The sequence below is a fragment of the Bos taurus genome, chromosome 11 (genome assembly GCF_002263795.3).
Source record: "Bos taurus isolate L1 Dominette 01449 registration number 42190680 breed Hereford chromosome 11, ARS-UCD2.0, whole genome shotgun sequence".
Taxonomy (NCBI): Eukaryota; Metazoa; Chordata; class Mammalia; order Artiodactyla; family Bovidae; genus Bos; species Bos taurus.
In genome coordinates, this window is record NC_037338.1 from 92,454,458 (window position 1) to 92,698,250 (window position 243,793).

A 243,793-nucleotide genomic window follows, 5' to 3' on the forward strand; every position below is an offset into this window, starting at 1 on the left:
GCAAAAACAACTCAAGTCTACCAACAACATGAATGGATGGACAAAACGTGGTATAGCCATACAATGGAATATTATTTGGGCTTAATCAAAAAGGAGTGGAATTCTGACATATGACATGAATAAACCGGGGAAACACTATGCTAAGTGTTCTGGTTTACTATGAAGTAAACCAGAATATAGAAGGACAAATATGGTGTGGTTTCACTTGTGTGAGGTTCCTAGGATAAGCAAATAGAGACAGAAATTAGAATAGAGGTTGTCAGGGGTGGAGGTCAGAAGAAACGCGGAGTTGTTGAACGGGCATAGACTTTCTGCTTGGTTTGCTGAATACAATTTTAGCAGTGGATGGCGGTTATAGTTCCTCATCCTGTGACTGTGCTGGTTTGTGTGTTTGTGTGTGTGTGTGTTAGTCGCTCAGTCATGTACGACTCTTTGTGACCCCATAGACTGTAACCCGCCAGGCTCCCTCTGTCCATGGGATTCTCCAGGCAAGAATACTGGAGTGGGTTGCCCTTCTCTTCTCCAGAGGACCTTCCCGACTCAGGGATTGAACCTGGGTCTCCTGTACTGCAGAAAGATTCTTTACCATCTAAGCCACCAGGGAAGCCCAGTGAATGCATTTAATGCCCCTGGAAAATACACTTTAAAAATGGTTAAGGTGACAAGTTAAAAATAATTTTTTTTAAGTTTTAAAAAAACTCTTAGCACAGAACCTGGTATATTGTATACACTCAAGAATCAGTAGCATATATACGTCGATGCCAGTTTCTCAATTCATCCTACCCTTTCCTTCCTCCAATTAAAAAAAAAAAGAAGCAGTAGCTATGATCAATATTCATAGCATTGTTCACATTTCTTTACCATTTGCTCTCACCGCAGTGTCTGTTTCCTGGCATGCAGGACTTTGGGTACCAAAATCAGCCAAGCCAGAAGGGTTGGTCACCTTACCTGCTAACTCCCACTTCCCTTCGTGTGCCAGTTCCAGAACTCAGAGGGACAGTGGTTTGGTCCAACTCGTCTTTTCAAGCCAAGCTGCAAAGTTATCTACAGACCTGCAGAGGGTGTCCTTGGAGCCAGGGCTCACCCTTGGTCATCTAGGGGGCTGGGGTGGGAGGGTTCCCTCTGATGGGCCTATAGGTGAGGCAGACGTCAGAATGGTTTCCAGCTAAAATTCATCCGGGGAGGTTGGCAATTCCTCACCTGGGCCAACCTGACTATCAGACAAACAGCCATGGTTGAAAGCAGACCCCAGCCCAGGGCCTTCTTTCTTAGCCCAAGACCATGTTCCAACCTGGTTTCTGGTCTTTGCCACCCCCTCCCTCACCCTGATACCACCACCTTGCTCAGGAAGGAATCAGAGACCCGCACCACCCTGCGATCGGGGCTGGCAGCTGCTGGGGTGTGACTGGGTAACTTCCCATGGTCTCCCAGCTTCTCCACGTCAGTTACAACAGTGACCCTGGGACCTTCTGGGTGCTGAGTGCTTAACATCATCTCCTGTAAACTTCACAACAGTCCTGGAAGGACGTTTCCAGGTGAGGAAGCTGAAGCCCAGAGCTGAAAAGTCACTTCTCAAGTTCATCCAACTGGACTGTAGCTGAGCCAGATTTGAACCTGATCTGTCTGACTTCAGAGCATGTGTTTTTCCTGGCTTCCTGTCCCCCAAAGTCACCCCTCCTCCAGAATTCAGCCTTTCAGATCCCAGGCACCAGGGCCAGGGCCTGAAAACCCCCGCCCCGTCCCCCAAGTCCCACCACCAGTGAGAGTGGATATTTCTATAGCCTCTTCTGTGGGCCTCCCACTCCCTTTCGGAAAAGAGAGGGAGACTGGGTGGTCTCTAAGGGCCTCCTTGGAGGGGTGGGAAGGTGACGGGGCTGAGGCTCAGGGCTTAACTGGGTCCTGGGCAGGGAGCATGGAGGGATGGAGAGGTTCCCAGGAGTTCTACCTCAGGGGGACTCTCCCGTCACCGTGGTCCCTGACTCTGTTCTAAGGGCTTTCCCAGAATCGTCTCTTGGCAGCCTCACAATGGCCCATGAGGCAGGCAGCATATTACTCTCTTCATTTTGCAAATAAGGAAAGGGATGCTCAGAGATGATCAGAAGCTAGGGTGCACCTCCAGCATGTGGCGAAGCCAGTGGGAACTGAGCCCTTCTCACAGCGGGTGTCTTATCGCATCTCTGTCCCCCAGACTCTTTGCCTTTGCTGCACACGGCCCCTTCTCTGTGTTCCCTCCATCCATCTCCCCCTCAACCCTTAAGGTTAAACCCAGAGACAAGTGGCCAGGCCACTCAGGCCAGCCTGTCCTGTCCTCCGTCCACCAGGTGGAGTACAAAGACCTCTAGGAGAAAAGGGAAGAATCTGGCATCTCAGGCCAAGTCGACCAGAAAGGTGGTGTGTGCCAGAGGGTAGAGGTGGGTGGGTGGGTGGAGGGGCGGTGGGCTGAAGGTGGGGTGGGGGAAGGAGCTTGTACCTGGGAGGAGGCCATCTGACCTGAAGTCCCAACCCTGCCTCTGCCTTGCAAGGCCCTCCCCTCTGCCGGCTGTCTCTCCCTGTCTGTAAAGGGGGAGGCGGGGTCCATGGAGCGTGCTTCTCACCCTGTGATGTGCCTGGGAACCACCTGAGTATCTTTTTAAAAAGTAGATTCTGACCCAGTGGGTCTGGGAAGCTGCATTTCTGACAAGCTCCCCTAGTTGGTGGTGCCCACCCTGCTGGTTCTTGGCTGTACCTTTGAGAGGCTTGCCAGCTCTGACAAGTTTGCTTTTTTGAGTTAAACAAGGAAGACTTGCTGGGGTTCCAGACCCTTCCACAGAAGTGGTTGTTAATGTGTCGGTCAGTCATTCATTCACTTAACAAGCATTTTCTGGGCCTCTGTGTGGCCGATGGGAACCTCTGATGGGGTCCCTGCCTGTGCTGGAGACCCAGAGGTGGACAAGAACCAGTCCGCACTTGAGGACCCCATGGACACAAGAACCAGAGGTTACAGCCCACAGGACCAGAGCAGGGGGAAAGGGAAGCCAGGATAGGGGTGGGGGGGCAGAGGGTCCCCTGAGCAGCCATGGGGGGGGTGTTCAGGGCAGGCTTCCTGGGGAAGAAGACTCCTTCACCTGCTCTTGATGAATGAGCAAGAGAGCACCTGGCAAAGATGAGAGTGGGGGAAGGGAAAGGGTGTTCAGGGAGAGGAAAGGGCACATGCAAAGTCCCGGGGAAGAGAGTGCCATATTTATGGATGGGAAGTGGTTGTGCAGTGATGGGGGCCACACCCAGACACACAGCAGACACTCCAAGACATGAACGCACACACACCCCCACCCCTCGGAGGTGGCGGTGTGGGTAAGAAACAGCGTTCTAAAGAGATGAGAATCCTTGTTCAGGGAACCTCCATGAGCTCCCACTGGAGTGGGTTGTTGTGAGATGGTTTCCATGGTAGCTCTTTGCTTTCTTCACCTCCCGCCCACCCCCCACCCCACCTCCGCCAAGAGACACAGCAAGGATGGCTTCCAAGGCTCCTTCGACTCCATGACCAAGGCTCTCCCAGCTGCCAATCTCCAGGGTCCACTCCCCTTCTCTTCCCTGACTCCTGGTCTGGGAAAACCTAACCCCCAGGGCCCCCACCTACCCCCACCCCGGTCTGCTCCTGCCCCTGTCTGCTCTTCCCCACCTCGATCCCTTGCTGGCCCCCCACCCCACCCCCAACAAATTTGGGAGGCAGTTCTGGTTGGCTTCTTCCAAGGTGACTGAAGCTCAGAGAAAAGCATACTTGTATCCAGGTTTGAATCTTTCCACCTGGGGCAGCAACGGGGAGTGAGGTCCTGTCTACAAAAGGTCATGGTCTCAAACTCCCTTTGCCTGGCCACCATCCCAAGGCCACAGTGTTCGGTCATCAATTATGTGATGTTCCTGTAGATAGCTGAAGTTCCAACTAACTTTTCATCTGCTTGTGCCATCAATTACTGAAAGAGGGTTGTAAATCTGTTTCTTTTTCCTTTTCATTTTTTTTTTCAGTTTTGCTTTGTATCTTTTGAGGTGATTTGACTAGTGGCAAGCAACTTTAGCATTGGTGTATCTGTCTGCTATATGGAACACTTCTTTCCACTGTGAATAACTCTTTATCTTTAGCATTTTCCCCCCCTTGAACTCTACTTTTGCTGATATTAATGTAGCTACACCGGTTTATTTGTGGTTACTGTTTGCATAGCATAACTTTTCCCATGCTTTTAATGTCCTTGTTTCTATATCTTTATACTAGACATCTTTCTCCTGTCAGCAGCATATGATTGAATTTTATTTATTTTTATACAGTGTGGTAATGTTTGATTTTCAATCCGAGTATTGAATGTGCTTGCCTTTAATATAATTGCCAATCTATTGAGCTGTAGGTCTTCTACGTTACTCTTTGTTTTCTATTTGTCCCACTTTTTCTGTTAATTTTCTCTTCTTTCTTGCCCTCTCTTTCCAACCTGAAATTACATACTCAGCAAAAAAAAATACCCTTCGATAATGAAAGCGAAATGGAGATAGTCGGGGCAAGTACAGAAGAACCGTACAAAAAAGATCTTCACGACCCAGATAATCCTGATGGTGTGATCACTCACCTAGAGCCAGATATCCTGGAATGTGAAGTCAAGTGGGCCTTAGGAAGCATCACTACGAACAAAGGTTGTGTGGGTAATGGAATTCCAGTTGAGCTATTTCAAATCCTAAAAGATGATGCTATGAAAGTGCTGCACTCAATATGCCAGCAAATTTGGAAAACTCAGCAGTGACCACAGCCTGGAAAAGGTCAGTTTTCATTTCAATCCCTAAGAAAGGCAATGCCAAAGAATGCTCAAACTACCACACAATTGCACTCATCTCACATGCTAGAAAAGTAATGCTCAAAATTCTCCAAGCCAGGCTTCAACAAGATGTGAATTGTGAACTTCCAGATGTTCAAGCTGGTTTTAGAAAAGGCAAAGGAGCCAGAGATCAAATTGCCAACATCCGCTAGATCATTGAAAAAGCAAGAGAGCTCCAGAGAAACATCTATTTCTGCTTTATTGACTGTGCCAAAGCCTTTGACTGTGTGGATCACAATAAACTGTGGAAAATTCTGAAAGAGATGGGAATACCAGACCACCTGACCTGCCTCTTGAGAAATCTGTATGGAAGTCAGGAAGCAACAGTTAGAACTGGACACGGAAAAACAGACTGGTTCCAAATAGGAAAAGGAGTACATCAAGGCTGTATATTGTCACCCTGCTTATTTAACTTATATGCAGAGTACATCATGAGAAATGCTGGGCTGGCTGAAGCACAAGCTGGAATCAAGATCGCCAGGAAAAATATCAACAACCTCAGATATGCAGATGACACCACCCTTATGGCAGAAAGTGAAGAAGAACTAAAGAGCTTCTTGATGAAAGTGAAAGAGGAGAGTGAAAAAGTTGGCTTAAAGCTCAACATTCAGAAAATGAAGATCATGGCATCTGGTCCTATCACTTCATGGGAAATAGATGGGGAAACAGTGGAAACAGTTGCGGACTTTATTTTTGGGGGCTCCATAATCACTGCAGATGGTGACTAAAGCCATGAAATTAAAAGACACACCTTGGAAGAAAAGCTATGACCAACCTAGACAGCATATTAAAAAGCAGAGACATTACTTTGCTAACAAAGGTCAGTCTAGTTAAGGCTATGGTTTTTCCAGTAGTCATGTATGGATGTGAGAGTTGGACTGTGAAGAAAGCTGAGTGCTGAAGCTTTTGAACTGTGGTGTTGGAGAAGGGACTCTTGAGAGTCCCTTGGACTGCAAGGAGATCTAACCAGTCCATCCTAAAGGAGATCAGTCCTGGGTGTTCATTGCAAGGACTGATGCTGAAGCTGAAACTCCAGTACTTTGGCCACTTGATGAGAAGAGCTAACTCATTTGAAAAGACCCCAATGCTGAAAAAGATTGAAGGCGGGAGGAGAAGGGGACGACAGAGGATGAGATGGTTGGATGGCATCACCGACTCAGTGGACGTGAGTTTGAGTAAACTCTGGGAGTTGGTGATGGACAGGGAGGCCTAGTGTGCTGCAGTCCATGCGGTTGCAGAGTCGGCCACGACTGAGCGACTGAACTGGGGCAAATAAAGACTGTACTAATTCATCACTAGCTCACCCCATCAAAGGAATTAGTAAAGGATGGTTTTCTGGCAGGAGAAAAATGGATCCCAGATGGAAACTTGAAAACACAAGAAGAAATGAAGGAAAATAGAGAGAGACAATATGTGGTTAATCTCCCCAAATATCGTCTGTATGAAACAATAACAATATCCTCTTGCAGAGTTTGAAATATAGAAAGAATTAAAATTCCAGATGGTACCAGATGACAATAGTGTGTAAGTCAGGAGGGGGAAATGGTGATTTTTAGTGGCCTGAAGTTCCTGGATTTTCCCACACATGGCAATGGTACTGTTCTAATTTGCTGTGTATTAGACTTTACTAAGTAAGACTTGTGTCGTAATCTCTAGTGGAAGCACTAAAAGAACGGAAAACTAATAAGCAAATGAAGAGATGATATGGGTCAATAAAAAATACCAAATCAATCTAGAGTAAGGTGAGAAAGGAGAAAAAATATTTTTTTAACTGAAAAAAAGTAATGCATAAGCTTCAAAGGTAATAAAAATATTCTTCAATTGGGTGATGGGCACACAGGGTTCATTTCAGTTTGATTCACACACTATACATCAGTTAGATAAATATTCTTTTGTCTCTTCTCCATAGTTAACAAAAACATATTTATAAAACAAAGCGAGTGGCAGAACTTTAGGCACATGTAATGTGATCTCATTTGCTGCTGCTGCTGCTAAGTCACTTCAGTTGTGTCCAACTCTGTGCGACCCCATAGACGGCAGCCCACCAGGCTTCCCTGTCCCTGGGATTCTCCAGGCAAGAACACTGGAGTGGGTTGCCATTTCCTCCTCCAAGGCATCAAAGTGAAAAGTGAAAGTGAAGTCGTTCTGTCGTGTCCGACTCTTAGCGACCCCATGGACTGCAGCCTACCAGGGTCCTCCGCCCATGGGATTTTCCAGGCAAGAGTACTGGAGTGGGGTGCCATTGCCTTCTCCGTCTCATTTGCACAAATGTATATTAAAAATAAAGAGAATCAAATGGAAAATAGGTGAGATAAATAGAAACATATAGTTTTTTTTTTTTCCTGTGGCGGGGGGGAGGGGAAATATAGAAGCTTATTTGCCAAAAATACAATCTGTGGGTGTCTCTGGGTGTCAACATCTAGAAGCTTATTTGCAAAAAATGCAATCTGTGGGTGTCTCTGGGTGTCTGTGAGCTAGGGAGGGCTCAAACACTGGGTGGAAACTGTCAAGTTTTGCCTTGCAGGAAGTCTATGGAGTTTGCATATTTTTTCAGTAAGCATGTATTACTTAAAGAATTACAAATCACCAACAGGCCACAAATGTATTACCGTTCTGAAGATATAAACGTATTAAATGTAGGGAGAATAGGACCTGGTAAGCCTTGCAGCCTGGCAAGCTTAGGCTGGGGTTTCCTTTCCTTGGTCCCGCGTTTAGCACCTGGAGCCAGGACCGACCTCCTGCTGTCCTGAGCCGCGTCGCCCACACGGTGGCGCTGCGGGGCAGGTTCAGCCTCTCCCGGAAGGAGCGGGAGTGGGAGAGAGTGGGATGCTGTCGCGGTGGGGGAGGTCGGGGGGACGGCGTGTCTTCATGAACAGATTGATTTCTTCTGCATTCTGCCGACAGCCTCACCAGGTGGCATCCGGAGCGCTCGCACACGCCCCCGTAGGTGGCTCCGGAGCTTTTCAGTGCCAGCTGTCGGGTCATCATCCACGTGGGGCCGCCCAAGCCACCTGGCCGCGCTGAGTTCAATGCCCTCGGGTATCCCAGTGGCCAGACTGGATTCCCAGAGCCTGTGGAGCTCTCACGGGGCTTGTTAAATCACGTTGGGACCTGTCCCCAGAGGGAGTGAGCACAAGGTCCCCGGAGGGGTGCAAGCATGTGGACCCACCTCACTTATCAAAGAGCTACAAGAGGGAGGAGGGGAATCTGGCCTTGGATGATAGTTCCTGGGTCTCTCTGGGCTGAGACTGGGTGTTTCTGGTCTCTGTCTCCAAATCCCCCCACATGTAAAGCTGAACAAGTCACTGCCTGCTTAAGTCACACCTTGGCTCCCCATTGCCCTCAGGAAAACGTCCATGCTCTTCACCACTGCTATACCCCACAACCCACCACGGCCTCCTGGTACCCCAGGCTCCATCACACTGAATCCTTTCCTTCCTCCTACCTGTCCTGCTCTCTCTCCCCTCTGAGCCTTCCGCATGCTGTTCCCATTTGCTCAAACACTTTTCCACCCCCTTTTTTTCCTTGGCTAACTGTCCTATAACCACCCTCTCCTATAACCATGTGCATGAGTGTGTGCTGAGTTGTCTCAGTCGTGTCTGACTATTGTGACCCCATGGACTGTAGCCCACCAGGCTCCTCTGTCCTGGGATTCCAGGCAAGAATACTGGAGTGGGTTGCCATGCCCTCCTCCAGAGGGATCTCCCTGATCCAGGGATCAAAACTGTGTCTCTTATGTCTCCTGCACTGGCAGGCAGGTTCTTTACCACTAGCGCCACCTGGGAAGCCCCATCCATAACCACACTTGACTTTAATTATGTATTGAGTGCTCAATTCTCCCCACTGAACGCGGGGGCCCTTAAGGCGGGTCTGCCTGGGTCATCATTGCTTTCCCAGGGCCAGGATGGCCCCTGATCCATAAATTATGGTTCTGTGAAACAATGCGAGTGTGCATCGAATGGCGGGGGTTCCTTCTGTTTGGAGTACCCAAGGGGATGCAGTAAAGGTGCTTTGTGGGCTGTGGATGGGGACGGAGGAGGTGCGGAGGGACAAGACAGATTCAACCGCCCATCCAGAGGAACCACTCGGGTCCCCTTGGGTTTCTGCTGCCTGGAAAAATAAGCCATGCTGGCTGGAGGCTACCGGGGCCCCTCCCCAGCACACAGAGAGCAGCTGGACACAGGCTGACCTCAAGCAGCACCAGGAAGGAGGTGGTTGTGTGGCTCCACCCAGCTCTGCCCAGTATCCTCCCTTCACTGCGGTCACCTCCCAGACCCCAGTGTCTAGCCCACATGCCTCGCTGATGGTAGACATCTCCCCACTGACTGTCCTCAGCACCCTCCACTTCTCTGAATTCATTATCCTTCCCCAAATTGCTTCTCCTCCTGCTTCCCCATTCCCCAGGCCACCACCCCCTTCTTCCCTCTCCCACCCCATCTCCTAATCACCAAAGCCTGGTCTTTTATCAAGGACCCCTTCATCTGCCTTGCTGACCTCTCTAGGGTCCTGTGAGGATAACACTCCCACCTGGTCTGCCCCTCACCCCTCCCCGCACCCCATATTACAGCCAGACTTTTCAGCTCCCCAAACATGCTACAGTGGTTCTCTCCTCCTCGGTCTGGTGCTAATCCCTTGACCTGGGCATCCCCTGGCTACCTGGTGAACATGTGTGTGTCCCCCAGGCTCCCGCTTAGACACCCCTTCTTCCAGGAAGCCCTCCTGGGTCTAGCGCCCTTACTTGGGGCACCCACAGTCACCGAGGCTTCCCCGCATGTCTGCCTGGGCTGCAGTGCGTTGTCAAACCCTGTGCTCAGTGTTTGTCCTCAGCTCACTCAACTGTTCAGCATCACCTCACGCTCTCCTTGCCAAAAGTCCTCCCCCTTGGTTCCCAGGTCCCCACCTCCTCCTCCTCGCTGGCTGCTCCTTCTGAGTTCTCTTGCCAGGTTCTTGCTCATCTCCCTGCCCCCTAAGGTTGGGGTGCCCCAGATTTGGGCCCCCAGACCTCTTCTCTACTCCATCTCCTCTCTCCCTTGGGGCTGGCATCCAGGCTTTCAATCCCACCCGCGTGCTAACAGCCCCATGTTTCCGTCTTCAGCCTGAACCTGTCCCCCAAGTCCAGGCTCTGTCCTGTAGGCTGCTCCTCACCTCTCCACTCCATGGCTAATATGCATCTCCAGTTCGCATTGTTCAGATGAAGCTTGGGCTTCAAACTCCCTTCTTCCACCTGCTCTTCCTCCATTGTCTCCATTGCTCTGGTTCACGAGGCCCAAAATCTCAGTGTCATCCTTCATTCCGTTTCACCCGCCCACATCTAGTCCACGAGGAAAGCCTGTGGCTGCCTTCAAAGTGGGCTTCCCTGGTGGCTCAGTGGTAAAGAATCTGCCTACTAACGCAGGAGACATGGGAAATATTGGTTTGATCCCTGAATTGGGAAGATCCCCTGCAGAAGGAAATGGCAACCCACTCTAATATTCTTGCCTAGAGAATTCCATGAACAAAGCAGGCTGGTGTGCTATAGAGTTGGACTCAACGAATGAATACCAGCACCACCGCCTTCAAAGGACACCCTTTCCCACCCCACTCACCACCTCCACCCAACCATCTGGCCTAGAATCTCTTATCAGGTCAAGTTTGGTGACCTCTTAACCCTTCTCCCTGCTTCAGCCCTGGCCCCCTTCTGTCTATTCCCAACCCAGCAGCCAGCCCCCCTACCCCACACCTTCCACAGGCCCCCTCCTGACTCGGAGTAACAGCCAAGCCTTCCCCTGCCTGCAGGGCCTCGGGGAGCTGACTGCTCTCTCACCCTCACCCCAATGCTGGCCTCCTTGGCTGTCCCCGAAAACCCCCACCTTTGAACTTTTGCACCGGCTGTTCCCTCTGCTTTTGACCATTCCCACCCCGCACATGTGGGCAGCCCCCTCCCTCATTGCTCTGGAGCTCTGCTCTAGAGGTCTCCCCTGACCAGCGTGCACACAACCATAACTCCCAGGACTTCCTGGCCCCTCACTCTGCCTTATTTTCCTCACTAGTCCTTATCATCACCCCATCACATCTGCTTGTGTCTCCTCCACTAGAGTATGAATCCTGGAAAGCAGGGATTTTTCTTTCCCTCTTGTATTCAGAACCTGGTGTGTGTAGACCATCTTTCACCAGACAATGAAGACCAAGAAGGCAGGAATATGATTGCATTCACCACCAGCGCCAGAGGACTCAAGCCATCTTCACTACTCAACAGATAATGAACACATGGACGGATGGGTGGGGGGATGGAGGGGTGGATAGATGGAGGATGGGTACTTCAGTGGATGAATGGTTGAGTGATGGGTGGTTGGAAGGGTAAATGGATGGAGGGTGGGTACATGAATGGATAGATGTGTGGGTGGATGAAATATAGTTGGTTTACAATGTTGTGTTACTTTCAAGCATACAGCAAAGTGATTCAGTTATACATGTACATATATTTTTTTTTTTCGGTTTCAAATTTTTTTCCCTTATAGGTTATTAAAAATATTGAGTATAATTCCCTGTACTATATAGTAGGCCCTTTTTGTTTATTTATTTTATACATAGCAGTGTGTATATGTTAATCCCAAACTCCTAATTTATTTTTCTCCCCCCATTTCCCTTTGACAGCCATAAGTTTGTTTTCTATGCCTGTGGCTCTGTTTTGCGTATAAGTTCATTTGTATCATTTTTTTTTTGAGTCCACATGTAAGTGATATATATTTGTCTTTGTTCTCATGCCTTTTGACATAGCAATTGTGCTTCTGAAAATATCTCCAATTAAAGTCCCAGCACTGGTGCACAGAAATAGATCGGTGTGCTTGTCATCATGTAAAGCAGGGGCCAGCCTGGATGTCCCTCAGTGAAGGACCGCTGGGTGGATGGTGGCTCAGCACCACGCAGCACTTGAGGCCAAAACAAAACTCAAAGAGGAGATGGGAAGATTCAGGATTGAATTGCTAAGTGACAAGAGCACATCACAGGACAATCATAGGATGAGCCATGTGTGGTGTGAACGAGCACATACTCCGCATGCGTGTGTGTGTGTGCCCACGTCCGTGTGCATAGGAAGGAGGTAGGACTCCTACTCACCCACCTCCTCATCACATCATCCCTAGGGTACAGAGTGGGATTGGAGGGGAACTTTCCCTATTAATCTATATATTTCTTTATTGACTTTAATCAATCAGCTTGTGAGGTGAAGTGGCTCAGTCGTGTCCGACTCTGCGACCCCATGGACTGTAGCATCTGTCCATGGCTTCTCTGTCCATGGGATTTTCAAGGCAAGAGTACTGGAGTGGATTACCATCTCCTTCTCCAGGGGATCTTCCTAACCCAGGGATCAAACCCAAGTCTCCCGCATTGTAGGCAGACACTCTTACCGTCTGAGGCACCAGGGTAATCAGCTTGTATTCCTGTGTAATTGGGCGATTGTCCCTAGGTATGTTTCAGCACTTGATCTAAACACACATTTTTCTAGCTTCTTTCTAGCTTCTTGATGGTAGGCAGTGGTTGAAGGCAGTTGGGTTGGGTAGAAAGTCAAGGCCCTCTTCCACCCAACTTTCCAGCCTCATCTCCCAATCTTCCCAAACCTGTACAGCAGGGGTTGGCAAATTCTAGCCTGTGGGCTGTATCAGCCCACCATCTTGCTTTTGGACAGCCTGTGGGCTAAGGATGCCTTTTACATTTTTAAATGGCTGGAAAATAATCAAAAGCAGGATACTGTTTCATGACATGAGAAAATCATATGAAATTCAAATTTCAGAGTTGACAAGTAAAGTTGTGGTTGGAACAAGCCCACACTCATCCATTGATGTATTGTCCAGGGCTGCTTCAGAGCTTTGACTGTAGGGCTGGGTCGTTTTACAACAGAGGCTGTGTGGCCTGCAAAACCAAAAATATTGACTATCCGGTCCTTTACAGAAAAAGTTTGCTGACCCCTGATACATAGTACTTTTTGAAAAAATGTCTATGTTTATTTATTCTTAAGTGGAGGATAATTGCTTTCACTGTTATGTTGGGTTTTGTTATACAATAACGCAAATCAGCTATATGTATACACATGTCCCCCTCTTGAGCCTCCCTCCCACCCCAGCCCCTCCCATCCCTCTAGGTCATCGCAGAGCAGGGGCTGAGCTCCCCGCGCTCTGCAGCAGCCTCCCGCTAGCTGTTTGCACACAGCAGTGGATAAATGTCAGCACTACTCTCTCCATTCGCCCCCCCTCCCTTTCCCCCGTGTACCCAAGTCTGTTCCCTATGTCTGCGTCTCTAGTACCTTTTATCCCAGGCTAATCAGTGGTCCTAGGACTTGGCCTCTGCTTTCTCAGGTCCTTCCACCCTACCCACTCTCTGTCCCTCCCCTTGTCTGTTGTTCGGTCGCTCAGTCACGTCTGACTCTTTTCAACCCATGGACCTCAGCACACCAGGCTTCCCTGTCCTTCACTATCTCCCAGAGTTTCCTCAGACTCATGTCCATTGAGTTGATGATGCCATTCAACCATCTCTCCCCTTGTCTCCTTCTGGAAAACTTATTTAGTCGCTAAGTTGTGTCCAACTCTTTTGTGACCCCCCATGGACTATAGTCCACCAAGACTCCTCTGTCCATGGACTTCTTTAGGCAAGAATACTGGAGTGGGTAGACATTCCCTTCTCCAGAGGATCTTCCTGACCCCGGGATCGAACCTGCATCTTCTGCTTGGCAGGCGGATTCTTTACCATTGAGCCACCTGGGAAGCCCTCTAGAAAACTAGCCATCCTAAAAGATTGCTTCCAAACCTCCTGGCTGATGCCTTGGGCGTCCCTCCTGGCCCTCCCTCCCCCATCCTAGTGGAGATCCAGGGACTCTGATTCATTTCTGTGTCTCCAGCACTTGGCACAGTCTCCAGCAAAAGTTTGCTGAATTGCATGGCTGCCGTCATTGCCGAATGGGTAAAACGCTTCCAGGCTTCTTGGTTTTTTTCCTGACTCACCACAAAACCTGAAAACTAGCCAGGAAGCATGGGGAGGGGTGTGGGTCAGGTGGAGTGCAGAGGGCTGAGTTAATGTGGGGGGGTTCTGAGGGTCACAGGGGTTTCCCCCAAGGCCAGGACCGGTGTGGAGCAGCATGGGGACAACACAGCGTGACTCCATTGAGAAAGGACCTTACCTGGCATTAGAGGCAACTGACTTCCTGAGAGGGAGGGAGCTCCCTGTCCTGAGAGGTAAGCAAGCAGAGTTGGAGCAAGGATGTCATGGAAGAGATTTCTGCCCCCTCGGGGGTATGCACTTGATGAGCCTCCAACCTGGGGCTCTGGGAAGCCTGGGTTCCTCCTGGGGCAGTGACCGGGCACTTGGGGAACTTCTGAGGGCTGGGGGAGGAGGCGGATGGAGAGCAGTATCCTTGCCAGCCACCGAAGATCGCCTCACATCGTGCTAGCCTGTCTGATCCCTGCTGCCGGAAGGCAGGGTGTGCCCATGTCTCCAGGGTTTCCTGGAACCCGAGGCAGGACCCTGGCACCCAGCAACCAGGATGTCCCATATGGAGCCCCACTCCTCATCACAAAATTGAGGACGTCAGGAACTTTGAGCACCCCAGGCCACCATCCCTGACATCCCCTCAGCCCTGGAAAACCCCCTAACTCCTGGCATTTATCTAGGGCTTGCTTCTTCCTGGAAAGATCTGAGATTCTTTCATGATAATTCAGCTTCACATTTGCAGGACGAAAAGCCCACAGCGCAATGTGGTTGCAAGTCGGGGCCTTGGAATCCGCTGTGTGACCACTGAGGGCAAGCGACTTAACCTTCCCACAGCACCACGAGCAAAGGTCTCGAATTTCTAATCCAGCCCAGCAGCGCGGGGTGGCGTGAGGGCCCAGAGTTTGGGCCTTGCTCCTGCCACTTCCTGGATGTGAGGTTGTGTCTCCTTTCTCTGAGTCCTGGTTTCTCAGGACAACGCTGAGAGGGACCCGGAATGCAGGGGAGGGGGTGCTGTCATCAGAAGGAGACCCTCCTTGCCCCCGTGGAGCCAGTGACAGGGCCAGCCTGTAACCTGCCCTTGTCCCCCTGCTGGCTGGCTCAGAACTTATTTAAAGGTGCCAGCTCTCAGTTTCGTGGCCATTGAACCAAAAAAGCAAAGCGACCCTCTCCTTAAACGCAGGAGATGGCAGCTGCTTGAAGGGGCCCAGGATGGAAGGTGGGGCTACCAGAGAGCAGACCCAAGGCTGGTCTGTCTTCTTGCCCACCCTGTCCCATGTCCCACCTCTGGGCTTGCCTGTCACATCCTCCAGACAAGCTTCTTTTTCCTTCAGCTGGGAGGGCCTGTTAGGTGCTACAGTGGGGCCAGTAGGGCCTTCTCATCTCGAAGACAAGGTCTCAAACCCCAGCTGTGCCACTTCTCAGGAATTCACTGTCGCCTCTCAGTGTTCCCATCTGTGAAATGGGACTCAGAAAACTTTTTTGGAAAAGTTGGTGTGAGGTACAGAGAGGGTAGCAGGCTCACAGTACAGCCCCCCATCCCCAAGTCGAAGACCCTCTGGTCTCCCTCCTCCTGGCTGACCCTGGGGGCCCAGCCCTTACTGAAAAGGGAGAACCCAGTCCAAGCAGATAAGCAGGAAGATGCAGGAGCGTATCTGGGTGTGAGGAACCCTGGAACTCAGCGAGAGCTCCTGGGTGGTGGGCTGATTATCAAGACAGGGGGCAGTGGGGGGAAATAACCATTGCACACATGTTTAGTGGGGATCCACTTCAGGTGGGCCAGTTGGGGACTGTTCTAAGTGCTGTTCTACACCATGGAGCTTATGTGAAAGCAGGAGCTGGCAGATAAGATGCAAATAAGCATTCAGCTGTGGTACTGGAGAAGACTCTTGAGAGTCCCTTGGACAGAACAGAGATCAAACCAGTCAATCCTAAAGGAAATCAACCCTAAATATTCATTGGAAGGTCTGATGCTGAAGCTGAAGCTCCAATACTTTGGTCACCTGATGTGCAGAACCAACTCACCAGAAAAGACTCTGATGCTGGGAAAGATTGAGGGCAGGAGGAGAAGGGGGCAACAGAGGATGAGATGGTTGGATGGCATCATAGACTCAGTGAATATGAATTTGAGCAAATTCCAGGAGATAGTGAAGGACAGGGAAGTCTGGCATGCTGCCGTCCATGGGGTTGTAAAGTCAAACACGACTTAGCTATTGAACAACAATAATGTCAGGTGATGTCTATCGAAAGGGCCAAGAAGAAAACTAAAGCCAGGAGTGGGGTGAGGGGAGGGGCAGGGGACCTGATATCTCAGAGAGGTGGTGAGGGACCTGAACACAGAGTGGGGATAGCGAGGATTTGGGGGGATTTCACTCTAAGCAGGGGAAATGGCCAGACCCTGGGGCAGTTCAAAGAAAAGGCCTGTAAGTCTAGGCTAGGGGGAGGGGAGAGGGAGAGAGATGAGATAAGGAGGGCCTGGAAGGCTGTGTTGAGGACTCTCAACTTTAGCTTTACCGAATGCTTCTTCTGGCCCTGTTCTAAGATCTACCTGTATTAAGTCATTAATTCTCCCACCAGCCCTCCAGGGACTCTCCTTACTTCTATTACAGGTGAGGAAACAGAGGCTCTGAGAAGTAAAATCACTTGCTGAGGGTCACCCAACTGGTAAACGGGGAGCTGGGGTTCGGACCCAGGCAGGGTTACCTGTCCTCACTCAAGATACCAGCCAGGATGCTCCAAAGTGGACTCCAGCCCACACTGGTCTGTGTTCTGGAGAGGAGCCATGAAGGGTGGGACAGGGTCTGAGCCTGGGGTCAGGCTCCACCTCAGTTCAGAGGCCCAGACTGGGCAAGACTATGGACTCCATTTGGCCCTGGACACAGGGTTTAACTAGAAAATCAGAACCTGGAACAGAAGAGAACCTGAACGCTCATACCACCAGGGGTGCTGGACGTCTCCTGCCTTACACCTAGTCCGTGCAGTGGTGTTGCCTGCCCTTACTAGCGTCTGCCCGGAGAACACCTCTTCATCCCTGTCTGTCCAGCTCAGTTGGCCCCTCCTCTGCAAAGCTTTTCTTTATTTTTAAAAATGTATGGACTTATTTGGCTGCACTGGGTCTTCACTGCTGCACGAGGACTTTCTCTTGTTGCGGTGAGTGGGGGCTACTCTTCACTCTGGTGCTCAGGCTGCTCATTGCAGTGGCTTCTCTTGTTGTAGAGCACGGGCTCTAGAGTCTGGGCTCAGTAGTGGTGGTGCACGGGCTTAGTTGCTCGACAGCATGTGGGATCTTCCCAGACCAGGGATCAAACCTGTGTCCCCTACATTGGCAGGAAGATTCTTAACCACTGGACTGCCAGGGCAGCCCTGTGCAGCTTTTCTGATTCTGCTAAGCGGATTGGCCCCTCCTCCAGCCTCACTTTATTCCCCTCTAGCTTTCAGATCCTTCGATTTTGATTCTTCCTTTCTGTGTCTGGCTCCCAGGCTTGGCCCAGCCTGGGCGTGGCAGGCACAGGAAGAGTGAGTGGGTGGATGCAGCATCTCTATGGCAACCTGCTGGCCTGTTGCAGCGTGGTCCATCTAATCCATTACCACCCTATGAGGAAAGGCCAGGAGAAGCCCCATTCCACCACCGAGACTCCTAAGTGCGGAGTCAGTAGCTCAGTGTCACCCACCTCGTAAGCAGCAGAGTCTGGTTAGAAACCCAGGTGGTTGATTTTAGCCCTATCACACTCTAGCAAGAAAAAGACCTCAAGTGCCTCTGTGCAAATGGGCCCCTATAGCTCCCCGAATCCCTGGGACTCCCAGAAGCCCTGGGGTCCCTGGAGGTTAGGGGAAGTAGAGGGAACTGGATCTGAGCTCACCTGTTGACTGGGGGTCCAGGCTTCCCATCCACCACTCCTAGAGCCCCTCCCCCACATCCGCTGAGTCAGAGATCCAGGGAGCCTGATGCCTGCAGCTGCCTGGGTAGGGCCTGACCTCCCTGTAATTAAGGCAGCGGGAGGCTGGGCGCTGGGATCTCTGTCATCACAGACGGGTGGTCACGGGTGACAGAGGAGCTTCCCCCAGGCTAGGCCAACCACGTCAGCAGCCACTGGCTGCTCTGGGAGCACTGGGCAACAGCAGGGGGCTGGGAGGGGTCAGGGGGGTGTTTCCCTCCCTGCCACCCCGGCCTGGTCCCTCCTGCCAGCCTCCCAGCTTGTCTCTATCTCCTATTTCACCCCTCTTTTTTTCTAAATTTTTTATTGACAATTTTGGGGGGCGACACCACATGACGTGCAGGATCTTAGTTCCCCAAACAGGGGTTGAACCCTTGCCCCTTGCAGTGGACATGCAGAGTCCTAACCACTGGACCACCAGGGAAGTCCCCCATCTCCCTCCTCTTTTTAAAAAAATATTTTCTTTCTTTATTTAGCTGTGCCGGGTTTTAGTTGTGGCATGCAGGAGCGTTTAGTTGCAATTTGTGGGATCTAGTTCCCTGACCAGAGATTGAACCCCAGGCCCCCAGCATTGGAAGTACCAAGTCTTAGCCACTGGACCACCAGGGAAGTCCCCATCTCCCTCCTCTTAATGTCCCCTCTGCCTCAGCCTCAGGGTCTGTCTCCAAAAATCTGGTCACTGAGGCTCAGTTTCTACTATCCCAGTGTTCTGTGGGATACAGACAGTTTCTCTGCTGTAAGTACAGAGCGTTAAAGAGAATTCTGGGAAAGGGCTGTCTCCAGGGATACCCAGGTATCCACTGGGATGCAGGCCGTCCTCTGGACAGAGGGCTTTCGAGGCTGCTCGTGCCCCCTGGACCAAGCCTGCACTCCTGGGCTGTGATTCCATGTCCACTGGTTCCAGCCCCAGCCACTCACCTGCTCCGACACCCTCCCGGCCCCTCGTCATTCCCTCTGCGTGCTGCTTCCATTTGCTTCGGTCACACCCTTCCTGCCTCTGTGCCTTTGCCTTGTGCCATTCCTTCTGCCTGGGAGGCCCGCACCTTCTCGCACTCGCCCATCCCATTCCTGCTCTTCTCTCTGTCCTGTTCAGATGCCTCTTCCCCCAGGCATCCTTCTCTGATTGGGCCCAAATGACACTCTCCCTGTCCCGCAAGCCCCGGGGCCCTGTTGTATTCTGGGTCTGAGATGTGGATTGAATTACTGCATCTTTGTCCTCCCCCCAGCACCACCTCCCTCACCAGCATCTAGGCTATGACCTCTCTGGAGGTTCAGGCCTGTTCTGAAGGCCACTCAGAAGCCTCGAACAAGTCACTTCTCCCCTCTCATTGGCCTTGTCCTCATCTGTGAAACAGGACGGGCAGGGTTTTGGATGGCGGGGTCACTGAGGAGTGACCGTATCCACGTGGGGAACACTGGGACCGGTGCCCGGCTCTGGTGGCCGCTTAGTGAGTAGCACCCAGTGTTATTATAGCTGTGCCCGTAGAGGCTAGTGTCCCTCTCCCCTGGGGACTTGACAGCCCCCGTCCAGTCCTGCCCCAGCCTCTGCCCCCTTATACAGTAACCAGAGAGGCCTTTCTAAAGAACAGCCTGGAACATCTCCCTCCCATGCGTCATCCCCTGGGTCAAACCTGAGAACCATCCCCGCCCATGAGGCCCTGCCTGATCCCCTCTGCTACTTCTCTCCCACCACCTCTGCCATGGCCGCTGCTCCAACTGCCTGGGACTTATCGAGGAGGTCACTGAACACCCCAAATGCCATCTCAGTTCAGGGCTTCTGCACAGCACGCTCCCTCTACCCAGCACACCCTCCCCCTCACTCCCTCCTTCTTCAGCTGGCTAATTGCTACTCACCCATAAGGCCCCAGCTTAAGTGCCCAGTCCTCCAGGAAGCCTTCCCTGACCACCTCCCCCTGTCTGGGTGAGGCAGCCCTTTTTTTTTCAAGTTCCCACAGCTCTTAGTGCACACGCTGCATTGCACAGGCCTGTTTACCTGTGAGCTCCAAGAGACCAGATGCTGAGACTTGCTCCCTCCTGCAAAACCCAGCACCTGGCACGGTGTCTGGCGCCGAGTAGATGCTCAAAAAAAATCTAGTGTCTGACTGAATGGATGGATGAGTCAATTTCTGCATCCCCCACACTGCAGGAAATGTCTGTGGAACAGATTTGAGTGGGAGGTTCCAGCAGGGCCTGGGAGAAACCCCTGGGGTTTGGGCACTGGGCGGTGAACAGAGCGGACCCCCCATCCCTTCCTGTGGGTGGGCCAGCCTCCCCCCTTCCCACAGACCCCAGGGTCCCCCGGAGCCACCCTCCAGATGCTCAGCCCAGGCTCACTCTTACCTCTTAGCTTTTCCATTTGCGCAGGCCGGCCAGATCCCTGCAGCCAGCGTCGCGGGCAGCCAGGCCAATCGTCCCGGCGTCTTCCTATTTTAGACATCTCTGCTGCCTTGGTCCCTTCTAATGTTTCCAGCCAGGCTGCGGGGGGAGGAAAAAGAGGTTACTGCTACTTTAAATGTACTGTATGAAGGCGAGGGCTGGAAAGGGGCCTGCGTGCAGGAATACCCAGTCATCTAGTTGGAAAAGCCGCCAGATGGAATACAAAAGGAGAAACCCAGACGCTCATGGAGACAGCCTCGGTTCATAAATCAGGTGGGGCCAGGGGCTGGGGGCCCATACGCCATGGAGCCCGACTCCCTCTTGGACCAAGACGACTCCTTCGGTAAGACCAGAGCGCCAGCAAAGTGGCAGAGTGCTGCTCAGGGAGACTTTCTCTGTTTGCTGCGGGAATCCAGGAATGAGAGTTGAAGCGGGGAGGAAGATGGGCACTGCCTGGTGTGGGGACCTGTGGGTCACGGGTGCCGGTGGTTGCGGGGCACAGAGCTGACGGGTCCCCGGAGCCGGCGTTCCTTGGGACCAAGCATCGGCAGGGTTGGGGGAGGGAGCGGGAGTTTCGGCCGCTTCTGTTTTGCTCCTGGAGCAGAAGGAAAGGAAGGAAGTTTGCAGCCCCCTGCCTGTCTGCCTCACTCGAGGTCGTCCCCAGGCCTGCTGGTTGCAGTGGGGGATTTAATTAGTGAGATCCTGCAGATAAATATAGATGGACCAGGCAAGAGGAACGCAGTCTGTAATTAAAGCCAGGCTGCAAGCATTCCCCGGTCTGCAGAGCCCCAGGGGCTGCCCCCGGGAGCGCCCCTGCCGCAGCCTCCCTGCAAACCCTGGGCAGATTGTTGCTCGAAAGTTGCTTGGGACAGAGCCCTTGTTGGGAGCTGGTGGCAAGGAACTTGTACATTTCCCAATGGATCAGCCATGGCAGTTTCTGCAGGCTGGGGGCTCCAGGGTTGCAGGGGTCTAAGACCCAGATTGCTCAGCCTGGTCAGGCTGTGCACTTTTGGTTAGGATGCCGGTGGTGGGGCGGGGGTGTGTGGGGGGGTGGGGGGGCACTCTGGCCATCTCTGCGATGCGGGAAGATGGGAAGCAGGAGGGTGGGAGGGTGGCTGAGGGACTGAGGAGGGCTGGGCTGGGGGGACGTAGGTTTTAAGGCTGTGTAAGGAGGGGGCCCTGTTGGCCTCGGAGAGGAGAGCTAGTCAAGAGAGGCATCACTCCAGCTAGGATCAGCCTTTTGGGGACCTAGATCGTCCTGGGCCTATGGTTCCTGTTAAGAAAACTGTGTGCTTCTCCCCCTGGACCCCCACCCCCACCTCAGCCAGGCCTGGCTGCAAGGCACAGATTCAAGGCCAAATTTCCTCCCTCCTGCCGGCTCCAGTTCTTTCCAGGGAGAGGGGCTCTTGCCATGTTTGGAGCTGCACCCCTCAGGGGAGCTTGGCGCCACCTAGCCTGGCCTAGCCCGCGGGCCTGGCATCTTCGAGAGGTCGGGTGGCCAGTGGATGCCTGTCAAGTGACCTCCACGTGCCAGGCTCTATGTCAGGGTCAGGGGTGCAGGAAGAGAGAACTCAAACCTAAGAAACAGTTTGTGATTAGTGAATGGAAAGAGGAAAGAGAGAGCGAGGGAGCAAGGGAGGGAGAAGAGGGAGATGGTGCCTTGGCCCTGGAAGAGCTCCTGGCCTCCAATGGGAGACAAATGATATGAGGCTGGATTCTGAGTGATGAGTTCCTGGGAGGGAGGTGGAGCAGACAGTCTGGAGTGTGGGACAGGCCTGCCTGTCCGCAGAGGTGCCCACCTGAACTTGGCAGGGGGACATCTAGATGCTACCCCATGGAGGGCACAGACCCCTGTCTGGGGGACCAACCCAGAGCCAGGCAAGGCTCCAGATCCCTCTGTCTCCCTACCTGGAACTCACCGGTGTCTCAGAAACCCACAGCCTCCACCTGCTGTCCCACGGGTTTGCTAGCAGCAGTCCTGGGGCAGGGTAAGTCCGGGGCCCCTGGAAACGGAGACTGCTCGCACCATAACCGAAGGGCCCATGCGTCAGCTCCTTGTCCTCCCTTGTCGTGGGAGCCTGTGGTTGGCCTTCTGGAAGCTGGGCAGGCAGTGAGGTGCCTGGGATCTGAGGGGAAAAGACAAGGGGACAGGGGACAGTTCCTCAGGAAAGTGATGAGCAGGAATGGAGGGGAGCCCAAGAAGTCCTTGGGAGTGGCCCCAAGCTGAAGGGGCCATCCTGGCCGGGTCTTACAGTTATTCATCTAACAAACACTACTTTCAGATCCTGAACTAGGTTTTGGGGTTGGAGAGACAAGTCAAACCTTGTCTCTGCCTTTGTGACACTCCCAGGCTACTCTGGGAGAGAGGTAAGCACTGATGGGGAAGGCCAAGGCCCCGAGGAATCCTTAACCCCACACTTGGAGTCCAGGAAGGCTTCCTGGAGGAGGTGACTCCCCCACCAAAGAAGTGGATGACTCCTTCTTTTGTGAAACAATTTCTTCACCTGGCTTCTGGGATAGGCCACCCTCCTGATTTTCTCCCATCTATCTCCCAGTCTTTTTTTCTGGTTCCTTCTCTTGGACCCTTCAGTCTCCCTGTTAACCACAAGGTCCCTTCAGCAAGGTTGATCTTTTCTGCCTCCCTCTGTGATCTGACTCTTCTGTCCTCATCCCCTGGCTCTATAGGCTCCAGGGACACTGCTCTGTCCTTCCTCACACTCACCAAACTAGTTAACGCCCTCAGGGCCTTTGCATATGCTATTTCCTTTGCCGGGAATCCTTTTCCTCTCTTTCTTCATTGAGCTAAATTCCTCCTCCTCCTTCCAGTCTCCAGTGAGAGTCACTTCCTCAGAGAGGCCCTCCTTAGATCACGTTAAAGTGAAGTGAAGTGAATTCTCTCAGTCGTGTCCAACTCTTTGGGACCCCGTGGACTGTAGCCTACCAGGCTTCTCCATCCATGGGATTCTCCAGGCAAGAATACTGGAGTGGGTTACCATTTCCTTCTCCAGGGGATCTTCCCGACCCAGAGGATCTTCCCGACCCAGGGATCGAACCCGGGTCTCCCGCATTGGAGGCAGATGCTTTAACCTCTGAGCCACCAAGCAAATCACACACATTACTCTGTCAAATTAGAGCCCACTCTCCTACCCTCTCTTCCTTTATAGGACTGGTTCCTAGTCACACATGGGCTTTCCTTATGGCTCAGCTGGTAAAGAATCCGCCTGCAATGCAGGAGACCCTGGTTCTATTCCTGGGAAGATTAAACTGGAGCAGGGAAAGGCTACTCACTCCAGTATTCTGGCCTGGAGAATTCCATGGACTGTATAGTCCATGGGGTCGCAAAGAGTCGAACACAAAGTGAGCGATTTTTACTTTCATTTTCAGTCTCCTAGTTGCTCGACACCTTATGGTATGTGTATGTGTTTAACCTCTGTCCCCAACTCATCTCTAAGTGTACTGACAGCTGTTATCCCCAGAGCATGGCTCTCTGCCTGGCCTGTAGTGAGAATCCAACAAATGCTTGTGAACGAGTGAGTGAGCAGATGATTCGGTTGGCTCAGCCAGGGAGGTGAGAAAAGACATTCCAGGCAGAGAGAACCTCAGGGGGTTCTCTGACACTTCTGGTGAGAGTGATGCTTCTGGTCAAGGGATGGTGAGTTGAGCTCCTTGGGGACCCAGGATGGGGACAGGGTGGGGAGAGGCACAGCTGAAGGAAGGGCTCTGGGCTGCCCTTCTCTTCTTCAAGCAGAGCAAGACTTTCTTCCATTTGGTGGATATCCTGAGCTCTGATTCCATTCACCAGGTGTTCAGGGGCTGAGAGGAGTTTGGCTGCATCCCTAGCCGCTGACTCTGATGTTCTGGAGGCCTCGGCACATTCAGGGTATCTTAGCAGACTGGGCTGAGTAGAGCCCCATAGGGTGTCCTGAGACGTGGGACCTTAGAACAAGATCCTTAGGACAATGTCCTTAGAACAAGGTCATTGAGGGCTCAGACCACAGCTGGGGCGAGCAGCACACACAGGAGCAGAGATTTCTTTAATACAACAATCAGGGGCAGGAGGGCAAGGGCTTGGAGCCTGCACACTAACCCTAGCAGAGCCCTTCATGGAGGGGGCTCAGTTTCCCCAAGGGTAAATCGGGGTGAGGACCAGACAAGATCTGACTGACTCCCTCTGGCAAGGGCCTTTCAGAGCTGCATGGAAAGGCCAACCTAGAGAAGCAAAGCACAATACTTCCTTCTCGTGTCCTCTGATAGCCGAGGAAGGGGACGAGGGTATCACCCAGTCACTGACTTGACTCCCACTCAAGACCCTGAGATCCTTGCGGGCAGGCACTGTGTCTCATTTGCTGCTGTATCTCTAGGGTCCTGCACAGTGCCTGGCCCTGTGAAGGTGCTCCATATGCATTCATGGGATGAATGAATGAATGAATGAATGAGTGAATGAGCTGGATCCTGCCCTTAATTTGATCGTGCCCTCAGGCATCTTCCTCCTCTCTGGGCTTCTGGTTCCTTAACTGCCTGATGAGGGTACTGTCCTCCACACCCCCAACTGTTTCCAGCTCTGACCATCTAAGAGTCTAATTCTGACTCAGCACTTGGCACCCTCTTGCCTCCCTGCGGCCTGAGCCACATCCATCCCGGGTGGCCTGGACTGAGTCCCTGCTCCTTGTTCAAACTCAGATTCTTCGTCCGACAAATGGACAGACTCAACGCTGCCCTGCCTGTGTCCTGGGTTGACTGGGGTCTCCACAGGGGTGATTGAGATGAAACCACAAGAGGCTGGACACCTGTTGGGGGGAGTTTATGATTCATGGGTGAGGGAGCTGGGCTCAGACAGACGGTCAGGATAAAAGCTCAGGAAAGGGCTGGTTGCTCTGGCAACCCTGGGGGTGGAACAGACAGCTCAGAACCTTCAGTTTCTTCTGATGATAACCGCCAAAGGACTTCGGCTCCAGCTGGGGGCCCTGCAAAGAGGCAGATGGAGGTGGTTTTGTAAACTTCCAGGTACAGCAGGTACCATAACCAGTCCCATTTATTGAGCACCTGCTGCACGCCGTCCCCCCTCCCCAGGCAAGGTCTTTTAGGTACACTGCCTACTTGAATCCTTGCAACAGTAGGCTGATATTATAGCTCCATTTTCCAGATGAGGAAACTGAGGCTCAGGGAAGGGACGTGATACCAAGACCTAAGAACAAGGTCAGTGATTTAATCCAGGTTGCCACAGAGCCCGGGGGCTCCAAGAGCCATCTCTATGCCAAAGCTGCCACCCAAAATCCTGTCTACCCAGGAGTGTTTGTTAGAGCCATTCAGGGGACGAGTGTGAGAGGGCACGAGCCACCACCGAAGGCGCTGTCAGCTCAGCTGGGGACAGTGAGTGCAGGAGCCACTGTAATGGGATGGGGTCAGTCTAAAGAGAGGGCTATTTTGGGCTGGAAGCTGTCAGGGAGCTTGATGTCACCACTCCCTGGCCCTTCCCCCGTGAGAGGGGCAAACTGAAGATGTCATAAGAGACATGCCTCAGCTGGTAGCAAATAGAAAATAACCATAAAACAGCAGCCATGTAGCTGGCCACATGCCTCACATTCACCATCTCGCTTCCCCTTCCCCTGACCCTGCGAGGCTGGTGTTGTCCTTCTCATGTTGAAGATAAGGCAGCAAGTCCAGAGAGGCTGAGTGACTCACCCAGAATCACACAGCGAGGGAGTGGCAGAGCTGAGAGTCCTGTGGGTCTGTCCCACACAGAGCCCGTGCTCTGGAGCAGTACCCACTAGACCCTTCTCTGAGGCTCCTGTGTGGGTGGATCCTTGGGAAGATGGGTGCTGTTCAGACCTGCGTTCCACCTCTCACGGGCAAGGGAGGGCCTGGGGCCTCCTCCCGGTTCTGCCACTCAGCTTACTCAACGGCAAGCCTCAGTTTCCCCAGCTGTCAGGCCACCCAGACTCCCTGGGGTAGGGAAGGGAGGACAACCCGGGATTCCTTCCATCTTGCTCTACGGCTCTGCTGTGGACTGGCTGACTGGGCCTCTGGGGACCAGGAAGGAACAGGAGAGGCTACATCCCCACTTGAGGTCCTTTCACAGGTGGAGGAGTCAGGCCAGAGAGGCAGAGTGGGGATCCCATTTCCTGAGCTCTGGCTACGTGTCCAGCTCTGTGCTAAGAGTCCACATGCAATCATCGGTTCCTCACACAGGAAGGAATAGCCCCACTGCTCAGATGTGGCAATTGAGGTTTGGAAGAGCCCAAGGCCACAAGTTAGTGGAAGTACTCATAATTCAAACCCAGGGCTCCTAGATGCCTGTGCTTCTGCCCATTACTCTGGGCTGCCTCTCGGGTATCCTGGCCCTGGTCCGCAGCCCTTCTGTGTGTCCAGAAGAGCCTCAGTCCTGCTGGCCAGCCTTGCCTGGGCCTCTGACCTTCTCCAGCTGGGCAGGTGGAAGAGGGGAGGAGCCCCCCTTCTTGCCCCAGAGGATGCTGGGAAGAGGCAAAATCAGGAAGAAGAGTCAATAAAAGAAGAACAATGAGGCCGGACAGGGAGGGGCTTAAATCTTGGATGCCCCCACACCCCAGCAGCTGGCTTCACAAGGCCAGGGGGAATGGCCTAAGGAAGGTGGGAGGAATCAGGCCGGCAGAGCAGGAGGAAGTGCAGGGAAGAGGAGCTGCTGTCTGCATGGTGAGGTGCTCCTGGTGGGAGAAGGGGGGAGAGGCAGACTCCGGGTGTTTAGGAAGCAAAGACATTTCACCCTGGGCCCCCCACAGGGGCCTGGGCTTCCATGCTGCTGCACCCCCCCCAGGTCTGGGCCACGTGGCTCATGCGGGAGGACCAGGGTGGTGCCCAGGCGGTGCCTTGTGGTACCCAGGTACAGATCCTTGTTGAATCACTCAGCAGCAGGGACCGTTCCCCTAAGCTTCCCTCCCACCTGGTATATTATTTCTTGGCACATGTTAATTTCCATTTTATGGATGAAGAAACAGGCACAAAGAGGTGAGATCACTAACCCAAGTGTCGGTCTTGTGAGTAATGGGCCCTAACTTATCCCCAGGCTGCTGGACCGTGGCTCTGGGCCCCCCTTATACCGAGAAGGCTGGTGGGCCTTTTCCATGAGGCCCAGTGTGTCCCAGCACCCTCACACTGGCTGTCCTCCCAAATGGACCACTGGGTGCTCTGAGACCCTCCTTGGTTCCCACTGCCCAGCCCGTTCTTCCTACTGTGGGTATGCCCTGGGCTCCTGACCGCACCTCAGGCCTTCAGAAGCTAGAGCTATGCTCCTCCCAGCTGGATTTCCTCCCAAGAGGTCATCTCAGAAGCCCTGGGAGACTAGAGCAAACAGAAAATGGCCCCAAGTGAACAGAGACTCAGGAGAGGGTCTTTGGGGGTCCTCCTGCCCACCCCCCACCACATGGCACAGAGATGAGGGCCTCAGAGAGGAGGAACCAGAACCCCTCAAGGGCCATTCTACTTCCTAAGTGGTCCTGAGCTCTGCCCTGACTATCCACCTTCTGCCGCCATCTCAGGCCACGCCCCATTTGGGACTCTTAGATAGCTGCCTTGTCCCCTCCTGGGGATCCCCATCTCCACCTGTCCCCCAAACTCATCCTCTGTGTGCAGCTAAAGGGGCCACTCTCAGGCATCTGAAAGTCACACAGGGCACTCCACTGCAGCAGGAGAGAGTCTAAACTCATTACCATGGCATCAAGGCCGTCCACCATCTGACCCTTGGATGACACCTCTGCCCTAGTCTCCAGCACACCCCTCTTTCTCTCCACTCCCTCATGATCAATTCATCTCACTTTGTATGTGCCATCCTCACCTTTGTGTGCTCCTCCCTCACCTTTGCACTTGTTCATGCCCCTTGCCTGGAACCCTACTCTATCTCAACTCTTCCCACTACTTCTCCCCCAATCTGGCCACTCTTACTCAGCCTGAGGTCTCAGTCTGGGTAACCTGGGTGTCACCTCCTCCAGGAAGGCTTCCCTGACCATCTTGCTTGACCTTCCAGGCACCCATGTGCTGACAGGATAGTACAGTGCCTTTACTTCCCTGCCTGTCTTCATCTCTCAGCTGTGAGCTGCTCTACGCACCAGACTGAAAAGTTGGAGGCTGAGAGGGTGGTGTGAGAAAAGAGGGCAGGATGGCCTGGTGTCTGGCCTGTGTGGCAGGAATGTTGCTGTCTACGTGGAGAGGGGGACCTGGGTGGAAGAGCAGATTCTGGGCGGGAGGGCGAGTGATGTTCTGGGCTTGCTGTATCTGAAGGGCCTGCAGGGCCATCCAGGGGTTTTCTGTAGAAGAGTCTGTGACCTTCTACAGAAGGAGATGTGACCTCCACAGAGGCGCCAGCTCCAGGGCGGAGGATGGCAGTGTCAGGGGCTTTCCCAGCTGCGACAGTACCCCTCCCTTTCTTTAGGCTTTCTAAAATCTTCACTCACCTTCCCAGCCAAGGTGCTGCCACCTCCTCCAGGAAGCCAGCCCTGACCAACCAGGCTTAGGCTGCTCTGTTCTTTCCTTGACTGTCCCCTCCTGGTCCTCTAGTCTCAGGACATCTCACGGGCTATGTATGTCTTGGAAGTCTTCAAGGATTGGCCACACCCCCTTGTCTCTTGTAGACTCCACGTACCCCCCCATAAGGATCGATACACAGAGACAACGCCAGTGTGGCCAGGAGCCCCGCCCCCTCCCCTGGACGGAGTCAGATTCCCCGCAGTCTCAGCCAGGCAGATTCTGGGAAAACCAAACAGAAGCCTAGAGAGCTTCGGGTCAGATTGACACAGGCGAGCAGTGGGGAGGCAGGCAAGGGGAGGGTACATTTCTGTCCAATCTGGAAGTGTCTGCCTGGATGGCTGGGTCTTCGCAACCCCAGGCCTGAGGCATTCCAGCCGGTGACCTACATCCCAGCGTGCCTCTGTGCATGCGTGCGTGTGTGTCCGTGTGCATGTGTGTGCACATGCACAGGAATGCGTGTAGAGGACACGAGCACCTCGCCAATAGGATGGAGCGCCTGCCTCTCGGCTGGCTGTAAGTGATCTTATGAGGCTGCGAGCCCAACACTCCCACCCTGGGGTCCACAGACTCGGCACCAGAATGAGGGGTTGCTGGGTTCCAGAAAAACCAGCTCAGGGCACACAGTTCCTGAAATGGCTGGGGTGCCTGTCTCCCCCAGCCCCCCAGCCCCCACCCCACCTCTGCCCTGGGCTCGCTCTCTCCCTTGACCCAAATCTCAGATAAATGTCCTCCCCCCGCCTTAGCTAACGTGGAATGTGAGGCATGGAGAACAGGGCAGTGGAGGGAGGGGACCCAGAGCACGGCTGAACCAGGAGGTGGCGGGACAGCCTGGAGGAGGCACTGTGCGCTCTGGCCTCCTGAAGCCCAGGCTGCCAAATTCAGGGTCGTACTCAGGAGCCCTCCGGAGCTGTCCCAGGTCCGTCCCTGGTTTTCTTCCTGGTACCTGGTACCCCCGTCCCCAACACCTGCCTGGGAAGGGAGAGTAGAGACCCTCTGTCCTGGTGAGACTGTTCTTGATCAAGCGGCTGTATTAACTCCATGGCCTAGAAGTCAAGGCACCTAGGAGGGTGCCTGCTCTGAGATCCTTCAGTCTCCTTTGGCCGACTCTATGGTGGACTGAGTTGGGGTATCTATACCCTAGCTTCTGGGGCTCTTTTCCCAGACTGGGCCTCTGACTTGGAGACAATGGACAGCACCTGTCTCCTGCTGGGCCCACCTGCTCCAGCCCTGCCCCCTCCCCCACCTGGCCTCATTCAGTTGCACAGACTCTGGGCTGAGGCTCCAGCTCCAGAAGCTTCCCCAGGCCCCTCCCAGGCCCACTGATGTTGGTGCTTCAGCTCTGACTCCTTCCCTCAGCTCCCTGTTGAGGACAGGTGGCTCTGGGGTCTGCATCCCCCTCTCTCTGCCTGCCTGGGGACCCCCTGATCAGCCCCTCCACCAGCCCCCTTCTCCAACTTCACATCTCACCCCCTCAGTGCCCCCAGCCTGCTCAGCTCCCTCAGGGCAGCTCCCTCACCTCCCACACTGTCTTCTGCACCATTCCCTGCTCCAGACTGCTCGACCAAGGCTGCCAGTGGAGCCCCGAATGCAGGATGTCCTCCACAGGCGCTGGCTTGCTGCTCCTCTGGGCTGAAAGGCCCTGGTGGGGGGCGGGGGGGCGGGTTGCTCAGAGTGGGTGGCTCAGGGCAGGGTCACTCGACTGGTAGCCTGTCTGAGTCAGATCCCTGACCCTTACCAGGCGGTATGTAGCTTCAGGAAAATTGCATAACTTCCCCCAGCTTCAGTTTTCCCTGTCTGTGCGATGGGCTGATTACGCCAGCCCTGTCTACAGGTTACAGGGAAGAGTAAATACTTAGAAAACAGTCCTTCGACACGTTCAGACAGAGTTATTATTACTGGGTTTGTGACTGTTTGAATCTTTCACTACCCGCAAGCACGTGACCGTCATGCCCCTCCCCACCCACCTCTCTGGTCCCTTCTCAGTCTTCTGCGCAGGCTCCTCTTCTTCCTCCTGTGGCCAAGCCACCCAGATGCCCAACCACGACTCCTCCCTCTCACCACAGTCTCCACCCCTTCCTCACATCTGTGGTCTCCATCTCCCCCCACCCCTGCCCTCCTGTGGCCTGGTTCATGCCCCTACCCCCACCCCCATAGCCAGCCCCACCCCAGGCCTCCTGCCTTACCCTCTGCCTCCAGGCCCCAGCCCCCCAGACCAGGGGACTCTCTGCAAAGTGCTCCCAGTACCCCTCATCTTCCTCTGCTCCCTGTCACACGGGTATCAACCTATCCCTGAGCCCCAGCACATTTTGTTTATATTTGTTAAATGAATGACCCCATATAAGCCATAAAGGGCTCCTCTGATCAATGCAACACATGGCAGGTATTAAAGAGCATCGGAGCTCACTCTCCCGGGGTGTCCTCTTGCCCCCAGGAAGAGGGAGGAGACATGGGCTGATCGTGGTCATCCGGAGGGTTCTAATCCCTCCGGGTTGTCATCGCACCAGCCTCACCCCTAGGGATTTGGACTCAATTAGTCTAGAGGGGTTTGATTCCTGGGTTGGGAAGATGCCCTGGAGGACGGAACAGCTACCCACTCTAGTATTCTTGCCTGGAGAGTTCTATGGACAGAGGAACCTGACAGGCTACAGTTCATGGGGTCGGAAAGAGTCGGACACGACTAAGTGACTTTCACTTACACTTTTTTCACTTTTTCTGTCTACAGCAAGGCTTGGGCATTGGAGTATTTAAACTTTTCCCCTCCCTTCCTCCTCTCCTCCACCCCCACCAGGGGGTGGAGGGGCAACCACTGAGACTGGGGGAGGAAGGCGCTGGAGCCTGGGGGTCTTCTTTCTCTGCACATGCTTGCGTATGTGCATGCTAAGTCACTTCAGTCGTGCCCAACTCTTTAGCAACCCCATGGACTGTAGCCTGCCAGGTTCTCTGTCCATTGATTCCTCAGGCAAGGCTACTGGAGTGGATTGCCATTTCCTCCTTCAGGGGACCTTCCCGACCCAGGGATGGAAACTGCATCTCGTAAGTCTCCTGCATTGAAAGGCAGGCTCTTCACCACTAGGGCCACCTGGGAAGCCCCTGCCCATGTTTACGTCTCTTAGTTCAAGCTGAGCACTTCTCTAGGCTAGCTCACCGTCAGCCCTGGAGGTCCAGGAAGGCAGAAGGCTGAGTCCCTGTCTTCAGGGAAGAGCTCAGGGCAGGGGCCCAAAGCTACAGTGACGTCCCAGGGCAGGCAGGCTGGAGAGGCCAGCAGGGGAGAGGCTAAGCTTAAAGGTAACCAGGGATTGGCCTATGGAAGGAGGTAGTGAGCAGGCTGGGGATGAGTCCACTGGAGACTTTTGAGCAATTTGGTGAGGCTGGGCCCCCAAATCCAGATGAGAGGGGTAGGGGAGTAGCCTGGAGAGGTTAGGGGTCCAGGCTCAGGGGCTTGGTTTCATCCTGAGTCCCAGGGAGCCATGAAGGGGTTCCAGCACGGGAGGGATGCAGTTGTGCTGTTTCCCTTGAATTTCTAAGAACCAAAACCACACCTCTGCTCAACTCAGTGCCCGCCTCTGAGCCAGCTCAGCTGAGTTTGGCTGACTGTCTAGTCAGGAGGTCATAGCCCCAGTAGGAGAAGCCTAGTTCAGGGGTAAAGAAGCTGCCTGCGATGCAGGAGACATGGGTTCGATCCCTGGGTCGGGAATATCCCCTGGAGAAGGAAATGGCACCCCACTTCAGTATTCTTGCCTGGGAAATCCCATGGACAGAGAGGAGCCTGGCGGGCTACAGTCCATGGGGTCGCAAGAGTCAGACATGACTTAGTGACTGAACAACAACAACAACAATCCTTTTCCAGTAGGAGAAGTGGGGGGTTGAGAAGCTGGGAAGAGCCCCCAGCAGGAGAGAGAGGCCAAGAAGGCCAGGAACCAAGAGGGCAGCAGCTCTGCTGGGACCGCCTAAACAGGTCTCCCAGGTTTCCTAAACAGACCTACTTAGCCTCTGGTTTCCTAAACCTCGGGCTTCAGGAGTCTCCCTTCCCAAGGTCCTCAGCAGCCCAGTGTGAGCTCAACTTCTGGGAAGAAGTCAGAGGACAATCTAATCCTGTTCTTCTTGGCCCCAAGAGTAGATGGTTCTCCACCTGAGATTGGCCAGATTGGTGGGAACCTCAACTAGGTAAACCAGCCAGAAAGGGAACAAGGGATGGGAGGGAGAGTACACAGCTCGTCGAGCTCTTGCTGGAAAACCTACCCCCATCTTACAGAGGGGAAAACTGAGGCCCTGAGATGTTTCACAATTTAACCCACACTGCTAGGAAATGGCAGAGCAAGATTGGATCCCTGGTTCTGCTGGCTTTGTGAGTCTGCACTGAGTCCCAAGTTACCTAGTCCTGTGCCAGGAAGAGGCAGAAGGGAAGGGGCCTGGGGTCCCTATTCACCTGGTCCGCTCATTGCATGTAAGTGTGTGTGTGTGTGTGTGTGTGTGCACGCATTGTCACTTCAGTCATCTCCGACTCTTTGCAACCCCATGGACTATAGCCAGCCAGGCTCCTCTGTCCATGGAATTCTCCAGGCCAGAATACTGGAATGGGTTGCCATGCCCTCTTCCAGGGGATCTTCCCAACTCAGGGGTTGAACCCAGGTCTCATACACGTCCTGCATTGGCAGGCAGGTTCTTTACCACTAGCGCCACCTGGGAAGCCCCTACTCATTGCATAGATGTGCAAACTGAAGACCAAAGCTGGCAGTGGCTGCCAATCAGGGACGCGAGGAATTGGGATGAGGGAGTCAGAGCTGGCTACTGGGAGTGGGCAGCATGGGGTGTAGGAGAAGCGGGGGGCTGGTGTAGGCAGCAGAGGAGGGTCCCAACAGGTGGGAGGGGCTGGAAAGAAATGAGATTTAGGTAAGTAGAGGTCAGCAGGGAGGACGCTCCAGCAACAGGAACAGACGGAGCAAGGGTTCAGAGATGGAAATGAGTGTCTGGAGTCGTCCAGCCTCAGCCTGGGGGTGTGACTGGCTGGAAGGCTGAGTCACAGCTGAGGACACGGGGTGAGGAGGCTGTATCCTCAGGCGGGGTTTCTCAACCTGGGGACTATTGATCTGTGGGGCCAGAGAACTCTCTGTCGTGGGAACCAACCTGTGCGTTGGCAGGTGTTGAGCAGCATCCCTGGCCTCTACACGCCAGGTGCCAATAGCATACCCGCCCCCAACCCCCAGCCCATGTCATGACCACCAGAAATGTCTCCAGACATTGCAAAATGTTCCTTGCAGGATAAAATTGCCTCCAGTTAAGAATCACTGTCCTGGAAGCTCCGGTAGCTCAGCTGGTGAAGAATCCACCTGCAATGCAGGAGACCCTGGTTCAATTCTTGAGTCAGGAAGATCCCCTGGAGAAGGGATAGACTACCCACTCCAGTATTCTTGGGCTTCTCTGGTGGCTCAGCTGGTAAAGAATCCGCCTGCAATGCAGGAGACCTGGGTTGGGAAGATCCCCTGGAGGAGGACATGGCAACCCACTCCAGTATTCTCACCTGGAGAATCCGAATGGACAGAGGAACCCGGTGGGCTGCAGTCCATGGGCTCGCAAAGAGTTGGACACAACTGAGCAACTAAAAACAGCCACACAGCACAGTCCCAGAGTCAGCAGGAGCCAAGGAAGGGGAGGGACAGGGTCCAAAGCTGCTGTCAGAAATGGTCTGTCCTCCAGCCCAGTCACCAGCCTCTCACTGCCCTCTCCACGCCTCTCCCTTCCCCTGACCTGGGCTCCCGGAGTGCCAGGAAAACCTCCAGCAAGGCGGTGCAGGGCTGAGGGTCTAGCTGAGTGGTGGAACAAAAGAGCTTGTGTTTGGGGAAGAAAACTCCTCCCACTCTCCCACCTCGGTGTGATCAGGCCACGAGGGGCTGCTAGGCTGGGCCAGGCACTTGCCTGAGCTGGGATCTGGGTAGAAGGTGCTGGGTTGGGGAGGGGAAGCTGACCTGCGTGAGATCTTGTTCACAAACAGGCCCTGAAATCAAAGCATCCCAGCCAGTGGAGATGGGATCGAAACTCGTCCTGACCCTTGGTCCAGCGGGGGTGAAGGGGTCAAGGGCTGCCCTCTCGGGCGGGGGCCAGGCCAGGGCGGAACAGCCCAAAGCCTCTCCTCCCTTCTGTCCACGTGCTCTATCTCTGAGGGAGCCCAGGATGCAGGGAGTGTGCTGAGGGAGGGTGGGGGTGGGAAGGTGACAAAGGAGAGGGAAGTGTGCACACACACCCTCAACCGTGCGCAGCCAGACGGAGGAGCTTCTGTAACGATGTCTGGCCTCCCTATCTGGCCTGCTTCATTGCTCCACTGGCTCCCCGTGACCCTTGGGATCAAGGCTACAGCCCCTGGTCAGCCCTTCCAGGACACCAATCTCACCCCACCTCCCATGACTCCCAAATCCACCTCTCTTCTGGGCCTGGAATGCCCATCTCCTGCCCACTGGCAGTGGCTTCCATGCTGCTGTAACTCCTATTCACGCATTGGTGCCCCTTTGGTCACCACAGCCTCCAGGAAGCCTTCCTGGCTCCAGCGACTGAGTGCCTGAGGGCACTGGTGGCAACTGTCACTCCAGCGTGCAGCGGACTCTGTGTGTGAAGTCGGGCCATTCCCCCGGAAGCCTCAGGCCCAGAACAGAAAGCTGGTAACTGGTGAGCATTTGTTGAAGGAAGGAGGGAGTGGGGGAGGGATTAAAAATCACATGTTTTTAGAAAAGCGAGAGAGGAAACAATGGGCAGAGCTGGGCTGAGAGAGGAGTAGCCTGTCCTTCTGGCCAATGTGTCAGGACAGACTGACCCCATGGGTCTCTGGGGAGAAGCCGGGAACATTTCTCTGTGCTGAGACTCCTGGAAAGCTTCCCTGAGGGGCAGGGGCTTGGGCACAGCCTGGCTTTGCTGACGGGCGCCTTTCCGATTTGCCCCATGATGCTACCAACAAGGCAGAACAGGGGTTCAGGGGGTCGGGAGCTTGCAGGAGGGCATTTTGCGGCCCACCCAGCATTTTGGGTATCACCAGCCATCAGCGGATCCCAGATTCCTTGGTTATAACCTCAGAGCTGAGACACTCTGCCCAGGCCAGTGGTTTTCCAACTGTGTCTGAGAAGATGCCCAGAGGGTGCCAAACAGGAGAGACCCCGGTTGCCCTAACACAGCTCTGCCCAGAGCAGCTTCGCTTTCACCTGGTGTAAAACGTGGGCTTCACCTGACTTTTTTTTTTTTCGTTTGAAATGAAGGTTCTGTAGCTCAGGCAGTTTAGAAAGAACCCTCCTCCTTCTGGAGCAGATAAGGCCAGGGAGGGCTTAGAGAGGAGTGCAATGACAGGGCCATGTGGATTTCCCGGCCTTTCCCACTGCAGAACCACAGGGCCCTCTGCTGAAAGCATAAACATGAGTGAATGAACAGGAATCTGGAAGCAGGCTTTGTTTGGTAATGTGGGATGACAGCGAAGGACGCTTGGTTTCTGGGGCGAGGGGTGGGGGAGGGGGAAGAGGAACTTCCCCAAAGCGGGAAGCAGAGCTGGGTGGCCCGTTACTGCGAACTTATTCTACATGATACCAGCCTGCGTCTGGAGCTGTTCAAAGACACTGCACAGAGTTCCGGTTTTAGCCAGAGCAGCACTGGGTAAAGAATTGGAATCTCAAGGTTCAAGCCCCAACGCCTCCACTTACTCACTGTGTTGACCTTGGCCAAATCAACCCTCTCTTGGGACTCAGTTTCTTCCTCAACAAAATGGGACTCACAACACTCCTCTGCCCCCCTGTTGCGTGAGGGGTAAATGAGAGCATAGAGTCAAGGTTGAACTATTCCTGGGGGGGCTCAGATTCTTCTTTATCTGTGAACTTAAAGTTCACCATCTAACGTCTGCATCCCACTTATGCCCTTTACTAGCTGGGCGACTTGGGGCAAATTTTGTAGCCTCTGTGTCTTAGCTTTCCCATCCCTAAATGGGAATAAGAGTAGCACCTGCCTGCCTCACGGGATGTAATGAGTTAATACATGTAAAGCATCAAGAATGGGGCTGCCTAAGGGTTCGTTATCAATATTTGTGTTCAAGTAACAGCAGAGGTCTTGCAGAGGAGAGATCCCAGAAATGCAGTACCAGAATGAAGAAGATAATGAATGGACGCAAGGAAAATCCAGGTTCTCCCGGGGAATGCCTTGTGGTCCTAATTCAGCCCAGCCCTCACCTGCCGGTGGTATCTTCCAGGGGTTCCTCTTATCTGGGAGCCCCCCTGCACCTCCCTCTCTCTGGGCCTCTCCCCACGTTTTTCTGCAAGCAGGCAGAGGTAGATTCCATTTCACCCCTAGATGACTTTGGGTGATAAAGAAGTAACTTCAGCCTCCTTGAATCGAATCTTCTCTCCAGAACATGTAACAAACCTGGAAATTGGAATTGCCCTGGAGCTGATTATTCTAGGAGGGCACCTCCTGGCATTAAAACTAAATTAGATCAAGGTACCTCTGTTATTAGCAAAATAATTCCCTGCGATTAGAGAGTGCAGCTATGAATCCTGATGGCAGATGAACTTCAGGTGACTTACTTGAGACAAATAACTGTGCAAAAATCACAGGCTCATCTAATCACTTCTCCATAGCGTTGCAGTCGGGTAATTATGCTAATGGCTATAAGAAATCACCTTCTTCGGTCTGGGATTGGGAGGGCTGGAGACAGAAGCGTGTGTGGCGGATATTACATGCTCCAAGCTGGAGAGGTTGGGAGTCACGCTTGGTTCCAAAACTGGTCCTTTCTGGGGAGCTGGTTTGGTTCCTTGTCGATTGGAACACAGTCAGGAAGGCAGTGGCTTCATTGTCCACCTCTTTTCAGGTCATCTTCATATGAGAAATTGAATTTATCTAAGTTCCACTGGTGGGCATGATAATTCCAAGAAGCAATTTAAACGATGAAAGCTCAGGACTTCTGTGATTCGACTCACACATGTGCATTTGTGCCCTGGCAGGATCTAGGCACGGGCAGGGGGAATGCCAACACTGGAGAGAGTGTCTGGCATTTTCTGAACACAATCTCTTGTCCCATTAGCCACTTAAGAGAGGCAGTATTGTCCCCATTTTAGAGACAGAGGAACAGAAGCTCAGAGACAAGCAATGACGCACCAGAGGTGCTACTGCTATTAACTAGAGGAGATGACCACTCCCTTCTACCCAGAGGGGTCTGAGGGCTTTCTGGAAGTGTGGACACAGTACACAGTGGAGGGAATTGTAGGCAGAGAAACAGTTGATCAAAACCCCCAGAGGTGGGAGATTAAAAGGGGGCGGGTGTGTTCAAGGCTGGGAGTTGGGGTTGGGAGAGCCACTGAAGATCAGACAAGAGAGGGTCCCAAATGACCAACTGATGGTTGGACAATGGGGAGCCGCAGCAGGTGTTTGAGCAAGAGTGGGATAATGTGGACTCTGAGAAGTACCTGGGCCACAGCGTGGGGGACCCCTCCATGAACCGCTGGTAGAGAGGGGGTCAGAAGGGGATGAGGTAAATAACAGGTAATTTTTTAGTATATCACAAATACAGCGTAGGACACATACTAAAAAATTATTCATTGTTTATTTGAAAGTCACATTTAATTGACTGTTTTGTATTTCATCTGGCAATCCTATCCCCAGCTGGGTTCTGGGCACCAGATGTTTCCTCTTCCTGGTATAACTTTCCCCACTGGACATGCAGCCTGGCGAACTCCTACGCACCCTTTGAGGGCCCGCATTCCCAATTACTGCTGTGGCAACATTTATCAGACACTATTATTGTTACTTTTTTATGTTATCGTTCTAATATCTGTCTTTCCTCTCAGCAGCCAGCCTTACTGACTGCATAAGAAAAAAAAAAAAAGGCCAGGCAGGACTGTGTTTAGATCCTGACACTCTCCCCACCCCAAATTGCCTCCAATCTCCACTTCTGTCTCAGGAGGAGTTGGCCTCCGCTCCCAAAACCCTCCTTGTTCCCTAGAGTATGGCTCACCTTTCTCACTGGCGGCTTCAAAGTCACAGTCTCTTCTGGGTCATTCCACCAGCCGGGACACACAGCAAGTTCTCCTAGGCACAAGGTGGGTTCCCCAGGCAGCAGGCTCTGAGACATATTAGGATGTAGGAGGTCCAGCAGGGCCTGCTGGTGGAAGGGCCTAGGCAGGGCAGGAGAGGGAGAAGTTGAGTGGCTATACAGTCTGAGAGCAGATCTCAGCATCCCCTGTGGAGGTCTGGGAAGGCCCAGGAGCAGGGCTGGCCTTCCAGAACTGTCCTGAGTAGTGTCAAGGGGCTGGGAGTTAATGTACCTGGGGTGACTGGCCACTAGACAGGAAGGAAGGGCACCCTGGGAAGGGGCATCACCTCCAGGGTGGTGGCTCATTTCAGCAGAGGCCACCCCCAAAGAGGGCCCTCTTGCAGCAGCCTCGTTACACCTGGAGGAGTGAAGCCTCTCTTCTCAAAGAGGGGTGTGTTACAAATCATGGTGTCCACCCCCTCCCAACCCAAACTGTTCCTCTTTGCAGTCACCCAATCTCTTGTCTTCCCTCTGAAGAGCTATCTACCCCATTCCTCACTCCCAGTCAACCCTCCTCTGACTATGCTCTTCGAAGCCTCCAGGCTGCGCCCTTTAAATCTACCTTCCTCCCCCAGATGGAGGGATTTTTGTAAAATTCAAGCATTGGCTGTCCCTCCCTTACTTAATGGACATGAATTTGAGCAAACTCCAGGAGATGGTGAAGGACAGGGAAGCCAGGCGTGCTGCAGTCCATGGGGTCACAAAGAGTTGGACACGACTGAGCGACTGAACAGCTCCTACTTAAGACCTCCCAGGAGCTGCCTGAAGTCACTGCTTCTGGGTGTGGTGCTCAGGGCTCCCCCTGACCCAGCTCTGCCCTGTTTCCTGACCCCCTCCAACCTGCTTGATCAGAACCCCTGGCTCGCTGGGCCAGGCCGGCTCAGACGGCCGTGCTTTGGCAGAAGCTGTTTCCTCTCCACCTGGTTAACTTCTCTCTCTGCTCCGTCAAGACACTCTCAGAAGTCACCTCCTTGGAAGACTTTCCCCTGGCCTCCCCTCTGGCGCATGAGGATGGCATCAGGGCCCTGACAACCACTCACCTGCCTCAATCATGAGCACATGGGCTCAGCACCCAGGGGTGCTCCAGAGGCCCAGGCAGTGTTGTTACCTGTCTCTTACTCTGCACACGAGAGCAGCCCACTATTCTGTTGATCTGTGCCCTCAGCACCAAGCCCAGAGCCGGGCACAGAGGGAGACCAAGTGACATGGACTCTGGCGCCCAGGGAATCTGAGAACTGCAGGGGTGGGTGTGAGGAAACTGACAGAATCAAAGGCAGAATCAAAGCACTGGGGGCTGATTAAACTCAGGCAGGGCTGCACCCACCCCACTCCCCAGACAGGCTTGTCCTGGGAACCAGAGCTCCTCCCGTTCAGTGTAATTCAGTGTCTGACTGCAGCTGCATTCTCTGTGCATATTTGATTTGCAAACACCTCTGAGCTTGAAGCGAGGTTTGCATGTTTTACTGTTAGTCTTTCGTGACCCTCAGGGCCCTGCACACACTGGATCAGAGCTTTGCTCTGCTCCCTTCTCTCCCTCTCCATTCATGTCATCCTTGCCCTGGGGGTGCCTGTGGACCTGGGTGTTCAATCTAGTGATACTTCAGTCTCTGTGGTTTTGAATCTCACTTCCGTCATTGAGTGAGGTCCCCTCACCCCAGGAGGCAATTGTCATTGGTTAGTTTCCTCGACTATAAAGTGGTTGTGTCGCCTCAGAGGCTCTGTGTGCTCAGTTTGCTTTGCGACCCTTCGGAGGTGTAGCCCGCCAGGCTCCTCTGTCCATGGGATTTGTCAGGCAAGAATAATAGAGCAGATTGCCATTTCCTCTTCCAGGAGGTCTCCCCGACCCAGGGATGGAACCCGCATCTCTTATGTCTCCTGCATTGCAAGTGGATTCTTTACCACTGAGCCATCAGGGAAGCCTATGGAGATTTGGACACACATGAGTTCAAGGACAGGCGTTGTATTTCCATGCTGTGTGATGTTCTGACAGTTGCTTAAACTCTCCGAGCATCCTCAGAGGTGGCTGTACTCCCACTTGTGTGCGTATCAGTGGGCAGAGGTGTAGAAACTTCTGACAATGAACAGTGCCCAACAATGATAAACAGAGTCCAGTGCTGGAGGTGCGCAAGCAGACTTGGGTTCACTCATTCATTCAACAAACACTCACGGAGCACCTACTATGTGCCAGGGCCTTTGCTAGAGGTGGGGAGTGAGTGAAAGTTGCTCAGTTGTCTTTGTGACCCCATGGACTACACAGTCCGTGGAATTCTCCAGGCCAGAGTACTGGAGTGGGTGGCCTTTCCCTTCTCCAGGGGATCTTCCCAACCCAGGGATCGAACCCAGGTCTCCCGCATTGCAGGCAGATTCTTTATCAGCTGAGCCACTGGGGAAGTCCAAGAATAATGGAGTGGGTAGCCTATTCTTTCTCCAATGGATCTTCCCGGCCCAGGAATTTAAGTGGGGTCTCCTGCACTGCAGGCGGTTCTTTACCAGCTGAGCTATGGAGAGGTACAATAAGGAATAAAACCAGGTGTGATCCCTGTGCTCAGGGACATCCGGCCCTGGGAGGCCGATACATTCATCCAGTGGTCACATAATGGAGGTACAGTCACCAAATGCAATAAACACCATGAAAGACAGTGACTTGTGCCATGGAAGTATAGTGTGCAGAACCGGAAAAGGCTTGCCTGAGGCTGGGGAACCAAGGCTGCCGTGGAAGAAATAACTGAGGCAGGATGGGAGGGGACAGAGGAAAGTGGTCCACAGCAGGGAGCCTTGAGTGTGTAAAGGCTGCATAATGGGAAGGAACATCACATATTTGGGGGCTCGGAAGCTGACTGGGGGGCTAAAGGCAGAGAGGGAGAGGGGAGACAGCAAGAAGGGAGATGGAGGAATGAGCAGGGCCGGACCACCCAGGGCCTGGTAGACCACATGAAGGCATCACGAAATCACTGAAAGCTTCCAAGCAGGGGTGGGATGATGGTGGATAGGATTGGATCTGAGCTTTAAAAACCTCAGAGGGCAGACCTGTAGGGAGGGGGCAATGGGGAGAGGGCCCAGGTGGAGGAAGGGAACCAGTTCAGTTCTTCCAAAGCTCAGGCAAGAGATGACAGCCAGTACCTGGACTAGCCTGGAAATAACCATTTGGGAATCACCAGCACAAGGACAGCAGTTGAAGCCAGGGGCCTGGATGCAGCTGAAATTGCCCGTGAAAGAGAGTCTGGAAGGATGAGAGGGAAGCAGACAATCTCCAACTGCAGCTTTTGTAGCCTAGTAATGTGAGGCAGCCAAGGAGAGGAAGACATGACCAAAGAGCTAGGACAAAAGCTGGGAGAGGATGTTGAGATGGAAGGGACCAGAGGGTGAAGTCTGGCCAAGAGATCAGGTGAGATCAAGATAGACGAGTGTCCTTTGGAGTCACCATCAAGGAGGTCATCAGTGACCTCCCTGAGAAGCATCAGGATGGCAGACCTTGAGCCAGATGGGATTTCTGCCTCATGTGGCCATTTTCATGGGACTAAGCGCCAACAACGGCTAATGTCCATGTTATCAGGATAACGTGATATTGTCTAGTGTGATCTGGATCAAAAAGGATCAGCTCATTAGTTCAGAAAATCTCATCTGAACCCATGAAATGCACAGCATTGCTCTTTTCCGGTGACCACAAAGTCCTGTTGACTTCATATATTTGTTTTCTTGTACAACTTGTAACACTGGCCAACTCATCTTCCGGAGTCTGGACTATAAGCAATCTGCCAGCCTGTACTTTGACTTGATGGAAGCGCCCGACAAGTGGACATATGTGGATTTTGCATACAGAGTAAAGACACATTTGGTAAATCGCCTTAGACGCGTCCCTGGGGAAGGTGCTACAGGCTCCGTCGCCCCTACAGATGGAAGCTGGCAAGGAAAAGACAAGTCCAGATTGGGATCCCTGGGCTACATGTGAAAACAGATTGGAGGGGGTCGGAGTGGATGTGGGGGGCCAGGGAGGGGGTGTGTGGTTCTGAAATGCTGTACAGACCCATACCCAGAGGTAGGACAAAGGATAGGAGGAAGGACCACACGAAGCACTGACTCAGAGCATACGTCTGACTCCTCTATCTTCTGGGTCAGCCTCCAGGTGCATGTTTTTGTTCAGAACTGGAGAACATTACCCAGGTATTTCTTTTACCAGCTCCCCACTTTCCTAGGAAACAAACGGTCCCTTCCACACTCCCCTCCAAACATCTCCTTCTTGGTCAATATTCCCATAATCACTACCTGTTCCAAAATTGGGGCCATGCATTTGGCCTCTATTACTTCGGTCAGTTTTAAGTGAAATCAATCCCAAATATTCACTGGAAGGACTGATGCTGAAGCTCCAATACTTCGGCCACCTGATGCGAAGAGCCAACTTATTGGAAAAGACTCTGATGCTGGGAAAGATTGAGGGCAGGAGGAGAAGGGGGAGCAGCAGAGGATGAGATGGTCAAATAGCATCACCGACTCAACGGACAGGAATTTGAGCAAACTCGGTGAGATAGTAGAGGAAAGCGGAGCCTTGTGTGCTGCAGTCCTTGGGGTTACAAAGAGTTGGACACGACTGAGCAAGTGAACAACATCTCACTGAATCTTTGCAAGAACCCTTGCAATAAGCCCTAGTCCTTTCCTGGTTGTGCAGAAACTGAGCTCAGAGGGATGTAATAACCTACCCTTGTTCACACAGCTGGCAAATGGCTCGGCCTGGATGTGAACCCTCTCTCTCTGACCCCAAATGTCAAAAAACCTCCAAGGATGCTCCATGAAGACCAAGCAGTCAATCTATATATTGGGATTGCTTTCCTTCTGATAGTTTAGCACGACCTCTTTTATTTCTGAGTATCTGGATCCACTTACCCCTGGTAACATTCAACAGATGTTTCTGAGCCTGGGTGGGACGGCTGCAGTGGTCGCTTAGACGGGGATAATAACCCTGAGGAGTTCACAGTCAGCTGAAGGAGATGGATCCATACACAGGAGCAACAATCCACAATGTGATTAACAAGGATAGTGGGGTGCGTGGGTGCGTGGGTGCGTGCGTGGCCTGGGAACCCTCTGCCTGGGAGCCCTGAAATGCCCAGAATTGGACTGTAATAGGAGAAACAGACCTTGTCCCAGCAGAGATGGGGGAGGACTGGGCATTCCAGGAACAGTGAACAGTTTATGAAGGCATGTCAGAGGTTGGGGGTTTGGGAGACCTGATTGCATGGTGATACTTGAGTGAAGGAGTCTCAGCTGGCCGGAACTAGGGTGTGAAGGGCCCCAGTGGAGACTGGGGGGCAAGCTGTTCGTGTTCTTAAGCTCTACTGAGCACGTCATCATGAGTTAGCCTTGTGTTGAGCACTTCACAGACACGATGACCACATCACTTAAATAAGGAAACTGAAGTTCAGAGCCAGAGTGGATTTTATATTTTATATCATCATGCTTGCTCTGTATCTTTGAAAATGTTCTGAAAAGTCAAGGAAACACATGTTCTTCTTCATTCAGATCAAGAAATAAAATCTTACCAATCGGGGTGATGGCTTTTCCTGTCATCCTTCACATCTCCCTCGTCCCCAAGAGGTAAACACTTCCTGAATGGTAAGATCATGGCATCCGGTCCCGTCACTTTATGGCAAATAGATGGGGAAACAGAGGAAACAGCGGCTGACTCTATTTTTCTGGGCTCCAAAATCACTGCAGATAGTGATTGCAGCCATGAAATTAAAAGACGCTTACTCCTTGGAAGGAAAGTTATGACCAACCTAGACAGCATATTAAAAAGCAGAGACATTACTTTGTCAACAAAGGTCCGTCTGGTCAAGGCTATGGTTTTTCCAGTAGTCATGTGTGGATGTAAGAGTTGGACTATAAAGAAAGCTGAGAGCCGAAGAATTGATGCTTTTGAACTGCGGTATTGGAGAAGACTCTTGAGAGTCCCTTGGACTGCAAGGAGATCCAATCAGTCCATCCTAAAGGAGATCAGTCCTGGGTGTTCATTGGAAGGACTGATGTTGAAGCTGAAACTCCAATATTTTGGCCACCTGATGCGAAGAACGGACTCATTTGAAAAGACGCTGATGCTGGGAAAGATTGAGGGCAGGAGGAGAAGGGGATGACAGAGGATGAGATGGTTGGATGGGATCACCGATTTAATGGACATGGGTTTGGGTGGACTCCGGGAGTTGGTGATGGACAGGGAGGCCTGGCGTGCTGTGGTTCATGGGGTCTTAAAGAGTCGGACATGACTGAGCAACTGAACTGAACTGAACTGAATGGTTTCTGTGTCATTCATCTGAATTTCCTTATACTTTTAGCACATGTATGCATTCCTAGCAACAGAGAGTATCATTTTGTTTTTAATGTTTTAGAACTCTACATGAGCGAATTACACAACTTGATCTTCTGCAACTTGCTTCCTATTCCCCCACTTATGATGATTCATAAAGGAATTTCTAGTCATTTTCACTGCAGTGTAGACTTTCACTGCCCTGTCTACAATTTGTTTAAGCATTTTGTCCACTGATGAGGCTGTTTTAGCTTTCTTACTAGGATAATGTGGTTGCAGTGAGCAAAAAGTCCTCCAGATTTATCCCAGAAGCCAAGTCTCTGGGTCACTGGGTATCGAGCATCATTTCTAGATATGGTCACCTTGTCCTCCAGAGAGGTGGTACCCATTCCCCCTCTACCGGCAGTGTATCAGAGTTGTCTGTGCTGTACAACATCTTCATCAACACTTTCTGCCATCCTCCCCTTTGCTTGTTGCCAGTCTCACCAGTGTGAAATGGCACTTCCTGTGGTTCTATTTTGCATTTCCTTGACTGAGTGAGGCTGAATCTCTTTTGATATTAGACATTCATGTTTCCCCTTCTTAGAATTGCCTGTTTATGTTTTTGATTCAGTTTTCTCTTGTCTCTTTTGAAAACGGACTTGTAGATCTCTAGTTATCACGTTTCACATGTCTTCTTTTGATAAACAGAAGTTATGCTCTAATTAAATGTATGTTTTTCTTGATAGTTTGTGCTTTTTGAATCTTTAAGAAATCTTTTCCTACTAAAAAGTTTTTGCATTTAAGTTTTTAATCTACCTGGAATTGATCTTGCTTTATGCGTGGTGTGAGGTAGGGATTCCATCTAATTTTATTCCAACATGGATGTCCAATTGTTCCATAAAAACCGTTTGTACAAAAGTCTACCCTTTCACCAGTGGCTTGCAGTACCACTCTGCCACAGATGAAGTTCCATACATGTATCTATGTTTGCAGCCTCTATTCTAGCCCATTGGCCTATTTATCTATCCCTGGGCTAATATCATACAGTCTAGTTGTACCTTTTTAGACCCTTAGCACCTCCTTGAATTCAAAGAGCTAGTGGCTTCCCCTGATCAGATCCATGTCTATTCATCTTTATGTCTCTTTCATCATTCATTATATAAACATCCACATCATGCTTTTGTTTGCAAAAGCCTTCTGACACTCAATCTCTTGGGCTCCTCTTATGCAGAAGAGGAAACCGAGGTACAGAGGAGATGATCTGCCAAGGTCACACAGCCAGAAGGTGTTCTTGTAGGATTGCAGAGCCGCCCTGTCCATCCATCCATCCCATTTTGCCCAGGCTCTGAAGACCTCTATCTGATCCTCCAGCTCAGCTCATCTGGGGCAGGATTTTCACTTTTCTTTCCTTTCTCAGCAAGTCGATCCTGAGTGGTGTGTGTGTGTGTGTGTGTGTGTGTGTGTGTGTGTGTGTGTGTGTGTGTGTGTGTGTGTGTGCGCGCGCCCCCGCGAAATCCCACTTCCGGGAGGCTCTTCCCAGTACTGGAGACCAGTAGGGAGAGTGAGACCTAGGGTGGGCACATTTTCTGGGAAGTCTGAGGCCTGGAGTCTGCAGGAAAGTAGACCGGCGGGGTTTCGGAGTCGATCTAGTAGAGAGCCCTTTCCCTGGGCGTGCCCTTGGGACCCGGGAGCCGCCTTCAAAGAGGACGCTGGCTTCTCCCAGGAATTAGAGGCTTCCTCCCGCCCTCCCGCCTCCCGAGGCAGGAATGCGAAGGATCAGCTTTCAGCCGAGCAGCGGCTGCCGTTCCGGGGAGCTCCCGGTGCAGGCCTTTCCTGAGCTGTCGAATTAACTGGTTCTGTCTGTCCAACTGGGAGAGCAGCTCTTGATAAAAATAGCGCCCTGCCCAGCGCGACCCGCGCTCGCCGGCAGCCCGGCCGCGACAGTCCCAGGAGCCCTGGGAGCCCCGCACCAGGAGTTCCCACCCCGGGGCCTGGCCCAGGTCCCACCCCCGACGCCAAGGCCGAGGCCCCAGGGCACAGCGCTGTCCCTACAGGTGCCGCGGAGGGTGGAAGGCCCGCGGGCCGAGGAGCTGCTGAAGCCGTCCGGGATGGGAGCCGGCGGCGCGGCCTCCCACTCGCTCGCCTGGGCCTCCCTGCCGCTGCTGGGGCCTCCCGCCGGCGCCCTCTGCGAGGACACGCTTTGCTGCCGAGGTAAGACCGGGCCGGCTGCCGGAGCGCCCTTCGCTCTTCCCAGGCACTTGTTGGCGCCTCTTTCTCTTTCCCTACCCGGATCCGCGGAGAAGGACGAGGGGCCGGCCCAGCGGCGGCGGACGAGGGTGGGGGTGGGGGGCGGCGAAAACAGGCGTCGGAACCCGAGCAGGGCTTAGGGAGAAGAATCAGGCGCTCTCTGCAAACTCACCTTTGATTTGAAAAAAGTCGCAGTCTCGCCACCACGTTCGAAAAGTTCTTCCCTCCCTTTGGCCTCAGTCTTCCTATCTGGAAAATGGGACAATAAAACCGTCCCGCTTTAAATTTGACTGTGATCCCGAAGGAAGTTGGGGAACCTGCTGAAACGAATCGCAAGCACATTCTGGAGATGTTTGCCCCAACTCTGCTGAGGTTGAGAATTTGTTGGTGGGAGGCCTGGACGTCCCTTCCCATTGACACAACCCCCGCCCTACCCCGACCCCACCCCGCCTCTCCCGGACCTCTGAACCTAGCATCAGTCCACAGCCACTGCGGGTGGAGATCGAAGGGAGGCGCACAGCAGAGTTTAAGGGGTCAACCGAGGGGCGAAAATCCTTGCGGGAGAGGAGGGTGAAGAGTGAAAGAGGGGTGGGTAGCCCACAAGGTTCTCGGGCTAAAGCTGGGATTAATTCCCAGGAACACCGGCCACACCGAGGGCCTCCGCAGGCTAGCCTGAGCCGGGGGAGGGGAGTAGGGGGTGTGGCCAGACCCAGATCGCGGGTGCTAGGTGGTGTGGGATGGGAGGGGGCGTGTGGCCCGGCCTCGATCCCGGGCCAAAGTGGGGACTGGGGGCTTGTGCGGAGAGCGGAGGGGATCGGCCCTGCCCAGTCCGGCCGGGGTGGGTGGTAGTAGCGGGGTCGATTGGCCAAACAGGTGCGCCCCCGCCTCTCCCCTCCCCGCCTCCGCTGGGTCCTGGCCGGGCGGGCGGAGCTGCGGGTGGCCGGGACTGCGATTGGCGGGGCTGGGCCGGCCGAGTGGCCGGGGGAGCCCGGGAGTCAGAGCACCGCGGTGCAGGCGGAGGCGCGGGGCCGGCCGGAGCGCGCTACCGGGGGCCCGCTGCCTGCCTGGCCGGCTCCGCTCCTCTCGGCCTGGCCGACGCTACGGAAACTTTCCTGGGCTCCGAGACCCCCCGACCTCGCCACCTCGCGACTCCACTCTGCGCTGCTCGGGCTCTGGTGCCTTTGGGATGGCAGAGCCCAGCGCCCAGGCCGGCTAGTAGAGGTAAGAGCTAGGCACCCCCGAGTCAGTATGAGGGGGGTTTCCGGGGTCCTAGAGGGATCGGGGCTTGGAAAGGATCCGGGGACCCTGATGGGAGGTGTAGTGGTGCCTGACTGAGGAGCGGGCTGCGGCTTTGCTTTTCCTACCCTTCTTCTACGCTACAGCCCCCTATGCCGCAAGGACCTTTGCGTGGTGCAGAGATCTTTATAAACTTTTAGTGCGCCTGCCTAGACCGCTGGGTCCTTGGGAGAGTACCGCGCGGTGTTATCAAGGGGTGTTGCAAGGAAAGCACCCCAGCTGGCGGGGGTTGACTGGGGGGTTTATGCAGCCTCTCAACCCCAACGCTTCCAAGTGGTCGCCCCAAACCTCGGTCCTTCTTCAGTTCCCCTCTGGAGGCTGATGACTGGACAGCCACTCCTCTCTGCCTGGAGCCAGGCACCCCAGGGCACCCAAGTGTGGGGTGTTGTTTTGTTCAACCAGTAGCCACTCCTCAGTTTTCAGGGAAGGGGGGCGGAGTCATTGAATTGAGATTTCTTTTCTGTTTCCTGGGCTGCCTTGGAACACTACCCTCCAGAAAATATCTTGAGCAAGCAGAGTGGGAACAGGGACCAAAGCCATCTAGGATCCAGTCCCCAGCCTGGTGGGAATCACTGTGGGCTTTTCTGGTTTCTGAACGGTCCGTTCTCTCCAGGTGTCAAGCTGTCTGGCTTGAGTCATATGGATACTGCACTTCTCCTCTCCTGCCCTCTTCTCTTATGTAAGGCAGAAATTAATTTTGATTTGAATTTAATTTTGACTGAGGATGACTAGGTAGGTCGCTTTTCACCTATGAGGGTCATCCTTTTTGATGATCATCATTATTGCTTTTCAATGTCAAAGCCAAATGCCTTTCTATTTTCTTGACCTGAGATGGTCCACTTGAGCGTTAAAAAAAGATACCAGACACAAGCTTTGGAGCCCAGAGAACCTGGGTTCAGACCCCAGCCTGGCCATTCATCCACTGTGCGTCTTCGGGCCGGCTTCCTAACCTCTCTGAGCTCAAAGTTTCCACTCCTGGAGGCTGTGGTGAGGCTTTTGTGAGGTTAGGCATGGAAGGTATCTGACTTAAAGGACAACAGCTTTGGATTGCCAGTCTGCATCCTGGAACTTGGGCCTTCTTGCTGCCAGAGTGACCCAGATCCTTTGTGACTCAGTTTCCTCTTCTCTCAAAAGTCAGTGTGGACCGGTTTCTCAGCCGCTTTTAACTAGTCCTTTTGAGAAAAGTACACAGATGTATGTACCCACCTCCCCAAAGCATATGATTTCAGTGGGTTTGCAGGCCTCAGATTTAAGACAGTCCCATCCATCCCCATCCTTGTCATGAATTATTTGGAAGATATAAGGCCTTCTGTCTACCACGATCTGCTCCCACCCCTCTTGAATGCTAGGTGGTAGCAGCTGTAAATATCAGGGGAAATTAACCAGCACATGGGGAGAGGGGTTGACGTGGAGAATCTGGCCAAAGTCACCTTCAAGATCATCCACCCACTCCATTCCCATTCTGCTTTGTCCAAGCTGCATCTCCACCTGGTGAGCATCTAGTCTTTTTTGCTGGGCTCCTCGAGTGGCAGCCCACCAGGCAGCCAGTTTCATGATTGGGCAACTCCAGTCTGTTCAAAAATTCTTCCTGTTTGGAGTAGAAGTTCTGTGTCTCTGTTACTTCTACCCACTGGTTCTGGTACAGCCCTTCAGGCATCTCTTATTGGCTCAATTATTCACTGTGGTCCCCTGGTGCCTGCATTCTGTTCCTTCCCGGAGGCGTTCAACACACCGAACTGAATCTGGCAATGATCATAACACCATTTATTGAGTGTTTGTTATATGCTGGACCCAGTACTGAGCACTTCACACGTACTATTTCCATATAAGACAGCCCCATGAGGTGGGTTCTTTTCTTACCCTCATTTTGGAAATGAAGAAACACGTTTAGAGAGGTTAAGAGATCCACCCAAGGTCACACAACCCATAAGGAGCGGGGCTACATCCCAAAGGCAGCATCTGCCTTTAGGACCCATGGCTCCACTCCTACTTCTGTCCTGTGCATATAACAAACACGTCACTCCCTTGAGCTGGTTACTTTCCCTTCCTGGAACATGATGTTATACCCACTGGGGCGGGGAGTGGGGAGGATGACTGCTCTCTGTGAAGGGCTGTGGAAGTCTCCTGGGTGGATGTCACGCATTATGGGGCAGGCTCTCGGAGGACAGAAGTACCCTGATAAGGCCTCTCCTGCCACAGTGGATGTGCATGGCCATGTGCCCTTGGCTCCCAGGAGGCCCTGAGTGCCATTCCCAACCCCACTTCCACCCCCATCCCTCCAGATATCGAGCCTCTGCTTTCTAGAAGGATTGGAAGATGTTGGATGAAGCCCAGGTGCACAGATTTCTCAGCCTGGGTGATGGGGACCCTGGACAGGTGGGTAGGACCTGCTCCACACACACCCTCTTCCTCCTCCATGGCCCCACAATGGCCTCTGATCTCTCATAGAGGAGGTTCAGTTCAGTTCAGTTCAGTCGCTCAGTCGTGTCCAACTCTTTGCAACCCCATGAATCGCAGCACGCCAGGCCTCCCTGTCCATCACCAACTCCCGGAGTTCACTCAGACTCACGTCCATTGAGTCAGTGATGCCATCCAACCATCACATCCTCTGTCATCCCCTTTTCCTCCTGCCCCTAATCCCTCCCAGCATCAGAGTCTTTTCCAATGAGTCAACTCTTCGCATGAGGTGGCCAAAGTACTGGAGTTTCAGCTTTAGCATCACTCCTTCCAAAGAACACCCAGGACTGATCTCCTTTAGAGTGGACTGGTTGAATCTCCTTGCCATCCAAAGGACTCTCAAGAGTCTTCTCCAACACCACAGTTCAAAAGCATCAATTCTTTGGCACTCAGCTTTCTTCACAGTCCAACTCTCACATCCATACATGACCACCAGAAAAACCATAGCCTTGTCTAGACAGACCTTTGTTGACAAAAAAATGTCTCTGCTTTTGAATATACTGTCTAGGTTGGTCATAACTTTCCTTCCAAGGAGTAAGCGTCTTTTAATTTCATGGCTGCAGTCACCATCTGCAGTGATTTTGGAGCCCCCCAAAATAAAGTCTGACATTGTTTCCACTGTTTCCCCATCTATTTCCCATGAAGTGATGGGACCAGATGCCATGATCTTCGTTTTCTGAATGTTGAGCTTTAAGCCAACTTTTTCACTCTCCACTTTCACTTTCATCAAGAGGCTTTTTAGTTCCTCTTCACTTTCTGCCATAAGGGTGGTGTCATCTGCATATCTGAGGTGATTGATGTTTCTCCCAGCAATCTTGATTCCAGCTTGTGCTTCTTCCAGCCCAGCGTTTCTCATGATGTACTCTGCATATAAGTTAAATAAGCAGGTTGACAGTATACAGCCTTGACGTACTCCTTTTCCTATTTGGAACCAGTCTGTTGTTCCATGTCCAGTTCTAACTGTTGCTTCCTGACCTGCATATATATTTCTCAAGAAGCAGGTCAGGTGGTCTGGTATTCCCAACTCTTTCAGAATTTTCCACAGTTTATTGTGATCGACATAGTCAAAGGCTTTGGCATAGTCAATAAAGCAGAAATAGATGTTTTTTGGAACTCTCTTGCTTTTTCCATGATCCAGTGGATCATAGAGGAGGTGCTGTTCTCTAACCTCTGGAGGAGGGGAGTGGGGAGGGGGGCCACGTGTTTATTGGTGTTTTTTAAATTATTATTTTAATAAAAAATTCTTTGGCCACACCCTGCGGTATATGAAACCTTAGTTCTCAGACCAGGGATTGAACTTCCACCTCCTGCTTTGGAAGACAGAGTCTTAACCACTGGGCCACTGGGAAAGCCCTGTATTGGGGTTTTAAATTCACTGGAGATTCATTTAAATTCACTGGAGATCCATCCTTTCTGCTGGTCAGTGGGAAGGTCTGCTGACCTGCAGGGAAACAGCTGACCTGCTGCTGGCTGGACAGGGCTGGGGCCAGGAGGGGTGAGGGGTAAAGGAACCGCCTGCCTGGGCCTTGGCCGAGTCCCTGTCCCAGCCTCCTAGCTCTGCTGTACACAGAGCCCTTGTTCCACTTGATCCTTTTTGATCTCCTGAAAACACTGAATTAGTAAACACGCATTTTATGGACGAGGTCATTGGAGTCCAGGAAGCTGCAGTGACAGGTCCAAAGCTCTCCTGTCTGTGTGTGTGGGGGCGGAGGTGGTAAGGTCTGAACTTGAACCCGGGTTCCTTAACGATAGCACATGTGTTTTCTGCACTGTATCCCATGCCTCATTATTTTCTGCCCCACCTGTTTGGGACCTTGGTGCCAGAGTCTTTGACTGGGCCACCATGGGGCTGTGTGATCCTGAGTAGGGCTGGTCATCCCTTAAAGCTTTGGTTTCCTTGTCTGTAATGGGTGGGTGGGGGTATGTTTAGCTAGATCTCTAAGATTCTTCCCAACCTTGACATTCACAGGTTACCCTTTTTTTCTGCATTTCTGGGGGCAGACTTGGGGGTTACTCATGATGGGCTCAGGGCATGGGTGGGTTGTTGGGTGGGGTTGGAGGGCAGAGTGCTGCATGGGTGCTTGTTATGAAACCAGTCAAAAGGGCTTTTGTGGGCTCAGTGTCCAGGACCTTCAGGGAGCTGGGCTGGGGGTTGGGCAGCAGGAAGATTCTCAGGGCTGGGTGAGGTGGCTGACTCTGAACAGTGCAGGAGGGTGATGGTGGGAATGACTGGGGGTTGTGGATGGGGGCTGAGGGGGAGCACAGGGCTCTGAGATTGATCCAGCAGCATCCCGCTCTCAGCCCAGGACAACCTTGGCCGAGAGACCAAGAGAAGATCATAGTCTCTCTGTTTCTTTTTTTGGCTGTGACACAAGGTATTATGGGATCTTAGTTCCCCTACCAGGGATCGAACCCATGCCCCCTGCATTGGAAATGCAGAGTCTTAACCACTGGGCCACTAGGGCAGTCCCTGAGAACATCGTAGCCTCTTTTACTCCTTCTGAGCCACTACCGTCTCTCCATGGGGCATCCCCAGCCTTCCCTTGAGTCCAGCCCCTCTCAGCTGGCGTCTGTGTTGGGACTGAGGGGTTTCCAATTGCCTGCTCTCCATGCCCAGAGCCGTCCCCCGCCCCCCACATTCTGGCCTCCTAAAGCAGGCCCTTGTCAACTGTAGCCTCTGCCAGCCTCCTGCTCTCAGCTTCTACTCCATCGTGCGTCTTCTTCCCTTCCTGGGGGTGGATCCTTGTCCCCCACCCACGAGATCAAACCCGTAACTCCCTGGCCTGGCCATCAAGTCTCCACGCCCACTCCAGCTTCCCTCCCTGCCTCTTCTCCCTCTGTTCTTCAAGCTGTCTGCTTCCCGGTCTCCGTCTGTGACTCCTGTATGGTCTTCTCTTTCGGCCACTGCTTCATTGCCCAAATTCTAACTGCCCCTCGGGATCTGGCACAAATGTCACTTCCACTGGGTCTCATCACCAAGGGGTAGCCATCCCCCTGTGCGGTCCTGGCTTGCAGCTCTTATCAGCTGCCTTGCTTTACACATTGTCATCGGCTTGTCTGTCTCCTAAGATGGGTTCTGAACTTCTTGAGGGCAAGGCCCAGCTCTCTCTCTCATCTAGGTGCCCACGGAGTGGGTGGGGCTCGACGAGGGCCTTTCTTGGTCTGGTAAGTGCTCATAAAGCCTTGTAGAGTCAGACACTGGCTTGTAATTGGGCTTGGTTTTTATGCTCTTGGCTCAGAGCTTTTGCCTGCGTCCTACTCCCTGGTGCGAACAGGTGGGGGTCCTGTCTATCTGTGTTCTGGGCTAAGCCGGCTCCAGCCGAGAGATGCACAGAGGCTTTTTGGAGAGGCTTTTCTGCCTCCTTTGGCTCGTTCTTGATCTGCTATTTAAGAAAGTCTATTCTGGCTTTGTGGCATCAAAGACAGAGAGGCCCGGAACCAGGCCTGAAAAGGGTACCTTGTCAGCACCCCCACCTGCAGGCGGAACCACAGGTCTCAGAGGAGCATAGGCAAGATGCACCTGATTCTCTAGAACTCAGAAGGGTTTGTCAGGTATTTCCAAAGGGTCTGTGAGGTCCTGGGGATTGTCTTGGGGGTCCTGAGACATGGTTCCAGAGGCACCCGGGGATCCCGTGACTTTTTTAGGGCTGCAGAGACTGACTATCTTTGTGTTTAGCAAAGGTCATTGAGCCAGGAGGGGGGCTTTCCTTGATGACGAGTCCCCATTCAGAATGAGGCTTTTTTCCTTCTAAACTTGCTTCCCTGCTAGCATCATTTGCTGAACATGGTCATAGGTGGTGGGAGGTGGGCAAGGTGGGCCGGAGGGGAAGAAACTTTGGTCAACACCCGCACAGCTGGCCCACATGTCCAGGGAAGAGGTCTGTGTCCCCAAGTGCAAAGTCTTCATCTCCTTGTAGGTTACAGTGGCTATTAAAGACCCATCTTGGAGTAAGGTCCAAGGGATGCTGATGGTGCTGGAGGGAGAGAAGCGAGATTGGTGATGGTCTGGCTTTAGGTTCAGATGCTGCCCAAGTCCCTTGTCCGGTTAGAAGCCAGCAAGGGCCCTTGAAGTCCTGTCTCTCCCAGCGTGCCCTTGTTACTGAGTGTCCTGTCACTTTGGTTTTCTCCATTCACTGGTCTCCACCCCTTCCTCTAGCCCCGGACTGAGCATCCTAGCATGGGTCCCTTAGAGCTGACTCTTATCTAGGCTGTCCCAGGCCCCACCTCCTCAGAGAGCGTGGGGTGGGAGGGAGTGGTAAATGAATGGATAAATGACTGAATGCCTTTCTCAGCAGCTTTGGTGACCCTGTCTGTCACCGGCTGGAGAAGATGTGACAACTGAGTCCACCAGGAAACGGCTGTCTGACGGGGGGCAGGGGGACCCAACCAGACATAATGGAAGCTGGCGCTGGCTGGAGTCGGGATCTGGGAGCCTTTCCCGTCCATCAAAGCTGGCGCTGCTTCCGGGAGGAGAGAATTCCCAAAGGCTCCGCCAGGCCCCCTGATATGGATCTGCCGGGTGTATGTGAGGGATTTGTTTTTCGGTCAGGATGTGGGGAGTTAAAAATAGGCCTCCTAATCCCTTGGGTTCGTGTCAGACTTGAGGCTGTGCAGGGCCCTTTGGCTCCATTATCTCACTCGAGTGGCTCGGCAGCGGCTGACGTGGGTAGAGGTCGCACTGCCCGCTTTATAAAGGAGCACGTGAAGGCCTGCGCCCGAGTTCTGCTTAAGGCTGAACCCAGCGTTTGGTGGCAGAACCTAGGTTTGTTCCCTGGCCCCCTAATGCCTGTGTTCTTTTTTCTTGCCAGGGGCCCAGTTGAAGTCTAAAGCCAACATGCGGCAGGAGGGCAGGGGTTGGTTGAAACAATAGGGATAAGTTATTAAGAGACGCTTCCCTGATGGCCCAACAGTAAAGAATCCGGCTGCCAAGCAGCAGATACAAGTTTGATCCCTGGGTCAGGAAGATCCCCTGGAGAAGGAAATGGCAACCCACTGCAGTAGTCTTACCTGGGAAATCCCATGGACAGAGGAGCTTGGCGGACTGTCGTCCCTGGGATCGCAAAAGAGTCAGACACAGCTTGGCAACTAAACAACAACAGCTGAGTGAAGCAGGAGGAAGACTCAAGATGGATCAAGGCCCCAGGTGTTGGGGAGCAGCGGGGGCGGGGGGGGGGATGGATCAAGGCCCCAGGCGTTGGGGAGCAGCAGGGGATGGATCAAGGCCCCAGGCATTGGGGAGCAGTGAGAGGCTGTAAGTGCTGAAGCAGGGATGTGGGGGGAGGTGGGGTAGCAATGAGAGTGAGGCAGAAAAGCACCATCAGGACCTGAGATGGAACCCCTTGCAAGTCATAATAAAGGGTGTGAACCTGATGCTGTAGGCAGTGGGGAGCCATTGAGGATTCCAGAGCACAGCAGTTGCTGCTTTATCAAAAGCGCAGTGCGATGTGCCCCTCTGGCTTTGCTATCTGTGTCCTTTTATAGTGTTTGGTAGAGCAGATTTGGGGAAGGGGGATTTTTTTTTGGCCACACCAGGTGGCAAGCAGGGTCTTAGTTCACCTAGCCAGGGATGGAACCCGCGCTCCCTGCAGTGGAAGCGTAGAGTCTTAATCACTGGATGACCAGGGAAGTCCCAGTAGAGCAAATTTTTATTTTGATCCTTCTTTATCCAGAAGACACCCTGCCCCTCCCCAGCTCTCTGTCTGGAACCTCGTGCTATAGAGGAGGGGGAGCCCCATGTTCTGCTGCCTCTGGGTTCCAGGGTAAAGTCTGTCTGGGCTTCTTGGCTTCCTCCTGTTTTTAATCTCATTCTCCTGCTTGTCTGTCTGTCCTCGCTGTGGTGGGAGGAATTAAGGGAGAGGGAGGAGGCGGTGACTGAAGTTGGCGGAAGGTGCATCTGTCCCGGCCTGATTCACTGAAACTTTTACAGGCTGGGTGAGTGCCTCCTGGCCCCTGGCAAGCTCCCAGACCACCAGGCTCTCCTTCCACACATTTTAGTGACTTTTGTCCTCTAACCCATACCTTTATTGGCTCTTTGCTTCTTCCTCAGGTAGAGGGAGACCCTGGTGGGCAGGATGGGAGGTAAACCAGATCTCTCAGAGCCTTGGAAACCCGTCATCCATCCATTTTAGAGTTGGGCAGACAGAGGCGTAGGTTTGTTGGGACTTGAACGCAGATCTCCAGCCCTGTCCTGGCTGCAACACTGCCCTGCTTTTATCAGAGCCATCTGCTTCTGGGTGCCAAGAGCAGGGGTTCCCAGCTCTCCATGAATCTTGGTTCTGCAGCCTGGGCTCCTCCCGGGGCTGGGAGCCAGCTGTGCTGAGCCTACGGGTTCCCGGAGAGGGCTCTTGGCGTCTGCGTCGGCTGAGTCACACAGATGAGCTCACTGCTCACCTCGGGATGGGGGAGGATGCCAAGGTTTGGGAACTTTCACTCTGAGCCACTTGTCGATTTTTTGTGTGTATATCTGTAAGAAAAACAAACCTGTGGGTTTGGACTTTGTACTTGGCCCTTGAACTGCAGTTCTGGGCTATGCCATCTCTCAGATTCCAGGAGACTGGATCTGTGTCCAGAGCTTGAACCCAGCGTTAGTGTCTGTTCTGCCCCATCCTGGCTGGATGTGAGGGGCAGCACCTTCGTGGGCTGTAGTAACCATTCCTAGCAGCTCACACTTTCTATGAGTACTTCCTGTGAGCCAGGATCTGGGCTCAAGGCTTTCCAAGTATCAGCCCCTCTGATTCTCAACAAGAGACCTGGGAGGTCCTGTTATCATCTCCATTTTGCAGATGAGAAAACCAAGGCCCAGAGAGGAGAAGTGACTTGCCTAAGCTCACCCCTCTGGAACGGGCCGAACTGGAGTTCAAATGAAAGTCTTCTCTGCTTCATAGCTTGAGGTGTCAGTCACTGTGCTTTTGTGCCTTCCAGCTGCTAGGCGAACTCCTGTGAAAGCATAAATACAGAGAAATTAGGTGTGATTAGCAGGCAAGGAGCAGGAAGGAGGTGAATGAATGAGGAGTCCTAGATTGACATCATCCCCCATATTCCTCTTCCAGCACTGGCCTCAAGCTGTCAGAGATGAGGAACAGAGGAGAGCAGGTATGGCTGTATCCAGGCTCCGGGAGGGAAGGGCATGTTAGAAACCATGGTCCCACAGACAACCGGTCCTGGGCCTGTCTCTTTTCACCCCCTGTAGCTGTTGGCTTTTTCGGTGTTGATGTTAATTCCTTTGTCATCCTCCTCCAGAAGATGCCTTTAAGGCAAGATGGTTGCTGGGGGGCATTTCCCTTTGAGTGGAATTGACTGAGGCTATGTTGATTCAGATTTGGAATAGAGAGGTTTATTGTTGGATGCTAAATCCTTGGGGCTTGGGATAGGAAGTAGAGAAAGAGCCAAGCAGCTTGTTCCCACCCCAGAGGGGCCTGGTGTTGTGGAGAGGCTAAGGGTAGGGGTTAGTCTAGGGTCCATTAAACAGTCCTGGGTTGGAGTCCTGGCCGCTCCACCTACCAGCTGTGTGGCCTTGGACAAAGTTGCCTCACTTCTCTGATCCTGGGTACTCTTGTCTATACATTGGGAACAACAATAATCTCTGTCTCCTAGGGTTGTTGTTGGGGTAAAACTAGACTTGAAGCTAGAGAACACAGTACAATGTCTGTACCTTGTAAACACTTAATAAATGCTAGTGTTATTTACGTATTTATTGTTTTTGGCTGTTCTGGGTCTTTGTTGCTGCACGTGGGCTTTCTCTAGTTGTGGCGAGCGGGGGCCACTCTCTAACTATGGTGCTCCGGCTTCTCACTGCGGTGGCTTGCTTGTTGTGAAGCACGGGCTCTGGGGTGCGTGGATTTCAGTAGTTGGGGTGTGTGGGCTCAGTAGTTGTGGGCAGGGGTTTAGTTGTCTTGTGGCATGACGGATCTTCTTGGATCAGGAATTGAATCTGTATAATTGCAAGCAGGATTTTTCATCACCAGACCACCAGGGAAGGCCAGTGCCAGTGTTTTTGCTCTTATCACCATTCATATTAGCACTGTTACTTGGGACCTTCTCAGTCAACTTTGCCTTGGTCTTGGGAAACTCTGGCTAATCCCCTTTCCAGAATTTACTGACTCCGGTCAAGGCAATTCTGAGTATGGAGAAGTCTGATTTAAAATGACTATATGAACTACTTATTTGTTTTTTCTTTTAAAGGTACAGAGTGACAAATTGGCCAAACAAAAACGTTTTTGAATGTGTTTTTTTAAGTGCGATACAGGGATGATTAGAGAAAGGGGATGATGGGGAAAATAGCTCTTTAAAGTGTTGTAAGTCTATCTTGCATGGCATTCACATTACACTCGAGCTTGTTTTTGCTGGTTAAGTCACTGTGGTGAGTGTTTGTCGAAGGAGCTCTGCTGGGTGAGGAGGGTGTGTGTGGGTGTGTGAGGGTGTGTGTGTGTATGTGAGTGTGCTCAGTCATGTCCGACTCTTTGTGAGTCCATGGACTGTAGCCTGACAGGCTCCTCTGTCCATGGGATTTCCCAGACAAGAATACTGGAGTGGGGTTGCCATTTCCTTCTCCAGGGGATCTTCCCAACCCAGGGATCAAACCTGTGTCTCTCGTGTCTCTTGTGTCGCCTGCATTTGCAGGTGGATTCCTTTCCACTAGCGCCATCTAGGAAACCCTGGGGGTGGGTGGGGAGATTTCAAGTCAGTGTGAGGTTCAGCTCCTCCCTCCCTTCTGAGAGCCTCTTGGTCTGTTCCTAGGGAGAAAGCATGCCTAGTCTTTGGAGAGGCCACAGGTTGGTGTGGGGAGGGTGAGATATCAGGAGGGCTTCCTGGAGGAAATGGTGCTGGAGGTGGCCGCACTGGTTTCTGTAAACAGAATTGCAAAATCACTTCTCCCAGTGATTTCTCAGTGCCTGGTTCTCTGAGACAACCCTGCAGCCAGGTCAGCTGGGAGGTCCCAGGCCTGGCAGTCAGGACAGTTGGGGAGCAAGAAGATGTCCAATCCCTTCTGTTTCCCTGTTTAGACCTGTCCATCCCTAGAGCCCCTTTGTCTTGGGCATGCCTGTAGAGAGGGAACGGAGGCTTATACATGAAGATTCAGGTCTGAAATCAGAGCTATATTTGTCATTTCCATTCTGTGCCCTCAGGCAAATCATTTCGCTGCCTGTGCCTCAGTTTCCCCATCTGTCTTACGAGGATAATAGTGACCCTCAGGTAACCAAGTTGTTTTGAGGATCGATGAGGTCATGCAGGTAAAGTGCTTATCACGGAGCTGGCGCAGGGTAAGTGCCTGTCATTAAAAGCTGCTCTCTGCCTGCTGTTGTTTTTAGCACAGGACACACCTCTCCACCCTCGCCTCTCCCCTCCACTGAGTTCCTGTTGTTGACATCCTCCTCACCATCTAGCTCAGGGATTTTAAGTATTTATATCCTTGCTGGAATTTCTCTTTGCATTGTCTAGTTAATTACCTAATTGAATGAAGGCAAACAATTTCGCTTCGCTTCCTTTCCTGTAGAAGTGCAGGAAGCGGCCGGTGCCTTCTTTTCTGTGATTGAGACGATTATTGAAGTATTTGATGATGATGGTGACGCCTTTCCCCCTTGAGAGGTCCTCTCCCTCTTAGAATAGCTTCTCGACCCTGTAAATCAAGCTGTAGCCACGTGCTTGGGAGGCATATATCTTGTTGAGGATGTTGATGGGTTTGGCCGCTGTTTCTTTGGGTGCCAACATGCTGTTTTGGCACCTTCTTGCCCATTCCAAGAGGGATAGTTGATAAGACAGCTTTTTAAAAATATTCAGAACTAATGACCTCTGTACGTATTTGGGGAGGACTGGCTGATGGAGCATGCATCAAAACCAAGGCTGGGGAAGAAGGCGTCCCATGGCAAGGAATCACTGACTCCTCACTTCTGCTGGTGTTGGTGGCGTTGGATTCTGTCCTGCCCCTAGTGGCTCTGGGGCGGGGAAGTACAGTGATTAAGGTCATTTTCTGTTTGTTTGTTTTGGCTGTGCCATGCAGCTTGCAGGATCTTAGTCCTGCAAGAGAGTTTGAACCTGGTCCCCAGCAGGAAACCTTCCGAGTCCTAACCACTGGACCACCGGGGAATTTCCAGGGGCATGGGATCTGAACTTGATGTGCTGGGGGCTTCCAGTCCCTGCCCTGCCACCTGGTAGCTGCGTGAAATGGCACAGCTGCTTAACTCGTCCTTGGCTCTCAGGTGAGGGTCCCATAAACCCCATTTCATAGGAGGTGTAAGAATTGTTCTACCCACAATGCTGGCACATGTAAGTACTCATACGAGTAAGCTGGTATATTCAAGGATCTTAAAAAAAAAACATACCGTGTTCTTTACGCCAAGACCCTCCCCATTTGTCTTACCTTGTTCTTCTCCAGGTAATAACCCCAACCAGCAGGTCTGGGGCTCTCCCTACCTCTAGGCTGCTGCCGGGTGGTCCCTTCTATTTAGAATGTCCTTGTCCTTGCCCTTCCTTGTTCTTTCAAGACTTATCTCAAGGACTGTGCCTACATGGCATTTTCCTAGAGTTCCCCAACCAGTCCCCTTAAATGCCCTACTACATCCTTGTTATGCCTTTTATCTGCAACTGTCATTGGCCCAGGTATGTTTCATGGAAAGGCAGTCTGGAAGATACTTTGTAGAAAAGGAGTTTTGGAAAAGGCTGCATACTTGATGCCCATTCGTACAGTACCAATCCACACTAGCAATTTTAAAGGCTCTGAGAAGTTCTGCAATGCAGAAACCTGCTGAACTTTGCTTGCCCCAGAATTCTCCAAACCTCTGACCTTAGGAGACTTTCTTCTTCTTTTTTTAAAAAATTCTTTCTTTCTTTCTTCATTTTTGTCTGTGCTGTGTCTTCATTGCTGGATGGACTTTTCTCTAGTTGTGGAGAGAAGGGGCTACTCTCTCATTGTGGTGCACGGGCTTCCCATTGCGATGGCTTTTCTTGCTGTTGAGCACAGGCTCTGGGGTGCACGGGCTCCAATAGTTGTGGCTCCCAGGCTCTAGAGCACAGGCTCAGTAGTTGCGGTGCACGGGATTAGTTGTCCCACGGCATGTGGGATCTTCCCGGGTCGGGGATCGAACCTGTGTCTTCTGCATTGGCAGGCGAATTCTTCACCACTGAGCCACCAGGGAAACCCTAGGATACTTTCTTCTCGGAATACCTGTTGACAAAGGCTTTGTGACCTCCTCGGCGGATGTGGCCTGTTGTAGACATCTAAAAGTTGCTCAGTCATGTCCGACTCTGAGACCTCATAGACTGTAGCCTACCAGGCTCCTCTGTCCATGGGATTTTTCAGGCAATAGTACTGGAGTGGATTGCCATTTCCTTCTCCAGGGGATCTTCCCAACCCAGGGCTTGAACCCAGGTCTCCCGCATTGTAGACAGACGCTTTACCATCTGAGCCACCAGGGAAGTCCAGTTTGATGCAATCTCCCCATTTTACAGTCAAGGAAACCAAGTAACTGGTCCCAGCTAAACCTGTGTGCCCCTCCCTCACCCCCTGGATCAAGTGGTGAGGTTCTTTATGTGGGTGTTCAGGGCCAGGTGACAAGGGAGGGCTGACTGTGACCTGCTCTCAAGGGCCTTTTAGCCTTGTTGAAAGGGTGTGATGGACACATGAAATAGAGAGAGGTTAACTGCCAAACCACGCATCCCTGAGCTGCTGTGTAACAGGAACCCTGGTGCTGACCTGTCTGTATCTTGACCAAGGAAGGACGTGAGAGTCAAATGTCCTCTGAGAACCTAGCAGTGTCCCCAGCGCTGGGACCCCAGAACTCAGCCACACTGTCTCCCACCCCAACCACCAGGAATTCCTGGGACTCCATTGTGCTCTAGTACTGACGGGGCACAGTCAAGGAAGGGGAGAGGAGCCAGCAAGGAGGCAACAAAAGAAGGAGCAAAACCTTCTGTTTACCAATGCACACTGCCCCCTTCCTTTCTGGGGAAAAAAATACTTTCTTTTCTAGTCTTCTTTTATTATCAGACATTCTCAGGGGAGCAATGACCTGGCAGTGGGAATTATCTGCTGTCTTTATTCTAGTGCCTGTCTGCTGAAATTCCTTCTTGGAGTAATTGATTTTGGTAATTCAGAGGTGCTGAATATTATTTTAGGAGAGGGTGCCGGCGTAGAGGCAGGGGGATGCCCACGAAGGCGTGGGCAGCCAGCGGAGAGCTGCTGGTGATGGCTATGATGGGGGTGGGGCAGAGACGACAGATAATGCAGTTCTTGCCTTTGAATTTGTTCTGTCTTGTGTCGAAGGTGCGTGGGTTGCACGGGAAGTCACTTGACTGTGGAAACTGGGGCAGGTTTACCGTAGGAAATGAGCTGAGAGGCAAATGTCAGGTTTGGTCACCCCTCACCGTAGGGGCATTGGCCCCAGCCTGACCATGACGCTGGTTGTCATCCTGTTGTCTCCCGGAGGGCCAGGGAGGTAGCGGTGACTCCTAGGAGAAACTTGAAGGAGAGCAGCTGCTGTGAATTGGCCTGACCTTTCCTCTGGGCGGCCCAAGGTGCTGATTCTGGACCCTGGTGCCTAGGGCACCACTGTCCCCTGGGCGGGGAGGGCAGGTCAGGGCGCCCGCTTTGTGGGGATGCTAAGAAGGGCATGAAGGGAGGACCTCAGTGTTATCTGCTCAGTGGATGAAAAAAGCAAGTGTGGGGACTTCCTCCCGGAAATGGCCCCAGCAAATGCCCAGAAAAGGCCCAATTTCAAATGAGTTGAAATTTGAAATTCTAGCCTGGGTTAGAAGGTTACTCAGGTTTTTCTCACCCAGGGGCTTTGATGAGGGGGCGGTGCTCTGCTTCTCCACTGCAATGGGAGTTGGGGAAGAGGGTCTCCAGGAAAAATTGGGGCACTGGCCCCAAAAGAAGAGGGAAGACGCACAGGCAAAAACAACAACAAGCCCAGAAACACGATGCCCATGTCATGAATGGTTAGTAAGTTCAATGGAGTACTGTAGACACTTTTCCCTCCAGAGAAGGAATTTACATCGAGGTCCATCATCTCCTATAACAAAACCAAGCAGACCCTGGGCATTGCCAGGGATCTGAAGCCACAGCTTGGCTCAGCTGAAAAGAGCAGCACGGTCAGTTAGTGAGAGATGCCTGCGCCTTGCTGGAGGAGGCAGGACTGTGTGTGCCCTGACAGCCAGTGTGCCATCCCTTATTGGGTCTGAGCTTCGGTGTTACAGATGTTTTTAAGGCTTGAGAACAACTGGGCTGAAACTATATCATGTTGAAAGACTCCTGCAAACTTTAAAGGTCCAAATGAAAGTCCTTGGAGCCCTTTGTGGCCGGATATAATGCTCTCTTACAGAGCCAACAGATAAATTACCATGTGATGGGAGGAGATGAAGGGTGATTGTGGGAAGGTGTGGCTCCTGACACTCCGTGGCTCCAGGGGGGCCTTCTTGTCCTTTGACCATGACAGTAGTGAGCTGCAAACCTCTGCCTGGAGGGACACATATTTATTGACTGCCAGGCACTGATTTAGTTTGAGTGCCTACTGTTTACCAGCTCGAGAACTGGTGTGATTTCAGGAGCTTTTCTAAACCAGCTCTTGTGCCTGAAATTCCACCATTAGAGATTGATTTCTTTGGGTTAAACATTGCCCTTTCTAGCTTAGGTGTTAGCTACTAAGGGGATGCTGAGTGGGGATCTCATTTTCTCTAAGCCCTCTCTGAGCTGGAAGTTATTATTTAGAAATGTGGAGATAGAGAAGGTAAACAGGGGACCAGGACACGACGTCGGGCTGGTGGTGGAAGTCAAGATTTGCACGTCATTTGTCACTACGCCTACCCCACCCTGAGCGCTAAACTTAGCAACAGTCAAAAATTTAAGTCATCAAATCATTTTTAGTGGCCATTGTTTTCCAAGTTTGGATCCTAAGGGCAGAATGAGAACTGAAGGTCCTTCCCGCCTCTGGTCCCTTCTGCTCTTCCAGATCCTTCCGCTCAGATGGGCGGCTCCTACTGTGGCTGCCCCGGCCAGCTGCTAAAGGAAGTTGCTGGAACTGCCCTCCCACTCTTCCCAGCTGGAAGAACAGTTGTCTGCCCCTACCTGGTCACCTTCTGGCCCCTAGGGACCCCTTCCGCAATGACAGTATCCACCACTGACCAGTCAGCAAACGCTGACCCTCCTCCGACCCCACTGTTGTTGTTCTAGTTGCTAAGTTGTGTCCAGTTGTTTGTGACCTTGTGGACTGGAGTCTGCCAAGTTCCTCTGTCCATGGAATTTACCAGGCAAGAATATTGGAGTGGGCTGCCATTTCTTTCTCCAAGGGATCTTCCCTACCCAAGGATAGAACGTGAGTCTCCTGCATCTCCTGCATTGGCAGGCAGATTCTTTACTACTGAGTCACCTGGGAACACCCTCCGCTCCCGACCCCAACCCCATACAGTGGTTTAAGTATCTGTGAGCTCTGGAGTCTGGCTGGGTTTAAGACCAGCTGGGTGAATATACAGACTTTGCTGTAAAATGGGATAACAGGGATAACAGTACTAACCCCAAAAGATTTATGGAAGTGTCATTGAGATAGATGATCACATCCCTAGTTCAAGGCCTGGCATGCATGTAAAAGAAACCTGGTATGTGGGGTCTTTGATGATCATAATATTATTAGTGCTTGGGGCCTCAGCCAGCCTTCCCGGGGTGGGCACCAGCCTCTAGCTGCCATCCCAGACACGCACTTCCTGGCCCTTCTGACCCTTAGAAGGTCCTACCCTGGATACCCCCTCTTCTCACCTACCAGCTCTCACCTGGGAGCCCTGTTTGTGCCCACGGTGTCCACTACCCTTGAACCTGGACTACTTCCATCCCTGATGGTAAGTCTCTTACTCTAATCCTCCCCGAGTTTTAGGGGGAGCTCCTCCCTGAGTTCCAGACAGAGAAGTGATTTTTACCAGATGCTCTAGAGGTGCATCAATTAGTCCAGTGAGGAAGTCCTTTCCTTTCCACTAAAACCACCTCCTCCCACTCTCACCACCCATCCCCCACCCCGACTTCCCCCTTTCAGGTGAAGGCGGTGCTGACCAGCAGCCCCGAGCCAGGGAAGCCTTGCCTGTGCTCCACCTCCTTTCCCTCCTTCCTCTTCGTGAAAGACCAGGAGTTCCCTTGGCTCCAGGTTCTTATCTCCATCCCTGCCTGTACTGTCCACTAGGGGACACGCCGGTCACAGCCTCCTGATGCCCAGCCTCCCCTGCATCCTGCCTCCAGGGGACCTTTCTAAACCTTGATCTGATGGAGTCGCTCCCTCTGTGCCAGGGGCCTCTGCTTCCCATCTCTCTGCTTGGAGGTGATATTTCCATTTCTCAGGGCCAGGGCTGCTGGTGGATTGAGCAATGGTGTGGGTTGAAGGCAAAACAGGGGTGGACAAACTAATAATTAACAGATGTCAATTGTGAATAGCTTAAAAATACCACCAGCGCCGCACCCCCCTCCTCTGGCGAGGGAGGAAAAGCACACTGTCGCTTGGCCCCTTGGGAGCGATTGATTCCCAGCCAGCTTGAGACAGGTTTGGTGGAGAACGTGACAGGTACTGTGGGGTGTGTGGGGGAAAGGGGGGCGGGGTAAGTGCCTTGCCAAGGCCCCTGGGCTTTGACTTACTGTGCTTCCCAGGGCTTTTCTTGGGATGAAGAGAGTGGTTGCTGAATTAAAGAGGAAGATCAGGAGAAGGGGATGACAGAGGATTAGAGGGTTGGATGGCATCACTGACTCGATGGACATGAGTTTGAGCAATCCCTGGGAGTTGGTGATAGACAGGGAAGCCTGGCGTGCTGCAGTTCATGGGATTGCAAAGAGTAGGACACGACCGAGCAACTGAACTGAGGGACTGGTGGTCCAGTGATGAGGATTGCACACTTCCAATTCGGGGAGCGCAGCTTCACCCCTGGTTAGGGAACTAAGATCCTGCATGCTGAAAGGTGTGCCAAAGGGAAAAAAAGAGAAAGATCAGAGAGGTAATTAGGGAGAACCATGAGTCTGTCCAGAGTCGCGGCTCCCGGTTTGATCCAGATCCAGGCTGCTGTTCTCTCTCCTGGCTGATGCTTCTCACTGGACTCCCTCCTCTGTTTGCTCTCCTTGCAGTCTCATCTTTATGGTAACCAGTGTGCGTGCACTTTTCTAATTTAAGGTAGACTGGTTTGGGTTGCTTTCAGCTCCCACTGCTCTTGGAGCCACGTGTAACCTGCCCTTGGCTCCCAGGTCTTGCTGACCCATCCCGGCTCACCTCCCCTTCCCCACCTTCCTCACTGCTCTTCAGCCCTGCTGGCCTTCCCTTCAGTTTTGTCCACCTCTGGTCCCTTCTCCTCCTTGGAAGTTGCCACTTCAGCACTCACTGGAAATGACCCTCCTCCAGAACCATGTGTCTCATCGAGGGTGACCCTTCCTCACCCCGTTAGTCTCTGCCTCAATACCTGTTATTTCCTCTCTTGCAGACATCACAGTCTTAACTGACATATGTGTATACCCATGCCCGCATGTGTATATTTATAGTTTCTTAATACTTATTTTTGTGTGTTTCCCAGGACAGAAAGCCCAAGAGGACAGGCTCTCTGGCAGTTTCTGGTACATAGTAAGTAAAAGTTGCTCAGTCATATCTGACTCTTTGCAACCCCATGGACTGTACAATCCATGGAATTCTCCAGGCCAGAATACTACAGTGAGTGGCCATTCCCTTCTCCAAGGGATCTTCCCAACCTGAGGATTGAACCCAGGTCTCCTGCATTGCATGAAGATTCTTTACCATCTGAGCCACCAGGGAAGCCACCGGTACATAGTAGGTCCTCAGTAAATATTTGTCAGATGAATGCATGATGGGTAAGCAGAGACCTCAAGAGAGGCAGGCTGTTGCCTATGGTGACCAGTCATCTTGATTTGTCCAGGAATGGCAGGGAAAGGGTTCCTGGGACTTGGGATTTTCAGTTTTAAAACCAAGACAGTTACAGGGAAACCGAGATGAGCTGATACCCTGGCCCTGCCCAAGTGCCCATCCCTGGAGGACCGTGATTTTCGAGGTCCACATGTTTTTTAATATTCATAGTCTTTAGAAGGAGACCAGGGCAGATGCATTCCTAAGGATGGTGCGTGGAAGCCTGGGGGGTGTGCACAGGGGGTGCTGGGCAGGTGGGCTGCCACTCCCCGCCTGGCTGCTACGGGCCTCACCTGAGCCTCATGCCATTCCTGTTTAGCTTGTGGCCAGCTCCTCTCACCCCATCTTGGCAGATGAGGTTGACTTGACATGCCCAAGGTCAGCTGCAGGTGGCCAGGCCAGGGGCCCTCTCTAACAGCAGGGCTGGATTCCACATGTATTCGTTTGCTAGGGCTGCCAGAAAAAATGCCACCAACAGCGTGGCCTAAACAATAGAAATTTGTTTTCTCATAGTTTCGGAAGCTAGCAGTCCATGATCAAGGTGTGGGCAGGGTTCGTTTCTCCTGAGGCCTCCTTGGCTTGCAGGTGGCTGCCCTCTTGCTGTCTCAAGGTGTGGGCAGGGTTCGTTTCTCCTGAGGCCTCCTTGGCTTGCAGGTGGCTGCCCTCTTGCTGTCTCAAGGTGTGGGCAGGGTCCGTTTCTCCTGAGGCCTCCCTCCTTGGCTTGCAGGTGGCTGCCCTCTTGCTGTCTCTTCACCTGCTTATTCTCTCTGCACTTGGGCTCCTGATGCCCCGTTTCCTCTTAGAAGGACACCAGTCAGATTGGACTAGGCCCCACCTAGATGGCCTCATTTCAACCTAGTCACCTTTGAAAAAATCCTCATTTCCAAATACAGTTACATTCTGAGATACTGGGGGTTGGGACTTCACGTGTGAATTTTAGGGGAACACACATTGGCCCATAAGACCACCCTTGGCCTGAGTGACCCCTCCCAAATATGACCTCGAGGGCAGTGGTGTCAGGCCGGAGGAGCTTCACCCTGGACAAGAGCCTTCCTCTTCCTGGGGGCTGGAGGAGCCCAAGGGTAGATTTTCCGTTTGAAGATTCTGCATTTGCCTCACCTCTGCACAGCTTCTTTCCATTTCTTCCATGTTTACATATTCTCTCAAGAGAGAAACCACCACGGTTCTTTCACCTGCTTGGGGCCAAAGCAGGTTGGTTTTTCTCCGGACTGCAGTCCAAGATCCTGGTCTCAAAGCTTGGGGGCGGGTCCCTTCTGGTACCGCCAGCCTCATGCTCACCTCAGCATCTCCTCCTCCTTGAAGCAGCTCTTCTAGGCTGAGTGGGCTCCCTGCCCCTGTGCCCCAGCCCCAGCTAGCCTGTCCCGAGAAAGAGTCTTGTCCCTGGCAGCCCCAGGACTCGGTCACAATCTGACACAGTGTAGGAATCACAGGGTTTGAGGAGACGCGGAAGAAAGGTGCGTGAGGAGTGGGCTAGTGTGGCTGCCAAGAGCACTGGGATAGACTGTCTACAGCCAAAGCTATACCGCATTCTGGGTGACCTTGGACAAGTCAGGGCACTTCTCTGAGCCCTGGTTTACTCGTCTGTAAAATGGAGAGGTAATAACGTTGTTGAGAAAGTGAAGTGACAGGAACGCATTTGAAGGGTTTCATATGGATGTGAGAGGTGGACTATAAAAAACAGCTGAGCACTGAAGAATTGATGCTTTTGAACTGTGGTGTTGGAGAAGACTCTTGAGAGTCCCTTGGACTGCAAGGAGATCCAACCAGTCCATCCTAAAGGAGATCAGTCCTGGGTGTTCTTCGGAAGGAATGATGTTGAGGCTGAAACTCCAATACTTTGGCCACCTGATGCTAAGAGCTGACTCATTGGAAAAGACCCTGATGCTGGGAAAGGTTGAAGGTGGGAGGAGAAGGGGATGACAGGGAATGAGATGGTTGGATGGCATCACCGACTCAATGGAGATGAGTTTGGGTAGACTCTGGGAGTTGGTGATGGACAGGGAGGCTGGTGTGCTGCAGCCCCTGGGGTTGCAGAGTCGGATACGACTGAGTGACTGAACTGAACTGATGTGGTGCCAGTCATGTCCTAAGTGCTCTGTGCATGTTAATTTCTGTTATGTGGGGACCTAGCAGTTGGGTGAAGAGTGTGCCTCTGTAACAGGCCTTCCTGGGCAGCTCTGCAGCTATCATTTCCTGCTCCATCAAGGGCATGGTTTGGGGCTGGGAGAAGAGGTTGGGGGTCCTGACTTTGCCATCCATCCCCTCTGTGATGGATCTGTGTCCCTCACCTCCTCTAGGCTTAACTGTCACTGATGGTCACAATTCAGAATGAGCCCTTACAGGCTATGGGACCTTTCTTAGGTCCCCAGATCTCTCCCTTATGCCAGCCCAGCATCCACACAACGCCCTGGGAGGCAGGTACTTTTATTATTTTGCAGAGGAGAAAGCAGAAGCTCAGAGAGGTAAAGTCATTTGCTCCAGATCACACAGCTGGTGGCTACAGAGCCAACTGGGCAGCCTTCAGAATGGCTGGTCTTTGAATCTACTTGGTGGTGAGGTTTGGGTATGGGCTCTGGGGCTGTTTGGGCTGCTGGAATGGCAGGATCTAGGAGGGTGGTTTTGTTTTGTTTCCTTTTTTCTTCTTTTTTAATTGTGAATGCTCTAAATTCTGAGCTGTTGCTCTCTGAGGCCACTCGAGGCAGGTGGACTGGACTGAGTTTGGCCTGCAGCCCTATTTGATGTGACCTGTTTGGTGATTGTTTTAAAATGTGAGTTAGTCGCTTATGTGTCAGGAGGTTTTTACACTAAAATATGGTAGCTGTTCTTGATCAGCTCTTCTGGCCATTGTATGCCTGCTTTCCGGCAGCCCTGCTGTGGGCTGGGGCACGAATGCTTCTGGCCGGCCTGCCTACCTCATTCTCCTCCTTCCCTGGCTTCCACTCGCATCAGCCCTCGAGATTCCTGAACTGGGTGAGCTAGAGGGCTGAGTAGGCACCGGGAATGTGGGCCTCGGAGCCCTCCAGAGAGCTCCCTGCTGCTCAGGGAAGGTAGAGTCATAATTCAAGGCAAAATGAGTGGCCCTGGAGAAATGTCCAGACAGTGCTCGGGGCTTTTAGAAATGTGTCCAGTAGGGCATGTGCTTAATGAACTCTGTGCCAGGCACTGGCCAACGCTGGAGGCTGCAACGAGGTGTTGGGGACACAGACTGTTCTGGGAGAGCCTGCATCTCAGGGCATGAAGGTGCCCCGAGTGGGCTTTCACAGAGGATGGTGTTTGAACTGACAGAATGAAGGTGCAGCGGCACTCTAGGCAGAAAAAGTAGCACGAATCAGAGTTCAGAGCTGGGACCTCAACAGGGCTCCGCAGTCTGAGCTTTAATTGTCCAGGCCCACCTCCAGCCCCTCCCCACGTGGGAGCCAGGCTGGTGCTTAGGATTTGCCCAAGAATGATGAAGGCGCAGGCAGATTCAACCAGGAGCAGTACTGACTTGGGAGGACATAGTTCTGTGTGTTTTCAAATGTCTGAAGGCTTTTAATCTCGAATTCCCTTTTTAAAAGTGACTGTATTTTTTAGAGCAGTCTTAAGTTCACAGCAAAATTGAGCGGGAAGTACAGAGAGTTCTGTGTTCTCTGCTCCCTACATGCACAGGCTCCTCCACGATCAACATCGTGCACCAGGGTCTGTTTTTTTTTTTTTTTCCCCCAATATATAAGAACAGCTTATTCCATGATTTAAAATGAAATCATTCCAGAAGGGCATAAAGTGAAGACTAAACCTCTCCCCTTGCTTGCCCCAGACTCAAACACACACACACACACACACACACACACTCATCAAAGTAACCACTGTTTATTTTTGGAAGAACGTGCAGAAATCAGTTTCCATGCTTCCACGGACCTATCCATCCAGGGGGTCATCCCACGTATCCTGCCCCTCACCCCGCAGTCCCTCCTGTCAGCACTTACGTCTCTACCTCCTGCTGCAAGAGGGTACCACAGGCTTCCATCTTCAGAGGGGACCGTCATTTATTCAGTCAGTCCCCCAGTGATGGACATAGATGTGGTTTTCAGGGTTTTTTTTTTTTCTGCTGCAAACAAGGGTACAGAAACATCCTTGTTCATCTGCTCTTGCACGCTTGTGAGAGTTTATCTGAGGGATGGGATGGAGAAAGAGATTACATGAATTTAAAGTGGACATTTTATGGTTTTAGTTTTTGATACACTTTGCCAAGGTGCCCTCCACACAGATTGGGATCATTTACACTCCTGCTTATAACGGGTGAGAGATGATGTGGTCGTGAGCTTCTGTGTCAGGAGTGGAGCTGGGGTAGAGTCTGGATGGGCTTTGGGGGGCAGGACCCAGCCAGAAGTGGGGGGGGGGACCCTCAGGTGGTCTTTGGAGTGTGTTTTTCTCAGTGCTGTTTGGCGCTCTCGTTTATACATATGTATCCATGGAAAATCTATGATTCTGTTCAACAGTTTTTAAAAAATCATCTATCATTTTGCAAATTGCTTTTTTTGTTTTACTAAGGTGTTTTGGAAAGGTTTTCCTAGTTAGGACATGAACCTCTACCTCAGTCTTTCTATGTGCTACATAGAGCATTCTGCAGTTCAGGGTGAGATGGTTGACTTAGGCCCCTCCTCAGGTGTCTGAGGCCCCCTGGGGTGTTGCAGGGAGCATCCTTTGTGGACCTCAGCAGGCCCAGGTGCCAGCATCCCTTCTGTCTAGAGAAAATGCTTGTTGCTGGAAACGGCACTACTGTTTTTCCCCACTGTGAGCTCAGAGCGAAAGTCTTGGTTCTGCCTTGGCCTTGAACTTGGGTCCGGCCCTTCTCTGTGTTCTTCTCGAGCAATGCGTGAGTCCAGGGCATCTGCTGACTTAGTTCCTTCGGTGCAGGGCTCCCCTCTGCTCAGGGATTTGCTGCAATGCCAATTCCTATCTCCCTTAGCCATCCTGGTTGAATGGTCCATTACCCATTCTGGTGATCTTGGGGCAGCCACCCCCTGCCTGTGGGTAAACAGACCTGCCTCTGATGGGAGATTGGCAGGAGCATCGAGCCAGGAGCTCACTTATTCATCTGCCAGTATGACTTTCCTCATCTTTCCTCTGGGAAGAGCCCTGTGGTGTGTCTGGGTCTGGCTGAGAGCTTGGTGGTGGAGGTGATGGGGGGAAAAGACTTGTTCAGCCCTTACTTATGGGCTGTGCTAGTCGCCATCCCCGGCAGTTTCTCCTAAGGGCTCAGTGGCACTGGAAGGCTTCTGGCCCTGCAATCAGGGAAGGCTTCCTGGAGGAGGTGGTTTTGGAGCCAGTAGGACTTGGAGATGAATCTCTGGTCTCTGAGGGAGCCCCTGGGCAGGACAGGAAGGGCAGGGAGGGGCATGTGGAGGGGCCTGACAAACTTCCTTTAGAGACATTCTTTAGAGAGAATGAGGGGACCCCTCAGAGGCTGGAGGGCTGATAAAGGGGGATTTGGAGGCAGACAGACTAGAGCTCAAACTCTGGCTCTGTCATTTGCCTCCTGTGCACTCACTTAGACTCTCTGAGCCGTAGATACCTTGTCTGTGAAATGGGCTAATAGTGCCTCATTCACAGGCTGGCCTTAGTGTTGTCTGAGCTCTTGCCTTGGCAGTGCTTGGCAGAGACCCACACAAGGTAACTGGTGTAGAGTCTCATGCAAGTGAATCAATCACCTGGGTACGGGGTGATGACCAGGGTCGGCAGTGGGGTCTGGGTGAGGCCAGAGACTTCCCGAGTGGCGTCCACAGGACTCAGCGATGGACTCGTGCTGGCACAGGTGACAAAAGCGACAGAGTTGACCCCCTTCCCTTCTCGGGTCTCTCCCCACTGGGGGACACTGTTCGGGGGCCCTGTCTGCAAAAAGCAACCCACTCATGAGTCTTTGCAGGCAGGACCCAGGCTAAAAGGTGACCCTGGGGAATCCCAGGAGGAGGGGAGGTTGACGGAGGGAGGGGAGGTTGACAGCGGCCCCCAGGCTTGACGCTGCACTCAGAAAACACGACCAGAGATGATCTCTGAGCAGCCTTTGGGCGCGTCGTCACGGCGCCCTTTCTTCCCGGGTAATTAATGGTGCTTTCATCCTTACCAAGAGGGCAGTGGTGGGTACAGCAGGGTGGCTGGGCGGGCGCCGGGCAGACAGTCTAAGCCCACTCCAGCCGCCTTTGGCGATTGATCGCCTGTCAGCCCTGCTCTTTGGGGACATAAAACAAGTTCCCTGGGAGGCGGCCAGGGGCCCCGAGGCTCTGGCTGTGCTGTCTGAGGGCACAGTGTCTCCAAGGGGTTATTCTTCAGGGGACGCTGCCAAGCCTACCACACTGAGGGGCTTCAGGATAAGCCGAAACTAGCAGACTTGAGGGCATGGGGCTTGGTTCCTTCGTGATCTGACCGCACAGGTGGGTGGAGACAGAGCTTTGAGAAGGTCAGGGACACTCAGGACGGCGCAGAGTTAGCATCTGGACTCCGGGACAAAGCTTGCTCTTTTCCCTTCAGCCCCTGCCTCTTAAGCCATGGGTTCTTAACCAGCTACCCCGGGAGTCTCTAGATGGAATCTGGAGTGTCCATGAACTTGGATGGGAGAAACTGTAATTCTTTAGTTTATGGATGTAGGTGGTAAACCTCACCTACAGTGGTATTATTAACTGTTCTAGAAGTCATAGAAATCACAGAAGCTATCATGTCATAATATAGTTTTGTGGGTATCTTGAATTAATGCTTTTTTCTTCCTACCTCAAAATTATAGTAGTTCTTAGAACTGGATCTTGTTACTTAAGGTATTAATAAAGAAGCACACATATTGCTGTAATTTTTAATAATATTTTGATAGCCATGCATGCGCTTTAAGTCACTTCAGTCGTGTCCAACTCTTTGCAACCCTGTAGATCATAACCTGCTAGGCTCCACTGTCCATGGGATTCTCCAGGCAAGAAAACTGGAATGGGTTACCATTTCCTCCTCCAGGGGATCTTCCCGACCTAGGAATCAAACCCACGTCTCTTAAATATCTCCTGTGTCGGCATGTGGGCTCTTTACCACTAGCACCATCTGGGAGGTCCTTGTCCTTTGATCATCATGTGTGTGAGTGTTCGTCGCTCAGTCGTGTCCAACTCTTTGTGACCCATGGACTATAGCCTGCCAACCTCCTCTGTCCATGGGGGTTCTCCAGGCAAGAATATTGGAGTGGGTTGCCATGCCCTCCTCCAGGGGATCTTCCCAGCCCAGTCATTGAACTCAGGTCTCCTGTATTGTGGGTGGATTCTTTACTGAGTCACCATGGAAGCCCAAGAATACTGGAGTGGGTAGCCTATCCCTTCTCCAGGGGATTTTCCTGACCCAGGTATCGAACCAGGGTCTCCTGCATTGCAGGTGGATTCTTTACCAGCTGAGCTACCAGGGAACCCCTTGATCATATTTCAATGTAATCAGTTTCCTTTGTATTCTTCAGTGTTTTATTGTGTGTATTTAAAAACATTTTTCTTAGAAGAGGGCCTTAGGCTTTACTAGAGGCTGTGAAAGTCCATGGCACCAAAAAAGATGAGATGAGGCACTCCCAGGTTGGGCACCCAGGCCACTCTTGCCCCCTCCTGACCACTGGTCAAGGTGTCCTGTTGCCAAGGGGACTAGTCTGCACTGAACCAGCCTTCCGGTGTACCCAGCCATGTGCCGGGCCCTGGGCGGGGCTGGGGAAAGGAAGGAGCACCAGTGAGGGAAGGCCTTGTCCTCCAGGAGTTCCTGGGCTCCTTGGTCAGGGAGGAGGGGAGCAAGATCTGCACCTAAACTGGCTAGGGGCCCTGGAGACCTGGTGCTGCTGGGATTCAGAGGAGGGAGAAGTCATTCTACCGGAAGGACCTGATCTTGGGATGACTTTGTAGAGAAGGTGGTGTTGGACTTGAGCCTTGAGAATTTTGAAGTAAGAGTCATGGGGAGAGGAACTAGCAGGAGCCAAGGCATGGAGACCGGACGGCTGGTGAAGGAAGAGGGAGGTGGTGGGAAAGAGAAAAGAGAGAGTGTATGCAAGGCAATGAGCTCTGTGCCCTTGCTGTTGGCCCAGGGAGCCCCAGTAAGGCTTTCAGAGGAGAGGCTTGATCAGGTGTGCGGTCCAGGGCAGTCCCTCTGGCTGCCAGTGGAGGGATGGTGGGGAGGGGCTGGGGGCTGGGTGACCAGCAAGGAGACTGGGCAGTCACCTGGTAGGGGACGTGAAGACCTGAACTGAACCCAAACTGACTTGTCTCTTGGGGACAGAGTGGAAGTTGTCCCCGCTGTGGGATGAGGTGAGTGGAAGGTCCCTGAGACCTCAGGCGTTGGAGTCTGAAGTCAGCGTTTGAATCCTGGTTCTGTCTGTTACTGGGCTTCCCTGGTGACTCAGATGGTAAAGTATCTGCCTGCAATGTAGAGACCAGTGTTTGATCTCTGGGTTGGGAAGATCCCCTGGAGAAGAAATGGCTACTCGCTCCAGTATTCTTGCCTGGAGAAATCCTTGGACAGAGAGCCTGGGGCTATGGTCCATGGGGTTGCAAAGAGTCAGACACAACTGAGTGACTAACACATTCTGTCTGTTATTGGCTGTGTGGTCTTGGACACATCGATTACACCCTCTAAGATTCCTTTCCTCATCTGAGACCTTTGGTAATAATCCAGACCGCCTGGCGGGGTTGTCCTGAGTGGGACATGAGATGACACATTTAAAGCCCAGCAAGTGCTGTGCACAGAGGAAGCAGTGGACATGCTGTTACTATAAAAAGTGCGGTTATCTTTCTCCTGGGGACCTGTTGGGTGGTAGGGGCCACAGGGAGAAGAGAGGCCATGTCTGAGATTTCAGATCAGCACTGAGGCCTGGGCCGAGGAGCTGGCATCTGAGACCAGGTCCACTGCCTCAGCCTGGGCTCAGGTGCCATCTTCCCTGAAGCCCCCGAGAGCTGTGGAGGTGCCCCTTCCCCTGGCTTCCCCTCCTCTGCCTAGCTGTCCCTCAGCCAAGTGACAGCTCTGGCCCCCCAAGTGTAGTCCCCCCAGGAAGGATCATGCCCCAATCTTGTATATTTCTGACACCTCTGGTGGTATCTGACCGAGTTCTTTCCGTCTGGGAGGTCCCAGGGGCGGGAAGATGTAGTGAACGAGAGGGGTGCTCAGAGAGTGACATTAGGAGCCCCTCTTTGATTCCAAGCCCCAGAACAGGAAGCATCTAGACCAGCATTCAGCTGGGAGCCCAGGACTCTATCTCCCCGCCACCCCCGACCCCCGGAAGCAGGGATATCCTAGGTAAGGTGAGTGTTGGGGGAGACTGAGCTTCAGGGTCTTGGAATTCCATTCGCAGCTTCCCACGCTCACCCCAAACCTTCACTGGGAATCCTGCACCCCACGTGACTTCCCTCCCTCCTGGGTCCAGGGGTTCCAGTTTTCACCCCCTGAGTGATTGTGCCACTCTGGGCAGTGGGAGCTCGCTGACACCCGAGAATAAATTCACCGTGTTTTGTAGAGCATGCGGAAGCACAGTTGCCCGGGGCGGGGTGGGGGGAGTGTTAATCTTCTTAATAAATCGTTCTCAGGTTGTACACTCCTAAACCCCCAGAAAATTCATGAGCACGCTGGGAATAGAGACCTCATCGGGGAGGTTTGACATGAACAACACAGTTAAACGCAGCATCTAAATTGGGTCAGGGAAGCCTCCGAGGCCCAGAGAGAGGGCATTCCGCTCGCCCGGCCCTCCCCGGATCTGTAAATTAATTATGCACACAAACAGGGCCCTGTGCTCTCTTGTCAGAGCTGGGGCTTGTGTCTGGCTGCGTCTGTGCCCACTGACCCACCCCCACTCCCACCTTGGCTGCCAACTGCGTGCCTGGTGCAGCTTTTCAGCCTCTGTGCTTTGTTATTCCTGTGTCTCCAAAGCAGACTGGGTGTCCATTTCAGCAAGAGAGATGTAGGTTAGATAGGAGGACGAACTTCCTGGCTGACTGTGGGGTGGTGTGAAATCCCGGAATGGGCTGCTCAGGGAGCTCTTTTCTTTAGGGATTTTAAGACCAGAGGAGGGCACAGCAACTCACTCCAGTCTTCTTGTCTGGAGAATTCCATGGACGGAGGAGCCTGGCGGGCTACAATCCATGGGGGTCACAAAGAGTCGGACTGAAACGACTGAAGGACTGAGGACATGACTGAAGAGACTTAGCACAGCACGAAGACTTGGCAGGTTCCACCTCTCCACCCGCTTCTGCCGTCTTGGGTGACTTACCACCTGCCTGGCCTAAGATGCCCAGTTAATTCCACATGGGGCCAGCATCCTTTGAGCCCCAGTCTTTACCATGGTCTAACCACGGTGGCATTTGGAAAAGGAAAGTTAAGTCTCTGTGGTTCCCAGGCCGCCGCTAAACCTTAGTGGGTTTGTCCCTTTCCCAACACCATCTGCCTGTTGGAATCCTTCTCAAAGGATTCCTGGCTCAGATGCTGCCTCCTCCATGCAGCCTTCCTTGATTTCTCCCTGTCCTGTCAGTCAGAACTAGTTACTTGCTTCCTCTGCCTTGGGCCCTTGTCAGTGGGTCCCTATAGGAGGTCACACATCCCACCAGACTGCCAGCCCCCTGAGGACAGGGACTGTGTTGGAGCCCCCTGGGCCCCACACAGTGCTCCTCCCAGGATCCTGCCAGAACTTGCGTGGGTGCCAGCTCCTGGGAAGTGTGCCCCCCCAGACCGCAACCCAGTGTGGGAGCTGAATGACCTGGCTTCCCAGTGTTGGCTGTGGGAATCCTGGAGTCTTGAACCCGGAGCAGATCGGGAAAAAGAGGGGAGGCACAGGAGAGAGTCCCTGGCTCTGTCTTCACCCCCTTGATTCTGACATTTCACATTCTTCGGTCCTTTTCCTTCAAGCCTGCTCTGAGCCCCCTGACTCTGCAGGTCTTTGGAGGGAGGTGAAGCCACCCTCAGGCGTAGCCAGGAGCCCCTCCCGGAGCCGCCGTGGCTCTGGGCGTCCCCTGCGCAGGGAAACAAGCCCCATCCCAGCACAAGCCTGGGCAGGCGTGGCGGAGAGGTGAGCCATTTGCAAGGGGTGACGTGTGTAGGTCTGAGGCTGGGCGGGCAGTGGGGGTGAAGTTTGCTGTCAGCACCAGAGAAAGGAGGGGGGCTGGACCCTAGGGAAGGGGAGGAGACCTTTCTTCTGAGGAGAGCACCTCTGGAGGCGTTCCTAGAGCCTCTCACCGACCGTGAGGGAAAGGGGAGGGTCTTGGTGGTCCAGCCCCAGAGGCAGGCATGGAAAGGAAGCAGGTGGTGGAACGAGGGGAGAGGCAGTGGACAGGCTGGTGGGCTGCGCAGCCCTTTCTGCCCCCAGCACGTGGGCTTGGCTGCTCCCTGCTGACTCGGGGCTCAGAGGACCCCTCAGCCCCCTTGGCTGGAGTAGTTAGCCTGCTGCTACTGCTGCGTGTGTGTGTGTGTGTGTGTGTGTGTGTGAGGGAAGCTGGTGGCCATTCACTGTGGTGTGGATCACCGCCTAGAAAGGTCGGACCTTGGCATGGAGCTGGCCAGACACAGGCAGTACCTGCCTCGGGAGGTCAGCAGGTGGAGAGAGAGAGAGCCTTGATACCCACGGGGTCATGGGGGCCTCTGGGCTATTTATTGGACGGCACTAATCCAGTGTCTAAAAATAATCCTGGACTCAGCGCAACCCTTTAGAGTTTTCCAAGCTCTTTCAGACCCACAGACTCATTTTGGCCTCCAGCGGCCTGGGAGGAAGTGAATTCCATCCCTGTTCCCAACCACAGAGAACATCAAGTTCTAGAGCAAACTTGGGAAGGGTTGGTGGGTGGCTAGCTAGGGGTGGACCCTGACCTGGAGCCCCGGTCTCTTTGGCAGTGGTTCAGCGTGCGTTCCTGTAGGCGGGCTCGGAGATGGAGTGAGGGAGGCAACAGCTTTGCTGTCCAGAACACCCTGCCTGCGGGGCAGAAGGCCACCTCGGACAAGGGTTAGGATGAGGGGGCTGACACAGTGGAGGAGAGAGAGGCTCTGATGGGGTGGGAGGGCTATGGGCCTTGCTGGTGGGGGACTTTGGAGCTAGGCCCTAGGAAAGGAAGGGTATGCTGAAGCAGAGAGTGTGGGGCCTGGGCGTGGAGGCCATCCAAACACAGGGCGCTTGCAAGTGAAGACAAGCAGACTGAAGCCCGGTCAGCTTGCAAAGGCTCAGCGTCCCATGCCGGGCCAGGCTGGGACTCTGTGCAGGAGAGTCACCTTTCAAGAAGCCCACTGTGGAGGAGCCTGTGGGCAGTCTCGCGTCCAGGGGTCATTTGGGGGCAAACTGTGGCTGCACCGGCCCCTTGACTGCACCCCGAAAGAGGTCACCTCTTCCCCAGCAGCCCTGTCCCTCTCTGCCCTCTTTCTCCTGGCCAGACCTCCTGCCCCCACCCCCTGTGATTCTCCCTTTAGCATGAAGAAGAGACTTGCTTGTAAGGAGGGTAAAGGGACTGAGGGAGGGAAACAATCAGAGGAAGAGAGGTGGTTGCTAGGGAAACTATAAAGTGGAAGCAGAAACTTTGACGAGCGGGAGGGCAGAGGGAAGCAGACCTAGTACTTGAGGGCCAGGGGAGTGGGCTGGGGCCGGCTGGACTGCAATGCCCTTCTCTGGCCAACACCCCCACATCCGCCAGCCGGGTAGCACTGGGCCCGCACGTCCAGGGAGCAGGAGGGCTGTCCGGTCGCTCCCAAGCCTGGAGGTTAGGTGCCTGGTTCCGGGGTGAGGTAAGCAGCTTGTGACCACAGGAGGAGCCCGTGTCTGGTAGCCATATCCCTTCACGGTTCAGAGCCGCCGGTCACACTTGGCCAGGAGCAGCCTAAGGGTTTCCTGCAGGTCTTTGCATGACGTCTCGTGCCAATGTCCTAACATGCCAGAGGGACGCAGCCCAGGACCGGACAGTTTACGAGGCAGCTTCCCACGTGTTGCCTCATGCAAATCCCGTGACAGTGCTGGGAGGACGGTATTCATATCAGACAGACAGGGGGCGGGGGGTGCGGATGATGAGGCCCAGAGAGGTTAAGGAACTTCGCCCCAGTCACACAGCTAAGGACCCCCAGGGGTGGGATCACAGCCTCTGACCTTACGGTCTCGAGCGCTCTCTGCCGCTCTGCCGCTTTGTGGTTTTGGGTGGGTCTCTCTGGCTGGAGCTGTGTGCTCCCTGGGGCCTCCAAACCCTTCTCATCCCTCACCCCAGGAGCAATTCCTCCGGACCACTGCCCATTTCTTCCTGTACAAGCCCAGGGAAGTTGCTTCTCTCTGAGGCTTGATCTCCCATCTGTAAAATAGCATAACAGCACTTTCTGCTCCTAAAGATTGTTGTGGTAAGAGAGTTCAAGCCAAGCGCTGGGTACAGAGCCAGCACAGAGGCTGTCCTCAGAAACCTCTGCTGGCTGCGTTGGAGCCTGGCAAGCACCCAGTAGGGGGAATCAAGGCTGGGAGGCAACCTCCCTGTATTTCAGAGACGCTTCTTCATCTGTAAAACGGGTCTGATGGGTTCCTGTCTTGCCTGGGGACTCGGAGAGGGAGATTAAGATCACAGCTGCAGAGCCTCTGGAAACCACTGAGGCTGGTTCGGGGAAGCACCAGAGTGTGCAGTCTGGTCCTAAAACTGGCTGTTAGGGCCCCAGTGGGCAACCGGGCATCTGAGTCTTCATTCTTGCTGCCAGGCTTTCCTGCCAGAGGGAGGGGGCAGGGAGGAGTTGGGCTCCTGCCCAGTTAGCCCTGAGTGTGAGGCTCAGACCTGCTGCAGGTTTGGGTCTGAAAAAAGAGCCCTGAGAATCCCACGTGGCCTCGTGGGTCCACTCCTGCATCACGGGGCCAAGCCTTAGATTTCTCCCGGGAGAGGCCCCGGCGAGCCAAATGCATCATTAAATGGCAGAAAGGCAGCACGCTGCATGTGAAAGATAATGGGGGAAATTTATTGAATGGGCTATAAATCACAGCATGAAAAGCACCGAAACCTATGGGAGGAGAATTAAAAAGTCCTGAGCTGTGGGACTTGTTTGGGGCGGAGGCCATGTGGCCCCATTCCACTGTGAGCCCGGGAGCTTCATGATGAACAGAGGCCCGGAAGTCTGGGGGCTCCAAAGTATCTTCCGCATCCTCTGATTTCGGGGAAACACTATGGTGATGCCCCCCACCCTGTCCTCCCTTTGATGGGCAGCAGCCATGTGACAGCGCCCTCCTGGGCACCAGGGTTATGACAGTGAGTCAGGCAGATGGGCCTCGACCCTTGGGGGAGCACTGTGCCAAGAGAGACAAATGTGAGATGAATCATCAAAAAAGAGATGTCACGGCACAATGTGGTGGGCTCCCTGCAGGAAAGGGGCAGGAGCCTGGAGAAAATGACTTGGGAAGCAGTCTGGGGAGGGAAGGGGGATGGACCTTCTGGAAAGGAAGAGTGGGTGGGAGTATACCAGGAGGCTGGGGTGGCGAGGGGGAGCGACGGGAAGGGTGGATGAGCCGGAAAGGGTGTCCAAAGACCAGTAAGGCCAAGGTGGCTGCTGTTTTCAAAATGCTCGCTCCGGTTGCTTTGTGGAAAATAGATTCAGGAGGGTAAGGCTGGATTTGTGTGCGCGCGGTTGGGGGGCGGGGTGCAGTCAGGGGCTGTGAGAGTCCCCAGAGCTCGAGATGGCGGTGACCTGGATGCGGTAGTGACGGTGGAGACGAGCGGGGTGGACAGACTCAGGCTGGAAGGTGGAGCTGGCAAGAATCCGCTTCACAGAGTCCTGTGTCCTGTGTCGTAGGAGTGGGAATGGTGGGAGCAAAGCCAGGAAGAAGAGAAGTTGGGGAAGGGGGCTGGGGTCACTGTGGCGGAGGAGCGGGAGGTGTTGGGAGTGCTGAGAGGTGACATCGGGGAGGGGTCTGGGGCTGCATCCACTGACCCCCACCTCCACTGGGACTGGAAGCCAACGTCCCAGCTTTTTTGCAACAGGACACCTTTTTACAAATGGCTCTGTCTTCTTGGTGTCTAGATAGGGGCTGACAGGTAAAGTACCTGGGGACAGGTAAGGGGAGACCATCTGGCAGCACAGGGTCACTATTAGGAGCCAGGCTGCTTGAGATCGAGTCTTGGCTGCTTTCTGTGCCTGTAAAATGTGAGAGGAAGAGTGTCCGCCTCTTAGGATTGGGATAAGGACTCACTGAATTAATATGGCCCAGCAGAGACTAAGTGACTGCTGTGGGGTTAATAACTGTGTCCTGTGTGACCTTAGGCAAGGCTCTTCCCTCTCTGGGCCTTGATTTCCCTGGGTTGGTCTTTGCAAACACTCTGGGCAAGCCTCTCTAATCTCATTGTGCCAGCAGTGTCCCGGTCCACCTCCAGCTCCAAGCTGGCAGTGGTGCCTCCGATGGGACCACGTTCCTTCCAGCCTGTAAGAAGACACCAGGCCTATCGGGGCTGTAAGGGGATATTTTAATCAGCCCACAACCTGGTGAGGTCAAAGGGCACAGAGACCAGGACAAAGGGAGCCAGTCAGGGCTGCCGCCTGGCCTGAACTGACCTGCTGGGCTCCAGAATCTAGACTGGATTTGGGGAGCCCAGGGAGGGAGGTGGAAGCTGGTAGCTTCACTGTGGGATGGGGACAAACTGTCCTCTGTTCTTAGCCTCCGTTTGCCCCTCTGCACTGTGAGCCTGGGCTTCCCAGGTGGCTCAGCGGTAAAGAATCTGTCTGCTGATGCAGGAGAAGCAGGTTTGATCCCTGGGTCAGAAAATCCCCTGGAGAAGAACATGGCAACCCACTCCAGAATTCTTGCCTGAGAAATCCTGTGGACAGAGGAGCCTGGCAGGCTACAGTCCATGGTGGGTCACAAAGAGTCAGACACAACTTAGCAACTAAACAACAACAGCAGCAATCCCCGCCTGCCTGCCACACACAGGTGCTGAGAAAGGAACAGGCTGCAGTTTGTAAAAGGATACTAACCCAGTTGAAGGGCTAGAGTTCCAGAAGCCTCCACATAGAGTCGAGGACACCGAGGGAGAGCCATAGGTAGGTCAGTGTGGGACCTACCCTTACACTGCACCACCCCCTGCTGGTTAAAATGCAGATTTCTGGGCTCTTCCCAGGCCAGCTAAACCAGCCCCTCCCCAGTGGGCTGGACACCTGCATTTTGACATGCGCCCCAGGGGACTGAAATCGCCTTGAAGTCTGAGAGCGGAGGTTCTGCTCGCCCTGCTTCCCACCCAGTGGGGATGGGGCACGGAGGGGATGGGCTTGTCAAAGTCACTCAGCAGACTAGGACCCTGTGCCAGGCTCCCCTGGGGCCCTTGGGGAGCACACCCTGGGAACCCTGGGTTGGGCCTCCCCACGGTCCATCCTGCCAGGGCCAAGAAGTGTTTTTTTCCCAGGGTCCTGCAGCCCGGTAGGGGGCAGCACCGGCCAGCACCTCCCAAGGGCTCCAGGCTGCTCTGTGGATCTGGCCTGGCAGGGCTTGGAAGGAGCTCCCGCCGTAGGGCATGCCTGGGAAGGCAGGTCTGGACATGCACAGGAGGCTGTGTAAGGGGGGGTGGGTACGAGAGAGGGAGTGCCAGCAGGACACAAGAAACACGACGTCAGGCAGACCAGGTCTGGAAATCCCTGAAACTGCCCTGCAGTTTGCTGGGGCAGAGGCCACAGGGCAAGGGAAGGCCGTGGTGGGGTCAGAGGGGCTGTGTTGAGACCCCTGTAACCAGACTGCCTCCCTAGGGCTGACAGTGGGACCAGGATCAAGTCAGGACCCCTCCCTCTGTCCTCTGGGCTTGTCTAATAAAGGTCAGTAAGAGGTCAGCCCACCCCCTCCCCCAAGCCCTGGCATTTTAGCCAGGAGGGTGCGGGAGTGGGACTGATGCCCAAACATGCATCCCAGCCCTCCAGGTGTGCCTGTAACAGCTTCATCTGCTATTGGAAACAGGGAGTAGCTGGGGGCGTCTGGGTGACCTTGGGCAAGTCCCAGGCCCTCTGAGCCATGCTTGGAGAGGGGGTGCACGCTAGATCCCTGAAGGTCTTCTGCAAGGCCTAGCTGTGAGAAGGCATCTGCACGTTCAGCATTTCTGAGGACAGGGATCCAGTTCAGTAGTGAGCTCCCTGTCATCCAAGGTATGCTAGATGAGGCTACTTGAGATTTGCTTCTTCCTAGGCCTTTGCTGGGCTTCCTGGGTGGTATTAGTGGTAAAAAGAATCTGGCTGCCAATGCAGGAGACGCAGGAAACGTGGGCTCGATGCCTGAGTTGGGAAGATTCCCTGGAGGAGGGCATGGCAATCCACTCCAGTGTTCTTGCCAGGAAAATCCCATGGACAGCAGAGGTGGACACGATTGAAGCAACTGAGCATAGCACAGGCCTTTGCCTGAGGTCCTGGACAGCCCGCCCCATCCCAACATACACACACTGTGCTATCATTAATTACCAGGAGAGACCCACCTGGGGAAAGGGGCAGGTCCCTAACCATGGCGGGGAACAGGGCACCGATTTCCAGGATGACCTTGACCCCAAACTTTCAGCTACTTCCTGTCTGAGCAGGCACAGAAATTCTAGGATTCCAGCCCTGCCTCCTCTCCCGTGGTGGAATTTCCAGTCAAAATGCCATTCCTTGGGTAGGGGCAGAGCCACATTGTTCCCACTCTCAAGCAGAGTCGAGGGGTGACAGGTTGCAGAAGCTGTATTTAATTCTCACTCTGGATTCCAGCAATGGGCTAGGTGGGATCTCCAGGAAAAGCCATTAAGTGCGAGAACCATGGCTCTGGCACAGCCTGCCCCTCCTCTAGCACCTGCTGGGGCTCCCGTTTCTGTTCCAGATTGAGAACAGAAGCCCTGAGTGTCAGTGTGCACGGGATCTGAAAGACCACCCAGGCAACTCCATTTTCTAGGAGAGGAAACTGGGCCTATGAATGGAAAGGGCCTTGCTCAAAGGCACACAGCAAAGCAAAGGCATGTATTCATTCCTTCATTTCTTCTGCCAGCTCCTGCCTAGAGTCAGGAGTTCCATCCTGACCTCCCAACCGGTCCCAGGCTGCTGTGAGTGAAAGTCGCTCAGTCGTGTCCTGATTCTTTGCAACCCCATAGACTATACAGTCCATGGAATTCTCCAGGCCAGAATAGTGGAGTGGGTAGCCTATCCCTTCTCCAGCAGATCTTCCCGACCCAGGAATCGAACTGGGGTCTCCTGAATCTCAGGCAGATTCTTTACCAACTGAGCTTTTAGGGAAACCCCAAGAAATAAAGAGCTTCCCTGGTGGCTCAGACGGTAAAGCGTCTGTCTACAATGTGAGAGACCTCGGTTCGATCCCTGGGTTGGGAAGATTCCCTGGAGAAGGAAATGGCAACCCACTCCAGTACTCTTGCCTTGAAAATCCCATGGACAGAGGAGCTTGGTGCAGGCTACTATCCATGGGGTCGCAAAGAGTCGAGCATGACTGAGCAACTTCACTTTCACTTTTATAACAGCCAAAGACAAATTATCTCCCCACAAATTTAAAACATGCCCAGGCTGCTGCTTGATAGTAAATCCTGCAGTCCACCGTGCCCATGCCATGTGGAGGAGACCCAGAGAGGCGAAGTACCTTGTCCTTGGTTCCCTTCTTAGAAAATGAGTGGTGGCTTTGAGCCCAGCTCCCTTCGCTCTGCTCATTCATCAGCTGCTTTCTGAGCACTGCTGTGTGCACTGGGCACATGCCTGGGCCAGGACTGAGGAGGCCCCTGCCCTCATTAAAGTTTGGGGAAAGACAATTAGTGAACAGTCGAATGCTCAGATAAGACAGTTTCAGGAAGTGATAGTTTAAGAAAATAAAACAAGGCAGTGAGATCGGGTGTTGGGGGATTGGGACAGAGGTACTTGAGATAAGGTGGCAGGGATGTGATATTTGAGCTGAGACCTGAATGGCAGAAAGGAGCTGACATCTGAAGGTCTGAGGTTAGAGTGTGAGACAGTGGAACAGCATGTGCCAAACCCTGAGTGGGGGCCATGTACATCCCATTCAAGGGTTGGATGGGTATCCAGTCTTGTCTAGCACCATCTTAGCCAGTGGTTCCTCAAGAAAACTGCTGGGAAACTTCGAATTCTCCCACTGTGGTTCACAGGCATCTAGCCTAGCCCTAGATTGAAGAAAAAGACTGTAGGCAGGAAAAGAAGATTGGGAAAGATTGAAGGCAGGAGGAGAAGGGGATGACAGAGGAAAAGATGGTTGGATGGCATCACCAACTCAATGGACATGAGTGTGAACAAGTTTGGGGAATTGGTGATGGACAGGGAAGCCTGACGTGCCGCAGTCCACAGGGTTGCAAAGAGTCGGACACAACTGAGCGACTGAACTGAACTGAGCCTAGCCCCACCCTGCAGGCCTGCCGAATGGGACCAGCCTCTCCTTTCAGTTGCAGAGTGAGGATCAGAGAGGGCTGTGACTCATTCAAAGTCACGCAGCCACACAGCAGGCCTGGAGTCCTGATCCTCTGCCTCCCCAGCCAGAGTTCCCTCCTTACCGTTCTATTTCTCCTTCTGGCGGGGCTGCCTGGGCCTCATCCCTCCTTGGATCTATCTCCCATCTCTTCTCTCTACTCTCACCCTTACACACCCCATAGAGCCTGCTCCCCAGTCCCCTGCCTCATCCTCTGTTCTGGTCTCACAGTTCTATATGCTGCCCCCAGTATATGCCTTGCTGTTTTCCATCTTTGGGTCTTTGCTCATGCTGCCAGCCCCTCTAAGAATATACTCCTCTGCTCTCTGTTCCAACTCCTACTCAGCTTTCTAGCTCAGTCCCAATGACTCTTTCCTCCAGGCAGTCTTCCAGGATGTCTCCCTCCTCCACCTCTACTCAGTGCTGACTCCAGATCAGATGGGCTCAGCCATTTTTCCCACGCTGCCACCATCTCTCCCAGTCAGTTTTACTGAGAGCCTGCTCTGGGCCAGTTAATGTGCTGACCAGATCTGACTATCCTGCTCTCAAGGAGCCCACAGATTGGCGAGAAAGAAAATAACCTAGAGGGGCAGATGTCAGCCAGTCTGCCCACAGGGCTTTGGTTCACTATGCTATTTGACCCTCTATAACCCCACAAAGTGCCCATTCCATAGTCGAGGAAACAGAGGCACGGAGAGGTAAAGGTATTAAGCTGAAGTCACACAGCCAAGAAGTGCTGGTTCCTCACTCCAAATCCCATACTCTTGCAGCTCCCTGCTGAGATGGGAGCCTCCTAGAGGCTGGCCACTGGGTAGGTGCATCTGTCCTCCTCAGTGGGATCTGCAGGGATGGCACAAGACCCCTCCCCTCCCCCCGGAACCCAGGCCAGTGCCAGCCATGAAGTGGTTCACAGATGACTAGGCAGGCCTGCCTGGAAAGGGAGGGGACTCTCTGACCTCACCCTGGGACCATATGCCACCCCCTCCTGTCGCCCAGTGGGTGCGGAGCTGTCTGGGCCCATCAGCTGGAAGGGGCGGAAGGAGGCCTGAGACCTGGAGCCTCGGCTCCAGGCTGGGCAGGGAGAAAGAGGAGCCATGGGTCCACCTGGAGCTTGGCAGCGTTTCTGGGTCAGGGCAGGAGAGGAAGTACGCAGAGAGAGTCGCTTTGGGCCTGGCCATCTGGGCTGAAATGCCGGTTGCTGGGGTGGGGGTGAGAAGGAGGGGCTGAGGCTGGGGCCTGGAGAGCGAATCCTCTCCTCCCCGGCTACAGACTTGGAGGACTGAGCTGCAGAGCAGTGGGAGTGGAGGCTGGGCATCTGTGGGCAGAACGCGTCAGGCATCTGGGAGGGGTGGTCCAGGTCATTGAGAGGGAAAGGGGGGTCTTGGCATCACTGTTTAAGCCCCAAGGTGGACTAAGCCCCAGCTCCCGTGTGTGACCTCGGGGGAGTCCCTCCCTCCCATGGCCTCATTGCCCCATCTGCGGGGAGCGATCATACTCCACCCTGACTGTGGGGGTGGGATAGGCCATCAGACTCTCCATGTGTGGAGAATTGATGCCAGATCCCAGCTTGCGATGAATTAAAGGCAGGCTTCTCTGGGCAAGTGGCTGTCCACAGCTTCCCCGGTTCCATCACCTGCTCTGAGGTTTCCTTCTAACCCTGACCTTCCAGGATTTACAACAGGCTGTTGACATGTACAAGAGAGATGTGTCCTCTTCTCTGGGTGTCTGGAGGGTGGGAGGAAACACCTAGGTGATGGTTTGGGACTGGAGGAAATTTCTAGATCCCAATGGGATCCATGGAGGTGGATTAGCAGAGATAACTTGTCGTAACATGTGACACCTGGGGCCCAGAGATGTCAAGGGACTTTCTTGGAGTTACACAGGGCCCAAAGAAACACAGTGACCCTGCCCACTGGCCTTTCACCCCCTTAGAGCTCTGCCTCTCCCAAGGGCTCAGCCCAGTTTTGGATGACTTGATTTCAAAAAAACACTCACAGTACCCAAGGCCCTATCTGTGTGTGTTCCAGTATCCACGCTTGATTGGTCCCCTAGTTCTGACTGTGTTGAGCAGGGCAGGGCCATCTAAGCCTGGGGTCATCATAGCCCTGACTAGGCCATTTTTTATGAAGGATGTCATTAACTTTGTTGATGGCTTTAGGGAGGAAGTCCAGAGGCTGGTGGAGGTGGTGGACAGCTGGTTGGGCCTCGAGCACTTGAGCGTGACCTCTCAGGCTTGTCTGCCCCTCCTGCCGTGTTGGTGATATCCAGTTCCAGCCTCCCCCATCTGAATGAAGGTGCTACTCGTGGTCCAGCCATATTCCCGGATGAGCAGTGGACACAGGAAGCCGTCATTGCCTGTCAGACAGGCTGCCTCCCGGGGCAGAGACCCGTGACCTCAACCATGAATTTCCCCCACAGCACCCCCTTTCCCACCCTGCCCAGGGCTCCAGCGACTCAGAGATTGGGGCTGGCCTGGGAGGCGGATGTATGCAGGGCTGCCTGGCTGGGGACTTCCCCTGGTCACTACTGCGCACCCTCGTCCCGACAGGAAATCTGACAGGTCTGAACCCTCCAGACACCCATTGTGTGGAGCCTGGCGTGGGCTCCAGTGTTTCCCCTGTCAGGATTCCATCCCTTCTTGCCTCCTCCTTGCCTAAGCTGGTTTTTAAGGAAAGTTTCAGACTGTTGCCCCTCCTCCATCTCGGCATAAAGTCCTGCTCAATCTTAAGACCTTTGCTCTTTCCAGCCTGCTTGAGTTCACATCCTGACTCCTAGTGCAAGCTGTGTGACCTTAGGGGAATTACTTACCCTCTCTGTGCCACCAATATTTTCTGTAAAATGAAGGTGGTGACCATCAAATGAGATAATGTGCATAGCTAAAGTAGTAGTAAGTGCTGAATACAGTTTATTGCTATTAAATCCAAACTTCACCCTCAGACAAACTTGTAGTTTTCCTGTGTTAGAGGTCTCTGGCTCTGGTTCCCTCCAGGCGTGAGCATCTCTCCTCCCTGAGTGGAATCCAGTGTGAGATAATGTTAGTGTTGCTGTTTTTTCCTGCACAACATGGCCCTTCTGAAAAGACCAGCCCCTCCTGCTTTGCTGTGTGCTGTGCTCCATCGCTTCACTCGTGTCTGAGTCTTTGTGACCCCATGGACTGTAGCCTGCCAGGCTCCTCTGTCTGTGGGATTCTCCAGGCTAGAATACTGGGGTGGGTTGCATGCCCTCCTCCAGGGGATCTTCCCGACCCAGGGATGGAACCCGCATCTCTTATGTCTCCTGCGTTGGCAGGCAGGTTCTTTACCACTAGCGCCACCTGGGAAGCCCGTTAGTTGAAGAATGGGTGATCTATCCTTACACAGGAGGAAACACAGTCCCGGATGGGCAATTTAAGGCTTTCCAGAGGGTAATTCTGATTGTATGCTGTGTTCTCCTTCCTCACATGACTGTAAATCTGACAGCCCATTAAGATGTGAGGCTGCACTGGGCTGGCCCCTCTCTGCCTCTGAGCCCACCTGACCCAGCCCTGGCCTGGCCTGCACTTGACCTGGACTTCCAGCCCAGCAGGATGCTATTCCCCTCCAGACCACTGGATCCTGATGGTCCTGTGCCCACATGGGGAATTCTTCATGTCCATCCTTCTCTGGTCTTCTCCTGTGTCCTCACTCATCAAACCTGACCGGTAGGGTGTGGCAAGGGTGGAGAGAGTCAGGTTGCTTTGATGAGGTGATGTCTGAGCTGGGTCCTGAGGAATGAGGAGAGTTCGCCAGGTGGGAGCAGAAGGGAGACCTTCATGGCAGCCATGTGGCCATCAGGGCAGAGGCTGGAGCCTTTGGAGGCTGAAGCCTTTGGAGGCTGAGAGCAGATAAATCAGAGTGTCTGGCATGGGTTGGCGTGCAGAGTGAGGGGGCTGGCTGCTTTGTGACAGCTTGGTCCTTTGTGGTACTCCGGGAGTTCACCTTTGGGGGCTTTTGAGGGATGATGAAGGTGATGTGCGGTCAGGTTGGATCTGACTTAACTAGCTCCCATCCCCTTGCCTGGCACTTACTAAACATGCAGATTTCCAGGCTTCATCCAGACCCACTGAATCATGCATCTTGGAGGAACCTCAGAAATACACATGTTTAACTAGCTGGGCCATTTGGGGGCTGGAGGCAACGGAGGCTGCAGCCTTGAACACCACCCAAAACAGCATGTGGGGCAGTTCAGGAGACCCTTTGGAGGCAAGACTGTGGTGGGAGAACAAGACCACTGAGGGACTACAGCCTGCAGGGCCCCTGGCTCACCGATCGGAAGGGTCTGGGGAGCCCTTGCTGGCCAGGGCTTCCCCCTGAAGGAAGGTCTGTGGCAGGAAGTGGTGGTGGTATGAGGGGGGGCATTTTTAGGTGCCCCCCCTCCAGTCTGGGCAGTCTCCGGAAAGCAGCTGCTTCTGTTTGAAGGGAGGAGGCCACAGGGGCAGCAGGAGGGGGTAGGTGGCTTGCTCCACAGCGGGATTGATTCCAGATGCTCTGCTGGGTGTGCAGGGAGCAGGCTTTGTCTGCCTGGGGGTCCTGGACCTCCTCTCTCACCTCCCACCCTGCCCCTCCCCTACTCAGCAGCCCAGCTGGTATCTTCTTGGTACTCATCTCAGGCCTGAGGAGATGTTCGGCTTGGATGCCTGGCAATGCCTACTCCATCCCAAGGCCAGAAATGCAAAAGCTCCTCCCTCCATGAGGCAGATAGGTTAGGAGTCTGTAACTTCTCCTTGTAGGCAGGGAAACGGAGGCACAGAGATGGACTTGAGAGCCCAAGCAAAGTAGAGTTGACGCCAGACCTTTGGAGCCCAGCTGTGTTTACAGATGAGATCCTGAAGTCCCCCCTCAGCACACAGTCTTCTAAATCTGCTAGTTGGGGGTCCCAGACCGAGACCCGCTCGTCCCAGCCTTAATCAGCTTGATCACTTGATCAGTCTCTCCTCTCCTTCAGGAAAGCTAGAGACTGGCTAGAACCTGGGAATTCCTGTTTTGGGGGAAACTGGGCCGAATGCCTCTTGTCCCCATCCTGAGCTGGGCCTCCTGGGAGTCCTCCCCCCAAAACTAGTGGGCCTGGCTGCAGAAGTTATTCTTTCTGGAAACGCCAAGGTGTGGGTAGGTGGCTGCAGGAGCCCCAGAAGAGTGGGAAGGGTCCAAACTGGATGTCCTGGAGGAGGCTCTAGAACCCGGCCCACCTCTCCATGGAAGATAGTATTGCTCTACCCAGGGGCCTCTGCATTTGTAAAAGAGGCTCCTGGTAATGTGTGCTATTGCAAATGAGCTAGAGCAGTGCTTTAGCCAAAGGAGGCTAATGGGGGTCCTTGCAGCCCTTGTGGTTTCCCATCTTCCCCAGGGATTGGCCAGAGCTCTGGGGAGAGGGGCCAGGGGAGTTGATGGCTTCTGACAACCCAGACAGGGTTTGGAGGAGCAATACCCCTTCGGCCCCTCCCCCCTGGTCCTGGGAAGGCGCCTGGCTTCCAGCTGTGATCCAGGCTTCTCCTGACCTGGGGGCCCTCCCTTCTGGCTGAGGGAGCTAGGGAGGGGGTCTCCTTTGTAAGGTGCAAAACCTGGTCTGGATTCCCGCCGACCGCCCCACCCCCTCCAGGGCCCCACCTTTTCAGCTGTGCTGGAAGAAGCTGTCCAGACTACCTCAGGCCCCCCATCGGACTCTCCCACCAACACACCCCTAGGACTACTTGTCAGAGTCCCATCTGAGGTCCTTTGTCTCTGTCACTGAGGCAGGTAGCTCTCCCTGCCAGGGCCTCAGTTTCCCCTTCTGTACTTGAGGGGTTGGAATTTAGGCAGATGGTTATGAGGATAATTTTAAAAATAAATGCTGCTGCTGAGGCAAGGTGGTGTAGAGAGAGATACTCCCACAAATGGCCAGGGTGGCCAGGGAAAGCTGCAGGAAGTGGGCCCTAGAATGATGGACTTTGGCCAAGCAGAGAAAAGTCGGTAGGAGGCCAGTCCCTTCTGTGTGTGTGTGTGTGTGTGTGTGTGTGTGTGTGTGTGTATGCAAAGTGTGTGGTAAGTCGCTTCAGTCGTGTCTGACTCTTTGCGACCCCATGGACTGTAGTCTGCCAGGCTCCTCTGCCCATGGGATTCTCCAGGCAAGAATACTGGAATGGGTTGCCACCTCCCCCTCCAGGGGTTCCTCCTGACCCAGGGATGGGACCCATGTCTCTTAGGAGTAAAGAGGCGTGAGAAGCAGGGGAAGAACAGAGGTGAGGCTGGGGTGGTTTGAGGGGAACTAGATCGCTGGAGGCTCAAATACCAAAGAAGCTTCTTTGCACTTGTGGCTTTGGGACTCTGGGGAGCTATGGATGGTTCTTGAGCTGGGGAGTGCCTGACTTGAAGGCTTTCAGCAGGATGCCATAGAGGGAGCCTCAGTTTCCATCGCTACAGTGGGGTAGGGATGGTTCTGCCCTGGTCGCAGCCCTACCAGAACTGCTGTAAATGCCCAGCGAGGGAGACCTCACAGCATCTGAGGTGTTTCACTTGGGAGAGGGTTTAGATCAAAGGCTACCCTTGTGGCTCAGCTGGTAAAGAATCCGCCTGCAAGGCGGGAGACCTGGGTTGGGAAGATCCCCTGGAGAAGGGAAAGGCTACCCACTCCAGTATTCTGGCCTGGAGAATTGCATGGACTGTATAGTCCATGGGGTCGCAAAGAGTCAGACATGACTGAGTGACTTTCACTTTCACTTTAAATCAAAGGGACAAAATGTTCAGATTTGGCAAAGCCCCCACGGATACATAGGTGTTCATTCTGTTCTCTCTAGATTTTGTGCGCTTGAAATACACACTCTAATTGTAAATATATAAAAGTAATACATATATCAAACAGAACGATTTTTAAAAGAACAGGTGAATGTCCTGCCTGAAGTGAAGTGTTAGTTGCTCAGTCTGCCTGACTCTTTGTGGCCCCATGGTCAATGGCCCTCCAGGCTCCTCTATCCATGGGATTCTCCAGGCAGGAATACCAGAGTGGGTAGCCATGCCCTTCTCCAGGGGATTTTCCGGGGATCGAACCCGTATGTCCTGCATCCGCAGGAGGATTCTTTACCGTTTGGGCCACAAGAGAAGGCTTTCTGCCCGGCAGGGCCCCTGGTGTGTCAGGGGGTGTGTTTGTGGGACGGTGCTCAGCCCACTGAGCCTGGTGTAGAAACCAACCCTGCGGCATCGGCCTCATTCGAACCCCAATCGAAGGTGACCAGTTCGAGAGCAGGGTGCCCCCTGCCCGTGCGGAAAGAGTGCACACACGCGGGTGCCTATACCCGCCGTCGGAGTGGGGCGCCGCGGGCTCCCAGAGGTCCGGCCTCAAACTTTCAGGGTCGATGACCCTCCTGGGGACCCGCCTGGGGTCTCAGGCACTCCGGCCCGCCTGGCCCCGCCGACTCCAGGCCGGGATTTCTCCCGCACTGACTTTCCGGGCGGGTGCCAGCCCGGCCTCCCGGTCCCCGGCCCCCGCGGCGGGGCCGGCTGCTCCGCGGAGGGCGGGAGCGGGAGGAGGAGTTTGAGCGACTTTGTGGGGCAGCCTTGGCCTCGGCGGCGGCCGCACCGGCGCGCGGGAGAACACGGGGACGCCCGCCGGGCCGGCCGGAGCTGGCGATGGGGCCCTTGTGAGCGCGCCCAGGCCCGGCCCGGTGCCCGGCGGGCGGCAGCATGTCCGCGGGCGGCGGCGCCAGGAAGAGCACCGGGAGACCCTCCTACTACTACCGGCTGCTCAGGCGACCCCGGCTGCAGCGACAGAGGAGCCGCTCCCGCAGCCGGACTCGGCCCGCCAGGGGTAGGCGCCACCCCGACCCCTGACCCCCGGAGCCGGGCGCCCTGGGGTGCCTGGGACTCCAGGTCCTCCTGCTGTCGATTTACCCCGACCCTCTCACCCGCCCCCCGTGGTTGCCCCTTACTGTGTCTACTTGTTCCCCAATCCCCCGGCTTCTCCCCATCCACCACGCTGGAGGTGGGGGAGTCGGGGATGGGGGAAACTGAGGCTTGGGGGTCTCCTCTTGCCAAGGGCAGGCAAAGTGGAGATCACAGTTAAGCTTCTCGCCTCTGAGCCCCAGTTTGGACCTCTGCGCCTCAGTTTATTCAGTAGCGGTGGCGGGGGGGGGGGGGGGGGGGGGCGTGGTGGGGGGTGGGAGGGATGGAGTCACCCTGAGGGGTTCTGGCTCAGTTCTGGCTCTCCCCAGGCTCGCAGGACCCTGCCCTCTCAGCCTACCCTCCCTCCAACCCCCTCGTGGCTCCTCTGGGACTTAACCAGGACTCCACCATCTCTTGGGTGGAGGGACACATGGGTGGAACTCCGGGGTCCTATTCCAGGGGTCCTTGGCTCCAAAGGAGTGGTGGCTTGTAACATCTGTCCAGGACCTCTCTGAGTGGGTGGGTGAGGGTGGGCGCCACCTCCTTTGAAAGGAGTTTCTCTCTTTCACGGCCAGGAGGCAAGACACAGAGGGGGGAGGTGCAAGCAGCATTTTCTTTTTCCAGTAACAGGATCCTCAGCTGGAAAGGCGTGTGATCCAGGGGGCTGGGTGGGGGCTGGGACTTCCTTCCCTGGCTGGGTAGAAGGGAGTGGGGAGGCCCCCCTGGAAGGAGGAGGCCTTCAAAAGGGCCCTGGGTAGGTTGGAGTCCCTGGCAGAGGCTCAGGCCCACAGAGGTGCCCGTGGGTGGGAGGAAGGTGGGTGGGGGAGTTGGGAGGACCTAATGGATACCTGGGCTGTGTTTACATCATCGGGTTATCTTGGGAATCCGGAAGGCTGGCCCGGTGCCCAGCCTGACCCAGAGGAGTTTGAGCAAATCTGTGCTTGGCATCTGGTCAAGTGCCCCCTGCTCCAGGCTCTGGTTTTGTGGCCTGGACCCTGTGGTTGCCCGGAACCTCAGTTTTCTCGTCAGTGAGAGGATAAGTCCGGCAGGCAGGCAGTACAAGTTCATCTGCCTCCCCAGGAATGGGGAAGACTTTTCCCACAGTCAGGGCTCAGCAGCAATGCACGGGGCTTCCTCAGGAAGTGGTGAGTTCCTGAGGTAGTGAGTTCCCCGTGTGTGGAAGGGTTCAAGCTGAGGCTGGGAATGCATATGCGCGTGTGTTCTGGGAATTCAGTCTTCAAGTTCTCCCAAGGCTTGTGATCTCCTCCCCTTGCCTGCCTTGAAGAGGTCCCTGAATGCTCCCTCCCTCCAACCTGGCCCTGGGCCACCAGAGATCTGGGCTCAAGCACTGTGATGCTGGGCAAGGTTTGTCATTTTTCTCAGCTTCCTGGGCTGTCAAAGGGGGCTGGTAGTACATGGAAGATTCGGGGAGAAACGGGTTCAGGTTGTAAGAAGCAGGAGCTGTACAGATGCCCCTGCAAGCTCAGGTCACCGGCAAGCTCAGGGCACCTCCTGCACCTACCCCACCCCTGCCTCATGCCCTCTGTGACCTTCCCTTCACTCTTGACCTCAGCCCAGCTCTAGTCCCACAGGCACAGAGAGGATCAGAAGCTCCCCCTCCTGCTTAGCCAACTGAGCAGGAGACAATCAATGCATGTCTGGCCATTGCCTGAGCAATGGCTCCCAGCTCCCAGGCTCGCTTGTGTGAGAGCCCCAGCCAAGCACCCAGCTTGCAGGGAGGTGGGAGGAGACTGTTCCTGAACAGAAGTTATGTCTGGGGAAATCAGGGAGAACTTCCCAGAGGAGGTGACATTTGGACCGAGTCTCACCACCTGGCTGGAGTTTCCTTTGGCAGAGGGAGTGGTTGAGTCAGATGGGAGTTCAAGCCCCAGGTCTGCACAAAGCCATCCTTTGGCCAATTACCTCTCGGCCTCAGTGGCCTTGTCTGGTAAATGGAGGTGATGACAGCAGGGTTGTTTAAGGACTGAGGGCAGGAAATATTGGGCTGGCCCAAAAACTTGTTTGGGTTTTTCCATAAGATGCGATGAGAAAACCCAAATGAACTTTTTGGCCAACCCCATACTTGGAAAGTTAGAAGCCTGTGCTGCTTGGGACTCAGGCCACAATTGATGTTGTGTGAGCTGTGGATGTCCTTACTCTGGACAGAGCAGCAGTCCTTACTGTTAAAGAGCAGAGTAAGTCTTATCCGTAACTAAGTCGTTATCCTTACAGAGCAGAGTAAGTAAGGATGTCCTTACTCTGGACAGAGTGCAAAGACGGGGAGTTGGAAAATGTCTTGATATGGTGGCTGAGATGGTGAATAGTCTGCCTGCAATGCTGGAGACCTGGGTTTGATCCCTGAGTCGGGAAGATCCCCTGGAGAAGGAAATGGCAACCCACTCTGATATTCTTGCCCGGAAAATTCCATAGATGAAGGAGCCTGGCGGGCTACAGTCCATGGGGTTGCAAAGTCAGACACAACTAACTAATTTTACTTTACTTTATTGTGGGCAGGATTCATCCTGGGATGGCAGAGGGCGTGCATTGGTTAGAGGGGATAGTGGGAAACAGTAGTTGGGGCCTGATTACAGGCCCTTGAGGGATGTGGAATCATAGGTGGGAGCAGGGTAAGAGGTGGAGGTACCCGGCTGGGGGACAAACCTGCCTCCAGTAAACTCCCAGATCCCTGACTATGCCTCCAGGACCTCCTCTCCCCCTGAGGATAGCACCCCGACCCAGGTGGGAACTCTTGCTGGGGGAGCCATCCCGAGGCCTTGAGCTCATTCTTGGTGACCTCAGGCCTCAACCTCCCCCTCTGTGGGGGCAGAGGGGGGCATTGGTCCCACGGTGGTGACATCATCAGGTCCCCAAGTATCCCAGCCCTGGTCTGACCCTTGCTTCACACCCATTCCGGCATCTGCCACCAGCAAGGAAGGACAATGACCGAGAACTCAGATGTGTGTTTGTTCAGAAACAGGAAGGAACAGGGGAGAGTTGGCAGGTGGTGGGGACCCAGCTGGGCCTGGCCAGGGGAAGGGTTGTGACCAGTCTGCCACCCGTCTGCCCACCGCCCCCACTGTCTCTCTGGAGTGGCTGGCAGGGAGCTCCCTGCAGGCTCAAGAGGAAGACTTTGTCTCTGGCAGGGCTGCCAGTGCGGGACTGTGTCTGCAGCCCCCTACGGTGTGACCACAGCAGGGCACTAAGCGAGGTTCCTCCCTTTGCTGGGCCCTGAATCCTCAGGAAAGGCAGAGTGAATCTGTTGCTGGTGGGGCTGGGGCACGAAGTTTGATGTGGCTGGAGGCAGGGTGGAAATGGTGACGCTGGTGTGGCGAGGGTCATCTGGCCACTTTACACTGGACCTTGTGGCTCAGACCACTTGAAGGCTGGATGTGACCCATGAATTTGAGGGGGTCCTGCCACCCAAAGTGTGTCACCAAGCCAGGGTACCTTCCCACCTACCCCCACCAAGGTCAAGATAAGCTTTGTCTGTCTGAGCTACTTGTACCCCTGGGAAAACTTGCATTTCCCCCCTGCGTGAACAAAGTTCACCCATTCACTCAGCTAGCTTACACGGCTTGAGCACCTACTATATGCTGGGAATGGGGCCACATGGGGAGGAGTTGCACAGGCTCCCAGCCCTTGACAAGCTCCCAATCGGCTGGGGAGGCTGGCTTGTTGAGCTGCCATGGGGCACCGAGTCCTTTTTGGGGCACAGGGCAGCGGGTCGTGGGAAATGAGCTCAGATCAGCCACGAGCTAGTTATGTAACTAGGCACATCCCAGGGCCTTAGTTTCCCCATCTGTCAGTTGGGGCTAATCCTGTTAGTTGCCTCCACGTGTCAGGAGGCCTCTTGGAGTGCCCATCCCTGTACTCAGGGGAGGTTCTTTTCTTTATGTCTTCATCTGAGTTTTTCCAGGCATCCAGACACATGCCAGGCCCTGCCTGGGCGCTGCAGTGTTGGCCCATGTTTTCTCCGTAGATGGTCAGTTCCTTTGCCACGCCCCCACACACCCCATGGCATGGGCCTGTGCCTTGCTTGCTGTGTGCTTCTCCTCCCCTCCACCTGGGGGTCTTTCCTGCTAAGCTATGCTGGAGTCAGTGAGAGGGGCCTCAGGAAGGGGCTCCCAGGAGTGCCCCAGCACCCCCCGAGGAATGCAGGCAGGAGGACCTCACAAAGGTGCCCTGGAGGACTGGCGCTGATCCCCTGAGGTGGTGGTCCCCTCCCAGGACTTAGAAGTTGGCAGCTGAGTGATCCAACCCCTGGGGTCCAGAGGGAGATAGTGAGGCACAGAGGGGCCACCTTCACAGAGAGGGGTATGGAACCCCAGTAAGGTGGCAACGTGGTTTGGGGGGGTTGCTGGTTTGAAGAATCTGCTTCCTAACTGGGAGCAATGGTTAGAGAGGTGCCCGAGTGCCACCAGAGGGAAAGACGGGTGCTGGGACCACTCCTGGGGACCCTGGCTTCAGGCAGACCTACTGAGAGGCCCCTGGGCAGTGGTGTGGGCCCTGGGGGCTGGACAAGCCTGAGAACAGCCCTGGTGGGGGCTGCTTGTACCTTGTGGTTCCCTCGGTCTTTAAATGTCCATGCAAGGGCCCCCAGCTTGGCTGAGACCGCTGAGATTGTGCACATACCCTTTTCTGCCTTGTTTCTCCCTTTGTTCCTGCTGAGACATCCCTCCTTTGAGGGGGTTGGCCCCAGCTTCCCCAGGCCCTCCTCACCTTGACACGCCCCAGGTCCTGGGAGCTTCACTCCTCCTCATGACAGGTAATAAAGTTCCAATGACTTCTGTCTGCTGAATGCCTGCTCCATGTTGACAGTGGGCTTAACTCGGTTATTTGCCTTATTTAATGCTCACAACAGCACTGTGAGATGGATACTGGCATTATTCTCATGTTTTAGGTGAGGAAACCGTGTCCCAGAGAGTGGGAGCCTTGGCCACCTTCAGGCAGCTCAGAAAGAGTGGAGCCCAACTGTGCCTCACTGCACATCCTGAGCCTGTGAACACACCACCTTGTTCCTCCTTAGGCAGATCCTTCTGAGGTCAGGCCTCGGTTTTGATAAGGCCACTACCTCCTCCTATCTGATTTGCACAGTCAACAACTCTACCGAGTGTTCACAGCCATCCTGGCCATAAATCAGGAGGAAGGCAGGGGAGTGACCCCATTGGCATCTGTGTGTGGGGGGCAGGGTCAGTCTTCCTGGTCCACCTCTCTGTGCCTTGAATGACTCAGGCCATTCCCCAGGCCCAGTCTCTTCCCCTGTCCCCACCCCTGCTCCCATTCATGCCTGCCAACCATGTCCTTTCCCTGGGCAGGTCACAGGTCTTACAGCCTCCACCCTGTTTATCCACCGAGTTCCTTTGTGCTGAGGGCTTAGCATCTCTTGAGGTGAGGTCCCTGGAGACAGGCAGGTAGTTTGAGGCCCACTTCCCCAAGCTGTCTAGGCTCTTGAGGGAGGCCAGAGGCCCCAGTGCATCCACTGGAATGTCAGCCTCTTGGTCTTTGTGTTTCTGGCCCATCCTCCTCACCTCTAATAACAAGGAAGAAAATAGCTTCCTTTTCCCCACCTGACCATCTGCCAGGTCTGGTGCTTAGAGCTTCACCTGACCTTCTCCTTTTAACTTTCCAACCCTCCTAGAGGTTGGGGTCATCACCATCACTTCCCTTTGCCAGGTGAGGAAACGATCTCAGGGTGTGGAGGAAGAGGCCAGGTTCAAACTAAGGCCCATGGCCTCCTGAGCTCATGCTTAGAAGCAGACTTCAGTGGGTCAGGATGGAGCTCTGATTGCCAGGCCCCCTGTCTCTGGCTCAGTGCATTCAGTACTTCCTGAGACCTGGTGACATAGACATGGCCCCAGAGCGCGCTTTGCTTAGCTGCTGATGGGGGAGGTTGGAGGGATTGATCCTGGCCGTCTCTTGCAGCTCCAGCCCTGGGAGCTAACTGTTCCCCATGACAGCTGTGGAAACTGAGGCTCAGGGAGCCAAGGCCCCTTGCCCGAGGTTATGTAAAGAGGTTAACGTGATCCATGTCTGAAATCCACACTCCTTTGCATCCTATTTCGGTATTGATTTTGTTTGTTGCTTAAGATTGGCATGGATAGGGAACTTCCTTCGGCGGGGGCGGCGGGGGAGTGGGTGGCGGCGGTCAAGTGGTTAAGACTCTGTGCTTCCAATGCCAGGGGTGCAGGTTCAATCCCCATTTAGAGAACTAAGATCCTGCATGCCGTGCGGTGAAGCCAAAACATAAAAATAAATTAAAAAATTAAAAAAAAAAAAAAGGTTAGCCCAGATGGAGACATTGAGGCAGCTGGGTCTTCTTGGTGGTGGGGGGTTGGGGGAAGAGGGGTTGAATTCCTGTGTAACTTGACCCAAACGTGCTCACGTACCGAACCTCATACATGTTATGCTTTGAAATGACATGTAGCCTTTTGGCTATTTTTAAAAGAAAAGCAATGGCTGTGATATTTCCCCTGCACCTTCCTCTTGAGGCCACTTGGTTAAATGTCAGGAAAGGGAGAGTATTTCCTGGTCAGGAACATTCAGAGCTTGCGGGGAGCTGAAGTTTTGTTTTCTGTTAAGTAGGTGTTTGGGGAGTCAGTTCCCGATCTCCCCCGTCCCACCCCCGCCCGCCTGCCATTTCTCTGGGAAGGTTGTGTTTGACAGTTGCTGGGAGGAGGGTTTTGAGAGGGAACAGCGGAGATGCCCGCGCGTGGAGTGGCAGGGTGGTTATTTTTAGCCGTCCCCATCCAGTAGAGGCATTTCAGCGTTTGTTCAATATTTAATTATCCATCTGAAACTGGCCCACGTGGCCTTGAGTTTGGAAGCAGTTCTCTGTGCTGTGGTTTCCTCTGATTGCATAAATAAGGAAGCGAGGGGAATCTCAATAGCCCTCCAAATAATACGAATGAAAAAAAATTAAAAAAGAGTAGACTCGGTGCTCAGGAAAGGATGGGCTTGGTTCCGCAGTCTAGACAGACCACCTGTACGTTAGCAGAAAAGCTGAGCCCGTGAGGACGCCGACCACGTCCTTGGAAACGCAGCCGTGCTTGGTCTCTGAATCCCAGACTCCACAGCTGCCCGGGTTTTTCTTTGGGATGGGCTCTCCCCCCGCCTCTACTGGGTTCCTGTGTTGACTTTGACAGCTGCCAGGTACCCGAGAGGAGGTTTGGGGATTTTGGTTTTGGAAGTCTTGTTAGCCTTTATTTCCCTTCTCTCTTCTTCCTGACAGACAGGAGAGCTCTGTCGGCATCTGGGCTGTGTTATTTCTTTCTTCTTGGCCCTTAGAGGTGATGTGTTGACACGGCTGTGAAATGGAAAAGGCAGAGCCCAGGGAGGAAGGTGTGGGGGTGCAAGGCCTTGCCTGCTCCCCTGGGACTCTGGTGCGTGAGGGGAACAGAGGGGAGAGGAAGAAAGCTGTGCCAGAGGGAGCCAGGCAGCCAACGATGGGCCTCCTTTTGGTGTCCTTTGGCTTGGGGGTTTGTAGAACTTGGATTTAGAGGTTGGAAATCAATAAATCGGCATTCTGGGCTAGTCGTAGGGAAAAGGTGTTTTTTTTTTTTTTTTAATCCATTTATATCTCTATCCTAGGGCTTCCCTGGTAGCTCAGCTGGTAAAGAATCTGCCTGCAATGCAGGAGATCCCGGTTCGATTCCTGGGTTGGGAAGATCCCCTGGAGAAAGTGATAGGATACCCACTCCAGTATTCTTGGGCTTCCCTGGTGGCTCAGCTGGTGAAGAATCCGCCTGCATTGGGGAAGACCTGGATTCGATCCCTAGGTGGGGAAGATCCCCTAGAGAAGGGAACAGCTATCCACTCCAGTAGTCTGGCCTGGAGAATTCCATGGACTCTACAGTCCATGGGGTCACAAAGAGTTGGACACGACTGAGCAAATTTCACTTTTACTTTTCACTTATATCTCTATCCTGGGGACTGGGTTTGGCTCAGGAGTGTGGCCAGGGTGGGAGTCCTCCTGAGTGCACCATAAATGCTCTGTAACTTCTGGGCTCCGGAGTACTTTGAACAAGTAGATGTGAAGCAACGTAGGGTATCGTTATAGGCTGGGTGAGTTGTCGTTATCTGTTCATTCAAAGCCTGAGGGGTTAATTGTAGCTCTGTTAGGGCTGATCTAGAAATAAAATGTGATGCCTGTGGCGATCGGAACCATCCAGATGGTTCCTTAGCATTCTCTCCCCGCCAGAGGCTGCTACAAGTGTTACTTGTACTTGTTCAGAGCAGCAGAGCTTTAGTGAGCCACCTACTGTTTGCAAGCCCTGTGCCAGGGGCTCCCATAGAGCGTACAGTCAGCCCCCACCCACAGGAAGCCGGGCCTAAGGGGAAGGTGGTCCGGTAAGCGGGTTAGCAGATGGTGTGACTGGAAGGGCAGGCAGGGCCTTGAATGGGGAGCCAAGAGGTTGGAACTCCCCCCTGGCGGGCCAGAGGGACTGAGAGGGAGAATTCTGGAAATAACAGTCATTATAACAGCACCAGTATAACAGCACCAGCTTTCCCTTTTCGAGTACTCCATGCAGGTGTCCGCTTCTGAGTTCTTCATGTGCAGTATTTCATTAAGTCCTCATTTTCACAGATAATCTTTGAAAAAAATTTTTTTGCTTATTTATTTATTTTTGGCTGCACTGGGTCTTTGTTGCTGCTTGTGGGCTTTCTCTAGTTATGGCTGGTGGGGGAGCTACCCTTCGTTGCTGTGTGCGGGCTTCTCATTGTGGTGGCTTCTCTTGCAGGGCACAGGCTCTAGGTGCTTGGGCTTCAGTGCTTGCAGCACAGGGGCTCAGTAGTTGCGGCTCTCAGGCTCTAGAGCATGGGCTCAGTGGCTTGTGGCACACCAGCTTAGTAGTCCAGTAGCACGTGGAATTTTCTCGAACCAGGGATTGAACCCATGTCCCCTGCATTGGCAGACAGATTCTTCTCCACTGTGCCACCAGGGAAGTCCTTTCTCACAGATGATCTTATCAGCTCTCTGTTGCAGATGAGAAAACTGAGGCTTAGATGGATTACGTGACTTGCTCGGCATCACCCAGCTACTGAGTGGCCGAGTCCTTGATGTTTCACTCTCACTGTACTTACCAGAGCTGCGATTTAGGAAAATGATTTTAAGCCCCCAGCAAGCTAGACTGATGTGATCCGGGGAGCAGGGAGGTGGGGAGAGTGGAAATCAGTGATCGTAGATGACTGTGTCACCCATCCTGATGCAAGAGGAATGGGTCTGAGCTGGGAGAGAGAGGTCAGGGGCCGTGCTCACAGCAAGAATAGTGGGGGCTGGTGGTGAGATAGGCCTTGGCAAGTGGGGAAAGGGGCCTCCAGAGTGGGGAGCGTGGCTAACAGGCCTGCTCTGACTCTTGATGCTGCAGGGGTGGGAGAGGGACACCTGCCTGCAGTGGTGGGGGGTGGTGCTTTGGGGAGCTTCTTCAGGAGAGTGATAGATAAAGGCTGGAGGCTACAGGGGGTCGAAAAGTTGGGGGTGGGGGTGGCAGGCAGAACTGGACATTGCTGGAGAAGTTGGGTGGATCTGGAGATCTGAGAGAAGCCTGGGTTTGCCATTAACTGTCTGGATAGTCACCGTTCCACCTGGTGTCTAGGGACCAGTTCAGAGCTGTGTGTTTAGCAGCAAGCTGGTTGGGGGCCTGGGGGCCTTCCCCCACTAGCGGCAACCTCTGAGTCCTCCTGGGAGGGGACCCTGGGCTTCCCAGGACCCAGGATGCAGCCCTCTGGTCCCACCCCCAGAAGCAGAGCCGTTCAAAGAGGGAGGGGCCAGTTTAAGGAGTGGGGGGCATAGGCTGGGGGATGCGATGTTGTGAAAGAGGCTCCTGGGTCACCGATAGTCCCCAGGAGAGAACCCCGGCTATGGGCAAACTCCTCTGTCTCCTTTTTAAAGAATATAAAGTTTATGTCAGTGTTTTGGAGCTTCCCAGGTGGTGCTAGAAGTAAAGAAACCACCTGCCAATGCAGGATACATAAGAGACCTGGGTTCCATCCCTGGGTTGGGAAGATCCTGTGCAGGAGAGCATGGCAACCCACTCCAGTATTCTTGCCTGGAGAATCCCATGGACAGAGAGGAGCCTGACAGGCTGCAGTCTATAGTGTCGCATGGAGTTGGACAGGACTGAAGCAACTTAGCACGCACATACATGCCTGTCAATGTTTTGCCACTTTCCCCTCAACCAATGGCACCCCACTCCAGTACTCTTGCCTGGAAAATCCCATGGGCGGAGGACCCTGGTAGGCTGCAGTCCATGGGGTCACGAAGAGTCGGACGTGACTGAGCGACTTGACTTTGATTTTCACTTTCATGCATTGGAGAAGGAAATGGCAACCCACTCGTGTTCTTGCCTGGAGAATCCCAGGGACAGGGGAGCCTGATGGGCTGCTGTCTCTGGGGTCGCACAGAGTCGGACACGACTGAAGTGACTTAGCAGCAGCAGCAGCAGCCTCAACCCCTAGAATTACAAAAGTAATAGAGAAATAACCATTATAGAAGAGAAGGAAATTTTAAAAATCGACTTTAATTCCAGCACCCAGTGATAAGCTCTGGGAGAACTTGGAAGGTTATTTCCAGGCTTTTTCCTTTTCTGAATTTTTGGAAAAATTCTAAAATATTTGAAAGTATAGAAAATCATATTGCAGACACCCATGCACTCATCTCAGACTAAGTGAATGTTAACATTGCCATGATTGTGTCTCTTCTTTTTTCCCTCTTTTCCTTAGAAATAAAATGATTCAGGTACAGCAGGGGATCAGCAAAGCACAGCTAAGAGGCCAGATCCCACCTGTTTCTATATGGCCCACCACCTGTTTTTGTATGACCTGTGAGCTAAGAATAGCATTTACATTTTTTCAAGGGTTGAAACAAAAATCAAAAGAGGAATAATGTTTTCTAATGTGAACATTATAGGAAATTCAAATTTTCCATGTCTATAAGTAAAGTTTGTTGGAACACAGCCATGCTCACTCATATTGTCTGTGGCTCTTTTCACATTACCTTGGCAGAATTAAAGAGTTGAGACAAATCTAACATATTTGCTGTCTAGCCCTTTATGAAAAAAAAAAATTTTGCTGACCCTTGAGATATAGCTAAAGCCTCCTACACTCTCCCCAGGAATAATCAGCCTCCTCAAGGCAATGCCTGTCCTGCCCACATGTGCTATTATGCTTTTACTACATTTGCAAATGCTTCCAAATGTGTAGTATTGCACTGTGGGTTTTAAAAATGGGGAGAGAGAAATTGTACATGGTGGAGGAGAGGGAACACTTGTTTCCACGCTGGGACTTCCTTTAGTGTTAAGCGTTAGTCACTCAGTCGTGTCCGCCTCTCTGCAACCCCACGAACAGTAGCCCACCAGGTTCTTCTGTCCATGGGATTTCCCAGGCAAGAATACTGGAGTGAGTAGCCATTCCCTTCTCCAGGGGATCTTCTTGACCCAGGGATCGAACCTGGGTCTCCTGCGTTGCAGGTGGATTCTTTACCAGCTGAGCCACCAGGGAAGCCTTTACTATTCTGAATTGCGGCAACCTGGAATAAATGCCAGCTCTCTGTCTGGCCGGGAATAGGCCCTGCGGCTACAGAGGTGAAGGATAAAACTTAGGAGTGAAAATGGAAAGGTGACACTCAGCTAAAGTTCTCAGAAATCCTCAGAAAGGCGCCAAAAGAGAATCAAGGACTCTTTGGTTTGTGTCTTTTACCTGGTAAACATCTGAGAAAGGATAGAACAAGCCCTTTTATATTTCAGAAACGGAATAATCACCATTCACCAGTTAAACTCAAATATGATGTTATAAAAACCAGATCCATATCTCTTATATGAAAATCATCAGGTAGAGTTTGTTGATACCTAGTTTGGTACCTCTATTGATATTTACATTTGTGGGATGTAGTGCTCTAAATAAATGTGTAGATTTAGTATCTCGGAAGCTGCTTTTTGGGGTGTTTTTTTATTTTAAACTATTTGGTTTGGGTCAGCCTGGGTTAAGAGAGAGGAATTACGTGTATGTCCTCTATTTATACTTGTGTACAATAAATTTGTTACATAATAGTTTACCTATAGTTAAATGAAATACATGGTTTATTAGCACGTGGTCAATGGTCTATTTGATAATTAAATATATGGCCGTGTACTGAAAAAAAGAAGGCTCAGGGAGGAGAGAAACCTTCAGGCCAGGTAATTCATCCTTGGAAAAGTGAAAGTGTTAGTTGGTCAGTTGTGTATGACTGTTTGCAACCCCATGGACTGTAGCCCGCCAGGCTCCTCTGTGCATGTAATTCGCCAGGCAAGAATATGGTAGTGGGTAGCCATTCCCTTCTCCAGGGGATATTCCTGACCCAGGGATTGAACCAGCATCTTCTGCATTGCAGGCGAATTCTTTACCAGCTGAGCCACCAGGGAAGCCAAATTCATCCTTTTGGAAGGCTGGGGATTCTTTGAAAGTGAGGCACATGTCAGGATGAGGAATAGGAAGTTCAGTTCTGTTCAGTCATTCAGTCGTGTCTCACTCTTTGCGACCCCATGGACCACAACACGCCAGGACTCCCTGTCCATCACCAACTCCCGGAGTTTACTTAAACTCATGTCCGTTGAGTCGGTGATGCCATCCAGCCATCTCACCCTCTGTTGTCCCCTTCTCCCACCTTCAGTCTTTCCCAGCATCAGGGTCTTTTCCAATGAGTCAGTTCTTCGTATCAGGTGGCCAAAGTATTGGAGTCTTAGCTTCAACATCAGTCCTTCCAATGAATATTCAGGACTGATTTCCTTTAGGATGGACTGGTTGGATCTCCTTGCAGTCCAAGGAACTCTCAAGAGTCTTCTCCAACACCACAGTTTAAATGCATCAATTCTTTAGCACTCAGCTTTTTTTATAGTCCAACTCTTATATCCATACATGACCACTGGAAAAACCATAGCCTTGACTAGACAGACCTTTGTTGGCAAAGTAGTGTCTCTGCTTTTTAATATGCTGTCTAGGTTGGTCATAACTTTTCTTCCAAGGAGTAAGCGTCTTTAAATTTAATGGCTGCAGTCACCATCTACAGTGATTTTGGAGCCCCCCAAAATAAAGTCTGTCACTGTTTCCACTGTTTCCCCATCTATTTGCCATGAAGTGATGGGACCAGATGCCATGATCTTAGTTTTCTGAATGTATGAATAGGAATAGGAAGTATGGATGGTCAAAGGCAGTTGTTAAGGGAGTCAAGTTAGAGGGACGTAGAGAAGAGCTGGTGACAGTGTCTACAGATACTGAAAACTTTGCAGCACTTACCCTGGACTGTTATTTATGAGGCCAATCAGGGGCCAGGGAGTGAACACTGGTACTGTCCTTTCGGAGAGACATACACAGGGGCAGGATCTTGGAACGCAACTCAGGGTGGGGAGGGGGCGCATCTTCTAGGCGCTTCCCTCCCACCTCCTGAAAACCTGCAGCCTGATCCCTCCATGTCTCCTCTGAGGAGCTCTCGGGCCCCCACCAAATGCTACATATTGAGGATTCCCAGGGCAGGAGATGCTGTGGACCTCAGCTCCCACAGTCCCCTCCATGCCTTTCTCCCAGCAGACGCCACCTCCACAACAGTGGGCAACCTCCACTGACTCTGAACCACACCTTGAACTGAAAAGACAACTTGAACTCTGATCCCAATCCATTTGGAGAAAACAAGCTCCCGCAGTTCCATAGACTCTTTACTCCTTCCCTTCCCCACACCCAACATCGCAGAACCAAATGTACAGTTGAGTGAGGCATCCTTCATCTCTTCTTGCCATGGGTAGTGGGGCTGAGGTGGCACCTGGAGATGGAGAGAGTGGCCCAGGGCAGGGGGGTCACTCAGCCTCCTGGAGGACTTGGAACCCGTTTTACCACCCTGGGGCAGTCCTTTGACTTAGAGATCACCAGGCTAGAATCTCGCCTTCCTCATTTCCTAGCTGTGTGGTCACGGCCCTTTCCACTGATGCTGCTGAACTTCACATTCTTCCTGTTAAAGTTGGAGCTGATATTTCCTACCTGGACTCAGTGTGAAGATAAAAATGCTCATCGGGTGCAGTCCTCATTTCTCTTAGATCTGTTTCTCCACATTTCTTGATGGTCCATTTTTATTACCTACAAATACAGTAAATCCCCTACATATGAACCTTCAAGTTGCAAGCTTTCACGGATGTGAACGTTCCCCTCTGTGCCAGCTGTTGTACAGTACTACTATACTTTTCAAGGTTCTGTACTGTAAGATTTAAAATGCTTTATGTTTGGGGGTTTGTTTTTTATGTATTACTTGTGTGAGAAGCACTATCAACCTGTTACAATACAGTACTGTATGGCCGATTGTGTTAGTTGCATCCCTAGGCTAACTTTACTGGACTTACGAACCGGCTCTTGGAACAGAAATTGTTCACATGTGGGGGACTTACTGTATCCAATTGTTCTGCTGCTAAATCTGTCGAAAAAACTATCTTTTCCACCATCAATTTACCTTTGTACTTTTTTCCAAAAATCGACTGACCGTCTATATGTGGGACTATTTCTAGACTCTTTATTCTGTTCCATTGATCTATATGTCAGTCCCTGTGCTAATGTCATACTCTCTTGATTACTTTAGTTATATTTCCAGACTATAAAGTATCTCTTGAAACCCTGTAATAAAAGCCCCCAACCTGTTTCTAGTGTCTCCAGATTGCTTGGCTCGTCTAGGTCCTTTGCTTTGCCATCTAAATTTAAAATTGAGTGCCTGTAAAAGGCCTGCTAGGATTTTGATTAGGATTGCATTGAATCTGTACATCAGTTTGGGGAGAAATGCCATCTCAACAAGCCTGAGTCTTCCAATTCTTGAAGGTGGTGTATTTCTCCATTTATTTAGATTTTCTTTAATGTGTCTCAGCAATATTTTTTTAGTTATGTCTTACATTTGTTTTTGTTAATTTATTCTGAAGTGTTTTTGATCCTCTTTTAATTACTGTGAAGGGTGGGGATTTTACCCTACTTGCCGACTAGCTACTTAGCCTCGTAGAGTTTCCTGGGTGCCCGCAGAAGACACAGGACTCATGGGTCAGAGACAAAGGACTCTACGATTCATGGCCTGTAGCGTGAGCTTGATATTTGCATCGATTTTCTTTCCCTCCAGTTTTGTAGGGCAGTCACACGTGTTTTTGTAGAACATAAAGCAATGCTGCTCTTTTGTTTTTCCAAATTATAACTTCATGTACCTTATAGGACCTGATGTACAATCTGTGAGTCAACTGTTCCTCAAGCTAAAAATTATATAAAGAGCTGAAATTCAGTTTGCTTTAGTATTACATCCTCAAATTAGACATTTGGAGATTATTTATTTATTGAAGAACAGTTGATTTACAATGTTGTGTTAGTTTCTACTGTACAGCAGAGTGATTCAGTTATGCTTATGTACCTATCTATTCCTTTTCATATTCTTTTCCATTATGGTTTATTGCTGAATATGAACATAGATCCCTATGTTATACAGTTGTTAGTTGCTCAGTCGTGTCCAACTCTTTGCGAGCCCATGGACTGTAGCCCACCAGGTTCCTCTGTCCATGGGATTGTCCAGGCAAGAATACTAGAGTGGGTTGCCGTTTCCTTCTCCAGGGGATCTTCCCAACCCAGGGATTAAACCTGCGTCTCTGGAGTCTCCTGCCTTGGCAGGCAGATGCTTTGCTGCTAGCTGCACCTGATCCATAATCACATCTTTGAAGTTCCTTTGCCGGATGACACCACGCTTATGGCAGAAAGTGAAGAGGAACTAAAAAGCCTCTTGATGAAAGTGAAAGAGGAGAGTGAAAAAGTTGGCTTAAAGCTCAACATTCAGAAAACTAACATCATGGCATCTGGTCCCATCATTTCATGGGAAATAGATGGGGAAACAGTGGAAACAGTGTCATACTTTATTTTTTTGGGCTCCAAAATCACTGCAGATTGTGACTGCAGCCATGAAATTAAAAGACGCTTACTCCTTGGAAGGAAGATTATGACCAACCTAGATAGCATATTAAAAAGCAGAGACATTACTTTGCCAACAAAAGGTCCATCTAGTCAAGGCTATGGTTTTTCCAGTAGTCATGTATGGATGTGAGAATTGGACTATGAAGAAAGCTGAGCACCGAAGAATTGATGCATTTGAACTGTGATGTTGGAGAAGACTCTTGAGAGTCCCTTGGACTGCAAGGAGATCCAACCAGTCCATTCTAAAGGAGATCATTCCTGGGTGTTCTTTGGAAGGGCTGATGCTAAAGCTGAAACTCCAGTACTTTGGCCACCTCATGCAAAGAGTTGACTCATTGGAAAAGATTCTGGTGCTGGGAGGGATTGGGGGCAGGAGGAGAAGGGGACGACAGAGGATGAGATGGCTGGATGGCATCACCGACTCGTTGGACATGAGTTTGAGTGATCTCCAGGAGTTGGTGATGGATAGGGAGGCCTGGCGTGCTGCGATTCATGGGGTTGCAAAGAGTTGGACACAACTGAGCAAGTGAACTGAACTGAACTGATTCATGGGTACTAGGATCAGGACATGGGCTCTTTGGGGGCCCTCCAGTACCCTCTGAGGACTACCTTTCCTCCTTCTCCCAAACATGGATGGCCAAAGCTGGAACTGGAAAAAGCATGTGGGAGACCTACCAATATATCAATACAGTATTTTGGCAAACTCATTGTTCATTTGGCTAACTGTTAATAGCAGATAAGAACAGTACAGATGTGCTTCATTCACACACATACACACACGCACTCACACGGTGGCATCTACTGGACTGCTGTATCTGGAAGATTCTAACAATCTGAGAGGTCCATGATCTGCTGCCATGATGACCTTACCTTTGCCTCTTCCTGCAGTTTATCCAGCCACTCCTGCAGTGGGAGAAGATTGGGGCTGGGGACACCAGTTCATTGGCAGCTCTAGGCTTCAGTTTAGTTCAGTTCAGTTGCTCAGTTATGTCCATCAAGTTGGTGATGCCATCCAACCATCTCACCCTCTGTCATCCCCTTCTCCTCCTGCCTTCAATCTTTCTCAGCATCAGGGTCTTTTCCAGTGAGTCAGTTCTTCGCATCAGGTGGCCAAAGTATTGGAGTTTCAGCTTGAGCATCAGTCCTTCCAATGAATATTCAGGACTGATTTCCTTTAGGAGTGACTGGTTGGATCTCCTTGCAGTCCAAGGGACTCTCAAGCGTCTTCTCCAGCACCACAGTTCAAAAGCATCAATTCTTTGGCGCTCAGCTTTCTTTATAGTCCAAGTCTCACGTCCATACACGACCACTGGAAAAACCATAGCTTTGATTAGACAGACCTTTGTTGGCAAAGTTACGTCTCTGCTTTTTAATATACTGTCTAGGTTGGTCATAGCTTTTCTTTCAGGGAGCAAGCATCTTTTAATTTCATGGCTTGGGGAACTTCATTTCCTCACCCACGAGTTTTTTTCTAAATCTATTTTTTGGACTTTCCTGATCCACTTTCTCTACCTGGTCATTTGGGCTACTATTGATTTAGATGTCATTTGTCTTGTTTTCTGATTTTTTTTTCTTACTTCTTTTCCTTTTTTCTCTTCAGATGTGTTCAGAGGGTATAGTTTGTAGTGAATCATTATACTATCTTTTTCAATTTTAATTTAATATTAAGTTTTGGAAGGCTGAATAATTCTTCATTTGGTAAATGATATTGCTGTAGCCCATCTTATTCTCCAAAGAAAATCGCTGACCAAGTTTTATGATATTGTTTACGATATTTTTCTATGTAAGTTCACATGCATACAAACAGTAAAACAGCATATTAGTTTCATCACGTAGATGGCAAATGTATTTCAGTCTAAAGAGTCCATGGTAAACCTTTGCAGTGGTGTTTACATTCCGTGCCTCTCGCCTCCAGATTGCTGACCACTCTCTCTACTCAGGTGACACTGGATATGAACACATTTCAGTAGTTAGTTTCTCGGATGGAAAATCTCAATTGTTTAGACAGATGTGATTCCATGTATTTCAAGTAGGCTATTTATTAACTTTTTATTTTGAAAATTTTTCCGACATATAGGCAGTTGAAGAACTGGAACAGAGAGGCACACTTTTACCCGGTTCCCCCTGATAGTTACATCTCTTGTAAATGACACATGCCCTCCAGCCGAAGACCCGCCAGGAACACACCTCCGGCCGCACAAGGTTTATTATTTATTGGGCTTATTATTTATTGCAGTGACAGAGCACACATGCTGTGGGGAACCACAAGGCCTCTCAATCTGATTGTGGTAGAGAGAAACCACTCTAAGATTTGGGCTTTGATTGGGTGAGTTGGGGGGCGTCTAAAGGAAGTGGGGTTCACTCTCGACTGGCTGCTCTCAGAAAGAAGGGGCAAATCTGATCTTATCTTCTCAGATCTTATCTCCAAGGAGAGGAAGCAGCACTGAGATAAATCTGTCCTGGGTAAAGAAGCAGCAGACTCTCGTTTTCACCAGGGTGGAGGGATGTTTAGCGTTTTGGGTGGCACGGTGACCAGGCTTTTGACAGTTGCTTAGACAACATGATCAAGTGGCCTCGTTTTGCCTCATTTTATCATGGTAGGCTTGTCTGAGGTTGGTATCCTGTGAGGTTGTTTATATTTGGAAGGAGAGTAACGTGACAGAGCTGTGAATGCCAGGTCAGCTTCTGAATGTCAGTGCCCACTTCGCTTCTTTCTCTTTCATCTTTTGTGTGCAGTGGTGCTGTGCGTGCGTCTAACTCTGTACCATTTTAGCATATGCTGATTTGTGCAGTCACCTTTGCAGTCAAGACACAAGTTAGAGCCACCTACCTGCCCCCTAGCATCCCTCACCCCTGGAGGGGTAAGGGATGGGAGGGATGGACAACCATCATCTGTTTTGCATCTGTGTGACTTTACCGCTCTGAGAATGCCATATATATAAGATCCTGCATCATGTGACCTTTTAAAAAAATTATTTTTTAAATTGAAGGATTACAGAATTTTGTTGTTTTCTGTCAAACCTCAACATGAATCACCCATAGGTATACATATATCCCAGATCATGTGACCTTTGGAAGCTGGCTTTTTCGGCCGTTTTCAGCAAGCGCGATGCCTTGGAGATCCATCCAAGTTGTTGTGCATTTCAGTAGTGCTGAGTAGTACTTTCTTTGCTGAGTAATATTCTGTGTCATGTGTATGAGTTTCCCATTGCAGCCATAACAGGTTAAAACTTGTTATAACAGCTTAAACAACACAGATTTGTCATCTCACAGTTCTGTAGGTCAGAAGTCTGGCATGAGCCTCGAAGGACTAAAATCAGGTATTAGCAGGCTGTGTTGCTTTCTGAAGGCTCCATTCCATTGCCCATTCCTTGTTGGCGGAAGTCAGTTTCCTGTGGTTGTAGGACTGGGGTTCCTGTTTTCTTGCCGGCTGTCAGCCAAGAGATGTTCCCAGTTTCTACACAGAGGTTCCCATGTTTCTTGGCTCATGACTCACTTCTTCCATTATTCCTCTTGGGTTTCGGATCATTCCTGTCTCTTATTTCATCATCGAATCCCTCAGACCCATCCTTCTGCTTTCCTCTTCCGTATTTAAGATTACCCCTGTGTGGATAATCCAGTATGCATGCCCATCTCCAAGTCCTTAACCTTAATCACATATGCAGAGTTCCTTTTGCGATATCAAGTAACGTATTCACAGGGGACTTTGGGGGGAACATGATTCTGCTTCACACATAGTGGATGTACCGCAGTTTAACCATTCACCTATTGAAACACGTTTTATTTCCAATTTTAGGCTATAAAGCTGTTGTGAACATTCTTGTAGAAAAAAAAAGCATGAATGGATTGTACTCTGTTTGCTGTTGCAATTTACTCTTTTCACTCAACCTCATGTTTCTGAGCATGATTCATGCTGATCTTACAGAGCTGGGTCCCTTGTAGGGGTTCATTGTGTTCCACGTGGACATTGTCCCTTGGAGTCCTATCCCTCTTCCACTGAATGACTGCAGTCATCCACTGGGGCACCCACTCCCCTGTTGGTGGACATTTAGGTTGCTTCCCACATTCTGCTACTACAAACAGTGCTGTAGTAGACATCTCTGTGCAGATCTCCTTGTGCAAGGCTGAAGCATTTTTCTAGACCGTATATGTAGGAGTGGAATTTCTGGTCCCAGAGTATATATGTATGTGTCAGTTTCAACCAGCTCTTTTCTAATTGTTCTCAAATTCTTTTCCTTCTACCAGCAGGGATGAAAGCATTCCTTACAACCCTGTCGACATTTGGGGTCATCGTTCTTGTTCCTTTTTTGCGTCTCCGAAAGCTGTGAAATGGCATCTGGGTGTGTTAATTTGCATTTTCCCGATCACTGTTGAGGTCCAGCACACACACACACCCCCACCTCACACCTCCTCTTTTTAACATGCTGACTTCTTTTCTCTCACTGCAGGTGTTAGAGGTTGCTGCCTCAACCTGTTTTTAAACATTAAGGTCTGGGCAACCCAACAACTGAAATTTGGTGTCTTGTCTGAAATTACAGGATGTTCCTCAGGCCTCCGTGTCTCCATGGGAACAAGTAACAGTCATCCTTCATGATTAGGAGGTATCCATGGCAACCAAGCCAGCAGCATTTGAATGAAACCAATTTTATTTATTTATTTTTTTTTTTGCAAACACATGAAGGTTAAAATGTGTTTCTCCAACTGTGGCTTCCAAGAGTAGGGAGGCAGCCTGGTCTGCCTGGTGAAATAGACTCTTTTGACCTCCTAGTGGAAAAGGGATGCAGGATCAGCTGGTCTTGTGACCTAATTTTGTAGACCGGGAGTCCGAGAGGTCATGTGGAGGTCATACAGTGAGTCTGAGCCAAGGGGAAAAGCTTGAATCAGTTCTCTGAGGTTTGGAGAGGGGCAGTGTGGAACTAGGCAGTAGATCAGTTCTCCCTTCCTGGGGTCTGTCCCTGAGGATGTTAGCAAACTTACCCAATGTCTCCAACGTCCTGCTTGTACCAGCTATGTTATTTAGAGGTGGAGGGGCATGAGCCCAAGCCTCCTAGTGTCTGCTTCCTTAAATTAGAAAGGACTTGCTACTCAGTCAAAGGCCAAAGTCAGCTGTGATTTTAGAGGCAGAGTTAGAACTCAGAGGTCTGCTTTCTGCCTTCTTTGTTGGTGTAAAATAAAGAGCAGATTTTTTTTTCTTTTCCTTTCTTTCTTTCTTTTTTTGGGGGGTGGTGGTGGTAGGGAATAGAGGGACTCACTGCTCTAACTCCCTGGCCCACTGGTTTGATGATAAGTCATGAATTCAGGGATGGAAAGGGGCTAGCCTAGAGTCACACAGCAGAGTCAAGGTTAAATCCAGTCTCCTAGTCCTGGCCCCATGTTCCAGGCATCCTCAGCCTTTTCTGAGCCCCTAAGTGTAGGTTTGGGAGGGACAGTTTCAGCATATACTCTTGCTTCTTACCTGCAGAAACTTTAGAGGAAGTCATTTTTGCCTCTCAGAACCCCAGTTTATTCATCTGGAAAATGAAGCTTCCCAAAGCTAAGTTGTTATGTGGGGATTATATTTGAATGGGTCTCAGTGGGGGCAGTATTGCCCATACTGCTGCTGCTACTGCTAAGTCACTTCAGTCGTGTCCGACTCTGTGCGACCCCATAGACGTCAGCCCACCAGGCTCCCCCGTCCCTGGGATTCTCCAGGCAAGAACACTAGAGTGGGTTGCCATTTCCTTCTCCAGAGTATGGAAGTGAAAAGTGAAAGTGAAGTCACTCAGTCGTGTCCAACTCTTAGCGACCCCATGGACTGCAGCCTACCAGGCTCCTCCGTCCATGGGATTTTCCAGGCAAGAGTACTGGAGTGGGTTGCCATTGCCTTCTCCAAGTATTGTCCATAAGTGAACAAAAAAATGGATTCTTGGAAGGGGATGTGAAAAAATCTCACTCTTTTTCTGTATAAAGTCTAATATACATGTAGGCATTATATGTATATAAAAAAGAAGCAAGAGAATTCCAAAAAAACATCTGCCTCATAGACTGCGCTAAATCCTTTGACTGTGTGCATCACAACAAACTGTGGAAAATTCTTAAAGAGATGGAAATACCAGACCACCTGACCTGCCTCCTGAGAAACCTGTTTGCAAGTCATGAAGCAACAGTTAGAACCGGACGTGGAACAACAGACTGTGCAGAGGACATCATGCGAAATGCCGGGCTGGATGAAGCATCAAGATAGCTGGGAGAAAATATCAATAACCTCAGATATGCAGATGACACCACCCTTGTGGCTGAAAACAAATAACTAAAGAGCCCTTGATGAAAGTGAAAGAAGAAAGTAAAAAAGTTGGCTTAAAACTCATTGTTCAAAAACTAAGATCATGGCACCTGATCCCATCACTTCATGGCAAATAGATGGGGAGACAATGGAAACAGTGACAGACTCTATTTTCCTGAGCTCCAAAATCACTGCAGAGGTGACTGCAGCCATGAAATTAAAAGACACTTAATCCTTGGAAGAAAAGCTATGACAAACCTAGATAGCATATTAGAAAGCAGAGACATTTTTTGGTCAACAAAGGTCCATCTAGTCAAAGCTATAGTTTTTCCAGTAGTCATGTGTGGATGTGAGAGTTGGACCATAAAGAAGGCTGAGTACTGATGAATTGAAGCTTTTCAACTGTGGTATTGGAAAAAACTCTTGAGAGTTCCTTGGACTGCAAGGGGATCCAACCAGTCTATCCTAAAGGAAATCAGTCCTGAATATTCATTGGAAGGACTGATGCTCAAGCTGAAGCCCCACTCCTTTGGCCCCCTGATGTGAAGAGCTGACTCATTGGAAAAGGAAGGCCCTGATGCTGGGAAAGATTGAAGGCAGGAGGAGAATGGGATGACAGAGGATGAGATGGTTGGATGGCATCACCCTCTCAATGGACGTGAGTTTGAACAAGCTTTGGGAGATGGTGAAAAACAGGGACGCCTGGCATGCTGCAGTCCATGGAGTCGCAGAGAGTCAGACATGACTGAGAGACTGAACGACAATACATGTAGGACAAAAAGATACTTTTACTGTATATCTATGGTGTTAGAATTCTGTTGAGGGAGAAACTCGGAAGTTAAAAAGACTCCTTAGAGGGAGTCTTAATGAATAAAAGGTAAAGAAACACTGGTCTGTGCCCCTACAATCCGTGTGGTTATTTTTACTAACTTTGTGTTTGGGGCTTGTGTTGGCTGCTGGCTCAGAGTGGGGTGCCGTTTGGAGTGTCAGGTCAGGAGAGAGCGTGGCCTGACCCAGACACTGCCCCTATGGTTCAATGTGATCTTTGGGCACATCACACTTTCCCATCTGTGTGTAAAGGCGTCCCACCAGGTCCATGGGTGGGGCCTGCTTCTCAGGCAGCTGAGATCCCGCCTGGTGGATCCATGGGTGTCCAGCAGGAAGCAGATGGTGCTTATACTAGGGTGATTTGAGGTGTGGGTGGGTGTGGGGAACCATGGAGAGGAATGCAGGACCCCAGAGCTAGTAGCAGCTGGGGCTGGAAGGAGGGGAGGAGAGCGTGGTTACTGAGAGGTGAGAACCCAGGAGACCGGGTCATCCTGATGGTAGTCTGGACCTTCGGTGGTGGGAGGTAGCCAGTCCAGGTGATCCCCCTCCCTCCCCTGATCTTCCACCAGGGCTCCCCACTGGCCAATCCCCATGGTAGCCAGGGGCTTCCCTGCTGGTTCAGCAGGCAAATAATCTGCCTGCAACGCAGGAAATGAAGGAGACTTGAGTTCAATCCCTGGGTCAGGAAGATCCCCTGGAGGAAGGCATAGCAACCCACTCCAGTATTCTTGCCTGGAGAATTCCATGGACAGAGAAGCCTGAAGAATTCCATGGACAGAGGAGCCTGGAGAATTCCATGGACAGAGGAGCCTGGAGAATTCCATGGACAGAGGAGCCTGGAGGGCTATAGTCCATGAGGTTGCAAAGAGTCAGACACGACTGAAGTGACCGAGCATGCACACGTGCGTGGAAGCCAGAGGGCCCAGACTTGGGTTGGTGTGGTCTGCATGGGTCGGGGATCTGCATGGGTCAGCCCCCTGGAGCAGAAGGTGGGGTGAAAGATGCAGAATGGAACTGGGGCCAAGCAGAAGCTGCCCAGAAAGGTACCCATGTTCCTTGTCCTCTGGAGTGCAGGAGAGGGTGTGGACGCCTGCCCTGTCCTGCCCTGCAGCCATCTCTCCATGCTGGGTTTCTACCTTCTGATGCAGATGGGGTACAGCCTGGGCTTTGTTTGCTTAGCTTTGGGTTTATTGGAGCAAAAATCAATTTGAATTGTGCAGTGCCAAACTGGAAGTGGTTAGAAATGCTCCCAAAGTATCTGAATTGAAGTTTATGGCTACTTTGGGAGCACCCATGAGAGTATTTGCTGTCTGTTTACTGTGTTAGGAGCTAGTGGGTAAGTTCCCTTCCTCTGGTCTCAGCTTCTTCCTCTGTAAAATGGGTGGTTGGACCAAGCAACCTCTGGGCACCTCCTAGCTCAGACCCAGCAGGCAAGGGTGGTGTTCTGCAGAGGTTGTGGGGATATCAGGCTTGATCTTAGAGGAGAGGCAGCCTCGCCAGGTTCTTTGAGTCCCGCCAGTGCCTTCTGAGGGCTCACCTGCCTGGGAAGGAGCAGTGAAGCCATGGTCAGGCGTATGTGTGTGTGTGTCAGGGAGAGAGGACACATCCCCAAAGGCTTCTGAAGGCCGAGGGCAGTGCCTCACATGTGGATTGGACACCGTGGTTAGTCTGGGAGGACCCCCGGGCAGAGGTGACAGGAGGCACTAGGGATGAGGGGAGAGATGAAGGCAGACAGTGCGGGGGCACAGCAAGAGATTTCTTGGGGAAATCTATGGAGAGAGAGGGTCTTTCCTAGATTGTGATTAGCATAAATGGGGTAGGGGCGGAGATGAGTGAGGAAGGGAGGTTCTAAGTAGGACGCACCATGAGGGAAGCGGAGAGGCCCTAAATCATGGCAGCCAATGGGCCGGAGTGGAAGCCTCTCTAGCAGAGGGGGCCCCAGGCCTGCCTGTTGGGCAGCGGGGCCTGAACCCCTCCCCGTGGGTGGCCCACTTCCTCCATTTCCAAAATGGCTTGCCAGGCTTGCCCACCGGCCAGGGCTCAGCACACCGCCCTACTGTGTGTGGCTCAGCTCTGTCCTTCCACACCTCTGAGGGCTCCTGTCCAAGCCGGCTGCACGAGAGACTGGGCTGGAAGGTGTAGCACGGCCCCTGGCAGCCCGATCTGCCTTGTGGAAAAGCCTGCCCCTCGTCTGTCCTGTGTGTGTGCACGTCCACACGAGCACGTGTACTGGGAACGGGCCTGAGCGGGTACGCGTTGCAGTGTCTACGTGGATGCGAACGTGTATGTGTGTGTTTACTGGGTGTGCGCCTCTGCACCCGGTGTGTTCCCAGGGACCAGGGAAATCTCCGCCCTGTCCTTTTTCTTCTCAGTCAACAGGCCTTTCCCAGGCACTCCCCACGCACCAGACTCCAGGCAGGGTGCTGGGGGTGTGGGGATGCAGCCAGCTTAGGCGTGGGCATCAGGAGTTCCACCAGCAAGCAGAGGACACACACACACACACACGAGTTCCACTAGCAAGCAGAAGACACGCGTACACACACACACACACACACACACACGAGTTTCACCAGCAAGCAGAAGACACGCGTACACACACACACACACGAGTTTCACCAACAAGCAGAGGAGACACACACACACAGGAATTCCACCAGCAAGCAGAGGAAACACACACACATACACAAAGGAGTTTCACCAGCAAGCAGAGGACACACACACACATACACGCTGTGTGCAAAGTGACAGCAATGATAGGCTGCCCCAGCCTGGCTGTTGCTATAGGAGCCATAAGGGCTCCTATAAGAGCTAGGGGCGGAGGAGGTTATCGGGTTTCCTCCAGGGCTCACTGAACAGGACAGGCTGGGAGGAACAGGAAGGGGGCTTCTGTGGGGGCCACAGCTGGAACAGTGGAACAGAGATGGCCAGTGCCAAGCACGGCTGGGGAACTGGGGCGGGTGAAGTGGCCAGGTGGACTGACCTGGTTGTTGAAACAAGCATGCTGAGGCTGAGGCTCCAAGTGTTGAATGAGCTGTCACCGTTTAAAAATCAGAATATTTCATATTAAAGTAAAAAACCAGATTCCCACATCCTCTTGAATCTTGGGAAGCTTTGGCTGCACTGAGCCCCCCCGTTGCTATGTCAAAATCACCAGCTGGAGCTGAGCAGCTGGCCGCTACCCTTGACCTTGCTGCCTGCCTGGCCCTCGCACTCCTCTCAAGTTTTAAAGCCTCAAGAAGAGAAGGTCCCTATTGGAAGCCAGAGATCAGAGTCTCGTGTTTGAAGGAACTACTTGTATACCTCCAGCAACAGGGAGCTCATTATCACATATCACAAGATGTGTGTCTTGAAGTGGGAGTTTTAGGAGATCTTTTCTTTTTTTTAAATCATAGTACATACATAGGAAAGATATACATGACATTTGCCATTTTAGTCATTTTTCAGTGTACAGCTCAGTGGTTTTAAGTATGTTTTCAACATCATGCCACCATCACCATAGTCCATTTCTAAATGTTCCCCATTACTCCAAAGAGAAACTGTGCCATGAAGCAACAAATCCCCGTGCCCCCTCACCCCCAGCCCCTGGAAACCTCTAATCTACTTTCCTTCTCTAAGAATGTGCCTATTTGGGGTATTTTATACAAGTGGAATTTCACAATATTTGTCCCTCTGTGTCTGGTTTGTGTCAGTCAGCTTGTTTTCAAGGTTCATCTAGGTTGCAACATGGATCGGAAGTTTCGCACTTTTAGTAGTGGAATTACCTTCCATCCACACCGTGTTTATCCTTTCATCTGTTGAGGGCCCCTTGGGTTTCTACCTTTTTGGCTATTGTGAATAATGCTGCTCTGCACATTTGCATACAGTGTTTGTCTATGTTCCTGTTTTCAGTTCTTTGGGGTATATACCGAGGAGTGAAATTGCTGGATCATGTAGTCATTCTGTCTTTAACCTGTTGGGGAACCGCTAAACTGTTTTCCACAATGGCTGGACCATTTTATGGGGACCAGGGGTGTGTTGTCCCAGCCTGGTCGGGAATGACAGGAGGGCCTGACTTGTTCAGTCGCTGAGTCCTGTCCGACGCTTTGCAACCCCATGGACTGTAGACCGCTGGGCTCCTCCGTCCTCCACCATCTCCCACAGTTTGCTTAAATTCATGTCCATTGAGTGGGTGATGCGACCAACTGGGTGGCCTCCGTTGTCCGTGCTTAACCACCCCTCTCTCTCTCTCTCTCTCTCTCTGTTGGCAGAGTCGCCCCAAGAAAGGCCGGGCTCCCGGCGCAGCCTGCCTGGCAGCCTCTCGGAGAAGAGCCCCAGCATGGAGCCCTCGGCCACCACGCCGTTCCGGGTCACGGTAACTATCCCTGCGTCACCATCGCCACCTGGCCCGGGGGCTGCTCTGCGACCCCGCGGCCCCCCTTCCTGGAGCCTCACGGACCTGGGAGAGCATCCAGCCTCCCTTGCTCTAGGTATCCATTCACTCAGCTGCTCCCCTCTCTGTGGCTCAACCCCACCCCCCGGAGGCCACATGGGGGGCCTGTCCTCTAGGGAGGGGGCAGGCGGAGGACTGAAAAGCCCTGCAGGCTGCTGGACCCAGAGCCGAGCTGTTGTGGGATGAGAAAGGCTAACGTTAGGTCGGATAAGTGCACCCTGACGCATGCGTGCACACAGCACGCTTCCTTACGATGTATCCTTTTTGTTTTCACATTTTAAAATCTCTCATATAACAGCCTGTGGTGTGTCATAATTTAATTGCTATTTTTTTCTTTCTTGCTGGTGCATAAAACAATGCTGTACCTTACAATCGATGATGATTCAGAATCAACAGAGAATAGTATATATGCAGCTTAGCTATTGATTATGGTAGTCCTACCAGTCCACTCTTTTCTTTCAAACCTGAAGGACTTTATGGAAACAGAACCCAGTGACCCTCCATGTCCCCTGCGTCCCAGCCATCCTTCCACACGCCTGCAGTTTTATGTCCTTTTACTGCCCTGTTTCAGCACGTTACCTTGTGCCCCTCTGCCCACGTGCCAGCCGCTGGAGAAGTAGACAAGTTCTCTTCCCCAGGGAGCTCAGTCTATAGGGGAGATGGATGTTTGATTCATTTGTTCATCCATCCATTCATTCATTCAACCATCCTGACGGCATGCTTGCTGTGTGCCAGGTACCGTTCTTGACACTGGGGTCAAGTGAGAGGAGCTGGCCGAGACAGCGGCAGGTGGATAAAGCCCTTGACCTTATGAGCTGACATTCTTGTGTTGGAGCTATGTGCTGTGAAAGAGAAAAGTAGACTGCTGTGAGAGAGAAAACTAGGAGGGTTTCCTTGAGGCGGTGTGGTTTTCAAGTTATACTTGAGCTGAAGTCCAAGGAATGAAGAGCCAGTCCTCTGGGGATCAGGGGAAAGGAGGTTTTGATGGAGGAAACAGAGAGGTCACAGGCCAGGCTGTCGCTGTATCGTGTGACATGGGGTTTAAGGTGAGGTGGGAGTGGATATCCCCTGGGAACTGATTTTTGAACTGACTCTTGAAGGGTCCTTGGAAATTGAGCAGGCAGGGACAGTGAGAGAAGGAGTTCCAGGTAGGGAGGACAGCAGTTGCAAAGGCATGGAGGCATGCTAGAAATTGACATGTTTATGCAACGGTGAAATGCTTGCTGGGACTGGAGTTGAGGGGTCCAGAGGTCAGGGTAGGAGGTGAGGCTGGGAAGCTGGATCAGGTCTGGGTCGAGTGCAGCCTCAAGTCCCCAGCTAAAGGGATGGGACTTTCCTCAGAGCCACCGATTCTTCCTCCTGTCTATGTGTCATAAAAACGCTCTCAAAATATTCTTGGATCCCTTCAAGATTTCCGTGCAATGGGCCAGGGGTGGGGCCTGGATATCTGCATTTTTAATAGGCTCATATAAAAGGCAGTTCTGAGCCCCAGGCTCTGGGTCAGATCAGCCTCTGAGAAAGGATTCCAGATTACCTCCCTGGGTGACCAGGGCCCTTAGGAGATGGTGTCCAGCCGCGGGGAGGACAGGAGGCTGGCACCTGGGAGACTGATGGAATCAGCTGGAACAGGCTGAGACCTGCTTTCCCCAGACCCCCCTGGGCCGTGGCCGCCAGGGCTGAGCCTTGGGGACGCCTTAGGGGATGATGACTAATCATCACGGCTCCCCTGCGCTATGTTCATCTCTTTTAATCCATGAGACAACCCTGAAGCTGATGCTTCAATCACCCCATTTTACAGATGAGAAAACTGAGGCTCAGAGAAGTGAAGTCCCTCACCCAGACTCCAAGTGCTCACAATGTTGGAGCCAAGATTTGGACCCGGGTCTCCCTGACCCCGGTGCACGCGCATGTACTCCTCTGGCTGGACTGGAACCAGAGCAGGAGTACCCTTCCTCCACACCCTTCCAGAACCCCCTCAGCATCACTTTTTAACCTGCTTCCCTTTCTTTTGCTGTTCTAATAGGTGTATCATCACACCTCGACGTTGCTGTAATTTGCAGCTCTTTAATTGCCAGCTAGGCTTGGCTTCTTTCCTGTCGTGGCATCTTCACTGTGTTTCCTGGTATGGAAAACTCCTGTGGCTCAGAGCCAGAGCCAGCGCCAGCCTTCTGAGCCACTGGGCCCCCAGACTCTTCATCCCGTGAGCTTAGTTAGGGTCTGCAGGATGGCAAGTGTGTTCTGCCGTCACTTTAGCCACTTCTCACAGCAACCCTGAGGGCAGGGACCATTAGTGTCTGCATGTCATGGATGAGGGGACTGAGGCTCAGAGAGGTGAAGTCATTTGTCGGGTGTCACAGCTGCTGTGTGACAGAGCCAGGCACGGATACCAGGACTGCCGGGCATATACTGTTTGTGTCCTTTCCAGGACCAGGGCATATGCGCCTTGGTCCTTTTCTGTGTGCAGCAGTTAAGGAAAGGGGCGTGAGTCGAGTTTCTATCCTGGGCTGGTGCTTGGAGCTGAGAGGGTTTGAAGAGGAAGCTTGGAGGTGGGGATCTGCGTTCAAATTCCAGCTCTTGCGTGACCCACGTGACCTCGTTAGTCGCTCATCCTTTCTGAGCCACGTGTCCTCGTCAGTAAAGTGTGGAATGACTGCTCTTTCTTGAAGGACTTGCTGGACCTTCATGTGTGCACATCAGCCCAGGTCTGACCCATGGTAGGTGCCTAACCCCTGTGCGTGCGTGTGCGTGCATGTGTGTGTGTGTGTCACTTCAGTCGTGTCTGACTCTTTGCAACCCCATGGACCACCAGGCTCCTCTGTCCATGGGATTCTCCAGGCAAGAATACTGGATTGAGTTGCCGTGCCCTCCTCCCAGGGATCTTCCTGACCTAGGGATAGAACCCATGTCTCTTGCATCTCCTGCATTGGCAGGTGGGTTCTTTACCACTAGTGCCAACTGGGAAGTCCATAGAAATGATGGTGGTGGTGGTTTAGTTGCTAAGCTGTGCCCAATTCTTTGCAACCCCATGTGACTATAGCCCATCAGGCTCCTCTGCCCATGGGATTTCCCAGGCAGGTATACTGAAGTGGGTTGCCGTTTCCTTCTCCAAGGGGTCTTCTTGACCCAGGGATAGTACCTGGGTCTCCTGCATTGCAGGTGGATTCTTTACTGATGAAGCCACCTACAAGCTGAACTGTGTTTCCTCTTTTGGCTCCAGAACAGTGAAGATCTGCGGAGGACAGGGTGCCTTGGGGAAGGTCAGAGGTGCACCTGGCCTGGGCCTTAGAGACGGACTTGACACGACCCTGTGCAGGACCAGAAGCACACCCTCTCCCTGCAACCTGAACTCACCCCACCTGCTCGCACAGCCACATCCTCGTGCTCGATGACTGCTGCTCTGTGTAGCCCCCAAGGGAACCTGGGGAACATGGTTTTGCCTGGAGGAGGCAGGGGAGATGCCACAGGATGTACTTGAGTAACTGTCGTCTTCGCTGCCATTTCAAACCCGGGTGATGAGATGTCACCACCTCTCACAGCAGTGCCCTTTGGCAGTGATGCAGTTTAATGGTGAACCCATGTCGGGATCTATAGGCCTCATTCTATCTACCTCCTCTGTGCAAACTGAGGCCCGGGAGGGGCTGGACTTGACCTGGGCACCACTCACCTGGGAGCGCTCCTGAGTCTGGGCTGTTTGCACCCCACATGCTGGCCCTCACCCCTTTTGTGAGTCAGCCTAGGACCAAAGTCGCCCCACAGGGGATCAGGGACCCAGTGTTGTTCGCATGTCTGTCTCTTGGAGATCATGTGACCCTGGGAGAGCCTCAGTTTACCCTTCTATAAAAGAGGGGGAGTGGATTTTGTAGTTTGGCCATACAAAAGGTGCTTAAACATTTTGATGTACTAAGGGAATGAGCCGTAACGTCAGCAGACCTGGGACCGAGTCTCATGCCAGCATTGTGACCTAGGCAAGATACGGAACCTTTCGCCTGCCTGGTACAACTCCCTTCTCCCTACAAGGGGAGTTGGGGGTGGGGGCGCCATTTCTCCAGGTCACCCAGTGCCAGCTGGCCATCCAGTCAGGACCCTGAGAGCTCTGTGGGGCCTTGGATGAGGGCAGGATGGGGAAGGAGCTGGGAACAGGGGACCAAATGGACCTCCTGCCCATCACTGGCCTCCAATTCTTGGGCTCCAAAGAGATGAAGAAGGAAACCCACTCCAGTATCCTTGTCTGGAAAATCTCATGGACAGTGGAGCCTGGTGGGCTGCAGTCCATGGGGTCACAAAGAGTCGGCCACGACTGAGCGACTAACACTAAAGAGATGGTGAGGCTGAGTTCAAGCACCGCTCTGTCTTCTCAGCAGCGAATCCTGGAAACGAGAGAGGGTCAGAGGCAGGGACAGCAGGCAGGCAGCAAACTGGGATCTGCATAAGCTGTTGGGTTGGGTCCAGGGGCTCTGTGTGGACCTACTCCTCACCCCGAAGCCCCAGGACCCTCAGCAGCAGCAGCAGGCTGTCCCCGCTCACTGGCCACCCCATGTGTGAGGAATTCATGGTGTGATTGGAGGATAAGGAGATGAGGACTGCTACTGGTCTCCCCATGTGTCCCTTCAGCCCACCACCCTGGGCAGACCTCACCTCCCCCTGGTGTGGGCTGGGTCCTTCCTCCCTCCTTCCTCTGCCCCCATCTCTCCCACCGACCTTGAGGAGAGCTGGCAGGGCCTGGGTGTGGGAGGTGGCAGAGGCGCTGGGAAACTTGACAGCCAATTGATTCCTCCTCGGGAAGTTGAAAGTGAAGAGTCGTGTTTGAAGGTTTAGCTGAAATTAGGTCTCAGGGCTATTTTTTGCGAGTTGGAGGAGAAGTGTCAGGGAGGGGAAGGCCCAGGGGGCTGGCAGAAGCTGCAGATAAACTCAGTACCAGTTGATTGCAGATGCTTTGAGATGCGGGTCTTGGTTCCTTTCAACCACCCACTTTTACTGGATGCTCAAGTGTGTGCACCCTAGGTGGTCCTGAAGCCGTGATGCTGGTGTGCCTGGGATGCTGTGAGAACCCAGAACAAGGGGCAGTTACCTCTTGTGGGCGAGGGTGGGGAAGAATTTCTCAAGGAGGGATCTTTGGGGCTGGGCTTTGAGGGATCTATAGGAGTTTGTCGGGAGCAAAAGGAGAAGAGTATTCCAGTTAGAGTGAGATCTAACCAAATAGGAACAAGCCAAAGGCTCTGTGTGATCAGATGATGTTGAATGAGTTGCAAATATGATGGAGAGGAGCCTGGAGAGAAAAGTGAGTGGGTAAGGGCTTTGGACTTTTCCCTACAAGACACAAGAGACAGAGGGGATGATGAGTGAGAGTGGATAGGGCAGGAGATCTCTGGGATGTGGATCTGAGGTTTCCTCACCTGCTCACCCCTCTTACCAAGGTTTTTCCAAACCATCCCCACATTTCAGCTGTCTTTCTTTCTCATATACAGAGAAACAGGTACAGGACCACAAACATGCAGGATTGTGCGTGACCCCCCTTAACACCATGGTGGAAAGGCTGTTGGAAATTATCTGATCCAACCCTTCCTTCTACAGAGCAGGGTCTGAGGCCCAGAGAGGGGAGGGTCCTTTCCTAAAGTCACACAGCAAGTCTGGAGCCGGGCGTGGGATGGAGCCCGGGTGTCTCTGTTCCCCTGTCCTGTGTTCCTCCTGCCTTGCTCCCTCCTGCCCTCTTTTCCCTGCAGCCAGGCCCTTCCCCCGCCCCCGTCAGGTTTCCTGGGAGGAGGGGGCTGAAGGGAATGAACTTTGTGCATCTGACTACCCGTCTGACTACCCTTGGAGGCCCCCAAGGGCTCATCAGCACAGCACCTCCTCCTGGTCTGCCCGTCTGCCCCATTAGTGCCCTTTGTTGGCTAAGGCAACTCCCGTGGACAGAAAAGCTGGTCAAACCCCCAGATCACAGGGGCCAGCTCTGTCCCTGCACAGATGGGGCAACTGAGACCCAGAGAAAGTAGGTTTGCCTGGAATACCTGCTGGGCCTCTCTCCATCACTCCAGGCTGAAGCATATTTACACGGGACATGTCTGTCTGTGTCTGCGGCCCCCAGACTGGTGGAGGGATGTCAGCTACAAAGCATGGCTGGCAGATAGGAGTGCTGGACCCCGGATTGGGTGCCCCAGCACCTCGTGGTACCAGAAATTTGCCTGTGAATCTGATGTCCCTTGCTTTCTTGAGCCACGTGAGCTGGTGAGCTGGAGTCTTCTAACCCAGTGTCTGGCCATTGTTCTGCAGATGAGAGGGTTGGTGGAGAGAGCAGGCCCCATACCCTCAACCCTCCCCCTCCCATGTCTTTCATGGAGCCTAATTGTTATTAAACTGTTTAAACCCCAAAGGCAAATTACTATCATTTTGGTCTGTGTCCGTTTGGTCCGTGTCTGCCTTCCTACAGGAGGAATGCAGGAGATGGGAACATCATCAAAGACAGCCCAGGATAGCCAGGGCTGGCCAGGACAGTCTGCAGGGTGGGAGTATGGGGTCAGGGGCTGTTTGAAGCTTTCTGAATCAAGGCCAGGCCAGCATCTGAGGCCTGGGACTATGGGCAGGCTGTGGTATTTGGTAGGGTTGGGAGGCTGCCTGCCCCATTAATAAACAAGAAGGCGGTTTCATCAGATCCATTTAACAGATCTGGAAAGTAAGTCTCAGGGAGAAGGGACTGGCCCAGGGTCCGCCAGCCCATGAGTGGTAGAGGTGGGAGTCAAGCTCTGGTCTGCGAGTCCTATTGTGGGTATGCACTAACTTACTTTCCTCCCTCCCTTCGCTGCCTTCCTTTTTTCTTTCTTTTAATAAAGTTTTAACCAGCACCAACTATGTTTCAGGACTTCCCTGGTGGCTCAGATGGTAGAATCTGCCTGCAATGCAGGAGATGGGGTTTGATCCCTGGGTTGGGAAGATCCCCTGGAGAAGGGAATAGCAACCCACTCCATGGAGAACTCCATGGACAGAGGAGCCTGGTGGGCTGTAGTCCACAGGGTCGCAAAGAGTCAGACACAACTTAGCAACTAACACTTTCAACTATGTTTCAGGGCCTGTGTGGGGCATTGACACACGCAGGAGTAAAAGGTAGTTTCTCCCTGCAGACATACAGGGTTTGCTTGCCTAACAGGCAGGGTTAACTGGGGCTTCATGAAGTCATTTCTGGGCAGGTGAGGAGAAAGGACTGGCAGCCAGGACGGCCCCTCTGAAGGCTGAGAGATGGGAAATACTTGAGCAAGTGATAGTGGGAACAGGGAACAATGTGAGGGGCTAAAGTGTGAGGGTGTGGCTGGAAAACAAGGATCAGCAGATCTATTGCAGCTCACAGAGCAAACAGGATGGGAGGCCATATTAATAGGAGTATGGAGTCCCCAGAGAGGGAGGTGAGGGTGGGCCAGAACTGGGCAGAGCAGATCTGGATGGAATGCTTGTGTCCTTCAGAGCAGCATACCTGACTCGACTGAGAGAGTCTGGAGCCCCTGGTCTCTGCCCACTCTCCCCTTCCAGAGAGTCTGGAGTCCTGGCAGAACAGCAGTTCTGAGGGCCAGGGATTCCTGTGCCAGTTTACAGACGAAAAAAGAGAGGCTCAGAGTTGGAGACCTGGCCTGAGCGATCGCACAGAGGGAAGCCGTGGGGCTAAGATTCAAATCCTACCCCTCCCAAGTAGACCTATGGGAAGAGTCAGTACTATGTCCCTAGGACGGAGGTAGGGGGTGCGGGGGTTCCTGGTGAACAGAGGGAGAAAGATGCCTCCCAATAGCATCAGAGACCAGAACTGAAGTGGGGGATAGAGGATGGGGAGCAAGCAAGCTGCTTTTCTCATCCCTGCCCTCAGCATCTGAGCTTAGAATGCCCTTGCAGGGGTCCCTGAGGGCAGGGCTGGAAGGAAGAACTCACTTCAAGGAGACCTGGAATCTGCTGCCTCATTCCAAGAGGTGCTGGCTTGGGTGGGATGATGGAGAGGGGAATAAGGACAACCTCTGCCCACCCCCCACCCCTTTATGCCCGGGGGTCCTCCAGAAGTACTTCTAGGACGTCCCTGTAAGGTCCTGCACTTGAGCCTGTTGGGCAACAAGGAGCTGGATAAACTGGTCCCCACTAAGGTGTCAGTGGCTGACTCCCTCTGTCCCTGTGTCAAAGGTTCCTTGCACAAAAGGAGACTTATCAGTTGGATGTTTGAGTCACTCACAGTGGAGTGTCAGGCTCTCTGTGATTGGCAAGTGAGATGCTATTGGGGGGCGTCTTTCTCCCTCTCTTCACCAGGAGCCCCCCTCCTCCCCCTACCTCCTGGGGTCCTCCGTCCTGGGGACATAGTACTGACTCTTCCCATAGGTCTACTTGGGAGGGGTAGGATTTGAATCTTAGCCCCACGGATTCCCTCTGTGGAATCGCTCAGGCCAGGTCTCCAACTCTGAGCCTCTCTTTTTTCATCTGTAAACTGGCACAGGAACCCCTGGCTCTCAGGGCTGCTGTTCAGCCAACAATCTCACACCAAATCGCAGAAAGCCCCGATTGCTGGCAGGCGGGGCTCACCGCCCCCACCCCTTTCCTAGAGCCTCTGGTCCTCCCTGCCCCACGCCGCCTCCTGAAACAACATTGTTCACACAGAGCTCCCAGGCCTCCGCTCTGAGACCAGGAGGTTGAGAGGGGGCAGGGTGCAGGGGTCCCCAAGAGACCAGAGACCAAATTCCCAGGTGGTGAGTACAGATGGAAGGAGTCGGAGGTGTCCGCGCAGGGCACCTTCTGCCCAGTTGGGGGCAGCAGAGGGCAGCGAGTAGCTGCCTGGGCAGTAACTCCCAAAGGAGAGTGGAAGTCTGGGGATGTTTTGTGTGGCCCCCACTTTGGGGCCACGGGGTCCAGCGACGCAGCCTGCGGAGCCTACTGCCAGTTGGACGGAACAGCTCCAAACAGGAGTGCCCGTGGGCAGCTGGGTCTGGCACCGTTGGCTGAGCTGACCGGACTATGTTGACCAGAGAGCTTTAGGACCTGTGAAAGGGGACCTTCATCAGGGACATGGAGAGGGCAAGGTCTGGGGCCCAGGCAGCCTTCCAGCAAGAGGGTCCCATGTGCAGATGGGTGTGCAGTGTGTCTGCGCTGTGGTCACCAGGCTGGACTAATAGACACTCCATCATGGGTGTCCTCTGACAAAGTCCAGTCCACCTGGGTGTGAATCCCAGCTCCTTACTGTCTGCATAAGGAGGGGGGCGTGGTCATAAAGGCTGTTTTACGCAGTCCTCTGGGTCAGGCCTTCCCCTGAGCCCTCACTGGGTATCATCTGATGATACCATGAGGCACATAACACAAATCCCATTTTTTTTTTTAAGTGACAAAACCAAAGCAGACAGAGAGTGAAGGACTTGCTGAAGCTTGCTCAGCTCGTGAGCCTGGACAATGAAGGTCTTGCAGAGCCTGGCCCACAACACACAGCCCAGTCTCTGCCAGCCAGTTTGCTAGTCCTTCCATCTTATAGATGAGAACACTGAGGCTCAGAGAGAGGAGGTGTGCTGTCCCAGGTCACACAGCATATCAGGGATGGAGCTGGCATTTGATCTCATCATGTCCCGCCCGTCTGCAGCTGCTCTGGCCACCCCCTCTACCCCTCCATGTCAGAAGGGACGTGAGCAGGGCAGACACCCTGGGGTGGGAGGAAACTGCTCCCCTCTTCCCACCCCAACATATGGCCCCTGAAAGCCTTCCCCTCTCTTAGGGAACCCAGGAAACTGGGAGTGGGGGGCCAGAGCTCAGATGCCTCCTCCCAACCCCATATAGAAATGAAGTGATTGCCTCTGTCACACCAAGTGGCATTTGGGTTGGATCACAGACATAATTATATCTGAGTCTTCGGGTGGGAATTGTTCCCAAGCCAGGAGGCCCTCTTTGGAAGTGGCGGCAATGACATCTGTTTCCGACACAAGGCCCTGCCGGGGGATGAGTAAGTTTTCTCGTGGAATTGCTTAAGGAACATCTAAAATGAGCCATGATTGTTCCTGCCCCCCTCCAGCGCCATCAATGGCTGCCAGGAGGGGTGATCTGGCTCCCCGCCGGCATCGAGGCCCCCAGGCCTGTCCCAGGGTCCGTGCCTCTATGCAGGCTGGCCCTTCTGCCCATGGTTCCTCCCCATTTCTCTTCCTTGAAAGCTCCTTCCCTCCCCCGTACCCACCCCCACTGTGGTTCCTGCAGGCATCCCCACCCCAGGCTCTCGAACGCAGATGCTGTGGCTTCACCATCCACCAGAGAGAGTGTTGACTTTCTTAAGGGCAGTGGCTATTTCTGATTTCTCTGAGCCCCGGGCACGGGGGCAGGGCCTCACCTGTGGCAGACACCGGAGGGGCTGGTGGGATGAAGATGTGTGAGCGATGAGAGGAGTGAATGCATCCAGTGAGTGAGTGTGGGGTGAGGGGAGCGGGTGAGCTAACAACCCCTGGCTCCTGATGGTCCACTGCGTCTCCGAGGCCCAGTGGCCAACCACTTGGAAGGGGATCAGGACAGGCCACCTGGACCACTGCAGTCTTGCCTTGAAATTGACCTTGCCTCCGCTGCATGGGTTCCCATGATCCCTCAAGGGCAGGCGCCCAGGTGTGCCTGGCCTGTAGATGGTAAATCAACCCAGAAAGAGAAATAGCCTATAAAATCCTCTCCCTAAATGGTGCGTTTTGTATCCTGTAGTGAAAAGTGCTTTTAAACGCACTGCTCACTCAGGTGGATTTATGGGGCTGCCCCCTGCTTCTTGCCTCCCCCTCCTGCTGTGTGGCCTTTGGGAGCACCCTGGGGTCCTGGTACTCCCTGGTGGCTTGTGGTCCAGGGAGAAATAGGATAGCTCCTTTCCCTGGCCTTGATGCTCCAGGGCTAGCCCTGGCCAGCAAGGTGCCTGGGAGCGGGGCAGGGTGAGGCCATCTTACCCAACAGAAGCTCCCTATGGTCCAGCAGGGCCTGAACTTCCACCATGAGCATCCTTCCTTCAGGCAAGCTGTTGTCTCCAGAAGGCCCCCCTTGCAAATGGGTCACCAGGGAGGGGAAAGATGGCATGCTTAAGCTGGAAAGGGATTTAGAGATCAGCTAGGCCATCTCCTCATTTTACAGATAGGGAAACTGAGTCACAGAGAGGCTAAGTTGCTTGCTTAGAGCCTCATACTGCAGTAATGGAATGATGGAAGGACTTGAGCTCGGGGGCAGACCACCTGGGTGGAACCCAGCTCTGCCACTTCCTGGCTGTGCAATCTTGTGCAAGTAGCTTAACATCTCTGAGCCCCCATTTTATTATCTGCACACTGGGCTATGAGAATTAGGGTAAGTCATGTAAAGCTTTGATATAGCGCCTGAAGCTGCGACAGAGCTTAATAAATGCATCTGGCTTACTCTTATTAATGCATTGGAATAGTTCTTGTTACCGTTAATTACAGAGCGGGGTTTTGAATCCAGATTTCTTGTCTGCGCATGGTTTTCTTGCTACTCCTGCCAGGAAGCCTCTGTTGAGAGCATTCTCTCACACAGAGCACACAGAGCACAGGACAGAGATGTGCTGATGGGGAGAAGCAGTGAGTCACCCCAGGAAGACTGGCCTGGTGCCAGGGCCTCAGTGACGGGGCTGGTAGGGATGCAGAGGGAGAGAGTAGAGAGCCTGCTGCAGGGGTGTGGCTCCCAGAGGGAGCTGGTTTTACTGAAGCCATGTGGCCTCGAGCTGGACTCGCCCTGAGGTCAGGGCTGGCTGAGGGCTTAAAGAGCTGATGAAGTGTATATGGCCGTCCAGATCTCTGGGGTGGGCTCATGGGGCAGTGAGTCACTCCTGGCTGCTCTGGGTTATCACGTTCTTGCTTGAGACGGTAGGAATGAGTGTCTGGTCTCTGGTCACTGACGTCGCTCAGTCCTGGGCACTGGCAGGTACTGGGATGGCCTCTCTGATATCCTCATTTCCCCCTCCCACCTTCCCAACTGCATACCCCCTCCTCTATACTCTCAGGGTTTCTAAGGGCCCCCCTCGACCTGGGCATCCTCTGCATTGGGGAGGGGGTGTGTAACTTGGAGGTCAGAAGACCTGTGATCACGCCAGGGCCTTCGAAGCCAGTCAGACCTGCTGCTGTCCTACCTCAGCTCTGTTGCCTGTACTGGGATTCTGCCTGGAATACCCCTTATATGGCTGCTCTGCCCCCAGATGATCTCAGCAAGCCCAACTGCTGCCTCACCTTCAGTGTTACTATTATGCCCTCAAAAGCTGCCTCCTCCAGCAAGTCCACTCATATTGACTCCAAGTGGACTCCCTTAAAAAGCCTCTCAGAGCACATTCTCTGTCTGCCTTTCTCTTTTTTCTTTTATATCATAAATACTTGTTCATTCATTCAGGAAGTATATATTGAATACCTGCCAGGTGTCCAGCACTGGGGACCCAGGCCACGATGGCCCCCATAATTCTGTAGGGGAGGGAAGTCTGAAACAGACGTGTAACTACAACTGTGATCGGTCTGCAGGGAGATCTCGTTCAATGTGAGGGCATCGGGGAGGCCCCTGAGAAGGCTGAGGAGAGACTGAAGGGTGTGCAGGGCCCACTGGGCAGAGGGGGCCTCTGTTCTGGGCAGTGGCAACAGCCTGTGCCAAGGCCCTGTGGCAGGAGCACCGCTGAAGCCCCTGGGATCCGAGGAGGAGGAGATCCTGAGGGGCCTCGGGCCTCACCAGGCAGCTAGGCCTTCACCCCAGGAGCCCTGGGGAACTGTGGAAGGAAGTGCAGCTGGTCCGCAGCATGATCTCATCTGTTTTTCGAAGGGTCCCTCTGGATGCTCTTGGAGAATGAACAGGGGGAGGGTGGCAGGGTTGGAGGCGGCCAAAGCAGCCAGGAGTTTCCTGTGGGTGCCTAGGAATGGCCTAGGCCACCTCTCCAGCTGGACGGAGGGGCCTTTGAGGGCAGAGAGCCAGCTTTTATTGGGGTGCAGGGAAGTGGACCAGCCCCCTTCTCCATCACAGGAGCTCTGGGTCCTAGAGATTGCTCTGTGAGCTGCTGCCCTCTGTTTCCTTCTGGCTAATCGCTGGGCTGGCCCCTGGGAGCTGAACAAAGTCTGAGCAATAAAAACAACGACAGTGACAGTCTGATGACAGGAGCTAATATTTCTGCCATGTGCCGGGAAATGGGCTGAGTTCTTTCCATGCATGATCCCATTGACTCATTCCAACAACCTGTGGGGTGGCTACTATCTTTCCCGTTCTACAGAAGAGGAAATAGGCTAGGGCAGTGAGGTCACTGGCCTAGGGCCCACAATGTTAACTGGGGGAACACGCTGCTACCATGCCTCTTGGGGGAGGGGGAGGGAAAGTACTTGCGTTTCACCCAGGGATTCCTTAGCCCTAAACAGCTGTGTCATGGCGGTGTTTCAGGTGCGGTGATGGACAGAGGGAGAGATGTTTGGGGCAGGGGTCTCCAGCTCTGGGTAGGGGTGTCATCCTGTAGAACAACCTGCCAGGCCTCAAGGCACCCAGAAACCATACGTTCAGGGAACCATGAAGGCAGTTATCAGGGTGCGAGAGAAGCAAGTAGGTCGTCCTCAGAGACCGCCACAAAATGATACCCGCCTGATTGTGGAGACCGCTACAGGGAGCCAGTTTCTCCCCTCGGGCCCAAGGTCTGGGCTCCTGGCTCTTTGTGCTTACCTGGCCACCCTCGTGAGTGCACGTGGGCTGGTGGGTTTGGCCTGGGTGTCAGTGTAACTCTACGCGTGCCTGATGACAGCTGAGCATGTGTGTCAATGTGTGAGCCTGTCCCAGTATATTTGTATGTTTACTTGTGTGTTTCATGGTAGTGTGTATTTGTGTGTGTGTTGGTTGGTGTGCACATGCATTTGTGTGTATATCTGGTGGTGTCGGGGAGACCTGTTCTGTTCATACATGCATTTCTTTGTGACCATGTTCCCCACCATATGCTCTGTGCATGTCCTTAAACTTGGGTGTGTTTCTGGCCCTGGGTATTTCTCCTGGGCTTCCCTGGTAGCTCAGACGGTAAAGAATCCACCTTCCATGCGGGAGACCTGGGTTGGGAAGATCTCCTGGAGAAGGGAACAACTACCCACTCCAGTATTCTTGCCTGGAGAATTCCACGGACAGGGGAGCCTGGCGGGCTACAATCTCCATGGGGTCACAAAGAGTCGGACATGACTGGGCGACTGAGCACGGCACGTTTCTCTGGGAGAACATGTTTGAGTATAGTTATCCAGACACTGTTTTTTTTTTAAAATATTTATTTATTTATTTGACTATGTCGGGTCTTCATTGCCCCCCAGCATACGGGATCTTAGTTCCTCAACCAGGGATTGAACCTGTGTCCCCTGTATTGCAAGGTGGATTCTCAACCACTGGACCACCAGGGAAGTCCCTCTGGGCAATTTAATGCAAGAGTGATCCTTGAGTGTCAGGCTCCAGTCCCCTCCTGGTTCTCATGGCCCGCGAATTGGTTCTCTTTGGCTGACTTGAGTAGACTGCTTTCTCTGGGTAGGGTGGAATGTGGAGGACTTATGTTCAAAGGAGCACTGGCACGGGCTTAGGGAGGGTTCTATGGGCACAGGGTGGCCTGTGAGTAGGTGGCCACCGGGAAGGCACTAACTTGATCCTGCCTTAAAATTCCTCTCTGCTTTCACCTATCACAGTGTCTGACATTCCCCCATTACTGAGTCATTCCCCAACTGGGACCCTCTTTGATGGTGTGTAGTTCCCAGGGGTCAGAGAAGGCGATGGCACCCCACTCCAGTCCTCTTGCCTGGAAAATCCCATGGACAGAGGAGCCTCGTAGGATACAGTCCATGGGGTCGAAAAGAGTTGGACACGGCTGAGCGACTTCACTTTCACTTTTCACTTTCATGCATTGGAGAAGGAAATGGCAACCCACTCCAGTGTTCTTGCCTGGAGAATCCCAGGGACGGGGGAGCCTGGTGGGCTGCCATCTCTGGGGTCGCACAGAGTCGGACACGACTGAAGCAACTTAGCAGCAGCAGCAGCAGCAGTTCCCAGGGGAGGCGGCCAGGAAGGCCTGGCAGCTTGCTGAGGGCAGAGCCCCCAGATCCAGGAAAGAGGGCAGGAGGAATTGTGCATCTGAAGGATTGGGGCAAAGCCACAGAATTTGCTGGCGCTGCTAGTGCCAAGCATGGGAGAGCCCAGCTGTGGAAGGCAGCTGCTCTAGCTTCAGAGAATCGTCAAATGTCAGCTCTAGAAAGGAGCATGGTGATCACCCAACCCAGGCCCTCGTAGTACAGATGGGAAGACTGAGGCCTGGAAAGAGGAAACCCAGGGAGCTGGACGGTTCTGAAGCATGCTGATGTTGCAAGAGCACTGGGCAAGGAGAAAGGGGAACCTCGGTTGGACCATGGTTCTGCCACTGCCCTGCTCGGTGACTCTGGGAAAGTCCCCCTGCTCTCTGGGTCTCAGGTGACTCTCTGTGTCATGTGGGCGTTGGCCTGGCTGCCAGCTGTGGGCCCTCCTGGCTGTCTCCCTGTTATCTTGGAAGCAGAACTTCTTAACCACCCCCGCCCCTCCCTGGAGCCTGTAGTCGGGTGGAGAGAGTGAGGTGCTCCTTTCAGCCTGCCAGAGCATCAGGTCTGCCTGCCAGCCTCCGGGAGCATGTCTCCTCATCTGGGGCACAGAGAGATGGCAATGTCTAGGTGGAATTGTCCCCTCCCTTTCCTGTTTAGGAGAGTTTTTGGCATTTGCACAGAGCCTCAGAAAGAAATGGAGAGACCTGCCTGTTCAGATGGCCTCCTCCTTTGAAGGATCTCTGTTTGATATGGCCACAAGGGAGAAGCTGGGCGTGGGCTAGGGGACACCATGGGCTTCTGCCTCCATCCTGAGCACTGTCGCAGGTCAGGCCCACCCACCCATTGGCAGTGACTCGGAGTTGGTTTGTTAAAGGGGAGAAGGTGATGAAAGCTTACCTTCAGGATGCAGGACCAAATAGATGATGAAGTCGGGGGCTGCTCGAGCACCTACTATGTGCTATGCGTGGTGCTGAGTGCTTTACATTCAGGTGAGAAGTGGGCTGAGAGTCCAGTGGTGACCCGTGACTCCCAGGTGCCCAAGCGCTGTTGCTGGAATGCAAACCCATATACCACCCCCTCACCCCTGCCCTGCCAGATGCTGCCTCCTGGGTGGGGATGGATGCACCCATGAGGATGGGAGTGGGCGAGGCTCCCCTCTCTGAACCTCCAGATCCTCACCTGTGGGCCGCAGGTGACAGCCCTGCACTCAGGGAGAAGCCCACCTTCCCTCCTTTCCTCCCTTTCCCAGGCCCAGCATAGTGCCTTGGGTGTAGGGAGGAGGGGCTGAGCAGTCAACTTCTGTTCTGGCCTTTGACACTTGAGTGTGTGTGTGTGTGTGTGTGTGTGTAGCATGCATGTATGTGTAAGGGAATCCCTGCCCTGCACTCCTAGAGGCTAGATCTTTCCTGATTACTGTCCCAGCTCATCCACCTAACAGCTCTGCTACTCTCTGCAAGCAGCTTAAATTCTCTGAGCCTCTGCTTCCCCACTTGAAAACCCCAAACTTCCTGAATTCTGAAGCACATGTCCTCACGAAGATTCCCCATCAGAGGCATCTGGCCCTCCTAGGATCGCCTCCCCGGGATCCAGACAGGTTGTGTGAGTGCCCCGGGCAGAGAGACTTGGCAAAGCAGGAGCTCCATAACTGGTAACTGTATCATCATCATCACCATCACGTGGAATTGATTGAAATGGTGAACAAAGAAATCCTGTGTCTGGAATTCTGAAAGACCTTTGAGAAGGTCTCCCGGAACTTCCTGGAGAAATGGGGTGCAGCGTAGGGGGACAGAGAACTGGAGTGTCAGAAATAGGGATGGGAGAGCAGCTAAGAACTCAGGTCCTGCCAGCCAGAGACCCCACGGGCCTGTCTGTCCTCCACTCCGGACTTTCTTGCCCTTTGGTCATTGACATGGATGGAAGCCCAAGGGGCTTGGAACATTGACGTGGATCAGTGGGAGGGTGGATGTCCACATAGACAGTGAGTTGTCACAGAGATGGGCAGAGGCTTTGAGGGCTGTCCACACCCAGTCACCAAAGGGTTGGGGGTAGTGACACCAGACAGCAGCTCGTGCTAAAGCCCCCGGGGCCATGGCTGACCTAAGCGCAAGGGAACAGGGCTGTGTTAGCAGAGGCAGAGCACCCCATCTGGGGAGGGGGCAGGCTTGGTCCCTGCGGACTGGGCAGGCACCTCGCTGAGCTTTAGACATCAGACCCTGGGCGAGTGAATGAAAGCTGAGGCCTCCACCAGAGCAGCCCCGCCCGGCCGGGCACTTTGAACCTTCAGAGTCTCTGTGAGGTTGCTTTAGAAGAAAGCGCGTGTTTAAAAGAGTTCAAAACTACCAAACCGAGCCATATTCTGTGTCTGCAGGATAATTCTGCAAGCACGTTCATTCATTCACTGGGCATGACACCAGCCCTGTCCTTGCTGTCACGTTGCTTTTAAGCTCCTCAGAGAGCCTAGATGGACTCCCGCCTGGGGTGGTCACGTACCTTCTCAGGGCAAAAACTGATGGTTGTATCAGAGCCAGCCTAGGGAATAATGATAATAAACCTGGCAACTACTGTGTTTAGTTGCTTAGTATTTACCATTTTACTGACGATAACTTATCTCATTTAATCTTTTCCATGACCCTACAAGCAGGGTTTCCCAGGTGGCGTTAGTGGTAAAGAACCCATTTGCCAATGCAGGAGACATAATAGATGGGGGTCTGATCCCTGGGTTGGGAAGATCCCCTGGAGGAGGGTATGGTAACCCACTCCAATATTCTTGCCTGGAGAATCCCATGGATGGAGGAGCCTAGCGGGCTATAGTCCATGGAGTCACAAAGAGTCAGACACATCTGAAGCAACTTAGCACGAATAGAGTAGGTATCATCCTTAACCCATTTCACAGGTAGGAACACTGAGGCTCAGAGAGGTCCAGTTATTTGCCCACGGCTTATTTGAACTCGGACTGGAACACAGGTGCTATGATAGGACTTCAGCTGGCCTGAGGGATGTGATCAGCTGGGCTAGAATATGTAGTCAGAGATGGCCTCCTGGAGAGGTAGATAAACCCAGGCCCTGGGGGTGTGAAAGGCTGGGGGCAGATTTTTGTCTGTCCTACTTCATCCTCCCTGCAGGCCCCACACATTTCTCAGAGAGGTGAGGGGCCTTGCGCAGCATCTTGCAGCCAGCGGTCTCTGGAGCTGGATTTGAACCCTATTTGTGGGCCTCTGGCTCCCAGCGCTCAGCCGTTGGATACTGTTAGTGCAGTGAGTTTCGAGTACCCTTTTTTACTGAAAGAAGGGCTGTGATTTGCCTACTGCCTCTCACTAAAGATCGACTTGGCTCTAGAACAAGATTTTCTGATTTGAAGACGAGTCAGTCCCTCTTTCTGAGTTCAAGCCTGAAGCTGCTTCCAGAAATCATGTCTTGGGGCCTGCCCGTGAAAGGACGAGAAAAGGTCATCTCTCTTCATCCAGGGCTGGTGGGGAGCCACCCTTGTCCCTTCACCCCATGCAGGAGGTCAGTAGGCAAGCTGTGAGGCTGGACAGGGCAGGGAACTGGAGGCCAGAGTCTTTGATTACCCTTGCTGTGTGACCTTGGGAAAGACCCTTCCCCTCTCTGGGCCTTATTCACCCTTATAATACAGTCTTTTGGATCTGAGTCCCCTTGCAGCTGGGGCCTTCTGGGATGATGAGCATTTGTTCAACCTGCCATATGTAGAGCCCTGAGCTGGGTCCTCAGGGGGATTCAAGGTCCTCCAGGGTGGACATGTGTGGTGAGGTGGGGCTTAATGGGGGACTTCTCCATTCCCCCGAACAGTCACCCTCCCAGTGAATCTGAGCTCCCTGTCCTCTTCTTATTCTATATACTGCTCACCTCATAGTGTTCATGGTCTTGGTCATTGTGTCTAGCATGCAGTAGGCTCTTGACAGTGGTGAAATGAGTGAATGTTAGAGTTTGAGTCCGCAAGGTTATGATCAGTTTGGGTGGGTGCCGGGGGGTACATTCAGAATAGACTTCAAAGATGACAAGTAATGCTTACCAGATGAGTATTAAGGGTAACCTTGATGGGTGAGGGTGGAAAGACAAAGTGATATGTGTCCCATTCAACCTCCTAGAAGGAAGAAAACTTTTTTTTAAACTCAGGAATAGGACAGAACTGTCTACATTGCTACATGATGAGCTACATAAAGTGTGAAACATGCTCCATGGTTCTTTGTACCACAAGAGTGTAAAAACTGTAAAATTTTCATCAGGGTGGAGAATGAAAACCAAGAAAAACTATAAATAAGCCCATTGGCAGAACTTGCCTGATGACAACACCTGCGAGAGAACACCTCCAAGTTAGCCAGGTACTTCCCCCTCCTCCGACACCTGGCAAGAGGCCAAGGTTGGGAGAGGCAAGAGCTTATTTGGAGGTGCAAGTCCCTGCTTTGTTGCTGTATCTCCCAGAAAGCATGCTGTTCCCCTGGCCTGCCACCATTTGTGATACGTCTGCATCATGCCTTGTACTGTCTGTGGGTCACCCCTCTGGAAGAGGGTCCCTCACCCTCTAGTTGTTGAACTGCAGGTGATTAGAGTACCTTGATGGGTAATGCCTCTCATTTGGAGGCATTTGGACACCACTACCTGGGAAGGCCTAAATAAGATGGATTTCAGCTGCGCCTTGAAGGATACGCAGAATTTTGACATGTGGCTACAGGAACTGGTCTTCTATGAACGGGAGAAATTGAGAAGGAGGGGAAAGTAGGGGCAGAAAGATCAGAAAAGGGTAAGCTTGAAGAAAGTGGGCAGAGGAGGGGGGTCCCATGGACATTAGGCAGGCCTGGAAGCTGTGTGTCCTTGGGTGAGTCGTTTCACCTCTCTGAGCAAGGTTTCTTCATTTGCAGAAAGGGATGTTACTCTGTCATTTCTCTTTGTGTGTGTGACCTGAGATGATGTGTGTAATCAACATTTGTCCTCATCACATCTAGGGTGCTAGGGTCAGGGAGATGGCCAGACCCAGCAAGGGCGTGGCCGACAGTAAATGTCCAACTCTCTCTCCAAACCAGAGAGAGCTGCCAAGCCTACCCTTTATTGTGTGATGGATGAAATGTGGTGTTCAGATTGTGTACAACGTTAACTTCTAAATGAGTTAATATCCCATTCCCTCTGTCCTTATATCACCTGGAAGTGAGGCTGGGGTAGGTGAGTCCCCAAAATCCCTACTGGACAACCTGACTCACAGGGAATCCCTCTTCCTTCAGTTTTCCCTTCCCTCCCTGCCTGAAGGTGCCAAGTCCAGAACACCCCAGGCTGTGGCCACTTCAGCCCCCAATCTACCCCATCACCTCTAAAGGGAACGCTGGTTCAACCTGCTGTACTGCTTGCTGTCTCCTCCCTGTCTCTATTAGACCTGGAGCTCTGGGGCTGGGCTCAGCTTAGGCTCAGGTCTCAGAGTCCAGCGCAGCCTGGTAGATGGATGAATGGCTACATGAGGAGCCCGGCTGAGATCTGCCATACTCTTCCCAGGAGCTGAACCACCCACCCCCACCCACCACTGCCCTGAGTCACGAATGGGCTAAGCAGCAGTCCCTCTAGAGAAGGTCCAGCCTCCCCCGAGAGGTGGCTCCAAATCTTGAAACCCGCAGTGTGGATACTCAGCAAACCCTTCAGCTCCTCCCTGAGCTAGATACTAGGTCACCCTGTCCCTAGGGGGGTTGCCCCTGCTGGGCTACAATGGTTCCAGGCAAAGGGGCCCCAAGGACCTGTGACAGTCACCTGCGAAAGGAAAGACGCCCGGGTTAGAGGTCCAGGTGACCAGGAGCTGCGCTGGCCGGCTGTTCCCCAGAGGACCCGACGCCTGCTCGTGGAGAGCCTTAGTTTCCCCCATCTGTACCAACAAGACTTAGAAGATTCACCTCTACCGGTGGAGGCAATCCCGGACCGGGACGGGGGCGTGGCCTCCTCCAGGTGGGTGGGGGGTGTGACCTCGTTACTCTTAAGAGGTGAGGGGGCTGCGGCCGCCGAGGGCCCCCCTAGGACCCCGCCCCTCTGCAGCCCCGCCCCCTCGGCCCCGGGGGCTCCCCCCGCCCCCGCGCCCCGGGGGGCTCGGGCATCCTCGGTCGCGGCCGGTGCGGCTCGGCTCGGCGTCGCCATGGCAACAGCGGCTTAGGGGGCGGGGGCGACGTGGCTGGCTGGCTGGCGGACGGGCGGGTGGCGCGGGGTGGGCTGGGCCGCGCTGCGCGGGCCGGGCCGTCGGCGCTCGGTCGGCAGGCGGGCGGCGCGGGCCGCGAGCTGCAGGGGCCGAGGCCGAGCCCGCGCCCGCCCTCGGCCGCGCGGCCGCCCGAGCCAGGGCGCGGGTCCCGCGCGGGTCCCGGACCCGCCGCCGCGCTAACCCCGCCTCCCCTTCCCCCTCTTGTCGCCCCGCGCGCAGGGCTTCCTCAGCCGCCGCCTCAAGGGCTCCATCAAGCGCACCAAGAGCCAGCCCAAGCTGGACCGCAACCACAGCTTCCGCCACATCCTGCCGGGGTTCCGCAGCGCCGCCGCCGCCGCCGCCGCCTCCGCCGCGGACAATGAGAGGTGAGCCCGCCGCCGGCCCGGCCTCCGCGCGCCGCCGCCCCGGGATGCGCCCGGGAGGGCGCGGGGACAAAGCGAGAGCCGGGACGGGGGCGCGCCGAAAGCGCGAGGGCTCCCCACGCCGCCCTCTGGCAACTTGTGGGGCCATCTCGGACCGGGGAGGAGCGACGGGAGGTCCCATCTCTCTTCCCCCGGGTGGGTGAGGACGAGGTGCCCGAGCCTCGGGTCGAGGCCGGGAGGGAAGTGCCTTCCCCGAGAAGTCCTGCCTCGCCTCGCCGTGGTGGGCATTGTTTCCCGGGCGGTGCAGTGCCCGGCGCTGGGGGCTGAAGTGGCACCTCCACCCCAGGATCCATCTCCCTGCCTCTGGAGCCCTTGAGTGTCCGATACAAAAGGCATTTCGGCTGGGTTTTACGGAGACCCAGCGGTGAGGAAAAGGGTGAACATCTGGAGGGGAGGAGCAGGGGGCTGGGTCGCTTAGGGGACACATCTGCTCTAAGTAGGGCGCGTGCTCCGCTGGGGGCTGGGGCGAGCGAGCGGGCAGTGCCCGAGGCCAAGGAAGAAGGGCCTTATCCTTTCCAGCCCCGGGCAGCTGCTCCCTCTCTCACCTCTCCACTCCCAGGGGTGTCTCCAATTCCCCGTTTCCTTTTCCCGGGCCAGACTGGAGCAGGTGTGGAAATTCCAAGGGGAGGTGGCTTGTGGGGCAGAGGAGAGAGAGGAGATGGTTCAGGCTGCCAGGAGTCACTGGCTAGAGCAGGCTTCAGCTCGCAAGGGCAAGCCATCCTGTCCGCGTGCAGGGGCACTGGGCGGACACAGCCTCTCCTTTCAGGGCCCAGGTTCCCCTCCTTGAGCATGCCAGCCCTGGCACCTTCCTGCTTGGGCACAGACATGGTGATGGATTCTAGTGCCAGTTAGAACGTGTCCCTGCTCGGCTAAGTGGAGGTGAAGGAATGGGCAGGCACCAAGGAGCCTTTTCAGCATTCAGCCTTGTGTCTCAGGCCCCTGGCATCTGCCTCCCTTCATAGGGCTGTGCCCCTGTGTATGATTGGCAAGTTGGCACTCCCTGTAGGGGAGGCACAGGTAGAATGAAAATGTCTCTCCCCTCCTCCTTAGTTCCAGCAGGCAGAGGAGTACAAGTTATAGCCCAACTCCTGCCCAAGGTTGACTGACTGTTTAACTGACCCCTAGCATCTTCCCAAAGAGTACCCCTTCCACCCTCCAGGAGAATTACTAGATCTTTAATTTTCACCCACCGGGAGCTGCTCTCTCTAATGCATCCTAACTGCTGCCTGCGGCTGGTTTCCTTCCCCACGCTGCCAACCCCAGTCCGAGGCAGGACCCTCAGCCTTTCTCTGATGGCCATAGTGCCCCAGGGGACCAGGCGTGTCCTGGCAGGAAGATTTAGCCAGGCCAGAGCTCGGTGCTGGGTGCAGCCACTGCGTCTTTGAAAACCTCGATTCCCATCTTTGTTATTGTCTGGGCGGCAGGCCACCCGGTTTGCTGCCTTCCTCCCTCTGACTGGCCCCTGCCTTCTCCGGCTTTCTCCCTCGGGAACATGCCCTTCGCTGCACTTTCCTGGGTGGTGGTCAGGACCCTCTGCACCCGCATGCGAGACCTTGTGTACGTACCTAGTTTTGTGTGCTTGTGTTGGTGGTCCGGGGAGCAGGAGAGATGGCAGGCGGTCCAGCCTCTGAGTGTGTCTGCCCTCCGGGAGCAGACAGCGTGCATGCTGTGTTTACCTCCCTCCAGCGGGCAGCCCGCACTGAGATGCTGCCGAGCAATCCGCTGGCAACCCCGGGCGGAGGTCGGGACGTGGTCGAGATGACCTGGAGCAGGTCCTGCCCAGCTTGACTTCAGGTCAGCTTTGCCACAGGCCGGAGGGGTGCGGAGTGGGGGCCGTGGTGGGGAGTAAAACTGTGAGTCTGTTTCTAGCGCCAGTGGTGAACGGTAGCTGGAGCAGAAGGTCACTGGTGGCGGTGTGGGATTGTCTTATTAATTTTCTATAAACAAAATCTGGCTTGGAGGATTCTCTGGCACAGGAAGGGAGCCCAGATTTCCACGGACAGGCAGAGAGATGGAATTTGAAATCCTTTTACCCAGCCTTGGAGCTGAAATAGGCTCTGCTTAGACTGGGATCTCCTGATTTGCTGCCTTGCTTAGAAATAGATTGATCGCTGCCGCTGGGATGGACGGGCAGGTATGTCTCTGGGGCAGTCCCTGGAGGCGTCCTGTTTGGAGTTGAGTGAGTAAAACCAGCTCTGGCGACCCCACCCCACCCCCCAAGCTCATGGTCAAACCTGGGTGAGTGCAGAGACGCCTCCCTGCCCCCCCACTCTGACGTGGTGTGGTGCTGCTGAGGCTGGGTGGACAGATCAGCTGCCTTCCGACTTGGCCCAGCAGTGAGGAGGGGGTTGAATCCTGGCTCCATGGGACCCCGCCAAGCTGCCATGCCTCTCCCTGGGAAGGGGGTAAGTGCAGAGAGAGCAGCCTGCATGAAGGGATGGGCATGGGAAGCGGGGTGGGGGCCTCTAAGGTGACCAATGTGAGCTGGTTCCTGTGGCCTCCTCATATGGAGAAGGAACACCGGGCACTGGGGGGCGGCCGCCTGGGTTCTGACACTGGGTGAATCTGTCTGCTCTATGGCTGCTGCCGAAGCGGCTTTGTCGCACGCTTTCTGCCATGCTCCGCAAACTGCTGTGTTGGGAAGGTTATTTTTTGCGCCGGGATCCTCTCATCTGGAGGTTGGGAACCAGTTGGTTCTGTTCTGGGATCTTTCGGCTCCCTGGGAACAGGAGTCTGGTCCAGGTGTGGAGGCGGCGGGGAAAGGGATGTTGTCTGATTATGAGCCTGGAGTCAAGCCAGCCAGGGCTGGGGAGGGGGCACAGCTGAGCTCTGGGAGGTCCGAGGGCCATAGATTTGAGCCTTTATACTTATTTCCCTGAAAACAGCCTGGGGAGGTTCCCAGCTGGTCTCCAAGATCACTGGGCCCCTCAACATTCATTTCTTCTTTGGAGGTTCTGGAGATAAGCACCAAGGACAGGTAATCGTTCCCCGTGGATAATAGAAATGAATGCCGCTCCGAGGCGTCCCAGGTGAAAGGTGTGCTGGCAAAAGCTTTTTTTTTTTTTTTTGCAGACTGGAAATTTTCCTGCCTCATTTACAAGACAGTTTTAATGTTGGTAAAAGTGATCTTGGATGTGGTGTTTCTGCCCTCCCAGAAGATAATTTCAAAGTCACTCATTTATTTATTAATGTTCCTAAGTAGCTGGGAGGGTCAGCTGGCAATACAGTGCCTTCCTCATTTTTTTCCCTCCGCGGTATTTTCTCTGGGTGATGCTGGCCCTCCACACAGGTGGGCAACCCAGGTGCCGGTACCCAAGGCTGATCACGTGGGGAGCAAGGGCCTGACCACCCCTTCCAGGGAGTATGTGTGTTGCTGGGAGTTCCCACACCTGAAAGTTACTAAGGTAGGATTCCGGGCAGTGTAAGACTAAGGGAGGGAGATAATTGGGAGGTAGGGATGAGGGCCTTCAGGGACCCACCACTGGCCCTGAGTAGGCAGAAATCAGTTCTGTCCCTTTGGGTGAGGCATTTCTTGGAGCAGGGAGAAGGAGCTTGGTGAGGAACTGGAGAAAATGGAAGAGGGGATCTGTTTTCTGTTGACAGTAGATGCAAGCTGGGCTGGGCACCCAGGCCTGGGTGTTCTTGACTCTCTCCCTCCCCTGCTGTAGACAGCGAGTGCCTGGTCCTTCTCCGCCTTCTCTTGGGTGATCTCAAGATGATCGTGCATTTCAGTGTCTGGGAGTAATGGGAAGTACGTGATCTTTGGATTTAAAGCCAGGCAGTTCCTGGGGCAAGTCACCTTAACTGTTCTGAGCCTCAGTTTGCCCATCAGCAAAATGGGTCTGATGATAATCACGTCGTTGGAAACATTAATATTAATATATTCATCGTGCACTTAATAGAAAATGTCCTGTTCAGTGCTGTTTCCTTGGCAACTAACACTGGGTTTTGCACATTTCTGAAATGTTTCTAAAATTTTATTAAATAAGTTATAACACATGAAAGCGGTTAGACAGCCGTGTTGTAGGTTTTCAGTAAGTGGAAGTTAATATTTGGAGGGAAAAGTCAGTCCGTCTTGGTAAGCCTCCGTTGTCTTCTCTGCAGTGTGGGAATAATAATGTGCAATCACGTTATTATTATTCAAGAGATGGAACTAGATGCTACTGTCCCTTGAAAGGTGAAGAGGGCTGTGTGGAGGATCACAGCTACTTTGAACACAAAAAATAGCCGAGTAGAAAGACCCTGGGACTTGTCTGCACCCGAGAAAGCAAACCTGTTCTATATGTGTTTTAAAAATCGATTTTTGATGTTTGGACCATACTTCTTTTTAGTAATCTAGGCGTTTATGTTATGTCTAGTTTTTCTTTATTAAAAATGGTGCTGGTATTTAATCCTTAAATATGCATCATTTGTCTCCATCTGTGATTGTTTCCATGAGATAAAGTCTTAGAATTACTAGGTCAAAAAATAAGAGCAGTTTCAGGCTTTTGATAAGTATGCTTCCCATCGAGAGCCTGTAGTAATTTACACTCCCCCAAAGATTTTTGAGGGTGCCCACCTGTTTCTTCGCGCCTTTGAAACATTGGGTGTCATCGGTAACACGATCTTTGTCGTTTGTGTAGGCAGAAGAGTGGCATTTCTTTGTTATTTGCGTTTCTTGCTGGTTAGTCACTGAACATTGTTTTCCTGGGTTTAATGGCCAGTAGTGCTGTGCTGCTGCTTTAAAGTCTTGTCTGTTCCTGTCCTTTGCCTTCTGAATGTTCTGACAAGCCCTTTGCAAGAGTCTTCCTTGCCCTGTTTGGCCTTCCTTGGTTCCTTCACCACCATCCATGTAGGTGGATCTTTGTTAAATGGGCCTCTGCCTTCCAAGTGGTATGGCAGGGAATTCATTAATGACCTGCAAGGAGTGCTCCCCAGCTCCCCCTCCCCTGCTCTGCTCTCCATAAGGGAACCAGATTTAATTCTTAATCCGATAATTATCGTAAGGAAGCCTGGCACTTACACAGCACTTTGAGAGGTCTGTTGCTGTGCAGCGCCGGTAAGCAGTGCAGGGGTTGTTAGATTCAGGGAAACTGAGGCACGTGGGCAAAGGCATGGTGGTGGGACCGTCCCAGAAGCCTGGCCTTGCGTCCAGGTCCCAGCCCCCCTGCAGCGTGGTACTCGGAGCCCCATGGGCACCTTTGGGGCAGGGCTGACTGGAGCCTTGCCAAGGAGCACGTGATTCTAGGCTTCGTCTCTAGAGGGAGGGGGAGCCACAGAACATGACCCGGACGTGGAAAAGAACCAATTTATTTCTGCTTTCTCGTTTTTATCACCCTCCTTTTAGATCTGCAGCTCCCTCGTGTGTATCTTCCAGAGATCCGAGCTGGGCAATATTTTTAGGAACGGCGGAAATTAGCTAGTAAGGATGTGATCAGCCCCAAGCTGGGGTTTTAAAGGCTAGAGAAGCCTTTTCCTGTACAGGTGGCTGTAGGCATGTACACATGCCTTTGACATGCACACGAGTGCACGTCTTTATATGTCTTACAAGTATGCATCTGCCCTCATGAAGGTGTGTATATGTGAACATCCTTGTACGTGTTTGTAGCTCTGAAATGATGAATCGCATGTAAAGCATTTGGAACAGTGCCTGGCACTTCATGTTGGGTTGGACCACATGAAGTGTTTCTGTAGGTCGATTATGGACATATGGTTCATTCTAAGCGCTCAAGGAGTTCTGGCTACTGTTCTTACTGTGTCTGTTTTCTCATGTGTATGTGTCTGCCGGCATGTACATCTACATGCCTCCTGTTTTACAGTGTGTGTGGTGTGTTCTGTCTTGAGCTCTCACATGTGGGTATCTGTGTGCAGGTGTGCAGTTGCTGTCTGGGCGTGTGGCCGCTGAGCCAGCCAGTTTTGTGAACAAAACTGCCTGCCTTCCTGGGGAAAATCTCCCACGACTCAGCACCTCCCCAGGTCGTCAGGAGACCCCTCGTGCCCATAGGTGCCAGCAGAGCCCAGCCCTGGATGCCAGGCCTGGGAGGTACTGCAGGGCCTTGCCCATTCTCCTAGAAAAACCCTGTCTATTTCCAGGTCCCAGGTCTGAGGATATGCAAATCGACTCTTTAATGGAATTCCTTTGCAAAATATTACTCGAACCAGAAAGTTAATTACCAGGCTCTAATTAATGGCTATTTTAGAGGGCCACAGAAGAGAACTGGAGATCACAGGAAGACCAAAAAGGCAAGAAGGAAAACATCCAGCTCCCACGGCTGGCATGGTGACCTCTCCCCAGGCGGCCGGGCCTGCTTAGCTGCTTGCCAGCCAGGCCTCCTGGGAGATCGGCCACGGTGAGTGGAAAAAGGGCTTCTTGCGTGAAGAACCTCACATGCTGGGTCTTCTGGCCGCTGGTCTATCAGCCTACAAGGAGTGACTTGGGCTGCATTCCCGGCCTGGAGGTGGGGTGTGCAAATGGCGGAGGAGAGCCCGACCAGATTGGGGTGAGGCTGTACCACACCCATCCCCACCCTCTGAAGCCCCCAAAGCAGCCAGGCAACATATCCACAGCCTGGGCTATGGACGGGGCAGTCACCAGCCACTCTACATGGAAACTGACCCTTAGTTAGTTAGTTAGTTAGTTAGAACAACTAACCCCTGAGTCAGAAGGAATCTCCATCCTTTGTGGGCCTTTGCGGGTAGGAGCCTGTGGGTGGATGCACAGCGTCTCACACATACCAGGGCACAGTCCTGCCTGCAGGCCACGCCACATGCCCCCACCCTGGGCATACATAGTAAGAACCTCCCTTTGTCACCCCACTTCCTTCCTGCTGCCACTTGAACCTGGAGAGCCTCAGGCCAGGCTGGAGCCAACGAGTGCAGGGTCACAGGAGCCTGGCTTCTGGCCTGCCCCGCTAACTCACTCAGCGCAGTCTACCTTGGAATAGTCTGTTTCCCCAACTCATCTCTCCGGATGGGCTGGCAGGGCAGAAATTGACCCAGATGAAGGTTGGGTTTGCACTTTTCCCCACATCAGGCACTCGGAGGGGTGAGTTACTCTTTGTCATGATGATTCCCCCCTCTCTTGTCCAGTAGGCAAACCCCCATGGGGGTCCCGTCTAGCTCTGGCCACCTCCCAGTTCACCCTGGGACCGTCACCTGCCTCCAGCCCTGACCTTTCTTCCAGCCTCAGGCCCTTGTTTGCAAAGCCTGGTTGTAAGAGAGTGCTACGGGCAGAGATATAGATGCCAGCCTGGCAGCACAGGCTCTAATTTGATGCGACATTGTCGTAGGGAGTTTTCATACCGAGGGCAGTGAATGAGTGCAGCGTCTCCCTGTGCCCACTGACTAAGGGGAAGTTAATTTCATGCTCTGTCTTGTTGACGTTCCTAATCAAAGCTTCGTGTTGCAGCTGCAGACTGTTAGCACGTGAAGGATGTGTGCGCCTCAGCAATTACTGTTTCCGGCGGGGGAGGAGATTAATAGGTTGTTAACAGCCCCACCCCTCTGCTCCTATTACCTTTCTTTCCCCCTTTCCCCCTTCCCCAGATTTCATCAGGAAACTCTATCCCAGCATCAGCTCTGATAAAATCCCACTCTTGTCTTGGAAACTGAGGGCCTGGCCCCTGAGCCGGACTGACCACCCCACCCTAGGAAGATACCCAATAAAATGTAGATTCTTGGGCCCCCACCCTGGACCTTTTGAATTAGACTCTTTGGCCTAATTGTGTTTCCCCAAGGTGTGAGAACCTCTGTCCAAAGTTTGTGCCTTTTGCCGAGGACAGGGCTCTGTCCAAGCAACTTGCTTCGGCTTTGCTATATTCTTATTGATTCCTCATGGTAAGAGTGTTTTATGTTTCTCTTTTCACTGAAACTCCAAGAGGGGAATGTTCCTGGCCCAAAGTCACATACTGGGGGGCCCCAAGCCAGGCGATCCACTTCCTGGTTGAGACCTAGAATCCTCCCATGAGCATGCTGTGCCCTTTTTTATTAGGTTTGTGATGTTTTTTGAAATTACCTTCCCCCTTTGATAGGAGTCCTTCCTGTGCTTGCCCAGGGCTCCCTGCTGTAAAAAGCACTTTCACCCTGTGCTCCAGGTCTCCAAAGGGCACTTGGAGCAGTTAGGGCATTTATGACTATGGTCTGCTTTCTACAGGTGAGGCTCAAAGAGGTATAGGGAATCCGAGCTGGAGCTGGGATGTGTCTCCTAACTCCAGGTCCAGTGCTTGGCCCACCCGAGCCACTGAGGCTCTCTGCTCTTGCCAACTTCCCTGTTATAAGTGGTTCAGAGAGGTGTACTCGGTCCTCTCTGGAATTACCAGGATCAAGTGAATAAGGTGATTCAAGCCCAGGCCCACTGGGTCAGAGCCCGTAGGATAGGACTAGCTAATTTAGGGCTGGACCAGGTGTCCTTGGCCCCACCTGGGAGTGGAGCTCTCTAAGGACAGCCTGGAGAGGCTCAGGGATGAGAGTGGCGGTCTGTGCAAAGGCCCTGAAGGGGCCAGGCGGGCAGCGTAAGCTGTATCCCCAGCTGGGGAGGCCAGATGCCTGCTGAGGTTGGGGAGAAGGCTGGGGGGTGAGGCAGAGGAATCTGAGCCTGGAGGGTGTGGAGCTGGAATGTGAACCCACGACTGCCTTACAGCCCCATGCCCTGTACTGCCAGCTGCCGGGGAGGTCAGCAGGTGTAGGCTGGTCCAAGGCCAGCTCCACCCACTGCTTCTCTTTGAACCTCAGTTTCCCCATCTCAACAAAGCAAAACAAAGACTAATATCTCAGTGCCTGGGACTCTGATATTCCTGGAGGGAGGGCGCCCAGCACAGGGGAGCGTCTTGTTTTTCCTGGGCTTTGCTACACTGCCTTCGGGTCGTGAAGTCCCTGGAGGTGGTGTGGAGCTAGGGGGGCCAGGATGCCTTTCATCTCGGCACTCTTCATGGCAAGCTTCTCTGCTGAGTGTTACAGTATCACCACCACCCACTGCCCTGCATGGCCACCTGCTTGATGGGCCAGGCTCCATGCCCTGTGCCTTTCCTGTGATTTCTCATGTCATCTTTACACCAGCACTCTGAACGATATTGCTTGTCCTCATTTTTCAGAAAAGAAGATTGAGGCCCAGAGAGACTGAGCCACTTGTCCAAGTCACACAGCTCATGGGTAGGATCCAAACCCAGGCAGTCAGGCTCTATTATCAAAGGCCCCTCCATCCACCACTGTTCTCACGGTGTCTGTTTTCCAAACGGCCTGCTCAGTCGCTAACGTCACTAACCTGCCTGCCCCTCGTGGAGCGTCTGCCGCGTGCCAGGCGCTGTGTGTTGTCTGTAGGTCATCTCTAATCCTCTTCACTCCCCTCGTTCATTCTCCACCCCCAAGTTACAGGCGCTGAAACTGGCCTCAGAGGGGTAAAATAACTTATTAGGGCTTACCTCATGATGGATTTAGGATCTAGGTCTCTGGACTCAAAGCCAGGATCCTCTCCAGTGTAGTAGCTGACATGATGGACAGATCCCGTGGGCTAGGCCTGCTCTCAGCACTTCACAGAGAGGGACTCACTCCAACCTCATGACAGCCCACGTGCTGCTACTGATTATTGTTATCCCTGGTTTACAACCAGGAAGCATGGCCTGTCCAGCCGGAATGGCAGAGCTAAGATCCTAACCTAAGAAGCCTGGCTCCCAAGTCTGTGCTCTTCACTACTGCACAGGCCTGCCCCTTCCTATTTTACAGATGAGGAAACTGAAGCTCCAGCAGGTAAAGGCACTTGCCCCGATCAGACTGCAGGTGGGTGGCAGAGATGGGGTCTGTACTTAGATGTTTCCGGAGTTTTACTGGCTCCCATGGGCTTTCTTGGTGGCTCAGCAATAAAGAATCCACCTGCAGTGCAGGAGACACAGGAGACATGGGTTCTATCCCTGAGTCGGGAAGATCCCCTGGAGGAGGAAATGGCAACCCATTCTAGTATTCTTGCCTAGAGAAGCTCATGAACAGAGGAGCCTGGCAGGCTACAGTCCATGGGGTTGCAAAGAGTCGGACACGACTGAAGCGACTGAACACGCACACACATACATGGGAGAGTGTCCTGGGCCACCCCAGGCTCTGCAGGAGGCTACTATGGGTGCTGAAGTTCTGGAAGAGTGGAGGAGTGTGGCAGTGCAGGCGGGCCTTCCTACTGGTCTCTGTGGGTGGGGTCCCCATGGTGTGAGGCTAGGGCTGGCTCAGGGACCATACCCCCATTTGCAGTTGCTCAGTGATTATAAGTGTCTTTCTTCGTGGGCACCCCCAGCAGTCTGGGCCCCCACACCTCTTTTGCTCTTGGCAGAGTGAGTGAGCACAGCTGCATTTGGGTCTGTTGATTGATGATCTTGGGTGAGGTGGGGGGGTGACAGAGGTCTTGGGTGGGCTCACTGGCCTTGCATAGCGCACCACCCCCCCTACCCCAACCCCCACACTTCCCCAGATCAGCATGATCACTCTCCTCACTGCCCAGGAGGATGAGAGAAAGCTGTGATGCTGGTGGGCAGGGCCTCCCAGTCCAGGCTTTGATCTGCTCATGTGGGAAGACGGGTGCGTCTGGCACCGAGACCTCTGGCTGGATGGGCTGAGGGGGCTGCTATAGTTATGCAGCCAGGTTCCCAGCCCACCCAGCCATCTGTGGACCTGAGATGGCACTGGGCACCTGCACAACTGCCTGACCTCAGGGCGGGGACAGAGCCGGGGTGGTGACAGCTGGGCCATGGGCGGGGGCTCTGCCGAAAGCCCCACCAGCGCGCGCTCGGTGGTCATGTCTAGCTCCTCTGTGCACGTGAAGTTCACGTTTATTGATGATGGTTGTTTATGAGGCTGCTGCTGCTGCTGCATCGCTTCAGTCGTATCCGACGCTGTGCGACCCCATGGACTGCAGCCTACCAGGCTTCTCCGTCCATGGGATTCTCCAGGCAAGAACACTGGAGTGGGTTACCGTTTCCTTCTCCAATGCATGAAAGTGAAAGTGAAGTTGCTCAGTCGTGTCCGACTCTTAGTGACTCCATGGACTGCAGCCTACCAGGCTCCTCCATCCATGGGATTTTCCAGGCAACAGTACTGGAGTGGGGTGCCATTGCCTTCTCCCCTAGTGAAAACCTATTCCACAAATTTCAGAGTCAAGGGATGTTGAACCTGGCGGGGAATTCTGTGAGCAATCCATCCAGAGTTCATCAGACTCAGCTCCTGGTTCCTGGGGGTGAGACTAGAGGTTCCCCTCCAAAGGCGCCGTGGGCATCCTCACTCTAGGCCCTGAGAAGTCCTGCAGGAAAGAAACTGGTTTCATCTTTTTTAATCCGAGGTTTCCTGTCCCCCACCCCCACCCCGGGAGCAGTAGTATTCTGCAGAACCTTCTTGGGTAAACACTAATTTGAGGTGTTACCTCTCCTTAGAAGCGTGGTTTTTAAGAGGAGACTTTGGAAGTATTCCATGCCTTGAGGACCTGTGGGAGCAAGCCTTGAATGCTGGCCTTGCTGGCCTGGCAGCAGCTTTGGGGATATATTATTTTTTTGGAAAAAGGCACCCCCAGGTCTTCAGAGTCAGCTACTAGCTCTTCTGAGTGTGTGGTTGGGTCTAGCTCTGTTCAGAGCCCTCTGTGGGCCCAGAAGGGTGAGGGGTTTATTCCCCCTTTCCTGGGCTGGGTGACTCCCTTCTTGTACCCAGCTGCTTGGGCTCTGGGCACCCCCTCCCCCCTGGACTCCTGCAGAAGACAGCAGTCGGGCAGAGGCTGCCCACTGATTTGCATAATTGCACCGTCCCTGAATAATTAATAAAGCTCTGTCCTTGCTGGGAGCAAAGTCTGTGCCATTATGGATGGGTTTGCCATGGATGGGTTTGTCTGAGCTCTTCCAGGGAGCCAGTGGTTCCCGGACTCATCAGCCGATGCTGGCATGGAGCCCCCCCAGGGAGAGGAGAGGGCACTGGGGTGGAGGGGTGTATCCACGCGGCAGCATCGTGGGCGGGACCGGTCCTGCCTGCTGCCTTCTTCTAGGATCCACACCTGGGGCCTGGACACACAGGCGATTTGAGGTTCTGTTTCACCCACTTCCTGTGGTCCCATAGACTCTTCTACTCGGAAATGGTCAACTGTCGTGGAGCCTGAGCCCTGCTTCCAGGTAGCCTGGAGGAGGCCCTTGCTGACCCAGCGCGTGAGGGTAGGGATGGTGAGTTTTCAGGCAAGAGCAGGGAAGGAGGCATTTCTGCTTGAGGCTTGCTCCTTCCTGAGTCCCTCCAAGTTTCTGGGCTTGTTAAGTCCAGAAAAAGCCTGGGAGTGACTCCTCCTGGACATGTCTAAGTCCTCTTTTTACGTTGTCTCACTGAAGTGAGTGTTCCCTCTGGTCATATGGGTTTGTCTCCCTGTCATGCTGGAAAGGGAGGTTGAGGGCTGGGTCTCCCCCTGACTTGTCACTGATGCTGGGGAAGGTCCTATAGTCTGTCCAATCAGGGTTGTACTTGAGAGTACATTGTACTTGAAGGTTGTATTTGAAAGGCCTTGTTTTCTTCCCTACGTCCCCTATCCATTATTCAGAGCACCCACAGGAACATTTCTCAAACTGGGTTCTGTGGAACCCTACATCCTCGCAGATGTAAATGGGCATTTGTGATGAGGGAATTCAGTAGTCTAAACAGGTAGAGGAGCATCCAATGAACCAAAGCAAGTAAATTGTTTCAGTGCTTGACTGCTGGGAGCCTTTCCTCTGCCATTGTGCATCTGGGTACACAGGAGGGGAAACAGGATGCTTTGCTTCCCATATTCATAGGCTATCCAGGGTCTGCTTGCTCATCACCAGTAATGGGGAGATGCCATCCCCTTGGCGAGCAATGCCAAGTCTTGGAAACCTTCCCTTTTGTTAAGCTTAGCTGGCCAGCATTTAGGTAGCACTTTATCATTTACTGCATGGGGCTCATACCCGCTAGGCAGATGTCAGGGCAGGCATTATTCCTTTTACAGATAAGGAAACTGAGGCTCAGAGAAGGTCATTCGTTATTCCACCCAAAGCCACGTAGAAAGTAGCAGAGCTGGTACTTAAACCCAAGTCTGCCAGCTGGATCTTCAGCTCTTTCCCTTAGCCACCAAGAAGCCATTTGCTCCCAGGGTAAAGATCAGTGTGACTGGTGGCTTTGGTCCCTAGGACCTTGGGGATCTGTTACCCCTACAGCCCCTGTCCCAGCTTGCCTCGAGGGAGTTTCTGGAATTTGGAGGTAGGAGAAGTGTTAAACTCTGGTTTGATGGGATCCCAGCTGTGGGGCCTGGTTTGGGAGCCATATGAAGATATGGCTCATCACAGATGCCCAGTTCATCAAACCGTCCCTGGCTCTCACCCTTCAACTTTTTGTTTTTACAGGTGCGCCACGTTTGAGGTGCCCCACTAGCTGGTAGGGCCCTTGTCTTGGGCCGGAGATGGTGGTCGGGGGTAGAAGAGGAGGAAGGTGGGGGGGGTCCTGCCACTGTGTCTTTCCTTGGGCCTTTCTGAGAGCTACTAGCCAGGCCTGGTGGATGGCCAGGGGAAGTTTGGGGTGGGGACCTGTTTACATCAGGCTGGCTTGGAGGCTGCGCTGAGGCAGAGGTGTACAGCCTTAGGACTTAGACCAAGTGTTTCATGTCTCAGGAGTCTCCTTGGGTCAACAGTGCCACATGCCCCAAATCCCATGGAGAGCAAGCCACACAAGGGCGCCCTGATGGACAGAATTTTGCCCTGCCAACACCTCAACCTAGGTCTGGATCCGGCACCCTAACTTCCTGTGTGATCTGGGACAAGTCATCTAATCTCTGAACCTCCGTTTCCTCATCTTTAAAATGGGTGTGATGATGGTGCCTGCCTCCCAGGGTTCTGTCCCTGGGACAGAACACAGGGTCATGTATGTCCCCTGATAACTTCATCATATCATCTCATGTGCACTCAGTCTCACACGTGTGCGCACAACCGTGGTTTTGAGCTTCCCCTGGAGACCTCGGAATCCTGTCAGCAGATCCAGCCCCACTCTCCTCACGTCCAGCCCATCATGTAGGAGGAGGCAGCCCGAGACAGGCCTAGAGAGCCGTCGCGCGGACACTTCTCCCACTTAGAAAATCAATATTCTGTGGTCTGCCTAATTGCTCTGTTGCTGCTAAATGAGTCATTATGGAGGGAAAATAGCAAATGCATTGTGAAATTAATGGGAAAAAATAGTTGGCAAATGACTTGCTTTGCTTTTGAAACTCCAAGAAGGTGTTACTACGAGAAATCTGGAGAGCCACGTGGGGCCAAGTCCTGGGAAGCAGCCTCTGGTGGATGGCCAGGGGCAGTTTGGGGTGGGGACCTGTTTACAGCAGGTAGCCTCTGGGGTTGTGAGGCTCCAGAGGTGTCAGACAGCCTGAGAGGGCCCGTGCAGGGCAGGGCGCTGACTGGGGTATCACGGGTTGGAAGCGGGGGTGCCTGAGTGGTCAAGTCTGGAGCCAGGGCGGAACACAGAGCTCCAAAGGCCTGTTGCTGGATATCCTTCAGTTAGGGCTCCCTGTGGGCCAGACCTGTCCTGCAGGTCAGTGTGTGATTGCTGTGAAGGCCTGTGTCCTGAAGGCACTGGAAGCCCTGGAGGACTTGATCTGTTGGGGTGGTGAGGGTGGTGTCCCCAAGGAAGAGAGGGGTGGGCTGAGCTCGCAGTGAAGAGCCTTTGCAGGTGGAAGAGCTTGTGCAGACCTGTGGGTCTGGGAGCAAGGGGTAAGAGAAGGCCTCATAGCATTCCTAGAAAATGCACATTTTCTTCTTTTATGTGTGAGGAATCGGAAGCCGAGGATGGCTAAGAGACTTTAAGAGACCTGCACAAGGTCCTAGAACCTTTAAATGGCCAAGTTTGGACTTGAACCTGAAAAGAAAGAAAGTGTTAAGTCATGCAGTGTGTCCAACCCTTTTGAGACCCCATGGACTGTGTAGCCCGCCAGGTTCCTCTGTCCATGGAATTCTCCAGGCATAATACTGGAGTGAGTAGCCATTCTCTTCTCCAGGGGATCTTCCCGACCCAGGGATCAAACCTGGGTATCCTGCCTTGTAGGCAGATTCTTTACCATCTGAAGCACCAGGGACTTGAACTGAGGCCTAGGTAACTGTCCATTATGGTGGGTGCCCACCTAACTTCAGGCACCTGGCTTAGGCACTTGCTGCTCTGCAGCCAGCATCAGGGACCCACCCCTGCAGGGCAGGGCTCTGCAGAGGACCCTCCTGAGCTGAGGAGGTACAGAACTCCAGAGGAGTTGGGGGGCCCTACCAGCCCCAATCCAGGCCTCTCTGTCATTACTGGGCTTTGCTTTCTCTTAATGGCAACATGACGTGGGTAATTTTCTTATGATCAAAATACCAAGACCACTAATGGCTCCTCTTTGAAAAAAGATCTCTGTAAGCAACACATTTCTCCCCCATGAATTGAGTTGATTTATTCCCTGCCATTAATCTCAGCTGGCCTGATCTCATTGGGTGGGGCCTACCAGCTGCCTGCAGGTTGACCAGAGGCATGGTCAGCTGAAGGTGCCGTGAGACTGTGGGCCCCAGTCCCACAGGAAGTAGCCACAGCAGATAGGAGAGACCATGCATGCCTTGTGGGCACTGGGAAGGGGGCCTTGGAAGGCATCAGAGATCACTTTGTGAGCAGCTCTGGGATTTTCCCATCCCTGGCAGGGACCCGTGCCTCTGGGGGATGTTGGTGGTCAGGTGCTCGGTTATTGGGCTACAGAATAGCCCTGGGGCCGGAGATGCCACTGGCTGCTCCAGCTTGGGGAGCCAGGTGGGCAGCTGAGACCCCGACAGGCAGGAAACCTGCCCCGGGTGCTCTGCTCCAGCTGTTGGCCGAGAGTCATTTCAGCCCAAACTCAGCTCGGATTGGCACTTCCCTTCCCCTCATCCAAATATGAACTGCAGCCTCGCTGGTGAGAGGCTGAGTGTTTATTTGGTCTGGTTGAAGAGCCCCAGCCAGGGCCCTTTGTCCTGCTCAGATTCCACTTCCAAAAGAAGTCAGCTGAGTTCTTCTGCTAAACAGCAGGGCGTCTACCGTGGGGTTCCAGGCAGGCCGGGGGCTGACCCTGAAGATATAAAGGGAGTCCAACTGTGACTGTGCTGCCCGTGGCAGGGGGACACCAGTGGCTCCCTGGAGTTGGTGCCTCTAGGTCTGCTTTCTGGTCTTGCTCCTGCTTCTCAGGGAGCTGGTCCCTCCCTCAGAGAGAAAGGCAGACCAGACCAGTGCGAGGGCTCTGACCCTGGGTACCAAATCTCAGGTCTCCTCATAGACAGTCCCTATCCCTCCATGAAGGCAGACTTGGACCAGTCTGGGCCAGGCAGATGTGAAGCAGAAGAAGCCAGGTCAAAGCTTGTCCCATACTTTTTATTCTGCCTGGGCCATGAATGGATTCCAGACCTTAGATCCCTCGATCTCTGCCCGAGCTTGGGCAACGTGGACATCTGCCTTGTTTGCATCTGCTCTGTTAATTTGCAGGAAGATGGTGGGCTGATCTCAGGAGGCTCCATAGCTTCCTACATGGTCTTTGGACAACTTGCTGGTACCCAGGGAATCAGCAGGCAGCCTGGTAATTCGTCACCATTTCCAGTTGGCCATCCTTGCTGCTGTTGTTATTGTTCAGTCACCAAGTCTGTCCAACTCTCTGAGATCCCGTGGACTGCAGCACGCCAGGCCTCCCTGTCCCTCACCATCTCCCGGAGTTTGCCCAAGTTCATGTCCATTGAATGGGTGATGCCGTCCAACCATCTCATTCTCTGTTGCCTCCTTCTCTTTCTGCCTTCAGTCATTCCCAGCATCAGGGCTTTACCATCTGAGCAACCAGGGAAGCATCCTTGCTGTCTCTACCTCCTAAGCCCGAGTGGCCACTTAGCCAGCTGGGTTCCTTCAGTAAATCTCTGCAGCTACTAATGATTAGTGATGGCTGGGACTCTGTCTCTTTTGCTCTTAGTGATTACCTGGAAGTGAGTTTCAGTGAAGGCAAGACTCATACCGTGCCCCGCCCCCAGGCATACACGTTTCAACCATCTCTCCTCTCAGAAGGACAGCCCCATGGCCTCTCGTGTTCAGTTTAGTCACTCAGTCGTATCTGACTCTTTGTGACTCCATGGACTGTGGCACACCAGGCTTCCCTGTCCATCACCAACTCCCAGAGCTTACTCAAACCCATGTCCATCGAGTCTGGCATCCCCGTCTCCTCCTGCCTTCAGTCTTTCTCTGCATCAGGGTCTTTTCCAATGAGTCAGTTCTTCGAATCAGGTAGCCAAAGTATTGGAGTGTCAGCTTCAGTGTCAGTCTTTCCAATGAATATTTCCTTTAGGATTGACTGGTTTGATTTCCTTGCAGTCCAAGGGACTCTCAAGAGTCTTTTCCAACACCACAGTTCAAAAGCATTAATTCTTGGGCACTCAGCTTTCTTTATTGTCGAACTCTCACATCCATACATGACTACTGGAAAAACCATCACTTTGACTAGATGGACTTTTGTCGGTAAAGTAATGTCTCTGCTTTTTAATATGCTGTCTAGGTTGGTCATAGCTGTTCTTCCAAGGAGCAAGTGTCTTTTGATTTGATGGCTGCAGTCACCATCTGCAGTGATTTTGGAGCCCAAGAAAATAAAGTCGGTCACTGATTCCATTGTTCCCCCATCTATTTGCCATGAAGTGATGGAACTGGATGCCATGATCTTTGTTTTCTGAATGTTGAGTTTTAAGCCAACTTTTTCACTCTCCTCTTTCACTTTCATCAAGAGGCTCTTTAGTTCCTCACTTTCTGCCATAGGGGTGGTGTCATCTGCATATCTGAGGTTATTGACATTTCTCCCAGTGATCTTGATTCCAGCTTGTGCTTCATCCAGCCCAGCATTTTGCACGATATACTCTGCACATAAGCTAAATAAGCAGGGTGACAATATACAGCCTTGACGTACTCCTTTCCTGATTTGGAACCAGTCTGTTGTTCCATGTCCATTTCTAACTGTTGCTTCTTGATCTGCATACAGATTTTTCAGGAGGCAGGTCAGGTGGTCTGGTATTCCTGTCTCTTTAAGAATGTTCCACAGTTTGTTGTGATCCACACAGTCAAAGGCTTTGACATAGTCAGTAAAGCAGAAGTAGATATTTTTCTGGAACTCTCTTGCTTTTTCAATGATCCAGCAGATGTTGGCAATTTGATCTCTGGGTTCCTCTGCCTTTTCTAAATCCAGCTTGAACATCTGGAAGTTCATGGTTCATGTACTGTTGAAGCCTGGCTTGGAGAATTCTGAGCATTACTTGGCTAGCATGTGAGATGAGTGCAATTGTGTGATAGTTTGAACATTCTTTGAGCCCCTGCTTTGTCGTTCTGTCCTGGAAAGTGCACCCTGGGTCCTCTCCAGGTGATGCCTGTGTTCCCATGGCAGGAACTGCCATCTTTCTGACTGACTTGGGGACCAGGGTCTTCCACTGAGTGGTGGCACTCAGGGACAGACAGGATTGTGGCCCCCAAGAGGCCACTTGTGAAGGGCTGGTTTGCTGAGCTTGCCTGACTGTCAGAGCAGGTGCAGACACCTTGGCCATGCCCTGTGGGCTTTTTATCAGTGGTCACTTTGGAAGCCACTCATCCCCGTGGTGGAAACACATTTCTGAATGAGAGGAAACGCTGCATCCACGTGGTGCAGTCGTACAGAAAGCCATTTAATGGGCTGGCTTGTCGCTGCCCCCGCACATCGCAGTGCTGCCCGGGGGCTCCTGTGAGTCTGCCATGGGTAAATTCACTGAGTTTCACGCGTGTGTTTGTCACATGTCAGTCACCCACCCGAGCGTGCTTTAGCGTGGCCTACATCCTGCTTCCCAGCACACTGGGCTCATAGAACTGCCCGGCACCTTGCCTCTCCAGGCTTGGTCCTCTCCCTGAGCAGTTATTCTTGACCCGGAGGGGTGTGCTAAATGCTGCGAGAAGCCTGGGGAGCCTCCAGGCAGGAGAGCAGCCTCCCCTAGCTGCTCTCCGCTCAGCTCTAACCCCTCCATCACCTTCTTTCTCCCCCCTCAAACCCCCCAATCCAGGCCCCTGGGTCCCCTGCTGCTGCAGGGCTCTCAGTGGAGGGGCAGGGACCCCTTAGTGGTGAGTAACCTCCTGGATTGGCCTGGGTTGTTGAAACTCCTGCCGCAGAAGCCTCAAGCCCCCAGCCCCGTCCCTGTTTGGGATCGTTGTGACAAGGGGCTGGTCTCCATCCCATGAGGCAGGCGTGCCCACACTTTCTGTCCAGATGGCTTTTCCTGCCAAGGTTTCAGAAGAGCCAGGCACCGAATGGGCAGGGGGAGGGGGGCTAGCCTAGCCTAGCCGGTGGCCCAGGAGAGAGCAACTGGTTCTAAACCACCCTGCCTGGGAAGGCAGACTCTCCGGGCTGCCCTGGCAACAGCTCGGAGCCAGCCTGTCGGTGTGGCCGCTGACAGCCGCAGCTCCTGACTGGCTGCGGCGCCCTGCTCCTCCCCTGCTCCACGCTCGCTCACTCTCAGCAGCTCCTGCATCCTTCCTTGAAGCAGATGGTGCAAAGGAGGTGCGTGGCTGGGGGTCCTTGGACTCTGTGTGGCTTGCACGCTCCCACGCGTGGGTGGGTCACCCTCAAGGGATTTCACCAACACCACTGGCCTGGGTTGGGTGCCATTCATTCGAGAGCAGGCTGCAGGGAAAACAAAGCCTGACTCTGAAATCTTCACAAGCAAGACTCTCGGGAGTGCCCAGCCTCCCTGCGTCTCCCTCCCCGGAGCCTCTGTGCCCTGGTCACCCCTGTTTACTCAGACACGGCAGGCGGATGCCTCAGATTGCATCCTGGCTCCACCGCCCCACAGTGCTGTGACTTTGGGAAACTTGCTTAACTCTGAAATGGAGACACTAGCCATGCCTGTCTCGAAGGTGGTCAAGAGGAGTAAATGAGGCTTGTAGCTAAATGCTTAGCTGAGCACCCTGAGACGTGCCCAGCATCACCAAAACATGTTCACTGTCACTGTGTCAAGGTGTCTGTCTCAACGTTGTTCCCTCGCTCTGGAATCCTCTCTTCCCCCAGCTCTTCCTACTTTGATCCTACCTGTCTTTCAAGCCCTGCCTCCTTCTGCTTGAAGCCGGTGCTGAGCCCCCTCGCCCAATCCCAGGTGAACCTCCCTTTGCTCCCTATTTTCTGTGCTTCATTTTTGGGTCTGCTCCCCTGGTGACAAGTAGGGTCTCTTGAGGGCGCTGCCTGGGGTCTTTTGAACTGTACTTGTCCTGCTCTCCGGAGTGGAACAAGGCTGGATCTGGGTCTAGCTCCTTCCCAGCCTTCCACGACCTTGGGGTGAACCTGGAGATGCTCTCCCCACCCCCAAATAGAGCCTTGCAGGGCTTAGACTGAGGGGGTCTTGAGATCCCTTCACAGGTAGGAAAGCCGTGGCCATGAGTGAGAAGGGGGCTACCCAGGGGCACCAAGGAGTCCAGAGGCACAGCACCCCCTGCCCTGCACTTCTCTGCTCGGGGCATGGGCAGGAGTTGGAATCAGGGAGGGCTTCACTGAAGTGGCAGGAGCTGAGGGTTGAAAGAGGATGAGTTCATCAGATGGCAAAAGAGGGGAGAAGAGCAAGAAGGCAGCGGGCATCCTTGAGTGAGCTCAGGGCGGGAACTTTCATGTCCTCTTGGGACCTGAAGCTGCTTTGGGAGGCAGGAAAGGGCTCAGAGCTTCAGGGGAGTGGGGAGTCGTTCAGAGGAGCAGAAGCAGCAGGTGAGGAGAGGAGACACAGGTGAGCTGGGTGGGAGCTGGGCTCCGGGTGTGGGTGTGGGTGTGTGTGTGTGTGTGTGTGTGTGTGTGTTGGGGGGCAGATTATGCGGAGGATGGGTGTCAGCTGAGCACTCCCTCCGTGCCGGGTGCTTTGGGACCTGAGAGATGGGAAACCAGGTGCCCAGATGTTTGGTGAACTTGACCCAGGTCACACGGGCTGGTGAGGGGCACAGCCAAACGGGGGACCCCAGGAGCTGTGACTCTCCAGGCTCCGGTGAATACCACCCTTTGGGGATGGGGCAGCATTACCTCTGGGGGTGGGGCCCATGCGTCTGTATTCTTTAAACCACTCCCCTAGCTGGTGTTGGGGCCACAGAAAGAGTGTGGCCTTAAAAAGCATTGCACAGAGGCTGGCCAGTGTATGTACTGTGTGACTGTTAGTTCCTGGCACACATGTCCGGGTGTACCTGCACAGACGTGGGTTGCTCGCCACACCTGGCAGCTCTGTCTTTAAGCTCAGCTGTCGGGAAATGGGTAGCACGCCATTTCCTACAGCTGGGTGGCCCTGATTCTGGTCTCCACTGCCAGGCAGCCAAGAGGTGGGGGTCTTGTAAGACATGGGTCTCTCACCCCACCTCAGGGAGCCCAGGCCCCCCACAGTGGATCTCATAGCATCCCAATCCTTACTTCTGGGCAGTTTTTCATGGTATGACAGTTGTCTGCAAGCCCCACTGAAAGGCAGACCCTTTGTTCTGGGCCCGGGTACCTTGCAAGCATGGGTACGTGGGCTTCTCCGGTGGCTCAGTGATAAAGAATCTGCCTACAGTGCAGGAGATGCGGGTTCGATCCCTGGGTAGGAAAGACCCCCCAGCCCGCAAAGAAGGAAATAGCTGCCTGCTCCAGTATTCTTGCCTGGGAAATCCCATGGACCAAGGAGCCTGGCGGGCTGTAGTCCATGGGGTCGCAAAGAGTCAGACACGACTGAGTGACTGAGCACAGCAGCACCTTGCAAGCAACCTTGGACAGCGAGGGGCCCACTAAACGTTTAGCCCACAGACGATACATTGATTAGCCCACAGACGATACATTGAGCACCTACTGTGTGCTGGGCGCTGTGCCAGGTGCTGGAATAGTTAAATTCACAACGGCACTCCGTGACTCACAAGCTCCCCCGGGTCCCATTAGGAGAGCGATCGTTTTGGAGCAGGTGTTTATCTCCCCATTTTCCAAATGAGGAAACTGAAACTCCGAGAGAGGAAGCAGGTAGCCTGAGGTTGGCCAAGCCCCTTCTGGTGGGTGCCCCTTCCCGGGCTGGGAGTACACGCTAGGGGCTGTCAGCTGCTGCCCTCCCATCGGCCCTTACTGAGCATAGTGCTGTGGACCAGAGAGGGTGCTCCCAAGTTGGCAGGGAAGCCAGGCCCACAGGGACGCTGTTTCCCAGGAAGCAGGGCCCCAGGGGTGCGACCAACACCTGGCTGTCTGTCAGTGATCCCCTCTCGCCCTCCCCTGCCCAGAATTAGGGCCATCCTCTGCCACCCACTAAGGACCTGGCCGTTGGGGACAGTGACTGTGTCGGGGTGAAGTCAGAGGCAGGAGAACAAAGAGAACCCTTGCAGCCAATGTGACTCTGACCTTGAAAACCCAGAAAAAGGGAAGAGCTGGCTATGGGCTTCAAAGGGGGGCAGGCCTCCTGCAGGTGGGAATGGAGGAAGCCTTGGCTTTGTTAGTTCTTGCTGCCGAATCTCTCCTTCTCAGTTTAATAAAAGTCCTGGGGATCGTTGTTTGTGGGCCGGCTTGGAATCCCGCCACTTTGATTGAAGGCAGGAGATGCCAGGAGCTCTATCTACTCTCACCTTGGCTGGACTCCAGAAGACATGGCTTCCAAAGCAAAGATGAGACATTGGTGAACGTCTCGTCACAGCCCTAGTGTCCCCTCTGGGGGTGTGCCCAGCTGTGTGAGAGGGACGCAGGACGGAGGAGCATCGTCCCTTCCCAGCTTGCGGTCCTGCAGGGAGGCAGACAGCACTCGGGTCTGGGCCCGGCCAGGCTGAAGCTGTGTGTCTCTTTATAATTCCACACGTGATAAGTGAGTCCTTACCGTGCGCCAGGTGTGTCCCTGGGCTGTGTGGTGGGCCCTGCCCCGTCCTGCCGGCCGCCACACAGGACCCCCTGGCTGAGGCAAGCGCAGATGTGGTGGACACTGGCAGTCTGGAGGGTGGGTGTCCTGCTAAGGGACAGCAGCCCCCGCCCCATGGCACTGGGCCTTTGGACTCACAAGTCAGAAATCTCTAGTGGGCTTGGGTGACATTTTGAAATTTCACATCTTTCAGTGTTGGTAATGGATTCGAAACTTAAAAATGTCAAACACCGTGTGGGCTAAACAAACATGAGTGTGGACCAAATGTAGCCCGTGGTTTTTAGTTAGCGAGCTTTATCCTAAAGGCTGGACAAAACCCAGACGGGCAGTGGGGAAGTGGGCACAGCGTCAGGGTCGGGGAGCCACCTGGCAGGGGCGTGGCCGCGGGAAACCTGCAGGACCATTGGGACTGAAGCGGGGGGAGGGGTGGGGGGACTGCAGCGGCAGACAGATGGGGCCACGCCTGTTTGTGGAAGCGGGGCGTGCCTCGCTGATGGTCCCAGTCCTGTGCGGCAGGTCTGACCCAGGCTGCCCTGAGCCTGCTCAGCTGTGTCCCTGGCCCCAGGCCAGGTGCTCCTGCCCACCCTGTCACAGTGCATGAGAGGCTTTGGGGAGAGAAGAGTGCAGGCAGAAAAGGCCGTAAGTCTTTCAGAGGAAGCCCCAGACGCAGGGTGTCTCAGAGGTGTGACTGCACGGCTCTGGGGTCTGTCCCTCTGCCTGTGTGCCTGTGACACTGTCCACCCCCCTGTCCTTTGCACTTGCTCTCCTGCCAGCTCTGCAGCTCCTCGGGCTCTATAAACCTCTAGAAGCGGGCTCTCCCCGCCCCCCTCACCCCCCACAGGGATCCTGCATTCTTCTGAGGGTTTGAACTGTTCTGGCCAAAGCCTTGTCTGGGTTTCTTCCTGTTCAGACCTAACTTTTGTTTCTCCACCCTGTCTGCCACTCCCTTCATATCCTTTTTTTTTTTTAAAAAAGACGTTTTATTTATTTTTAAAAGATTTATTTATTTATGGGCTGTGCTGGGTCTCTGTTGCTGTGCGGGCTTCTCACTGTGGTGGCTTCTCTTGTTTCGGAGCACAGGCTCTCGGGTGTGTGGGCTTCAGTAGTTGTGGGCCCCGGGTCCTAGAGCACAGGCTTAGTTGTGGCGCGTGGGCTTAGTTGCTCTGCGACATGTGAGATCTTCCTGGCCCAGAGATCGGACCCGTGTCTCCGGCATCGGCAGGCAGACGCTTCACCACTGAGCCACCCAGGAGGCCCTGTATCCACGTGTGAGTTTTTTTTTTTTTCTAACTGCTCCCCAGCAGTTTGTCCAGCAGACTCTCATGGGCATCCACCATGCACAGGACCCTGGACCAGAGACAAAAGGGTCAGAGAAGCCCAGTGTGGCCAGGGGTGGAGGGAGGAGCCAGAGAGGGACAGCGCAGGCTCCACCCCCAGGGCCTGTGCCAAGGACAGTCAGGCAGCAGATTGGGACGAGGGGAGCTGACTCTCCGGGGAGGTGGCTCCGTGATCCCCACGTGGGTGTGTCTGAAGGTGGCGGGGTAGGGGAGGGATGTTCTTGGCTGGTTTCCAGCCCCACCTCCTCCCACTCTTGGTCTCCCACTTAGGCGTTCAGGGCGGCAGCTGGCCCGGGCGAGGCCCCGGGCAGGAGAAACGAAATGTGAGGCCGGCACTTGGCCTTCCGGAGGAACAGGTGCCAGCGCCCGCCAGATTCCTCACCAGTTCTTCTCATTCACTTCCTTTTCCTTGACTTGGCAGTCTTCTTTTTAACATAAAGGTAGTTGGGAACACAAGCACAGAGGGCCGAATTCCAGCCAGAGGAGGAGTGTGAAGCAAGCAGTGCAGTTTCTCCTTGCACACCACTGCTACCCCGACCCCGAACCACCACTGACTATTGCTCGGGGCTTCCTCTGTGGCTTATAAAAGAGTTTTCTCTGCTTGTGTGCTCGAGAGTGTGCCGTCTGGCTTAATCTTACCTCCTCGGCCAGTGGAGGGGAGAGGAGGAAAGCTGGCTGCTCCCTGGGTTCCCACAGACCCCAGGCTTCCCCTGCTCAAACCCTTCCTCCTGGCCCCAAGCTCTGGGGGCAGGCTCCACGGGTTGGGGAGGGAAGTGAAGTGAAGTGAAAGTCGCCAAGAGTCGTGTCCAACTCTTTGCGACCCCATGTACTATACAGTCCGTGGAATTCTCCAGGCCAGAATACTGGAGTGGGTAGCCTTTCCCTTCTCCAGGGGATCTTCCCAACCCGGGGATCGAACCCAGGTCTCCTGCATTGCTGGCGGTTTCCCAGGGGGGAGGGATGGTCATTTCCTAGTAGCTTTGCTCAAGCTCAGACATGGTGGGTGAGAGAAGGAAGGAGGCAGGCTGGCCGGCTTCTGGTGCGGACCGGACTCCCCCACAAGGGACCTTCGGGATGGAGTTTTCTGTTTTTGCTCACCCGTGCCCGGCCCTTGGGACAGGTACAGGAGTCAGGGGTGTGCGCATATGTCTTCTTAGGTGGGGCAGGCTGCAGTGCAGAGGCCCGGGAGCCCGGCCCCTCAGGAGGGCTTTCCTGGGCTTGGAAGGCGCCTAAGATTCCAGGATGCTTTCCTCAGCTTTCGTTCTTCATATATGCCAGAGCCTGAAATACCTCCCTCTCAGCAAGTGAGAACGTGGGCAGGAAAGAACTCGGAAACCTGTGACGCGCAAACGCGGGTGCTGTTGCTTGTTTGGAGTCCAGTGTTTTCCCCAGCGAGCCTGTGTGCCTTGGGCCCTGGTTGGGGCAGAGGAGGGCTGCGGGCTGGCCCCGCCTGGCCCTGCTCAAGGAGCCTGGGCACCTGTGAGGGGGGGCGAGGAGCTCTGCCCACCCCACGGGGCTCTGCTGGGCAGCCCTTCAGCTTTGAGACTAGCAGCGTCCTGGCCACTGCTAGGGGTGACCAAGATGTTGATGGTGACGAGGAGAGAGACGGGAGGAACAAATACTGAGGGTTCCCTCTGTGCCAGGCGCGTCTGAGTGCCTCACAGACAGCCACCACTGCCGCCACGTCGACGCCACCATCACCTCCTGCCGGGACCCTGTGGCCGAGCCCTAGGCTGGTCTCCACCTGCAGCTTCACTCCCTTCCAGTCTGCCCTCCACCCCTACTGTCTAAACAGCACAGCATCCGGGGGTCTCACCCTCTCCCTGGTCCTGTATGGGCAGCTCACGCCTGCCCAGCTCTTCCCCGCCCGGCACCCTGCAGTGCCCCAGCCCTCGATCTTTGCCCTTGCCCCCTCTTCCTGGGTCACTCTTCACCCAGATGTCTGTGACCCACTGCCACTTCATCCAGCCACGCTGTCAAGCCCAGCCTCCTCCCCTCTGGCCTGGACCCTCCTGTGAGTTTCCTGTTATCACTCGAGTTCCCCTGATAATGTCACCAACATGTTTGTACGCCTCTCCCACGCTGGGCTGAGGCCCCAGGGGCCAGGGGGTTATTGTCTTGATCCCTAATGTGTCTCCAGTCCCTAGCACAGTGCCTGACACAAGGCTGGCAAGTGAACAGATGAACACAGTTGCATTGCATCTTTCTCCATGATTTGGTGCATCGCTGTCTGCCTTTTACAGATGAGGATGGTAAGCTCAGAGAGGTGGGCTGACTGGCTCATGGTCACACAGCTGCAGCAAGACAGAGCCAGGCTTGGAGGCTGGTGTCTGTAAGCCCATAGCCGTGTCTTAGGCACTGGACGCTCCCACCTCCTTGGAATCTAGGCAGGCCTGCCCTGCCAGGGAGGACAGAATTGTGAGGGGACAGAAACTAGGTTGGGGGATGACCCCCGGAAGAGGTGAGGGGTGGGGCCGAGGAGGGAGTGAGAGAAGAAACTGGAGGGCTCTGAGGGGGCCCAGGGGCAGGTCGGGGACTCAGTGCTGGTCAAGACAGGGTGCCTCTTCCAGGGGGTCCCCAAGGAGAGTACCCCCTCGGGCATCAATGCTCCTGAGACTGTCATGGGGCCCAAGTCCAGGCTCCCTGCACTGGCTCTGTTTCCTGGCATGATCTCAGGGGAAGCTCAGGCGTGGCCCGGCTTCCCAGGGCAGAGAAACATGGTGAGAGCATGCATGTGTGTGTGTGTGTGTGTGTCCAGCCTTGCTGTTTGCGTTGCCATCACATCTTCTTAATCAGCTATTTCTGGGAGCAGTGACTTCATCTCCCGTGATTCTTGACACAACCATTGTCCAGCGTCCACGGAAAGATCAGGCCTGGCACCATCCACCGTCCCCTAATGAGCTGGGTTGGGAGATCCTGACCCAACCTGATCCCGGGGCTGGGGGTCAGGTCTGCCTCCGAGAAACTCCCCTTTCAGTGGTCTCCCTTAGATCTGGGCTCACCCGCAACCCCAGTGTGGCCAGGGCACACCCTGTGCTGTGGGCTGAGGGGGGAGGGCGGTCACACCCAGACTCTGCCCCTCAAAAGCGTCTCTTGGATGGAGGAGGCAGATCAACTGGTAAAGGGGCTGAAGGGGGATGGGAGGGAGTGGGGGCTCCGCTGAGGCTCAGGGACAGCTCCTTGGAATTGGTGATTGGGTCCCAGGGTGAAGGTCAAGGCTGGTGGGAGGGTTCCCTGGGGAGAGAAGGGAAATCCCCTCTGTTGCTGCACACATGTGGTGTGTGTGGGCCTGGGGAGTGGCAGGGATGGAGGGGAAAATGCTGGGAAGTCCGGACTCTATCCTGAAGGTTGGGATGTGAAGGATTGTAAGAGGAGCTGGGTGGGGGTGGGCCTGGTCAGACTGGTGATTTGTCAGCCCCTCCCCCCCGCCCCCCCTACCGCTGCCCGCATACCACACCACACCCCCCACACCCCCACATCCCCCCCTCCTCCTACCCCCCCCACCCCGCCCCACTGCCCATGTGAGGGTGGGGGTGGGAGGGGTCTGGGAGGAGGAGGAATGAGCTGACCATTGAGAGCCCAGCCCTCTTTTCCCTTCCTCCCCCTTCCTCCTTGTGGGAGAGAGTGTCCTCCCACAACCCTGCCCCACACCGCCAGGCGCTCCAGTCCCCGCTCCGAAGGCTGCTGGACTAGGGAAAGGAGGTGATAGGAGGCTATGGGGGTAGGGATTTATGGTGGTCTCTGGGAAAATGTTTTGTCTAGGTTTGGGCAGCTCCGGAAGAGGCCTGGGACCCCCACCCTGAACGTACATGCTATTCCAGGCTTATTTATAGCCTTGTCTGGAGGCGGGGCGGGAGGTGGGTTGAATGACTCCTGGCAGGATATTACCCCTGTGAGGGGTAATACATGGTGTCAGAATCTTGGCCAGGATGTGGAGGTGGGGGTCCCCCCACCAACTACCCATCCAGGGGTTCCCTGGGCCCTACCATGGAACAGGCCCCTGAGTGAGACTGCCTGCCTAAACCCAGTTCTAGAGCCTTGAGTGCGTTACTTAACTGGCCCGAACTTCACTTCCCCTCTCTGTTAATGGGACACTTGTTCTACCTACTTCTCAGGATATTTGTGAGGATTATTTGTTTTTCAAGGGGGAAGGGCTTAATAGTGCGGAGTTGGGAGGGGTGATGGGAAAGCCAGCAGGTGGAGGGGAGAGGGGAGCACCTACTTGGAGGAGCAAAAAAGGTGTGGGTCCTAGTCTTCACCACTCCCAGACCTCAAGCAAGTCTCTCGTCTCCCCCAGCCTCAATTTCAGGGATCAGGGAAGGAGCGAGAAGAGGCTTGATGGTGGTCTGAGCCCATAGGAGCGGGTGAGGGACTGAAATATCTGTTAAGACTTCTGTTTTCAATTCTTCCAATATTGAGAGTCAGCTAACTGCCTGCCTCTTGAGTAGACACACAGTAGGGAGATCCTTTGAAAAGGGCCCGTCCCAAGCTGAGGGTGGCCATGCTGTCCCGCAGCGGGTGGTCCGCCTTCACCCCTGCCCTGGCCCCACCCATCTTCCTTCGCAGGCCTTTACGATCCCAGCTGTTCAGCCATCGTCTTTTTTGGTAAGAAAAACAGTTCAGCTCAACAAACATTTCCTGAGCATCTTTTGTCTTCCTGGGTCCTTATTGGTCCCAGGGGATATAGGGATGGTGAAGATACTGACCCAGGTATTAATGAGGAGGATGACTGTTGAACCATCTTGTGTTTAAAGGTCTGAATGTGAAAGCAGCCAACTGACGGAGAGAGGCTCTGGGTTCTAGTCTCTCCTTTCTGCCTGTGGTACCGTGGGCTAATTACAGGACCTCTGAGCCTCAGTTGCTTCGACTCAGAACCTGGGTCAGTCTCTGATCATCTCCCCTAGTACGAAGGCTCTGTGATCACTGTTGGATTAACTTACTCTGTCCGTTCCTGGTAGGTGCTAAGTGCAGTTAGCAGAGCTAAAGAGCAAACTCCAGAGGTGGTAGGCTGACCAGACCCAGGGTTGGATCCACTTCTGCAACTTAATGTAACATCAGGCAAATTACTTCCTAAATCTCTTTGAGACTGGGTTTTCTCACATGTAAAGTGGGTATGATGATAAGCCTGGTATACTATGGCCTGACTCTTGGGGAGCTCACCAGTCATATTAACCATGCTGTAAACCTCTTGTCCTGAAAACAGTGCCTGGTTAATGCCAAACACACCCCCAAACCCCCTCTCCTCTTTCCAGCTCTGCACGTCAGAGGGGAACCAGTTAGTAGAGGTCTTCAGCCTGCCCTGCTGGGAGAAGAGGGCTGGGGAGGCAGGAATTGGGAACCCCGGGCCTGCAGCTGACTCAGGAGCCTGAGGACAGGCCCCCACAAATAATTCCAGATAGGACATCAGATCAGATCAGTCGCTCAGCCGTGTCCAACTCTTTGTGACCCCATGAATCACAACACGCCAGGCCTCCCTGTCCATCACCAACTCCCGGAGTTCACTGAGACTCACGTCCATCGAGTCGGTGATGCCATCCAGCCATCTCATCCTCTGTCATCCCCTTCTCCTCCTGCCCCCAATCCCTCCCAGCATCAGAGTCTTTTCCAATGAGTCAACTCTTCGCATGAGGTGGCCAAAGTACTGGAGTTTCAGCTTCAGCATCATTCCCTCCAAAGAAATCCCAGGGCTGATCTTTAGGATGGACTGGTTGGATCTCCTTGCAGTCCAAGGGACTCTCAAGAGTCTTCTCCAACACCACAGTTCAAAAGCATCAATTCCTCCGTGCTCAGCCTTCTTCACAGTCCAACTCTCACATCCATACATGACCACAGGAAAAACCATAGCCTTGACTAGACGAACCTTTGTTGACAAAGTAATGTCTCTGCTTTTGAAAGAGCAACTCCCCTCCACCCCCCGCCACCAGTGACTGGCAGGGGCCAAATGGTTTTAAACCGCCTTGGTTTGAATATATACTAGTTTGGCATTCTGTCTTGCTTTATGAAAAACTGTTTACTAATGAAATTAATAGTGTAAACAAGATTTGAGGAGGGCAGGCGGCCAGGGGAGGGGTTATTTAGCACACACTTCAAAGGACACCCCGCTCCAGCATCTCCGCTGCGCCATTTGCATAGGTAATGATGGTGCTAATTATAGGTGGCCTCATCTGTTAACAACAGAGTTTGCCAGGCTGCGCTACATTATTGTAATCACCCAGTCAGAATTCTCTGGCATGCTTTTCACTGAAGATAACAAGAACAATAATAATAATGCCTATCATGTTTTCCCCCCTTGCTACGTGCCAGGCATCCTACCAGGCCCTTGACAGTCATCATCTCATGTATTCGTCACCACGGCTCTGTGTCCCAGAGATTCTTATCTCCTGTGCAGAGGATGAGACTAGGTACAGAGAGGTTAGATAACTTCCCTGGGCGCACACAGCCTAGAAGTGGAGGGGAGAACCTGAGGTCTCGCTGACTGTCACGCTCCTTCCACTCTGCAGCACTGCTGCTCTGGGAAGACCTGTCACGGGCTCCCTCTATCTGGTTCTTATTTGGTCCTCTCAGGAGCGCCCCCCTTTCTGCAGAAGAGGGACCTGAGACCCTAACCGGTTGCTGGAGGCAGTGCAGGAAGCAAGCCCATGACCTCTTAATTTCTAGGGTAAAACCAGCCTCATATTTCCATCTACCTGTGTGTGTGTGTGTGTGGCTGGAGGAGTTGAGGGAGAAGGGGGCCCCTCCACCTTCCCAAGGTCTTAGAGGCCTTTATTTTTAAAAAAATAAATTTAATTGGAGTATAGTTACTTGACAATGTGGTATTTGTTTCTGCTGCACAGCAAAGTGAATCTGCTGTACATACACATATATCCCCTCTTTTTTGGATTTCCTTCCCATTTAGGTCACCAGAGAGCATCAAGTCGAGTTCCCTGTGCTGTGCAGTAGGTTCTCATTAGCTGTCTGTTTTGTATGTGGTGGTGTATATACGACAACCCCAGGCTCCCGACTCACCCCACGCCCCCTCTCCCCCTTGGTGTCCATACGTTCGTGCTCTACGTCTGCGTCTCTGTTTCTGCAGTTTCCCCTGAGGTCTGGAGAGACTGGTGTCCCTCGCCTCTCCCACTCCAGCGGGGCTGGGCTTGGCCTCACTGCCAAGGACGATTATGAGGCAATGAACAGGTGGGAGGACACCGCACATCCTGAACGGCTTTCCACGCGTTGTCACTAAGTTGGAAGTTGCACATGGGTGGCTCAAGGCCACGCGTAGCCCATAGGCAGGTTTCGTTTTGGTCTGGGAAGGTGGTAAGGTGATTTTTGGTGTGTTTTTAAAAAATCAGTTCCCAATATTTAAGCACTCCTAAAACATTCACCTTCAACAGTCACCAAAAAAATCTGGATTTCCAGCTTTTCTTGAAAACAATCCAAAAACACAGATGCAGTAACACTGGGCCTATGTTCCTGCAGGGCAGAGAACTGGCCTCCGTGGTTTACACCAGACTCCTTTACTCCTTGGAAAGCCTTAGAGTTTGCTTAGCCTGCACCAGCTCTTCCCAGTGATCCTAGGACGAGTATACGGGGGGTGTTCCCATTCTGGAGATGACGAGCTTGAGACCCAAGTGGACCACCCCGCAAGGCTGTTGTCAGCTTGGCCTTAAACCTCCATCCGCACTGACCACCTCGTATGGTTTTCACTGCACCTCACTGCCTCTCAGCCATGTCCAAGCCCACTGTCCGCCAAGGCAAGAAGGAAACCTTTCACAGGCCTAATGACTCAAAAATAACCAGCAGTGAGCCCAGGGAACCGTTCCCGTCTGCCCCCCACCCCCGCCATCTCCTTTTCCACCCTTCCCGAGGCCGGAGGGGACATGGGAAACCTATTCATTTAAACTCAATTATTTTCTCGAAGACAGAACAGAACTGAATTGGGTCAACGGCTATATTTGCTGTGCTCAGCGCTTTCCTGTGCAACAGCATCAGCCACCGGCTGCGTTGCTGGGCTCTGTGCCGCCAGCCTCACCAATTAGAACTCCCTACTGGTGGCCATTCCTTGGCAGACTTGACCCTGAAGGAGGTCGTTCACCCAGCAGGCGGTAGGAGCGGGGTCTGGTGGCCGCCACCTTCCAGTCCCCGGCTGGCTAGCTCCAGTCTGCAGGGGGAGGTGTCTCTGACCATGGAGCATCTTACAGATGAGCAAACAAAGACCCAGAGAAATTAAGCGCTTGCTGGAAAGGTGGGCCCGGAGCCAGACACTACAGGGACCTTTCCTAGCCGTGGTACTTGACTGCTCTGCACTTCTGTCTCCTCGTCTTGTAAATGAGGCATAAGACCTCGACACACCTCCCGGGGCTAGGCAATCACGATGTCCACGTGGCACAGTGTGCCTGGGGCCTTCCCCCAGTCAGCCCATCTGTCCACACTCGTGTCCTCGCACGGGGCGCCAGGCGTAGAGTGTGGCGGGGGACCCCGATCTTAGGAGGAGGTTGCACTGGGATATGCCTCCTCTCTGTGCAGCCTTCCCCAGTTGCTCACACCCAGACTGGGGCTCTTCTTGCCGTCGTCACAGGTCCTCCGTTGGGCCACACCCTGCCCTGGATACTTTCACGGGTTCCCCTGGGCCCATGGCCTGTTAAGTGTGTTTTTGCTTGGCACCAGCATCTGTGTGCAGCCCTCCCCCACTGGACTGCCAGCTTCTCAAGGGCAGACCGTGTGTCTCGTTGACCTGCCTGTATCCTGGGGCCCCTCCTTTTCTAGCTGTGTGGCCTCGGACTGGATGTTTAACCTCAGCGGGCCTGTCTGTAAAATGGGAACAGCGGTGCCTCCCTCTGATGCACGTCACAGAGGAGGCCAGTAGCGTTCAGACACAGCAGTGCTGCAGCAGCTTCTCAGAAAACATGTGGAAGAAATCAAATCAGACACTTGCTCTCCACCCCTAGACCCAGGAATCGCCGAGAGCGGGGCTCTGAGCGATCCCGGGAGGGGCTGTCAGTGCCGTCTGGCTGCACAACTGCTGTCTGCTCACGTGGAGAAGTGAGGACAGGGCCGTGGCCTGTGGGCCTCCCCTGCCTGCCTCCATCATGTCTTGCTGCGGACAGAGGGCTGGACTTTCGCAGGGGCCTGGCCGCGCCAGCCTCGCGGTTCTCCCCAGGTCACAGGGCCTGGCAGCGTACGTCTCCTTCTGGCAGCATTAGGGCCTGGAGGTGGAGTGGGGCCTCCTCCCTACATCCTCATCGCCAGTTCCAGGGGTCGGGGAGGGGTAAAGGGGACAGTTCAAGGGGGTTTGAATTCCCTAACCTCTCGGGGTGGTGGTGAAATGAGGGGACATGTGTGACCTTGGCCTGATGGAGACGTGGTGTGGTGGTGGCTGTGAAGGAAGGGCCCCACTCCGATGTGGTGGGGCCTGGGCAGTAGGTGACCCCATCAGAGACCCAGAAGCTGGGCTCTCGATGGGAGTGCAGTGAGCAGCACTGGCATCTCACTGGGACCAGGAGCTTAGGAGTGAGGGGGAATTGACCACAAACTGATCCTGTAGCCGGGGAGGCAGTCACAACCTCAGAAACTGGACCCAACCCCTCTCCCTGGCTTGCTGACAGCACTCAGGCCCTGGAACACCGTGCGGGCGTAGCCCAGGACTTGGCACCGTGACAACCGAGGAAGAGAAGTGCTGACCATGTCTCACCGCTGGTTCGAGTCAGTTTACTCCTGTGTTTTTGCACGAAGGCATCACAGGGGTAGGAATTTACTCCCCCTAAATGCTTAGATGGAAACATTACCGTGTTTTGAGTGAACATGTGTCAACATCACTGTGGGGGGGAAGGTTCCAGGATTCTCTGCCAGCTGAAGTCATTACCACCAGACACTGGTTGGGGGCCTGGCAGATGGGGTGGAGGCAGCCAGGCTGGTTGGGGGGAGGGGGTAGCCAGAGGGTAGGAGTCCTCATGGGAGCGGGGCAGGGGGTCTGAGCAGGTGGAGCGGGGGAGGGAGCTGGTTGGCTGCAGGCTGACAATATACATTAACCTCTCTCTCCCAGGTCACGAAACAGTGGGCTTGGGGAACTTGAGGGCTGGGGACGGAGTACAAAGGCTCTGGAAGGGTAAGCGCTGGCAGCTCAGGCCAGGAAGACAGTCTGGGGTCAGGCTGTTGAGGGGCCTGTAATCGTAGCTGCGACCAGTAACTAGCTGTGTGACCTTGAGCAGCTTTTCCACCCTCTCTGTGTTTCAGCTTCATCTTAGTAAAACATTTCTGTGGCTACCCACAGCTTAGGGCTCTTTGGAAGTGCAAGAAGATAATGTATGTAAAATACCCAGTGCTGGGCCTGGCACAGAGCAGGTGCCAGGACACATTTACTGTTTGTTGGTGATGATAAAACCTCACAAGTATAGATGTGCTCACATAAATTAACAGCTGGGACACACTGAAACTGCTACTCAGAAGTGGCCCAGAGTCTGATACCAAGTTTGTTTTCTCACCGTCCACTCAGTGCAGCAGTGGTCTCTTCAGAAGCCCTTGTCCGTGAAGAGCCAGGGCCCGGGGCTGACTCTTCTCTGCGGGGCATCCCTCTCTGGTCCGGTCTGCTTTTGCCCTGCAGACTCGGTAGGGGGTGGGGGAGGCAGTGGGTTACAGCAGTGCCCTTCTCTGGAGGGGGCAGTTCTGGGCAGGCCACAGAGGGCTTCTGTCCTCTACACGGGCTTTAGAAAGGAGAGGCTCCATAGTCACAAGAGAGGTCCTCCCTCCCAGGGTCTGAGCATCACTGTCCCCAAGGGGATGTACAAGCAGTGCCTGGAAGTGTTCCTTGACAGCCTTGGGGCCAGCTCCTTCGCACCCCAGAAAATGGGAACCTCCTTGAGGAAGGTGGGTTCCAGAGTCCCCCAGAGAGCCTGGCCCAGCTGGTGAGACACCTTCAGGTCTGGAAGATAAGGCAACATCTGGGCTCTGAGCTTTTGGAAGAAGACGCCCATCACACATTTATGGAGTCCTAGGACTTGAAGACAGAGAAGGCAATGGCAACCCATTCCAGTACTCTTGCCTGGAAAATCCCATGGGTGGAGGAGCCTGGTAGGCTGCAGTCCATGGGGTTGCTAAGAGTCGGACACGACTGAGCGACTTCACTTTCACTTTTCACTTTCACTTTTCACTTTCATGCATTGGAGAAGGAAATGGCAACCCACTCCAGTGTTCTTGCCTGGAGAATCCCAGGGACAGGGGAGCCTGGTGGGCTGCCGTCTATGGGGTCACACAGTCGGACACGACTGAAGCGACTTAGCAGCAGTAGCAGGACTTGAAGAACCAGAGATGAAAAGACCCCAGAGAGGGTCTGTTGGGACAGACAGCAGGACCCAGGAGAAAGGGAGGAGGACTGGAGATTCGGGAAGAGAGAGAACAGTTCCTGGGCCTGGGCACACTGGGAAGGCGGTGGGGCAGTGAAGCTGGGTCTTGAAAGGCGCATGAGAATTGGAAATTGGGGCGGGAGGGGAGATCAGGGGGAGCGGAGGTGTGGCTCCCCCTGAAAGAGAGAAAGGGGAGGGGTGCAGGATGCACGGAGAGAGAAGAAGAGGAAGATCCGTGGCTGGAGCGGGTGGGTGTTGGGGGGAGGAGTGTACAGTGAGGCCTAATAATTCAGGAGGTCTGGCCACTGGGGGTACTGAAACCAGGAGTAACTGGATCGGGGCAGTCTCTGAAATTCCAAGGATGTTCCCCGTGTTCTCACTCCATTTTACATATTATTCAAGATGGCTCTGAAGGGATCTTGCAAGAGGTTATGCAGTCCCCTGAGCTGAGGCTCGAAGGATTTGGAGGAAGCACCTTATTCAAGGTCAAATAACTGGCAAGTACATCTTCTCACCCCCAGAGAGAAGCTTATTTCTCTTTAACTTGTGACCTTCTCCTGTGACAGCTATCATGCAGAGGGAAAGCCCTGTCACAGGGGCCTGTTTTATTATAAAAAGACATTAGAACTGTGTGGATCCACCAATGGGGATGGCTTCCTGCCTGGGGAAAATCTGGGAAGGCTTCCAGGAAGAGGAGGGTATTAGAATTAGAGAGGGAGTTAAGAGGGGACCAGCATTTAAATAGGTGCAAATGAGTGTCTGGGCTGAGGCAGATCTACTTTCAGATTGTGGCTCACCCAACTTACGCAAGTGATTGAGCTTCTCTGGACTTGATTTCTTCATTTGTAAAGTGGTTATAGTGTCCTTACCTGATTAATGCTATTATTGATCTCCAGTGAGAGGCCTGCTTGGGGCCTGCACCCTGAAAGAGAGCTCAGAGATAGGCTCCACCCCCTCCATCTCTGGTGCCTTGCATTCTCTAGGAGGGCAAGGGCTTCTTCTGCCCTAGGGCCTCCCTTGGTGACTATAGCCTCACCTCTCCCTTGTTTTGAAATTTTATTCAGTTCAGTTGCTCAGTTGTGTCCAACTCTTTGCGACCTCGTGGACCGCAGCACACCAGGCTTCCCTGCCCTTCACTATCTCCCAGAGTTTGCTCAAACTCAAGTCCATTGAGTCAGTGATGCCATCCAACCATCTTATTCTGTCGCTATCTTCTCCTCCTGCCTCAGTCTTCCCCAGCATCAGGGTCTTTCCAGTAAGTCGGCTCTTCGCCTCAGGTGGTCAGAGTATTGGAGCTTCAGCATCAGTCCTTCAGATGAATATGCAGGGTTGATTTCCTTTAGGATTGACTGGTTTAATCTCTTTGCTGTCCATAGACCCAGATGAAGCTGGAAGGGGAAGCCTCACCTCAGAAGGAAGGGACCCACCAATAAGGACACTGGCTAGGAGTTCTCTGGGGTTTGGGGGTGTGAGCAGATGGAGCGGGCGGGTCTTTTTGGATTACCTGTGCTCAGAACAGAGCTGAGCCCAAGCAAGGACACCCCAGGGGATGGAGGGAGTTACTTCCCATGATGGGTATTGCTTTGGGGCTACAGGTAGACAGACCTCTTGATGAGTCCTACAGGTGTCCTACCTGCACACAATAGGTGCCTTACAGTCTGGCACTTAGTAGGAGCTCAGTTGTTGCCAAGGGTCTGGAGCAGGCTGAAACCACATGGACTGGACTGGAGCTTGTAAGCCTCTGGAGTCGAGGCTGTGGAGTAGGCAGGAGCGGCCTCAGATGTTCTCCCACCCACCCGTTCATCCGTATTTACCTGGAAGGGGTGGATTACATGATCCCATTGCACCAGAGAGTATACAGCAGCCACTCTAGTTTGATTAGCCCCTCCAGATGGTGGCTATAAGGGAAGTAGGAGTGATTCTGTGTGTGTGGTGGAGGCTCAATACCTGGAAAACATTGCTGTGGCTTTCCAGTAGGATGGAAAAGGGGGTGACCCCAGGCAAAAAGGTCGGGCTGGTTGGCTGTGCCTTTCCCAGAGGGATTTTCAGTTCAGTGAGGGTGGTATCAGTGTGACTCAAGGGTGAATCCTAGGCCAGTGGGTCGGGCACCATTTGGGCTCCTGGGTCCGTCTTGTGGCACTCAGAGACCTGGGCAGCTCACTCCCTCTCCCTTCTGCTGCTGCTAAGTCGCTGTAGTCGTGTCCGACTCTCTGCGACCCCATAGACGGCAGCCCACCAGGCTCCCCCGTCCCTGGGATTCTCCAGGCAAGAACACTGGAGTGGGTTGCCATTTCCTTTTCCAATGCGTGAAAAGTGAAAGTGAAGTCACTCAGTCATGTCCGACTCTTAGCGACTCCATGGACTGCAGCCTACCAGGCTCCTCCACCCATGGGATTTTCCAGGCAAGAGTACTGGAGTGGGGTGCCATTGCCTTCTCCGCCTCTCCCTTCTACCAGGCACTAAACCTCCTGCTGGCCCAGCCCAGGACAGAGGAGAATAACCGCCCTTGGAGCTTGAACCCAGTTCTTCCCAGCGAGGGGACCTGTCTAGCTATCTAGTTCCAAGCTGGGGCACGGAGTCGGGTGTCCGGTTTTACTGGGTGACCGTGGTAGACAACCCCTGTGGGTTTGCACCTCCGTCTTTGTTCGCATTTTTTAAACGTCCCTGGAGAGAGAGAGAGAGGGTGGAGAGCCTCCTGGCTGCTGCTGCTCTGAGCCCGACGAATTCCGGCCGGGCATCGTCCCTGCCCGAGTCCGGAGCGTAGCGGCGGGTTGGGATGGAAAGCGGTTGCAGCTGGGGCAGTTGGCGGCAGCTGGCCGCGGAATGTCCCCTGCGGCCGGCCTGGGAGGGCAGGGCCGGAGGCTCGGGGTGGGCGGGCTGGGGGCGGGGCTGGCCGCTTCCGGCCTGGAGCGCGAGGGGTGTGGTGCCGGGCGGGCAGGGGTCGCACCCTGGACCCTCCGGGAGCTTGGGTTGGGGGGAGGTGGTTTGGGTGCACCCCCGTCTTTTGGTCAACACCCCCTCCACGGCCGCTCTCACTTAGACAGCTTTGGCCGGCCTGTATCATACCAGCCAGAAGGAAAGCTAGTATTCGTTCAGGACACCTGTTAGTGCCTGCTTTGTGCAAGGCATGGCCGGAGGTGTGTCGGACCTACCGGTGAACAGGTCTGGACATTCTCCCAGGGGGAGGAGGAGGGGGCCCAAGCAAGAGCGTTTCAGATCCGTGTCATCCGGAAGCTGAGTGATAACCTGGGGGTGGGGGGTGGAAGTTACTCCTTTGGTTAGAACAGCCTCTGGTAAGGCGCGCAACGTTTGATCTGTGAGCCTGGCCTAGAGCCAGGGCCACGCGGAGGGAACGGCAAGTGCAAAGGCCCGGAGGCGGGACTGGGGCAGGGTGTGGCACCTTGGGGGCGGAGCGGCTCCCAGAGGACCCAGGGCTAGGTCCCGGGATCTACACCCTGCCCGTGTTCCTTGGGAGGGCGACGTGCTCCTGGCTGGAAGTGCGTATCTTTCCGGACTTCTTGCACCTGGAGGTTGTGCCATGTGGTTACCTGTATGGAAGGCTGTAATTTTCCACTTGTTCCCTGGAGGACCCGGAAATCTCTAGATGTCACCGCTGTGGTTTTTTTTAAGTCATTTTTGAAGTTTCAGCTTGGAAGACAAGTCAGCGTGTGCTTTGCGGGAAGGGAAAGCCCACCTGGTCAACTCCTGTTAGTTGCTGGCTTTGGCTGAGAGGTCCCCAGGTCTGGCCAGGAGAGGCACCTCGGTGCATGCCGGCCGCAAGAATGAGCCTCTGTGGCTTCGGACTCCTCTGTGACAGCCTCGGCAAGATCATGGGCCGGGCTTCTCTATGGAGATCCCACCATCCTCGAAAGCCAGATGTGGCTCCCGGGCTCCTGGTACCAAGACCCTGTTCAGCCCAGAGGCCTATCCCACTGCCAAGGTCTGTGGATGGCTCTGCCCTGGGAAGCGGGTGCAGGAAACTTCCTGTCCTGTGGGTGGGCTGGCTGGATAGCTGTGGGTGGGGGCTGGAGGGTGTGAGGGCTGTTTCTCCAAGGAGGCCCAGCCCTGGGACCTCACCCACCCTCCGACCAGGGCCTGGTTGATCCCCCACAGTCATTCCTGTGCAGCCTGGTTTCCACACTGACCCGGGTAGAATGAATGGGAGACTCCCTTGGGCTTGGAAGGAAGAGCGAAGGTGGGGACCGGCTCCTGCCTCCTGGGAGCCAGGCCGTGTCCTCCTGGGAGCTTTAAGCGCAGGGGGAGAGGATGGTGAGACACCCACTGACCAAGGAGGTGGAAGCAGACAGGCAAAGCTGTGGGGAAGGAAATCTAGGCGCAGGGAATCTGTGGGGTTGGAAGGTGGGCTGTGAAGAGGGGGGTTTCTGAAACCCCAAGTTTCAGAGCCAGCGACAACCCTCGGGCTTCTCTTTACCTAGCCTGGGGCTCCCAGCCACTGCCTCTTGGAGACAGATTTAATAATCCTAGGCTGTCTCTGTGGCGGTTAGTATTGCAGGAGAGAAGCTTTACTCCTAAAACTTTTATTGATCCAGACACTAATAAAAAGTAAAGAATTTTTTGGAGCAAGGTTTTTTTCCCTTTTTTCTACTAGCGCAAAGAACATCAGGGCCCTAAAACATGGGAGTGTTTTCCTCCTCCTCGTAGATTTGGTGGTGGGTAGGGTTGGCCTCTTTCAGATGTCACCTCTCCAGGAGGCTTCCCTGATCCTGCAGGTCTGCTTTGATGTTTAGTCGCTCCGTCGTGTTCCACTCTTTTCGATCCCATGGCCTGTAGCCCGCTGGGCTCCTCTGTCCATGGGATTTTCCCAGGCGAGAATACTGGAGTGGGTTGCCATTTCCTTCTCCAGGGGATCTTCCCCACCCAGGGATTGAACCCTTGCAGGCAGATTCTTTACGGCTGAGCCACTGGGAAAGCCCACAGTCATATGTTTTCTCAAGCAGTTAACAGGCTACCACTGTGCCTCTAGTCTGTCCTGTCCCCCAGGAGGGCTGGAGCGTTACCGAAAGCTTTCCTGTGCGCCTGAGACCCCCGGGCTGTGAGCAGCACTTGCTTCAAGGTGGCAGAGGCGTGGCTCTTGACTTCTTGTGTTTTTCTGGGTTGGTGTTCTTTGTTTCTTTGTTTTTACAAGTTCGTTTCATACGTACTTACTGAGTTTTTACACCTTGCCGGACCCTTCCATAGGATTTAGAAATACAGCAGAGCTTCCCTTCTGTCAGGAGAGACAGAGCATCATAAATGAGTGGAGAAACAAATAAGTAATTCCAGACTGGGGGATGTGAGTCAGGGTTTTTGTCTGCTTTGTTCAGCACCTAAAATAGTGCCTGCACGTTGTTGTTGTTGGTTTGCACTTAATAAATATTTGCTGGCTGAACGAGCAAGATGATAATGAAGGAAACAGCCAAGTGTTTCTGTGGGGAGGAGCTGGGGTGAGGGGGGCAGGGCGTGGGGAGGGGGCCAGGGCCTGTTGTAGCCGATCCAGCCGATTTAGCAGAAGGGGGTGGAACTGGAGCTCCTGCCTAGGCGTTAGAGAGGACAAAGTCCCTGAGGCGGGAAAGCCTCTGCTTCTAGAGGCAGATGGGGGTTGCCAGATGAGGTCAGAGGAAAGGCAGGTCACACTCGGCCAACTTCTGGTCCTGGGGAGGAGTTTAGTCAGTTCAGTTGCTCAGTCATGTCCGACTCTGAGACCCCGTGGACTGCAGCACGCCAGGCCTCCCTGTCCGTCGCCAACTCCCAGAGTTGACTCAAACTCATGTCCATTGAGTCGTTTGGAGTCAAATTGCTGTCTGGAGTAATTGGAGGGTTTTTAGCCCAAAAGTTAAATAATAGGATTTGCGTTTCTGAAGGGTTCCCCCTGACTCCCAGGTAGGGGGTTAGGGTCAGACTGATAAAGAGGCTTGGACAGGTGTGAGAGACTTTAGAGGTGGTAGTGACAGGATTTTGGCTTCCTTAGTGGCTTCTTGGGCTCCAAAATCACTGCAGATGGTGACTTCAGCCATGAAATTAAAAGACACTTGCTCCTTGAAAGAAAAGCTATGACCAACCTAGACAGCATATTAAAAAGCAGAGATATTACTTTGCCAACAAAGATCTGTCTAGTCAAAGCTATGGTTTTTCCAGTCGTCATGTATGGACCTGAGAGTTGGACTGTAAAGAAAGCTGAGCGCCAAAGAGTTGATGCTTTCGAACCATGGTATTGGAGAAGACTCTTGAGAGTCCCTTGGACTGCAAGGAGATCCAACTAGTCACTCCTAAAGGAAATCAGTCCTGAATATTCATTGGAAGGACTCATGATGAAACTGAAATACTTAGAAACTCCATGATACATGATGGAACTCCAATACTTTGGCCATCTGATGTGAAGAACTGACTCTTTAGAAAAGACCCTGATGCTGGGAAAGATTGAAGGCAGGAGGAAAAGGCAGCAACAGAGGACGAGATGGTTGGGTGGCATCACCAACTCAATGGACATAAGTTTGAGTAAGCTCCGGGAGATGGTAACGGGCAGGGACACCAGGCGTGCTGCAGTCCGTGGGATCGCAAAGAGTTGGACACAACTGAGCGACTGAACTGAACTGAGTGGCTCAGTGGTAAAGAAATCGCAGGAAACTCGGGTTCAATCCGCAAATCGGGAAGATCCCCTGGAGAGGGAAATGGCAACCCACTCCAGTATTCTTGCCTGGAGAATTCCACAGATAGAGAAGCCTGGTGGGCTATACAGTCCTGGGGTCTCAAAGAGTCGGACACGACTGAGCAGCTAAACAGCAGAGAATGGCAGTGGTGGGGTGTGTTGATGGATTAGGCTCTGAAGGCCAGGGAGAGGGAGGGTGGCTGGCCTCTGAGACTCCTGGATTAAGCCCTGAGACAAAGCTCCACTTCAGATATTTCAGATTTGAAGTTCTGTGAGGTGTCCAAGGGCTGTCAGGCCAGCATTTAGATATATACGTCTGGAGCGCAGGGAAGGGGAAGGCTGGGAGAGAAGCTTTGGAGTCTTGAGCACTGGAGGTGTCTAAAGCTGAGGAGTGGATGAGCTCCACAAAGGAGAGGGTTTCACCAAGGGAAGAGTGCCCCCACATCAGCGTCTGACAAACTCCAAGACCAGGAGGAAAGGTGTGCGGAGAGGGGAGGGTGGCGGCCTGGGTCTCAGGGAGGGAGCTAGCTACCCTGTGGAGGAAGGAGGGGACTGGAACTGTGGTTGGCTCTGGTCGCCTGTGGGGCCATCGGGAGAAGGGGGTCGGGCCATGTGTGTGCTGAATAGAAAGGAAGTGAGTTGAAGAGGAGGCAGCAGGGCCTGAGGAGGGCGAGGCAAGTGGGCCAGCCCAGGCAGCCGGGGAGGGTGAGGCAAGTGGGCCAGTCCAGGGAGCCAGGGAGGGCGAGTGAGGGGCTCCCATGCCCTCCGTCTGCACCTTGCTCTCCCGGCCGTGGGCCTCCCCCAGGATCCTCTGAGCGGGATCCCTAGAGTTCAGATTGGGGAGGGCTGGACTGGGCCCCCCTAAGTGACGTCCAGTGGCTCTTTGAGCTCTCTCTCGCTCTCTCCTTGGAGGGCTCGAGTCCCACCCTGTAGTGTCACCTGCCCTTCTTCCCCTCTTCCCACATGATCGCTCTTTGAGTCCAGGCGCCTAAGGGAGAGCACCGTGAGCCTGGCTCTCCTTGCAAGGCCCTCTACCTTTCCCAGAGCTGAGCTGGACTTGGGCTGCACTGATGGCTTCGCTCTGGATGCTGCTTTTGTGGGTTTGGCCTCCAGAGAAGTTTGAGGTCTATTTCAAAATATTTTGGTGACCCAGATCTTGATCTCTCTGCAACACTTAGCCGTGAGGCAGGAACGGTGGGGTGGGGGGCAGTTAGAATGTGTTCGGCTCATTGAGGGGACAGTGTAGAGCTGGGGACAGCCCAAGAGCTAACAGTCTCCAGATGGATTCTGAGTGTCTGTTGAATGAATGGCACTCAGATATTTGAGTCTTTGGGCTCCCAAGTTGTTTTGATAAATGCTTTCTCTGCATTTGGCTAGCCACTGTTTTTACATCTTTTCTCTTCCAAGGATAGCTTGTTTCCTCATTTTATACATGAAGAAACTGAGGCACAGGAAAATAAAGGATTTTCGCAAAGTCCCACAGTTGCTGAGTAACACAATCAGAATCACTACTCAGCCCTGCAGACTTCCAAATCACTCCACCTCCTACTGACAGATGAACCCTATGGACAAGGAGATGATGGTGTGAGTTTAAGGCACCCAGGTCCCTCCCTGCCCCCTCAGAAGCGGTCGTATGCTCTGCCGGGGCTGTCGGGCATGCCTCCTGCCTCCTGATCCCTGATTCTTCTGGTCCCCACCCCCGCTTCTCCTTCCCCTGCTCACCAAGAAGCACACACACCAGTTGCTTTAGGTTCTAGGAAGATAGAAGAGGCTTCCCAGGTAGCTCATTGGTAGAGAATCTGCCTGCCGATGATGGCTGCTGAACTCCTCCATAGAAAGGCAGCTTAGCGGCAGCATATCCCCTGGGAGACTCTTAAGGAGGCGAGGGTTCACTCCTCATAGTGGGGAGACTGAGGTCCAGAGCTGGCCAGGTGGGCTCTGCCTGGAGAGGTGATGCCTTTTGCTGCCTCCTGACATGTCCTGTGGCCTGGAGCCTTTGCACCCTCTCACTCCCAACAGATCCCAGTTAGCCTGGGGGTGGGGTGGGGTGGGGCGGGGCAGAGGCAGGGCCTGTTTTCAGGTCGCAAAGAATTCCAACTACAGCCCAGCCTTTCGTGACCTGGGTGCTTCTAGAGGAGGGTGGGCAGCTGGAACGTGTTAAAGGGTGGTCTTGCCTGGGAGTCACTGAGGATCCTGGGTGGACCCCGTCTTTACAGAAATCAACTGAGGCCCAGAGAAAGATGTGACTCTTGCCCAGAGTCACTACTCAGAAAGTGACCACTTTGTGTCTCCCAGCATATCCTGGGGCAGTGTCCTTCAGCCTAGCTAAACAGGCTGGCCTTTATCAAGTGCTCCCTGAAAGTCAGCTTTGTTCTGTAGCTTATTGAGTCCTCACAGCAAGCCCTGGGGGCTGAGCACTGTTGATGTTATTGCAGAGGGGGAAGCAGGCCCAGAGAGGTGACCTGACTTGTCCAAGAACACAAGATTGGAAGTGGCACAGTCCAGATTTGAACAGTCTGACTTCAGAGCCCATGTTCCTAACCACTAGGGTACACAGCTTCAGACTTACTTGACTGCCAGGCTCCATAGAAACAGACCAAGGGTGGTACATCCTTGAATGACCTGGCCCCTGCAGAGTTAGGCCTGAGGACTGTGCCTGGCCTTAGCCTTTGTGATAGGATGGCCATACAGCACCTCTGGGCTGCCCACCCACTCCTGGTGTTCAGAAGTGGCCCACTCTTCTTGGAGGGCTTGCTAGACCAGGTACAGAGGCCCAGGCAGTCAAGTCTCTCCTGTCCTCTGCTCTGTGTGTGTGTGTGCGTGCTCAGTCATGTCCGACTCCTTGCATCCCCATGGGCTGTATAGCCCAGCAGGCTCCTCTGTCCATGGGATTTCCCAGGCAAGAATCTGGGAGTGGGTTGCCATTTTTCTTCTCCATTCTTCTCCTCTGCCCGCTCCTATTTTAGCAGCTCACAGGCTATGCCCACTCTTGGAGCCTAGGGGGCCCCAGAGGGCCCCCACCCTTGCAGTCCCACCTCTTCTCTTCCTGTGGACCATGGTCAGCTTGCCTGAGCCCTGAGCCTGGAAGGATGGGGTACCCCTCCTCTGACTTTGGAGCCAGTTTGGGAAGGAGGGAGAGCCTGGCTGTCAGGGCCTGTGTGCAGGGCTCCAGACCTCCCTCTTCTCTTCCTCCCTCTCCCTGCCGTTCCCGTGCTCATGGTCTCTAGTCTTTTCATCTGTGAGAAGGGGGAAAGAACACAACCGAGCTCATAGGGTTTTGAGGCTTAGACTGGAAGCCCAGTGTTGGGGCACCTGTGATGAAAGATGCTAGTGGAGGCGGAACAGATGGGGCCTCCAGAGGGCAGGTGGGAGAAGACGCCTGGCCCTGGCTGACCTCATGTGGCTGGGCCCTGGCCGCGGACTGTGCCATCCCAAGTGAGTCGGGAACCCTCGCGCACCATGACTTCCTCCTCTGAAAGATGTGTCCAGGTGCTACCTGCCTGGCATAGTTGTGAGGAGTTATGAGATGCTGCCGTGAAGGAGTGTTGTGCTGGCCTGTTGTGAGGGTTGAAAAATTTGTCTTTCCCACTCTTATTCTTGAGATTTCGCCATCCCACAGAAAAAGAAGGGCAAGAAGGCAAGGTGGTTGTCTGAGGAGGCTTTACAAGTAGCTGCAGAAGGAAGAGAAGAAACAAGAGAGAAAGGGAAAGATACACCCAACTGAATGCAGAGTTCTAGAGAATAGCAAGGAGAGATAAGAAAGCCTTCTTCAATGAACAGTGCAGAAAAGTAGAGGAAAACAATAGAACGGGAAAGACTAGAGATCTCATCAAGAAAATTGGAGATATCAAAGAAACACTTCACATAAGGATAGGTGCACTAAAGGACAGACATGGTAAGGACCTAACAGAGGCAGAAGAGATTAAGAGGATGTGGCAAGAATACACAGAAGAACTATATAAAAAAGTTGACCCGGAAAACCATGATGGTGTCTTCTCACCTAGAGCCTCAAGTGGTCCTTCGGAAGCATCACTACAAACAAAGCTAGAGAAGGTGATGGAATGCCAGCTGAAATATTTCAGATCCTTAAAGATGCTGCTGCTAAAGTGGTGTACTCAATATGTCAGCAAATTTGGAAGACTCAGCAGTGACCACAGGACTGGAAAAGGTCACTTTTCATTCCAGTCCCAAAGAAGGAGCAGTGCAAAAGAATGTTCAAACTATTGGACAGCTGTGCTCATTTTGTGTGCTAGTAAGGCTATACTCAAAATCCTTCAAGCTAGTCTTCAGCAATACATGAACAGCGAACTCTTAGATGTACAAAATGGGTTCAGAAAAGGCAGAAGAATCAGAGATCAAATTGCCAACATTAATTGGATCATAGAGAATGTGAGGGAGTTCTAGAAAAACATCTACTTCTGCTTCATTGACTATGCTAAAGCCTTTGAATGTGTGGATCACAACAAACTGGAAAATTCTTAAAGAGAAGGGAATACCAGACCACCTCATCTGTCTCCTGAGAAGCCTGTCTGTGGGTCAAGAAGCAACAGTTAGAACTGGACATGGAACAACAGACTGGTTCCAAATTGGGAAAGGAGTATGTCAAGGCTGTATATTGTCATCTTGTTTATTTAACTTACATGAAGAGTACATCATGCAGAACGCTGGACTGGATGAGTCACAAGCTGGAATCAAGATTGCCGGGAGAAATATCAACAACCTTAGATGTGCAGATGGTAGATACCACCCTAATGGCAGGATTAATGAAGGGGCACTAAAGAGCCTCTTGACAAGGGTGAAAGAGAAGGGTGAAACAGCTTGTTTAAAACTCAACATTTAAAAAACTAAGATCATGGCATGTGGTTTCATCACTTCATGGCAAATAGAAGGGGAAAAGTAGAAGCACTGACAGGTTTTATTTTCTCGGCCTCCAAAAATCAGTGTGGATGGTGATTGCAGCCATGAGGTTAAAAGATGCTTGCTCCTTGGAAGGAAAGCTATGACAAACCTAGACAGCATATTAAAAAGCAGAGATGTCACTTTGCTGACAAAGGGCCATCTAGTCAAAGCTATGGTTTTTCCAGTAATTGTGTACAAATGTGAAAATAGGACCATAAAGAAGGCTGAACACCAAAGAATCGATGCTTTTGAACTGTCGTGGTGGAGAAGATTCTTGAGAGTCCCTTGGACAGCAGGGAGCTCAAACCAGTCAATCCTAAAGGAAATCAACCCTCAATATTCATTGGAAGGACTGATGCCGAAGCTCCAATACTTCGGCCACCTGATGCAAAGAGCCGGCTCACTGGAAAAGACTCTGATGCTGGGAAAGGTTGAAGGCAAAAGAAGAGGGCGGCAAAGGATGAGGTGGATAGATAGCATCACTGGCTCAATGAACGTGCATTTAAGCAAACTCTGGCAGATAGTGAAAGACAGGAAAGCCTGGCCTGCTGCATTCCATGGGGTCACAAAGAGTTGGATACAACCTAGCAAGTGAACAACAACAGGTGAATTTAGATTTTTACTATTGGGCATTTTGTCTAAAATCTTCCCGAGACTTCTAATCTGATCCTGACTTTTGAGGGATTTGGGGATTTTTGCCGTGTTGTGTCCTGTACAGAAAAAGGGAGCTGTGCCTTTAAGTCCTCAGCAACCCCAAGTGGGACACTGGCCCTTTAAAAGCACATTACAGAGAGTTGGAACTTAGCCTTTGTTTAACTAGCCATGTTCAGTCCCAGCGGACAGGGCTGGAGCGGTATGTCTAGGACCAGAGTGGGGTTGGACTGGCTGGGCCCAGTGGGGGACAGCGGGCAGCGGGGGTGGCTGGCCCAGCCCCTCGGTTTCCCAAGCCCGGTGGCCGCACTGAGGGATGGTGAGTGACCTGATGGCCCGAGCGGAGGTCGGGATGAGGGAGGCCGAGGAAGAGGGCGGGGGGGTAGCCGCCAGCCTTGGCCCCTGAGCAGCCTCTCGGGCCCAGGGAGCAGCTAACTGAGGCCTGTGGGAGCGGCCCATCAGAGAGGGTGTCTGGCCTTGGGAGGGCTTCGGCTGTTCCCCAGCAATGGTGTCTCTGCCCCGCTGCAGGCATCTCCCGCCGGCCCAGAATGTGGAAGCAATTAGGATGGCCCGCCAAAAAAGCGAGAAACGGAGGAGTGTTGTTGCTGTTTTTAGTTTTTAAAAGAGAGGAAATCCAGTGTCAGTGGCCCTTTTCCGTGAGCAGGCCCAGGGGCTGCTGTGGCTGCTCCGAGAACCGGGAAATGAGGAGCCCGGCCTTTGCTCAGAATTGCCGAGTCCAGGGCTGCGCTGGGTGGGGCTGTGCTGGGGTTCAGGGGCCGTGTCAGCTCTCCCCCAGCCCCGGCCCCCAGCTGGAGTCTTTCTCTCTCTCTCTCCGTCTCCCTGCCTCTGTCTGGTCCCTGATCCGGAGGCCGGCCGTGGGTTGAGCTTGGGGTGTGTTTTGCTCCAACTTAAATGCTTCCAACAGTTGTCAGGAGCCTGTGATGCAGAAGTGTGTGCCCAGGAAGTTACCTCCTCTCGGGGGAAATAGGGGTTTTGGCTTGTCTCGTACTGCCCTGTGGAGGAGAGTGAGCCAGCACTCTGAAGGTGAAGCCAGCCCTATGCCTGGCTTCTTGCAGGTATCTGTGGTCCTAAACCCTGCCCACCTTCACTGCCATGGCTGGGGGGCTGCCGACCCCTACCAGCTAGGTGGCCTTCTCACTGTTTTCCAGACAGGTGACGCAGGAGGTGACATACCAGCTCTCTCTGGTGACTCACAACTTTTCTAAGTTACCTGAAAGTTGGTGTGTTTGATCGCACAGTTTCTGTAAGTTTGGTCAAAGTCTCAAAGGCATTGACAGGCAGTGGAAAGAGTTTGGAGTTGGAGCCCGGATGCCAGGCCTCCAGCCCTTGCCCCAGTGCCTGTGAACTGTGACCTTGGGCAAGCTCCTGGACTTCACTGAGCCTCTGCTTCCGGGGGAGCGGAGTGTAGAGGGGAAGCCCTGGGGGGAGGAGTCAGTTCAGCTGGGATGGGCGGGCAGCACGGAGGTGGTGGTCTTTGAGCCAGGCATCGACGGGTAAGGCTCACCAGCCTCCTGCGTGTGTTCTAGGTGGAGGTGCAAAACCCAGGATGCCTGAGTTGGGACGTGCCTCGGAGGCTGTATATACAGTGTACGGCCTTACTAGTCGGAATCCCGTGGGCCAGTGGCAAATGACAGGCAGGGCTAGCTTATCCTAGAGTCAGCAGTGTGGGGTGGGAGAAGAGGGTGGGCTCTTGGAGCCTGGCACCCTCTCTGGCCTTGGGAAGCCCCTCAAGGCTTCACGGTGTGTTTTCTTAACTGAGGTTGGGTCGCTGGACCCCCTAAGTGGCAGTGATATGGAGTCCTTTAAACAAGGCGCCAGGGCCCTTCGAGGTGTGCAGGGTGTCATGGGTGAGGTGGGGTGCTGGAGAGCCACGGACGGCTTAGAATCGCTGAGGTCACAAGGAGCAGGAGGAACTTGGCAGCCTCGCCCTGGGCTTGACATGAGTCTGTGCCTTTGCCTGCGACCTGGGAGCTGGTGGCTTGTTGGCAGCCACCCACCCAGCTGTCTCATGCGAGTTTCAGCCTGGGAATCGGAGCTCTGAGGCCCCGCTGGGACTCCCAGATGCCAGGCTTTGGGAGGATGGGGAACCGGGCTCCCTAGGCCCCCCGGGCTCAGCGCTGGCATACTGGAGAGGCTCCCAGTGACTGTATACTGGGGTGCCGGGTTAGCTCAAACCAGGGTGGGGTTGTTAGCGTAACAACCTGCAGCAGGCTCTTGGAGGTGAGGGCAGCCCACTTGTCAGGTGAGAAAGCTGAGAGGCCCACCTGAGGGCTACGCTCCCTCGGCCTGGTGCCCCTTCTCCTTCGTGTCTTTGCCCCTTGTCTCCCTGAAGCCACAGAGCCCCCTGTCCTAAGCGGTGGCAGGACAGGAAATGGACACTGCTGCCAGAACCTACAGAGAAGGCAATGGCACCCCACTCCAGTACTCTTGCCTGGAAAATCCCGTGGGCAGAGGAGCCTGGTAGGCTGCAGTCCATGGGGTCTCGAAGAGTCGGACATGACTGAGCGACTTCACTTTCACTTTTCACTTTCATGCATTGGAGAAGGAAATGGCAACCCACTCGTGTTCTTGCCTGGAGAATCCCAGGGATGGCGGAGCCTGGTGGGCTGCTGTCTCTGGGGTCGCACAGAGTCCGACACAACTGAAGCAACTTAGCAGCAGCAGCAGCCAGAACCTACAATGCCCGTCACTCCTTAAATAGATACTGGGAGGTACCTACTTAAAGCTGAAGTGCTGCAGGGCAGGAAGGGGCTGAAAGCCCCAGGAAAGCAGGGCTCCTGCATGTCAGGTTACACCCGTAACCCCAAAGGCAGTGTTGCCCCCACTTTACAGATGAGAAAACTGAGGCATGCGGGTTAATGAATTTGACTGAAGGCAGAGGAGTGTACGTGTGTGTGTTCTTAAGGAAGGTTACCACATTAGACCAGTCACAGCCACACGATGCCAGGAGCTGGGCTGTGTTGACGATTGATCCGTCTTTGGTTGAGGCAGGAAGTTTAGTGCCCAGGCATGGGGGAAGGACAGTCCCCAGGTCACCTTGTCACCGTAATGTGAATGCACCAGAAGGCCACCTGGCATGACAGTTGTGTCTCGGGTGGTGGAGGGGAGAGGGGAGATGATGACGTTCTTCAGAGGGGTCCACTGAGCCTAGGAGGGCTTCCTGAAAGTGGGCAGCTGGGAGGAATTAGATGAGCCAGAGAGGAAGTTGTTTCCTTGGGGAGTGGAAGTCCTTGGTTCTTCAGTTCACGCTTCTTTTTCATTTCGTCATCCTTTCCCACTTGGGTCATGAGTCCCCAGGGCCCGAGGCAGCTGTTGGAGGTATTTATGGTCCCGGTGGGGGTGGGGGAGCCAGTCGTAAGCTACTTGCACCCTACATGATCCGCGGTGCGATCCTTGGGGCCAAGGGGATTCAGGGGCGTGTTCACGCGTGCAAGGAGGAGCGGGGTGCAGCCTGGGCTCACAGGGAGGGACAGCACTGTCCCTTCATCAGGGTCCTCCAAGTGGAGGGGCTCACAGTCCAGCCCCGGACGGGCAGCAGCCTGGTACTCTGGGCCTGGCGAGGGTGGGGTGCGCCAGATGGGGCTGGTGCCGTGCTCCTACATTGGGGTGCTTTCCACAGGGACCTTGGGGCTTGGGGGGTCACTCTGCTTAGTTTTGCTGAGAGGCTGGACAGTTTCTCCTGGGGACCGGGGGTGGGGTGAGGTAGGGAGCTATCCCTACTCAGAAGCAGAAGGAGCACCCAGCCCTCACCTCACTTTCCATTTGCCCAAATCGCATCCTGTTCAATGAGTGTTCCTCAGATGCTCTTCTCTTAAAATTCAGGGCACTTCGCTGTTCTTCTGAGGTTTATGAATGTTTAAAAACTGCTTTGCGGTCCCCAAAGTAATTTGACAAGTCTGACAGCTATTGATTAAAAACCCAAAATTATTCAGGCTGCAGGATAACTTGGGGGAATAGATGGAAAGTGTTTTGTTTCTTCTCTCTCTGTGTGCCCCTTGCCCTTCCTGCCCAACCCACCCTCCCCCCGCAAAATGACATGGGGATGTGGGGAGGTAAATGTGTTCCTGAACGTTCTCTGAAAAGTCCATTAGGCTGCAGAATTAGAAAGGGGGTGTGGGGGATGGTCAAGATGCTGAGGGGCGCCCCTCCTGCTCGGGGGGCTGCCATCAACACCACTCACAGTGGTGGCCTCACCCCAAGCTGTCATGGGTCAGGTCACCAACAGGGAAGGAGGTATCGCTGACTGCCTTGCAGGTGACAGAGGAGGAATGGATGTGGTTAGCATGTGGTCCCTACGTTAATGGGGAGTTGACATGTTGGGGATTTGGTTATAGTCTCTGAAGTGAAGAAGCAGCAGCCTGGAGAGAGTTCAGAACTTGTTCAGGGCCCTGCTGATCCAAGCAGATCAAAGGTGGAGAGGAAGAGGAAGGAGCCCAGGACCCGCCGGCCAGGTTCCCCTCCCCTCCCAGTGAGAGGGCCGGGCCCCTGCCAGGGTGCAAGGTTGACTGGATCCCCGACCTCCAGGCCTGTCCTGGCCTGGTGTGGGGTGGGTACCATACTGTCCCAGCAGAGGCCGATCGGGCCATTGGGCTCCTGTCTTTCACTTCCTGACGCTGCGCCCCCAGCCAAGCCCCTCCTCTCCCAGCCTCAGTTTCCTCTGGTGTCCTGAAGCCTGCTGCGTCCAGTCCTGTGGATTGACAGGCTGTGTCCCGGGAGGGCCGCTCCATGAGCCAGGGTTCATCAGGTCTAGTTGAGTTCTTTACCCCCTTCCTGCTTGGGTGATCCCTCCTTTCATGCAGGGCAGTTGGGAGAAGACCATCTGATGGTGTGTGTACCTTGGAAAGAATACCTGTGGCAGAGCCGGGCATGTGGTAGGCGCTTTGTGTCTGTTGAGTGCAGGCTGCCGTGGCATCACTCATTCAGTGTACACGGGGCACCATGGGAGCGAGGCTTTGGGCTGCATGGAGCCGTGGGCCTGTGATGAGCCATCCTGTCCTACTGTCTCGGTCACGGGCACGCACCCTCCTCCTCCAGCTCAGCCCTGCGGTGTCAGGGAGGTGCAGGCTTCCAGGGTGGGGCGAGGCCAAAGACCGGGCACCTCCCAGCCCAGGGAGCTCCCAGCTCAGTGTGCGCACGGGGATAGGGTCACACCAGCTCCAGTGACAGCTGGCATCTGCTCCTTGGCTTTGGATGGCGAGAACCCTGGCTGAGAGGGGCCATGCCTCCAGGCACTGTCATCCCAGGAAACCTTCCCAGGCCAGGCAGCCAACCTCCCTGCCTTTTAAGGACAGGCTCTGTCTCCCCAGGGCCCTGGGGACCACCAGACAGCTGCATTCTTCTCCCCGCCCTGGGACCCCAGCGGTTCCCAGGCCAACAGGGCAGGCCGGGCCTGGGGAAGATATGACTCTGCTGGATATCCTGGGTGTGTGTGTAGGGGGAGAGGGGGGGTGCTGCCCTGTTTGTGTCCTGCTGCTTGATTCCCAGGAGGTCAGCGCCCTCACCCTGACTGTGCCCAGGACCCGCTGTTTCCCCTGTGGATACAGCTCCCTGGACCTGCCTGCCCGTGACAGGCGAGAGCACGGTTGGCATGTTCTGACCTGACTTGAGTCCACAGGTCCTGCCAGCCCTGCAGTGGGCGCCTCCTCCGTGGAGACCAACCTTGTCCAGGGTGTCTGCCCTTTCCAGGCCTGGCTGTGGGCCGTGATCCAAGACCACACAGGCAGGAAAGTGAGAGGTTGGGGGAGTCTGTGCTCAGAGTCCCAGGCAGAGGGGCTCACCTGGCCCCTCCGTGGGGTCTCCTGCCCCCTCCAGACACCCTCTTTCATCCTTTCACTTTAGGAAGTTAAGAGTTTTTATTGGTGGGGGGTTGTTTGTTTTTGAAAGCATCCCAGAACATTTGGGTAGGTGCAGTTTGTTTGCGGGTGGGGGAAGCATGCCTGGTGAAGGTAGGAGGTTTGAGTGGTCAGGGGAAAGGAACAGAGAATTGCCCGCAAAGCCCCCACCTCGCCACCCCAGATGTCAGAAGCGTCAGCTACCCTAGAAATGTCAGTCTTGATACAATACGGGTAACCCTTAATCGGCCTGTTCACAGCTGTGCCCTCGCTCCTTACAGGGCTGCCTGGCATGAGGCAGTGAATAGAGCAGGGGCCAGCCTGCGTAACCGCTGTGGCCACTGGCATTGACCCTGGCTCCCCGGCCTTGCCTCAGTTGGCCTCACAGCAGCCCTGGGAGGAAGGTATGTCAGCCCTCCCTACTTAGAGTCGGAGACACTGAGGCCTGGACAACATGTTAAAAGTCCTCAGGGTTGTGTGTTTCACAGGGAATGGAGACTATGTGTGCTCCTGTACCCGGCACCCTTGACACTAGGCTCTCCTGCCTGTTCCCAGCTGCAGGTGTGTGGCTGTGTGTTTACCCCTGGGGCTTACTCTGCTGCCGGTTTGTTATGCCAACAGTCCCCAGCAGCGCGGGCAGCCCCTCCTCGGCATATGTAAAGCTTCCAGCTCCTCGAATGCCTCCAGAGACAGCGTGCCCTCTCCTCTAAATCCAAACTGGGCTGGCCCACCCATCCCAGGGACAGTGTGTCTAGCTGGAATCGGCCCATCCTGTTCTTGGCCCCGCCTGCTGGAGGCATGCACCGCAGCTCCCTCTGCCCCTTTGAGATTTGGAAGGCGATTCTGAGCCTCTGGCTTTCCAGGCCATCCAGTCCCACGCTCCGCTAACCCCACCCACAGCTGGAAACGTCTTCCCCGTGTGGTCTCATAGGGCTTTTTAATTATCACACATTTTATTTTCAAGTCTCCTCCCTCCTTGAAATAATAGGGAATTTGCTAAACTTCTGTGTCACTAACCTTTTCAGAGAAGAAAGGATGGAGTTGAAAAACAGCTCGTGGGTTGGCTGGAAGGCTATCAGATAAGGCCGAGGCCCTGGAGCCAGGACAATGTCCCCTTGTTCCCGCTGCCCGCCCTCACAATGGACTGCTGTTGGGGCCTGGCCATATCTCCAGCCCCAGCTCCACCCGCGCCTATGGCGAGCCCAAGTTTCCCTGGGCCCTGGGCACAGGCTGTCCGACCCCGGCCAGCCCCCTGGTTTCTTCCTCCCTGACCTGGAGTGAGGGGTCACGGCGAGCAGGTCAGCTGACTGTGGCCCCAGAAGGCCGCCAGCGGGGAGATGGAGGTTCGGGCGGATGCCGTTAGGCTCGGAGTCTGCTGGGTGGGACTCGGGTCCCCCTCGGCCACTTGCCACCTGTGCCATCCTGGGCGAGCTGCCTGGCCTTTCTGAGGCGCAGTCCCTCGGTCCTGACGGTTCTCATGAGAATCGGGTAAGGAGTCGGGTGGGAAAGTGTACGGAGTGGTGTTCAGCCACCTGGCCTGGGTGTGAGCGCTCATCTGTCTAGGGAGACCGGGGACGGTATGATGATGGCCACGTTCAGACTGGGCTTTGAAGGCCGAGAAAGAAGGCCGTTGTTGGGGGAGAGAGACTGGAGGGAAGGTGGGACGCAGAGGAGAGTCTGGGTCACTTGCTGGGGGTGTTGCGGGGGCAGAGTTGCAGGGCGGGTCCAAGCCCAGGTTGAAGCACTGCGGGCCTGCAGGGGCGGGCAGAGGGGCCCATCCAGTGGGAGGGTGCCGCCCCTCCTCAGCTGCCCCCAGGCCTGAACCCGGACACCTCCCAGAGGCAGGGCAGGGCAGGGCAGCCTTCCTCCCTTGTGGCCTCGCCTCTCCTGCCTATGGCCTGAGAATCGTGGCATCCCTCGATTCTTCCTTTATGGGAATTGTGAGGATTCCATGCGTGGAGAATACAGGTAAAGATGTACTGAGCAGCTGGCCCAGGTGGGGAAAGGGGGACATGGGGATCTCTAGGGGCTGGGGACTGTTGAGGGTCCAGAGATCAGCTGGGTCTGGGACAGTCTTGGGGTGCGGCTGCCCGAGACCAACGCTTGGGTCGTTTTGTCCCTTCTCCTGCTCACCAGCATCTGAGGGCTGAGGGAGGATTCTCCTCTATCCCAGCCGTCCTCCTTCCCTTCCCACAACTCACCTGACCTCGAGGCCTTGGTCCTGGAACTCCGGGGCCCTGAATCTTAGCCCTGTTCCAGATGCTGCCCTCCCAACAAGGAGCCTCCTGCCTGGCAAGGAGACTGCTCTGCCAGGGGTCTTCCAGCACAGCCTGATAAATGTCAGGGTTCAGGGTCCATCTCTGCCCAGGGAGTCTGGGAAGGCTGCCTGGAAGAAGAGATGCTTTTTGCTGGGTGTTGAAGGTTTTGCTGGGTGCCAAGGAGGCCTGCCTGAGGAAACCATGACTCCTGGGGGAGAGGAGCCCAGGGTGAGGTGGACCCTGGCCAGCAGGGCTGCAGCTGAGCTTATATGGCCTTGATGAGAAACCCTCTCTTCATGACTCCAACGCTTGGGGAGTGCCTCTCCCTGCAGACCATCCTCTGTGCTTGTTACCATTTATTTCCATTTGAGACAGAGGAGTCCTTTCTGTTTCAGATAAGGAAAAGGGTCCCTGGGGGTGGGGGTTGCTGGGGTGCTAAGTGACACCAGGAGGGAGCTGAGACCCTGGGCAGGTCACCTGCTTTCTCGGAGGAGGCCGCTCCAGGGTCAGGTCGGTGTCCACCCCTCAGTCTGTGAGGATTCAGCCAAGCACTGTGTGGTGTCGCCTGTGGGCACGGCCCAGGGCAGGCCAGGCCCGGGGAGGAGGGCCAGGCAAGCGGAGCCCACAGCCTGGCGATGAGACCCGGTTCTGTAGCCTCTCTGACACACTGTGGTCATGCAGCGTCCCTGGCAGGGGTGGGTGAGAAGTAGCCCAAACCTGGGCTGTGGGGGTAATTTGCACGGCCAGAGCCCCCTGCGAAGGCCTTTGCCCTCTTCGGTGCCATGTCACCAAGGACAAGACTCTGGTCCCCAGAGCCCACGGGGGGTCCCTGGGGGCAGCCATGCGTGGGCGTGCTGGGCCACCTTCTCTCCCACCCCTGCCTCAGCGCAGCAGGGAAGGGCCTGACCTGGGTGGGGGCCTAGCATATGATAGCCTCCGAGCCCAGGCCCCCAGACCACACAGGACAGCCGTGGGCAGGGCTCCCAGACCAACTGGCCCCCCTGCCCGCAGGAGCCTTGGGCAGATGCAGGGACTGCCGCTCCCCGAGCCCATCTTACCTTCTGTGAAATGGGCAGATGAGTGTTCCTGGCACAGTTGTGTGCCGTGGAATGTGATCAGCAGAGTGCCCTGACCTAGAGGAGGTGGGCGCCCACGAACAGGGAAGGAGCGGGGCACTGTCTCATCACCTTACCAAGCTTCCTGGGAAGGAACATGGTGCCCACTCACTGCCCCCGTGGAGTCTGGGAGCCTGTGATGGCCTGTGCCCTCCCTCCGTCCCGGAATGGGCTTCGGGCCCAGCCTCGGACAAGGCAGGGGCTGGAGGTGAGAAAGGAAGTGCTCAACAATGCTGGCCAGAGCAGAGGCGGGCTGGGTCGAAGCCTGCCCTGGTGATGGATGGGGCTGGAGTCCTTGAGTGGAGTGTTAGGTGCTGTGCTGTGGGCCTGGAACAGAGCTGGCCAGCTTCCTGGAAGAGGTGGTTCTTAGGCTCTGAGGTGGGCCTCCTGGGTCCAGGAAGCATCCACGTGACCTTTTCCCCTCCCTGAGTCCCAGTCAGTCATCTTATCAGTCACTTCCATGGACAGACTCCTTCTGCCAGGAAGTCCCACCCTTCAGGGGCACAACAGACCGGCTCCCCTCTGGGCCCAGAGCTGCATGCCAGGGCCTGATGGATAGGTGCCCCTTTCCCCCACGAGCCTTGTGGGGAGCTCGGGGGCAGGTAAGCTGCAGGTAAGAGGGAAGACTAAGCGTCTGCATGTGAGTCAGAGAGCACAGGCCCACTGGGCCTCCCCATTATGGGGCAGTGGTCAGAGCCCAGCCCTTGACTTCTGTCCCAGAAGCACCTGGGAGATCTAGGAGTGGCCACTGAGCCTCCCGGGGCCCTGCCCCACCCCTCCTCCTGCTGGTCAGCTTGGGCTGCAGGGGTGGGGTGGGGCCCCTGCTCCAGGTCCTGCCACCGAGAGGCTCCCTGGGAGGTGGGGAGGATCAGGGCTAGCCCAGGATGCCTCAGCCGCGAGCTTCCCACAGCGACTCTGTGCCATCAGGAACCTTCCAGGTGAGGCCCGGGCCAGCCAGGGCATGTTTGTGGAGTAGGATGGTGGGGAAGGAGGAGGGGGGTCTGCAGCCACAGCCTCCAGGAGGCTGTGGCTGCTTTGAGGTCTGCCCTGGGCGTGCCAGGCCTCCTGGGGCTGTAGAACCAGGACACTCCCCCACCACCACCACCACCGGGGTCTCTGTGGGCAGGCCCAGTCCATAGAATAGGTCTCCGTTGCCTTTCCCCAGCTGGCTGGTTCAGGTGCCCCAGGCAGGAGGCGGCCCCAGCCTGCCAGCTCCTCCCCGTACTTCCTGGGTCTGTGCTCCACCCGCTCCGCTCCCAGCATCTTACCTGGACCTGGCAGGGGTTTCCAGGCTGGGCCAGAAAGCAGCCGGATCTTGGTCGATGGGCTGGATCTTCAGCCCCAGCTAGTCTAGGGGCCTGAGTCCCGGCCCGTCGGAGGCTGGGTGATTTCCTTGGTGTCTGAGGCAGGGCGTCTCTTGCACTGAGGTATGGAGCCACATTCCATGAGGGAGGCCCAGGGTGGAATCTCAGCTCAGTGGACGGCAGCTCCACCCACGGCACTGGTCAGCTCTGGGAGGGGAAAGGAGGTTGGGCCACTCGAGCAGGACCTGGGGGGCTCGTCACGGTAAGAAGGCTGTCGGCGCCGCCTGTGGCGTGGCGTGGCAGTGTGTGTGTGTGTTTGTGTGTGTGTGTGTCTGCGTGTACGCAGTGCTGCCTCCCAGAGAGGGCACTGGAGGTGCAGGGGCACCACAGCTGTGTGTGCCATTGGCCTTAGTTCTTGAGTGGGTCCTGGGGAGGTTTGGGTGGGTTCCAGTCGGCTTTAAGACTGTCTCACAGCTTCCCTCTGGTCCATTCATCTGGGAGCCTTCACAAGTCCTGCCTGAGGGCATTGGCTCTGCTCCAGCGACCAACCGGAGCCCTGCCCTATGCCTGCTTTCTGCTGGGCATGGGGGAACACTTAGGGGGAGTCTGACTGGTTCTCTTGGTGGGGCTGTGGGGTCCACAAGAGCTGAGATCCCATTTCTAGCTCTGACTCCCATGCCACGCATACGAGAGGACCGTTGCCAGGGGAGATGCAGAGTGTTGGGGCTAGAGGGTGGCCTCTGTCAGTCAGCCTGTGGGGCCTTCTAGGTAGGGCCAGTCCAGCTCATCTCTGAACTCCTGGGTCCACACTTAGGGGCCTCAGCTCCTCTTACTGCAGGTGCTTGTAGAAATGGGTTCCAGGGTGTGTGCCCTGAGGGGAGATGTGTGGTGGTCCCACCACGCCTCACTGACCTGAGTGAGGGAGGGTCTTTTTTGGCAAGGCAGGGAGAGGCGGTGGCTTAACCCTTGGAGGCCAGGAGCTGAATGGCTGGAGGGTGTTGGAGTTGGGGAGGTATAGGTGAGCTAAGCGCAGAGTTTGGACGTGCAGAGGGCCGTGGCCTGCCCGGCCTCTGCCCTGGGGTGGTCTTAGCAGGCCTGGCTGGTGCTCTGGCTTTTCCTGTGCCCCCGCTATGGGAGAGGGGCCCCGGTGTCTTGCCTGCTGTGTCCTGTTGACTGTGGAAAGGGAGCTTTGCCTGTCTGGGTGGACTTCCATCAAGCACCAGGTGCCATCTGAGATGCTTTCCGTGGAAAGGGGAAGCCGAGGCTCAGGGAAGGGACTTGCTCAGGGACCCAGGTCCACAGCCAGTCAGGGCCCATCTGTGCTGGGCCCCCTGACCCTGGCCTGGCCCCGAGCCCCAGCGCGTGCACCCTATCTCCCTCTTAACACTCACTGAGTGCCTCTCAGCACTGCAGAGATGGCTCCATCCCTTCCGTTTTGAGCCTCATGGTCCTCGGGTGTGAGGAGGGAACAGAGTCCCACGGCACACCTGCCTCACCTGGGGCCGGTGGGTGGGTGTGCTGGTGTATGTGAAAGGGCTCCGTAAGCAGTGGTGGCCTGGAGAAATGTTGGGACAGGGCGATTGCTTCTGTCTTGCAAGAGGACCAGGGGGGTGGGGAGGGCACCCAACCCTGGAAGACTGCCTGGGTCAGGTCTGCTCTTCCCTGCGGGTCTCTGACTGCCGCACCACCATCACCCCCCCACACACACACCCCTGAATCTGTCTTAAGACAGAAAGGACTGTGGGCGTTGAGAGGTGTGATGGCCTCTGCAGGGGGTTCTGGGCAGGCCTCCTGGGAGAAGAGGGGAAGGGAGGGGACAGGGCAGGCTGACCTGACAGCCCTGCTGCCCGCCCCCAGGTCTCATCTGATGCCCAGGCTGAAAGAGTCTCGCTCCCACGAGTCCCTGCTCAGCCCCAGCAGCGCGGTGGAGGCGCTGGACCTCAGCATGGAGGAGGAGGTGGTCATCAAGCCCGTGCACAGCAGCATCCTGGGCCAGGACTATTGCTTCGAGGTGGGTCCGGGGCGGCGGGGTGGGGCAGGCCCAGGTGTCCTCCCGCAGGAGGCCAGTTCTCCGTCAGCTGCCCTCCTGGAGGGTCCTGTGGCCTCCACTCTTTGGGGGCAGTGGCCAGAAACCGTCAGTGCTTTTGGACTCCCAAGAGACCAGGTGGAGCTGGGAGATGGGGGCTTCCTTCCTGCCCTGTGGTCTTCTTGGAGACTGACCAGCACTGTTCCCCACGCGGGGATGTGCAGGAGTCCCGAGCGGGTGGAAGGGACGTCCAAGGCATGTGTGGAATGGCTCAAGCCTGCTCACCTCTCTGTGAAACCCCTCCAGTGTGGTGTGGGGCCGTGGAGAGAGCACCCCCTTCTCTGGCCTCTGCATGGTGAGAGCCAGGATCTTTCCTGCCCCGCCTTCTGTGACCCGAGGTGTGAGGGCAGAGGGGGTACCACTCCACCCGGCCAGGCTGTTCCCTGGGGATCCCTGTCCAGTGCCTCCTGTAGACGGGGAATCTGGCCCAGAGATGTCAGAGCTCACGAGGCCAAGTCAGGACCCGGGTAACTAATGTCGCAGGTGTTCCTGGGAGTTCCTAATTGCTTCTCTAATTATTCGTTTTCTCTTCCCACCTCTGTCTCTGGGAAGCCTCCCACCCCCGACGATCTTGCATAATTAGGGGAGCTTTCCGATAGAGGCATGAGCATGGAACTGCTGTGGCAACCTCCTGGCGCCCCCAGCTCCAGGGGAGACTGGGGTGGTACCTGGCACCTTGCCCCAGCCCTGTGCCCCCTTGGGTGCTATTTCTGGTTCAGGACTCCTGGCCACACTGGAATCCTGGGCTCTGACTTCTCTGTCTGGGGTGGGGGAGAGCCTGATGCTAGTTGCCCACTTGTGCACAGCAGGGGATGCTGTGGCTTGTATGGCCCATGAATGGCTGGATAGGGCCCTCAGCAAGGTGCAGGGGACAGCGGGACAGAGTAGGAGCAGCTTGGGCTGGACTTCCTCTCCCAGAGAAGATTGGAGGATGAGCAAGCCAGACAGGGCAGGGAGGGTAAGGGTTCCAGGACAGACCCCAGGGCCCAGCACACCCAGAGAGACCATTCTCGGTTCTCTAGTCCGGCCTCAAATAGGTTAGCCCTTTGTGACCACCACTGCCATCACATTCAGCAAGAGAAGCATCGTCAGCAGGTGTCAGCTGAGGACTGAGGCGACCCTCAGGCCGACCCGGGGCTGTCTCCGGGGTGCCTCTGGCGCCAGCGATAGAGGGAGACCTCAGTGTCCTCCGATTCATGCAGAAGCTGTGCCTTCTGTCTCCACCATCTCCAGGAGAATGAGGGTGGACTCAGAGAGATGCTTTCCTGAAGACAGAGAGCCCAGAGGCAGGACTCAGGCTCCAGTTGGCACGGGGCTGGACGCTGTCCTGTCACCATCCTGCTCTGGGACCACAGGCCTCTGGGCACCACCTGCAAACAAAATCCAGGGGGCACCGTGCATCTTGTCCTGCCTCCTCCCTGAGGCTGCGGTGCCGTCAGACCTGGCAGCCGGGGTCCCTCCTCCCACCCCAGCCCCGGAGGTCCTCCATCGTGCCTCCCCCTCCCCGTGACACTGTGCCACCCCCGCAGGTGACGACGTCCTCAGGAAGCAAGTGCTTCTCCTGCCGGTCAGCAGCTGAGCGGGATAAGTGGATGGAGAACCTGCGGCGAGCCGTGCATCCCAACAAGGTGGGCCTGTGTCCCCAGCCCCCAGAGCACGGGGCAGAGGCTGCACCTGGAGCAGAGCACAGGCTCCGACTCAAGAGAGCAGAGGGCGGGGGCTCTGGAGGGGGCTGGGACTGGGGTGTGGTCGGGGCCGGAGCGGGCCATAGTGCTGGGCTCGGAAAGAGGCTGAGCTGCACACTGGGGCGGCCAGGCCAGAGAACCCAGGCTCGGTCTTTTGGATGCCGGTGTCCTGTCTGGAACTCTTGTGCCCCCTTCCCCCCGTGGCCAATGCCTGCCTAGCCCTCCATGTCTAGCTTAACCACCAGTCCCCTCGTCCAGGCAAGCACTGCCGGCCCAGGCTGGCACCCACTGCCCAGTGTTCCCACTGCCGCCAGGCCTCTCCCCAGCTGTCATCACTGCTTTTGGCCGACTCAGCCTGGAGCTGAGTCCTGGTCACCGCGCCATCACTGAGGAAGGACCTCAGCAGTACTTGTCTCCATGTGACTCTGTGGACCAGCAAGCTTCCCAAGAGCCAGTCAGTGGCCGCCATGTGCCAGGCATCGCGCTGGCCTCTTAACTTGCTCTCAGCTTGTGGACTTGCATGACAGAGGGACTTATGGCTTAGATGATCATAGATGGTTGCTTGCCCAAGGTCAGTGAGCTAGTGTACGAGGCAGAGCAGAGATCCGGCCCCATGTCCTTCAGACTCCAGAGCTGGCCCTGAGCAGTTCTGAGCGCTCTTCCCGGCTCCAGGCTGGGCAGGGGGCCAGGTGCCGGGCTCCTGGTAACTGCGCCCCTCTCCCCGCCCATGCGTGTGTAGGACAACAGCCGGCGTGTGGAGCACATTCTGAAGCTGTGGGTGATCGAAGCCAAGGACCTTCCGGCCAAGAAGAAGTACCTGTGCGAGCTGTGTCTGGACGACGTGTTGTACGCGCGCACCACGGGCAAGCTCAAGACCGACAACGTCTTCTGGGGCGAGCACTTCGAGTTCCACAACCTGCCGCCCCTGCGCATGGTCACCGTCCACCTGTATCGTGAGACTGACAAGAAGAAGAAGAAGGAGCGCAGCAGCTACCTGGGCCTGGTGAGCCTGCCCGCCGCCTCTGTGGCCGGCCGGCAGTTCGTGGAGAAGTGGTACCCGGTGGTGACTCCCAACCCCAAGGGCGGCAAGGGCCCCGGGCCCATGATCCGCATCAAGGCGCGCTACCAGACCATTACCATCCTGCCCATGGAGATGTACAAGGAGTTTGCCGAGCACATCACCAACCACTACCTGGGGCTCTGCGCTGCCCTCGAGCCCATCCTCAGCGCCAAGACCAAGGAGGAGATGGCGTCGGCCTTGGTGCACATCCTGCAGAGCACGGGCAAGGTGAAGGTAGGTGCACAGGCCTCGGGCGGGACGCCGCCTCCCGCGGGCCCCGTGGAGGCTGGGGGACAGGCGCCAGATGACCTGCCGGTCCCCGCATCCACGTCATGGATTTCAGCTCTGCTGGAGGCACCAGTCATAGCTAGGTGGGCCCCCTCAATCTGGAGCTGCATCCTGAAGGGTGGGGGCTTTGTGCACCTGCTCCGTGGTTGGAGCTGATCTCAGAGGCAGGTGTGGAGCCCGCAGTCTGCAACACGGCTTGCAGCAATGAAGTGGCTTTAGGGCCTCCCCACTGTCCCAGAGGCCCGCCCCTCCCTGAGGCTCCAGGGGAGCAGGCCATGAGGCCCACCTCTGCCGGCACAAGGGTCCCAGCGACCCAGACACGCACGTCTGGTGTGTGGAGTTATCACACATAGCAGCAGGTGACGGCCAGGGTGCAGCCGCTGTCTGAGCCCCAGCCTCCCCCCACTCCCAGTGCACACACACGGGGCACACAGTCACCGTCGCAGCCGTCTGCTTGGTGGGCAGCCGCCCCAGCTCTGGAGCCCCCTGGAGCAGAGCTTGCCTGAGCCCTCCAGCAGGCCCTGCTCCAGGGCTGGAGGGCCCCTGCTGTCCTCCCCACTGCCTTCCACCTGCCGCCCTGCCAGGCCACGCCCAGCCCCACCCACTCACTGGCCTTTGCAGACAGGTCGGCTCCTCTGGAAGGCTCCGCATGCCTACCTGCCCGTCACAGCAGAACATGGTTCCACCCTGCCCCCTGCCCTGGGCGGGCCTTGGGGGAGCTGCTCAAAAGGTGTGCGGTGGAGAAAGGCTGAACATGGGGTCCATCTGCGCTGCAGAAGGCCTTGGTGCCTGCCCTGGAGGCGAGCCTCTGCCCTCCAGACGTGGCATGACTTGCGGCCTGTGGTGGGGGTGAGGGACTGCCCTCCCTGGTCAGGGTCCCGAGCCCTCAGCCTGGGCTTCGGGGGAGACACAGGTTGGGGCTCAGGCCTCAGCCCCCAGGCAGACGCCAGGGTACGCAGTCCATCTGTGCTCTTATCCTCTCTCTCTGCCTGATCCAGAAGGTCCTGGCCTCCTTTGGGCCCTTCAGAGCCCCTGCCCGTTGGGCTCGTGGTGGGGGACCAGGAGCGGTACTTCCCCGTGGGCGTGGGGCACTCCGTTCCTCTGTGGTTGGACCGCCTCCTCCCCTGGAGAGGGAGGGAAACCAGAGGGAGACCAAGGGAGGCAGCAGAGGCTCCAGCGGCCTCCTTTCTGCCTCTAGTCTGTCCTTTCAGTAAGCGGCCCCATGAGGGCTGGGCCGGCCTGGGAGGCTGACTCTGATCTGAAGGGACCTTTGCTCTCAGGCTCATAGCTGAGACAGGAGAAATCAGGGTGCTCGTTGTGGAAGGAGATGGAAGCCGGGGCTCTAGCTCTTCAGCAGACCTGTTGGGTGGGGGGAGTGACTCAGGCTGCTGGGGTGACGTGCATCTGAGCTCTGAGCCCCTGGGGAGCTAAGGGGTGAGATGCCGCTCTCTGGAGCACGTGCCAAGGGCTCCAAGTCCCGGAAGAGGGCCTTGGGCATGCTTCGTCCCCTGTCATCTCCCCCCACTGCCCCCCTCCCCCAACTCAGTGCAGTAGGAGAAATGGGACCTTCATAACAAGACACTCAGGCCAGATTTGGTCCCGGTAGCTGTGTGGCCTTGGACAGGTCAGTTTCCTGTTCTGTGCCTGTTTCCTGCCCCCGCCCCACCCCAGCCAGGTCCTGGCTCTAAGGAGAGCCCCTCCTCACCCCCGCCTGGGCCTCGCACCTGCCCCAGGAGCTCAGGAGGGCCCGTGGGCATGAGCAGAGCAGCACACGCAGTACTGACGTCTACTGTTCCGTGTTCAGAGAAGGAGGCCCTAGAGGTCACCAGCGGTCAGGAAGGGTCCTCAGGCTATGTGGTCTCTGGGGAAACCAACTGCCACTCTCCCACCCTGGCCCTCCTATTTCTTCGTTGGCCAACCAGGTCTCCAGGGCCCAGAGTTCAGTTCTGTATTTCAAGGCCCACTTGTGATTTCAGAGGGCCCTGAAGTTGGGTGCGTTGGGTGAGGCATTTCTGGAGCATCAGTAGCCCCGGCACAACTCCAGCCACCCGGCCTGCTCTGGCCGGCCCCTGCCCTGTGCCCCCACTGCCCTGGGTCCCTTCCTCTTGCCTCCTGCCTGCCCTCTCCCCTCCCCAGGTCACAAGGCTGGCCGTGGGCGTGAGGAGGCGCAGACTCTGAGGTGGGGGGTGTTTCCACCTGGATGGGTGCAGCAGGTTCCTGTAAGCCTCCCCGCAGTCAGGAGGGAAGGCGTGGGCTCAGGCTCCCTCCTGGGTCTGCCCAGGGAGCTGTGCTGTAGCCAGGCCACCTTCCCACCCAAGCCGAGGTCCGTCTCCCTCCGTCTGAGCCCCGGCTCACTGCCTTTCAGGGCAGCTGGCCCGCCTCTGCCTCTTGTCTTTCTTCCCTGTGAGGCTGCACAGAACGAGCCCCTGTCTGGCGTAGGAGACCTCATCACAGTGATGGGTGGACGGTCGCAGCTGCTTGTACGAGGAGGCAGGGCAGCCTGTTTGTCCTCCGCCCTGGGATGGGGGTACTCTTTTCGGTCACCCCGCCAGGCTGGGGCAGGGCTGAGCAGAGATTTGAGTCCCACGGGTCTGGCCATGATGTGGGGGCTCTTGCCTCGCTGATCCAGGGTCCAGCTCAGATGTCACCACGTCCCCTCATCAGGCTGCCCTGCTCTCATGCCCCGGAAGCCCCCACAGGTGAGACCCAGCAGCTTGGCGATGGAGCAGCCTCCCAGAGCAGGGGCTCCTGGCCAGGGAGCGTGGGTCTGGACCCCTGGGGCCTTACTTGCCAGGCCTGCTCAGGTCTGCTCTCCTCACCTGGCTCCACAGGACTTCCTGACCGACCTGATGATGTCGGAGGTGGACCGCTGTGGGGACAACGAGCACCTCATCTTCCGGGAGAACACGCTGGCCACCAAGGCTATCGAGGAGTACCTCAAGCTGGTGGGCCAGAAGTACCTGCAGGACGCACTAGGTAGGGGGTGTGGGCCGACTCGGGGCAAGAGGGTCAGGGTGGGGCATGCTGACTGGGTCCTCACAGCCCCCTCCTGCCCTCTCGGCCACAGGGGAGTTCATCAAAGCGCTGTACGAGTCAGACGAGAACTGTGAAGTGGACCCAAGCAAGTGCTCGGCCGCTGACCTCCCCGAGCACCAGGGCAACCTCAAGATGTGCTGCGAGCTGGCCTTCTGCAAAATCATCAACTCCTACTGGTCAGTGCTGCCCCCACGCCCACTCGGCCTCTACTGCCCAGGGTCCCATCCCACATCCCTTCTTCTCCCCCCATCCTTCTGTGTAGGCTGGGTGCCTAGAGCATGCTGGGCGCTGGGCTGGCCCCTGTGAGCGTCATCCCATCCCGAGAGCTCGGTGAGGCGCTCTCCTCTGTCATTCCCAACAAGAGAGCTGAGGTTTAACAGGGAGAGGGCAGGTAACACAGCTTCAGAGTCGGTGCCCTGGGGTTGGAGTGCACCTTTTTCCTGACCCCGCTGAGTCCGACTGGTCCTTTCTGGGCTCAGACATTGGAGTGTTCCAGAATGTGTAGGTAGGATGTGCATTGTTGAGGATTCAGACCCAGCAGTCCCTTACACATGCTGGACAGTGGGTACTGCCTGGCACCATTGTAGGTGCTACGGCTGGACAAGAAGCCAGACGCACAAGGCTCTGCTCAGGCACCCCTGGGGTGGGTGGGTGGCTTCACCTGGCCATGGAAGCTGGTGCTCAGGTCACAGGCTTGGAGTGGCCCCATCACGCACCTGTGTGGGGCCTGGACACTGGGTGGGCCTCCTGCTGGGACCATAGAGAACTGAGGAGGAGGACTGGCCTTTACTAGGACCGAGTTCTGCAGGCCCCTGGCGGCCCCAGAGAGGAGTGGAAGTGTGCAGGGCAGGCTGCTCTCACAGGACTGGGCCACAGTCAGTCCCGGGCCATTCCGTGCAAGATGAACGTCCCGGCACATGTGAATGGTGGTCACTGAGCTAGTACAGCCTCATCAGAGACGGCTGTGTGACTGTCCAGGGGACCATACTACCAGCCCCCAGGAGTGGCTTTATTTTCACACTGGAGGAGCTGCCCAGGCTTTTTCCTCGGTCACTGCTCCAGCTCAGGACCTACGTTCCCTTCCCCACCCGAGTGGCTCTCCTAGCCCCGTTCCCCCGTCCCGCCTCTGGCCGTAGCTTGCTTCTCTCTTTGGTTGTGTTCTTTCCTGTCCTGTTGGAGGGCCTATGTCTGGCTCCCCTTTGTGGCCCTCCTTTATTATGTCACCAGAGATGGTAGGCTCACCCCCGCAGCCACCCTGGCTCACAGCTCTGCTCCCATCAGAGTGCCCTGAGCACCCCAGGGCTGGGCACCAGAAGGACCTGGCTGCTCCCGAAGGACAGGCACAGGCAGAGGCGGGCCTGCGAGGAGAGCGACAGCCTTGGGTCAGGGCAGAGCCGGCGGGGTCGACGCTGGCGGCCCCGGTCCCCCTGCCCCAGGGTTACACAGGGTGCTCACTGGGCCTCCCTGGCCCTTTGGGCTGAGCTGAAAATGACCCTTGGCACCGGGCCAGGAGGGACAACCAGAGAGTTTGAAGTCTGGAACACACTTCCCACCCTTGGGCTGTGTTTTCACCCAGGGCGGGCCGGGTGTGGGACACGGGGAAACATATCCGTGGACAATGGTTTTCCATTTCCTCTTTCTGGCGTGTGTGCAGGCCCCTCTCAGTTCTGAACGAGGCCGCTGATAAATGTTATCACTCAGCGCCTGCCCCCTGCCCAGTCCTGGGCCAGGCGCTTCAGGGGCCGGGGCTCAAGGTCACCTGCCCTCACTTCCTCTCCAGCCACGTCCTTGTTGTTCAGCCATGTTCACTGCCTGAGTCTGTTGGGCCTGTTGGGCAAAAGCTTTTCAAGCTGATCAAAGCAGCTTAAGACCTTGGGGGTCCCCACCTTCGGATAGATGGCTGTGTGAACTCGGCAGGGATGGCCTTGTTCCCCTTGCGGGAGTGAGGAAACGGAAGCCTGGGGAGGGCCAGGCCCTGGGGCAGAGCGCCCTGGAGCTGGTGGGAGAGCCAAGGGTAGGCTGGGTTCAGGGAGCACCCATCTTCCAGAGTGAAAAAGATAGGAAGGCCTCTGAAAGGCTGGCCTGGTGGGGCCTCACTGAGGCAGGGTGGAGGTGCTCAGCGGGGACAGCCCCCAGACAGGTGCTGAGAGCCCTGCCCACCCTCTCCAGGTCGGCCTAGGGAGGTCGCTGCCTCCGCTTCCCTCCACACCTGAGTTAGCGAGGACCTGTGTTCTTAGCCTGTGGTTAGGATCCGCCCCTCGTCTTGATCACCCAGCTCTGCTGAGAACCTCAGATCCTGTAACGTTATTGGAGCAGAGGGGGTCCCTCTCAAAAGCCGGGGACAAGAACCGAGGAGCGGTGCTCTGTTTCTGCCACGTGTCCCTCCCTCTGCAAAAGACCCCACGCCTGCCAGGTGGGGCAGGGGTGAAGCCCCATGGGGCCTGGCCCCAGTGCTGATGTCATCTCTCACTCAGGCCCTCTGAGATACCCACCAACCGCGGCCTGGGCATCCCTGCCCTGTGGTGGCCTGGCCCTGCCCAGCGGATGGTGGATGGTGGAGAAGTGGGCTCAGAGAACTTGGGCATTGGGCCGTCATGTAGCCATCAGGGTGGGCGCGGGACAGAACTCGGTTCCATCAGACCCAGAACCAGCTCCCTGCTCTGGTCCCAGCCTGGCGACTGATTCCCCGACCCCCCCCCATGACCTGTCCCCACACAGCGTCTTCCCCCGGGAGCTCAAGGAGGTGTTTGCCTCTTGGCGGCAAGAGTGCAGCAGCCGCGGCCGGCCGGACATCAGCGAGCGGCTCATCAGCGCCTCCCTGTTCCTGCGCTTCCTCTGCCCAGCCATTATGTCCCCCTCGCTCTTCAACCTGCTTCAGGAGTACCCCGACGACCGCACCGCTCGCACACTCACCCTCATCGCCAAAGTCACCCAGAACCTGGCCAACTTTGCCAAGTGAGTGCCACGTCCCCCCCAACCCCACCACGGCAGGCTGGAGCCCGTCCCTGCCTTCTTGGCCCCGCCTCCCTCCGTCTCTCTCTCCTCTGCACCGCAGGCTCCCCTCCTGTGGTGCGTTTCCTTAGTTTTCAAGGGTGATAAGGCAGGGTATTATTTTTCCTTCTGCTTCTTTGAATGAACGTTTTATCATAAGGATTCTTCCACATACTTAACATTCACGAGCTTCCTTTTGAAATGAGTGACTAATATGCCTTCAAGGGAGAAGGGCCCATGTCTCCTGAACCCGTCTGCTGCGGTTGGGCACCCGGGTGGCTCCAGACTGTCCTTGTCTAAGGCTGCCAAGGACGTCTGTTCGTGAAGCACTTCAGTGTTCTCGCTGTACCTTAGAGCGAGTGGGTGGACACAGATGGGCTGGCTCAGAAAGTGGCTCTCACGAGGTGTGGGTCGAGCCCCTCCGGGCCTTCGCAGGGCTGGGCCATGAATCACCGCTGGTCCCCACCCTCCCAGAGCCAACACTTCAGCAGGGAGAGCGGTGATGGACAGGGGCGTGGCCTCCTAGGAGGGCCATCCGCTTGTTGGAAGAGGAGAGAGGGAGGCTTCCTAGGAGATGCGCTTCCCAGCTGAGTTCAGGACGAAAAGACACAGAGGTGCAGGCCAGGGAGGGACCAGACTCTCTGCCGTTCCTGAATTGTCACGTGCTAGGTGGAGAGAGGTGGGAGACCACCCTAGAGGACAGCAAGGACTTGGAGGCCAGGCAGGGCAGTAGGAGCTGCCAGAGGGCTTTGAGCAAGGTGGCCCTCATCTGTTCCAAGTCCTGCCAAGTTCAGCCCAGCAGCAGAGGGGCCAGGAACGGAGGGAACAAGACTGGCAGCCCTGAGACCAGGAAGAGAGCAGAGTTATGGTCCTGGTAAAGGCAGAGCGGTGGAAGGATTGGGTCAGGGATGATACCAGAAGTGATGGTGATACAGGAGGCCATGGCTGCAAGTTGTGGGGTCATCAGATGAGGCCAGTAGACCTTGCCGGTTGACGGGGAGGCAGAGGGAGCAGTTGAACACGTCCAGGCTTCTGGATTGGTCTCCTTGGGATGGGGAGCCCCAGAGGAGGGTGTGGGTTTGGGGTGATGAAGGTGACCCCAGACTTGGCCAAGCTGAGGACAAAGGAAGGTGCCTGAAGAGGAACATGCGGAAGGCTTAGCAGAGAGACCTGGCCAAGTGTGGCTTGAGAGTCAGTTGTGCATCAAGGGTCACAGACATTTGGAGGGAAAGAGGAAGGAGATTGAGACTGGCCATGAATGTGGAGTGAGGGCCATGGAACATTCCAGATCCTGGGAGGAAAAGTCCAGAAGGGGGTCTCCAGACTTAGCCATGAGCGCCCTGAATCTGTGGGGGTTGGCTGGCTGGGGAGTAAGTGGTGTGGAAGGCGGCCACAGAGGAGGGATGGGAGCCCAGGGGGCGAGGGTGTCTCCGAGAAGTAGGGGGGCTCCCGGGTAGGGCCCAGAGCGCTCACCCCATCTGCTTGGCTCCAGGTTCGGCAGCAAGGAAGAGTACATGTCGTTCATGAACCAGTTCCTGGAGCACGAGTGGACCAACATGCAGCGCTTCCTGCTGGAGATCTCCAATCCCGAGACCGTCTCCAACACGGCTGGCTTCGAGGGCTACATCGACCTGGGCCGCGAGCTCTCCAGCCTGCACTCGCTGCTCTGGGAGGCCGTCAGCCAGCTGGAGCAGGTGCCTGACCACTTGGGCCATGATGGGGCAGTGGCTGGGCCCTAGGGCACTGAAGCTGCAGGCTGCTCCTCCCGGAGTAACCACGAGGCCTGAGGCTTTGCCTGTGCAGTAGAGATCAGCGGCCCCACCAGGGCGCCAGAGCCCAGGGATCCAGTGCAGGCCCTGTCAGCACGTGCTGGGGAGGGATCTCGGCCGTTATCCTTGATGGCGAGTGCCACGTTCACGCACTGACATCTGCCAGGGTAGCCCACTCGGTGTACTGGGGCCTCAGCTGTGCCTCTGAGTGGATGGCATCCATGGGTGAAGGCGTGCTGTGCTCCCTACCCGTGGGAAGTATGATCAGATTTAGCTGTGTCTCCTAAAATGTCCTTGCTCTGGATTTTAAGGCCACTGATACAAAAAAGATGGACTGGAGATGCTGCACCTCCATGTGTCAGGCAGCAAGTTGCAAAACTTTCCAGAAGTGCCCTTGACCATCTGTTGAAACAGTCATTCCCTCAACACCTCTGACACTGCTACAGGGCCTGTGGCCTGGGTTCCACTGCCCGCAGCAGGCCCAGCCTGCACAGTGGGCAGGTTCTGGGCAGCAACTGCCAGGCCTGCCAGGACCCACTTCCAGAACCTCTGCTGCTCCCCAGGGCTCTGAGAGCCCATCTTACAAAAGTTCAGTTCAGTCGATCAGTTGTGCCTGACTCTTGGCGACCCCATGGACTGCAGCACGCCAGGCTTCCCTATCTTTCACCAACTCCCAGAGCTTGCTCAAACTCATATCCATTGAGTCGGTGATGCCATCCAACCGTCTCATCCTCTGTCATCCCCTTCTCCTACTGCCTTCAATCTTTCCCAGCATCAGGGTCTTTTCAGTGAGTCAGTTCTTCACATCAGGTGGCCAAAGTATTAGAGTTTTAGCTTCAGCATCAGTCCTCCCAATGAATATTCAGGACTGATCTCCTTAGGATTGACTGGTTGAATCTCCTTGCAGTCCAAGGGACTCTCAAGAGTCTTCTCCAACACCACAGTTCAAAAGCATCAACTCTTCAACACTCAGCTTTCTTTATGGTCCAACTCTCACACCCATACATGACAACTGGAAAAACCATAGCTTTGACTAGATGGACCTTTGTTGGCAAAGTAATGTCTTTGCCTTTTAATATGCATTAGTCCTTCCAATGAATATTCAGGACTGATTACAAAAGTAGCTGCTGCTGAACCAGAGCTGGAAGGCCTCCTGCTCCCGTCCCATCCTTAGGGGTGAGCACTCAGGGCGCTCTGATGTGCGGCCTTCTAGGCACTTCTGTGCACATGTTAGGTACCCACACAGGCAGTTCTTACCCTTTTCTGTTAAAGTGAGAACGTAGCGTGCACTGCTGCATGCATTGCTCACTCTTCTCTCATGGGCATCTTTCCCCAACCATACGTGCCACACACCACTGTGACCTTTCTAATGGCACAGACTGTCCAATCATGTGACTGCACCATGCAGTTCACTGGACACTCAGATCAGTCCCAGCTTTTCACTATGAATGGCCATTACAATCATTTTTGCTCCTTTATGTCCATTGCCCTTTGGCTCTGAGAGACCCAGGAGGGAGCAACGGAAATGAGGCTCAGAGCCCTGTCTTCCTCCACAGCTGCCAACACCTGTCACTCTGCCACCACTTCCAGAGCCTCTGTGCTGGGGGCCACCATCCCCCATGCGTGCATGACCAGGCGGGAGGTATGGACGGTGGTTTGCAGCCGTCACAGCTGACAGTGTTGCAGCAGGATTTAAAGTCGAGCTGTTTGCTGCTCACGTCTCCCCTCTGTGGACCACATGAGTTTTCATGCTTGCTTTCTGCACATAGCCGTTGGTGGAAGCCGGGACATAATCCAGATGAAGGCAGAGTCCCCCCAACCCCCAACCCGCTCGGCCTAGAAGCTTTACCGCCATTGGTCTAAACCAGGACAGTGGGCTTCAGACGAGCCCAGGCACCACCCTCTGCCTGACTGGCCACTTGTTTGTCTGACAGGTGAGCAGGAGTGCCTGCTCTGTGCCTGGGCCATCGCCCCGGGCACTCGGGTGTTGAAGTGGGTCGGGCCTCAGCCCGCCCTGTGCAGTAGATGACGTGGGAGGGGGCCACCCCAGAAGCCTCTCCACTGGGGAGACGGGGGCAAACTCCAGGATCCTCTGTGGGCCCCTGAGACAGGACAGACCAGGGTGAAAGGCTTGGACTAGGTTAGTGTGTCTTCCTGTGGGCCTTGCCCCCATCCTAGAGATATCCAAGGAGCTGATAAAAATGTAATTTGTCGTTTCTGGGCTCCCTACCCCTCCCCAGACCCACTGAATCTGATTGCAGGGGAGGGCGAGCCTGCAGCTCTGACTGGCTGCTTAGTGATTTTGAACACGGTGGCTCCAGTGCATTTGGCCTCCCCAGGTGCCCCCTGGCTCACACCTTCCCCCTTTGCCGTGTCTTTGCAGAGCATCGTATCCAAGCTGGGGCCTCTGCCTCGAATCCTGAGGGACGTCCACACGGCTCTGAGCACCCCGGGCAGTGGGCAGCTCGCAGGCACCAACGACTTGGCCTCTACACCTGGCTCTGGCAGCAGCAGCGTCTCGGCTGGGCTGCAGAAGATGGTAATCGAGAACGACCTGTCTGGGTAAGAGCCGCCAGGTGTGCTGGGTGTGGTGGGGTGCAGGTACAGACCGGGCAGAGCCCATCTGCAGTCTCCTTTGGGGAGGAGGAAACCTATACTGGTGTTTATGAAACAAGTCGAATGAAACTCAGGGTGTTCCTTGGGCCCTAAGGAGTAAGAGTCTATTTGGGAAAAATCAGGGAAGGCTTCCTGGAGGAGGTAGCACTATAGTTTTGAGCTTAGGAAAAGTAGCATTTCCATTGTTGGAAAAGGCATTTTAGGTAGAGGGACTAGCACAAAGGCCTGGAGAAAGACAGTATCTTTTGTCGAGGAACAGTTAATGGTCCCAATCAGCACTAGTCACAGTCACTTTTTTATGTGTGTATGAGCTCGTATTTCCTGGGCCTGAACCAGAGTCTCTGGAAGTAGAGCTCCAGGGTGTGTTTTCAGGAGGAGTTCAGGTGACTCCACGAGGCGTAGAGGCTGGGAGCCCCGGGAAACGAGGGATGCTGAGGCCCAGCTCCCGCTCTGCACGCCCAGTGCTGGGATGAGTGCCCCGTCAATACACAGTGGAGGGGGAGGCAGAATGTTCTCGAGTGTTGACGTCAGGACAAGGACCTTAGCGTTTACAGCAAGCTACCTGTACTTGGGGTCAAACACTCCCCTCGTCCAGCAGGACCGTCTTGGACCGGCTCACGAGGCTGCGGCTGGAGCAGCAGAGCTGGGCGCTGTCTGGGTCTGAGATGGTGGGGACGGCAGCAGCAGGCTTTTAGCAGGCGAGGGCATTGAGATCAAGGACCTGGGGATGTGGTGTGAGGGACTGGAGGCCCAGGAGGAGGCCGGAGATGCAGGGACCTTGATGCCCCTTCCCCCCGGGTCCCTCTACGTCTTGAGGGGCCGTCCCTACAACCTGCCAAGTGAGGCAAAGCAAGAGTTCGAGTGGGGACACGCCTCGGTCGAGAGGTCGGGAGAGCTGACCTGGGCGTGTGAAGGGTGACCCAGGCCCAAGGCTGGTCTGGGTTTCTCCCGACTCCAGCTACTTCCCCCGTCCACTTCTTCTCAGCCCCCAAGTGCCGTGGCCTCGAGTGGCCACAACCTGCCCCGTCCTGTCCCTTCACCCCTGGGATGGACTTCCTCTCCACCCCAGGCTAAGCCACCTCCTTTCTAAGCCCACATCGAAGCCCCAGGTTCCTGCTGCCTCCCGCCCACTCAGAGCCTGTTCAGCTCCCCCTGATCCTTCCCTCCAAAGCCCCCCTGGTTTTGTGCCTCCTTCCAAGGAGCAGGCTTTTCCTGGAAGGGGCCAGGGAGAGGCTGGGGCCTGGGGTGGAGGGTCAGGGACGTGGCCTACGGCTGCAGGCACAGGCCCTCCCTGCCTGAGTCACACCATGAGGATCCTCCTCTGATACCTTTTTTTTTTGCCGGAAGCCCCAGCCCCCGCCTGCCAGTCAGACAAAGGGTGGCAGTAGGAGGCTGCAGGTGGAGGCTTCTCTCAGCACAGGCCCCCCACTTTGGTGAGCAGCCTGACTAGGGACGGGAGGGAAGAGGCAGAGGGAGCCCCCCGTGGCTTTGAAGTCATCATTCCTGGTGCAGGACCCTCGGGTAGCAGAGAGCCACTGCACTGTGGGTTTGGATTTAGCTCAGGGGGACTTTCCAGAACACCCCAGGCCCCAGAACCTACTGTCCCAAGATGCCGTGCTGAGCAGGGAAGGGGCCGCTGCTAGGCAGCCTGGCCTCGTGCTGGGAGCTCGGGCCCCTAGTGTAGCGGTTCCGTGTAGGAGCAGCCATCCGCCCCACGCCTTGGTGGTGGCTTCTGCCAGACTCGGTGGCTGTGGTTTGGTTTCGCAGCTGCGCCCCGGGACTCTCCCCTTCTTGCAGCCCCCTCCCCTCCTCTCTTCTCCCCTCCCTGCCTCCCCTGCCTTCCCCCCTCCCCCCTTCCCCCTCCCCGGCTCAGGCCACGGGCAGCAGGTTGGCGGGGCTCTCAGTTGGTCGGGACCCGCCTGGGCCGCATTCACAGTTCTTCTCTTCCCCCTTCTTTCCCTGTGTGTGCTTGTCTCCCTGCAGTCTGATAGATTTCACCCGGTTACCGTCTCCAACCCCCGAAAACAAGGACTTGTTTTTTGTCACAAGGTCCTCCGGGGTCCAGCCCTCACCTGCCCGCAGCTCGAGTTACTCGGAAGCCAACGAGCCCGACCTTCAGATGGCCAACGGCGGCAAGAGTCTGTCCATGGTGGACCTCCAAGACGCCCGCGTGCTGGATGGGGAGGCGGGCTCCCCAGCAGGCCCCGACGCCCTCACCGCCGATGGCCAAGCGCCTGCCACTCAGCTGGTGGCCGGGTGGCCGGCCCGGGCGGCCCCCGTGAGCCTGGCGGGGCTGGCCACAGTGCGGCGGGCAGGCCAGACGCCCACCACGCCGGGCACGTCGGAGGGCGCGCCAGGCCGGCCCCAGCTCCTGGCACCGCTGTCCTTCCAGAATCCCGTGTACCAGATGGCGGCTGGCCTGCCGCTGTCTCCCCGCGGCCTCGGCGACTCGGGCTCTGAGGGCCACAGCTCCCTGAGCTCCCACAGCAACAGTGAAGAGCTGGCAGCTGCCACCAAGCTGGGCAGCTTCAGCAGCAGCACTGCCGCCGCCGCCCCCGAAGACCTGGGCCGGCGCCCTGGGGAGCTGGCACGGCGGCAGGTGTCGCTGACCGAGAAGGGTGGGCAGCCTACAGTGCCACGGCAGAACAGCGCCGGCCCCCAGCGGAGGATCGACCAGCCGCCGCCGCCACCCCCGCCGCCGCCCCCTGCGCCCCGCGGCCGGACGCCACCCACCCTGCTGAGCACCCTGCAGTACCCACGGCCGTCGAGCGGGACGCTGGCCTCAGCCTCGCCCGACTGGGCTGGGCCCGGAGCCCGGCTGCGGCAACAGTCCTCATCCTCCAAGGGCGACAGCCCCGAGCTGAAGCCTCGCGCCGTGCACAAGCAGGTCAGTGCTGCTGGGCAGAGAGCAGGCCATCACCCCGCCGCCCCAGGGTGGGGGCGGGCTGACCCCCCATGTCGTGCTGCTCCTCCCGGCCACGTCATCTCCACCCCCACCCAGCTGCCATCCCATGCTGAATGCCACACTCGGCCCCCCTCCCACCAGCTACTTGCTGTGACACCCCCACAGTGGCCCCTGCCTAAATCCTGTGAACCAGCTTCACTGTGGCTTGGGGTCCCTCTGCCAGTTTCCCCAGAGACAGCTGGAGTCAGGGAGAAAGAGGGAGGGATCTGTCTGCCCATCTCCAGTTCCAAAGCCTGTTAAAGCCCAACCCAGGGTAGGAGTCCACCTGGCCCCTGGTCCCCCTCCTGCTCTGAGCTGGTCTTCAGGGCTCTGCGCAGAGTTATGGGTTCTTTGGGTTAGACACCGACCTGCCAGCCCAAGCCCACTGGCTCTCCCCCAGGTGGCAGAAAAGCCATGTTCAGCTAGGCTCCCCTCCGCCCCCAGCTCATGACAGCCTCAGGCTGCGTCAGGAGGCGGAACTCCCCGGGGCCGGGGGTTGCATCAGAGATGCCCATCCATCCCTGTGCCGCACCCGGGACCACCCCCTCCCCACCCCTGCCCTCCCGCCCCAGTCCCTCACAGCTGTGTTTCATCGCAGGGCCCTTCACCCGTGAGCCCCAATGCCCTGGACCGCACGGCTGCCTGGCTCTTGACCATGAATGCGCAGTTGTTAGAAGACGAGGGCCTGGGCCCAGACCCCCCGCACAGGGATAGGCTAAGGAGTAAGGAGGAACTCAGCCAAGCGGAAAAGGTAAAAACCAGACCCTGGCCACTTGGGCAGGGCGGGCTGCCTCGAGCAGGACACTCTCTCCCCTCAAGCTGTGAATTCTGGGTGCTTCTCATTCCTGCACATGTCCAGTCCTCTCCCAACCCCTGGTCCCACGTCAGGATGGCAGTCGGGAATTTGGAGGATTTAGCATAAGCCTGAGGTTTCCTCTATGGGCTGCATGTGAGACTTGCCCAGGAACTGTGTTGAATCAGATTCAGGAGGCACATTCCCTCGGTGACTGAGCAGCCAAGCTTCTGGGGCTTGAGGAGAATCCAGGACGTGGGGCTCAGGGTTGCCCGAGACACGCATGGAGACCTCGTGCACCAAGAGGCAGGGAGATAGCGAGGAGGGGGCGCTGCCAGCTCTGGGATGGCCCCTGCCCATGGCCTGGCTCTGCGCCCTCCTCTCCACCAGGGTCTGGGACAGAAAGCCAGGGGGCGGTGGTGTCCCATGGCCGTGGAGGTGTTTTCTTTCTTCCAGGAGGAAAGTCTCAGTCCTAAAACCTCCAAACCCCAGCCCTAGATTACATCTAGCATTTAGTGGGCAGTGGGGTGCTTCCGTTCTCCAAAATTCTTCTAGTTAATGTGGCAACTTCCCCGGATCCCTCATTTCCTGGAGGCCAAAGCTCATACTGTCACAAGGCCCCGCAGAACAGCAGCCACTTGCCCACACGCCTTGGGTGCCCGCAGTCCTCTTGGCCCTGGGAAAGCCTGTCACAGCCTCTCGGGTGAGGGCACATGAGTCAGGGTGTTTGCTTTCCCTCCCACCGGCCTGGGGCCAGGGGTTCATGTCCATGCTGCATTCCGCCGCCTCCACCATCCCCCTCCTCGGTCCACCACATCCACCTGCTTCCACCATTATTACGTGAAGGGGACCAGGGCACATGGGGCACAGGGCTCCCAGAGCCAGAGTTTGGCTGGGGAGCAAGGAGGGCTCGCCTCACTCCAGGCTCTGCGCCTTTCTGAGACTCCGTTTCCATGTGTGAGTTACGGGGATGGCTCGAAGGATTTCAGGGCTCAGGCTGCAGCCGGTGTGTTCTCTTCCCTTGTTCCTTGGCCTAGGGAGCTGCTGTTTCTCAGACTTCCTTTGCTGTTAACCCTGGCAGGCAGATCCTGGAGTTACCTTGTACTCCTTGGACTCTGGTCCTGCCTGTGCCGGGAGGGCCCTTCTGACACCACTCTGAGCAGAAGACCCGTGATGGGCCTTTTCTCCTGGAGCTGGGCTCTCCTCTGGGGCCAGTTTTGTTCAGGACATAGCCTTGCCATCTCCTGATCTTTGGGCCATCCTTTATTGAGGAGGGAGACCCAAGGAGAGGCCCTTCCTGCTTCCCCACTCTCTGGATTCTCTGGGCCCCCACCTCCCACCTCCAACCCTTTGATTCTGGTCTTGACCCCGCCTCCTCCTCTATTCAGCTCACAGGGCCTCCTAGCTCACTGCTTCTCTTGCTAATGTACACATCCCTCCTCTTCCCCAAAGGCGGGGAGTGCCAGGCTGAGTCAGACCCAGAGAGCCCTGGACCACTTTGCCTTTAATCTCTCCCTGCACTTGCCATGCGACTCGCCATGACTTTAGGGTCAAATGGAGGCTGGGAGGCTAGTATCTCACCCCAGTAGTCACTCTGCTCCCCATGTGCTTGGTTCACTTCCCTTCTGGACCCAAGTTTCCCCTCCTGTCGAGCCCCCACCTCTCAAAGTGCTCTGATTTCCTTTGTATACCTTTGTAAGGAGAGGTTTACCTTTGTTTATTAGGAGAAGCTGAAGACCCTTACTTGCGAGATCTGGGTTTGAGTCTTCATCCCGCTCACAGGTGTAGGTCAGGCTTGGGGGTGGGAGAGCCCTGGACGGGGGCCAGGCGTTGAGTCTCACCCCGTACCCCAGCTCTAGCTGGGGTCCCTGGGCGTCTCCCCGCTGTGTGAACTGGGCTGGGCTAGTGATGACCCCTGGGGCATTCCGAGCCAGGCTTCCTCCCACTGGGCTCATGAGCCTGTGCTTTCTGTCCTGGGTGCTGTGCCCGTGGCATGCTGCCCTCCTGGCAGGACCTGGCAGTGCTGCAGGACAAGTTGCGAATCTCCACCAAGAAGCTGGAGGAGTATGAGACCCTGTTCAAGTGCCAGGAGGAGACAACCCAGAAGCTAGTGCTGGAGTACCAGGCACGGCTAGAGGAGGGCGAGGAGCGGCTGCGACGGCAGCAAGAGGACAAGGACATCCAGATGAAGGGCATCATCAGCAGGTGAGGGCGGCCGTCTGGTCCCTGCTCCAGGCCCAGCCCTGGCCCCACACGCGCAGAGTGGCAGACCTGCCCGCTGCCCTCCAGGAGGCCCCAGATCCCCGGGACGGGCTGCTCAGCTGCCTTGATGAGCTGAGTGCGGAGAAGAGTCTGAGGTGGCGGGGATTGCGTGGCACCAGCCTGGAGGAGGGCGGGAGCTTGGAGTGCAGGGCGTCCCCCGTGGTACAGCGTGGGTTGATGGTAGAGTGTAAAGGTGGCCTGGCAGAAGCGAGGTCAGCCGAGGCAGCATGCAGAGGGCCTTGGGGCCCCCATGGGGAGTCACGTTTTCTTAGAGTTTAGAAGCTGGATGGAGAGGGTACCAGGAAAGACAATGAGGACCCATCCAGTCCAGGTCAGGGGAAGTAGGAATACATGTCAGTTACATGCAGCTGGTGAGGGTGGGAGTGAGAGGAGGGAAGCAGACAAAATAACCCTCATTCTTACCAGGAGCATCCAGGTGTGTCATGGTGCCAGCTACTGAGATGAGGACCTTTGGAAGAAGAGCGGTTTGGGTAGGGAGGGGGAGAGGTGAGGCCAGTGTTGGGTATGTTGAGTTTTAAGGTGCCTGTGGGCTACGCAGGAAGATTTCCAGGTGGACCAGTGACTTGAGTGCTGACTCTCATCTTCATTGACGGCTTGTCTTTGTTTCCGTGTTGATTTGCCTCTCTCCCGCTCTGCCCCTGTCGGTAAGCAGGGAGCGTCGTCGAGGTGTAGCCTCCCTCTTCATGGCAGTAATACCAGGTGCGAGGAGACAGTGTGCATTTACGAGTTAGTTTCCGTGGTACAGGGATCTGTCCTGAGCATAGATTTAGCAGGTGTGCAGTAAATATGACGTTTCCCAACCTGGCCTCGTGCTTTGTCCACTACAAACAAATCCTTCCTTAATCCCTCCTATTTACACTACCTGCTTCTCTGCTCCTGATTATTGTTTACTTGCTTCACCTGTGGGTTTCCTCTTTCTAAAACGGTTAGCGTGAGCAGAGGGCCTGTAACCGGGGCGACAAGGAGCCCACTGTTCACTTAACTGCCATCTCTGCTCTTGGCTCACCTCCTGTGTGTGATTCCAAACAGGAAAACACTTTTCAACCTAACCACTTCCTTCTCACCCTGTTCTCTGAGCGATGCATCTTTTCCTGAATTCGGTGGCTGACTTAACGTTTATTTCTACGACCCAGTCCTGGTGTGTTTCCTCCTTGCTATAAAGGTCAGCCAGGTCAATTTGGTTGATGGTGTTGTTCAGGTCTTCTGTATCTTTAGTGGTTTTTCTGTGTACTTATTTACTGCTCTGCCAGTTATTTAGGAAAGGATAATGAAGTTTCTAATCATAATTACGGATTTATTTCTTCTTTCGTTTCTGTTGGTTTTTACTTTATAGTCACTGAAACTTTTAGGTGCATACAGATTTAGGCTTATTATGTGCTGTTGATGAACTGACCCTTTATCGTTACAAGGTCACTTCATAACATTCCTCATAACATCCTCATAATTATCCCTTATAATATTCCTTTCTGTGAAGTCCACTTTGATATTAATACAGCTACCCTTAACTTTTTTTTTATTGACATTAGCTTGTTATATCCTTTTTCATCCTTACACTTTCAACAAAGCTATGTCCCTCACTCACTACATAAAGTGAGTTTCTATCACAGACACCTTATTGTTCCTGCTTTTTATCTAATCTGACAGTTTCTGCCTTTGAGTTGGAATGTTTAGACTTTTTACATTTAATGTAATTATCAGTATAATTATGTTTAAACCTATTATCTTGCTACTTGTTTTCTCTTTGCACCATCTGTTCCTTTTCCTGCCCTCTTCTAGACTGAGTTCTTTTTATGACTCCATCTTACCTCCTTTATTGGCATATTAACTTTATCTTGTTGCATGAGGGGCAGAGGTTGGAAACTTTTTGTACGGGGTGGATAATAGATATTTGGCTTTGCAGGCCATAGGATGTCTGTCACAGCTGGGTACCTCTGCTGTTTTAGAAGAATGTGCATGGTGTGGCTGTTTACCAAAACTAGCAGTGGACAAGATTTTGCCTTTACATGGGCTATAATAGTAGGGACTATGATAGTATTTTTGTTCCTCTGTCCTTAATGTATTGATATCACTTTTCCTCTGGCTGATTTGCAGATTTTTTTCTTTATCGTCGATTTCCAGCATTTGATTGTGAAGTGCCTTGCCATGTTTTCTTCACGTTTCTGGAGTTTGTTAAGCTCTTGGGTCTGTGGGTGTAGAGTTCTGCCGCCCCAGCCGTTCTCTGGAATTCTCATTGGACGTGTATTAGTCTTCTTTATATTGTCCCACGTCCTGCTGGTGCCGTTTTATTTTTAAATTTTTTTTCGTGGTTTTATCTTAGATTGTTACAGTGTGCCGTCAAGTTCATTCATTGTTCCGTGTCTAATCTGTTACTCCTATCCAGTATTTTTTTCACTTCAGATGTACTTTTTGCCTCTGAACTTTCAGTTTGGTTTAAATCCCATCCGTTTGTCTTCTCATCCTGCTCATGCTTTTCCTCTGTTCGCTTGAGCACGTAGAATACATTCACAGTGGTTGTTTTAATGGCCTTATCTACTAATCCTGTTGTCTGACATTTCCAGGTCTGTCTTGATTGATGTTCTTCCTGGTTAAGGGTTATGTTTTCCTACTTCTCTGCATGCTTGGTGATTTTTGGTTAGATGGCAGACATTGTGATTTTTTTACGTAGCTGCTGGATGTCTTGTGTTCCTTTAAGTACCTGGGGGCTTTGTTCTGGGACACAATGAAGTTGAAAGAGTCTTGTTTGATTCTTTCGAGGTTTCTTTATTTGTAAGCTCTGTTGGGGTGGGTCTTGGTTAGTCTTTAGTCCAGAGCTAATCTGGCTCTGCTGTTGAGGCAGTTTCCTTCTGGGGATTCTACTTGATGCCTCCTGTGTTTACTAACACAGGAGTGTTTTTACTGCCTAGAAGAATCGTAAACTATTTTAGGGGTAGTTTTGTGTATTCCTTTCCAGTGGCTCTGGCCTGTTTTCTCACAAGCATGCAGACCAGTTTCCAGCCAAAGCCCCAAGGGGGGCCCCTCAGGAGATAGAGTCTTCTCTGCATTTTCGCCTCTCCACGCCCACCCCCACCCTCCCATCCTCCACCACCACCGTCTCATCCTCCCCCACCCCAGCCCCCCATCCTCCCAGGTAGCCTGTCTGTGATCACTTCCGTCCTTTGCTTGCCTGGACACTCTCAGCAGCGGGCGGGGCTCCCCTCACGTGTTCCCATCTCTTGGGAGTCCCGTGCTATACCATGCTGCCTGTGTTTCAGTGTCTGGAAACCTTTGTTTCATATATTTTGTTCCATTTTCTAGTTTGGTGTTTCTGTGGCAGGAGGTTAAACCCAGTGCCTGTTATTCCACCAGAGCCGGGAACAGAAGTTTCTCCCACTTCCTCCTTTGCTTCCACCTCCTCTTCTTCATCCAGGCTTTGCTCAGTGTCTTACATTCCTGTGACAAAGGAATGCCCACCCCCGACCTTGGCAGGATCCCACGCCCCTTCCTCCTCAACCCCGATCCCACTGGCTTTTCACGATGGTCCTGTGTGTCTGCTATGAGATGGACTAAGTGCTTGCCGGGGGGTTAGATGCTGTGCTGCAGGAAGTCCCGAGGGTAGAGACAGAAGTAAAGCTGTGCGTGCTCAGTCGCGTCTGACTATTCTGCAACCCCATGGACTGTAGCCTACCAGGTCCCTTTGTCCATGGGATTTTCCCAGCAAGAATACTGGAGTGGGTTGCCATGTCCTCCTCCAGGGGTCTTCCCAACGCAGGGATCCAACCTGCACCTCCTGCATTGCAGGCTGATTCTTTACCCCTGAGCCAGCTGGGAAGCCCAAATAAAGCAGTAAGTGAACTCATCTGAGAAGAGCAACAAGAATGACGGGCTGAGGCAGAGCCCTGGGGAGCCTGAGGTCCTCGGGGCAGACAGGACAAGGTGTCTCCAGAGCAGTGGCCAGGGAGCTAGGATGCAGACCCAGAGAGTGTAGTGGGAAGCTGGGAGTGATCAGCAGTGATTGACAGGTGTGTGAGAGACAAGCAGGGTGAGACCGGGAATGGTCACGGCATGAGCAGCTGGCAGCAGGCCCACGCTGGCCCTCGTTCAGGACTTTTGGACACCGTGATCCTCATGTCGTCCCAGCTCGTCATCCACCCAACAGCCCTTGCCTGCCCTTCGGTGTCCCATTCAACATGTGCAGCACACTCCACCCTGCGGGACAGTTAGCCGCTTCCTGGTCTCCGTTCCCACAGCTCCGCAGCTTCCCATGCAGAGGGTAGCTGCTGTCTCCCTGCGCCTTGAGGCTTCATCCTCCCACCTCGAGTACCTGGTGCAGCCTCAGTGAATACAGAGTGGGTGGAGAAAGTTCTCTGGCCCTGGGGTGCGTGAGGATCTAATACCCGCCCCACCACCTCGGCTCCTGGAGGAACATCAGAAGGGGGCCACGCCAGGGGCTTCTGGGGATTTGGGGGCAGAATCTGGGGCAGGTGAAATGTAAGGAAGGAACAGGCTCAGCCCATGTCGGGTGGCGGAGACCACCTCCATCCCAGGCAAGTGTGGGAGGTGAGTCTGTGGCCCAAGGAGGGGCTCTCCTAGTGTGTCCCCCTCTGTGAGGGTGTGATGACTTGTTCCCATGAGGCCCCACACTCAGCCCCTCACTGGCAGCCTCAAATGCCGGCCTGATGGTCCTTGTCTCTGGTCACAGGTTGATGTCAGTGGAGGAGGAGCTGAAGAAGGACCACGCGGAGATGCAGGCAGCTGTAGACTCCAAACAGAAGATCATTGACGCTCAGGTGTGGGGCGCTGGCCTTTCGGACAGCCACGGGTGTCAAAGGACCTGGGATTAGGAGCGGGTGGCTTTGGCTTCTTCACATCCTCAGTCATACCCCACTGCAGAAGCGAAGGAGGATAGGAGATCAGGATCTCTGCCCCAAGAAGTCAGAGTCGAGGGTCTCAATGGACCACATGCTCACTAGGACAGGCTTTGAAAAGGGCAGGGCTGCTCCTCCCCTGCTTGGGCAGCTTAGTTAGGTATTACCTTTCACCAGGTGTTCTGACCAGAGTAGAAGCTATTGGGAGGGGAATGGGGAAGGCTGGGTGACAGCCGGTGGGGAGAGGGAGCAAGGGAGCTCTTGTTCAGACCCTTGGCTTCCCAACTGCTTTGAGGGGGGAAGACAGTTGAGAGACTGGCTTCCGGTCTCCTTCATCCAGGTCTGTGCCCTTTTCCTCTCCAGCGCCAGTCCTTGCTCAGTCAGGAAACTGCACAGGCTGATGGGAGCTGTGACCTCTGTGTTGCACACACACATGTACACACACACGTGCACACGCACACGAGTGAGGGTGCCTGCTCTCAGGGCTTCAAGGAGCTGGTACATGACACCACGAGGGCCGCTCGTTGGGGTGAGAAGCAGGTGATGAGGTAGAGACACGAGGAAGGCAGGCTCTGCGCGGCCCTCTCCCATGAGGGCGAGCTGCCTCCTCCCGGCTTCAGGACCTCTGCATCCAGCCACAGCTCTGGGGAGACCCCTTTCCTGGCATGGACCCCGCGCCCCCCCCCAACCTAACCCCCGCTGACGCCTTCTTTGTTCCACAGGAGAAGCGCATCGCTTCACTGGACGCGGCCAACGCGCGCCTCATGAGCGCCCTGACGCAGCTCAAAGAGAGGTACAGCATGCAAGCCCGTAACGGCCTCTCCCCCACCAACCCCACCAAATTGCAGATTACTGAGAACGGCGAGTTCCGAAACAGCAGCAATTGTTAACCTGCCCGAGGAGGGGAGGACTCTGGTGGCCCAGGGCGGGGTCTCGGCCTGGGGAGGAGCAGCGCCGGGGGCCCAGAGGCCGAGGCTCGCCTCCCCCACTCCACCCACGGCCCAGGAGGCGGCTGCAGAGGGAGCCGCGAGAGACTGACACAGCGCAAGCGGGAGACACCAGCCCGCTCCCCTGAGAAGCGTGTTGGGTGCAGGCTGGGGAGTGGGTGCAGCCTGGCGCGGGCAGGGGCCTGCCGCAGTGTCTCTGTTTTGGGTGTTGAACTTGGTGCACGTCCCCTTTCCTCCTTCACTTGGCCGAGTGCATGTACCTCCTCCCCCACCGACACACCCCTCCTCCGCACAGGGGGAGCCGCCTGAAGAGTTGGAGGGTCAGAGAGCCAGGGGTCTCCTGCCGTGGCTTCCCCTCACCTCCCAGGGACCCAGGACTCCCGGGTAGCCAGGCGCTGCCCTGTGGGACCTGTCACTCAGTTCCAGAAGCCAACCGGGTGGTCAGCAGGCAGGCAGAGGGTGGGGAGGATGGAGCTGCCAGAGCGCTGTGTCCCCCCGGCCTGTCTCCACCCTGAGCACCTGCCAGTGCATGCTCGGGGCCCCCTCCTGGCTGTGCGGAGCCGAGGCGTCACCCCCACACCTGTCCCCAGCCCCTCGGCCCGCCCCTTCCTGCCCTAACTCTGTCAGATAGTCTATAGACCCAGTGAGGATCTCAGCTCTTTCTTCTGGGCCCTCGTACCCGTGGGAAGATCAGAGCCTCCCTCACTTGCCGCAGGGGCCCAGGCTGATGTGCTGGCCCCCCCACCCCCCGCCCGAAGCCAAAGATCTGGGCAGAGCTGGCCCAGGTGGCACAGTAGCGGTGGCTGCCTGTCTCCCAGAGCTCGAGTGCCGGCACGGTGGCCCCACAGGGAGTGGCCAGCAGGTGCGCCCCACCCCAGCCCCCCCACCCTCCCAAGAGACAGGCTGAGCTTTCCTGGTGGATGGTTAGAAAAAGAATTCTAGTGCCCACAGGCCCTGAGAAGGTGGATAACTGTGATTTTTTTTCCTTTCACAGTATGCATTAGAAACAAAAGCCCGCTTGCTCGCTTGCTGGAACACAGGGGCCTTTTAAATTGAGCGTGCGCACTGCATGGGAAATAGCGGCCCTGGAGGATGTTAGACTTGCTCCCTCTCCAAGACCGCGGCAGCCTGCACCCACCCCCGTGCGTGCGGCCGGCCTCTGCCTCACCCTCCCGGGCCCACCGAGGACCCAGGCGCTGCAGACAGGGGAGGGGCCCACCCACGGCTGGGGCCGGTTTCCCTCAGCCCCAGGCTGTTCTGTAGCTTGTGGGCCCTCCCCACTGCCCCCCGTACCCAGCCCTGCGGGACGTAAGTGGGCAGGAACTTGGGTCTCTCTCGTCCTTGTTCCCACCCTGACCCTGGGGAATCTGGGGGCCAGAGCTGGGGCGTCCATCCCGCAGCCAGGAGCCACCCCGACTGCCTTCAGCCGTGGGAAAGCTGGGGAGACACCCCTTCCTGCCTCTGAGGCGGGAGCTGCTCCACCAGGACCCAGAGTTGGGGAGCAACAGGGGGTGGGTGACTCAAGACCGCACTGCACCCAGTCCTGGGGTGGAACCTGCAGTTCAGTTAGCCCAGAGACCTGCTGGTGGGGAGAGGTCAGGACCCCCCGAAAGGTCACAGACCTCAGGAAGGCAGGCCGTGGCGGGTGGAGGCCCTGCCCCACTCTTCTGGCCGCGTAGGCAGGGCCTGGCCCCAGGGACGTCCGCCTCTGGTTCTGACGCACCCCTCTTCTGCCTGGCGACCCTCCCCACCCACCCCCCACCCCTCTCCCGCCGATGCCTCGTTGAGCGACCTCGGACTGAACTGAGCGCCTCTTAGCAATACAGGGGGAGGGTCCCAGGGCCTGCACAGCCTGACTCCGGAGGCCGGTGCTGGCGGCCCTTGGCCTGGGTTGCGAGCTCTCGGGCCGAGAGCCTTATCTACTTAGTGCAAAAACTGTAAAAGTGTACAGACTCTCTACAGATTTTTATCTGATCTGCAAGTCTGACGATTTTTGTAAATGTTCTTGGTGTTTGACTGTAATGTAACTATTTCACCCAATGGTTGTACATAGTCCTTCCGTCCTGGTGCTGCCGAGGGCTGCCCGGGACCGCTGCTCTCCGACGGTTTTTTATTTTATTTTTAATCTAGAGAACAGTATTGGGCAGGAGGCAGAGGTCGGAGGTCAGGGATCTGGGGGTTGGGGTTTTGCAGCGTGCTGTCTGGGTGGCTGGGGAACGCGCGCCCCCTCCTGGGTCACCCTGAACCCGCATCCCCAAGGGAGGGGTCGGGGGGCAGGGGTCCCAAGGCCAGTGCCCCGCACCCCCGGCCACCAGAGAAGGCTCTCCCCCAGCCCTCTCCTGCCAACAGAGAGGCCTGACTTTCTGCCTAACTTTTATGTTTAGGGTGAAGGAAACTGCCAAACTTCCTATAAGTGAAGACTCTTTCCAACCGCCCAGAATGGGGGTGGGGAACCCAGGGCAGAGCTCCAGGTGACCCCCACCCTGCAGAGCATCTGCCCCGGTGTATACCTCTCACCCCCTCCCACCCATCCGTCTGCGTAAGGCAGACCCCAGGGAAACAGCCCCTCTTTTTCTACACACTCCCCCAGCTCCCCTAGCCCCACTCCACCTCCCGCCCCGCCTTTTGTAAGTATGTGAAAAGGAAAAAAATGCAAACGTTGGAGTCTGGCCAGAGTGCCTCCCTCCAGCTGTGACTCTAACTATGTAATAATGTACAGAGAAAGTTGTTGGTGTTCTAAGACTGTGTGGCTGTGCAATTTCTGTACATTTGCAATTAGAAATATTAAAGATTTATTTAGCTATTTTAAGCCTGACTCGCCTCTCCATGCAGCTGTGTCTCGAGCTTTTCCAGAGGTGACCCCCAAGTCATAGACTGACACTGTTCTGTACCAGGGGCCCCCAGCACTTGGTTCACCCCAGTGGCAGTTGAGGGCAGGGAAGGAGGATGGGATCTCTTCCTCCCTCTAGTCCCCCAGAGCGTGACCCCCTGGGCTCACCTGTAGTGGACACCAGCTTCTGCCAGACTCTGCTGCCCCAGCCCCTGAAATCCGGCTCCAGGAGGGAGGGAGGTTGGTCCAGGGTCACCAGCAGGTTGTGACTGAACTAAACATAAAAAAACCCCTGATACCTGAGATGCCCCAATGCGTGACCTCCTTCCTGCCCGCAAGGCTGAACCCAGGGCCTTTGCTGGGAACAAGCCAGTGCCCAAGCCCCTCGGCTGTACCTGCACAAGGTGAGGACTGCAGAAGAAGCACTCCCCTTTCAGACCAGGCCCCTGGGCTCCCATCTGCCCTGTTCTCCACCGTGGTGCCTCTTCGCAGACCTCCCAGCCAGATGTTCTTGCTGCTCTGAGAGCCACCCTCCTATCCCAAGGGGCGGGGGTGGGAGGTGCCACAGTGACCCTCTGCCCTGGTCACCGCCAGCTGGGCAGCCCTGCCCTCACCGTTCCATCCCTGCAGTGGCGATGAGAGAGGCAGCCCCGGCCACCTGCTTTCATCCGTCCTCACTCTTCGGCCCCTGCTGCTGCTGCTCACAGCATTTAGAACACCAGCTCTCCACCTGCTCATCACCTGCTCCAGGAAGGTTTTCTTCCCTCAGACAACGTTTTTTAAAGTGTACTGCGTGCGGGGACCAGCCATCTCCACCTCCTGCCCTTTCCCCAGCCCTCCGTCACCTGGCTTACCTGTCACACTTCTACCACCTCATAGCCAAACCGTGGGCCGCCTCAGTGCTTCTGCACCACTGACCCTGGTCCCTCTGCTGGGGTGATGCTCTGTAAATACAAAACTCAAGGAAATAGCAATAGATGCAACAGAAAAAATTTTCTTGTTGACAGAGGCACTTACAATGAAGCTACAGGAGCCACGAACTTCCACATGTGGATTAAGGAGCATCGGATAGAAAGCAAAATCTGCCAGAAATGCAAGAGGAAAAAAATCAACAAAAACACAATTGCATTTGAGACTAACACACCACCAGTATTAGTTTATGACAGATCAAGGAAACATTAAGAATTCAGAGGATTTTAATAATTAATAAAGTTTAATAAGCAGGAATACATCAAGCTCTTACCCTAGAGAGAACACACCTTCTTTCCAGTATACTTGGAACATTACCCAAAACTGACTGCATACATCAAGATAGGAAAACCTTAGAAAGTCGGCCAAAGAAACAGTTTGGGCCACATTTTGTACCTTGAAGCAATAAAACTAGAGATCACTAAAAAGATGTTTACTTGGTTTTTCTATCAGAAAGTTTAAAATCTATTGAATCAGTAAGATTAGGTTTTTAAGAGAAATAGTCTCCTAAACAAGGTATATTGATGACATGCATTCATCTCTTTTCCTTTGCAAGCACCACTCTATTGACAGGAAAGGACCGAAAAGATTCTCACTCACAAGGTCAGAATTAATGTGGAAGGAGATAGCAGAATTTAAGAGAATTTGAAAGGCTTTGGCTGCTGAAAGTTGATGAAAGATTGTTGACTACATTAGCAGAGAGAGAGATGAACCAGAAATGAACTGATTAGCCCTGTGGGGCCCCAGCATGATGCGGGGCCAAGCAAGCGTCATTGCTTAGTCACTAAGTCATGTCTCACTCTGCAACCCCATGAACTGTAGCTCCCCAGGATCCTCTATCCGTGGGATTTCCCGGTCAAGAGTACTGGGGTGGATTGCTGTTTCCTTCTCCAGGAGATCTTCCCAACCCAGAGATCAAAGCCATGCATTGCAGGTGGATTCTTTGCTGCTGAGCCACCTGGGAAACCCTCAAGCAAGGGTACCAGGTTGGAAATGGGGGAACCAGACTCCAGTCTTCTCCCTGTGTTCTGCACAGCCAGGAAAAAATCCTCTTTGCCACCTCCCCTTGTAAGGAGCTGGACATCGCCTGGAGCAGTCGAGCCAGGTAGGCTCCAGACGTGGGGACACCAGGCAGAACAGAGAGCTCTGAAAGGTACAGGTCTAAAAGGGGGGAGGGATGAAGTGAGCTGCCCTCCAGAGTGCCCAGCCCACCAGCACCTGCAAGGCTCCTGGAATGCCCAGGACCAGGCATCTGTCCCCAAGACAGATGACTGGAACATTCATTCTTCATTGGAAAAACTGGCTTCAGAGAAAAGACCTCCACATATTTCTCAATGTAAAGACTGTATCACTGTTCCAACATCCTACAATGGCACAGATCAGTGTGTACTGGGCCTTTGCGCACACGCACACACACATGCGCGCGCGCACACACACACACACAAAGAGCACAGACAGCCAGGACCCCTCAGACAGCAAAGCTTCCAACAAATAAAAGAAACTAGATATGAATTTCCCCAGGCCTTTGCTTCACTAGTCCTAACAAACTCCCCTATTTGCAAATATAATAGCTTTAAAAAAAAAAGTTTCAAGGAAGAGTCCAAATCAACCGGCCAAAGAGAAGAATGAGAGATAGAGACAATGTAGGAAAGAGAAGAGCATTAAAAACAACCCTCCCACAAAATACAATATCCTTAGGGAGATGATAATAGGATTAAAAAAAAAAAAGCCCAGATCACAAACGAGCTGCTATTAGATTTTTCATATCATCCAAAGATAAAATACCTAATGGGAGTGACAGAATACAAAGCTGAAGTGTTCTTCCAAAAATAGGAAATGGGCATGAGACCTAGTCTTCAGCCAACACTACAAAGCTACAGTTATCAAAACAGCATGGTATTGGCACAAAAACAGACAGACGGCTCCATGGAACAGAATCCAGAAATAAACCCACATAACCACAGTCAGTTAATCTTGGACAAAGGAGGCAAGAATATACAGTGAGAAAAAGTCTCTTCAGCAAATGGTGTTGGGAAGGCTGGACAACTCTACATAAATCAGTAAAGTTAGAACACACACTCACACCATATACAAAAATAAGCTCGAAATGACCTAAAGACTTAAGTATAAGATGTGATCCTATAAAACTCTTAGAAGAGAACATAGGTAAAACATTCTCTGACATAAATCATACCAGTGTTTTCTTAGGTCAGTCTCCCAAGGCAATAGAAATAAAAGCAAAAATAAATGAATGGGACCTAACCAAACTAGCAAGCTCTTGTACAGCAAAGGAAACCATAAACAGAATGAAAAGACAACCTGTGGGATGGGAGAAATATCTGCAAATGATGTGACTGACAAGGGATTAATTTCCAAAATATACAAACAGCTCATACAACTCAATATCAAAAACAAAGAAACCAACCCAATCAAAAATGGTCAAAAGATCCAGAAGTAGACATTTCTCCAAAGAAGACATACAGAGGGCCAATAGACGCATGAAAAGGTGCTCAACATTGCTAATTATTAGAAATGCAAATCAAAACTACAATGAGGTATCACCTCACATTGGTCAGAATGGCTTTCACCAAAAAGTCCACAAATAACAAATGCTGGAGAGGGTATGGGGCAAAGGAAACCCTCCTACACTGTTGGTGGGAATGTAAATCGGTGCAGCCACTATGGAGAACAGTATGGAGGTTTCCTAAAAAACTAGAAATAGAGTTACCATACGATCCAGTAATCCAACTCCTGGACACATATCCAAAAAAGATAATTCTAATTCAATAAGATACATGCTCCCAATGTTCATAAAAGCACTAATTATAATAGCCAAGACATATAAGCAACCTAAATGTCCATAAACAGATGAATGGATAAAGAAGATGTGATATATATACACACTGGACTCTTACTCTGCCATGGAAAAGAATGAAATAATGCTATTTTCAGCAACATGGATAGGCCTACATTCATACCAAGTGAAGTCAGAGAAAGACAAATATATGATACCACTTATATGTTGAATCTAAAAAAATGATACAGGTGAACTTATTTACAAAACAGATTCAGAGACATTGAAAACTAACTTATGGTTACCAAGGGGGAAGAGAGGAGGGATAAATTAGTTTTGGATTAGCAGATATACACTACTATATATAATGTAGATAAGCAACAAGGACTTACTGTATAGCACAGGGAGCTATATTCTATAACTTGTAATAATCTATATTGGAAAAAATCTGAAAAACTATATTTTGAATATATTTTATATGTATATAACCAAAATAAGCATGTGAAATGAGCACAATTGTATAGTAGTTTGAGTATTCTTTGGTATTGCTCTTTCTTTGGAAGTGGAATGAAAACTGGCCTTTTCCAATTCTGTGACCATTACTGAGTTTTCCAAATTTGCTGACATATTGAGTGCGTCGCTTTAATAGCATCATCTTTTAGGATTTAAAACAACTTAGCTGGAATTCCATCAGCTGCACTAGCTTTGTTCATAGTAATGCTTCCTAAGGCCTACTTAACTTCACACTCCAGGATGTCTGGTTCTAGGTGAGTAACCACATCATTGTGGTTATCTGGATCATTAAGACTTTTTTTGTATAGTTCTCCATATTCTTGCCACCTCTTCTGAGCATGTTCTGCTTCTGTTAGGTCCTTACTGTGTCTGTCCAATATCGTGCCCACCCTTGCGTGAAATGTTCCCTTGATATCTCCAGTTTTCTTGAAGACATCTCTAGTCTTTTCCATTCTGTTGTTTCCCTCTAGTTTTTTGCATTGTTCATTGATGAAGGCCTTGTCTGTTGTTGCTATTCTCTGTAACTCTGCACTCAGGTGGATATATCTTTCCCTTTCAAGCTAGGCTTCAGCAGTATGTGAACCAAAAACTTCCAGATGTACAAGCTGGATTTAGAAAAGGCAGAGGAACCAAAGATCAAATTGCCGACATTCGCTGGATCATAGAGAAAGTAAGAGAATCCAGAAATATACCTACTTTTGCTTCACTGACTATGCTAAAGCCTTTGACTGTGTATATCACAACAAACTGTGGAAAATTCTTAAAGAGAAGGGAATACCAGACCACCTTACCTGTTTCCTGAGAAACCTGTATGCAGATCAAGAGGCAACCATTAGAACACTACATGGAACAACTGGTTCAAAATTGAGAAAGGAGTACAACAAGGCTGTATAATGTCATCCTGTTTATTTAACTTCTATGCAGAGTACATCATGTGAAATGCCAGGCTGGATGAATCGCAAGTTGGAATCAAAATTGCCAGGAGAAATATCAACAACCTCAGCTATACAGATACCACTCTAATGGCAGAAGTGAAGAGCAACTAGGCCTCTTGATGAGGGTGAAAGAGGAGAGTGAACAAGCTGGCTTAAAACTCAAGATTCAAAAAACTAAGGTTATGGCATCTGGTCCCATCACTTCATGGCAAATAGATAGGGGAAAAGTGGAAACAGTGGCAGATTTTATTTTCTTGGCCTCCAAAATCACTGTGGATGGTGACTGCTGTCATGAGATTAAGACACTTGCTCCTTGGAAGGAAAGCTGTGACAAACCTAGACAGTATATTAAAAAGGAAAGACATCACTTTGCCAACAAAGATCCCTATAGTCAAAGCTATGATTTTTCCAGTAATCACATATGGATGTGAGAGTTCAACCATAAAGAAGGCTGAGCACCAAAGAACTGATGCTTTTGAATTGTGGTGGCTGGAGAAGCCTCTCGAGAATCCCTTGGACTGCAAGGAGATCAAATCAATCAATCCTAAAGGAAATCAACCCTGAATATTTATTAGGACTGATGATGCTGAAGCTCCAATATTTTGGCCACCTGATGTGAAGAGCCAGCTCATTGGAAAAGACCCTGATGATGGGAAAGATTGATGGCAAAAGGAGAGGAGGGCAACAGAGGATGAGATGATTAGACAGCATCACTGACTCAATGGACATGAATTTGAGCAAACTCCGGGAGATGGTGAAGGACAAGGAAGCATGGTGTGCTGCAGTCCACAAGGTCACAAAAAGTTGGGCATGACTTAGTGACTGAACAACAACAAAACAATATAACCCAGCATGCAGTTGCTCAGCTGTGTCCAATTTTTTGCAACCTCATGGACTGTAGTCCGCCAGGCTCCTCTGGCCATGGGATTCTCCAAGGAAGAATACTGGAGTGGGTTGCCAAGCCCTCCTCCAGGGGATCTTTCCAACCCAGGGATCTATCCCAGGTCTCCCGCATTGCAGGCAGATTCTTTGCCATCTGAGCTACGAGGGAAGCCCAAAAATAAACTATACTTCAATTAAAAAAAAGAGATACATGTTCCCCAATGTTCATAACAGCAATATTTATATTGCTTGGTTTTATATTTATATTGCTTGGTTTTATATTTATATTGCTTGGTTTTTCATAACAGCAAAAACCAAGACATGGAAGCCATCTAAATACTTGTCAAGAGATGAATAGCTAAAGTATACAGTCTATATATATATACATACAGTATATATACTTACTATATAGCACAGGGAACTATATCGAATATCTTGTAATAACCAATGATGGAAAAGAATCTAAAAAACAATCTATATGTATAGACTCACAAAGAGTTGGACACAACTTAGCGATTGAACAACACTCTATATATACACACACACACATAAAACTGTCTCACTTTGCTGTATGCCTGAAATGAACAAAATTATAAATCAATTATAGTGTAGTTTTCAAAATATTTTTAAAAGATAAAATATTAAAATATGGATAGATTTGGAATGATGTTCGTGATATATTACGTATGCAAGTCAAGCTGTAGATTGGTATACTCATTCTTTTAGAGAAAATTAGTTGGACTTGACTGAGCCACTTAACTGAACTGAAATTACATCACCTATAATAAGTTACATAGAAGAACTAAGGGAAAGCAAATACATACTGTTAATGGTAACTTCCTCTGAGGAGTGGGGCTCAGCAGGATGGAAAGAAGACTTGCATTTTCTACTTTATATTCTTATTATTGTTTAAATAATTTATGACCAGTCTTTATTTCTTGTTTTGATATGGAGCCATTTAAGAATAAATAAACCATACCCATATAATGAAACTCCATATAATAAAACATATAATGCAGCCATTAAATCTGTAGAGGAATAATAAATAACATTGAAGATGTTAATAATATTTAGGTGTAAAGCTGATAAAGAATAATAGGTTCAGAAGGATTCTAGATTAATTTTAAAAATCTATTTTCAAAAAAAGTTCTGGATTAGGAGATAGTAATGTAGATAAGCAGAGAAGGCGATGGCACCCCACACTAAGAGTCGGGCACGACCGAGCGATTTCCCTTTCACTTTTCACTTTCATGCATTGGAAAAGGAAATGGCAGCCCACTCCAGTGGTCTTGTCTGGAGAATCCCAGGAACGGGGGAGCCTGGTGGGCTGCCGTCTATGGGGTCGCACAGGGTCGGACACGACTGAAGCGACTTAGCAGCAGCAGCAGCAGCAGCAGCAATGTAGATAAGAGCCGGCGCTCAGGCATAGGGAGGCCTGGGCTTGCTCTTCGTGGCTGTTGATCGACCTCTGGTCTTAGGTAAACTGGAAACGTCCTCGGTCTGTTTCTTTAACTGTTGTTGTTCAATTGCTCAGTTGTGTCTGGCTCTTTGAGATCCCATGGACTGCAGCACGCCAGGCTTTCCTGTTCTTCACTGTCTCCCAGAGTTTGCTCAAACTCATGTCTATTGAATCAAGATGCCATCCAATTATCTCATCCTCTGTCACCCCTTCTCCTCGGGCTCTCAATCTATCCCAGCATCAGGGTCTTTTCCAATGAGTCAGCTCTTCACGTCAGGTGGCCAAAGTATCAACATCAGTCCTTCCAGTGAATACAAGGAAATGAGCTGATTTCCTTTAGGATTGACTGGGACTTGGTGGTAATAGTATCTATACTATAGAGAGCTACTGTGGAACAATTTGCTGAAATAATGCTGGTCACTTCAATACTCAGCACCAAGATTCACACCTGATAAATAAGTGCCACGTGCTCTGGGAGAAATAATTATTATTTTAATAAAATCATAATTATTATTCATGACACATACCAAAGTGTTAACAAAACACTGACCTAGAGATAAATGAGAAAACGAATGACTTTTTATTCCTCCCCACCATCTTGGGACTTAATCATTACTTTTTAAGTCTTTTTTTTTTCTGACCATACTTTTGTTTTTGTAATAAAGACACATTTAAAAACTAGAATATCTGAAGTCAATAGCCAACATTATCCTTAAGAGTAAAACATAACAGCCCTTCCCAATGAGGTAAGAAACAGGCTTAGATACAGGATTCTGCCACATTTCAAGGCAAAAAGGCAGGAGAGAAGATAATTATAACTATTGGGAAAGAGAAGGCAAAAGATAGGGTCATCTTAGAATTTCCCTGGGAAGCAGCCAAAAAGTGCTCCTGGTTCAGTCAAGTGGCTGAATACACAATAAGTACACAAAATTGAAACTGCTTTTCCAGACACCAGTTGGTGCCTGTTAACAGGCTGGGGCTGTAGGTATAAGAGGCAGGTGGACAGGAGACCTCAAATCTGGACAATCTGGTGAGGTTGTACGCACAAGGTAGATGGTGGGTGTACAGGAAATGGCCAGTCTCCAGAGTATACCTCCGTTCCAATGAATGGTACAATTATACTTTGCTGTTACTGAATTTGTATTAAAACATTTGTGGATTCAACATAAATGTTTAGCATTTACTGCTATTTTTGTGACTCTCCATTGGCATCTTTTTCATATATCCTTGAAACATCCAGAAAGCAAATTAGCCTAGGATGTATTGCCTTTTGAGAGGCCCAGCCAGTCAGAAACATAAATAGTTCTTTCTCCCTAGGATGGTAGTTTGATTTTGGCCACGCCCTCCCTGTAAGCCAGTGACTCTGGTACTGAGAGGACTGGGGACCCCACTCACCTGAGGCACAGAGTCCCTGGGAAAGGCTGGGGTGGGTTCTTGGGGTGTCCATGCTTGGCTGATGTGTGAAGTTTGGCTTCGTGCTCATCGGGGAATCAACATTGCCCAACTGGAAGGGAGACCTCCCTGAAGATCTGAGTTAGATCTCTGGGGAGTCTCTGGCATACTTTCATAATGTTTCTAGGCTTTACCTGAATTATAAAAGTAACAAACACTTGTGTTAAAGGAAAATTTTTTTAATAGGTAAAAGCATAACTTTCACACAAACATAAGTTAAACATATATTTAGTGCTTTTAACTCATTAATTATTTCCCTGGTGGCTCACTGGTAAAGAATCTGCCTGTCAATGCAATGGTGGATTCAATCCCTGGATCAGGAAGACCCCCCTGGAGCAGGAAATGGCAACCCACTCCAGTATTCTCACCTGGAAAATCCCATGGACAGAGGAGTCTAGCGGGCTACAGCCCATGGGAGTCTACGCATGCACAACTCATTCATTAAGGAGGGAACCAGCCAGCTGTCATAACCAATTCAAAGGAGAATTCAAAGAGCCACACTTAACAGAGGCAACCACAGATACTGAAAAAATTTTACAAATAGAAACACAGGACTAGTTCATCCGCAGGCAATAATCAAGTGTATTCCACCAGACAGAGTTTATTTTGGTTTCTAAGGACAAGTATCACGTGTATTATGATCAGTTTTTTTAATAATATAGTTGACAGAGTTGCACAGTTTCTCAAGGGCAATGAAACTGGTTATGGATTTAGGAGGCCCAATCATCTTTTTTATTTCAATGTTTTTCACTCTTTTTCCTGACTCCCGTTTAAAAACAAAACAAAACAGAAACATACAAAGTTAAAAGGAACTCTGTCATCCACAAGTCCCTCTCTCTATGGCTATCTGTTGTTGTTAGCAGTTTATCGAGGCTTCTGGAAGACTTCATTTCTGCGCATACAGATGGTTCTTTTCTTCCTAATGATTATTTTTGCACATTGTCTAAAATTTCAAGCCCTAGGGTCTTAAGTTTTAAAAGAAAACTTTGGATTTGGAAAGAATTTCAAACTTAGAGCAAGTTTTCTAAAATCAGCAGTATAGAGAACACCCATGTGTCTTTTAATAGATTATCCTGTTAACATTTGTTTTGTTGTTCCTCGTTTATCATTTCCCACCCTCTTTCTCTCCACACACACACACAGGTTTCCCCACCTTCCCCGCCCCCAAACTCCTGATGATAAGTTACATTTGTCCCAGCCCTTTTTACTTCTAAAAACTTCAGTGACTATTTAGTAAGATTAGAGATATTCTCTTACATAATCACAATATACTCACCCACCTCAATTTAACATCGGTACAGAATTTTCTCTCATCTAGCGTTCACATTCCAATGTTCTCAGTAGAACCGGCAATATCCTTTTATACTATTTTTTTCCCTCCAGCACAGGATCCAGTCTGGGGGTCAGAGACTGCATTCAGCTGTCATGTCTCTTTAGCCTCGTTTAATCTAGAACGCCTCTATAGTGTTCTTTATCTTTTACGGCATTGACATCGGAAGAATACGACCAACCATTCCTCCCCACACTCCCTTTTAAAAATAGCATTTTGCATTTGTCTGATGTTTCCTTGTGACTAGTTTCTGGTTATTTGTTCTTGGCCAAAAGACTACAGAGAGCATATGGAGTTCCTTCTTAGAGTAAGGCATGTGGAAACACCTGACGTCTGCCTATCCCTCCCTGGTGATGTTAATTTTGATCACCTCATCAGGGTGTCATCCAATTTCTCCACTGTATATTTACTGGGTATTTTTTAAGTCTTGCTTGCAACTAACACGCAGTCCGTGGGGAGATAGTCTGACACTGTACAAATATCCTGCTCATTACCAAAATTCAGCAATGCTTAATGATGGAGTGATCCAGTCTTTACTAGGATGATTGCAAAAGAAGACTTTCCAATTCTAAAACTTCCTCTTCAATGGTTGCCTCAGATATTTACTGTCAGTAAAGGTCTTCCCTTCTTCCCAAGTAGGTGTGGACTCAAATGTCTGTTTTTCAGGGCTTACAGTTCATTACTCAACTTGATTGTTTTGGTGCTCAAACACTCCCCAGTTTGGCCATTGGGAGCCCCTCCAAGCTGATGCCCCTGTCCTGTGACATGCCTTCAATGTGGTTTTTGAACATTCCCTTACTTTCTAGCTTCATCACATGTTCCAGGCTCATCTTGCACCTACCCTGCCCCAGATCTGAGATTAGTCATTTCTCCGTGGAACTCCGGGGAATGCAATTATAGACCAAGATCTGAGAGCTGCTAGAATGTCCTTTCTTTTTGACCTTTC

The 243,793-nt window shown here is 53.8% G+C and overlaps 1 protein-coding gene and 2 long non-coding RNA genes across 17 annotated transcripts; 2 read left to right on the top strand and 1 right to left on the bottom strand.

Moving 5' to 3' along the window:
• The first annotated feature begins 20,255 nt into the window (after positions 1 to 20,255).
• DAB2IP (DAB2 interacting protein) lies at positions 20,256 to 233,881 on the top strand. 15 transcript variants are annotated; one of them, NM_001144082.1, is made up of 20 exons: positions 94,851 to 94,974; positions 122,331 to 122,434; positions 130,069 to 130,076; positions 131,235 to 131,245; positions 133,187 to 133,209; positions 137,834 to 137,865; positions 144,001 to 144,072; positions 204,199 to 204,352; positions 205,957 to 206,055; positions 206,852 to 207,406; positions 210,292 to 210,436; positions 210,528 to 210,672; positions 213,215 to 213,451; positions 214,980 to 215,181; positions 217,640 to 217,818; positions 219,856 to 220,759; positions 221,415 to 221,567; positions 223,621 to 223,814; positions 228,571 to 228,658; positions 229,459 to 231,073. In NM_001144082.1, exons 1-20 carry the CDS (start codon positions 94,851 to 94,853, stop codon positions 229,624 to 229,626), a joined length of 3,597 nt encoding a protein of 1,198 aa, NP_001137554.1. In that variant the 3' UTR covers positions 229,627 to 231,073. The 15 variants fall into 15 exon arrangements, with proteins under 15 accessions (XP_024854860.1, XP_024854856.1, XP_024854851.1 ...); XM_024999092.2 differs by lacking the exons at positions 94,851 to 94,974; positions 130,069 to 130,076; positions 131,235 to 131,245; positions 133,187 to 133,209; positions 137,834 to 137,865 and adding exons at positions 20,256 to 20,444; positions 233,521 to 233,879 and having other exon boundaries at positions 143,927 to 144,072; positions 229,459 to 229,529; XM_024999088.2 differs by lacking the exons at positions 94,851 to 94,974; positions 130,069 to 130,076; positions 131,235 to 131,245; positions 133,187 to 133,209; positions 137,834 to 137,865 and adding exons at positions 46,680 to 47,133; positions 233,521 to 233,879 and having other exon boundaries at positions 143,927 to 144,072; positions 229,459 to 229,529.
• LOC132346630 (uncharacterized) lies at positions 24,887 to 30,228 on the bottom strand. Its single transcript, XR_009496547.1, has 2 exons — positions 28,525 to 30,228; positions 24,887 to 25,065 (listed from the first exon to the last, which is right to left on the bottom strand). It is a non-coding gene; the product is annotated as an uncharacterized lncRNA (long non-coding RNA).
• Positions 122,556 to 129,348, top strand: LOC112448832 (uncharacterized). The gene is made up of 2 exons (XR_003037270.2): positions 122,556 to 125,442; positions 125,730 to 129,348. It is a non-coding gene; the product is annotated as an uncharacterized lncRNA (long non-coding RNA).
• Positions 233,882 to 243,793: the final 9,912 nt, after the last annotated feature.

What these genes read in the sequence shown, in the direction of transcription:
- DAB2IP (XM_024999087.2), top strand. Translation starts at nt 94,851, where the DNA reads ATGTCCGCGGGCGGCGGCGCCAGGAAGAGCACCGGGAGACCCTCCTAC. An exon ending in GTACCTGCAGGACGCACTAG is followed by an intron (nt 210,437 to 210,527) that starts GTAGGGGGTGTG and finishes TCTCGGCCACAG; the next exon opens with GGGAGTTCATCAAAGCGCTG. An exon ending in ATGAAGGGCATCATCAGCAG is followed by an intron (nt 223,815 to 228,570) that starts GTGAGGGCGGCC and finishes CTCTGGTCACAG; the next exon opens with GTTGATGTCAGTGGAGGAGG.